General features: G+C 40.9%; 15 protein-coding genes across 26 annotated transcripts; 8 read left to right on the forward strand and 7 right to left on the reverse strand.

The window, feature by feature from the left end:
* Nucleotides 1-12136: 12136 nt before the first annotated feature.
* On the forward strand, nucleotides 12137-12656 carry LOC119555419. The gene is given in 2 exon segments (XM_037866783.1): nucleotides 12137-12360; nucleotides 12362-12656. Coding segments are annotated over 2 exon segments (519 nt in total).
* A 21302-nt stretch (nucleotides 12657-33958) lies between these two features.
* LOC119553229 (rhythmically expressed gene 2 protein) lies at nucleotides 33959-35385 on the forward strand. The gene is made up of 3 exons (XM_037863497.1): nucleotides 33959-34231; nucleotides 34286-34371; nucleotides 34816-35385. The coding sequence occupies exons 1-3, from the start codon at nucleotides 34074-34076 to the stop codon at nucleotides 35349-35351; spliced, it is 780 nt and encodes a 259-aa protein (XP_037719425.1). The 5' UTR covers nucleotides 33959-34073; the 3' UTR covers nucleotides 35352-35385.
* A 1475-nt stretch (nucleotides 35386-36860) lies between these two features.
* LOC119552662 (SEC14-like protein 2) lies at nucleotides 36861-42322 on the forward strand. Its single transcript, XM_037862368.1, has 6 exons — nucleotides 36861-37502; nucleotides 40515-40584; nucleotides 40657-40700; nucleotides 40759-40876; nucleotides 40937-41731; nucleotides 41794-42322. Exons 1-6 carry the CDS (start codon nucleotides 37449-37451, stop codon nucleotides 41934-41936), a joined length of 1224 nt encoding a protein of 407 aa, XP_037718296.1. The 5' UTR covers nucleotides 36861-37448; the 3' UTR covers nucleotides 41937-42322.
* On the reverse strand, nucleotides 42176-48031 carry LOC119552661 (mediator of RNA polymerase II transcription subunit 14). Its single transcript, XM_037862367.1, has 9 exons — nucleotides 47954-48031; nucleotides 47795-47889; nucleotides 47030-47595; nucleotides 46479-46970; nucleotides 46042-46409; nucleotides 45749-45983; nucleotides 45055-45690; nucleotides 44697-45001; nucleotides 42176-44634 (listed from the first exon to the last, which is right to left on the reverse strand). The coding sequence occupies exons 1-9, from the start codon at nucleotides 48029-48031 to the stop codon at nucleotides 42718-42720; spliced, it is 4692 nt and encodes a 1563-aa protein (XP_037718295.1). The 3' UTR covers nucleotides 42176-42717.
* Nucleotides 48032-52495: 4464 nt separating this feature from the next.
* On the forward strand, nucleotides 52496-59538 carry LOC119554893 (transcriptional repressor scratch 1). The gene is made up of 4 exons (XM_037865995.1): nucleotides 52496-52781; nucleotides 56627-57091; nucleotides 57350-57836; nucleotides 57974-59538. The coding sequence occupies exons 2-4, from the start codon at nucleotides 56652-56654 to the stop codon at nucleotides 58388-58390; spliced, it is 1344 nt and encodes a 447-aa protein (XP_037721923.1). The 5' UTR covers nucleotides 52496-52781; nucleotides 56627-56651; the 3' UTR covers nucleotides 58391-59538.
* A 90-nt stretch (nucleotides 59539-59628) lies between these two features.
* Nucleotides 59629-61127, reverse strand: LOC119555182 (probable protein phosphatase 2C T23F11.1). Its single transcript, XM_037866434.1, has 2 exons — nucleotides 60958-61127; nucleotides 59629-60908 (listed from the first exon to the last, which is right to left on the reverse strand). Exon 2 carries the CDS (start codon nucleotides 60900-60902, stop codon nucleotides 59841-59843), a length of 1062 nt encoding a protein of 353 aa, XP_037722362.1. The 5' UTR covers nucleotides 60903-60908; nucleotides 60958-61127; the 3' UTR covers nucleotides 59629-59840.
* A 3624-nt stretch (nucleotides 61128-64751) lies between these two features.
* On the reverse strand, nucleotides 64752-106197 carry LOC119555181 (homeodomain-interacting protein kinase 2). 3 transcript variants are annotated; one of them, XM_037866431.1, is made up of 12 exons: nucleotides 105975-106197; nucleotides 99730-100305; nucleotides 73025-73326; nucleotides 72646-72966; nucleotides 71831-72582; nucleotides 71172-71765; nucleotides 70878-71107; nucleotides 70281-70751; nucleotides 69411-69755; nucleotides 68755-69344; nucleotides 68376-68694; nucleotides 64752-68278 (listed from the first exon to the last, which is right to left on the reverse strand). In XM_037866431.1, the coding sequence occupies exons 2-11, from the start codon at nucleotides 100004-100006 to the stop codon at nucleotides 68551-68553; spliced, it is 4026 nt and encodes a 1341-aa protein (XP_037722359.1). In that variant the 5' UTR covers nucleotides 100007-100305; nucleotides 105975-106197; the 3' UTR covers nucleotides 64752-68278; nucleotides 68376-68550. The 3 variants fall into 3 exon arrangements, with proteins under 3 accessions (XP_037722359.1, XP_037722360.1, XP_037722361.1); XM_037866432.1 differs by lacking the exon at nucleotides 105975-106197 and adding an exon at nucleotides 101917-101931; XM_037866433.1 differs by lacking the exons at nucleotides 99730-100305; nucleotides 105975-106197 and adding an exon at nucleotides 78161-78366.
* Nucleotides 106198-106323: 126 nt separating this feature from the next.
* On the forward strand, nucleotides 106324-108462 carry LOC119554934 (peptidyl-prolyl cis-trans isomerase-like 1). Its single transcript, XM_037866044.1, has 2 exons — nucleotides 106324-106500; nucleotides 106597-108462. Exons 1-2 carry the CDS (start codon nucleotides 106418-106420, stop codon nucleotides 107042-107044), a joined length of 531 nt encoding a protein of 176 aa, XP_037721972.1. The 5' UTR covers nucleotides 106324-106417; the 3' UTR covers nucleotides 107045-108462.
* Nucleotides 106915-108326, reverse strand: LOC119554933 (BLOC-1-related complex subunit 6). Of its 2 annotated transcripts, XM_037866043.1 has the most exons (4): nucleotides 107854-108326; nucleotides 107319-107784; nucleotides 107208-107259; nucleotides 106915-107038 (listed from the first exon to the last, which is right to left on the reverse strand). In XM_037866043.1, exons 1-3 carry the CDS (start codon nucleotides 108245-108247, stop codon nucleotides 107214-107216), a joined length of 906 nt encoding a protein of 301 aa, XP_037721971.1. In that variant the 5' UTR covers nucleotides 108248-108326; the 3' UTR covers nucleotides 106915-107038; nucleotides 107208-107213. The 2 variants fall into 2 exon arrangements, with proteins under 2 accessions (XP_037721971.1, XP_037721970.1); XM_037866042.1 differs by lacking the exon at nucleotides 106915-107038 and having other exon boundaries at nucleotides 107113-107259.
* A 401-nt stretch (nucleotides 108463-108863) lies between the features above and the next one.
* LOC119552696 lies at nucleotides 108864-227231 on the forward strand. 7 transcript variants are annotated; one of them, XM_037862422.1, is made up of 20 exons: nucleotides 108864-109518; nucleotides 138074-138184; nucleotides 144636-145463; nucleotides 147732-147983; nucleotides 148068-148229; nucleotides 195729-196148; nucleotides 204970-205263; nucleotides 206053-206724; nucleotides 207765-208412; nucleotides 209593-209772; nucleotides 214186-214365; nucleotides 214555-215524; nucleotides 215610-215639; nucleotides 215872-216013; nucleotides 216109-216341; nucleotides 216400-216854; nucleotides 216923-217028; nucleotides 224560-224735; nucleotides 224799-225175; nucleotides 225240-227231. In XM_037862422.1, exons 3-20 carry the CDS (start codon nucleotides 144927-144929, stop codon nucleotides 226285-226287), a joined length of 6882 nt encoding a protein of 2293 aa, XP_037718350.1. In that variant the 5' UTR covers nucleotides 108864-109518; nucleotides 138074-138184; nucleotides 144636-144926; the 3' UTR covers nucleotides 226288-227231. The 7 variants fall into 7 exon arrangements, with proteins under 7 accessions (XP_037718350.1, XP_037718353.1, XP_037718354.1 ...); XM_037862425.1 differs by lacking the exon at nucleotides 215610-215639; XM_037862426.1 differs by lacking the exon at nucleotides 206053-206724.
* LOC119552713 lies at nucleotides 121099-121819 on the reverse strand. The gene has a single exon (XM_037862462.1). It carries the CDS (start codon nucleotides 121735-121737, stop codon nucleotides 121162-121164), a length of 576 nt encoding a protein of 191 aa, XP_037718390.1. The 5' UTR covers nucleotides 121738-121819; the 3' UTR covers nucleotides 121099-121161.
* Nucleotides 122175-122921, reverse strand: LOC119552714 (eukaryotic translation initiation factor 5A-like). The gene has a single exon (XM_037862463.1). It carries the CDS (start codon nucleotides 122752-122754, stop codon nucleotides 122263-122265), a length of 492 nt encoding a protein of 163 aa, XP_037718391.1. The 5' UTR covers nucleotides 122755-122921; the 3' UTR covers nucleotides 122175-122262.
* On the reverse strand, nucleotides 153797-154141 carry LOC119552719. 2 transcript variants are annotated; one of them, XM_037862471.1, is made up of 3 exons: nucleotides 154130-154141; nucleotides 153980-154069; nucleotides 153797-153943 (listed from the first exon to the last, which is right to left on the reverse strand). In XM_037862471.1, exons 1-3 carry the CDS (start codon nucleotides 154139-154141, stop codon nucleotides 153797-153799), a joined length of 249 nt encoding a protein of 82 aa, XP_037718399.1. The 2 variants fall into 2 exon arrangements, with proteins under 2 accessions (XP_037718399.1, XP_037718398.1); XM_037862470.1 differs by having other exon boundaries at nucleotides 153797-154069.
* LOC119552717 lies at nucleotides 154559-155147 on the forward strand. Of its 2 annotated transcripts, XM_037862468.1 has the most exons (3): nucleotides 154802-154813; nucleotides 154875-154964; nucleotides 155001-155147. In XM_037862468.1, the coding sequence occupies exons 1-3, from the start codon at nucleotides 154802-154804 to the stop codon at nucleotides 155145-155147; spliced, it is 249 nt and encodes an 82-aa protein (XP_037718396.1). The 2 variants fall into 2 exon arrangements, with proteins under 2 accessions (XP_037718395.1, XP_037718396.1); XM_037862467.1 differs by having other exon boundaries at nucleotides 154559-154813; nucleotides 154875-155147.
* Nucleotides 227232-229226: 1995 nt separating the features above from the next.
* LOC119552715 lies at nucleotides 229227-229989 on the forward strand. The gene has a single exon (XM_037862465.1). The coding sequence runs from the start codon at nucleotides 229439-229441 to the stop codon at nucleotides 229910-229912; it is 474 nt and encodes a 157-aa protein (XP_037718393.1). The 5' UTR covers nucleotides 229227-229438; the 3' UTR covers nucleotides 229913-229989.
* Nucleotides 229990-243793: the final 13804 nt, after the last annotated feature.

Consider the following 243793-nt stretch of genomic DNA (forward strand, 5'->3'; position numbering starts at 1 on the left):
TTTATAATAATAAATTCGGGCTTGCCTTGCAATATATGGCACTATAATATCTTGTTCCGGGTCGAAGGACTGAAGCTTTTTGCGCCCCTTCTTTTTCAAATTTTAATTTTAGTATCATATACTAGCTTTAATTTGTTAAAATAAAATAAACAAAATATCTTGAAGTTAAGCTTCAGATAGACAGTAATAACTAATCAAAATTATTTGAGTGAACCATTATAAATAACTGTTTTAGCGATACAATTTCAATGTTTAAAAGTTCTACCCAGAAAATGTTGCAATGAAATTTGCTTATTTGCCTGAATTGTCCTAGAAGAGCGATGCTCTATTGTTCCATTTAAATCGGGAGAGCTGTATCTCCTTTATATTAACATAATCGGGCATTATAATGCATTATAATATCTCGAAGTTAAGCTTCAGATAGACAGAAACAATTAATTAAAATGATTTGATTGGACCAATTTCACTGTTTTAAAGCTCTACCCAGAAAATGTTGCAATGAAATTAAAATATCTGTATACCAAAACAGACTGATTAAAAAGAATTTCAAGACTCAACGCAACTCACTAAAACAGCTTGCTAATTGCCTTTAGTCACCAACGAATTCTCCAGAACTCTTACGTCCCTTCGCGTTTATTCAGATTAGGAAAAAGCGCCGATTTTGATAGTTCCCCGAATGGAAAGTTGGATTGGCACATTTGCAGACTGAGTCACGGGTGAACTATGAACCACCGCCGATGACCATATGCAAATAACGCCAGAAACAAGGCCGATAAAGCGGCTCTACTTAGTCACCTTCGGGGAACACTCGATGAGTGCATCTGAAGGGCCGCGGCGATCAACGACCGACCGATTAGGCGGGTATATATAGTCCGTGAATAAGTATGGAAGTATGGAAGTCTGGAAATCGCCAGAACTTACAGAGAACTATGACGCACAGACCGGGACTATATATTCAGATATCTGTGTAACTTGTGCAGGGCCTGGTCTTTTACGAGTTGATATTATTATTGGAGATGCGGCGGCGATAAAATTGCAAAACAACTACTGCCCAGAAGGGAAAGAGCCGTGGAAATCGCTGCTGCTGAAAAAAATCAACAGCCAAATGACGCACAAAAACTTTACAAGGTTGTCTGCTGCGGCAATGTAAAAGGGGCGTTGGGAGGTGGGCGCTGGGCGGTGGGAGGCCAATGTGTACGTCATCGAGTGCTGAATGAAATCGAAATTGGCTCGGGCCATTTTACGTCAGAGCCAAACAAAAAAAAAAAAAAAGAAGCGAGAAGAAAACTAAACGATTTCCAGCCACTGCCGCGATTTCCTCTCAGATCTCAGATCCTCAGGTCTTGTTAATATTTGTTTGGCCGCGTATTTAGATTGCGATTATTTATGCCGCTCGATGACGTTCGATTGTAAAAGACTTTGGCCAGCGCCTTAATTGCGCCAACTGTGCGCCTAATTATGGCAGACACTGTGGCAGAGTTATACAGCCGAATGGCCGTACGGAATATAGCTGGCAAAAAGGAAAGATCCGTCGCGGCATTTATAAATAAATTGTTGTCTATACGAAAATAACTAAACGGATCATTATCGTCGGACATGTGCGACAGCGTCTGGTCAATTAAAAGCCATAAAATGTCATAAAGCATCTGAGATATAGGGTGTCTCTAAAATACTTTTTATCAAGGAGTTAAACAGTCGCAATCGTTCTTTTAGGTTTTGGAAGGTATCATGATTTACCAGGCGTATACTTAATGTTTCCAAACTTTATTTTTATTGTATTTTTGCATAGCTTGTTTTTAAAAATCATCTTTAAATTTAAATTTCTATAAAGATGTAGTAAATAGGTTTTAAAAGGTGAATTAATAAGCGTTTTGGTTTTCGAAGCGGATACGTGATATTTTAAATTCTTCAATGAATAATAAACGAAAAATCTAATGAATCGACAAATATATGCAGTATTTAAAAACATATTAAAAAAGAAAGTTTATTTATTTATTCTTTTAAGCAACTCACTTTAAATTTAATATCTTTTTCTTACTAAAAGCCTTGTCACTTACATTTGTATTTTATTTTTAAAGTGAAAGTAACGTGCTAATTGGAGGCTTGGCTAACCATTCCTGCCCAACCAATTCGTAGTTAAGCCCTTAATTTCTCCGCCATTATGGTTTGGTTCCCACAAACGAAACGAAATATTCGTGTCAAACCGAATCGATCAATCACGAATATGGGAATATGGAGCATGTGGCCAAGCGTTTAACTTAATTTTACACCCTGAAAACTTAAATATTTTAATTCATGGCTCGTGTTTTTTAATCTGCAGCAAAAGATCGGTTGTTCGCGGATTTGGGTTATGCGATTGGGATCAGATTCAGCGACGAATGAATGATAAATGCGTAACACTCAAACTGGTTCAATTTTGTGAATACTTTGATCTTGTTACCGCTGTTGTTGTTGTTGTTGTTGCCCTGCCACGGGCTGTGCCAATCTTAATTGCGCATTTAAATATAATAGAAAGACAGAAACTACAAAAAAGAAAAAACTACAACACAACAATAACTATAAACACAGATACACATGGCGACCCGTTTGTCAGTTCAGTTCAGTTCAGTTCAGTCCGTCGATGCGAACTTGAGGCTCGAAAAAGGCGCCTCCAAGTACAGCAATAACAATAACAACTAAAAACCATTCAGAACTTGGTATGGGTATGGGTATGGGTACACCCCCGGCCCTCCGAAATCTCGAGAAGCCCCGAAAAACCCCTTCCGAAAAACTATTTCATGTGTGCCCATCTGTATCTGTATCTGTCGGCTCTGTATTGAAGCTGCGCATATTGCGCCTTGGTTATTTATTGTGTACTATACGGCATGGACAATACGCAAAGGGGCTGCAAACTTATTTTGCGCACTAGTTTTTCCGCTCACCAAATTACCGCGGCGCTTTGGCAACCCTATAATGGGTTTCAAATTACCCGAGGCACACAAAAAATATTAATAATACTCGTAATAATGATCAATTATTGAATTAGGTAAATTCATTCAAAAGCGCTCGATCTGCGGTAACTGAATTGCAGTGGTTTTCTTAATGCAAGAGTACGTTTTCTAAAAACCACTTATTATTATGATATAATATTTTTTAAGTCGATACTGTTTAGTGTATATTTCTAAACACTTTCAAAAAATGTCTTAATAAATGTTTCATGTGCTTTAAGACCTGAAAGTATTTTAAAAATGAAGTTATAAACACAAAGTTTATATTTTAAAAAAATGTCTAACTTCTTTTTTTGAATAAAAATTGTATTTTTGCTTTAATAAATTCAATTGTTTTGTTGCTTTGCAAGATATTTAAGTATGTACGCCTTAGCGAAGTTTTCCTGTAAATGAATTCCCCCGAATAACAGTAAATGCCAGTCTGGCAACGCTGCGCTGAAGAGAGCATGCTAACGGAAAGAGAATTTTCGGTTGCGTATACTTGATATTTTGTGGTGCGCAAAAAAGTCTCACGAAATGAAGGCTTTCAGGACACATGGCTGCGCAGCCGGCGTCGCAGTCGCTCTTCTTGTTTTTCTTTCGTCATTTTTTTTTTTTTTTTTTTGAGGACTTGCAATGGAACAGCTGTTTTGTGTTATGGCAAACAGCTGTTCGTGCTGCACTCACTCACGCACACACTCAAACGCGTGCACTGCACATTTTCCCACACGTAATAATGAAATAAAACATTTTTAAACAAATTGCATTCAATACTTACAAACAAAGGCCATTAGACGGTGATTATATAAGCACTAGACTGCCAGCCCTGACAACTGAGTGAGATGGCGATGGTGATGGTGTTGGTGTTGGTGTTGGTGTGCCTGTTGGTGTGCGTTGGAGAGTGTTTTTTAGTGTGCGTTGTTGAGTCTTGGTGTGTTGGTGTAGCTCTGTTGGTGTGTTTTTTAATTTTTTTTCGTTTTCCATTCGCTGGTGTTGGTGTGCGTGTGTGCCAGATTAGTTAAATGCTGAGCATACGCACTGAAATATAAAAACAACAACAACAACAACAACAACAGCTACAACAACTACAACAACAACAGCAACAATAAGGCTGGGCAGATAGGCAAGTTTGCCTTTTAGTTGTTTCTGTAGTTTACTTTGTTGTTTTATTTGTCGACAGCGGTCTGACTGGCTAGCTCTGGTCTGGTCCCCGCCCCCTCGTAGCCCCCTTGCCCCCCCTCCGCCGTCCCTGGCTATATGTCGTATCTAAAACATTTGCGCTTTAAATAAATACACAGAGGGTATTATAAAAAGGCAAAAGAAACGAGGAAAACTAGTCGCGTAGAAAAAACAGCAAGAGCAACAACGACAAATTAGTTCAATGCACGCCGCCAAAAGAGTGTGTGTTTATAGAGGGCTTATCACCTCTCGACGGTCTCTGTCTATAAGGCCCACACCTCTTTTATGGGGTGTTTGTTTTGATTTCTCCTATATCTGGGGATCTTCTAGGGCTGACGTTCATTGATGTATTCGTACATCGTGCTGCCTAGGGCACAATTTCATTCATCATCATCATTGCCATTGCCTTAATCATCATCAGCGGTCGTAGTCTCGTTGTCACTGGTACAAAGTTCATATATATATGTACATGCAATCAAATAAAATTTTTTTTGATTGTATAAGTTCACAGTTTCTTTGTGCGCCATTTTTTGTTCTTTCCAAATACATACGTATGTATGCCTTTTCGGGTTCTTTATTTGAAATGTATTTAGTGTTTTTTTTTTTGTATTTACTTTTCCGCTTCTAATTTTAATTATTCAGTTGCGAGGCTCAAAAGTCGCGAGCGAGTTTGTTTTTAATTCTTGTTGTTGTCGCGTTTTTTGTTGTTGCTCCCCTAGTTGTATTTTTTTTGTGCTTTGTTAAATACGTCGTTTAAGTTGCTCTTGGCTGGCTTGCTTTGTTTTCTTTGCAACTGCGTCGCAAAAAAAAGTTGCAAATTTTTTTCGTTTTTTTTTTTTATAGTGTTGCTTGAAGCTAAATAATAATTGGGTACACTACACTGGTTTGGAAACACTTTGGGTTTGTAAAGATTTTAGATCAAAAGAATTCCGGCACGTTTACAGTTACTCTACTCAAAAAACCCTCTAGACAGTGTGACCAGACGACAGTCCTATTCCGCTACTCCACAGCCACAGCCACACTCCACAGGCACACTCCACACTCTATAATTCCCAAGTGCTGAGTCCGGCTCACCGCCTCCTCCTTCTTTTCGTTGGCGCTGTCGGTGACGTACTGAAACAAATGCCTCACGAAACTTTAGTTTGCGGCGGAATCAACGACACACCAACACCAGCGGCCAGTTCACACGGACGCGGGTACACAGAGCTACGAGGCACACAGATACTGGGGCACAGCAACAAGTATGAATGAATGAGCGGTCGCCGCCGCCTCTGCCGACGCCTCAGCCGGCGTCGCCTGTAAGTGTGAGTTTGCATGTAATGGTTAACGCCACACAATCGGGGGACTCGGAATCGGCATCGGGGGTCTTCGGATGGGGGGGGGGGGGGGGGGGGCCCGCTCTGTCTGCTTTCGTTGTTGCTGTTGTTGTTGCTCCTCTGTGTTCTGAACAACATAGCAAACAAACCTCGCACACACACTCGCCCAGATACTCGCTCTATCTCGCTTTGGCAGCCATCAAAAGCCTAGCTGTTCGATTGCATTGGTGTGCGTGAGCGGCGTCTAAGCACAGCGAGAAATTTTCATTAACGAAACGATCGAAAGCAAAATGGCGGATTTTGCAAAAGCAATCATAACGGATATTGGCACGGTATGGTATGGAAATTAGGGATCCCAGTTTCTCAAAAAGGTTTCAAGTTAACATACACTACAGAGTTACATTCACCAACCCAATTTTTGTTTAAATAGTTCTTTCCGTAAATTCAACTCCTTTAAGACTTATATTTGGGTTTCGTTACTCTTGACATTAAAACATCTAATATAAACTTATTACAATTTAAGCATTTTTGTAGGTCTATTTATGTAACCCTATTAGCTATCTAATGTTGAAAGGTGGTTGACTGGGCTTGTGTTATTGGAGAGCATCAAGAAACATAATAACATTCATATTGGTTTCTTTATTATAAAACCAATCCAAAAACTGCTAGTTCTTTTTAGGTTTTCTAAAAATGGTTTCTATTCGGTTAATAGTAGCAGTACTTTGTCATTGTGTGATCTACAAGAAGTAGATCAGTACTAAATATATCTTAACTATCTAGATCTGACGTTTACTAATCCTACCGTTTAGCAGACCATAGTGCATGTTCATGTACAAAAGCATTTAGACTCTAAGCAAACAACAATTAGTATTAAATGCTACTAATAATAAGCGTAAAACGAGTTTATTTTTATCGATATCAGCATTGTAAATTGTGCTGGCATATGAGAAAGGCTAACTGGAATCGATTCAAGGCGTTTCTTATGGTTGTACTGTGTCTTATGCGATGAAAACGACAACAGAAAAGAAGATTTATAAATATGTTAGGACTAATTAAATGCAATTAAATTGGAATTGAATGCAATTCAAGATGAAATGAGTAACGTTGATTAGAATATGTCTGGAATCAATTAAATTGCACTCAAGGCAAGTTTGTTGTGAGGATATTAGGTAAAACTCTACATTTCAAAATCATTTAATAGATTTTTTTTTTCAATAAGTCGAAGCTGTGCTTGAACTCGCACCTCAGCCGGGCGAACTTAACCCACTTTGCGCTCAGTGTAAAGATTCACACACACATACGCACACGATCAAAAAGCAGCAACAAAAAGGCCCAAAAGAAATCCGACAAAAAAGAAGAAGAACAAATTCCTGTGGCAGAGGCGCGCGTATGGGGAATATTTCGGGGGTACGAGGGATTGGGATTGGGGATTGGAATTGGGGTTTGGACTTGGAGAGCTAGTTACGCACACTGTGAAGATACAGATACAGAACCAGTCAGTGTGCCATATGAAATATGTAACATCAAGCTCATATCACAAGCAAGCGACAGCGACGTTGGCAACTCACCGACACAGAGATACAGATACAGATAGAGATACGGATACTACTTCTTGTGCTGGTGTTGGTGCGAGAGGGCTCTCCCTGTGCGTGTGTGAGTGCCATGGGGGCAATAATTTCTTCTAGAAAATGAATTTCAGATCAAATCATATGTCACCCACCCTTCATGGCTGTTTAATGAAAATAATTACAAACTAAAACCCTAAGTTGGCCCCTTAAATTACTTGTTAAGACTGCATTTCGAAAGGAGAAGAATTCTTCTGAGCCCGCAATTCGGCTTGATAGCCTCTCCCCTTCAGGGCCCAATTATGAATTTGATCCTAAATGCTTCGAGTTAATTAAACGCCTTAATAATAGTCCACGTGCTACTGCTGACGTAAGGGTCGTCAGCAGTAATACGACAACTCATAGGGGCGTGCACAACATCCAATACCAGTCCAAATAAATACAAAATAAATAAAAAACGCCACACACCGATACTTTGTTGTGCCTCGGTATTTCACTTATTTTTTCGGAGCATTTCTCACGCACACCAGCAAGCAGCCAAGACTCTCGCAAGGGAAAAAATATTTGCAAAATTTCTACGCCTTATATATATGATTTAATAACGGAACCCTTTAAATAAGACCCTAAAATGAGCCCACAAACTATCTTTAGTCGATAAATGAACCAATTAAGAAAGGACTAGGAGCCTTTTCTTTTCGTAGGACTGTACCCCCACCCAAAATTCTTATTCGAGAGCGCATCACGTGGTCACCCACCCCAACCACCCCACACATCCCCCGAACCCCCCAAAAAAAACAGCAATCCTCTCACACACAAACACACTCAAAAATGCCCACAATCGCACAAGAGAGGCACCCGAAATTAGCAATAATCTCGCCAAGAGCGAAACTCAAGCAAAAAAAAAATATTATATAAAATTAACAACAAAAACAAAATACAACAATGAAAGAGACCGAAAAACAAAATGGCTGTCAGGTGTAGAAATTTCTGCGGACGTGTTTAGTTCCAGTTCCAAAAAAATTCCGGCCATTTTGTCGCCCATTGCATTTGCATAATAAACTGCTCGAATTACACACAAATCGGAAGTGTAAATATGCACACTATATCTGCATTAATGCGCATGTTGTCTATATGGCAGGCGCCTACAAAATGGCGCCTGTCCAGAATGGCGCCGATTTTATTTGTAACTCAGCCCTATAATAATATTTTTCCCATTTCCGTTTGATACTCGATCGCCGCTGAACTTGAAGCCCTATTCGATAATATCAACAATAAAGATGTCCCAAACCGCCATTGTTGATAAACAGTATGGGAAGCCAGTAGAAAAAAGGAAAATTGAAACATTAGCAATGTTTTCTTATTATTAAATTTTCTTTGATTTAATTTTGATATTATTTTAGATTTGCACTTCTTTATGTTATCAACAAAGGAATGATCTTTGAGATCCATTCATAATCCTGAAAGTCTTCTATCAATCTCCAAAATGCCAATATGCTTGTTCACCTTAAGTTGTATAGCAAAGAATTTCTTTCAAAACCATAAGTATAACCATATGTTTATTTCCAAAATTACAATAGTTTACTCTATAATCCCCAATTACAACCAATACTTTAAGATATTTCTTAATATGCGCATTAGTTTTCCTTAATTTAAAATAATACGCATTAGTCTTTTTAAGTGATTGCTGTTTCTTTGGTGTTAAACAAGAAGAGTTTTAGTTTCCTTAAGTAGCTAGGGATTTAATTGATATTATTTTTAGATACTTGTAATTTTATCATACATTATGAAATTCAATTGAGGGTTGGAACCCTCATAATAAAATGAATTGAGCTTCAGTTTCAATTTAAACTTTCTGTGGTTGTCAATATAATAAAACGTTATTTGTGTTTCTCAGTGCTTACATCATTTGATTATTTTCTTCTAGAATATTTACTCTTATCATAGCTTTTGGGCGTCCAAAAAACATCGAAAGCGCCACCAAGACGCATTCCAAGTGCCTTAATTAGTCAAAAAGTGGTCTGATTGAGCTGAATGTGTCGCAAGTTGGCCGCATAGTTACAACGATTAGACATTTAATCAAATTTGACCCGAATAATTGGCATACGGCGGCTATTGGGCTGCACGTACACCTCGTTTGCATCCGAATCCAAGAGATTCGACGGGCGACAGCCTCCATTAAAATGCCCCACTAACTGCATTCCAAGAATTTACAAGTCAAAGATCGAATGTGCGCCGCTCAAACGATAGTGCCCCGCCCCAGCCCCTCTTAACCCCCAAGAGGCACCCCTTAACCCCCCGGCTGCCCATCAGCATCATCAATAGCCAGATGCATTGTGTTTCTCGAGCGGAGACTGTGGGTCCAGGGCCACCGCCAGCGATCAGCAGACAACAAAGACTCAAATTGAATAAATAAAGCGCAAGATTTATGCATACGAAATTAATAAATTGAAATATATGTACAATAAGTATTAGGCGCCAACAATGAGCTGAAATGCATCGGGCATTTAATTTTTATACCCACCCATCTCCATCTCCATCACCCATCGCCCGGTTGGAGTTTATCAGTGGGCCACGGCCCGAAAAACAGAAAGACCGAAACTGAAACCGAAAAAACAACAGGGGAGATTAACATTAACACACGCACAACTACAGTGCGAGAAACCAGATATGAATTATGTGCGATAAGAGCCAGAGTGCAGTGGTGTCAAAAAACAAGAATGGAATGGTTAGGGCTCGAGGACAGCCACTGCACCGCACACTCGCATACCCTGGGTGATCTATGTCGCAGGTGCCGATGGATTTACGATCGTGGTAAGTTAGGATTTTAGTTACACCAAGGTTTCGGAGGAGTGCACTTTCTTAAAAAGGCACTACGTGTTTATAACTTAATCTACCATATAATATATATAATATAATACCATATAATTATTAAATATACGAGTATTTTAGATACCAGGACATAATCTCGGGTAATGCTGAAGGCTAGAGAAACTGAAGGACTTTTAACGTTAAACGTTTTGTTAGGCAAGTTCCATCCTTATTAACTTTTCTTTTCACAAGGTCGCCAATACAGGGATAAATACATTCTTAGAGTTTCTTGAAGATTAAGGGAGAATGGGAATTTTAGAAATACTATTTTGATTCAAGATGACATCTATGGATTCCCTTTAAAGAAACCAATTCCTGACTTGAAGAAACTTCAAAATACCGAATGAATAATTACCTTAATAAGAAATCTGGACCTTACATACTTGATTTTTCCAGGATCACTTTCTTCAATAGATGATCTTAGGGTTTATGCCCACTTCTATAAAGAGTATTCCGAATAAGAACTCAGGGCAGGGTGATGAAATGCGCGGCGGAGTGTCGGCGGTGCAGCGTGCAGAGTCGGCTGCATATAATATGAGTACTATGCTATAAGCCAGACCAGATCCGATCAGCCGGCGTCTGCGTCGGCAGAGCCAGAGGCAGAGGCAGCGACGGCAACTGCGACCGCGACTGCAACTGCGGCAAGTTTTATGAATGAACGAGTGCAACTGCAACGAAAAGAGACGGGTAGAAACTTGGGGAGCTTGTGAATGGCAAACGCGAGATCGAACTATTGTAATTACTACGAGATTATGCAAAATGCATATGCAATTAGTGGCAACTCCCCCTCCATCCACCCCTTTTATCTTGCTACTTCTGAGTCATGGGGCAACTGGTTTGACTTGACTGGCGGCCTGAGAACCTAAAAACTGAACAACTGAACACCGAACACCGAACATGCCGAGAACAAGTACAACTGCTGGTACCCGGTACTCAGTACTCAGTACTCCAGTATGAACTCATGTGATTGGAATTTCTGTGCCGTTGCCGATGACGAACCACCGACCAATCGCACAGAAGCTCTAGAAGATTGTGCAATTGTGCCCCAACCTGTTTGCCACTTTGTAGCACCGAGTATTCTCCAATCTCCAAGATGCAGATGCAGATGCAGATGCACTTGCTGCCAGTCGAGTCGAGTCGAGTCGAAACGAATCAAATCGAGTCGAGATGGAATGGAATCACATACATAAATCCAACAACGGGCCATAGCCATTGTCCCTCGTTTGTCCAACATGCACATTCCATTCTTTGAAAAGCGATCAATGCCAAGTCAATAATGAAACGATGCCGATCCAAAAGCGATCCGATGCGGAGAAGAATATAAATTTCTGGCCTATCAGTTGGCTCCGTAAAAAGAGGGTACCGAAACACTGAAACACTGATAATAATGTCGCCTGCGAGAAATTCCTTTAGCGGCATTTAGGGCCACTTAATTATGACCCCCCCGCGTGCCCTCGCTCGGAAAGTAAAGAAGAGCCCAATCCTAAATTCCTGGAATTTCGACTTTGACTCTTGTTAAATAACCAACTGCTGTATTTGTTCATGTCGCTGGCCCTTCACTCGGAGAAAATAGGGCATGCATTTCGAGAAATGCATTGGGAATGCATTTTTAGAGGGCTATCAGAGGAAAGTGTGCAGAAGCTAATAGCAACCAAAAGAAGAACATGACTTGAAGCTGAGGTTCTAAAAAAGGGTTGTTGGATACATTTATGTGTTTAATGAATGGGGTTTATTGATGTACTCTAGTCCAAATAAATTAAATATTGAATAAATACGCAAAATGATTTTTAAATTTTTTAAGTATTTGCTTTAGGGAAGGCAATATTAAAAAAATTAAAATTCTTAGAAAGTATAAAAATCCTTTATCCTTCAAATAAGTATTATACAAAAAAGGATTAAGAAAAGCTAAGGTATATATATACAAACTAACTTAAATTAGTTTAATCTGAATTTAAAATAAAGATATATATTTTTCTGTTCCCAAAATAGATAGCGAATTAAATTAAATAAGGAAAGCGGTTATAAAGTAATGAACTAGAAGGAATTTAAGGGCTAAGCTGTTCCCATTTTATTCCAGTGTTTACCCACCCCTCCTCATTTCAGTTCTGGTGGTTACTCTGGGTTTTTAAGGCCTGAACTATGATTGTCCACGAAATTGGCAAGGCGAAAAGATGCTCCAACATCATAATCCTGGGGATCCGGAGATGGCAGACGAGTTCGAGGCTCTGGGAGACTTGGTTCGATGAACCAATTAGATCAAACAACTTACACCACACCACGTACACACACACACACACCTTTACTGGGTGCAACAATACAACAACAGAGGAGAAGACTGCGAGAACAACAAAAAAGAATTCTTTACGAGCCTCGCTCCGGTGCACGGTCATCAAGTCAGCTCGTTCAACATTCAAGAGGCATCGATGATAATATTCATTCATTTGATCAAACCGCCGACGATGTCGACTGACGGAGATGCAGACGACGATGGAGACGACTTTCATTATGGGCCTGGGTCTGCAAGCCCCTGCAGTTCCCCCATCTGAACTCCCTGCTCCCATCATCATCATCAACCTCCTTCTACTGGGAGGCCGCCCAAAACCAAAACCAGGCAGTCCAAAACCAAAGTCAAGAACGGCGGGGGAAGTACAAAAACATATTGCCAAAGTAGCAGCAACAGCAAAAGCAACTACGGCAACATCATCGGCCAACAACAGCAACACGAAGAATCTCAACAGCAGCATTATGCATCATTACACTGACAGAAAAAATAGGGAAAGCGAGTGCCACAAGAGGATTTCGAAAAAAATAAAGGATACTAAAGATCGGTAATTGGATCAAATGGGTATAATATGAATACTGATGTGTAGATTCTTATAAAGCTTATGAAAGATTTTACCTACATAATTGTGTTAGTAAACATATTCCCTAGGAATATTTTGGTGATACACATTGTATTATGGGTTAAGATCGATTTACATTTATATTTATTCTATATCTATCCTGCTAGTCTCTTATTGTAAACTAATTTCAGGTAATCTTTACAGATTATGCTAAAAAATAATATAAATTAAATACCCAAACATATATGTGTGTTGCTTTGCATCGTAAATGTGGTAACAACCCTATAACCATATAAATCTATAACCTATCAATTTGTGGAACGGTTTAGTTTATACATACCATCTCTTAATTAGGTTTCTCCTATATAACACCATTATGGAGGTAACAACTCAATTTAAAATATAGGACTTTTTACAAATCTTTAAACACAAATTTTCAGGATATTATTTCATCCTACTTCATCCATTAAATGCTTCACTTTTCTAGCAGTGCACTCAATCGACACATTCACTTATAGGTCTCAAAATCGATGAGAAAAAGAAATATGTTGAACGGGTGGTGGCGGTGGCGGCGTTCGCTTGTAGCACGGCTCAAAACTGCTGTCCGTTGTCCGGTTGTCCGTTTGTCCGCCGTCCGTCGATCGTCCGCTCACACACACACCAAAACACCAACACACAGACACGGACACACCTCCACACACTCAGCACACGCACCCAAAAGTGCATGTGTATGCAGACGAAGCCAAGACCTCTTTTTAATGTATTGCAATTCCAAGAATTTAGGAAGAGGAACGTGAGAAACTTTGTTTTTGTTATTTTCTTTTCTTTGCATTTCATTTCAAGATACGATGCCGATCTCTGACTCCCTGCCCCGCCCCTTTCGCCCTCGCCCACTGGCGGTGTTTACGTCTCGAACGTCCAGGTTTCATGGCTCTGCAGCGGTGCTGATAGCCTGGCTATCAAAAATGGCTTATTTTAAGAGTTTTGGGTACGATTTCGAGAATATCCTTTGGGGTATTTAGGTCCAAAGTTTGGAAAACCGAAATCCTGTAGAACGTATCCGCTTTAGATGCCCATCCCACTTAATGCACTTTTCAGTAAATTCATATATTGTATTAAAAATAGATTCACCTAACCCAAAATGCATTCTTCACACATTGGAAACCGAAATACACAAGCGGACTTATATATCTTCAAACAAATGTTTACCAATAAAATACATTTTTCAACTGCTATAAATGGAGATGATCTTGCTGGTATACTTCCTAAAATAGATCCCACACTTTTGTTTAAATATTGTTTATGAAATTTTATGCATTGCAGAATGTTTGCGAAAATGGGTTTTTCCAAAATTAGTAGACCATCATCCTGATTTTAGAAGGTCACAAATTGTTAAGATATATTTTGTATTGCCTGGTGTTATTTCAGGATCCTGGCCATATAATTAAAAATATATTATTGATCTGCAGTAAAGATTAATGATCAGGGGATAAATGTAGAATTTCGAATGAATTTATCTAAAAATTGTATTTAGGAGAAAGGACTTATACCATATTACTCAGTTGAAATATAGATATAGTTTGAAAAAATTTTCAGGACTATTGTTACTATACATTTTATAGATACGTAGAATTTTCAGAACTAGTTGGCTCCAAATTTTAAGAGTGGTATACCTTTTTTAGGACCTTCTTCGTGGACCTTGAGATTATGACTTTTGATCTGGCTTTTTTCGGTGGTCCCAAGTGGGCACCTCTGGAGGCCCAGGCTTTCGTATCCATAAGTCACCGAGGCGTCTTCGTCTTCGTCTTCGACTTCGTCTTGGTCTTCGGTGGACGTCGCTGCCTCTGTTGGCGTTGCAGTTTGCAGTTTGCAGAATGCCCCAGACCCAGACATTCATATTGTATACACTTAAGATTCTTTGTGGAATTTCGGTGCAGTGGAGTTTCGCGCGGGGGGTGGTGGGTGGTAAGTGGTGAGTGGGCCAGGCGCGTGGTAGTATGTGTTCGCTGCCTGAGTGTTTGAGTGCTCGAGTGTCTCTGTGCGAGTGCAGACTTGGCTAATAAAGCCGGCGACAGGAGAAAGCCAAATTCCAAGAGCACAACATTGTAGCACTTGGGTGGTGCCGAGGTAAACAACAGTTCCTGGATAAAAAAAGGGGGTTCCAAAAGGGGGTTCCCCCGGGGCAGGGATCTGCAGATCTCCAGCAGACCGCATTTAGTTATTCTGTTCGCTCGCCAATCGTTTCCTTTTTGCATTCGCTGCCATTTTCGCCAAGTGTATGCGTGTGTTTTCTGGTGCGTGTGCTGGGCACATTTCTTTTTGGGATGCCGCTGATCGGAACATGGATGTGGATGTGGATGTGGATGTGGATGAGGTTGTGCTTGTGGATGTGGATGTGTGGCTGCCTCCGGAATGTGCATAATTTTTTTTCTTCCTCCGCACCCATTTGTTGGCGGCGAGCAAGGATAACCTGAGCTGGAGCACACAATCGGATTTTGAATATCAACAATGATATCTAACTATATCTTAGGGAATACAAAAATAAATATTAATCCATTAGTTATGCCCAAAACACTTAATTTGGTCTTTGCTTAAAATTGTATTGTATGATTAAAAAGAATAAATATATTGTTCTTATGCCTTAAAATCTTAGATACAATTTTTTGTCCATCTAACAAACTAGTTTTGGTGAATCAGATCCTTTGGGAACGAACATCGCATCATTAACCAGGGTATCCCTCATTCGATCCTTAATAAACCTGCCTCGATCAGCATTCTTGCCGTTTTGGCTTGCTTTTCTTGACTTTTTGTTTTCTTTTTACCTTTTACTGTGTGGCGCAGGGCAGCAGCGACAAAATAGCAGAATCCTGTTGCCATGATCGTTAACAAGATGCCAAGACAACGAGAGGGGGTGGGCTTCAGGGGCGGAGTACAGGGGGGTTGTTCATGGGGGAGATTGGTGGAGGAATCTGGAATCTGTGGGAGCTTCGAAAATGTTGGCGGCAGCCAAATTAAATAGGCGCAAGCGCTTTGAGTTAGCCACGAGTTGTCCAGAATCCAGAATGGGATTTTCAACTTATGGTTGTTGTTGTTGGAGTGGTTGTTGTTGAATTTTTTTTGGTATTGTTTGTTATTGGTATGTTGTTGCTGTTATTGTTAAAGTGTTGTTGGGGTGTTGTTAAGCTGTTGTTGTACCGTTGGTGTATCTTATGGTGTTGTTGTTGAACCGTTTTTGTTGCTGTTTCGCGAGTTGTTTGAGAGTTGATTGTCCTGTCCCCTCGTGTTTTTGGCCTGGGCTGGCAGGAATGCTGCCTTACGGGTAGAAAGAGAGAAAATCTTCTCACCTGAGAAAGGTGATTAGGTGAGGGGGGTTTCCACAGGGGGAGTGGCGGAACATGCTGCAAGCCAAGGATCGAGATGCGGTTCGTTCTTGTTTTTCTTTTGAATTTCAGCTTTGTGTGCGGACTTTTTTTGTTTTTTTTTTTTGGCGGTGTCTGTGGCCAACTACTTGGATCTCACATGTATATGTGAGTACATCCCCGTGATTGGCTATGCACTGAGCAAAATGAGGATTCGAGACTTAGTATGAACGAGCAGTGATTAAATAAAGAAGTCTGCAAGAGCAATACCATTTTTACTAAAGTTCTAAGATCGGAATATGATATTAAGATGTTTTAGTGGAAGATGGTATAAAAACCCATATATGAAACTGGTGCTGAAAAATTATATTTTTTTTCAATCTTAATATCTGTAAACTTAAATTTATCAGAATATAAACAAGTAGTCATTTTCGAGTTCTTGTTAACAAGAAGATCCTTATCATTTTTAAATACTGTTAGCCATTGGCGTATCCAAAATTTGGTTGTGGTTGGAATATGTATTGCTTATATTCATTATAGCATTTATGTTATCGAAAGGACATTTAGGTTTACCTTTAAAGTAATATTGAATGTTATCCCGATGTTAAATGTCTAACTGTATTTCAATACATTCGACAGGATATTTTCTAGTGCACTTTTTTTTGCCTGTGCATGTATGTCGTTTATTATGATTATTTTGTTTGACTGCCTTTGGCCTGTGCAAAAATCCGCACATAATCTGGCAAAACCAGTAGAACAACAACACCAAAGGATGCGGACAGCTCGGCTCATTTATTATGTGTGTGTGAGCCAAGGCGCAAAATCCCTATCCTCACTTACATACCTCTCCGTTCAGTCGGTCCGCATCCATAGGGTCCATAGGGTCCATGAGGTTCATGAGGTCCACGAGGTCCGTCCTTCCATTTCCATCCGTCCGCCTGCCTGGCTTTTTATCTTTTTTGGGATTTCGCCTTTTGTCCTGCTCAACGCATTCGAGTTTTCCCAGAAATGTTAATTATAATACTCACAAACATACATAATTACTCGCATTTCGCATTTCGATGCCCGTAGTTCCCATATCTCCCATATCCTGTTTATGTGGCTCTGGATTTCGTCCGCCGATTGTCCGTTCTCGTTTTTCGCATTGCGTTTATTAATGCGGCAAATAAATTTGCATGCCATGCACATTTTTCGCCGTTCATTAATGCTTCTTGTTTATTTATTTTGAATATTTTTCTGCACTTTTTCAGGGTTTGCTTTGGGTTTTGGTCAATGAAAAGGGTTCGGTGCGTGTGAAATATGCAGATAAATAGGGAAAATATCAACGGTGCAATGTGATTAGAGTGACACCTCAAGGATGGCGTTGTGGATCATTTTTTTCAATTATAATGCTTTAGAAAATTCGTTACTTACCCAAACTTGATTTACTTAAACCTGGTGATGTTTAATTTTCTTCACAGTTTAATATTAAAATGCTTAGAAACGCAGTGCTTGTAGCATGACATGATTGACGTTCATATTTCAAAGAGTGGTAGGAAAAGAATTTTTTAAATCGGTTGATTGAAATCCTATATGACAATTCCAATGATTGAATTACATAAATTCTGCGAACGAACTCCTTAGCGTAAATATTTTGAATTAAATTAAACATGATTAAAAGAGTAAATGAATATTAATTGTCAAGGTTTCTTGTTGAAATTAATATCATTAAAGAAGTTATCTTTATTTATTTTTTATGTTTTCTTTTAAAAATGCTGAACAATTTGTACGGTTCTTATGTTTTAACGTATCAATTCTATTTGATCGACTTAAAAAATTATTTAATTTTACTTTGACCATGATAAGTTGTTAATAAATAAAATTCTTACTAGATATACTAATTATATTTAACTTAATTTCGTTGATTACTATAAGCCGTCTTATATAATTACTGTAATACGTGGATTAGGCGAACTAAATAAAGAAAATCGAATTTGTTAATCAATGGGTACTTAATACTTAATTGCTTAATTGAAATAAAATTGAAAATTGAAAAACAAATGCAAGGCAAAGGCAATAAAATTTAAACAATTTGTTACAACGCAGTTTTTTAAATGTTTAGAAATAAAATCGCCGCCATTATGTTTTTGCCGCCCCGCTCCCCCGACCCTCCGCCTCACCACCCCCTTTTGCTATTTGCTCCCGCTCTCTCCCAAAAACTAGAGAGCGCAAAAAAATATATACGATGCCCTCCCACTCCACCACACCCCCAACCCACGAGAAAAAAACAACAACAACAGCAAGAATGTCAAAAACTAACAAAAACCTTAACGACGTCTCTCGCACAATCACACATACATGCCTAATGCTAGCGAATAATGCCAATTGATCGCTCCCTCTCTCACACACACACACACACACACATGGGCGCCAATTTATCACCTACTACACACACACTGCCCCCACAAACGCCAATGCGCATGTGTAGGTGCTCTCTTTCGGGCAGCACACTAACACTAGGACAATTACTAATCGCCGTGGAGCAAACAGCAACAACAACAGCAATAACAACAAAAACAACAAGAGAGCCGATCACGTATTGCGCAGATACGTGAGCGTGAGATTCGAATTTGACGAGTGTCGAGGGGGGGTGGGGTGGGGCATAGGGGGGAAACTAACGCCACCCTTCCAGCAAAGCGATAATGAACAAGCAAAGCGACAAAGAGCGAGAGAGAGAGAGAGAGAGACCGAACGGGAAACCAGTTGCCGTGGCACGTCGAGTCGACCACATTCCAGGCGAAAGAGGTAGAGGTTAGACCTCTCATTTCATTCACAATTTTTAACGTTCAAAACCTTGTTGTTTGTGTTGTTTCTGTAGTTGGTGCAGCGCCGTCGACTGCAGCAGCGGCAGAGGCAGCGACTGCATGTGGGGGCCTCACTTTGGAGTTCCACTGTGCTTCTTTTTTTTTGCTTTTCCCTGGGATGCTTGGCGCTTGGCATGCGACACCCCGAGAGAAAAAAGAACGGGGAGAACCAGAAACCCTAAAATAACACTGAATAAGGGAAACGAAACTGGAAATACCCTTGTAAATTCGGGATCTGGCATCTTATACTTTAGAAATCTAGAAAGATATTGAAATTTTACCGATACCAATAGTATAAACCGACCTTTCCTATGACATTTCCGGAATTCTGAACGGAACTGTTAACATATTTAGGTAGTAGATTCCGGGATGAATTCTCAAATGTAAAATATGTTTCTTATTTATTTCGTTTATAACATCTTTTTAGTACTACAATATGATCGATGCGTTGATGTATTCGGGTCATTTCCGGAATTCTGAACGGAACTGTTATCATATTTAGGTAATAGATCCCGGAAGATTTCTCAAAAGTAAAATATGCTTCCTACATATTTCGTTTATAACATCTTTTTAGTACTACAACATGTTCGATGAGTTGATGTATTAGGGAAATGAAGACGCCCCAAGAAAAACAGGGGAAACAACAATAAGAACTGGCGCCCAACACAGAAAGCGAAGAAGAAGCAGCAGCAGCTTAAAGCCGATCAATCGCCATCGATATCGGTCGGCATGCCTTGACTGTTTATCTTTCGTCAGCGCCTTTCAATTCATTCCATTTCCATGTTGCCTTGCAGATAAGAAAACCGTGATAACGCAACGCCCAAGAGGAGCGGAGTGATAAAGAGGCGGGGTGGAGGGGTGGGGGCATCCTTGACGGCAAGCGGCATTTCAAATGCCCACAATTTATAACCTGTTTGCCTTAATTTCTTACTCAAATGGCCAGCGAATTACAATAAATTCCTTAACCAGGCATGTAATCGCGTTATCATCATTATTTACAATTATAACAGCAGCACACACACACCTACATAGATGGAAAAGAAGCAGTGAAAGACTTTGGACTGAGTGCACACGGAGAAATTTCGGAGTACAAAAAAGATATCTATAAGTTGATCGGCAACTTAAAAACTTAGGATTATTTTCACATGGAATTGGGTTCTTGTGGTATTTGAGATCATCTTATAAAGTAGGGGTGTTTTGGGATTGAGTTTTGCAATTCTTTTTAAGAGTTTCCATATCTTAAACAGCCATTTTTAGAACAAATCCAAGGCACTTTTGGATTAATTCCTTTTTGTAGCATACTTTTAGACACCTTTTTTGATACATTTACAAATCCTACTGATTTCTTTGGGCCATTTCGCTCTGTCCAGTTATTCTCGATGCACAACTTCTTACTACAATCACCAACGATTTCTCCAAGTGCTGAGCATAATTTATAGATATGGATATGCATGGGTATCTCTAAGATAGTTTCGCTTGTCGCCGTGCCGCCTGTGGCATATAGCGTACATTAATAATAATAGCAGCAACAACTTGTACACGAAGCGGACTCGAGAGACTCGAAAGAGTGTGCATACCTACACACACTCCAATGTTACCTAATTAAAGTTTACATGCAGCTTTCAGTCTTCTGTCGCCAGTTATAAAGCTACGGCGGCAACATCAGCAGCATGATTCATTGGAATGCAAAGAATTTTTATATGTTTCTATCTACGTTGATGGCTGTTGGTTTTTACAATTTCAATATGTGTGTGCGATGAATGATTTTGTAACATCTGAGGCAGCAGCAGCAGCAGCAATAATAACAACGGCAACACCAAGAGAAACACCCTAAAAACATCAAGGCAAACACTGTGCATGTGGAATGCAGTAATGGGCCAACCATAACAAAACAACCCAAAAATCGGGGGGCTGGGGCTTCCAATGGGGCTCCAAGGGGGGTTTCAAGGGGGGGACAGCCGCCGGACACGACGGACTGCTAGTCAAATAGACAAGTAGGCAGACAGACAAACAATCCAATAGATAGACAAATAAGCTTGGCACTATTCGTATCCGAGAGATACGGATACGAAAGCGAATACGAATACGAATGCCGTGCCACACATCGAGCGAATTATAAACGAATACAAATGGAAATGGGGGAATATCTTCCAATCGAACGGCACTCACTAAGCAGATCAGATTAGAGATCTATCAATGGACCAAAAACCATTATGCGGATAAGGCCCGTGGAGTGGATGTGGAATTGGAAGCGAGTGGAGCACGCAAATGGAGCCCTCACACTTCAGATTGCCAGAGACCCAATTAAAAGTTGTTTCATCAGATTGAGTTGGAAACGAAACGGGAACGCGCCAGGATAATCAAATGTGGCATTTAAACCTTTTATAAATGCATAAAATTAAATAATATTATATTATTTGTTAAAATTAAACATGTCGAACTTATTCCTATAAACAGTGCTCTTACTTCTGTTTAAGATGTTACTGTGGAATATCAAAGACTTTCGCTTTCACAACAAGGGAATATCGCTCACCACCCACCCCTAACTGTATCACATATATTTTCCCAGAAACCATCTTCCCCGAAGAAGTCAACGCAATAAAAGTACACAACATTTATCAGACTTCGATGACCCTGATATACGCTGATTGAAAACCACTTTCCCCCCGTTTGCTTTTCCCATTTCCCAGTCCGTATTTCCCAGGATCAGGATGCATGGCTCAAGGCCGGCCAACAAATTAGTTCCAAAGGATAAGAAAATATTATGACGAACTCATGAATGGCATTTACAGCCATCGACACTGGTGGACCTGACCCGAATTCCCAGCCTCTTGTGAGAAACAGGAAAATATCTCACGCTGCCTCTCGCTCGCACACACACACAGCGCACACAGTATCGATAAGAATTGATTGCATATTTACAGTAATCCCGAAAAGGTCTCCGGGCGATTCCAGGAAGCATCTTTGAGATGCCGCAGCCGAAGAACAGAAACCCAGAAGATCGCTAGGGATCGGTTTTGGGGTTTGCGTTTGGGTTCTGGGTTCTGGGTTTTCGGTTTGGTCAGGGCTGAAATGTGTCGTCGGGGTATCCGTACTTGTTTGTAATCAACACATCACTTCCCACACTTGACGACGCGGCAATCGATCCTTTGATATTGGCATACCCACACACCACACACATGGCAGAATGTCCCATTCATCCACTGAGAGAAATCAATAAAGGTTGGGATAATATTAAAGGAATGAAGGGTGTTTTATTCAGTCCACCAGGGCTATTCGTTACACAGAGAGAGTTATTCAAGTACATTGTTCTTGAATTGAGAACATTCGTTCTTAAAAACCGTCTAAGTACATTTTGGTATCAATGTTCTTAATATTAAAACGAAATGCTGAGAAGGGAAAAGTTTTATTGAGTTTATTTAACAACTTTTTGATAAGTATACACTACTGACTGGACTAATAGTTTATTTGTTGATATAAATACCGCCAAATCAACAAAATAAAAATATTTTCCACTTCAAATATGTTGCTCTATTTTTTAAGAACATTATCAACTCACATGAGAACGTCAGAATTTTCTCTGCGTATACATTTTTTATTTAAAAGGGATTGTTCAATATCATTAATATTAGTTTGTTACATTATCCAGCTGAAGCCATTAAAGATTATCATTTACTCTAAGCTTAATTATAGATTGATTAGAGCATAGTATTATTTTATCCCTTAAGCTCACAACTTTATTTGCGCTCCTTATACCACCTCGAAATTTCTCCAAGTGCACCCATAACTCGTCCTAATCACTTCACATTTGTATTCATTCTGTAATCTGTGGCACAGGAAGTGATTGTCAGCGAAAATGATTACACGCTGACTAAATCACAAGTGTCCATGGTGGTGGTCGCCCTACTATTCTCGGAAAATCGATTCCGAGCAAAGGAAAACATTGAATGCTGGTGACTGAACTATATGCTACAGAGGTGCCCAGTGCCGTTCTGCGGAACGACCAAAACAATCCGATCCTATTTCAAATGGCTCGACTCAATGACTTCTACGAATTTCGCAAGGCAGCCGAGCCACTTGCACCACCGAACCACCGAAACCACTGGGATGTCGATGTCGCACGCAGGGTTTGCCCAGCGGGTTGACCAGACTCGGGTCCAGATCGGTGGGCATTATGTGCCCAATTTGTTTGTTGTCGACTCACTTTTTGAAATCGCCGCCTCCGCCTACAATGCAGTCGCAGTCGCAGTCGCCTTATTAATCCCCGTTCCTCCGTGCACTTGAGTATTTCGATCTGGTTTTCTTATTTTGTGCGTCTGGCCAATGTCTGTCTTTATCTTTGTGGGAATGCGATTGCGGGGAGTTCCCACTACTCGAAATGCCCCGAAAGAAAGTTCGATTTATAATTGAAAAGTCACACACAGAACATGTAAACAGTTCGATGTGAAAATTTGGGTTTCCTTCGATACGTCCATTAAATTAATCAAATACAATTATTATGATAAAACATAAATTTACAGTTTCTTAAAAATGTAAAATAGTTGTATTGATTCAAGACACAAGTTCCGAGAACTGAAAAGAATTCCACCAGCAAACTGAAACCTTAGCCGTAATTTGCCCTATGAATAGTCAAGATAGACGGCATTCTTGATGCCCCATGAAGTCGCCGAGGTGTCAAGAGTTTAATTTTCAATAATTTCCAATCCAGGGACCTGCCACACCTCCGCCTCCGCCCCCTTGGCCCCACGTTGGGCGCTGTAAATTGGTTTCGCACCCACCGACAGCGCCAGTTGCCCCTTGCCAGTTGCCAGTTGCCAGCCAACTTTGTTGGCCAACTCTTTCTCACATTCTCGGCCAGGTTCAAATCGACTCGACTCGACTCCCTCCCCCGTGTTTGCTCAGCTTTTGAAGTTGCAGCGACAACATCATCACCATCGCCATCGCCGCAGCATTGTGCATTGTTGTTATGTTAAGTGCGGCTCAGCCTCAAATCGACGTTCCTCTGGATGGCTGCACGGCGAAAAAATCCAGGAAAGATCTGTTGAAAGTGAAAAAATTAAACTAAATGTGTATTTTTTGTTAAGTAGAGAAATAACAGAAAATCCCTAAAGGGAATCCTAAAATGTTCATCAAATATAGCACACCTTCCGTAGGCATATATCGTAGCATACTTTTTATAAGCCTCGTTTATAAAGGAATTCAAAATATGGGGCATACAGAAAAACCCCATGAAAATCCTTGGGTACCTATTTTTATGAAGGATTCTACCAAATTACCTCTATTGGAATTAGGTTAAATATATGAGTGTGTTTAAATTTTACGAATTAGTATGCCTATTTTATATTTTACATTTTTCTCTGTGTAACATCTCTGGGTTTTCTGTTTGAGTCCCCGTCTGAGTCCGAGTCTGAGTATAAGTTTAAGTCTGAGTCTGAGTCTGGGTCTGGCTGCATTTGAATATGAAAAACGTCGTGCGTTGTTGTTCTTGCTGTCGTCGCTCATCGTTGGAATGTGAGGAATGCAGTTTTCCCCCCTGAACTCCACCCCTCTACCTTCTCTTTTTGGTCTTTGTTATCAGCTGCAGTGCCCTCATCTGCTTCTAATGCCAGATGAAGTTGGTCAGCGGTATACAGTGAGAAAAGAGCTACAATTTTAAAGAAAATTTCACAGCTATTTGAGGATCGCTGGGGCTAGAAATCTTTTAAAGGCGTCTGAAAGTATGCAATAATATATTTTAAGTATAGCTTTTTTGCATCCATTTCCTGAACAAAACCTTAGTTACTTAAATGTAAATAAAATAAAATATTTTTAATTAATTTTAGGTATTTAAAATATTTCCCATTCCTTAGATCCCAAGCTCAAGTTAAGAATTAAACCAATTTTTAACGATTTAATGAAATTTCCCCTTTCAATTAACCCTCGTGTGGGGAGTATGTACCAGGCTAGCAGGTCCGATTTTCAATCGGATGTCTTGGTGGGTAATCTGCAGCATCTGCATACAATAAGCTGGGCAGCCGGACAAAGGCATGGCTAATTTTTGCCGAATACGGTTGCCAATGCAACCATCATCATCAGCTGCAACTGCAACTGCAATACTTGCCCCTTATGCCCCTGGAAATAGCAGACGCAGTCCAACGGCCATTTTCATGCAAGAACGCGGAAGAATGACTCAAGAACTGTGCACAATAATTCGAAAATAAATGCAGAGGAAAGCAAAAAAAGATAATACTAGGAGACCAACTCTAGTCGAAAATGGAAATACTCTTGAAAATATTTGTAAATATTTTAACAGTACTTATAAAAGTAATAAGTAATCTAGAGATCTGATATATTTGATTAGTTTTAATCGCCAATTAAAAAATCAATAATGTTCTCTTTATACCAAATTGAGTACAAAATACTTTTCTGATCCCTTCAATAACTAGTCGCCAATTAAAATATTTTATGTTCATTGTTTCTCTCTTTTTGAAATTAAGTCATAGGCATCCTCATCCTAAATATTGTTTAAATATTTTTTTCAACTTAAGGTCACACATATTAAATATTTTAAATTAAATGAGTTAAAAAATGGTGAGTATAAGGGATGTACTTCAATAATTTCTAAATAAAATGTGAATTTAATGTTGTTATTTTACTTTTAATAAAATCTTTTGGAAACTCTTGTGAAAGGGCATGAGAAGCGCTTAGCGTTTGCATCTCCGCACATGCAATCCAACTTAGACGGATGTGGATATATCTAGTGTTGTTGCTGGTGCAATTGTGGCTGTTGCTGCTGTGGTGTTTGTTGGTCCAGACCTGTTCAACCACTGGTGAACTGGAAGGTTGTCTGGCGTCTGAAGTCTGCCACTGTTGCCAGGAGCGGATCGGAGACACCTTGGACGGAATGGAAATGGGAATGGGAATGGGAATGGGCTTGGACGACTATCAATCAAAACATCAACGGCAGCGGCTAACCAGAGGCTGGGCTGGGGAAAATTCAGAGGGGGCGGGGATGGTCTAAGTTTAGAACGCCGTTTGGCGATGTTCAGATTCAGATGCTCGGATGCTGATGTATCCATAGGAATAGACGAGCGACGACGCACACACATCTGTGCTGCTGCCGCTGATCTAACTGTCTGCGACAAATTTTATTTCTGTAGCGGATCTGTCTGAGTCCCCCCGTCCGTCTGCGAACCCCCCCCCCCCCCCCTCCAACTGTTTTCCGCCCACCCCTGGCACACCGCCCGCACCCACGGCCGAGGGAAAATCTAATGTCACTTCGCAGCATATTTAAAAGCACATAAAGATGTTTAAGACAAAAATAAAAATCGAAACTTCTCTGCGTCTGCGTTTGTCTCCTTCGCCTGTTGAACTGACCGACGAGTCCGCAATGATTACACTGGGAAAAAGAAGTGAGAGGGAGGTGAATCCAAAAAAAAACTTAACGATTTCTGATTCTGGAAAAACACCTATCTATAATTATCTCTGATTAATTAGGCACGCCAAAAACATAGCTGAACGTCTTACGTTCGTTTTAGGATCCTGAACTTTTTCATTTCATTTCACTTTAGAATCCATTCAAAATAGGAATACACCAAAACACTTAAATGTTATTATTCATTAGGAATTTGTAGCACATAAAAATACTTTAATACATTATTTTCGCCCAGTGTAGTGGGCTTCCTGCAGACAAAAACACGGTCGAAAATAGCTCGCAGTCTGGCCAGACGACAACGCAGCGCGGATAATGTCGCAATGGTAATGGTGGCGCTACGCCAGCCAGGGCTTCCATTTCCTCTCTCGCCCAGGGCTGCATCACTTCCGGCGAAAATCCTCGAGGTTGGGAGTTCGCCCTGCGTTGCCTACCCGCAGGCGCCATTTGGAGTTTGGGGGGTTTTTTGGTATTCCACCTATTATATGACTCATTCCGGGAACTTTGGCTGCCAGTGCAGCCCTGGTGCGCAGAAATTCGCACACAAATTAAACATTGTCTGGCCGTCTCTGACCGACATCGACATCAACGTCTCGCTGGCAATTCTTCGGCGACGCTTTCTTTGAGTAATGGACGAGGCGCGGAATACGCATACGCACGCGGACAGCAGAGGTCAAGAGAATAGGCTGGCTGTTTTAAAGACACTTAGCCGCTTTTTGGGGGACCATCATACTAATCTTTATATTCTTTAAATTTAATTCTTCCGAACCGAATATATAAAAAAAACTCTTTAATATTTTCACTTCATTTTTATTTTCAATAATAGGACTTAAGTTACGATCAAAATATTATAAAACAACATTTATGGGGACTTCAATGGTAACTATATTTTTTTCTGGTAGAGCTCTTTTTTATTTTAATATCAAAAACCCTTTTGCTTGAACTAAACTGTATCCAAGTGCTGATACCTCGTACCTTACCGCACTGCGACGGGAGATGAGACACGGACAGGGCTATATACATACCAGATCATTCCTAAATTCAAATTCAGATTCACTTGCCCACAAAATTAGAAATTTAAAGCGAGCAGCTGAGCGAAAGGCACAGCAACAATACAAAATAGCAACATTTTTCGGTGCTTGAAAGTGGCGAAAACATCCTCTAAAAAGCAAACTTAAAAGTTCCGAAATAAATGATAGAGAAATTAGAGTCAAACTTAAAAATGTAATAACTTTCAAGTATATCATTTAAAAAACATTTTATTTACCAAGCAGAAATGTACTATTTTAATATTTAAGAACTGTTTTGGGTACGATTTGTTGAACGATGGTGCTATTTGCTAGAGAGTTTATCTATCTGTAGCATCGCCAAGGAAAGTCCTACAAGGCAAGCAAATGTTCTGGCACTTCGTCCACTCCTCGCTTCCTCCCCCGCAAATGGTTATTTAAAGTTATTTAGGGGGCGCTTGGCCATAACTCCAAATGCTTTCTAATGTTTTTTTGCTGTGGGGAGTATTGTCTGCGAATGCCCATCGCCATCGCATTTCCGAGTGCCCCTCGTAGGCGTCCCCTACTTTTGGATGATGGTTCGATGTTTCTTCAGATAGATATTGGAAACCTAAAATGGAGCACTCTTCTGAATTAAAAAAAAAATGTATCAATAGGAAAACAAATCAATACTTTTGGAACAAATAAATAAATGCTGACTTATAGTTCATCGAAAAAATCTATCTTCAGTAGGTTCAGTTATCTTTAACTAAAGTTTGTTATAACAAAATGGTTTCCACCCAAAAAACTCTTTTATAGATTTTAGAAGCGTGAATGAGCCCTTAATGAAGAACATAAATATTACCAGAAATCGATGGTTATGTTAAAAATAAACTTATATTATAAAGTATATGGTGACCCAAAACTTTTCCGAAATGCAGGGCGGCTGACTGACAGACAAAAATTCTGTTGTGGCACATATGCAATCTCCTCGTCCATTTGAGGGGGATGGAATGCCCAAGAACAAGAACTATAACTATGGCCCAATCATTACAACTCAATCATCGGTCGAAAATAGCAAATTTCTTCCAAGATTCCATCCATTTCCCGTATTTTTGGAAGCCATTGAGGGGTCCGACTGCCGGAAGAGCCACCCCAGTCACACGGATCCACCCATCTTCTCCCGCCATTGCCCAGATTCCCTCCAGAAACGCAGCTAGAAATCTCTCGGTGATTTAGGAACACTAAATCCGAGCCGACGTGGGGGAAAGAAAATACGCACAAAGGTGAAAATCCAGCAGGAATGTTCTATTTCGGGCTTACCGGAACTGAAAGACTTTCTATCTTTATTTACAGAGGGAGGATTCCGATGGATCTTCTGTGTGTTCTTCCGCATGCAGCCGCTGAGAGAAAAGTTCTTTGGGAATATAATCCAGCGAAATGGTAAAAGAACTTGGTGTTTGTGGGTCAAAAAGAGTTCACGACATCCCAAAGGTTTTTTATAATATTTTTTTTGCTATAAGTCCATAAAATAATTTTGCACGAAAAAAATCAAATCCGAAACATTTTTAACAATTTGTCCAAATATGGAATGCCATACACCGTTGAACTCGTAATAAAATTCCCTATCGATAAGCGTTTAAACCTCAAAAATTTAAATTTGACAATTTTTTGCAAAAATAGGCGATGTTACCCCTTTTAAAAAATTTAAAATTTGACGAAATTTTATTTTTTTTAAATCAATTAAAAAGAAGATCTGTCTCGTTAGCTTAGGTAGTTCGCTGAACAAAACAGTGTTTTCTTTAGCTGCGGCACTCAATTTAATCAAATTACGACGAAAAAAGACAAAAAAAAATTCTGTTTTTTCCATAAGTCCTACATTCTAATTTATCACAAAAAAACAGTATTTGGTTCTAAAAATTGCAACAAGTTGTCCAAATATGGAACATCATACATCGATGAACTCGTAATAAAATTCCCCATCGATTAGCTTTTAAACCTGAACAATTTAATTTTTGACCATTTTTTGAAAAAATAGGTGATGTTACCCCTTTTAAAAAATAGAAAATTTGACGATATTTTATTTTATTTAAATCAATTTAAAAAAGTGACGGCTCGTTAACTGAGGTTGTAAGCTGGACAAAACAGTATTTTGTTTAGCTGTGGCACTCTATTTAACTGTATTACGACAAAAAAGCCAAGATAAGAACCCCAAATTTTTGCCATAAGTCGTAAATTCTAATATTTCACAAAAAAAAAAAACCAGAATTTTGTTTGAAACATTACAATAGGTGGGCCAAATATGGAATGCCATACACCTTTGAACTCGTAATAAAATATCCCATCGATTAGCGTTTAAGCCTGAAAAATTTTATTTTTGACCATTTTTTGCAAAAATAGGTGATGTTACCCCTTTTAAAAAAATTAAAATTCAAAAAAATTTAATTTGCTTTAAATCACTCTAAAAAAAAATATCGCGCTAGCTTAGGTAGTTAGCTCGACAAAACAGTATTTTGTTTACCTGTGGCATTCTATTTAACAAAATTACGATTAAATATCAGAGATACAAATTTCAGGTTTTACATCATCCTTCATCCCAATTTTGCGAAACTTTAAAACCAAACCACGCAAATCCATTCCTATTACAGTAGAAGAAATAAGTTAATCTCTTTAAATGGCCTACATTAAAAATAGGTGAGAGTGAACGTGACTTATTTATAGAAAATCTGAACATACATCTCCATATACCAAATGACATTCTAGGAAAGTTAGAAAAAAACAGAAGCAGCTTTGTCTCAAATTTACTGCTCAACATTTAATAATTTCTAAAGGACTTCATTATAATCCCGAAATCAATAGCACCACCCCAGAGTATCGTATTTCACTTCCAAATTCGGTTCCCATCGTGAACAGAATCCGAGTCCCAGGCATTTTGGCGAAGAGACCGAAAGGGCTAGGCCCGTTGATCTTCACCGATTTCCTGCCGATCGCACGTAATTGGGTGTCCCGCTAAAAAAGTCATAATCACCTGTCCATCCTTTATCACGGCAAACCCGTACAGACATCTTTGGGAAACCGACGCTAAATCTTAAAAAGTTTAAAACTCCATAAGCGATTTTTATGCACCAAGTGCATTCGGACCTGCCGGCAAAGAAAAACAGAACCAAACAGAAAAGAAAAGAAGAGAAAAGAAAAGAACAGAGCCGAACAGAACTGAAAGACCAAAGACAAATTCCTGCGTTTTTCCAGGAATTCACTCAATAAACTCAAACAAAACCCAAACATTTAACAAACGAGCCCCAGCCACATCCACATTCACATCCACATCCACATCCACATCCCAGCCAGACGACGACGAAGATGCTGACCAAGACGGAAGGCAGAGATGAAGATGGGGGCCTCGAGCGGGGGAATTTTGGATGATGATGGGGGGTACGAGGACGGGTCGACGACGATGCGAAGCGCTGAGCAAAACACAAAATAAACCAAAAAGCAGGCAAGGAATTTCAAGCAAGAACACCATGGTGTTGTCGCACTCCACGAACTTGGAGCTGTGAATGTGAAACGGTCATAGACCAGAGTGGATTTGGTATCAGACCCAGGAATACCCTTCATGAAAGAGAGGGTACTGCCATAAGATAACTTCCAACCTTAGGCTTAAAAATAAATATTGTATCAACCAAAAAGTAAATGGTAAATTACAGATTTTAGATATAAATATAATCAAGTATAATCAACCTTTGTTTAAAAAATAAGTATAACTCGATAGTCAAGATTTCGAAAATATTAAGACAAGCTATATTTAATTTTATGTTTTTAACACAACTTCATTAAACACATTCAAATGAAAAAACAGATTTTGAATTACCCTTTGAAAATGCAAACTTTGTGATCCCAACTATCCGGTAATTTTAGTTTCCTCTAGGACATACATATTCATTAAGTTCCCAGCTACTTAATGAACCCAGCTTTTGTGGAACTCAAAGCTTCCTAGGGCTGGGGTGTCAGTTGGTGGTGCAGTGCCGAAAAGGAGACGGCCAGCGCAGGAGCAGAATCAGGAGTTGGGGAGGTGGTCCGGGTTCGGGCCATTCTGGCCTTTCTAGTGGGCGAGCAGACGCAGGATGGCGGATCCCATGGCTGTTTGGCTGCATTCCAAGTCACACAGAACCAAACAGAATCGAACCCGAAGAGCAGAAAGAAGTGGAAGCAGTGGAAGCAGCCAAACCTAATCCGACGACGACCCAACTCCGATGAGATGGGGAGTTGTCGTGCCAGGAGAAACAGGAGAAGCTGCCAGCAGCACAAGGTTTAGCTCCTATGCACTGCTGAAAATGATAATCCATTTGAAACATCATTTAAAGAATATTTTATTAATGCTTTAAAGAAAATTGAGATGTTAACAATATTACATTCTTATTGCAAAAATTAAAATAATAGTACCCAAAACATTTAAAACTAAAACTGTTCTATTATTAAATACTTGAGAAGCAGGAGAAAGCTATACGATTTACATATAGCAATACCAAAAATATTATCTGATTTATAACTTAACTAGTAAACAGGAAAACTATTTTTGAAAAATGAAAATCATTATAGCATGTATTATACAATCAAGATTTGATTTATTAAGTGTAATTTCGAATCAGTCTATAAGAATAATAAATACAATTTTTAAAATTTAATTTTCACATTTCTTAATTTTTTATACGGTTATGGTACTAAAAAAAGTACGTTACCTCAGTGTAATGGCGCTGGCGCTGCTGGTGCGGTACTTTTGCTGCTGCTGCTTCTAAAAACTCCTCTAAAAATTATTTATTAACATGGTAGAAATTCGCAAACAGGTTAAAACGACCAATCAAAGCGGCAAGAACAACAACAGCAAAAGCGGCGGCAGCCAAAGACCCAAAGTGCAGATAATATTAAAAGGCAGTCAGGCAGCCAGCCGGAATTGCACGAGGATCGAGGGATCGGGGATCGGGGATTGGGGCTTGGAGGTGGAGGAGGAGGAGGAGCTTTGGCCCCGACTTCCAAGCCAGACACATTTCGAAAAGGGCCAACACGAAATTCCAGGGGAGTCGTTGACTCGCCTTCGGTTGGTTACTTTTCTTGGGAAAGTTTTTGTTGAAAGTTGGACAGTAACTGAATTTTGCCGTTTTTGTTATTTGTTTTTTAGTTCGCTTTTCTGCAACCGCCAGAGAGCCAAGTTGGGTTGTTGCGATAAGGTGGTGGCATAGAGCAGAGCAAACAAGCTTTGTAGGTGGTAATCAATGGAGTTGCACCTCCGAAAAGGTCTGCAAAGGGGCTGGTGAAATGCCGAAGTGAACTGCAGAGCTTGCATTATTTTATGTCTTAAAAAAGTTTCTTAAAAACAGTGCTAGGAGTGGTCTACCCTTAAATACAGTGCTAAACGATTTTTATTAAAATTTTTGAGATAACAGACGTAGGCACCTTATGTATTATAACTACATTCTTAAATATTTTTCTCTGATTTCTTCGATAGTTAAATGTTTATATGTATATCCAGGGCATTTCCCAAAGTGATCAAAAGGTAATAAGATTGGTTCAAAAACTTAATCAGAGAGCAAATTCTTTAAACATTCTTATACATAAGACTGATTGGCGCAGAACTATTTGATAAATGTATTTAATGGCATTATCCATTTCTTCGGCTGAAATTTATTTTGGGAAATTCCCTTTTCTGGAAGTCGCAGTTATGCCATTCCATACGAAATGCACCAATCCTGACCAACGAACAAAAAAAATACAAACGAACACAAACAGACAATTTGACAAGCGGAATGCAAGGAATTTCAGGATCCCATTCCCAACCCTTCCATAGAAATTCGACCCCAAGTCGGCTTGTGCTCAACGCTAAATTCGAGCTTTATTTATAGCCAAATCGAATGGAATTGGCAAATGCCAATGTAGACAGGCGCAACTAAATTAGTTTACCAAAATCTGTTTTTAAAAATTTGTTTGTTGTTTAATAAACACTTTTAGGACTAGAATTTGTTTAAGATAATGAATGTTTTATACTTTAAAATGAAATTTATTTAATTAGATTTTCGGGACTGCTTTTACTTAAGCCTTCCTTTTCAATTTAATTGTACAACCTTTAATTTAAGCTTAAAAACCTGTTATTTAAATATCCCGCCAATTAGTTTTTAAATGTGGCGCCATCTGTTAGTTTGTAGCAGAGAACTATAAGCGGAGACTCACACCCCTGGAACAGGTACCTCTAAGATCCGCTAGATGGAGCTATTTTTAAATAAGCGTTTCTCAACACTGAATAGGGCGCGCCATTTTTAAACAAGGCGAGTAAAAAGAAGAAGAAAGCGATCTTATCTTGCATAGTAGCGTTTGCATAGCGGCGTAATCAGTGCAGATTGGAAATCGATACTAATTTGACAGCATGAAACCAGAGATAACCGCATATAGATACTGAGCCATTTTAATCCGGCTTGACACACACACACACCGATGCTCCGAGGTACGATTCGAATCTGTATCTATTCGATCCGAGCACACAGAAGCCCTCGGAATCGGAATCTGAGGGGCAACAGCAGCTGGTGATAACGAGGCGGATTGGCTTTCATACAAAACAATAACAGAATGGCCGCAGCTCACGTAGTACGCCGGCATATTTCAGTCGCAAACGTTCGACGAGAGTCGAAAGTCAAGAGTGCTTGAGCGGATTTTGAACGATTCTAGGTGCAGATACATAGCTCAACGCGGAGATGCGCAATCTCAGCCGCTTTCGACTGATCACCTTCGATGTGACCAATACACTGCTCCAGTTTCGAACCACTCCCGGCAAGCAGTACGGAGAAATTGGAGCCCTCTTCGGAGCCAGATGCGACAACAATGAGCTGGCCAAGAACTTCAAGGCCAACTGGTGGGGCTGAATAATATGCTATTTAATCTGGATGGTACTAAGACATATTTTCAGGTACAAAATGAACCGAGATTATCCAAACTTTGGACGCAGCACTCCCCAGATGGAGTGGCAAAATTGGTGGCGTAAGCTGATAGAAGGTGAGTTGAGTGCTAGCTGAGTGTTTGTCTGCTCGGTGATAAACAATCCGGCATGTTCCAAAGTGCATTTAACACAATCTTTGCTAAATGTGATTAGTATCCGCACTCCTCTCAACCAAAAAAGAAAAAATATCGCTTATTTGTAGGTCTAAACTGATTTGTTACTCTTAAACTTAGAGTATAAATAAATCAGGAAATCTTTTACTAAACCTAATATATTATTGCTTCAGATTTCAATAATGTTTAACACAGCTGAAAATAAAAGACTAATGAAATAGGCTCTTTTAATTCAAAGATCACACAAGCGTCAAACGTGTATCTGCTAATTTATTGTTAATTAGAACCGCCATAAACTCTATTTCACAACATCCAAGAGGTTCTACATTGATCATTCAACTATATATTTTGGTAAACAATTCATCTTCTAACACTCTACACCTACAGGTACTTTTTCGGAGAGCGGAGCCGCCATTCCAGACGAAAAGCTGCAGAACTTTTCCAACCATCTAATTGAGCTGTTCAAGACCTCCATTTGCTGGCAGCCATGCAACGGCAGCGTGGAACTGCTGCAGCAACTCCGCAAGGATCTAAAGCCGGAGAAGTGCAAGTTGGGGGTGATAGCCAACTTTGATCCTCGGCTGACGGCCCTGCTGCAGAACACCAAGTTGGATCAGTACCTAGACTTTGCGGTCAACTCATACGAGGTGAAAGCCGAAAAGCCAGATCCACAGATCTTTCACAAGGCGATGGAGAAGGCGGGCCTGGATAACCTTCGGCCAGAGGAGTGTCTACACATCGGAGATGGCCCCACCACGGACTACTTGGCCGCCAAGGAGCTGGGCTGGCACTCGGCGCTGGTGCACGAGAAGAGCTACGCCTATCTGGTCAAGAAGTACGGCGAGGACATCGACCGGGATCACGTCTTCCCCAGCCTGTATGACTTCCACAAAAAGATCACGGACGGCGTGGTGGTCTGGTGAACGATTGTGCATTTATTAAAGTTGAAAAGCCAAATAACATCACATCAAGTTATTTTCGAATCGTCGGCAGACATGTTTTCTAAAAGGGAATTAAACAAATTAGATATGGGAGTGAATACTGCCTGATATATTCACCCAACATCCTTAGCTAGAAGTTCTCTTACCCAAAGTTGCCATTACTCGGACTAGTTTTAGAGAGTATAATCAGGATGGTTTCAAGTTGAAAATATATTAACAGCCTTCGATAATAAGTATTTAACTACGCTGCACTCCAGCTTTTTAGTATAGGCACTAGCTTTCCATTCCAGGTATTGCCGGCTGTTTGGATAACTCTTGGTGGAAAAAAAGGTCAGCCCAGCTTCTGTTTACAAAATAAAGCAACAAGTGAAATAAACATCTGGTCGATACACACTTATGTCATATTTTCTAGCACAATCGATAACAGGGGGTGCGATTTAAATGCATTCGATTGTTTCACGTAAACGTAATGTGATCCCGTAAAAGGTTTGCTGGGTATTAAGAACGATTTTGCTTGCGTAGTATTTCTTGAATTATTTTCCAGCTGTTTAATAAAAATAAAAAGAAGTCAAAAACTTAAGTTTTAAATATTATGAAATAAAATTATTCACCCAGATACAACATACGTTCATTAAATGTATAAAGTTAAAACTAAAAACTTATTTCATCATTTTAAAATAAAATGGACAAGAAAAATTATACAAATCAATCTATTAATTTAGGTAAATGTGAACATATTGAAGCAACGAAAATTTTAAAACCCATTATAGTTGTCTGGTTTTAGTAATGCTTTTTGTATTTTATAGATAATTTATATTTCAAAATTAAACATGTTCATAAATTTTGATTCAGTATTGTTTACCAAACTGTATCAAGTGGTAAATAGGCTCATAACCAAACAACTGACTATCTGTAATTGGGGGTACAATAGAACTAGGTTCTCTTATCTTATCCTGCCAAACATTTGTTTATATTTGGCATGCAAAAAAAAATCGTTATCACTAATAAAAGTACTTCAGTTGATTGGAAAGAACTTCAATTAGATCAGGTGAGTGCGGAATCCTAGCCTGTCACAGGTTTCAATAGTCGTTAATCGGGGCAGTCAAGAATAGAAGGAAAAGGTAGTTTTCTAGGGATCCGAAAAACAAGTGGATCCTATCGATAGATTAAATTGGAGTAAAGATTTTAGGGGTTTATAGAGGGCGTATGCATGAAAAACATTATAAGTTGTATGAGAATATAAGACGTTTCGTTTTATTTTTTCAGGACTATCAATATTTTTCGGACTTTCGATAAACTGTTTTCAAAACCCAAAAACACATAGAAAGGTAAGACCACAAGTAAAGGGTATCTTATGGCCGGGACGCAATGGAATTTTGTATGATTTCTCTGACTTTAGAGAGCAGAGTCTCCATAGCACCAACAGTCTCTCTTTTTTTCTCTCTTTATACCGCTGTTCATCCACTTTTAAGTGGCGCAGCTCAATCGGACTTGGCGTCATTCGCTCACCACCCACGGAACCGCACGGAACGCGATACAGCGGCAAAGATACAGTATACCTCGGCACTTTATCACTAACAAAAAACAAAAACATTCTAAACGCAAATGCGGCTGTGGATGCGAACGGATTTCAGTTCAGTTTACTTACCCATTTGCGTGCGACACTCGCCTTGGGCCAAGTTTGAGTTATTTTCCCAGTTTGCATTATTGTAATTAGCCTGTCCGTCGAGACTACGAAACGAAACGAATAATAAATAAAACGCAGAATAATTGCGATGAAAATAATGTGCGCGGCTAAGAGCGCTAACGTAACGGCTAAATAATAGTAGAAAGTTTTATTGTTATCTTTTCTTCTGAGCCGCAGCTGCCAAAAACCGAATAACCATAGCAAGAGCTTCGAAATTTTGCGTGTGAACAGAAAAGAAATCCGCTTTCGGCCCCATATCTTTCGATTTGTGCGATTGTGTGTGCATAGCTTACAAAATTGGCAACGTTTAGACGCTGCTCAGTCAATAAACCCATATAAATAAGATACGCCATAGTCAAAATACAAATAAAGCCAAAAAAAACAGCACCAAAATGTCCGGCCCACTGCCCGAAATCAGCGAAGAACAACGTGCGATGTTGGAGCAGGTGAGAATCTAGAATTAGCGGTCGGGAATTTCTCTTGGTGTATCTTAAGGGGAAACATGATGGTAATTAAAGATAAAGCTCCACAATTATAATGTTTGCTGGACCCCATGGAACCATTTCCTTATAAATCAACTCTCTCCAGGGAGAACTTTAGATTAATGAATTTATTTGCTGGCTTGAAGGAATTTTTCAAAATGAATTACATTCTTATGAAAACTTTTCCAAAGAGTTTTGCTAAGAGAAACATTTAAGATGACTAATTACATATGTTCTTAACCAAATATATCTGTGGTTCCAAACCAAATATTAACTATAGACAATAATGTGTATTGATTGAACTTATGTATGTTTAGAAAACTTATTTTTTTTAGCAAAACTTATTTTAGAAATATAAATTTACCGACTTTCATTGTACTAAATTTAAATGTATTTCGCAATTTAAATGTATTTAAAAAGTTTAACTGCTCGTTTTAATCTAGTGTGTAATCGAGAATTTCCCAATGATTGGGCCACCCAGATTTGTGGAATATTCTAAACAAACTAAAACAGAACAGTCATCGTGCGATCAGCGAACCATTGATGCCTGGTTATGGAAATCAGCAATTGCTCGCTTGACTTCCTCTTTGGATATTAGCAAATTTTACCAGGCTTCGAACCACTGTTTTTAAACTGCCAGCAGCTGCTAAAATAGAAACAACTGCAACTTATTTCGGTAGATTTATTGTCATGTCGGAGCTGTTCTCAAATATGTGAGTTGTTAATGGGAAATTACTTTAAAATGTAATATAAAAAATATAGCAAGGGGAATTTTTTCGATTCACTTATATTTTTTATTATTTTCATAATGCAATCTTTGTGATTCTCATGTTAAAAAAATTTACTAAAATTTGGTTTGAGAATTTTATACTAGTGTAAGCATATATTTTTATGTAATCATCATCAGTCATAAAAAAACCGTCGCAATGAAACCCCGAAACCCCTCCAACTCCACCCCTGTATCCGCCTGTATCTGCAGTTGCGCATTGTTGACTTCATGTGTTCTTGGTTGGCACACTAAAAACCGCTTGCGAAATCGAAATCTCAGCTGAAGCCGACTAGTGACACACAAACCGAACAGTTCAATAGTAATATGCAAATAAATAAAATGTATAAAAAATGGACAAATGCGGAAAATGCAAAGAAAAGACATTATTTATAATGGGCCGAAAAGGACCCATGGAAGTAAATAAAATATAAAGTATGCAAATGAGGACTATGCATTAAGAGTCATTGTGTTTAATGGTCGAGAATTTAGAGCTGACCCTTGCAAATAAATCAGATATTAAGTGGGCAAATGAGGAAAATGCATTATAAAAATAAGCGTATTAAGACCGGACCCCTGCCCTTTTTTAATTGCCCGGGGATGCTAAGTGTGACTGGTATTTCATGGCACAATGACTGCGATTACCAGTATAAATATGCATGAACTGGTGGCTAATGATAAACGCGAATGAGTCGTTAACTGGAGAGCATTGATCCAGAACGAAATCACCCAGGGATCGGACCTTAAACCTCTGGAAATCTACTTTAGAAATCGTGCAGTATTTGCATAAATCACCTAGAGCAACAGGTTTTGGCCCAGGTGTCTTTGAAATGCCAAAATTTCGAAAAGGCGAAGAGAAACTCTGTAGTGTTAAATAGATTTCAGGCGAAATGCAAAATTAATGCAACATTTACCAGCGTTTAGTGCTGAGAAAAACACTATTCGAGCTACAGTCTGAAATATTAAGTGACCACGCCGAGTATAGACTCAATTTGAATCGCTTAATGGGTATTTGCCGCTTTGTCTGCCTTAGAAACGCAGTCAAAGTCAGGCCAAGAAGTGGAGGAGCAAAACAAGGTGGCCGATAGGCCAGTACAAGCCCAAAACCCAGTTATGTGGCCAACGAAATGAGGAAGTACGCCGCCGAAGCCAACAGAACTCGGCGCTAATGACAACCAAAGTCGGGTATTAGCCACACAACCCGGGGCCAATAACAAAGCTTGGTTTTTGGCCAAGTTGGCAGCCAAAGGCGGCGAAAAGCGATAACTGAATAAACTGAATAAAAGAAGCGGTTAGTGAGACGGCCTCGTTATTGAATTCCAAGTGGTTTTGGCCAGAGCCGAGTGACGCAGTGACTCAGCAGTTGGCAAACAACCTAGACGCGAGTCAATTAAATGATTGAAACGGTGCTAAATATGCACTTGATCGAATGCAAATCGAAGTACGTGTTGTTTACCCGCAAATAAGTTAATGAAACGCCTCAAACAAAGGCGTTAAATGGCCGATAAAACGATTGCAACTGAAGAAAGGAGACTCTGCTGTCAACTTTCGTTAACCACATCCGAGTTCGGCAGCCGGGACAAGGCCAATACAAATTAACAGCAATTAAGACAACAAAGGCCAATATGTAGTCTATCTACCAAACTCAATAAACGTTATCGTTTGGAGATAGGAAAATTACCCGCTAACCTCTTCCAACATGCTGTTAAAAACCGTACCCTGTTCGGCCTTCAGTAAATAAATCATCGAAACAAATTGGATTGTAGATCAGATTATAAAAACTATTTTCTAAGCTGCTCTGAGTTGAAACCAGATTGCTACATCTATACAAGTTAGAGGGCAACAAAATCAATGCAATAACATTTATCGCAAAATCTAGGTAATTCCAGCTGTAAATCAACTATCTCAACATTTTTTGTGTTGAGTAAAAACATTAGATAGGTAAAATAAACTATTAGGGTTTGCTTTAAATTTTAAGTAATTTAAATATGGAAAATCGACAAAAAGATGTAATTTGCCATAAAGTAAAAAAGTAATAACTCAGCAGCTTTGCGATTTTGAAACTTGACGTGCGTTTGTATAAAGGGAAAGTTTATTTACGATATGTTTTAAATTTATTACCATTGTCTTCGAGTTTGATGAATCTTTTTTAATATTTGCATAATTTATTGATTAGGTTTTTGATAGAAATATATTTAATACACTTACAGTTCCGCAAGCAAATGAATGATGCACTTATTGGAACCCACGATGACTACTTTTTGGTCCGCTGGCTGAGAGGTGAGTTTTCGCAGAAAAAGGATTTATAAGTAGACAGATGCAAAAACTATATTATCCTCTCTTTAAAATCAGCTCGAAAATGGAATCTGGAGGCGGCGGAGAAAATGCTGAGAGCTGTAAGTAGAACCATAATTAAACTAAAATTGCATAAACAACTCCATTGATATCTTCTAGAGTTTGAAAACCCGCGCCATGTGGAACGTGGACAACATCGAGAAGTGGGATCCGCCCAAGGCGCTGCAGGAGTATCTGCCCTACGGCCTCATGGGCTACGACAACGAAGGATCACCAGGTATCTAGTCAAATTTCCAAAAACTAAACGAAAACTAAGGTAATCTTCTTGATTTCTCAGTGCTAGTATGCCCCTTCGCCAACTTCGATATGTGGGGCATGATGCACTGCGTCACGCGATTTGAGTTTCAAAAGTACCTGGTCCTGCTGCTCGAGCGCTTCATGAAGATCGCCTACGACCAGAGCCAAAAGCACGGATGGCGAGCGCGCCAGCTGGTTGTATTCTTCGACATGCAGGATGTGAATCTGAAGCAGTACGCCTGGCGACCAGCGGCCGAGTGCGTGATCTCTACGGTGAAACAGTACGAGGCCAACTTCCCGGAGCTGCTCAAGATGTGCTACATCATCAACGCGCCCAAGCTCTTTTCGGTGGCCTTCAACATTGTAAAGAAGTTCCTGGACGAGAACACCACCAGCAAGATCGTGATCTACAAATCCGGCGTGGATCGCTGGCAGCAACAGCTCTTCTCGCATGTGAACCGAAAGGCATTCCCGAAGGCCTGGGGCGGTGAGATGGTGGACAGGAACGGCGATCCCCAGTGCAAGGCCCTGATGATCTGGGGCGGCAAGCTGCCGGAGGAGCTGTACATCGACCAGAACAGCCAGCAGAGCGACAGGGACTTTGTGGACGCCCAGGTTCCCAAGGGCGACAAGTTGAAGCTGCACTTTAAGGTCAACCTGGACGAGCAGAAGATCCTCTCCTGGGAGTTCCGCACCTTCGACTACGACATCAAGTTCGGCATCTACAGCGTGGACGACAAGACGGGCGAGAAGCGCAGCGAGGTGCCCCTTGGAACGGTGTACTCCAACGAGATGGACGAGATCGGTTACATCTCCACGCGACCCAACACCACCTGTGAGTGAACTAGTCCTCTATCTTGTATCCTCATATTAACCTCATGTCTTAATCCTCTTCAGACACGGTGGTGTTCGACAACTCCGCAAGCTACCTGCGCAGCAAGAAGCTGCGGTACTGGGTGGACCTCATCTCCGAGGAGGAGGAGGGCATTTCCGAGCTGACCAGCCAAATGGACAGCACTCAGATTGCGAGTCAGCAGTGAAAGGGATAGAGTCCCCGTGCGAGAAGCAACCAAGCCAAAAACGGGAGTAGATAGCTTATTAGGTAGGCGACAACACGAACTAACCTCGGTGCAATAAAGTCACAAAGCACATCTGCCAGATCTCCGCTGCCATCTGCTCCTCGGGAGTCCGAATGGCAGCGTCTCTGGCGAATCTGCAATCAAACCATGTGATAGAAACAAATTAGCGAAGGAACAGAAAAGTATGACTCACACCTACATTTAAAGTTAATTTTTTATTACATACCTAGACGCACTGTTTAGTTAACAATTTATAATCTTGGATGTGTAACCTGTGTTTTCATACCCATATTTTCAGGGAGTACAGCACAATAAAATGTATATAGCACCTGATCTTTACATTAAAACAAGTGTGTTTTTTGGATCAGGTGGGTGCAAAATGTTTTTTGTCCTTGGTCCACAGGAACATATTGACGTGGTGACTGCCACAGTCTTTTCCTGGTGCCAAAATCGCTTATACTACTATTAGACATTTCCAGATGTATTCCGCGTTGCCAAGTATAAATTAAATACTATCTTTAACTGAATGGAGTATTGTAGAGTGAATCGATTTGTTAGATTTTCAAAAATGTTTTGCTACTGTTTTTGCGGTTCTAAAATCGACTCACCCCAGAGTGAAGGGTGTTTTGTGGTCTCTTATCCAATAAACTCCTTAATTAATAATCGATCGCCGTTCCGGGTTGCCAGCTCACAGGCTCTCAGCTCACGGCTGCTGCGAGGAGGCGCGGCGCTTGCGCCTTCATCACTGCGGGCCACTGGGATTGGGGCCCATCTGCGGGTAGCCTCCGGGACCCACGGGACCCTGGGGTCCCACCTGCTGCGGCTGCAGTTGCTGCATGGGCATCATCGGATTCGGACTGGATCCCACTCCCACTCCGACACCGACACCGACTCCTACTCCCACACCCACGCCCACTGGTGGCCCGATGGACTGGTTGGGTGGTGGCTGGGGCATCTCGGTGGCCAGCTGGAGGCTCGTGAGCAGATCCGTGATGGCCGGGAAGAGCGTACATTGATTCTGCTGGGCATTGAACTCGGCAAAGCGACGGAGAAGTGTGCTTGCGGCTGTCATGGTGGGCGAGGTCACCTGACCAGTCCGCTCCGCCAGCTGGGTGACGTTCGTCTGAATGTCGTACACAATGGGCAGCACCAGAGAGGGGCTGTCCTTCCAGTCCTTGCCCACGCCCATGCCGGCGCCGTATGGAATCCTTGTGATTTGCAGGAAGAACAGAATCTTCATGCGTCCCAGAACCACGCAAGCATTGCCACTAGGCACAATGGGCACCGCCGAGGGCGGCATGCGCATGCACATCTGCACCGTCCACTTTAGCTGATCGCCACCCAGCTCCGGCTTCAGCTCCAATCGCATGATCTGCACGAAATCCTTGAGTACCTGGGCGGGCAGGTTCAGCAGCCGGCAGATGCTGTGCAGGGAATTGGGTCTGTAGGGTGGAGCTGCCACTCTGGTGTCGAAGTACTGCTCTATCACCAGCAGATCGTCCTGGCTGAGTTGAAACGTCGGTGGAAGCTTGTCGGGCATGGGAGGCAGCTGCGAGATCTTGAGGTGCAGCGTCTGCATGTGCATCTGATTCAGAACCACCTGGCACTGCAGTCCATCTACCTTGAAGAGCACCACTCCTGGTTCGGTGCTGTTAAGGGCCGTCAGTGACTCCTCGCTCTGGATGTTTCTGTGCAATTGCCTCCTCATGTATACGCAGCCCAGAAAACGCTCCAGGGGACTCATGTCCGATACATTGATGTCCTTGTTGGGATGCGGACTGGGCCGACACAGTGTCTCCAGAGCCTCGTGGGTGAGGAGAGTGGGCACAGCTCCAGCCCAGGGGCGATTGAGAGTGCCCCGAGAGCCTCCCCTATCTGCGCCAACGGCTCCTCCCGCTCCACCGCCTGTGCTCTTGTGCTCCGGACTCTGTCCGGGTCGAGGAGAGGGACGCGGCATACTGGGGGATCCGGGCCAATTGTTATTCGCCGGCGACATGGCCGTAAAGGGAGAGTCCTGGTGGCTCTGCATGTAGATGTTGGGTCCTGGGCTGTGAACCATGTGAGGACTGGGCTGAGGATTAAGCGGAGATGAAGGCATCAAACCGCTAGGTGACGGATGGGGCATATGCGGCGCTGGCGGGGATGTCAAGTTAAAGTTGCCATGTCCCTGGGCACCACTTCCACCACCTGCTCCTGCACTTGGATGCGGACTGGCAGGGGTGTGGGGATTAGAGCTGGAAGGTGGCGTGTGTGGCGCTGGAAAGCGCAAGCCACTGTCCCTCGGCGATTGCGGTCCCCGCATCCCAGTGCCCAGAAATGGGGAAGATCCGCCAGCACCCACTCCTGTCACACTACTCGGACCACCAAAGTTGTCCTCCATTCCCATTGGAGACAGCGGATTGTCGTCCTCGTGGGCAGCACGTCCTCTGTATGCCGCCGATTCGTCAACGTACTTGGACAGGAAGGCTTTGAGACCCTGGATGGGGGTAAACTCCTCAACCACATTGCGCTCGAAGCGACTGCTTGCTCCATCTCGAATGGAGACCAGTCTGTTGGCACGGAAGCGCAATTCCAGGCAGTATACTGCCTGGTATGTCAACCTTATCAGGCAAGGCGATTGAGCCAGCATGCAAAACGATAGCACGGGCACTTGGGGACGCTAAAATATTAAGCCACATGATTGGTTGTTGAAAATCTCTTCCTCGAGCTGACTGCACTTACCGGTATTCCCAGGAAGGGCAGCACTGGCAGCTTAGCAATGGAGCTCATCGGGTTGTAGGTCTCGTGCAGGATCTGTGCAATCTGGGTGAGGCTATGCTGTTGGTTCAAGTGTTGCGCCAACTGGTCTCGCATCATAGAGTGCGCATTCACGGCCGACATTCCGCCAACGAAGGTCAGTCGGAAGCCGTGGGATTGCACCGACCAGTAGATATTGCAGCTCACCTCCTTTTTGGGCCCGTAACCGAGAAGCAGATTCATGTAGCTATACGACTTTACCACCAGCATGTCGCACAGGGAAAGGCGTTCTAAAAAAAAAGGTGAGTTACAGAATGTAAAAAACACACCAATATAAACTCACTGTTTCGGAGTTGCTCAGCAAAATCATGGACCAACGTGTAGAGATACACGATTTTCGACCAGTCGTTAAGCAAATCCTCGACCGTTTTGGAGAAGTCGTGATTGGCCTGTTCGTAGGTGAGGTACACAGTCCGCCGACTGCCCTGCTCCTTCTGGTGGCTGCTCTGCAGTGGAGTGCTGTAAAAGACGAACTCCACCACCCAGATCCGGACCTGGCTGTTCTTGTTGGTCTGGGAGCGCACTGAGATGGATAGAACGCGGCGCATCAGGTCGTCCCACACGTGCGGCTCGATTTTCGGAAGACCAGAGGCGCCACTTGGCTTGTTCTCCACAGTTCCCGCTGCTGCTCCCTGCTGCTGTTGTTGCTGGTTGGCAAAGGTTGACTTTCCCGGCTGTGGTAATGCCAGAATCTTCAGCACAAGTGACGTGGCGTTCGCTTCTACCTGCAGGCCGCTGTGCGGGATATTGTGCTTGGACAGTGTCTGGGCCAGGTTCATAAAAGGTATCTTCTCGTCGCACATGGCCACCACATGCGCCAACTCGGGAATGAAATAGGCAGGGAAGATGGTCTTCTGCTGCTTGGCAGGAGGCGCTAGCAAATCCCCATTCGATTTTCGTTTGTGCGGGGAAACCTCCGCTAAAAGGTAATATTTATTTTAGAATGGCTCAAGGTCTAAAAGTGCGAGTATGCTCACCATCCACTTCGGTGCCGGGTCCATGGGTGGCCACAAATGTGTCAAACTCGATGAGGCGCATCAACTTGCTGTAACACTTTGGAATGTCCGAGTGCGACTGTGCCACTACCGAAACCAGCTGTTTGGCGGAGTCGTCTATTACATCCAGCTCGTCCTTTTGAAAGGCAACGAAGCCCAGGTGAAAAGTGTACTCCATTTCGTTGGGCATGGTTGTCTTTTCTTTCAGTTGAACCACCTGGAAGGGATCAATATTGTTATATTTCCCTAGTTAGGCCAATTAACTCTTTAATTACCAGCACAATGTTGGGATGCCTGTGGAGCTTCACATAAATCTTGTGTCTTCCCGGCTGCAAAAGCTCCTGCTCAGGCGGCGTGAGGAAGGGAAGAGTCTCAGTGGCCGTAGCCGGAAGATGTTGTAGAGTCTTATCGCACCTGCGATGTGTTATCCAGTAGCGCAGCTCGGAAAGCAAAGCGGGCAGCTTGCTACGATCCCCATTGAGGCAGTCCTGCATTTCCTCCGTGATCGGACAATCCAGATGCTTGGGCACATGGCAGCGGAACATGCCCGTGTGCGTGTCAATGGTGATGTGAATCTGCTCGGCCCTCAAGCAGGGAGAGAGTACAGGCACGGTCAAAATAGCTGGAGTTCCTTGGAGGTTAACTTTAATAATAGAGGACCAGGATTAGTCAATATTCTTGAATAAATAGTTCTGTTTAACTTTACACTCACAGTCAACGTCTTTTAAGAAGGCCTGGAACTCGAGCTTAAGGTCGCTCAGCCTGGACACCGATCGAATGTAGACGGTATGCACAATAAGGCGCTCCATAGAAAGATGCTCGGAGCGCACGGCTCGATCAGCCACCTCGGCGGACTCCTTGGCGCCAAGGGAGGGCACATGCACCACTGCCAGTGGACGCCCGATCTCGCTGGGATCCGACTGAACGGTGAGTCGATAGCCCAGCTCCGACTTGAGGTCGCGCCAGTAAGACACCGTCAGTTTTACACCTGGCACATACTCCTCCACCGTGATGTTGTTGTCGTCCAGTCTTTCATAGTTTAAGCGCAATGTTTGCGTATACAAAACCTCCAGTTGAAGGGACTGACAGAAGTAGTGCAGACAGTTGTAGACCTCACTCAGGGCATTAGGGTTCTCCACCAGACGGGCCTGGATGAGCTGATGGATGTAGTTAACCTGCAGGGGATGCACCAGGGATTTGCCGTCTAAGGAAGAAAAGAGATTGATGAAGTCTCATAATATATATAGGAGTGAGGTAGCTTACCACCCGTCTCTTTGTCCTCCACGAGTATATCGATGTCCAGCAGTCGCCAGGGAACACTAGGATTGTCCCCCATTACGGTCAGGGCCACGCTGAACTCGTGCTTTACCTCGAAGGTGACTCGCCCGTTGCGAATGCGAAATTCACGCATTTGCGGCAGCAGTTTTCCAGTCACCAGACGGTGCTGAATGACCTGGTTCAGGCGGAGCAGTGTCTGTCTCTTCTCCGCCGGCGTAATTGCATCGGCGGGCACAATCCGCTCGCGAATGCAGGTGGGCAGCCGGTTATAAGTGCCCGTGGTCAGAACTTCAACGGCAGCGGGTATGTGAAAGTTGGGCAATCGGGCACGAACCAAAGTTTCGCGAGACATGCGCGCCAACATGTCGGCCGTCTCCACGAAGAGCATGTTCTGCTTGTCCAGGAAGCTCATGATCTGCGAGGACTTGTCCACTTTCGAAACCGAGTTGCCCCACTTGACCAGCGCATTCAGGCGGGTGAACAAATGGCGTGTGCGGGCCGCATAGTCGTAGATCTCCACCTTGCGCTCCATGTCCGTTTTGCGGGGCAGCCTAAAAGAGGCAAGATAACAATTTAAGTACATTTGTAGTTTAAAAATCGTTTTAGAAATACTTCTATAATATATATGAGATTATAATGGTGGCTTCAGAAAAGTTTAACAAAGTGCAAAATAGAAAATGGTCTACATTTTTTCCTATACAAGCTCTGAAATACACGCATCGATGGCGTTTCTCTCCGGGATTTACTTACAGCTCAGCCAGTACAGTGAGTTCATGATATGTGCGCTGGATAATGAAGTCGATCAGCACCGACATGGACATCGTGTTGATCCGAGGGCCGCCCTCCTGTAAATGTGGAAGGAATTCGTGAATTGGGTGACGTACATATGTATTTGGGATGAGCACTCACCTGGCCAGCAGGCAAGTAGCCTCCTCCTCCGCCGCCAACGCCGGGCATTTGTTCGAGGGGCAAGGGGGTGGGCGCCATGTTTGCAGGGAATCCTCGAGGGCTCCGCGTCTTCTGGGTGCCGTTTTATGTGATTTATGAGTGCCCCTTCTAGTGGTGCATATTCCAGCGCTGTTTTTAAGTCGATTTTCTGCGTTTTCCGGTGTTTTTTGCAAAAACTCAGCAACAATTTTCACCTCTGCTTGGTTGAGGTTGAGCTCAGGAAAATAAATAAATACCAAGTCACCTTACTAACGCGTTTTCACACTAATATTGATTTGGTATTTTAATACTAATTTCGTGTTCTACATATATTCGACATGTCAAATATGTAGAAGCAAGTCGAGGGGGTCAGAAATTATAAGAAAATATTTCTAAACAAACCTAATTAACAATATTAATCTGCAGCTATTCAATAATAGATTCAAATATATAAAATTGTACATTTGACTACTTTTTGAATGTACTTTTTAATGAGTAAAATATCTCAAAATCCCCAATTATAATTAAATTTAAAAAACAAGCCATATTTGTGGGTTCATTAACTGATTTAACAATTTATAATGCATAATGCACACTAAAATGATATTTGTTAAATATTAAGTTATTATGACCTTTTCAACTATTTTTGAATAAAATAAGAAAACCTTTTATTTTATTTTCAAAAACGGTAGTCAAATTTTGGATCGGTTGAGCATTTTTTTCGCTCCAGGTTAATAACTCAATGCCGCTGGCTGGGCCAATTATAGAATTATATACGGGTAAAGTTCATTGACCAAATCAGCTTTCCATTACACTCGGCTGTTTTAGTTTTCCTCATGTGGCGGCTGTTAAAAATAAGGAAAACAAAAACATTTCCGCTTTTGTTTCTTTGAATTTTGACACGGTTGATGTTTGGCTGCCATTGCACATGGCACTTGGGAGCCTCAGCCTCAGCCCCATCCTCCCATCCCGGATCTCTCCCCAATCCTCAATAAACAGCCACTGATTCAAGTGGCGGCACATGCCAACCGCTCCTCCTGCCCTCCATCTCCACAATCACCAACCCAAAAATATTCGTATGGGCCTTGCAAAGTGGCAGCCACCTACAGAATCGCTATCGCTCCACTTGCACTTGGAAAGTTCTCGGAGATCGGGGATCGGGAAACGGGATTTGGAGTTTGAACTTCCCGCAGCCATAGCTATAGCTCTCCCCTTATTGGTATAAATATAACTTTATGATCTCGCCACGGAACGGCACGATCCAAAATGCCCAGGAATTACTCACATATCCGGCCTGTTGGCATGTTCCCTTTCCGAAAGTCAGGTGCCCCTCTCTATCCATCCGAAAAAAACCCTTGAAGAATTCCTGTAAACAGGATGCGAAAGTCAGGAATTGGGTGCTAAAGTCGCACTACTCCACATAAATTATGGCCTCTCGAGTTCTGATGAGATCCATGGATCTGATTTCGATCCATCTCAACGATTTCGGGGATAATTTACTAACCCACATCATTGGGGAATTATTTACCAAACAAAGGAGAGGAAAATTGTGTGTGTTTTCCCACTTTCTTTCTTTCTTGTTGAATTTCGCATTAAGGCGGATTCCGCTTATTTCTCTGTGTAAATAATTGGACACCCTCCACCGTCTGGAATTCGCGGATGTGAATTCGATTCACTTGTGGTTTCAATTCAGACGAGGTGGTGGCCAAATGCAAGTGCACCACATACCCCCTTACATTTTACCTACGCAGAGAATAAGAACCGAACCACCCGATCTTGACGGGAGCAGTTAAAAATAAAGATCCAGGGGCACTTAATAAACTGCCATGCACTGAGAAAAAGCTTGTAGCCTATATACTTAAGATTGGGAAATATAAAGAGATGGCATCTTGAGACAGTAATAATATCCCTGGACCTAACATCATTTTTTGGAGCAAATACTTAGTATTTATGTTTCATATCATCTAATTGTAGAATTCTTTCAGTGTGGAGTTGGGGAAGGAGCTGCTTTATGGGAGATTGGACCACGCAATTGCGCAGCAAGTGAGAAAAAAGTTACGGGGTCTAGAGGAGTTTTAGAGGCTGGGGGACTCCGGCTGGAACCAGGACGAAAATAGATTTATGGCCGCCAGTCGCGACGAAGACTTCGGCGGTTTTTAAGAATCGCTCGCTCAGGGTGAGGCCATGGGTATGGGTATACCACTCTAAAGCCGGCTGATCCACTGCGATTTGCTGGGCCATCACTTGGGGACACTTCCTTTGTGCCCGCTCCTTTCTTCTCTCTTATTAATTGCCGTGATTAAAGTCGACGCAAGATGTCTTTAGCACATGTCACACTTGGCAGAAGGCCTTTTCTTTCCCGGGTCCAAAGCTCCGCCATGATGGTGATGCATGGCTATGGCCCATTCTGACCTTACCACTCAAATTGCATTTCCATGTTGGCGCCAGACAAAGCCCACCCCTTCGTTTCCACATTTCCCTATACCCACCCCTAGATCCCAGACCAATTTTCTTTGTCTTCAGTGCGTGGGCTGCAAGTTGTAGAGTGTGAAAATGCCACAAGAAGTGCGAAAAATCGAGCAATAAAGGCAGGGACAGGATGGCACTAAACAGATTAGTTGGAGGTGGGGTGGCCTTATAAATAAACCCATTACAATCCCCGCCCAACTGTAAAGATCTTTTGTGAAACATCAAAATCCAATTCGAACCAGAACCAACAGACCGTCGCTCGGCATAAATCATATCGAATATATAGAAAATACGTTAGCACCCAATACATCCGAAGACCACGACCAAAGAAAAAACCACCCAAAAGGGGCGACATTAAGTTCATTACGCCTGAAAAGTCGAAAACGAAAAGTGGATGAAGCGAAAGAAAGCGGGAGAAGCGACGACAACACCTGTGAGAAATCCGTTTTGGGGCTTTCAAAGGCCAAAGATGGTGGGGAAATGGCAGGGAGTGGAAAGTTCTGGGGGAAGATGGGGAGGTGGTACAGGTGAGCCAGTCTATTTTGGACGTCCGCAACAAGTACGCAAGCGAGGAAAATGCCAAATTGCATACGACTGCGTCACTCCCCGAGAAGAGCAATAATCAGCGGGAGAAGAATCTGAAAAAGAACAAGAAGACGGGGGAGCCGGCTACAGAAGAAACTGCCCAACCACGAAGCGAGAGAGTCCCCACTCTCTCCAACGCTCTTTCTAGGCAAATCAGCATGGGGGCAGGGCAAAAACACACTGACACATGGGGCAAATTCTAACAGCCGAGGTCACAAGAGTAGAAAAAGTCTGTTTAAAACAAATGGTAAGCGATACAAAAAAAATCCAAAGAAAGTGAGATGTTAACTATACTAACTCACCAACTTCTAAACACGGGGTGTTTTAAATCTTGATAAATTTACTTAGACTGACTAAAATTAAAAAAAAGAAAAGAGCTTCACAGGGACACATACATATTATGGTACCAAAGATTAAATATACTGTATAAATGGGTTTAATGGTACTAGCCTCAAATTATATAGAAAAAAGTATACTTCGTGAAAATATATTATTATATGTTTTTGACAGATTGTTCCTATTATAATTACCCCCTCTGTTTTGCACCGAGTGTGTGAGGTTTTTGACACTGACTGCGGATCGTTAGAAGAATTCTGCGCAGTGGTCCTGCCAGCAGGAGCATCGCCACCTCGAGAACAGTTTTCCCTTTCGGAAAATGCAGGCAAAAAATCGAGAGGGGGAGCAGAGAGCGGTAGCCATAATGAAAACATTATTTTCGATTTATTTTTAAACCGCGCACACTTGTTCCTCCGTCGCAGTCGCTGCCGGCGTCGCTGCCTGCGTCGTGGTTCGTTCTCGGAGTTATGTTCGATCCGATCCCGATCCTCGGGAAGAGCGGCCAACAGCTGCTGGCTGTCGTCCACGTCCACGTCCACGTCGACCTCCTTCCCCTCCACCACCATTCCCGCCGGCGGTTCGTTCCGTGGCTGTTGCTCTGCGTTAGCTTCGTCACCTCCTCGACGTGGATGCGGATGTACACGGAGAGAAATTAAGGGGTACAATACCAAATTCCAATCAACATATATTGGGACATTGATCGAGTCAAGATTATCCAGTCAGCAAATGTTAGGAGGTCTTGGTTAATTAAACATAAAATTATATCTTGTAAAACATTATTTCAGTCCTAGATCGTCCGTACTAGAAATACCCCTAATATATATGGATCTCATCTAACTTCATTATATAGGAACTACTATTTTCTGAAATATCTTGAATTAGTTCTATTAAAATCATTTTTAAAATTTTTATAATACCTACAATTTTGTTTTTTTAATAAATACATATGTATGGATAATTCCTTGGTTTCAGTGTAATTTACGGCAGCAGAAACGTAGGAGAGGTAGTGAGAGGAGCGGAGACCGTGAGGTAGACGCCGCCGGAGGCAGAAGAATCGAATCGGCAGCGGCGGCCGCAAGATGTAAAAACTGTAAGTGGTCTGGCGAAGAACGCTCAGTTCTTCCTGGGATCTCGCTGCGTGCGCTCGCCTTTACGGATGCGCATTCCGTCCGTGAAACTAATTAATCGGTTTGACGCCTATCGAGGATCATTAGCGATCGCGAACCCCGAAAATCAGCAGTACACCCATTACCACCGTATTATCCGCATGCGAACTCTTGGCGGGTGATGAAATTAGTGTCACTTGTTCTCTGTGTGTGATATATTATTGATTTATCATCGGCTACTGAATCATCCGTCTATATACGGGATAGAGCGACGAGGGTGGTGCGTTTACCCAAAACTATTCGAACTGCGTGGGGTGAGTTGGCAAAAACACGTGAATGAAAGTGGTGAGGAAAAGTGAAAGTAAATCATGCGGGCTTTCCGCCCAAGTTTAAGTGTTTCACTTTTCCATTTTCCCACCTTTTCTACCTTTTCGATTACACAATAGAACACACACCTCGGTCGTGCATAACTATTTGCCCAGGAACCGAAACCAGATCGAAGAAAATCTGCTTGGCAAATTGGGCCAAAAGATTCGCGTGACTGCAAATGAGCGGCGTTTTCCGATCCCCATTCCGGACCCCCCTTATAGAGCACCCTCAGCCAGAAAGAACCGCACTTGTTAAATTAATATTATTATTTCTTTTGATATTTTGACATTTACGTGAGCAATGTTTGCATTGGCAATGAGCTTCTGAGAACGGGAAATAGTGGCCGGGAATGTATAGTATAGAATAGTATCTTCCCGTATGGCTGTATGTGTATGTAGGTGTGGCCATTGTCTCGCGGTGGTAAATGCGTAGATACTCACCCCAATTTAGGCGCATAAAATAACAGATATATCTGATCAATCTTGCGGTTCGGCTGCTAATTACCTGGCGTGATTTACAGGTGAAGCCTGCTCCTTTGTGTCCTTTACCGTCCAAATGTTTATGGCCCCGGATCTGTAAACAAACCATCGGGATTGGGAACGGGAACGGGAACTGCAGTTGAGGCAACGATTGATGAGGGCCTGCGTTGTGGGGTAAACAAAAACGTATGCCCAAATCCAAACATTTCAATCGAAGCGCAGTGGGGTGGAATGGGTATTATCTGGTATACATGGTGTATATGGTGTATGGCATTGACTCTGGACTGGGAAACAACAAGAGGTTGAGGCTGGCGCTCTGTACTTTTTGTTTATTGTGCATTCGCATTTTCAAGTTTGAACTAAAATGTAAACTATGCAAGGGATCACTGCCTACTGCCCCTTGGGATCAGATCAGAACAGATCAGGGCAGGTATTTATAGATGCCCGGGAGCGAAAGAAAGACGCATGTTAAGGCCACCGAAGCCACCTCTGTTGCCCGTCAGCACTTCTCTTGGCTTCTGTGTACATTAACAGGACTTTGAACTCTTCCCTGGTCCAGAAATACGGACCCGGGCCATACCAATACCAGCTATACGGCCGGAGATCAGAGAGTGGAGAGTGGAGAGTGGAGACCATGCAATTGGCGCAGATTTGCGCCGGCAGGGAAATGAAAATGGCAGGCGAAAAGTTAAATTTTTACCCGTCCCGCGGTCCATTGTTCGGTGCATATGGAATGCCCAAGATACGGCTGGGGGCACAAAAATGATTCATCCGATTGGGGGGAGTCTAAGCAGCTTAAATACACTGGGAAAAATAAAAGGCCTGTGAATCTTTAAATGAGTAAATATTTTTTAAATAATTGTTGATTCTCTTAATTTGGTTTTAGTATGTCAAAGAAAAAGATACCTCAGATAATTAAAGTAATTATTTATTTATGATGATACTCATACTCAATGCTGTTTATGCTTGAATACACTTGCACCATAGTATGGATCCCATTGAAGAAGTTCTTAGAGAGGTTCCCAATATTTTTCATTAGACTTCAAGGCATATATCGACGATCCCTACCCACCTTCTCGCTGTCATCTGCGATTACCGATCGCAATCGCACGGGGCCGCGGAATAATTAATTAACGGCCTGTCACAGAAACATGCGACATTTCGTATGCCCCAAGCGATTCTGACATCGGAAATATGGCGCAGACATTTCTTTTGGGGGGAGGTATACGCAAATACAAATGAGGGGTATATGGGGACTTATAGAGGAGGCAGGATAGAGGCTGTCCACCGATCACTTGTCAGCTGTTTTTCCCCGCCGAATTCTCAGACGCATATTGTTCTTTTGTCTCTGACTTGAAGCATTTCGTGTTCGATGGAAAATGGGTATTGAAAATGACGTGATTAGGTGGAAAATGGCATACATTTGAGTGCTATATTTAAATGTATACGGCAACCACCTGGGAACAGGGCCTCAGGTGGTGGGGCATATAAATAAATGGGCCGCAAATTGCCAAGACACAAATTATGGATGTCTGGCGGCATTTCGCTCACACCCACTCAAAGAAAAAAGGGGGAAGAGGCGGGAAAATAATTATTTCATGGAAACCCACTTTCGAACACCTTCGGCCACCTTGGCAGCAAGAAGAATTCCGCTTAATTGCCGCAAAAACATTTTGATGTACTGCTCCCCGAGGAGAAGACGATGGGAATTGGCAGCTAAAGAGGAGCAACAGGTTGCTGATTTCGTTGGCGGGGGCGGATGGCAGATGTTTAGCTAGGGTATTTCGGGGGAGATTTTCACCCACATTTCCCTCAGAACCGAAATAAAATATATGTAAATCACGCGGCTGGCCTCAGGCAAAACACAGAGAACGCTAGAGAAACAAACAAAACGGAAAGCAAGAGCAAATTTCGAACCCAAAACAGCCGCCGCAGTATTGCACATGACCTCCTCAAGAGTGGAAAAACCGCTTGGATCCACCGATCTTAATCCCTCCCCAGATTCTTCAATGAGTTTGGTTATTCAGACCATTTTTTTGGGGGCAGAAAAATAAAGGAGAAAACTTTCCCATGATAAACAAACGATCGAGAGCAATGAGGCATGTATAAAATTTGATGGCGCTTCACAGGAAAAAATTCATAATAAAGTGATAATGAAAAAACCAAAATAAATTAAGTCACATAAATAACATTTTAAGATGAAAATATTTTCTTAAATTGATTCCTTGAATTCTATCTAAATAATTCAAGCACCGATTAATTATATTTACTTAATAATGTTCAAAACTTTGTCAAATGCCAAGGTTCCAAAGACATTGGTATCATTAATCTCTGTGTATCCCGAGTACAGTAAACTCTCACAGTTGGAGAATTCACCTATATAGCAGACCAAAAACCCACCTGACTTTCGGATGCGCCAATTATGTGCGAGATTAATCAATGCCAAGACAACATGAACAAATTAAGCGCACTCATTTCGACATCAATTTATTTGACCACGCAAAGAGGCGAAGATGGCGGGCACCACGAGACCCACCAGATTCACCAGCAAATCAGCACCACCGAACCACAAACAGAAGCCAACAAGTGCCAGAATCCGAGTCAGAATCGGAATCAGAATGCAATATGCAGTATGCAATGACGTTAATCATACGCCCCGTGGGCTCTGCTCACCCTCAACCATGTGCGATAATTCCCATTCGGCAATGATGATGATGCAGACGACTTTGGCTCACATCGCATACTCTGAGTGTGGCCTCTCGACTCTGTCCTTAATTATAAATTGATGCATTTTCAAATAAACAAACAAGAATTATGGCGTAGGAAAGATCTACGATAGGTGGGATGATAGATGGCAGCGATCGCACTATGGCAATGCGTTCCCAAGGGGGCTTTTCATTTCGAAAAATTCGATTATTGGTGAATTTTTGTGCATTTTCAGAGACATAATGAACCACTAATTTGAAAAGGAAAGCTAAAAGATTTCCAATTAGTGGGGTAGCTATTTGATATGATTCCTTCACACCACATTAAGAACTATAAAATGGGGCTGGATTGTAAAATCTGTATAGATTGATTTTTAATATGGTGATAGTTAAGATGTAAATTAAATCCAAAGCGATATATACCTGAAGTGCTGCGGAATATTTTGAATTTCCCGTATACATATATTTATAGGTAAACTTTGACGACGGTGTGGTCTATTTTAGCTAGGTAATGACGCACCAAGTGCGCATTAAGCAGGTTTCTACAATAATATTTGGGATTTCGTCATGCCGTTTTCATCATAGAAATTCCCCCATGTCTTGCAGGCATTTCACCACCTCTGCAAACACAATGACGAAGGACCAGCAGGCCACGCCCATTCCCGAGGAGCTGTACAATCTCACCCAGCTGGCGGAGGTCACTCTGGCGGCGGGTCCCTTAATTACAGCCGAGGCGAAGCCAGCACCCATTGGTGGTGCCAGTCTGTATGCCTCCTCGGATGATGAGTCCAACTATTACAGCCACAAGGTGTTCGATCGCAGGAAATCGCGCCGCTGCACCATCTCCGACTCGAATTCCTGCACCAGCAGCAGTTCCAGTTCCACATCCAGTCTGCAATCCACGGAGGACCACCACCTGGGACTCCAGGGGCATTCGGCAGAGCACCACCATGCGGAGCAGGGCGAGATCCTCAACACCACTTCGCTGCTGGAGGACGAGCACATCTGCCCAGAGTGCGGCAAGAAATATTCCACATCCTCCAATTTAGCTCGTCATAGACAAACCCACAGGTAAATGTTAGGATAAATAATTTGTGCGATTCTCTGCTATATATACTTTTCTGATACCATTAACATTCTGAAATATTGACTTGTCTCACTGGACATATTAAAATGTATGGTTCCTTCTGTGGAATTTAATAGATGAATCAACAATCTATGCTTCTTAAAAATTTCGTAGAATTACTATGTATAATTTTATATTATTAGAATATAGTTAGTTAAATATTATTTTGAAATGTGTTAAAACTAGATTTCTATTCCCATCAGGTCGATCATGGACAAGAAGGCGCGTCATTGTCCCTATTGCGAGAAGGTGTACGTTTCGATGCCCGCGTACTCGATGCATGTGAGGACCCACAACCAGGGCTGCGAGTGCCCCACCTGCGGCAAGTGCTTCTCGAGACCCTGGCTCCTCCAGGGCCATATCCGCACCCACACCGGCGAGAAGCCCTTCAAGTGCAGCGTATGCGAGAAGGCCTTCGCCGACAAGAGCAACCTGCGTGCCCACATCCAAACGCACTCGAACACCAAGCCACATACCTGCGCCCGTTGCGGCAAGGCCTTTGCCCTCAAGTCATACTTGTACAAGCACGAGGAGTCCTCCTGCATGAAGAACCGTGCTGGGGTCTCGGGATCTGGCACGGGCATGGGCTCAACCTCCAGTAACCGACCTCACACATCGCCCAAGAGGCAGCAGTTGGAGGTGGGCAGCGGTTCCAGTTTGGCATTGGGTCCTGGATCACCTGCTACTGTGGTGAGTTACCAAATCTGTGCTTTTAAGCCTTAATATAAGAAAACTCAAAGCGCGAATTCTTTAGTATCACGTGTTTTTAACATTTCTGGCTTATTTGTTTACATATTTATATTTATTATCTTTCTTTTTTCTTTTAGTGTGCTGCTCCTGATTCGGCGAAATCCACTCTGGCCAACAAGCTGCTGCAGAAGGAAAAGGAGCGTAGACAGGCGGCCCTGGCTTTCCAGGGATATCCAACTGGACCAGAAGTAGCTCCTTACAGCCAGGTTGCAGCTGCCTTGGAGGAGATTGAGAAGTTCAAGCGGATCAACGTAATCCAGCCCACGGTGCTGCCCCATAGGATACCAAGCCTCTACCATGACCTACCCACCCTGCCCTTGTCCATGGCCTATCACTTTCAGCCCCAGAACACGGCCACACAAGGGGTGGGGACCATGACCATCAGCAATTCCACGCAGGAACAGCCCGTTGACTTTTCGCCCAAGAACAACTTTACACACTCGGCTAAGACGAGCCCCTTCGAGCTGACTGGGAACTACGCCATGGTGGCGTAGGAGATCATCGCCCAGGACACCAAGCAAAAGACAGCGGAGAGAGCAAGAGCACTACCTACACCAATTCGAGGAGACCCTTTTTTTGAAAACCCACAAAAACTAAAACCAAATCCAACCAAAGCCCACCCCGAAAACCAGGACCTTTTCTTACTGTAGTCAACGAATATGTGATAAAAATGCAAAAGAGCTAAAGTACCATTAGAGAGTAGACGATTCCAGAAAGCTTATCGAACAGAAGAGTTCTCTCTTCTCTTCTCCAAAAAGAAACCCAAAAGAGACGGGGTTATATACACAGTAGATATTTATAGAGAGACAAGGTTGGATCGATCCCCGATTGATCGTTTGATCTTCACTTAGTTGTAATAAGAGACTTCTTAGAGACTTGCCAAGAACAGCGACAAAAAACCAATGTAACCAGTATTTTTTTATAGCACATACATACGATCATCGATCAAAGAGCGAGAGATAGAGATATAGCATCCCAAATACGATCGAACAACGCAGCAAAGCTACAAACTTTACACATAGTCATCTAGCATTATGATTTTACAAAGAACTAGGCATAACCAAAGATATTTCTGAATCTGAAAAACACACTTACTAACCCCCATTAATCACTTTGCATTAAGGCATCGATCGACTTCCTGCTTCCGGCACGGAAATCGGTCCAAAACGAGAGAATTTCTAGTCTTTATCTTTAAATTCAGCGCACATTTGGCGAAAGAACACATTTGTGCGTGGCGTTATTTTAAGCACTTTACGGCCGCATGTGGTGCAATAATTGACATAACTGTAACACTAATTAGCGTCTACCACATACACACTATCACTATCATGTAGAAATCTGTATATTTTAATTTTATTTCGTATCGTTTCGGAAAGATGGCCTATTTTATTGTAGCACTTACCATCTAGTTATCGAGAGACAGACACCCACTGCATTTCGTAAGCTCCGACTCGACCTACAGCTAATCGCACCAAAGATATTTCGATTTAGATGCAGACGCATACTACCTTTATATACTCGTACTTACCATATACACCAAAAGATATATATATATATATATACGTATACGTAGCTCTTAAACTGTATTATAGATTTGCACTTTAATTTGAATTAAATGAGAGATCCATAGATCCCACAAAAAATAAAAATCGATATTGTTTTTACTTGGAACTTGAAAGGAAACTCACAGACAGACCCAATTTAAGGTTCTGAAAAAATCAGCCACCACTTATAAGTTGTTTTTTAGAACATTTTATTACATTTTAGCTGCCAAAGCGGTGGAAAAAAGATTCGAAAATAACATATTCGACGACTGGAAATTTTGGAGTGCCATCAGTGTGAGGCTTACTAATCTGATGACCGTAATTACGAGTTTAATTGTGGGAGCCAAAGAACGAGAAACGGAAAACGTAGAACAGAAAAAACAAAATGGTTGAGGTGCGGTTAGGATTTCTTCTTTGGGGAATCGCTTTCACGAAGGCCGAAGCCCAGGCCCAATCGCGAAGCCGAGGTGCCCGCAGATCCCTGGGAGAAGGGAGTGACCACTTTGAGGACCGGCTGGTCCTTGATGTCGCCCACTGTTTCCACAGGGGTCTTTCGCTTGCCCCCGCAACGTACGACCAGATCCTCGTAGCTCTTGTTGTGCAGCAGGCACACTAGGATCACGGTCATATTATCGCCACCCAGACCGTTCGTGTGGCCATCCGGAGCCAGGCAGTTGTTCATCAGCTCCTCGCAAATGGTCTCCGGTTCGAGGCCATCGCCAATGCGCCTGCGCACAAACTGGCCTACCTCCGAACTGGTCATCACATCCCAAATGCCATCGCAGGCGAGGAGCACGAACTCCCAGTCCTCGGTAATGTCTCGGACCTCCACATCGGGATTGGCCGTCACAATCTGCTCCTCGGGACCCTTATGCGCGTTCTTCTTGTAGATGAAGTCGCCGAGGGCGCGGGAAAGGGCCAGATTGCCATTTACCCGATTGAACTCCACCCAACCGCCGCCGGCCAGGATGCGCTTGGTTTCCGCCTCATCGTTGGGCTTGTGGTCCACGGACAGGGCATGAACCATACCGGAAACACAGGCTATGGCCCGCGAATCGCCCGCATTGGCGCAGTACAGGCGCCGCTCGCGAATGAGCACCACCACGGCAGTGGATCCTGCACTCTGCTCGCCAAAGGATCCGTTGTGCAGCATCTCGCGATCGAAGTCGAGAAAGGCCCTCTTCAAGGCCATCTCCACGCCATTGTCCCTGTACTCCGGCCTCTTGGTCACGAACTTGTGCAGATGTTTGCCCGCAAACTTGGCCACCGCCGCTCCACCATGCCCATCGTAGACGGCGAAGAAGGCCGCCTGTGGATCCTCCGGCAGGGCCAGAATATGGGTGTGGGCATCCTCCATCTCCACGCGCCATCCCTGCATGCAACTGGATCCCACACGGTATGCAGCATTCCCACAGCAGGCCGAATCCTTCGTGGTCACCGGTTCCGACAGCGTCTGGCCCATAATGAACCTAAGGAACGAGTAAGCCATCGCCCAAGCAACTTCCCCGGATACTCACTCTGGTGTCTCTATATTGGTCACTGTGTCTCAAGATCCCTGCTGGGCTCGGCTTAGCTTGCAGTCCTCTTCTTTAGCTACAGGAGTAAATAAGTCTAGTCTGTCTGGGATCGCCCAAACGGTGTTTTGGAATTTAGACGTCTGACTTGGCAGGGCCTTCTTTGCTTTGGTTGATGATTGATGGGTGATGATTATTTGACAAGACTTCTATATACCTTTAAACCAGTTAGTCACACTCCCTTTTTTAATAAAATTCAGTTTTCGATTTCATTTTTAAATTTTTTGTTTTGTATTTGTTATTTGTTGTCGTTTTTTGTTTCACTTTCTTTTTTCTTCTTTTCTTTTGTTTGTTTTTTTTTTATAATTTTGTTTACTTTGATAGCGTTTGTTTTCATATACACAAATACATTTAAGTATATAATGGTACACGCATATCGCGCTTATTAAATCTTGATCATTTCATATATAGACATTTATTTGTAATTGTTTGTTGTGGCTGTAGATTACTACACGTTTATCCTTTTAGGCATATGTACGAGAGTATGTAATAATCATAATTTATCTGTGAGTTGGTGTATCTGCCTCATTTCTCTATCTGTATCTTTATCTGCCTGTGTGTGAGTTTCACAATTCTTAATTATTTCATTTTGTATATATTCTCTTTAAAGTGTAAAGACACTAAATTTCACAATGTTCGATTTCTCTACCTCCAAGGGCTACAGAGAGACATCCCCTGGGCCCCAAAGTTCCCGAAGATATGGGTCTCTGGAGGGGTGTCCAAGCCAGAACTAGCCGAAAATCATTTGGGGGGACTAAAGTTGGTTAGTCGTGTGGCGTGTGTGTGTGTGTGTGTGTCTGAGTATGTAAATAAATTACGAAAATGTTTGGGCTTATTTGTATCATGTATGTATATAATTTCTATATCGATATAGACGTATTATAAAATCTCTAAACAGCCATAAAAGTCAAAAGTTCTTAATCATATCTATCAATTATCTAGACGCGTTTACACTGCCACTAAGTTGACGTAACTTGAGTTAATCTGTATCATTATCGTTATATTTATCTGTATTTCTTACTTAATTGCTGCCTAACTCTCGTGAAATCGGAACTCGATTGTTATAGGTTTATCTGTTGGTTAGGGAGGGAACTCTATACATAAATACAAACGTTGCGGCTCATTGTTTCGTTTAGTTTGATTGGATTTGGATTTGGTTTTGCTTCGGTTTGGTCTCGAGACTTTCAATTCAATTTTATTTACTATGGCTACGATTACTTGTTATTGATAAATTAGCTGGCCTCCTTATCTGCTTGGGGCCCCTCAAAAAGGTACGCATATCCGATTAAGACAGAAAGATATACTTATTACTTCGCGTATATATATTTTGATTCGCATCTAACGCTAGTATCGATAGCTTATCAAGTACAATGCTAAATGTATCGGTGTGCTTGGTTTTTGATATAAGTTTGAATTTCATTTCCGTTTCTTTCGCTTTCGATTTCCTTAATCCTAAATAAGAGAGGACACCAAGTAAAAACATTCAGTACACATTCATAGAGATACTAGTAGAATACAAAAAAGTCGATTGAGTACGTTTAGAATTTGATGTGGTTGAGTGTTGGTGAATATTTAATGATGTGATGTTGGGTCGACTTTGACTAATCAAGTGTAGGTTAATTTTTTGTAGTGTTGCTGAGTTGAGTGTTGGTGAATACTTAATAAGGTGTTGGTGAACTTGTTGTAAGCGTTGGTAAGTTATTAATATTTTTTTTAGTTTTTTCCAAAAAGCTTTAAAATGTATGAGTAGTTGGTAAATTCATGAGTAGTTGTGTTGCAGTGTTGGTGAAACCTAGTAAGGTTGTTTATCAGTGTTGGTATAAGTGTTGGTGAGTTGATTTTGACATCTAGAAGCTTGGTTGGTGAGTTGACTTTGACGACAGGACGGGTCAAGGTCAAATCTCTTCGTTGGCGATCGAAAACATTAATATGTTGCGGGTTGCGTTCTTGGGACAGGAGCTTCTGGTTCCACTTTACCCGGCAATTCGTTGTTGTCTAACCCATGGATCCCTTAATCAAATCTGAGGTCGGGGATTCGTAATCGTGCTACTAGGTACTAGGGGAGTCAAGGTCGTACATATGAATATGACTTGGTGCCCACGCAAAACAAACCCTATATCTATATCCTAGTGGTGTGTTGAGTGATTCAGTGTGTTGATGAGTGGGGTGTGCGCGCACTTTGATTATCCGTCTTTGGTTTACTTCCCTTTACTTCGTAATCGAATGCAAAGCCTGGCCTCTAATCGTTCCTTTCGCTAAACATATCTATATCTGTATATGGATATCGTAGTCTCTACTCGAGTTCGTATATAAAAATATTTAAATTCTTTAATCTGAAACGCGCAATCACCCAAAGTGCGAATTGCCTCCGCTATAAGTACATCTATGTTTCGTATATGTCATATATAAAAAGCAAATCCCATAAAAGTGCTCTCTGATCTATTAAAACATATATTGTTTCGATTACGTTTTCATCACCCAATGACTCCGTTTCGCTCTGGCGTTTACAATTTATCGCTTGTGTTGAAATCAGCAAAAAGGTACGATCATTTTAAATTCAATATCTTTACCGTTAGCTGTATATGTCTTAGCGTGTATAATGTCTATGAGTATGATCTCAGCTCTAGCTGCTATTTATCATATTTCGTGTATATATATAACGTATATTTTTGTCTGTTGTTTGGTTTTTCTTTAGGTAGGAAATATGCTAGTCTTATAAATTTCGTACATCAACATTTCGGTTATCGTTAATATCTCTCCTCTTGCATAGGAAATAATTTCTTAGTTTATAAAATATATCCGCATATATGTTCATAGATTAAACTGTGGTAATCTGTGTGTATTAAAAACATCTAATGTCGATCCGAACCACAAATTGTTTAAGAGAGTTTTAGAAAGTTCTTCAAGTGAAGGAAACACGAAGAGTATATCATAATCGTAATTAAGTTACTGGTAGCCTACTAAGTCGGTATTATCCGCATCCGTATCATTATGCTATCATTAATTTGAGAGGGCCCCTGCTAATTGTTTGGATCTCGCTCCAGCTGTCCCAAGTGCGTGTTTCAGTTGTTCAGGTCCAGCTCAAACGAAAGAAATCTAATTATGGACGGGTTCTTATCAATCTTGTTTGTCAACTTCGCTATTCTCCCTCTAGCCCTATCTGATCAATGCAGATTGGTTTGAAATTTCTAATTCCGGTTCCGGTTCGGCTTCGGTTTCGCTTGCTCTGTTTTGGTAAATGCAAAAAAAAATATCTTAACTTTCCGGTAAAAGCTCATCAATTGTTGGTCAATCAAACAACTTCGTGGGGATGGTTCAATGTTCAAAGTTCAAAGTTCGAGGGGCGTGGCGGGGCGGGGTGTGGCGTGCGAAATCAATCTATAATCTGCAGAAACCTGGTTGGTCTTTAACTAAATCTAAATCAGCTGAAGCTAGCCTCTTTTTTTTGGGGAACTACTTGGTGCTCCCCTAACCCTAAAATTAAATTGTTCGCACAATTGCTTTGACTGGCTAATCGTTATCGATATTATTGCACAATAACTACGATTATTATTAAGTTTTTTCACTAATCGTTTAAACTTAAAAATTATTTACTCCTTTGTAATTTGGTGGGATATATGTTGTATTTGTTGTTGTTCATCATCATCATCTCCGTTTGTTTTTGATTAATTTGTCTTAAAAGCACTAAGAAATAAAATTAAAAACCAAAGAACTAAAGAAAAACGAAAATTACTATATCTGTTTATATATATTTACGATTTTTGTATTTTGTAGGACATAAGTAAATATAAGCATATATAATTCTGGTAATAGTAAGCAATATATATGGTATATGTTGTGGCTATGTTCCATTATTAAACAAAGTTAAGCAAAGAAACAAAGTAAATTAAAAGTAAATTTAAATGGTTAAAATAGTAAAGTAAAGGCAATTCATCCTCAATATGATTAAACAAGTACATATGAAATATTGTAGTAAACACCGATTAGCAATTAACGCTTTATAGTATCGTATATCATCATATTTTTGTCGGAAATCGAGAGGACGACGAGTACAAATATTAAGGCTACACAGTTAAAACATTTCTCATTTAAATATATACGTATATTAGAGTTTTTGTGTGGATCTCTCCGTTTTTCACCACCTCAGAATCCCTCTTAATTACAAATCCTCCAACAGTGGGCCACAAAAGTCTGCGAACGACCGAGGCCCAGCTGCCTGCTTGTTGAGTGTGAGTTTGTTTAATATAAGTTTAATTTGTTTGTTTTCTCTTTAAATATAAATGTAATTTGTTGTTTGTTAATATAAATTTAATTTGTCGTTTAATATAAATTTAATTTGTTTGTTTGTTGTTTTCATAAGTCTATTAACGTTTCGTTTTTGTTACATTTAAAGCGTTCTTGATTTGTTTTCTTGTTTTTCCCGTTTTTGCTTTCTTTTTGATGCTCCTAAACATTGAGTAGAAAGTGAAGAAAAGTTCGTCTGCCCTCGCAGATATTTAGCATATACGTTTATAATATAAGTTTGCACACTGAGTGAGTGCAGGACAAGAAACACAAATCGGAAACACAGATCGCAACTTTCCGCTGACATGCTAAACGTTCACACAGCTGTTTTTTATTCAATATCCATGCCTATTTGACTATATACTTTAGTTGAATGGTCCATAAAATTTCTATAAAAAAAGAACTTGTTGAATACATCTATGTCTATTATCTAGATAAGTTTCTCTCGACTTTAAACAAGTATCTTAAATCTGCCGAGCTGTTGTTTCTTTTTTTTCTTTTCGTTTATTGTTTATTACAATTACAATTGTTAGCTGCTGGTTGCCGTTATTGTTTATACACAAAATATATCCATAATATAAATGTACTCGAACCACGTCTAGATCTAGTTCACTATATGTTCTGTTTGTATTTACTCGTATATATTCACAACACTAACGTTTCTTAAATACGCCTATGAATGCTACTTGCTTCATCCTTTTCCTACTACAAAAATTGTTATTTTTCGGTTGTTAAAAAGTTATTTACTTGGTTAAAAAAACGGTTTGTTGTCGTGCTAACGCTATTTGAATCCTGCACACTAATTAGTTAACATATAGATGCATATTCCGTATCCGTATCGCAAATGGTTAATTATAATTTTAGGTAATTTCTATTCGCCGATGACGACGACTGACAAAAAACGTTCGCGCATTTATCTCTGCTTCTCGCTTGTTAAAAACTACATCACAATAATTATATGCTAGATATATATCCCTTTCGTCGGAGTTAATTCATCCCGATCCCGAAGTCGCCTACTGTACACAGCTGAACTAGGAAGGGGCCGAGGATGGTTAAATTAATTTCTGTTTTGTATCAGTATGTATTTCTTTATCATGGTGTAAGCATCCATATGGAGACACCATTTACTCAGCCTCCCCATTTTAGGTTCGGGCAGAGCATATGGTCTCCCTATACGTTCCTTACTCCATGCTTATATAGGAAGTGCCATCCTCCAAGGGCCAATTCCCCATTTTCTCACTTGAGACCACTGAGGAATCGGCCGCGAGAGAATGAAAAATTAGTTGCTGCTCGGTTATTTTATACGCGACAAGTTAAGTTTAATTCTAACTACGAAATACTTTAGGAAACCTATTTAACAAGATTTAGTTTATACTTTATATATAGGATTTATAGTGGGCGTTTTAAAGTAAGCCAGGTTTGTACATATCAAAATTGCATTCTATATATTACAGTTTTCTCTCGGGGAAAAAGCCTAAAACGAGGGGTTGTTGTAGTGAGGGGGAAACTCTAAAAGCCTAAACTGCTAGATTGCTTCTTCTTTTTGTTTGGTTTTGTACTTTAGTAAACTTTCTCATGCGCTTTCCTAGTCGAAAGAATAACTAAAACGCAGATCTTGTTTGGGACACAGACGGGTTAAAAACGAAATGTGAAATCTAAAAATTATATCAATAACTTGCGCTGATCAGTAGTCAGTTTTAAAATCGGCTTTTAGTTGGGCTCCGGCTATTTGTAGTATCGATACATATATATGCGTATTATGTACACTGGTTCCTATAATTATTTGTTGTTGCTCGTTAAACATAATTTAGAATTGTTATCTGTTAATTGTTAATCGTATTTGTAATTCTTTTCGCGGCTATTCCTATGAGTGAGTTACGAGTGTGTAAAAAACGTTCGCCATTTGATCCTCCTTCTCCCGATCTATCCACTATATCTATGAGCTATGTAATTGTTATGTTCTCTTTGTTGATATCTCCTAGGGTTATCTATTTTATTTGCTTTTTGTTTGCTAGTAAGGTTTTTGCGGTATTCAATTTGTTGTGGTTCTCTATTAACCTCGTCTAACTCTACTTCTGCATCATAATCATAATCATAATCTACATCGTCCAACGTCATTTCAATTTGTTTTGTTGCTTGTTTGTGTAAAAGGCAAATTGCATAACAATGTTGTTTATTTGTTTTTCTAGTTGCTGTTGCTGTTGCTGCTGCTGCTGCTGTTAAGTTTTCGTTTTCGATTTTCTGAGGTACTTGCTAGGGAATTTCGAAGCTTTCTCTTAATGGCTCGCTGGCCTAATGTTGCATGTTCTGGTTGATATATAGTATTCATAATAATAGTGTTACATATGCATGTATATAATATATAAGTGGATTATAGAGAATATTATGTGGAAGTTATCAATAAAATACACACAACACACAATAATAAAACGCTTTCGTTTCGAAGAAAAACATCTCCCGATATGCCAATAGTTTGCATATTTCGAGGATATAGAAGCTATAGCTGTGGTGTGTGTGGGTGTGGGTGTGGCGTTGTGCTAAGTACCACAACTAGCAAAAAGTTAGCCTGAGCACTGTACACCCAGCTGCGTGTAGGAGTGCTTTACATTTATATTTAATATTATTTAAAAAAATAATAAAAATTAATAGTAGCAGAAATGAGGTCCTGCGGGATCTCGAAAATAACTAACTGAGAACTGGCGACGAGGTTGGGGACTTGGACTTGGATTTTGATTTGGCCTAATGTTGCCGGCGTGCTTTACGTATTGCTCCTGTGTCTGAGGATGTTGCTGCTGCTTCTGCTGCTGCGGCGGCGGGATCGTCGTTGCCCGCCTGCAGCATGGTGTTGTTGTGAATGATGGTCTGCTGCATGAGCAGCATGAACCACCAGCATTGGGACAGCTGCAATTGCTGTTGCTGTTGCTGCAACTCTTGGCTCTGCTCCGGATGGTCAACTGCCTCGCCCGAGGCCACAAAAGATCTGCGAATAGAACAAGGATGCACGGTCATTAGCTTTATGTTTTCGATTGGACGGAGAAGTCTGAATTCGGCTCGGCATCCCGGCATTTTCGACTCACTCGAGCGTTGAATCATTCGATCGGGCTCTAGCTCAAGATCATAACAACAGTGGTGGTTGGTGATGGTGTGCGGTGTGTGGTTGGGTGGTTCTTGGTTGTTGGTTCTGGGTGGATGCACATCCTCGTCCCGCGTCTCTCCTCATTGCCCCTTTCCCCGTCAACTCCCTTCGTCGGCCTACTCAGCCCCATACCATATGTTGGTGGGCGCGAAGTGCGCCGCGTGTTTGCTGGCGGCTACCTGGGCAGGACTGAGCGGTCCAAATTGGCTGTATTGGGTGGGTATCTGGATGTGAGCCGGCAGCGGGTGCGATGGTATCACCTGGGTAGAAACAATATACATTGACATGGTATTCCAAGGGCAATTCAAAGGTAAACCTACCTGACGACTGGAGCTGTTGTGGGCCGGAGGTGGGGCCACCACTGCCCGATTGGCGTAGGCGTAACTGGGCGCCGCCTGCGACACAAACACCGTGGGCCTGCGGTAAATGTCGCCCTGCGCATAAATATCCGGCTGCAACAAAGCGGCCGCCGCCGTCGAGGATGGCGATCCGCCCAGCGGTGTTCCGGCTTGGTGATGATGATGACCATGACTGTGGTGATGTGGATGCGGGGCCACCGTCGACGGCGGTGGCTGCGTCGATCCTGGTAATCCCACGCTGCCCGGAGGCGGCTGCGACGGCTGGCGGTAGACCTGGGGAGGACCCCACGATGGAGGACCCACGCTGGCCGCCGCAGCTGCAGCTGCAGCAGCCGCTGCTGCAGCCGCCGCGCTGATCGACGAGGATGAGGAGGTGGAGCTGCTCTTGGAGTGGGCCAGAGGTGGAGCCACCGATGGGGCCACATAGCTGATTGGCGCCACCGAGGGGGCCTCTCGCTTTGGATGGGCCAGCGGCAGAACGGCGACTCCTCCTCCCGAAGAAGTGGGTGCCCAGGAGGAGCGTTTCGTGTCCAACTGCTGGGGCGGAGCACCTAATGAAGAACGAAAGAAGTTGTATTCAAATCTTTTTAAAGAAGCTATGTAAGCTAGCTAATTACCTGAATACTCCGGATAGAACTCGGCCGGCTCCTGCTTGGTGGGAATGTGCGGCAAGCTTGCGGAGGACGACGGCTGGCTGGGCACCTGCGGCTGGTAGCCACACTCGCTCTGGGCCATGGCCAGGATGCGCTTCTTCTGCGACTGCCCGGGCTCGTACTTAATGGTGGGCTGCGGCTGTGGGGGCAACACCTGCTGCGGTGGTGGCTGCGGCTGGTACTGCTGCTGTTGGTGCTGCGGCGGAGGTGCAGGTTGCTGCTGATGCTGGTGGTGGTGCTTGGGACTTCCCACGGCGGCTGCGGCGGCGGCATGATGACGACGGCGGGCGTCCTCCGGATCGTGGTCACCTACGGTTACGCATGGAATTACTAGCTGGACGTGCGATGGCTTATGGCGACTGAGATGCGTCTGAGATTGGGAGGAGCTGGGGCAGAGGACAGGGGCACCAAACTGAACGGAGGAGGAGGACATGGCAGAGGTGGAGGAGGCGGGGGCTGGGGCTTGGGCGGGATGATGGGGGTGATGCTGATGGTGACTGGAAGTGGAAGCAGACGTGGAGGAGGACGTGGACGTGGCTTGGTAATGAGGATGCGTCGCCGGCTGAGAATGAGTCGGAGGCTGCGACTGAAGCTGAAGCTGATGCTGAAGCTGCGATCCCGCTCCCGTTCCTATTCCACTTCCACTTGCTGGCTGATGAGGCGGATTCAGATGATGAGACGGATTCAGATGATGAGGGTGGTGGTGGTGGTGACTACTGCTACTGTGGCTACTGTTACTGCTATGGCTACTGCTATGCTGGCTACCCTTGCCGCTGTTGCCTCCCAGTTGGTTCTGGTTCTGATTCGGATTCGGATTCTGATTCTGGGCATTACCATAATTGATCTGCTGCTGTTGCTGCTGGGGATGTGGATGCGGTTGCTGGTGGGCACTGCTCCGGCTACAGGAGGAGCTGGGCGCGTGCTGCAGCAGGCTGTTGCTCGTCTGCGACTGGGCATGTGCCCGCTGCTTTAACACCGGCACCTGGGATCCGCCACCCTCACCGCCCTCGTCCTCGCTGTCGGAGATCGTGATCACAGCCGTGGGCGAGGGTGTGTCGTGGATGGTGATCGTAGGCTGTTTCACGTGCTGCGAATGCTGCGGATTCTGTGGATGCGCCTGCTGGCCATGCGGATGCTGCTGGTGGGCATGTGCCGGTGGCTGTTGGTACACCACTGCTCCTCCGGCTCCTCCATTTGCGTTGCAGTTGCTCACAATGTGGTGACCCGAGGATGTGCTGTAGGGCTGGGCATGGGCGACGGGTACATGATGGTGGTGCGAGCTCGACGAGCTGCCGTTCACAATGTCTGGGGAGAGGGAATATAGCACATTAGTGGACATCCTGCTTAGTTCCCATAGATATTTCGATTTTGTTTCGTTTCAAATCGAAATATGTATGGCCTGGGATAATCTGATTTTCCATTTGCACTCACTGCTAGCGGAGGCAGCCGAGGAGGCCACCACCGATCCCGCACTGGCGCTGTAGCCACCGCCATTTCCGTAGTTGCAGTTGTGGTGCGTGTGGTACTGCGGCGAAACGTGGGCGGTGCGCTGGTACCGCTGCTGGTGGGGCGGCGAGCTCTCCTTCACCCGCTTCTTCACCGGTGACAACTGCTGATGCTCCTTCTTCTCGTGGCGCGGCACGCGGTAAGAGTTGCCCTTGCTAAGGAATAAGAAAATCAGTAATCAGGATGGGCCTTTCCAATGGCTGGTTAAGAAATACTCACGCTATATGATGAGCCGGCGACTCCTTCTTGAGATCGTTGCGTGGCAAGTTGAGGTGGTGCTTGGGATAGATCTCCTCCACATTGAAAAGAGGCGTCGAGTCGACGATGAGCGAGTGGGCGGGCGCCTGCTGGGGCCACGAGGGCACCAGTGCCATCTGTCTACCAGTCTGCGGCCAGGCAACTCCGCTGGCCTGCACCCGATTCGTAAGGAGCATCCTCTGGCCAGAGGTTGGCTCCACCATGGAAACCGGAACGGGTACATTCACGTACTGCTGCGGCGGCACCTGCAACGGCGGCTGCATGGTCGCACTGCCCACCACCACATGCTTAGTGGGACTGGGCATCGTCTGGTAAGAGGGCGGGCAGAGGATGTTCGAGACCAGCTGGTGCTGGAAGCTATCCGTACGCGCCTGCGGATACTGCCGGGCCACACTGCGTCCGTTGTAGATCTGATAGAGTCCCTCGTAGGCCAGAGGGCGGCCATCGCGCACCAGACGCTGCACCTGGCTGGTCAACTGGTTGTTGATCGTGAACGTCATGTTCTCCGTGCTCGAGGGCACGAAATTGGTCACCAAGGTCGACGCGGGCTGGACTCTGTAGGGGATGGGGGTAGACGGTTATTATACGGCAAGGATTCCCTGGCTATCCCCTTGACTTACGTGTGGAAATCGCCTCGGCGACACACCTCCATCATCTGCACAGAGGCCTTAACATTGTTGCAGTAAACATAGTCCACCAGATGGGTCAGCCGCGTAAACGAGTGGCTCAACGCCTCTGCGGGAGTGAGTCGTCGCTCCTGATCGATGGTCAGCATGCGCTTCAGCAGATCGATAAACTCCCGCCTGTCCGTCTTCTCGGCCAGCAACTGACCTCCCTCCAGATCGGTAGGCACATTCACCTGCCCAATGTCGTCGAGACAATTGAAGATGTACTTGCGCGCCTCCTTGCTCTTGGTGTTCGTCTCCGCCTCGTGCTCCTCGGTGGTCTTCAGCCGCCAGAAGGGATACGTGGAGTCCACGTCGCGGTAGAAGAACTTTGATGTCTTCGAGGCGCTGTTCAGCATGTGCTCTGTGGGCAGTCCCTGCGTCTGTGAGATGTAGCGGATTTGGTCGAACTCCGAGCTGCCCGGGTAGAGCGGCCAGCCGAGGAAGAGCTCCGCCACCACACAGCCCAGCGACCACATGTCGATCGCCTCGCAGAAGGGCAGACCCAGGATGATCTCGGGGGCACGATAGTACCGCGACTGCAAGTACGTGTTGCACACCGTTTTGCTCACGTGGGAGGCACTGCCAAAGTCGATCACCTTGACGCGATAGGGCTGACGCACTGGGTCCACCAGCATGATGTTCTCGGGCTTCAGGTCGGCATGGATCAGACCCAGTTGCTTCAGCTTCAACAGGGCAGTCAATACCTGGGGAACAGGACATGGGATTAGTCCGAGTTATAATGGCTTGTATATTAGTAAAGAGCTCACCTGCTCCAGAATGGGCCTTATGTACTTGAGGGGCAGCGGCGAGAACTTGTTCTGCTTGAGGAAATCGTACAGGTTCTGCTCCAGCATCTCAAAGACCAGGCAGGTGTGGTTCTTGTGCTGGAAGCACTCAAAGGCCCGCACAAAGTTGAACTCGTCGGCATTCTCCTGGCTCAAGCGCGAAAGGATCGAGACCTCGATCTGGCCTTGTCGCGCATACGAAGGATGGTTCTTCAGGATCTTGATGGCCACGATCTCGGAGGTGCCGCGCTTCCAGCACTTGACCACCTGGCCAAAGGTGCCGCGCCCCAAGAACTCCAGGACCTAAAAAGGGGAAGGGAGTTAAGATCTAAAGGTATACAGTATATAGACCAGAACCCACCTCATATTCCGCTGATAGGGAGTAGAGCACCTCGTGCTGCACCAGCTGGTAGTCGCCATCCGCCCCACTGCTTGACCTCTTGCTGGGGGGCTGCGTGTTGGCATGACCCCCCGAGGTGGCGACCTTTGTGTGCGCCGTCTTGAGGCTGCTGATGGGCCCGGTTCCGTTTGATCCCGATCCTGATCCTGCTTCTGCTCCCGATCCTCCAGATCCTCCTGCTCCCCCTGCTGCTGATGACGAGTCCTGCTGCACTGGCGGGCCGTGGCTGGAATTGTATGAGTCCACGCAGCCGCAATCACAGTCTAAAAGAGTCACAAGAAAACACACAAATTAGTTAATGGTCTATTAGCCATCTTCAAAAGGTAAGCCTATTTACTACCTCTCCTAAGTAATCTTCTTATGACCACGGAGATCATTGTTCTCTGTTTTCAATATTCTTCCGCTTCTTTGTCAAGCAAAAATTTCCCGTTGCCACCTTTCTCGGTTTCAGGCAATTTCGCTACCTCGCAATCTTGTCGTTGAAATGCAACTGAACGCAGTCCCAGTCCCACCTTTTTATTCCGCACAGACCCACTCATATAAGGCATATACAGCATATAGAATCTGTATCTGTGCACTCATCAGCATTTGCGACTTGTCAACGCCCCCAACAAAGCGGCAAAGAAAATGCCGAAAAAAGGAAAACATAATGAAAATTGGCCAACAATAATAAAGATGACTAAGTGAATGGGTGGACAGGGACTGGAGGTGGAGACATAGGCGTCGGGGAAGCGAAGACATCGCCCAGACAATGAGGAAGTTGTGTGGCTAAAATGTATTTTCTAGAGGTTGAGAGTCGCTTCAATGGAACCAACATCATTTGTCTCACTTGTTTGGATTTTATAATCGTCCAGTTATTAACTAGAGATATTTTTTTAAATACCAATTGAAGAGCTCCTTAGGATTAATAGACCTTTCCCCTTTAAAAGCGATGCCTAGCCTTAACATCATTAGGGCCAACACATGTCGAGTTCCTTCTCCCAATCAACCAACATCTGGAGACCCATCCATCCACTTTGGTTGACTTCCCCGTAGTTAGGCAACTAAAAATAGAAGCAGTTAAGTAGCCCGACCCTATAACTAGCTCCCAACCTTGGTTGCTACTTCTTCACGTATTCACATAACTTAATTAATTTACGTCAAAGGACATTTGATATGAATGGGAGCAAAGGGCACAAAAATAGCGAAAGGCAACGGTGAAGATTGCCGAACCCACGCACCCTCGGTCAATTATATATATATGCTAGGGAACGAGCGGTTTCCTGGGTTTCCTAAAAGAAGGGTCACGTGGGCGTGGTCAGCCTGGAGATGGAGGTATTGGACATTGGCGAGGAGTGAAAGGCAATCAAAGCTGAAATTAAGGACACACGCGATGAAAACGGAGACGTACGGTGGAAAAATTTATGGCACAAACTTGGGGCGACTGGCAGAAGTAAACGAAATGAAAACTAAATGCAATAAATTATGCAAAATGGAGCAAAGAGAAAAAAAAGTTGAACTCCAAGTTAAAAACCGAAATTGAAATGGAAAGGCAAGCAGCCAATGGAGGTCACCGCGAAGGCGAAAAGTCGGCGGCGGAGGCAGCGAAGGTCAAATCGAAGGTTGCCCAGTTTCCAAGCCTTTTCCAAGCCCGCCCACAAATTCGATTCTCTGCTAGAAAAGTCTGCTTCTGGCAAGGACTTCTTGCACAACGCTCACGTGGCAACAGGAATAGCTGCATCATCATCCTGCCACCAGCAACAAGTTATGTGAAAACACTCGGAGAAAATATTTGAATTCAGTAAGTCTTATTTGAAGGTTTTAAAAATTATAAAAAAAAGTTTGATATTGTCATCAAGCCTGCAATAAGTGCTTTAAATTCCCTTATAAATCTGCCTATAAGTATGCAACAAAATATTTTTAAAGAGACGATATATTTTTTACTGCCTACTTCTGGACACCTTTACAAGGCATTTTGATACTAGTGATTTATGTGCGGTTTATTCAATATATAAATATATATAATAATAACCAAAAGCCAAAATTAATCAAATAATTAATGATTATTTTTGTTTTTATTAGCTCCTGGTTAAGATAATATAGTTAATAGTGTTGTAGACACATTTTCTTGTAAAGCATTTAAAGTATTCCACAATTTTTTTTACCCAGTGCACATCCAGTACAAAAGTTTGCCAGTGCTTTGACATCATTTGTCCCTCGGGTTACACAACGTTGCAATTGCAGCGCCACAAAAAAGGCAGAAAAATATAATAAAACCGATTTTGTTTACGCAAATCTCAGCGGCAGTAGCTGAAAATCAGAGATGCGGAGACGGAGGAGATGCAGCCACATCGGAGGCAAAGTTGCAACGTGACGCAGTTTTAGCAAACAAAACGTATCTGCGCTGCCTGCGGTTTCTATTCGTATTTGCGTTTTAGTTTTCCCCCCAAACCCTGCGTTTTTGCAATTTCTGTGTCTGTTGCATAAAAGATTCAGCCAACTGTAAATGGGGTGGTATAGAAGGCGGAGGAGGTGGGGGAAGAGGAGTGCATGAACCCAAAAATGGGCGTCGTATCGAATGATTTGCGGGGCGTTTGCCCGATGTAACCGATCAACTCTCAGAGGTCCAAAATCGAATTCTATTCGCTTTGCCAGCTTTATTCAAACAAAAATGTTGGGTCTTTGAGTTCGCTGATATCGTTGAATCGAATGGGTATTCAAAGTGCTTGAACAGTGGTTCTACTGTCTCACAGGTTTAATTGAAAATGTAAAGAAGCGAAAACATTAAAAACAAACCTTCGTCAACTAAGCGTTATCGGCTTAATAAGGTTAATTAAAATATTTCCATTTAAATTTCTGAAGGTTTGTCAAAAAAAACTATGGTTGTTTAATTTCTATTGGATTTACAATATATCTTCAAGAACTGAGTGCATGGTGACGTTAGGAATACAAAACATTTTCGGTTATTACACTGAAGTAGTTTCCTCATGGAAGTGACTTTTGAATTGCCAAGCATCTCTGGGGACTAATTGAAAAGTTTCCCCATTAAAGCGTGAAATCCCTCAAAGTTTTGTTTTGAGTTCCAAGAAACTTGGTATATTAACCCTTGGGTGTCCAAAGGAAACCGGGTTCCAAGTGGTTCCCCAGATACTGATATCGCTGAAAATGTATGTTATCGGTTAATGGTCGATCGTACAACAAGTTCACTGCCGTTTTCAGCAGAAATAAGTGATAAATACCATAGGACTGTGTGACTGGAGGGAAAATGGACTGGGGTTGGGCTCGGATTGCTCAACTTGACAACACAAAGGGTTTATTTTTATAGATATTTTCCCGTAATTGTAGTAATCATATTGCGCAACTACAGCCAAAGCTAGTCAACAATTGCAAGCTAATCCACAAAACCCACGTGCTGTAATTACTAAATTTTCGATTACGACATTTGCGGGTAATATCAGTCGAATGTTTTATAATTAAATAAACAATGAATAATTCTCTTATATATATTTTGGGCTTTACTTTGGAGAAATTTTTGAGAACTTTTTAGCTCCTCGACCGTTTAATTTATATGCCTCGCTGGTTTTCAGCCCGTTTTATGGTTTCAAAACGAAAATGCAAATTCACCACTTTAGTTTTTGTGCTTTTGTGAAAATGCAGCCAAAAACCTTGCAGCGGAAGTTAAACAAAGCGAAAAACGAGCATAATTATATATACCAGCGAGAAATTCAAAATAAATTTTTTACAAAACGGAAGCGGAAAGGCGCTAAATGAAAAAGAGGGAAGGCAAACGGGCTAAAACAAAAAAAAAAGAAGAAAGAAAAAAATCAACTGAGGTGCGAGGGAGAAAACGCTGTGAAAGCAACAGGTTAGTTGGCTTGGACCCAACTTGTCTGAACTCCGGCTTCAGCTTTAGCTTATATTATATATAGCTTCGTGCCCGCGGTCTATAGATATAGCTCCTCCAGCATTGTTGTTGCTGATACTGCCGTGGCTGCAGTGCGTTTGCCGCATATTAAATGCGCTGATTAATCGACGCAAACAATAAACAAGGGACGGGGGGAAAAGCGGTGGGACGGACAAGAAAAACGAGGACAAGACCCGGGAGGAGCTTACACTGAAACAAAATTTAATTTAAAATCACTGGAAAAAAGTATGAAGCTAAAGCCAAAGACAGACCATGAGTTGTTAACAAACAAACATTCTTAAACGGAACTTCTGGGTAGGTGTTGTTATAAAATCTAAAGTTAAAGTTAAGACTTCAAATATATATAACTTAAATATTTATAGCAAAGTGCAAGACGTGAATAAATAGTATAATATAAATTCGACTATACATTTTATTTAAATTCTTATAAACTGTTATCCACAAACATTCAAACACTCTTAAACGGAACTTATTCTGGTTCTGGGCAGGTTTCGATATAAAATCTTAAGTTAAAGTTAAGAGTTAAAAAATATTTATAACTTAAATGTTTATAGCAAAAACCAAGAGTTAAGTAAATAATATATATTAACTATATATCGTTTTTAAATTCTTTAGAACCCCCACTTCTTTTGCTAAACAACTTAAGTATAATTACATTATAAATATACAGGTATTAAGACCGTGTTGTTTATTGTAAAACCGAAAGGCAGCAGCGAAATTGAATCATATAGCTGTAATACTATAATTTGGATTTCGGTGTACGAGAAACATGACGATGAGGGGCTGGAAATGTGGTGGGGTTTCGGGGTGGAGGGTAGTATAAATATTTGTCGCTGCAATGAGAGCAATGCACGGGCAAGCATTTCCACTTGTCAACGCACCTGACGAAGCCAACAACAAAAACAACAGCAGCAGCAACAACACAACAAAGGTGGCACCTACAAAACATGAGCCTACAGACACGAACAAAAAAACAAGTTCCAAAAGAAGCAGAAATGCAGCAGCAGCGACAATTGCTCTGCCAACAATGTTGCCGGCGACCTCTCCGCCCCCTTTCTACCCCCTCTTAACCCCTTCCTGCTCCCCCTGCAATCAGTAAGAAATGGGAGCAGGTAGAACGTGCAAGAACAACGGAGAAAGTCGACGATGAAATTCAAGAAGAAAGAAAGAGACGTGGAAGACAGAGCAATTACCAGAAGCTTTCTTGATTCTTCTGCTGCTGCCGTTTCTTCTGGCAGTCATTACTCTGGATGTTGCTGCTGGGTTTTCCACAGGTATTGCCGATGCATTTGCTGATGTTGCTGCCGGTGTTGTCGCTTTTCCTTCTCATTCTATTACTGATGATGCTGCTGGATTTATAGCCATGTTTTCCAGTGGTGTTGTAGAGGGAATTTTCACATATACTTCTGTTTTTGTTGTGCTTTATCTATGGGTGCTGTTTTTAGACATTAGTTTGCTGTTGTATTTTATAAATATATTTCGGATGTTGCTGCTGTTTGATAATTCTATGACTGCGTTTCCAATGCTGTTATGTTTTTCTTGGTTATTTCTACTGCTGCTTTTCCATCTCACATTGCTAATTCATCTGCTTTTGCAGCTACTACTTCTTCTGCTTACATTTTTGGCTTTGGTTTTGCTGCTGGCGTTGCATTTTTCATGGCCTGCGTTGCATATTTAACACCCGATGCCAAACATGTTCACATTTGCATACTCAACCCATACTCAACTCTCCTCCTATCCACCCAACCACTGTGATATACCCAACCACAATCAGAAGACAAGTTACACCAGGAAAAGAGGTGCAGGTAAGGTGAAAGAAAGAAGCAGCGACGATCTTTAAAAATTGAGATAATGCCAAAAATGGCACTCGTGCAACAAATTGCAGAGACATGTTGCTGCTGCTGCTGCACAAAGAAGCGGGGCACGAAAATAAACTGTCGCCTTTCTAAAAAACGATGAAGAAAAAATCACTTGAATAACCTTGGTACTTTCACAATAACGAGAAAAAGAAGATGTATAAAAAATGAACACACACACGAAATCGTTGAGCAACAAAGAAGAATCATTTGAGAAGGCATTACCTCTATAATGGTGCTAGAATTAAGTTCTACTTTATGGGTCACACCTCTCGTACGATACCATAAGATCCCCCAATCAATGCAAATATATAATACCGTCTATTAATTTGCGATCGACTCATTCGCTTAGCCTCTGTCCATTTTTAATCAGCACAATGTTTTCAGGTTCTCCCACTTAATCGATGTGTTATCTCAAAGTGACTAGCCACCAAGTTCGACAGGTTCTCAAGCTAATCCAAAATGAATCGTTAATTCAAGCACAACATGGCATCGATGGGTAATGATGATTGAAGCGATGACCAAGCAACAACTGGCGTTGCATGCAACATGTTGCCAAGAAAAGCAATTTACATATTTTCCAAATGGCAATCGGAAGTTCGTATTTTCACATTTTCCACGCTTAGCCAAATGGAAAATGCAATAAATCAAATGCACCAGCACTAACAGCAGCAACAACAACAACGCTTGAGTGCATTTCTTGTTTGGAGTTGGCAGCGCAAAATAAAAGTTGCAACTTTTATAAATCCCCCCTCCCCCTGCCTATCATTTCGACTCATTTTGACTTGTGTGCCTTTGCAGCTTGGCAACAATATGGCAAAGAGCAGCAACAATGGCGATAAAAAGTGAATGTTTAGCAGATAGCGAAGATGGAAATACCCTATAAATAACAAGTTTAAATATGTAGGTACTAAGTCATCTATACATATAAAACTGTTTTTATCAATCAACTCGGAGTACGAACCAGTAAAGTTAGAGCCTTTAAAACCTTAAAAAATTCCTGGAAAAAATGTTAAGTAACTTTTGTGGAATTATACTAAATTAAATCAGTATTACCAATAAAATAGTTGTTCCCACTACAACAAAATAAACGCAACTTGCTAATAGTTGCGTCAATCTAAGCCATAACATTTTTTCTTTGTGTGCTTCCTACACAGAGAAAACTATCCAAGAACATAGTTCTTGAATTGAGAACATTGTTCTTGAATTGAGAACATTCGTTCTTAAAAACCGTGTAAGTACATTTTGGTATCATTATAAGAACGAAATGGTGAGAAGAAAACAACTATTTAACAACTTTTTGATAAGTATACACTAAGGACTGAACTAATAGTTTATTTGTACATACAATGTACTTAAATACCTCCAATTCAACTTGATTCGAGAAAAAAAAACATTTTCAAATTAAAAATGCTGTTCATTTTTTGGGAACATTTTCAACTCAGATGAGAACGTCAGAATTTTCTCTGTGTAATAATATCATTTTTATGCACTGCGATCGATCGATAAAATAATTAATTTCCCACAAATCCTTGATCCCAATGAAACATACTTGCTTGGATATTAAGATTCCCCGATTTTTAAGGGTTTCCCAAGTACGAGCAACAACAACATGCTGAATAATGATGAAGATACTGCACTTGTTGTTGCTTTAATTGTTTGTTTTTTACTGCTGACTTTGTTGTTGTTCTGGCTTGCCGTTGTTGCTGTTTTCATTTGTGTAATTGCATTGCACACTTGATTGCATTCACGACGGCGACTGAGGCAGCGCAGTCGATTACAATGACGCCAGTAAAACCAGCGCCCAGCAACAACAACGCCCCCCAAAGATCGCTCCCTCTTTTTTCCATACGATATCGCTATTTCTCACTGTGCACATCGAGAAATCAGGAGCAGTTTACAGTTGAAAATAAATATATTTTATATAAAATGATCATTATATATGGACTAGAGTATCCGATTTTAATTTATTATCTAAATACCATCCTGTCAAAGCTTTTCACCTTATTTAAACCTATCAACTTAATGATCCAATAGTAATAATAAATATTTCCCAGTGTGATAATCGGGTTTCTTTCCGATATTGCCATTACTGCTGAGCCACAACAATGCAGCCCACAAACAAGATTCAATTACAGAAGATACAATATCACAAAAAATGGCCTTTAAAGAGCTGTTTTGTTTTTTCGTTGCTTTATTGTTTGCTGCTTGGCGGATTTGCCAAACAGACAGCCACAGCAATATCAGAGAAATTTCCAATGCAATTTAAATTTAAATTGCGCGGATCTACGGCAGCATGGTTTTTGAGAGTTTTTCCAAGCAATATCGGGCGCAGCTAGAGCGGCACAAAAAAATGAGGTAAAAGCAGGCACCCACAACACGCTGAACACATACAGTGGTGCTCCAAAATATATAACTTAAAAGTCTAATTAAATAACTAAGTTAGATATATTTAATTGGTATTTAAAAACAAGTTTTAAATGATTACTTATTAAAACAAATTGTTTTACATATTTAAATTATGTTTTGTTAGCCTGAATATATTATTAGGCATTGCGAAACTATTTTCTTGGCCGCAACTGTGTGAAAAATGTAAAAGCATTTTCACCCACACCGCTGTGGAACGCAAGTGGATTTATTTTGCACTGTGAAAGCTTTTGGATGCTGACTGAACAACAAATACGATGGGGGGTGGCGTTTACCTCCACCCACTTTCCCTCCCCCCTTTTTCCCGCCCACCCAAAAGACAGCCTAACGATCCACTTTTTGATCTCGTTTTTCGGTTGCTTTTCGATGCTTTTCGGTTAAATGTTGCATGCAGTTGACAAGTCGACAGCGGCAACAGCAACAGCAACAAAAATCATTTCAAATTAAACGTAATTCATGGCAAAAGAAACCGAAAATACCCAACACAAAACCGAAACCAAACCAACAAAATAATACAAAATTAAAGGGAAATTTGTTCACCGTCAACTTTTCATTGGGTGAAAGTTTTGCTCTTCGCAGATTAAGATCAACCATTCGAAATGAAACGAATTGAAATTGGCAAATTGCACAGAAACCTGAAATTGTACGATGAATGAGAGGCTATGTAATGAAAGAAACGCAAAATAATTATTTTATCTTAGCAAATGTAGACAAGGCTTAGAAGGTCTTCTGAACAAACACCTTATAATTGTAGTTAAAAAGGGTTAGTTAAAAAGGTTCTTGAAACAAAATAGGTATCTTAAATCTCTTAATATACAGTAAAAAAACATGTTGAATAGAATAGAATATATCCCAAGCCTTTGTGTTCTGAAATTTTCTTAAGCCGTATTAAAGAAGCTCCATAGATAATCCGAGGCTAAGTATATGCAATCTTTTATCAAACTCTTTCATCTAACCCCTGAAAGCTTTTCACTCCAAGTTTCCACATTCCTCTCGTAGTTGTTTATCGAGTAGAACCCATTGTAATTAGGAATACTGAATTTTTTGTTCAGTTTTGTTTGCATTTTTCCATGTGGCTAGACTAGCGAAACGACTTTGTGTTGAAGTAAACAAAATGTTGACGACCGCTTAGAGGTCGCTTGGATTTTTTTTCAGTCTGGCCATAGAATGACAACTACAACAAAAGCATAAACATCGGGGCACATAACTCTCGCAGTCGACATCGACGTCGACGTCCTTCAAGCGAACATTAGAAGCGTAACGCCAGCTGCAATGACCTAAAGTAACCCAACTGAGAATCGCAGAGAGGGGCAAAAGAGTGTTGCACAATGCAGTGACAAGAGGACGGAAGGCGGAGGGGGCGTGACAGCGACAGCCGACGGAAGTGGGCGCTTAAAATGGGCGTGGCCGCATAACTCTTCAGGTGTGTTGGTACAAGTGGGCGGCGGTGGGTTCGGTAAGTTTTCGGTTGGAAAACAACTAAGAAACAAAAAAGAATAAAGAAAAAATCACAAGTGTACTATACTGAGAAAAATTGCAAATATTTTACATTTTAAATATCATACATTTTTATGTATTGTCGCCATTTAACGACGGTCAAAAATTTACCCGATTTTCATGTTAGAATTTTTCATAAATCCAATGGCATGCAGTGTGGGAATGCAAAACGTCACTTCTGGTTTCCAGAATGGTTGAATTCTATAATCATTTACGTAACAATTTATCTTTTTAACGAGGGTCAAAAATGTAACCCATTTTCATGTTCAATTTTTTTTGTATTTCCTAAGGGAAACTTTAGTTATTGGATCCCAATTTAGACGTGGGATACCTCTATGAATTTGTGGTGGAATTCTCTAATAATCTACATTCAAGTATTTTTGTTATACGAGGGTAAAAATTTTAGCCCATTTTCATGTTCGATTTTTCCGTTTTTCCAAAGGCTTTCAGATTGGGAACCCAAAAATGGACTTCTAACTTTCATAACTTGGGTAAATGCATCCCGATTTTAAAGTGGGATACCTCTATGAATTTGTGGTGAAATTTTCTAATAATCTACATTCAAGTATTTTTGTTATACGAGGGTCAAAACTTTAACCCATTTTCATGTTCGATTTTTCCGTATTTCAAAAGGCTTTCAGATTGGGAACCCAAAAATGGACTTCTAACGTTCATAACTTGGGTAAATGGATCCCGATTTTAAAGTGGGATACCTCTATGAATTTTTGGTGGAATTCTCTGATATTCTACATTGAAATATACTTTTTTAACGTGGGTCAAAAATTTTGCCACATTTTCATGTTCAAGTATTGGAACTTTGATATTCGGTTACCTAAAATGTGGTTTAGATGAGTTTCGTAAATGATAAATATGGATTAAATTCAATAATTAACTCTGAAAATCGATTTTTTTATACCACTATAATATACAATACCGAAAACAATGTGTATTTCATAATGCAGGGTATTTTTTTGAATAACAATTTAAAGGCGCCCAGCCAAGCGAAGTTAACTTCAAATGGGTCAAACGCGGGTGCAGTGGAAAGTTAAGTGAAATGGTGATATGGTGGAGAGGGTGGAACAGTCCAGATTATAGGGGACAGAGGAGACGCCTCGAGACGCGACACGAACTGCAAAAACAACAGCAACCAAATATAAATAGCATCAGCTAACCAGGCCTCTAGCCGTCTCTTTCGCCCCAACGTTTTCCCTCTCTTTCGGTTGTGCGTCAAGTCTAACAAGTCTTCACCATAATGATCATCATCGAGAGAACTGGAACAACGACACTGTAGTCTACAGTCGAAAAACAACAACAGCAAATAAAACTGGAAAATATTTTGACGCATGAAAGCAGCGCAAATAAAATAAAGAATGGGAAAAACAACATAAATTGCAACTGAACTGGACGGCGACCAATGATTATAATCATTCACTTCACGGAGGGGGATTCACAACCAGTACGTATAGATAAACATATGGTATTACTTGATTGGACAAAACAAAATTTGAATTTTTGATAAGTAATTAACTCCCACTGTCGAATAATAGGGTTATTGAGATTTTATTTTTCAAGCTATGTATAAAAACATAGAACACCAATTGAATAGCATTATACTGCATTTTTAGCGCAGCGCTATACATATTCCTCCATAGTTTTAATTAATATTTTTATAATCATTAATTTGGCCTTAACCTTTTTCATTTTTCACTTCTTGCAAGCACAGGGTACCATATTCCCCTCTCGATTTTCATTTTTTACAAGCAGCTCTTTGGGATCATTAACAAAAAGTATCAAATTTTTGCATCGGGTCTGCGCAAAGTTCAAGCCAATCCCACAGTCAAAGTTCCCAGGCAGACCCAAATGCAGAAAAACCCAGCGAATCGTTTTCAAATTTCGGTTTCCAATGTAATTTAAATGCAAATGCAAACAGCCTGAAGACGGCCAAAGGAAATGAAGCGAAAAGGGAAAGCGTGTCAATTTGATTGAAAACACAAAATAAGCAAAACGAGTCAAAGGGGTTGGACGAACGAAAGGAAAAGCCAGCAGCAGTCAAGGAAAAATAGCACAAAATATAATAAAAGCAGCGCTGCAAATTAGAAATCGAATAAAAAATCCATTGCAACGCTGAGGAAAAATGAATAAATAAAAGCAAAAGCAGACGCCAAATGCAATGTAGATTGAGTTTCAACTTTAAGATTATTGATTCGCATTCCATCGATTTGCCCGTTTCTCTTTCTATTGAAAGGCAAAAGCCAGAAGTCGACTGTGTCCCCCAAGAAAAGCAGAAAAATCTCGGTCAAATGTGGCAGCAGCATTTGGAAAACATTTGTCGGTTTTCAGAATTCTTTCCAATTAAAATATTTTGCAAATTGAATTGCACTTTGTCGTTAAGGCTTGCGAAATATAAATTATTGCAATTCCCCGGGTTCGCAATCACATTGAAGCTTTTAAATAGATCACTCAGTAATCATTAGGTGTCTGATGAAACGTTTCATTCATTTGCATCATACCCAAATAAAATATTTCAAATATTTCTGGTTTAGGCTAATTTGAGGAAACATTTTGATTTTTTGTTTTTATATTGCTTGCATGGGCAGAAATAGAATGTAATGCTGTCCACCTGCAGTGGGAATTTCTCGTTTAATTTAATTTCGTTTGGTCTATGTTTGTGCCTCATTATTAGCATCATCATTATCGCATCCATATTCGTGTTTGCGGTTCTGCTGGATTTGTCATTGTTGTTTTTGCCCACAATGACGATGACGAAGAGGCGAGTTCAAGAGTGCAATGACATTATTATATCATTCCGCCATCCCTCTGCCATGTATTATGTACACTAGCAAAAATAAATATGTATTATATGATGATGATTATATGTATTAAATTGAGGAAGGAAAATATTCAGTTTGAAAACTTGTGCTGATAACACAAGTCAACAGTATTCCATTCAATCAAAAGGCAATATAAATGCATTTTATTTTAGTACTACTTATTGATAAGGATAGTTCACATTTGTTTTTAGCAGCTGTGAGCGAGATAACGATGGTCGCAAGCCTCCTTCTGTGAATTTCAACTAGCTATCAGTTAAGTCGGCAGAATTATTGTTTCAGTGCAATTCTCTGGGTACGTAGGAAAATTTAGAAAATTCCCTTTGTAATCGGTTTGAAGTGGACATGAGTTATGGGTCGTGAGTGCGACACTTGAGTGATGAATTATTCACCCCGCCCCCGTTCTGTTTAGCCTCGTTTTTAGCCGCCCAACCTCATGGAAAATGAAAACAAGCCAATTCCAATTGGGTTGGTCTGCCCGCCGTTGCCGTTTGTGTTCGGTATTCGGTAATATAAAATATGGATCAATCGATGCAATATGAATTATGGCTGGAGCAGGGGGCGAGGGAGGAATTAGCTTTTGCTTTCGCCTTTGCAGCTTGATTGGTTGTTGGCCGGGACTGGCGTGTTCTAGTTAATGTAATTGACACGCCTCTTTTGCCATGGGCCTTTTAAATTTTTCAAAACGAATTTTTCAAAAGTTCGTTTCGCCACGTAAATGAGAGAGCGAGAAAAGTCAATAAAATCGCATAAATTCCCAAAAAGATCGTCCAAAAGAATAAAACAGGGTATGCATTTCAAAGCAGATATGTTGTTTGCCTTCTTTTTTGTTATCCATTTTGCCATTGCAATTTTTCCTGCCCTAATTGCCTCTAATTACATCTTGTATTGAATAATTTTGAATGAATTGAGGTGTACGAAAACATTTCATTAACAAGCCGAGCGAACCAACCAACGACCACACGACGTATGCGCAATAAAAACACAAAATATTACTCATACGCCATGGAGAACGCATAAAACGCACGAAATGTGTTTCATTTCAGGCAACAGCCATAAAGTCGAGCCAGCAGAAGAACCCGACGCGGCGAAGAACAACAAAAGGCCACATTTAATGTTATGAGCCGCAAAAACGCAAAGAAAACAAGTTCAAAGACCCGAAAGGAAGCCAATACCGAACACCGAAGATCCCCCTTATAACGAACCCCTTATACCCATAAAAGTGGGCGTGAAAGTTTACCCCCGAAAATAGTCCAACGGAAATGGAAACTTCAAGTCGAGAGCTAGAAATTCAAATGGAATTATAAGCATATGGCATGACAGGAAGAAGAAATAGTTCTGAAAAGGGTAGCAAGAAGGCCAAGGAAAACCCAGAAGGATGAGAAATTGAGTGGCTAGCAATAAAAGCCCATAAAAAAAGGAAAATTCTTCATAAATTAACATAAAAATGAACCAAACACAAAAAGAAATGCAGGCAAAAGTTTCTGAAATTTCATACGAAAGAAAAAACCAGCATAATGTGAAAATAGCAATAGAAAGAGCTCTGCTCATAATAGTCAAGTAGCCAATTCTGAGAAAAACCCAGACAAAACAGAACTCGGATAGCCAGTAATAGTAAAAGGAATGAGGGCAAGACAAAAACCCAAACAAAATTTGAACAAAACAAAAACTTCTTGTTTTTGTTTGAGGCGAGAACTGACATTGGGCTAGGTTAAGGGTATGATAAAAGGGGGTGGTTGGAATACACCATATAGACAGCCAGACCCCGCTGACATCACTGCCTCTATAGTATAATCCATTTTTGGGGTGGCTCAACCAACCAAGCCAATATCATCCACAACTGCGGAGTGAGTTTATGTTGCAACATTTCGCCGAACGAATGGTCAATGACTAATAGAAGAGGAAAGAGCTGGCAGCCCCATAAAGTGGATAGCAAAAACAGAAGGACATCAGCTGGGGGAAGTTCTTAGTCGAAGATGGAACACGCTTATGCGATGATAAAGCTGCCAAATTATCGAAAGGAAATTACTTTTAAATTGCTTTAAGTTAGCGTATAATTGGACTGTTTCCAAATCAGGTACCCATTCGGTGACTTTTTTATTCTCTGCCGGCAGTCTGTCGACGCACGCACAGTGTACTTGTAAAATAAATATGGTTTTTCAAAATATTATATTTGATTAGAGTGAATCAAATCCCCAATGGGACGCTGCCGACCGCAGTTATAGATACAAATCAGTTCATAACACATCCATATAAGCACAAATAGAACCTGTGCATTTGCTTATTAATACAGGTTTATTTTTAAACCTATTTAAATGGTCCCCTGCAGATGAGTCACCTGCACAAAGGCAACCCTTTTTGGGACAGGGTATGCAAACCGTTTCGCAGCAAATGGAGGCAGCGAGCAAACAAACTCATGGGGAACTATGACTCAGAGACGCAGTCGAGTACAGCGCCCAGGGGCGTGGACAAGGGGGGTTATAGCAAAGGGGGGGAGGGGGGACAGACAGAGATGAGGGGCAAACGACAAGTTTCACTTGGCTCGAGTGGGCTGGTGGAGAAGTTTGGCGCCGTCGACGTCCGTTGTTGAATGTGAATGTTGTATGTGGGCTGACAGTTGGCAGTAGTTACACCCAAGCCCCCTGTGCCACCCCCTTCTCACCCCACCCATGACCACCCCCTCACCAATTGCAAACTGAATCGGCACAGAAAACCAGAGAAAGACAGACAGCGGCGAAGGCTATTAACATAATTCATCATCACACAAATAAGCATTCATTTAATTAATTATACAAAAATGTAAAACATTAAATTCATAAATTATACAAAAATGTATAATTAATGTTTGAGCGGTTGTTATTGTCGTTGATTCCGCTTTTTGCACTTATTAATCAAAGCCAACCAGCAGTAAGTGAATAGTGAATTCCTGCCAAGAGTTATGGAATATTTTCAAACGAGTTAAGTGAGAAGAGCTGTGTAATTTGTTGCAAAGGGTGGGAAAAACGCTAGGAGAAGAAATATCTAATTTTAATTTGTGCACACAACTGTTTATCTCTGCTTATCAGACCTTATTTTGCGCTTTTATTATCAGTCATAAACAGTTCTTATAGATAACCACACTATAGAAAAACCACTATATGACCCTATATATCACTGTTTGCATTGCAATCAGACGAGTTTTAAAATAGATTTCTACAAATGGAAAAGTTAAACTCAGTGAAATCACTGAGCGGTGAGGAAAATAATTTCTAGGCGCCACAAAGTCAAGTGATTTAAAGAATAAAAAAATTAACAGCAGAAAAAAAGGAGTGTAAAAAAAAACAATTACATAATAATGAAAAAAAAAACAATATTAAATCATGCGTGAAATAATATTTTTGATTCAATTTTGTCAGATGGAAGTGAAATAATGTTAAAGGGAAAAAAAGCTCTTGATTCAATTTGACAACATAAAATGGGTCAAATTATAATATACCTTTTTCAAGAATAAACATAAAATTAAAACAATTGCCCCACTCAGCGGTCAACAGCAGCGAATAAAACAAGTGAAATGCGTGCAATGTCCAAAAAAGAATCGCAAAAACAAGGAATGTAAAGCAGAAAGAATATTTTCAACTTAATTGCCCAACCAGAAAACAAGAAAAACGAGCACGGTCACCTTTTGCCGCCCAAGAGACGGGGCGAATTTCATTTTAAATATTTAAATTTGTGTAATAAGACAAGAATAAATATGTGTGCGCCGCCTTAAAGGCAAAACAACCAGAAGGAAAAAGGAGACCAACCACAATGTTGCCTAACTGCACTTTGCCTGCACTTTTTTCTCGCTTTTCTTATCTGCATTTTATGGACGAGTTTTACAAGAGAATGTTTGCCTTTTTCCCCCCGGTTTTTCTCGGCCACAAATTGCAGAAGGGTAAGTGGATGGGGGCCCACATTTCTGTCGCATAACTCTGCCGTGTATTTTTTATGTTTTTCTTTTCTTATTTATGCCTGCCAACATCAACAACGTTGAAAACGTCTTTTTACACATTCAATATTTTTATTTTGCTGGCTTTTCTTCGGGCATTTTTAGTTGAAACGCTTGAGATGCACAATTTAAGATTGAAGGAATTGGGCGTGGTGGTTTAAACAAAAGTTACACAAAAGCAACAATGTGTATTGCCAAGAAAATTATGATACAATGCGATAAATGTAAAAATAGGCATTATATATTAGGTGGTTTATCTTAAGCAGTCTTTATAGAGCCCAAATTCAAAATTCTTACAAAAAAAACTTAAAAACCTTGAAAACCTCCATAATTTCCAATCTATGAAGCACATCCGATTACATAGAAACGGAATCAATAAATTAAAGCCAATATTATTATAAGGTTTTGTGTTCCTCGAATCAGACGATCCACACAGCCTTGGAGGCTAAACAAAATTGTCTAATCCAAATGTATCTTAGTATCAACTTATATCCGCATATCAGCAGAGAATAGTGTTTTTATTTGTTAGAGAAAAAAAAAAAGATAAATAGAGACCCAAAAAATTAAATTTCAAAACGTTTGCTTTTTTGTTGCCTTGTATTTAACGTGTATTATGTGGAACGCCCCGGCACGAACGGATAAAAACAACAACATCGATTAATAATAGCGAGTAAAAAGCAGTTGAAAACTTGTTTTGGCTTCAAAACGTAGCAAAAGGCAAATAGGTATAAACAAAATAGCGAATGGCAAAACAGCGAAATCTCCCATTAGTCATCCAATTTAGTCCCAAAGCAACAAAAATTTCCGACTACACACCTGTAGAAAGCGAAAAGCACAATAATAACAGGTAAACTACAGCCAGATAGTTCGATAAGCGGAATGAATACTATAAAAAGTGAAGAAAAAATTGGGAAAAGGGAGTAGAGTGTGGGGTGGTCGAGCAATTTCTGGATTTCAGCTGCTAAGCCGACAGATTTGGCAAATTAAGCTCCGAAAAAAGGCTACAGTGAGCCCCCAAAGAGTGAGACAATGGTATGTTAAATTGATACTGAAAATTGTAACATATGGAGTAAAAACTGCAGGGAGAAAGCATAGAAAACATAGTCTTTCTCCTACTACACAGTTTTCTCTTCAAGTATTCCTGTAGGCACTATTTGAGTTTTCATACATTTCCCACATTTCCACTTTTCTCGTTTTCCCATTTTCCCCTCCTTGCCAACCATTTTGTTTATCTATTCCCACAGCGAGGAAAGGATTTTAATAGAAACTTCTCTGCAGGGCGTCCCAGCATGCAAAATGGAATTAGCAAAAAGCGATGAGAAACGGGGGGAAAATTGCGAGGTCTATATAAAAATTGCACTCAAAGAAAATAGCCATATAGGTTTAAAACGTATTTTACACAAAAAATGTAAATAAATTGATATAGATTTCCGAATTATACAAAAAAAAATTCCATAATAAAATAATAAGTAGTTTTTAATAAAAATCCTCAATAGTGTTGAATGTTTTTAAAAATTAGAAATTAGAAAAAATGTTTTCAGTGTAATTGGGAAAATACCCAATCTGGACAAAACAGGCAAATAGAGGCACGTGTTGCGGTGGTTTTTCCTCTCTCCTGTCAACGCAGGATGAAAACGTATTCGAGCTTTTCTTTTTTGGTGTAACCCAAGCCGCTTTTGACGTTGATGTCGGCTTTTTTTCTGCAGCCTTTCAACGCCCGCGCACAATTTTGCCGCTTTTCCTGCTGTTGTTGCTTCTCAATTGACTTTCTATAATTGCGTTTAATGTGTTGTGACGGAGGCAAAGGCACCACTAGGTCCACCCCCCAATTACAATCGCCACCCGATCCGAACACCCATGTATCCTATTCTATATGTGTAGACCACCCTCACCTCCCGGTGAGCTTGTTGTGTAAGTCCGATAATTCTATTTCTGGGCCTCGGTGTTTTCTGCATTTATTTGTGCTTTTCCTCGCACCTATCACACTTTGCTGCACCGCCCCACACCGCCCCCTTTATCTAGCCTTGGCTTAAGCAGCTTTGATATTATTTAATTTGCTGTTACAGTGGCTGCTCGATTTAAATTATTCCCCTATATTTTATTTTACAAACTCTCTTATTTTTGTGTGAGTGATTTGCCAGTTCCTGTATACTGTGCGTCTCGGCAGACTGCCGGTAGAAAATAATCCTACGCCCACATACTTTGTTCGTTGGGCATTATTAGGCATTAAATTTATTTATAACTTTCATAGAAAAACACCTAAATCATACCTCACTGTATTTAATTTTAATGCTACTTTCATTCATTTCTTTCTTCTACGTAAATTTCTCTCTAATCTCTTTTTTTCCTGCTCTTTGCTTTGCGTATTCTGTCGCTATGTAAATTTTCGTATAAGTGGGTGGTGGGTTGTTATTTTTTAAAGGTGTTTTGAGGTGGGTGCTAAAATAAGAGCCGGCATGGGGCGCTGCCAAAAAGTTCTGAGAAATTTCATTAAAATTGATTGATCGAAGAAGAAATTGAAAGCGAAATGAGAGAGACATTGATACGGCAAGCGGATAAAGAGCTAATGTTAATTTCAAACTTAATTTAATATTTAAATGCGGCTCGAACAAATTTCATTGGCTGTCGACAAATTCTTAACTTTTCCCTTCCCTAATTTTGTATTCTTCAAGCATAATTTCTCAACTTTCTTGGGGAAGAATGGCTTTCATTGGGGCTTACTGTACTTTGGGAACCACCAAAAACAAATCTCGGCTCATTCCCACAATATTCTCAATGTATCTTTCTGGTTCTCTGTTGATTTCTTGTTCCTTTCTGCCTGTGTTGATGCAGTTTTTCGTTTAAATAAAAGAGGGGAAAATGGAAGGGAGGTGTCAGATCTCTGTCCATTAACACTTGTTAACCCAATTTAGTCTCAATTTCCATAGACGACATCGCACGTATCTGTATCGGTAACTGTAAAAGTATCTGTATCTCTGTGTCTCAGTATCTGCTGGAACGTTGTGGAATACAATTCAAGTAAAAGGCCCTGCATTGTCACACGCACAGATACACACGCACACAGCAACACACAGCGAACAGACGGGCAATAAAACAAGTGACGCAGACATTGACAGCCCGCTCTACAATAGCAGCAACCTCAAGGTTTACCGCTCTACAGTTTAAAAGGGGATACACACCTGAGGTCAACCTCATAGCAGTATCAATAAACAATAGTACAAATAGGTTAATATACAAAAAAAAAAACCGCATATTTTAACCTGAAGATTAAACGAATTAGCAATCATGCGTTAACGCGAATTCTTGAGAAAATTAACGCATACCTTACTACGGTTTAAGCCGATTGTCCGAAGGCAAATTGTATTTAAAAATGGTAAAACAAAAGTAGACGTGAATTCTTTAGTCTCCCTTCTGTGTTACATTATACTGGCCGCAACTGTACAGAGGGGAGTTGCAAAAGTTAAGCTTTAAAAACAAATTGTGTTGGCAAATTTTCTTTCAGCTGCTTCTTGCCACGTTTATTGTTTCTTCTTGTTGTGTTTCGAGTATTTTTTTAATAAATTTTTAAGTTGACCTCCATTTGCCGCCGTTCCTCAAAGCTGCTCACTAAAGAGTGGAGACTCCGAAAGAGTAGAAGAGGAGATGGTGTTTAATGGCAAATTAAAGCTGCTGTTTATTGTACCCTTGAATTATGGGACCCAAGAGTATTAGCAATCGACGGCTTTTGTGAAGAATAAATAAGAAAGAAAAGCAAACAGTATACAATTTATATATTTATTACCTAGAACTTTTAAGTTATAGCACTCTTATTCGATAATCGCCTTTTGGAATGCTCTTTCTTTAGGTACCAGGTATCTCTAAGTCTACTAACGTATACCCACTGGTCTCACTTGTTTTTCGGGGACTGCAAACTCAATTAAAACTGCCAACTGTATGCGCAATGAACGTCTACAGACACGCGAAACAAGTTCTCAGGCTGAAACTGGTCCGATTTCTCAAAGTTGCTGCTGCTCTGCGAAGATCTTTCGGAGCAACGAGACTCAAACCCAAAAATGAACGAAAAACAACCGAAACAAAGTTGAAATCAATGTATGTACTTCCATAAGGAGAAAAAAGCAGCTGAAATTCATCTAACCGTGAAAGAAAACCGACTCGGCAACAGTACACAAAGTTCAGATCTCCCCGGGAATTATCATATTCGAATACATCAAATTGAAACTCACTTAAAGCACCTCGTGGGGATCATCTAATGGGTTTTTTTTGTGGCTTACCTGTAATAAAAGAGAACACAAATCAAATTAAAATATAGAAAATTACAATTACACTTTTGCATTCATCAATTAATTGAGTTACTAATGATGGGATCGTGAGGGGAATTGTGTTGAGTTCGTTATAAGGAAACTGCAGTTGTATTTTAAAAATTTAAAGTGGATTTTCGAAATGTTTATATACGAGTACACCAAAATAAAGAGCTTCTCTGCCTGGCCTCGACTAACTGACCCTATCCATCATATATCAGCAAATATTACCCACGTATGACAACACCAGAAGTCAAATTTGGTGGCATGTCAGAAATAATTGAGGGAAAAGCTAAGCAAAATAAATACACAACATAAAGATAATTTTTTGCCCGTCCTCTTTAATCTACTTTATCTATCTGCCTTCTCTTTTTTTACTGCTGCCTTGCGTTTTGGTTAATTGAAATGTTTGCTATAGCCGACTTGAGCTGAGTATCTGTATCTGTGTATCTGTATCTGTATCTGGCAGATATATACAGTCATCACGGACAGCTGTCATTTTCACGAGTTTCCCTGAGTGGCGGACCCTTTAAGTGCCCGCCCAACCCCAGTCTGACCTTCTCGAGTTTTGAGTTATAAGAAAACAATTTTCATTTCTGACATTGATTTTAAGGCCCTCGCTCTTCGATCGCTGGATCCTTAAGTTTATCAAAATATTCACTGGAGAGCCATGACTATATTCATGAATTTGCAGCGGGTCGGTGTCGTTAGCCATTTAACCATTCCGAAACGAAAAATAAAATACGAATCTGAATTTTGTTTACTCGTTTTGCTGTTTTCGACATTTTGTTGTCTCTGCACTTTGAGCCTACGTGATGTCTTGCATGGAAATTTCATTTAGATTTCTCGTTCGTCTGTCTTTTGTGTATGTTTCTCGTCTTCTCTTTACATGTCAACCGCATAGCCAAATATATTTTCGGTTGGCACAGAAATAAAAGCTAAATCAATTTGATTTAAGTTTAAAAGTTGACTAGTTTGGTTTTTTTTTTTTAATTTTTATATTCCAAATATATACCTACACAGAGAAAATTCTAACGTTTTTATCTGAGTTGAAAATGTTCTTTAAAATAGAACGACATTTTTAAATTAAAAATGTTTTTATTTTGCTCGAATCAAGTTGAATTGTACAGTATATCTCACCAAAAAAAACAAGGAAGAACGCTATAGTCGAGTACCTCGACTATCAGATACCCGATACTCAGCTAAAGGGACCAAAGGAAAATGGAGATATGCAAGCAGCAAATGCGCCACCTACCGGCGGTAGACAGATTTAAGCGTTGTGGGCGTTAGAGTGGGCGTGGCAAACTTTTTTTAGATCAATCGATAGGTATTGACGAGACCAATACATTTCAGTTAACATTTTTTATCTAGCATAAAAATTGTGGGCGCCACAGATTTGGGCGGTTTGTGGGCGTCAGAGTGGGCGTGGAATATTCGCGTAACAAACTTGCGCTGCGCTTAAGCCTACGGAATTTAAATCTGAAATCCCGTTTCTCTATCTTTGATATTTTCCGAGATATCCGCGTTCATATTTACGATTTTTTGAAGTTTGTGGGCGGTTTGTGGGCGTTGTAGTGGGCGTGGCGAACTTTTTTTTGGGTCAATCGGTAGGTATTGATGAGAACAATACATTTCAGTTAAAATTTTTATTCTAGCATCAAAACTGTAGGATCCACAGTTTTGGGCGGTTTGTGGGCGTTAGAGTGGGCGTGGCACTCTTTTGAAATAAACTTGCGCTGCGCAGGAATCTGCATGCCAAATCCCAGTATTGTAGCTCTTATAGTTTTCGAGATCTCAGCGTTCATACGGACAGACGGACAGACGGACATGGCTAGATCGACTCGGCTAGTGATCCTGATCAAGAATATATATACTTTATGGGGTCGGAAACGCTTCCTTCTGCCTGTTACATACTTTCCGACGAATCTAGTATGTATACCCTTTTACTCTACGAGTAACGGGTATAACTATTAGCCCAGTCAGTAGTGTATACTTATACTTTATTGTTAAATAAACTCAATTTAACTTTTCTCTTCTCACCATTTCGTTCTAATATTGAGAACTTTGGTACCAAAATGTAATTATACTGTTTTTAAGAACGAATGTTCTGAATTCAAGAACAATGTTCTTGGATATTTCTCCCTGTGTATTATATTACTTATAATTTAAACAGCTTTAACCACGGGATTATGTCTAAGCCCTAGTGGAATTTGAAAAGGAAATCCACAAGAATCATCTGAGTTTTAAAGCTGAGAAAAACATGAAAAATTCATTTGAAACTAAATTGAACTTCTCTCGACAGCAGAGAGAAAAACAAACGCAGAACGTGTCAGAAAGGGACTGATTGACATGTGAGCTTTGCCCTCTCGTTCCCCCATAACCCCGACTCGCTCTATCCCCCCCTATACCTATATATACCCTTCTCTGTCGCTCTCTGGGGCTTCTGATGCGTGGGCTTGGTAGAATGTCTTTGAAGAAACCTTCGCTGCTTTTGGCTTTATTTTCTGTGTCGCAAAAGGGAACAGCGAAAGGCACGCACACACAGACGCCATTAACGTATCACATAACCAAGTAGCTAGAGAAGAGAGCAGAGGGGGCAGAGAAGAAAGGGGGGCCCAGAAGAAAGGCGGGCGGAGAATAGGGAGCCGTCTGTGTTTTAATGAGAGATGCACGCGTGTACCAATTTCCCTTTAGGAGTTCGTTTTGGACACGTTCGACAAATGGAACCTGTTTGTTTTTGGGAACCCAGACTGTTGTGGAACCTGCTCAGGAGATTGTTCTCAGCCCATCCAGGCAACTTTTTAGGACCGGGTGCTACTGGTTTTCCATACATTGTTCTGTTGTGATTACCCCACATTAACTTATCACACTCACGATGTCATCTCTAGAGTATAGTATAACGGTATCAGGCTGCAGCAGTGAAAAGCGAGCAAAGTGAAAGACTCTCGTTATTAAAGATGCCCAAATGAAGAAGCAGAACAAATGAGAACAGTAGCAAGGCAAATGGTAAGTAGCCCACTGCTTTAAATACCCTTATGGTTAAAATTCCAAATCTATAAAGATTTCTTTATTATATTGGATCATATATACAATAAAAAGGGGTTCTCTTTATAAGGATTTTAATGTTTTCAGGAAACAATGATTACAATTGAACCCAACTAATGGCTAATGAGACTTATGGAAAACATTAATCTTTTATAGACTCCTAAACGATTTATTATTATTATTAATTTTTTGTACCATCGTTATGGAGAAATCAGAAATACCCCTAGGAAATTCAAAAGCAAAGGAGAGCAGACAAGGCGCACCGGTTATATGCAAGTGTTGGTGTGTATCTGTGTGTGCCGGGTGAAATTGCGAGGAGAAGAACGCCTACACTGGCGCAGAAGGACGGAGAAAGGGGGAGAGAGCAGAAATAGGAGACCTGAAGACTGGGCTGGGTGCACAGCTGCCTAAGCTCCTTTCACCCACTCAAACTCAACGTGATCCCCAGGAGAAAAGGCGGCGAGGAAATCTTCTGCGGGGTTAGGGCTCACAGTCAGCTAAAATTATTAGCAACCGACGGAGATTTATGGGCGAAAGTATACGTACAGCTGGCAGTATGGAAAAGGCAACAAAGTAAGCGGAAATTTTTTGATGCCGCTGATCGACAGACAGGCAGTAGAAAAAGAAATATGCGGATAAACCGCAGAGGAAGTCGAGAATGCTGAGCGAGAAGTTAATTAGGGCAGAATGAAAAGACACGAGGTGGGAAATGCACGCTGGGAGAAGAAAGCTGAACTCGAAATCACGGAGATTTTCACCTACTTTATAAGAAAGTTATACCAAGGTCCCATATCGAATTAAAATTTACCCTAAATTACCTTAGATTACCTTTTGTTTGTTTTCCTAACAACAGCTCACCGCCAAAGCTTCCTAAACCTTGTTTACGCCAATATCATGGATATTCTCCACTATCTAAGCCAGAAATTAATTACCAACTTTTCCAACTGATAAGATAACAGAAATAAATAACTAGCCAATGACAGCCGGGAAATCAACATGTTGATATACCAAAAACGAGCTATGTACATACATGTATGTATGTATCTTTTGCCAAAATATTCTAGCCAACAAACCAGAAATAAAAGAACCACATTTCCTTATCAAAAACCCCCGATAAAAACCCAACAAAAATGTAAAAAAAATATTTAAAAGTATTATCTCGATTAGTGGCAAGCCAAACAAAACCAGATAAACAATTCGCAGAAGGAAACGGAAAAAAATATGGGGGGAAAAATTACCGAAAAAGAAAATAATACAAAATATTCCATATTCCAGCCACACTCTGATGACGACAACAAGCGAACAGGGCGAATGGGAACAGCAAACAACAACTGAAATATTTTTATAAGTCGCAATAAGCGAAAAATAAATAAACCGAAAGAAATACAGTCAAGTAAAGAGGCGGAGCAGCTCAAACGCGAAAACTTAGATTGGGAGACAATTGGGGTGGTAATTGCGTCCGCTGGAATTTTCAATGAGCCGGGGAAATACGAAGGGACCTTGTGAGACATCAAACAATACTTCATGGTAGTCATAAAGCCCGTAGAAAATGCGAATAAAGTAAGGCAGTCGAGCTGCAGAGGAGACCAAAAGCAGTATCAACAAAAATTTTAGAGGGATTATGGGAGGGAATTTCTTCAAACGCCAGGACAGACAGACATGTTCGAGCATGCAAACGTAGTAGCAGATGGCGTGAAAGAGTATGAAAACGATACAGAACAAAGTCTGGGAATGTCCACAAACCCAAAAATACAAAACAACGACAAAACCATGTGAACCTCGTTCTCACCAAAAAAATTAAATAAAAATGTTGCCATGGCGTCTATTGTGATTATCAACAATGAAAAAGGGGAGGCGGTGAGAGAAATCGGGTGATAAGAGGCCCCAGAAGAAGCAGAAATATGGCACGGCAACCAATAATAATAAATATTGCGCCTAGTATTTAATAACAACAGAGTATTTGCCCACAGCGCGTGTGTGATAACGATAACTCAGCAAATCAAGCGATTGTCACAATAATCGATTGGTGCTATCAACTACGGAAAGGTGCAATCAAACGGGGGAAATTGAATTCGCAAACAGTCCGTGATTCACCCTTATAGCTGCACAAAAATAAACAGAGCCTGGCAAGAAGTGGCACGATAACTTTTGATATCTGATCTCAATTAAAACGATTACCAAAAACCGATAAATCTAAATTGCGTCATATCGTTTATAAAAAGTTAAACTAATCATAAATAGGGTTATTCCTTTTCAAATAATAGTTACCTCTAACAAACAAATCTTTAATTCGAATAACTGTTCTGATATAATTGCATGTTGATATTATTTAATCGAATATTAATCGATTGCCAAAAACCGATACTTCTAAATTGCGTCATACCGTTTATAAAAAGTTAAACTATTTATAAATTGTTTTATTCCTTTTTAAAGTCCCTGTAATTATAGTAATCATCAACTCAAAACGCCTGGAACTTTAATTCGAATAATGGTTCTGATATAATTGCATGTTGATATTATTTAATCGGAACTTAATCGAATTTTTAATTGATAAATCCAATTCAAAGAAAGCCCTAGTTTTTAAATACCTTGTAAGAGTGTCTAAAAGTATTATTTAATCGAATTTTAATCGAGTTTTAATCGAATTCTTAATCGATTTTGATTGATAAAACCAATCCAAAGGAAGCCCTAGAGTTATCAAGTACCTTGAAAGGGTGTCTAAAAGTGTGCACAAATTTTAATATGATCCAAAACAGGACATTTCTTTCTTCATTGAATACTTTTAGACACCTCTTTAATTGATTTCAAAACACTGGTGTTACCCTAATAAGCTTAAAAACTCACCTGTCTGACGTTTCCGCTTGCTGGCTGCTGCTGCAGTTAGCGATGATGGCGGTGTTGCTGCTGCCGACGAGGTCGATGTTGCAGGTTGCCTCAGCGGGTGTTGCTGCTGCTGTTGACGCGTCCCGTCCGCAGTTGCCGTTACCGTTAGATCGCCGTAGAAGGACGCCGCCCTCGATGATATTCCCGCTCCTAATCCCGGACAGAATCCGGATCCCCCGCCCCCGGCAACGGCGTAGTCAACGAAATCGGACGCTTTCGGCTGGTGGGACGTTTTCATTGGCGCATGCTATCCCGCTCTGGCTTGGTCGTCGGCTGTCTCCCTCGCACTCAGTTGGCCTGCCCTTGCATTTGGGTGTTGTTTTTTGGGTTCCGCTCCGCCTTTTCCGGCTCCTTACAAACTATGTTTGTACAAAACGTGGTAATCAAGGGCGAGTTTCGAGTAACCTCTTTGAAATTTCAATTTAATTTCAATATTTTAAGATTTATTTCTGAGTAAAATTTTATACGAAGAGGATATATTTACAATAATATACTTTTTTCAAGACAAATACAATTTATGCCAAATTAAAAGAGAATCTGAAAGTAGAAAGAGTGAATTTGACCATTAGTATGTGATTATATTGTATTTGAATAAAATTCACCATAAATCACGTACCCAAAATAACATACAAACACTCGCACACCTGCCCCGCAGAAATAGATTTTTATTTTAATTAGTTTTTGGAAAATTTCCATTCAAATGTGTATGTATGTTGTTCAAGAAACACACAAAAATAATATAATCTCTCTAAAAACAGTCAATGCTCGTTTATACTAATTTCCAAGACACTAAATTAGATACTTTAAGGAATTTCATTTAATAAGCTATTTTTGCTTTCTAAATAAAGCGCTGGCACAAAAAAATAACAATTTATTTATTTTGAAAACCCAAATTTCCCATTTCCAGAGTCCACTGTAATTTATTATGTTTTTTCCACTTGATTCAGCATTTAAACTACGCAAAAAGCGCTGCCAAAGAGAGGAAACTATAAAAACAAGACAAACAAATTTTTGGTGCCGAAAAATGAGAACCACAAAAGAACGAAAAAAACAAACGACAATAAAAAACATTTTGGAGATTACGCACTTGGCCCAGTACACAAACAACACTCACACTCTCGCACTTCTGGCCCACACAGATACACACCAGCAAACCCTTCTACGCACTTTGCTAAAAAATTCTACGAAACCCTCAAAATTAAACCTAATTGGCAACTTTCGTTACCAAACCCAAAAAACAGAAGAAAAAAACCAAAAAAAGAAAACAAATTACCATCTGCGAGAACAACAACAAATTAAAGCAAACAAAAAGCCGGTTCCAAAGTTATTAATGGATTGCCCAGTGAGTGGAAAAGGGACAGGGAGTGTTATTGAATGGATTTCTCAGTTGCAGCTGCCGACTAAATGTATCCTAAAGATACCCAGTAAATATTTTCTAGAGGAAAATATCAACACGTAAAGCTTTTGAGTTAATAGAATTGTTTGAGTGATTGATACAAAAAAAGGGTACATTTTATGGTTATAAATATTAGTTTAATGTCCAGTGAATAATTTAAAAACCAAAAAAAAAAAAAAATTCTCAAAGTTTGTTAATCTGATAACTATAAAGAGTCCATATTTTATTTATTTTACAGCGAATACGGTTTTACCTAGAAATTTAAAATTGAAAACCGAAATTCGAGAATATTTCAAATGGGCCCTCCCATCCCCCCAAGTGCTAAAAATACAATAAATCAATTTCTCCAACTAGTGAAGATATATTGAGCTGAAATTTGCGATGAGCCTTTTAGAAATATAATACCCTTTCAAAGTACCCGGCAAATCGGCAAACAATTTACACACACCGACTAACTAACGACTAATACGACGGCGTTTAGTTAACGACGTCGACGTTGGCAGCGAAATCCGAAACCGGGCACAAAACAAGTTTCCCCTGCTGTTGTTGTTGTCGATGTTTTCGTCCATCATCTCATTTTGGGTGTAACCAAAATTAATATTTATGTTTGTTGATTTGTTTGCAGGAAAATTGCAAAACATAAAAGGTTTTCTTTCGTAATATTTCACCGCACAAGCACACATGAACACGGCCCACAAACACCTGCCACAGCGAGTCCGGTGTTTATTTATGCATTTTAATTTGTTTTGCACCTTTTTTCGCAGCAGCTTTTTACACACGTAGATACATGGGGATGTGTGTATAACTTGGCTTTCTGTAGCTGGCACTTCCTCAACAGCCAAATCTTCGATGGCTGCAACGTCCGCTCGCGAAGCCGTTTGTGGAGACTCTGAATCGAAGAATTGAGGTACTTTTGGACCGGAGGCACCGAAACTTTGTTGCCACAGAGCCGCACAAAGCCGAAAAAAGAGAGCCGGCCTCTCGCTCTTTCTCCGCATCGGTTTCGGATTCTTCCAGGCGCCTGCGCAAGCCCCGTCTTCTTTTCTCTTCTCTTCTCTGGTCTAAGTTTCTCACTTCCTGCCGCCCCCTTTCTCCTTTCTCCCCGCGCTCAATCTGCGACTTTTTTAAAGCTCTGCCCGGGGGACGAATCGCGAAATTATTTTTGCTTTCTTTCGCTGTGGTTGTTGTTTTGGTTTTTCCTTCATTTGCTACCGTGGAATGTCCTGGGGTTTCATGGAACCCGTTGGTAATTATCTGTGGTAAACCAGGTATTAAGACTTGACTGTCGGAATTTGGCACTACCCTAACCCACCCTGTTTTGTGTTTATTATAGTTTCATCACATTCACAGACTTTGACGCCCTAAGGGATACAATATCATATATCATATATTGGCAAAGCCCTCAGGAACTAGATATTATATGATATGAGATTACAGAAATCACTGGGTAGAATATAAATAGAAACCCCAGTAAGGGGTATTTCCTTGTCGGTAAGCTCATTCATTCATCATATGTATATTGGCAAAGCCCTTAGAAACTATATATTCTATGATATGAAATTACAGAAATCACTGGGTACTGTATTAGAATATAAATAGAAGCCCCAGTAAGGGGTATTTCCTTTTTGGTAAGCTCATCCATTCATCATATATTGGCAAAGCCCTAGAAACTAGATATTATATTACATGATATTACAGAAATCATTGGGTATTGTATTATAATATAAATAGAAACCCCAGTAAGGGGTATTTCCTTGTCGGTAAGCACATTCATGGCTGATTGTTTTGTTTGTGATTATTATAGTTTCATCACATTCACAGACTTTGACCCAAGGGACACAATAGATGACATCACTATATCATATATTGGCAAAGCCCATAGAAACTAGATATTATATGAAATGATATTACAGAAATCACTGTGTACAGTGTTACAATATAAATAAAAAGCCCCAGTAAGGGGTATTTCCTAGTCGGTAAGCTCACTCATGGCTGGTTGCTTACGTGGATGTCCCTCCTCGGGCGCCTCTAAAAGTGTGAGGGGCTCCATTTGACACGTAAGGATTTGCGTCGCCAGCAGAAACATGAAGAGAGAGGGAAGGGCCCGGAGAAAGCGCAAAAGGGAGGCCAAGAACCGGCAAAGGGGCACCTTGCGAAATAGTTTCTTTTTTTTGCGGTGGGTCGAGAAAGGGGTTGTGATGTGCGAATGGGGCAAAGTGGTTTAGTTGGGCAGCCGCCGGGTGAAAAGAGACGCAGAGGCACAACTTGCGTCGTGGGCAGACTTAATTACACACATATAGAACAAGATGGAAATGGCTGTGTGGGTGTAAAACATATTTTTAGCTCAGCTAAGGAACCTTTATAGTTTCTTAGAAGAAAGGTTTAGGAAAACTTTGTTTTCCCCAGCAAGGGATCAAAAGAAAGCATATGGCTTCCAACAAGCCGAACTGAATAATTTCATCAAAATTGAGTGGCATTGGGCAGGAAAATATCCAATAGGGAACAATTACTGACGAAAACGCCTGCTTTCTTAGGAAAATAACGCCAGTGGTTCAAGATTAGGGTTGTCGAATTTTTAAAAAATATCGTATAGATGATATTCAGTTTTTGAAAAAAATATCATAATGCATTTTGAAAACCATTAGAAAGGACCAAAATATCATTTACAAATAATATCGATATTTGATATTTCGGTCCAAATAATAACGCTATGATAATATTTTTTAAGTACCATCGATATATCGATATTTTTATATATTTTCGACATCCCCATTCAAGATATTCATTGAAATATTATGATTTTCCTATAGGACGCTTTAATATAGATGTAAATTTGGTGAACATGAATACCCATCCTTTAAGTAATTAAGATATTATGTAGTGGAATGTTGCCTTAAGCGTTAAATCTCAAATCAGATGTTCGGTCTTAATTCTGCTCTGCGGGAGGCGAATTTAACGAGTCTGTGTCCCCGGGGGTTTCCCCACAGAAGACTCGATTAGCTGCAGTTTAAACGGGTTTCGGGATTTGGGATTTGGGTTTAATGGCAACGTCAGCAGTCTTCTGGATGGACTACACCCCTTTTCCATTTTCCCCCTGCAGCGACAACGCCACAATTCAATCAGCAATATGGTTGGCAGCCTGGGCATCAATTACAGGCCAATAAAGCTGCTAGAACCCCGGTTCTCCACAGCCCCTCCCCAGTTAATCTCATTTGGTAAACTTTCCAACAGCTGTTGGGGGTGGTGAATCGTGGGAGGGAAACACCTAACATATGGAAGCTTCGAGTTTTCTTTTTTCCCTGTTAGCTCTAATTGACAGCTGCCAAAGTGTGAGTGGGGGAGGGGGAGGTACTAAGCCGGGAAAACCCACAAGCAGTAACCAACAAGCACCGCCCCCCTCCCCCCACGCCTCGTTAAAGTTGTGCAACAATTTCCCTTTAAATGATTTACATAAAAAAAACCCACGGGGGTAATGAAGAAAGAGACAGGGGACTTTTCTCTGTCCCGCTCTTTCGGTATCCTTGAATGAGCACGCTCTCTCCTGCTGCGAGAGCGAAAGAGAGAGAGAGAGAGGAGTAGCCGGCGGCGGTTTCTTTGATGAATCGACAAACGCTGATGATTATGATGACGCAGCGTCACAGGACGATAAACGAGAGGAGCAAGAGAAAGAGGAGAGGAGGCAGTGATTTCCGCTTGCCAGTTGCTTTTGGTCTTTTGTTTTGATAAATACCAAAAGAGTTGGCAATAAATCCCAAACAATAAAAATTACCCGGGGGGATAAAGTCCCAAAAGTGGAAGAATTCCTTAACCCCAGATAGACTAATTTTACGGCAGAAAATTCTGGACTTACTAAATGATTAAGCTAGTACAGACTTTACGCAGTAAACCCCCAGACCTATAAAAATATTTTATATTGTTTTTTTAAGCTATTTAAATGGAAGAAAATCCAAAACAATTTAAGGGTACTTGTAGAATATTCTCGTATTTTAAAGTCAAAGATAAGAATTTATTTTAAACAATTTATGGGCTCCATTTTTATTCGATATTCTTGTTTTGAAATATTTTTATAAGTGCGTAACCCTTCCAAAATTTAATTTTCATTCAAATATTTACTTTTTTGCTAAAATTAACATCATATTAATAATAAAATGTTACAATAAAAATGTATTAAAATTAAAATGAAAATCAAACTCCAATAAGCAGAAAAGCATAATTAAATAGATTTATATATTATCTGTATTATGGTTGATGGCGTAAATAAATAAACAATATTGGGCACAACATAACAAGTTCAATTGTTTGGGATAATATATTTCAATTTCTAGCGAATGAAAACACCAAATCCTTAATTAAGAGCGAGAGAGAGGGAGATACCCGCAGCCGCTTTTGAGAAAAACAATGGGGAAAATCCAGTTTTCCCATATGGAATCCGCCCCAGGGAAAAAGTTTAGGAAAAACGACTGCGGCTGGTGCACACAACACCCTGTAGATAAATTGTTGCTAACAAAAGCAATCGAAAAACCCAAGTAGAGCAACAATTCCATGGCGAAAACAAGTTAAAAATGCAATTGAAAATTGTTTCTCTCTTTGTTTTTCTCACCAACACATACGAATCTTCGCTCTCTCTCCCTCTCTCTCTGTCACACACATACACCACTTTGCGCTACTTTGAGTTCATCGTTTTCAATTCATTTTCGAGAGTTTCTCTTCTCTCTCGCTCAGCAAACACAACACAGCAAACAAAAAAAACACGCTCGGACACACACACACAGACGCACTGGGGGAAATTTTATTTTCATATTTCGCTTACTTTTAGCTTCATTTAGGATTAAATGTGGAAAGAGTTATGGAAATTTGATTATAAAAAAACACTCGCCATGATTCCGTTCCTCTCGCTCTGTTCGCGCTGTCTCACTCACGCACACGCAACACGCTATCTTGTGTCTCTTTTTCTCGCGAGCCCGACGAAAAGTTCCGTCTGCTAAATATTTTTCCGACACGATTTTTTTCGTCGAAATTTTGAACAGCAACTGTGGATGTGACCAAGTCTTTATCGATCAATAATACCAAAAGCAAGCCAAACTAATAAAATACCTCGGATATTAAATAATATACCAGATTTCAGGGTTGCCAAGTAGCAGAGAGTCGGTAGAGATTTGTTGGTCACACTGCAAGCGGCGACGAAAGAAAACATAAACAAATTTAACTTAATTTCGTTTTAAGTTTCGTGCTTTTAAATAATTAATTTATAAAATGCTATCCCTGACAGATCCAGCCAACTCGGGCGGAATTCCCGACAAAGCCTGGCAGCCGCATTTCGTCACTTTGGAAACGAGGTAAGTTGGGGAATATTTGATGTACAGTGTGCACTCGATAGAGCACTTTAAGCCATGATTTCAAATTTTCAAATTTCAAATATTCTTGCCCCACAGCATGGGCGAAATCACCGTGGAGCTCTACTGGAAACATGCCCCCAACACGTGCCGCAATTTCGCCGAGCTCTCGCGAAGGGGCTACTACAACAACGTGGTGTTCCACCGGATAATCAGGGACTTCATGATCCAGGGCGGGGATCCCACGGGAACTGGACGCGGCGGCACCTCCATCTACGGCTCGGAGTTCGGGGACGAGCTGCACGGCGATCTGAAGCACACGGGAGCGGGCATCCTCTCGATGGCCAACTCTGGACCGGACACCAATGGTTCCCAGTTCTTCATCACCCTGGCGCCCACCCAGTGGTTGGATGGCAAGCACACGATCTTCGGAAGGGTCTACACGGGCATGGAGGTGGTCAAGCGGATAGGAATGGTGGAGACCGACAAGAACGATCGTCCGGTGGATCCCTTAAGGATCATCAAGGCCAAGGTGGAGAAGCTGTGAGGTAGATGGGCTTGAAAGAAACTTATCGTTGACATGTAGAAATTATAAAGAACTAGAACAAGTAGTAGTTTCCTAGAGGAGATTCCCCGAACTTCTTTTAACTTAAATGTATTTACGGAATGACTAGAAACACAAGATCTTTTTGATCCCACGATGGCAGTACCTTCTTCTACATGGTGCTGTCCATCATGTCCACCAGCCGCTTGATCTCCCTGCTGTGAAAAGGAGGAGGCCCATTAGATCTTGAGGTTTTGGCGGGGATTGGCCCACTTACATGCGCTGACCCAGCTGCTCCGTGGGCTTCATCGACTTGGTGATCTCCTCCGCCTTTGCCAGCAGTTGGTACTGGCACTTGATGTTGGCATCCAGCGTGTCCGTCAGCTTGTTGACCGCATTCCGGTGGACCTCCACATTGTCGGCGGTGATGGAGGAGATGGAGTGCAGCAGATTGCCTAGGTTCTCCAGAAGATTGTCCACCGAGGTGGCCAGATACTGGGCCTCCAGCTCTATGTCGCTCAGCACACTGCCGTCCACCTCGGGAATGTTGCGCGATTGCAGGAATCTTCGGGTGAGCAGGCCGTTGCCCGAGGCCTGGGCTCCCGCCATGGAAGTGGAGGGCGTGGTGTGCTCCGAGGAGTAGTCCGTGTGGGCGCCCTCGCGCAGCTTGGCCTCCAAATCGTGGGCCACAAAGTGGCGCATGCCATCCGAGTCGCTGGCGCCCTCCAGTTCGTAGGGCAGATCTGTAAGCGGGAAAAATAGGTAATCTAGGTAATCCTGTCAAGAACTAAGGATTGCTTTATGGTCCCTACTGCTCTCCGCCCTCGCTTTGTGCCTCTGGATGTCCGCTGAGCTGTCCTTGGAGTTGCTATTCGAGTTGCTGTTGTCCTCCTCCGCCAGAGGATCGTCCTCCTCTTCGGCATCATCCTCGCCAGAGTCCAGATTCACGTAGCTTTCGCCATTGGGTCCTTTTGCTGTGCCCTTGCCCGGCACCACAGGATGACCTGCCGCCGTGGGCGTGAGATCCTGGAGGACATGCTCGGGCACTGCTCCCGGATATTGGGCCAAAAATGGGATTTCCGTGTAGGAGGATGCGGGCGTGGCTCCTGATCCGGGTCGCCCTGCTGCTCCCTCCCCCTGGCCACTCTCCTCGTCCACATACCCGTATCGCGGACGGATGGGGATGTCCTGGTGGCGGTGCGACATGTAGATCTTTTTCTGGGGCCCTCAATTCGGATAAAAACAAAGAAGTTTGACACCACCAAGTTCAGGGAAAAAACCAAAACAAATCAGTGATGACACAATAGCGAACCGGTTCAGATCTAGTTCCGCAGCTGCTGGTTCCCAAGGTTTAAATTGCTTTTTATTAAACTAAGCAGAAAAATATTTATAAATTATATTTAAGTAATTTAATACCTAAATATTTTTTTTTACTTAAGAAGCGATGTCTTAACAGAAAGCATGCTAAATAAATGGACATATAGGAGTTTAGATTGATTTTTCTTGTAAATTTAATTCTAGTGACTTTGTTCATATTAATACATGTTTGCTTAAAAAAATTAAAAAATAATTAATTAAAACTTAAAAAGGAACCTTTGCCAGCCCTGGTTATTGTTACTTGGTTTGTGTCGCTGCTGAAAGCAATCAAAGTTCCAGGCCATGGATGAGGTCCCCGCTAAAACACTATTTTCTGGCTATTTCTAGCTATTGTCTGACCGAAAGAGCTGCCAGCACTGCTAATATACTATATTCAGCGAAAATACCAAATTCGATATAATCCGCCCGATCGTAAGCGGTCACACTCGCGTCGACAAAAAATCAAAAAAAATTTCTGTTGCGGGTGGTTGTGGTTTGCGGCGCGCGTGCTGATCGAAATTTGCGACATGATAAAATAAACAAGTAGTGCGATATAAAACGGATAAGAACCCCGGCAAAGGGTTTGGCCAAGCAGCCAGCACTTTGATTTGTGTTTAATGTTCGGCTTTCAAAGTAAAACGCCGCGTCTTTAGTCGTCTTAATTGTTTATGTTCGTACGCAAGGTAAATTGCCAACAATTCAGCCGCTAAAAGTGCCAAAAAATGAGCCAGAATCAAAAGAAATGAGCGGCTAAAGAGGAATTTGCAAAAAGAGGAAGCAGTCCTGGCCATGTGTATGTGTGTGGGTGTGCATGTGTGTGCTGGCGTCGCTAAAAAGTGCATGTGAAAAGTATTGAGTCGAAGGAAAAGAAGGCAGAAAAAGGTAACGAAGAGAGGCATAAAAAGTGAGAAAATTGCTGGAGAAACAACAAACATATAGTGGCAAAATAAAATAAAGTTTTGATAAAAAACCGCAGTCGACTGCGTTGCGTGCACTTGTGTGTGCCGCCTGCATGTGTGTATGAGTGTGGAAGTAAAGAAGAAAAAAAAAACAGTTTTGCAGCGGAGTACAAATTCCAATTGGAGTCTGTAGGAGCATTCGGCGAATCAAATAAAAAACAAGTGAGTTTGTAAATTAAACTAAATACAATAACTTACAGTCTTAAAATAATTGTGTGTGTGTGCGTGCGTTTTCTTCTATTTTGTTCTTAACTTCTTGTTCTCTTCTTCGTCTGGGTTCTTCTTCTTTCCTTTTACTTCAATTCGTGCAGTCAGCAAGTGTGTGAGCGTGATAGAGCGATCGCTTGCTTCTTTTTCAACCCGCCCGTTCCCCCTTCTTGACGCAACACCTCTCTCCAATTCCCTTTATTGTATTGGTGCTTTTTCCTATCTACCGTTATGTTTCGATTGCGATTTCGTAATAACTGCCAACATATTGCATTTGCTCTCTCCGCTCTTCTTCTTCTCGATCGCCTTTCCACTCTCTTCACTTTTATGTATTTTTTTTGTGTGAGTGTGCAACTGTGAATTCCAATTGTTGTTGTTTTTCTTAATGTGCGTGGGCTGATTTTTATTAATCTATCAATCGGTTTTTTTGACATCGGTAAAGTGCAGACAGCTGGAAAATAAGCGATAAAAAGAGAGAGAGAGCATGTGACATAACGGAAGAAAGGAAATTAAACATATTTTTCAAAAAGGCAGTTCAAAATAATATTGTAGTAAAAATTAGAAACAACATTAACAAAATTAAACAATTATCTACCTAATATATTTTAAATATTTTTTATATCAGTAAATAATCACACTAAATCCATATTCATAATTCAATGTTTAATAAAAACAAGAAAAGAAAATGTTTTAATTTAGTTTGTAAACAAATCCAATCAATTCTGTTGCAAGTGTCAAGTTCCATTTAAGGATCTTTTTTTTTTAAAGTATTTCCCTATTTCGCACTTCAGTTTCCATTCCATTTCTATAAACAAATTTTTATTTACATTTCCAAGAGAGATTTTCCATTTTTCTAGGCGACATTTGAACACGGTTTTCTTTGGCCTTTTCCCACAACCATTTCCCCGCCGAGCACTTGAATGAAAATGTTGTTTTTATTTATTGATTTCCATATTGCATTCATCTCGCTTTCCCGATTTCCCGCGCGCCCACTCGATGACCCGCTGACCCAGCGGAATGGAAAATGGAAAACCGTTTAAGTAGTGTGCCCTCTTCCTAGATTTCCCACCCCCTCCCGCGCCAGTTTTCCCCATTTTCCTTGGGGCGGGGTTAAGGCGATGCCTTGGAGCAGATTAAACGCGCGTCTTAATGCGATTTGCATTCGTCTTTTGCCCCGCGGGCTTTCCTTCGATTTTCCCAGTTCAGTGTATATCGTGCCTGGTTTGGGGTCAGCGACTGGGAAATCTAATTGAGGAAATTCATATTATTTTCCACTCGCGCCGCCGCCACTCGGCTCTTTCATTTTCATTTTGCCCAGCTTAACCCCAAAGTGTTTTGGCTTTTAACGCTCACGTGCCGAGTCTCTCTGGGCCAAAATCCCATCTCATGTGCGTGGCTAATTTTGGCCAGGTCTCTTCGGTCTCTTGGCCATGTTTCTTCCTCCTGTGAGATAAGCGTGTTAATGGCTCATTAGTAGTGGGATGGTTTAGGTCACTCTGGAGCCAAATTGCCTAGCCGAAGACGGGAAACTGAATGCTGGTCGGGTCTTTAGTTCCCAATCTTTATCCCACACTCTTTTTTTGGGGGCTCATAAGTGTTGAAAATATAATAGCAAAAGAAATGAAAATCATCTAGAAGGAAGTGGGAAATTATAGAAATAAAGCCAAGATTCCAATTCGATTAACACAATTGAGTGGACTTGAAGTTTTCTCTAACTGTTTTCCTATCATTTCTTTGTAAGCAAAATTAAGGTCAGAAAAATATATTTTCAAGTTTTGTTGTTCCTCAGATAAATAGAACATGGCTTACAAAGATTTGCCAGATCATCTTTGGACTTCTAGATTATTGTTTCCTCATTTTGGAACTAATTTGGGAATGAAACTGCAATAGTACACAACAATTAATGTTCATTCCCAGACTAGTTTTCTTTTTTTTAATGATAGATCCAAATTCTTTGAAGATACGAAGAAAAGAAAGCTAAACCCAAACGATTTAAACATATATCATATAAAATACTTTAAAGTTGTAAGTAGAATCAATTGAATACTTCCATATATGTAGACCTGATATTACCTATTTTTAAATTCTTATATGAACAATGATTGTATTACTTTCAAACTAACGAATAATTTTGGTCACACCCAGTTTTAATATAGCTTCCTTGGCACACTTCTGATATTTATCTTGCTCTATTTGCTCTCATTTCCGATGCTTACCCTCGCCCACCCTTTATTGCTCAAATGCACACCCTTCTTTGCATTCATCCCTCCCTTTTAGTGGTGTTATACTGTCTGTTATACTGTGCATTACTTTCTACCCGATAATGCGCTCTTATTCTTCCTCCCCAGTTTAATTACAACATTCCTGATCATTGATTCACTTGCTTCGCTGAACAAGCATTACAGTATGATCTCATCTGAAATTCCCCTCCCCAAAGCCCCTGGAACTTGTAATTATCAGTTTAATATATATGGTCGAACTCATTTCGCAACGATTCCCCATCCAAACACTATTGCGGAAATCTTTCAGTAAAATCGTCTTCATCTAGTTTTCCCTAAGTGATCTCACTTTGCATTTGAGATTTTGCAATCGTCTGTCGAAGTTCCGTAAACATTTCAAATCCAAAACAATTGTAGTTCTTCTTTCTTGTATATTGTTGTTTGTTCCACTTCATTCTGCCAATATGGATTGACCTCCTTTTGATTTGTTTACAACCAGCGGAAAATGAAGGGTTAATGGGGTGGGTGGGTTAAAGGGGAGAGGGCAATTGATGGCTGTGTTTTTGTGGAAGGTGTAAAATGAAAAGCGAAGCGTTTACCTGGTAATTTTTGTTGCAGTCATAATTTGTTGTTATGGCTTTTGCCTTGGTTTAGTTTTTCCTGTTGGGAAATAGTTATTTCTGCTGTACGGTAAAGTGATTTTTATTGTTCATTAAAATACTACCAAGTACTTAAAGTATTACATTTTCTATTAAATCTTTTTATAGATTTTTCCCCCATTTCCGTTTTTGTTTTGATTGGGTTTGATAAATGAATCTGGATCTAATTGACGTGTGGCTGAATCAATAAAGTCTCTTCGATTTGTAGAACAATAAGAGCTGAAGAATCCCCTTTCCCTTTTCCCAGCGTGTAACTTTTACTTTTTTCTGTATCTTCGGTGTCCAAATATTTTGAGCTCGCTCCCTCGTCTTCTGCCCTCTCCTTTTTGAGTTTTCCCGAAAAAATCTTTTTTCCCCTAACGATGTCCGCATTGTTTGCAGCTCATTAATTTCCCAAAGGTTTTTCTCTCAATTTTCTCCGTCTCCTTGATTTTTTATCTGCATTTCCGCATCAAGTTTGTGTTTTTCTCCTCAGCTTCTTCTGACGCACACGAACATGCAACTGTTTGTTGCATGTTTTTCTGGAAAAGATTCGGCGGGTGGGGGGCGGTAGGAAAAACACGCCTACAAATTATGTCAAACTATCTGTAAACGAAATCTCATTTGGCCACTGTGTCAGCTGCTGAAGTCAATCATTAGCTGGTCGCTAATTAATTTCCATCTTTTCCAGCACTTAAAGAATTTATTTTGTATAAAAATGGATGGCCAATTTGTAAAAATCAACTTTATTACTTTGAGTTTAAAATTAACCTTGAATTTGGTAGACAAAACACAAAATTTATACAGCAAATACACATTTGGAACCGGTTCGCTTGTTGTTCAAATAGTTTCGCATTTTTCAGCGTTTCTCGATGGAGAAGGGGTGTGTCTATAGGCGGGTGTCCACAGATCTTGTTTGGCTTATTCACCAAGCTGCTTAGGATTCTCTCGGCCACCGCCTCGTCTACATTTTCAAGCCATTAAGCTATAAAACGATTATAAAGTGGAATTCGAGACTAAAAACGTGGTATAATATTGTTCAATAAGGTAGATAAGCTAATAGGTTTTAATAAGAAAATAGTATTGTACTCATTTCATCAAATAATAACAATGACTGTATTGTTTCATGCTTTAAAAACAACTTTGGAACAATACTAAAATAACCATCTCCTAAGGAGATAAGCAAGCCTTTCAAAAAATTCCTTACCAAAATTGTTTTCCAACTAAAATATTTAGGACATCGAAGATGCGCATTTTAGCGCAATTAAAAGTTTGTTAGCCAAACTGTTGGCTACCTTATAATTGAGGTGATTAACTTGCGTGGAATGCTACAGCCGCTAAAGTATCTGTGGGATACGCAAAGCTGCATTCCGAATTGGTGCCAAGTCCAGAGTGACAATTTGGACCTAGCTATTTTCGGTATTTTCTTTGCTTCTCTCGGTGATTCTTGAATTAGGAATGGCTGGCTGAGATGCAACCGGCAGAAGATACATTTCAAAGGCGCACTGCAACTGCTGTGCGTTCGAATCTAAAAATACAAAGCGAAGCCATTCCATCACGACTAGAAAACAACTCTATGAATAGACGGCTATGAAGAAGCGCCTCGAAATGATGAAGATCGAGAGGAATTTTTATTATCAACTCTGGAAGTGGCAGAGTAACTTGTAGAGCGTCTATATTCTCCACCCGATTTAATTGTGCAGTCTTCTGTCTTCTTCTCTTTGCTCTGCTTCTCCGATTCTCCGGTTTTAATGAACCACAGAGCGATAAGCGAAGAGTTGGTGGAGGGGAATTCTCCAGCAGAAGGGGATTCGGCGTTATAAATAGTGCTCCGAACATGTGCGACATGCGTTGGAAATTTAAAGCGAATTGTGGAGGGTCGATCTTCCTTTGACTTTTGCCATTCTCAAAGTCAAGGATTTGATTTACAGCAATTTCCCCTTTTTGACAGCTCGGAATTCTCCTTATGGCGGGACGAACTGCAGAGGGATCCAGAAAAAGAGCGGGAGGGTCTAGAAGAATTGCTGTCAAAGTTCTCAGCTGGAATGCATCTGACGAGGCCTGAAATTAAACCAAATTGTGTGTGGATAGATTGGAATTACAATGGGGTCATGGGGAGTCGTTATCGAGGAAGGGTAAAGTTCATTGATATGTGGTGATTTATGATTAATTTTAAATAGGGACTGCACCAGTAAAGTTTGAGCTTACCAAAAAACCTTTAAAAGAATACATTTTCTCCATAAATTTATAGAGCCGAAAGTGCACTTTAGGTCCTACGATTTCCATCTAAACGTGCAACTTTCGCAGTGGCACGCCTTATAGCAACTCAACGCCTCCAAATATATGGGTATCAATAAAATAGCTTTTAAAGTGATTGACTGACCGACTGTTTACATCCAAATGCACTTTCTGCTGGTACTCTTAATTACCCAGGGAACAATTAATAACGTGAAACCTGTGAACCAAAACCGACGCCAAAGAGCTGCGGGCAACAAAAATGAACAGAAAAAACCCAAGAAAGGCCGCTGCCAAATGAGAAAAGTAAAAGTCCCACACTGACCTTTGCAAGAGGAAGAAAATGTGGTCGGAAAATTTCCGAAATTCCCACACACAAGCTCAGGCTTTGCGAGCACACCCGAAGATCTCTTTGATTTTGCATTTTGCTTTTTTGCTGGCTGTCAACTGAAGAATTTTCGTTTATTTTTCGGCTTGATTTTGGCTCAAGCGAAAGTAGTCGCTAGTCGACGGTTTTCCTTGCTACCATTTTCAGTTTTTGTGATTTAATGCGCGGCTTTTCCTCTCCACCCCGCCCATCCATCGCTCTTTCTTCTCGCGATTTTCCTTTGGAGCAGCGGAGATCCCGATTTGCATATCGCTATGCCTGATCGACCATGGCAAATAAAAATTTATGCAATTAAGCAAATCGGATGGCGGATAACGAAATGAACCAGCGATCCTTTAGCCTGCTCCCCAGACGGGTGCCAACCGCCTCCTCCTCACACTGCAATTTTCCTTCCACCTGGAAAACTTCCTCCCTTTCATGTGTGGAGTGTGTGCTTATCGGAAATCGGGCTTGTTGAGCATTCGATAAATGTGCTACAGTTTTGGGCTTGGTGATGAGCACGTGACACGAAGAGAGCATAAAAAAATATATGTGGAGTGGGTGTTGATGTATGCCGAAATGGGAATGGAAATACTGTTTATAAGCTTATATTCTATGTGGAGTGTGTTTTAATGTATTCCGAAATGGAAATGGAAATACTGTTTATAAGCCATTTTTTATGTTATAATTTTTTTCAGCACTGCAAAACTATCGATAGATAGCGAACCATCGATATTATCGATAGTAGAATTAAAGATATAATAATATCTAAAATTACGAAATGTTTTTATGACAAACAGTTATTGACCAGATAACAGTCGATAGTAATCGAGCTATTTAAGCCATCGATAATATCGATAGTAACATTGATTATTTAGGATAACTAATGTGTTGTTCATGGTATATTTGTGATAATAAATTAGATCTAACTATAGGAAAACCCCACCGCACTCCCATCTCCAACTTATCGCATTAGTCAGGCCCTGTTTACCGTTTACGGCTTTGGATCGTCGGATGCCGGGAGGGCGTTACGCTTTGTCGGGCGATAGTCATCGCTTTGAGATCGCTAAGCTCATAAATTAAATTGGCCAGCTCTTTTTCAGGGGGTCTTGAGTTCGGACTCGAGCCTTCCAAGGCATTTGTCATGTGTGTGCGAATATGTGTGTGTGTGGATTGGAATGGCCCCGCCCACACACCCACACAACCGCACACATGGGAAAGGTAACACTGTGTCCATCAATTCTTCACTTCACTTTCATTTGAATTTTCGCAGGAGACTTAATTTTCCTTGGAGCCCCGCAGTCGGTGGGTGTTTTTGGGGCACATTTTGCAGTAAATTTATTTATACTTTTATTTTGGGGGCCTGTTAATTTGCCTGCCTCGCCATGTGAAAGTTAGCTGCATGCCGCAAATTGCACAGACGTGCGAATGTTGGTCTACGGGTCTAAGGGGTATCCATCCGAGCAGCCTTGGTCACCTGTCCCTCGGTTCCACATTCATATTTCATGGCGCTCGAGGAGCCCCCAAGGCAGGACAATGAGTCTTCGGTCCATTCGCAGTCCATAAATCCAGCAAATGAGGCAGTCCATCTTGTTTCGGGGATGTGGTTTCGGTTTTGGTCAAGAGTCGCGACTTTGCTTTGGATAGTGCTAAGCCGAGATAATGGCCAGCTTTCAGTGCTTGTCTGGTTCGATTTAGTTGAAAAGTAAATTGAAAATTGCTGTCGGGCTGTAATAGAGGGGGGGGGAAGGTAACAAGAAGATCGGCTGAGTGGGAGAGCTAAAGAGGGCATTTAAACTCATTACAGAATGTAGAATAAACTGGTTCGATCGATCTTAAGTCTTTTAATTCAATTCACTTTGCTATGAGTGAAGTGAGTTAGTGAAATGATGAAAAATGTTATGTTAAAAATGGTTTTACACAAAAAAAAAACGATTTTAGAAATAGTTTGTAAGGAATACTTAAAAAGTATTTTTTAAATATTATTTGATTGAACTTTATATTTTCGTATACCATGGGGTGATCGGGGATGAACATATTTTATAAGTACAATGTTTCCAACCTTTTAACTTCATCAACATGTTTCCCTTACTCCAGGCCGGCTTCCATAATTTTCCTAAGTTACCCAAGGCGAGCATAAATCTCCCCATGGGTCCAAGAGCCCAACCCAAACCCAAACCGAAACCGAAGCAGTAAACCTCCACTTAACCTCCATTTCCCATTCCCATTCGCAGACCCCACAGAAACATGAGCATAAATGGAGATTTTGCTAAACATTTGCAAAACTTATTAAGACTGACAAATGTTGACAATTGACGAATTGACGCGCGGGGCGATCGGAAAGGTAGGGAAATCTGTCAGTGGTTCAACAAGCGGTTTTGGCCCGGTCTTGTCGCATGTTTTTCCCTCTTTTTGCGGTTTTCCTCCCCTCTTGAAAATTGGTTTGGCTGCCATTTCGGTGACATTAATTTACAGTTTGCCAATTGTGTGATGAAAAAAGAGAACAACGGCGAAACTCATTAAAGAAACACTCTGGAGATAAGCAAGGAAACCTACACAAAAAAGCACCACTCGAAAAGAACTTACGAAGCTGAAAGGCAAACAATTTATTACCAATTTTCGGGCAGTTTTTGTTTGTTCGCAAATTGCTTCTCAAACATAAGGTAAACAAAAATAAATGAGAAATTAAATTCGCATGTAATGTGATCTTCGGACCTCAAACCAGAGATCAATTGGCACAATCAGATGCGATCATAAATTAGCAAAGAAATAATATTTTTATTGGTCCATGCAAGAAATGAAAGTTAAGCGGAAGAGAAGAAGCACTGAAGCCGATGCTTAACATACTCTTTACATACTCTTAACATACTCTTTAGGTAAAAATACATTATAAAACAATTTCAAATCAATTTTAAATGTTTTTTTTTGTTTGGTTTATAACCTAAAGAGCAAAGACCATAGAATATTCTATTTGTGGAAGTAAAAAATAATTACCAATTTTGTAAGGGTGTAAGACAGTAGTTGTAGAAGAAATCCCAGAAGAATCCATTTCGTTCATTCACTGGTAGCTCTTCCTGATCAACAAAAGGGAAGAGAAGATAAGCCTTCTTCGCACGCACACTCCTACAAAGGCGAGCATTATGCAACGATCCTCTGGTCACTCTGCATTTCCCTACCTCCCGAACTTTTTTCTGCACTTTTCTGACCACTGGAGGAAATGAGGTGAATGCCTTCTTAGCAGGCGACAAGCAAAACAAAAACCAACAAACTGAGAAACTGAGAAATTGGGAAGAGGAAGCAGACATAAGCCAAGCGAAATCGATATTTTTCAGGGACGCCCTCTTCCCCTGGCTTAAAAACCCCCTACTCCTCCCCAATTTCCATGCACTTATGCTCTTTCCTACGTTTTCTTCTTTTCCATATGCACTGGGAAAAAAACTCTACATTTAATTTGAATATATTTTTCCAAGTCTATTTTTAATTTTACATAAACTGGCTATATATTGTTATAACTTATTGTATCTTATCTTTATGCCTTATTATAATAATATAAAATGAATTGCACAAAAAAACTTTTTTTTTCCACTGTAATTCTTGTTGTTTTCAATGTGGTTTTAGCAATTTCGTGCTCATTCAAAGAGGGTGACGCTTAGAGGGGGTGGAGCGGGTGGTTGAGGGGCAGGAACAATCCAGGGTATGACTAGTTTCAAACTGGGTGGTGACTCACCCACAGAACCAACAGAACACACCAACTTGCAGTTCTCTTTGCACTCGTATCTGCAAAAATGTATCTGTATCTGTGGCCGAGTGTGTGGTGCCTTTTTATTTCGTATCTTGTGGTTTCGGTGGTGCTGACACACGTGAAGCCACATCAATCCATCAGCCGACTTTTGCACTTAAGCGTGTCGCTTTGGTTTGCTCCATTCTTTGGGTAGACTGGTAAATAATGTTAAAGAACGGAAAATATAAAAATGGTAGAGACTGTGTTTTAATGGTATTTTTTCTATGTTTATGGGATTTGGTTAAATTTCTTACATTTTAGAGTGATGGTACTTTTAATGTTAGAATAGTGGTATATTAATTCTTATTGATAAACACTAATAATACATTTAAACGAGTTCCATAATTAAAAAGATTTTATTAAGCTTTATTTTATTGGAAAAAATCTCAATTAAGAATTAGTGCGAAATAATAACTATTTCAATAAATCCAACATCAGCACTTAGCAAAAAACCATTAAATATTTCATAGCACTACTTTTTCCCCCATTGGAAATACCTTTGGAATTCCTAACCATCCAGCAAGCCCACTCAGAACCAACCCAAGTTTACTTTCACATTCGCCGTCGGTCCCCACCGTAATTTCTCGACGCGCAAGAACATAAACCTGCTCCAAAGTTATCGCCTCATCTTTAACTCGTTCCTGGACTTTTCCTCTTTCCCAAAGCTAAAGCCGAAGCCAAAGTCAGAGCCATCAACGCGGAGTGCTCTGTGCTTCCTCCCTGGAGGCGATACGATACTCAATTACCTGCACTTGTCACAGAATCCAGATGGTTCAGCCGGGATAATGACGATCACTTAGCACATGATCCATCCCATATAGTTTGTTAGTTAGTTAGGTTGGTTAGTGACTGAAAAGTCCGTAGTCATCGCGCGGCAACCGATGATTAGCAGCCAAGGCATAAATTCTAAGCTTTATCTCTTAGATTGCGTAACGGTTTTCCTAGAGGTTTTCCCAGCTTTTCCCTGTTGAGAGTGTGTGAGCCATAAATGGCCAAGCACTAATTGCTTGGCCCGCTCATAAAATGTTGCAAGAGCTCAGGGGCGGGAGCAGTATTATCGTAAAAACAAATGTTCGTTTTGTTTTTTTGTCTCCGGGCGCATGCAAATATATAGGTTTTACCGAAAAAAAAGAGGGGGTAGCCAATCGATCCATCGATCGTTCGGTCGTTCATCGAAATCATCGGTCAGGCCCTTAGCCTCGGGCCCAACACTTGTTTTTTAGTTTTTTGGGAAAGCATCGATTGCATAAGTAGGACAACAGGGCGGGGTCCTCGATTGGGGATTTTGGGTTACCAAAACAGAAGGGAAAACGAAAAAAATGCCTGAGAAGGAAGTAATTTATGAGAAGAACTTTTGGTTATTTTTTGTTGGTAACACATCGATGACCTATTTTAAAAATTGGTGTGTGTGTGGGGTGGAAATAACAAATTCTCCATTTAAAATGTCACAAAAATGTCACACGAAACTGTGGCGCCTTCCCATCGCGCCAAATGTGTGAACAAATGTGTTTAATGCCACGCCCCCGGGCCAACCAATATACAATCCGCCCCTTGATCTTGCCCAGAAAATGCAATTAAATTCTTCAAAAGCTGGAAGCTGCCTCAAGTTGCAGTGGTTTTGCTTTTGGCCTCGTTTTTAGGTGTGGATATTTTGTGTGGGGATTGAGGTAAGGGAGTTGAGATGGCGAATTCCCAGCGGAATTCAGGCTTATTTATAGGATGTGTGGGTCTAACAGAGATGTAAATTGGTAGATTTTGGATATATTTGGGTCGGAAGAGTATATTTATGGCCCCAAGATTAAGTATAATCATTTCAACTATTTGATGATTTAATATATTGCCATAAGCAAAACTGCTGTTAACCTCTTAACAATTTTACTAATGTTTATATTTTTATTTACAGGTAAGTTGAAGATGGACACCGTTTGATGGATGGCAATGACGTAAGAAAATCACTTTGAACTTCCCCTTACAAATCGTTAAATTATCTATTTCCTAAACGACTCCCGTCGATTTCCCCAGCCAAAGAAAAGTTTTCCCTTTGCATTTCCCAAGTTTCGTCGATGGAAGCGCAGGCGGATTAAAGAGCGGCTAATTATGCACACGTAGGCCGGATATGGACAAAGTAATCCGTATGCTAATCACATGCAGATGCGGTCAGTCTTGATCCATCTATGGAGTGTAGGAAGTATTACTTTACTTGCTTCGAGAGATGAGGATGCATATCAAATTAAATCAAGTTTAGTAAAGGTGTATACAGGGAAATGGTTTGTCGCACTTTAAACAATTATCTAATCATCTGAAATACATAGGTAACCGCAATTTATTTAGATAATGAAAAAAGCATATCTATATGGTTCAAATAAAAACGGATCTAGTTTTCTGTAACTTGGATGATCTCTTAAGATGCGGGGGTATTTGATAAGGATCGGGCGGCAGGCGTAAACACCGACGATGGAGGGCCTTCATGGCCAGATCCTTGTACGGTTGTTTTCGTTCTTTGCCCATTTTTTTCCACAAATCTCTGGCCACCCTCTGGAGACGTACGAGATCCTTGAATCTCAGCCTACGAATGCTCAGCTGTAGTTCTGGCTGCAAGCCGTGTCTTCTCATCTCCTGCGAGAGTAATAGTTGGTAATATCCTTCGTACATCTCACGCACGAAATTCTGGAAGGCCGATGTTTCCGCCTGCATAACAACTTGTCGATTTTTCTGGTGCTCCAAAGTGCTGGGCGAGAATACCACATGGCGACTTAGAGATGGCACAAGGTATCGGGCACGTCGAGGCAACATCCTCTCACTTCGCAGACTTAGATGGGTCAGGAAACTCAGTTGACTTGGGGGAACGCCCAGGACAATGTTGTCCTCCGATCTTTTAGGTGGATCTGTAAGGGAGTCCAGAACTCGCCAAAGATTTCTCCATAAGTGTGGCATTTTCGATTAGGGGGCTGGATGAGAGGACCAACATGGCCTGCTGCTCCAAAGGTGCCCCCTTGTGTCCAAAACCATAACCAAAACTAAAACGAAATATATTAGATTGTATTGCTCATATAATATATTTGCCAGTAAAAATAAATAAATGAGAAAAAAATATGACAGTTTAAGTCCCATAACCCGCAGAATGGGTATAGGATATATCAAATGGCAGTTGATTTATAGCTAGGAAGATTAATCACATTGCATTGGCCATCCATGTGTTAATTTTAACTGCTGGCCTAAACATCCATCAAATATCAATTGAATCCACCAAGTAAAACCTAAATCAACTTGTTTACTTCGACTTTATTTTTTTTATAATTTTTTTTTATCAGAAGTATATTCTATCGTTTGTTTTTGCACCCCATTTTGCAAACCCAATGAAATCAACAAAATGTCGCAACCAGAGTTTTATTAAAATTGTATCCACCATCGTCATCATCATTATCATCATCATCATCATTATCTCCGGGTCCTGCTGCTTCAAACCCCTCCCTTGTCCAGTCCAGAGTTGTTCTTCATTGCGATGACGCACTCCTCCCCGCAGGCCGCCAGTACAGTGAGGAGGAGATCCTTGCCATCGTCAAAATCAGAGCGCAAAGCTCCACCCAGTTCCCCGTCCGGAACCTTGAGATCTTCGCGTATGTCGCCATTGTCTCCCATTAGAGTGACGAATCCATCATCACTGATATCGGTCAGCTGGTAATCCTCGCGCTTCACGTGCGGCACATCCATGTTGTGGGTCGAGGGACAGATGTCCTCGTACTTCTTCTGGGTAAAAATATCCACCCCCACCAAATGCACCTTGGCATGCCCATGCTTGCCTGTCTTGGAGGTGGACATGTCCACAATCTTGCAGGGACGTCCCTTCAGCATGACAAAACCATTCTTACGTAAGGCCGAACACTGCATCGGAAAAGTCTTCGAGGCTCCCGAGTCCACGGTATCGAACTGCGCATCGTCATCGTCCGCCATGTTTCGGAATTATTTTTTTTTTTACCAGATTTTAATTTTTTTTTTTTTACCAGATTTTAATTTTTTCCTTTTACCAGATTTTAATTTTTTCTTTTTCTATCTTTTTCCAAAATTAAGAAAATATCAAAAATTCGACTGAACCGTTCGATCGTTTGTTTGTAACTGAACTGAATGCTATAACTCCCTAGCACAGAATACGCTTTTCAATGACAGGAAATTCAATGGCTTCTTTGAGTATATAGATAACATTAGTCTTAGATTTTAAGATCCGAAGTCATATGAAATGTTAGATCGTTAGCAATCTTTTCATATCTCTACTGATCGTTATGTTCAAATTCTTAAAATGATCCCCATTTAGACGAGCTGATCTCGACAATTTATCAAACAGAAAATCCCTCCTGTAATCCCCTGAACCAAATTAATTAGAGATCATTAATGTTGCTTCGCTCTCTTTCTACGGGGCGTGTCAGGGTCAGTTATGAAATCGCCTCGAATCGTTTATCAAAGTCGGTGGGTCATATTCCAGCCGGGCTTGGATGAGGTGTGGCCCGTGGATAGTTCGTTGACCCACTGAGCTAGGAGCTGGAGATGGAGATGGAGCCACGACACCAGACCAAACCAGACAGTCCGAGGTGGGCCACCTGAACAAATTCAACGCTGTTTGCGAATCGAATAGTTTTACCGCTTTTCCTCGACTGTCGCTTCCCATTTGCATTTTCATTAATTTCTTGCTTAGATACCCTTTTCAGGGGTTGTTTTGAATTTTTTAAGGTAATAAGATTTTATTTAAGTGAGAAAAATTCGGTTCTTTATACTAAAATACTTGTTAAAACTTGATAAAATAATTTGATATAAAATTAAAATAGACTCTTAATCTATTGATCGTTAGTCGATCTATTTGTACACCAGTTTAAAAGGATATAAAATTCTTCGGTGCTATATCTAGTCTTTTTCTTTTTATACATTTTGTGGCGTCGCCTAGGCGGCGGAGGATTCTGCTTCTTGTGCGCAGATCAGCCTCCTCCTCGCACCCCCTCTGTAATTTTTTTATTTTAGCTGTCTGTGCGGATCATTTTGAATTGACAGCAGCTCGTTTTGCTTCCTTGTTTGCCAATTGCATTGGCAAACGACTTGAAAGCATTTGCATTGGAGGAGGTTTATTGAAAGAGAGGAGGATAGGCAGACACTCACTCACTCAATCATGCATTCATTCAGTCAGTCGTTCATTCAATCATTTGCCCGCCCCCTGCCTTCCTCTCCTGCCATTCAAATTTTGTAACAGTTTTGTCTGCCAATTTGACATTTCTGCCAGCTTTTCAAGTCCCCCGAAAGATCCCCCTAACCCCCTTTTGTAGGTGTGTATTCGCCAGCTTGTTTTCCTGTGCGTGGTTTGACCCCCCTTCTCCGCGAAACACGCTGTCATGTCTTTGGGTTAAATGCAATAAATTTGCTAATACAATTTAATATGATTTTTCGAGTGGAGTTTGTTTTGGGATTGAGAAGCGGGATTGAGGGCACTCCCTGAATTTAATTGGAACCCTGGGAAACCATTTGCGAACCGTGCATGATGTCAGAACTTTGAGTTTGTCGTGTTCAATTCGAAAACCAAAAAAGAAAGAAAATAAACCAAGCAAATTGAAAATTGGACAAATAAAAAGAAACATTTGTGATATGTTGACAGCTCACAGTCCGCGCAATTAAAGCATGGAAGGGGAAATTAAGGAGAAATAAACAAGATTATCGAGGCCCGCATATATGTCGTGTTGAAGTTGGGAGTACAGTTCTTGAAACATTATGCATGTTTTCGGATAAGAAACGGGTACGTTTATTTATAGGAATTGCTGAAAAAGATTAATGGGGAATTTATCAAAGAACTTGAAAGAAACTGGTTTGAAGGGGTTTCAAAAGACGATGACTAATTGGATATAAAAATCGTTATAAAAATGTATGGAAATGAGTAATTAAGCTATAGAAAATATTTAATTTATAATTTATAAAGTTTTATTATAAATGTATACATGTAATTGGGAATTTTCGACAAATTCTCATTTTATTACTAACTATATGAGTTGCCTGCCCTGTTTAAAACGAATCAAATGATTTCTCATATTAACAAACAATACGCCTGAAAATTAATGCATTTTTGTGCAATGTTCCCTCGTTCTCATAACTGCTATACCCAACAACCACACCCTTACCGACCGCTCCCCGCCCACTTTTCCAACTCCCCCCAACTTTTCCCGGGCGCATAATGCGTGCTGTGTTGTTGGTAACATCCAAACAACATGAGGAAGAAACTGCAAACCAATTCAAACCACTCCCTCGTTTTTTCCGCCCCCTTTGCTGCTTAGCCAACTGACATAATTCCCAAGGAAAATGTTAAATGCATTAAAAACAACAGTTATGTCTCAATTAGGCCCAAACCAGTTTACAATAATAGCGAAAACAATATCAACATCCCAAAGGAAACTCAAGTTTAAGAAGCAGCCAAACAATTTCATTATAAAAACAAAACACGTGTTGTGGAAGCAAAAACAATTTTTGCAAACAATGTGCATTGGGAAAAATAACAAAAAAAAAAAGGAAACTAGCAAATAGCAAATAGAAAAACCTCCACGCATTGCCGCTTTTCCTGCTTCCCATGGCCTCAAAAACAAAAAAGTTGGCCAGCTTAGAAAATTGTTTTTCATATAAATTAATTTCCTTTTTGTCGGCAAAGCTATGGGAAAAATCCAAGGATGCAAATCGGAGAGGTGGAGGTGGGCAAATTGAGTGAGCCTTTAACCTTAAGCTGCAGGGTTTTGCACTGTCCGTTTTTGGAAAATTCGTTTTTGATGGGGGGAAAACCCACGCAGAGGTTGCCACTTTAATGGAGACATCAAGCGGTGGCTTCCCTCTCTCGTTTTTTTATATTTCTAATTTTTTTGGTGGCGCCTCAATTGCTTTTAATGGTCACTTGTGGCGCTCCTCCACTTATAGACTTTTTTCTTTCGTAAAAACCCCTGTATCCCCCACTTTGTCAATGGCCACTGCACTTTCCGTTTGTCAACTGTCACAACTCTGTTAAATTTTTATTTATGTTTGGGCACTTTGTGAGGGGTCTGTCTCTGTATTTGTGTGTCTTCTCATTGAGCACTGGCACGCACGCCCCCGCTTTTCCGCCTCATGCCTCCCACATTTCCCCCAGTTTTCCTCCACTTCTAGGCACGCAATTAAATGTTGCACTCCAATATTGCCCCTTGCTGGACTGTCAGTGAAGCGTTGAGTGGCATTCATAGCTCTATCTGTATTGCTAAATAATATATTAAGGTCTGCTTTCGTTTTAAATTTTGTTTTAGATCGTATTCTATGATAATTATAAGAAGTAAAATCTGGGTAGTGTTTTCTTTATAAATATACTTTAAAATTTTCATCCCAAAATGAGAACATTCCCTCTCAATATCAATCCTATAAAACCCCTAACTTTACCTATATTGTACAAAGACTTCTCCCAAGTCGATCAATATTCGATATTCAATATGACATCCATGGGCTCCACTCAGGGTCGTTCCGCTTTGGCTGTCCAATGCTCTTGGCACGCAATTAGCATTAAAAATTGAAATATTTTCCTATGTTGTGAGGTCTTGCCCAACTCGGTTGGTTGTCATTTGAATATTTCATTACCAAAGTCAAGCTGCATAATATCGTGCTATGATTTTAATGGGTTTGGCTTTGAGCCAAGCGAATCGTAATAGAAAATATTTTTTGTTAGAGCTTTTTATCGAAAGATCAATGAGGAAAGACACCTTGGTGGGATGTACTTTTTACAAGCTGCAATATGGACAGTATATTATTTAAGGTAATTTGAGATAGGTATTTAAAAGAACTTGTGAAGTCACATAATTTAGCTTTGTTAAAACTGCACTTTTATTTTTCAAAATACCGGCCAGTTTCGTTTCCAGAGAACTTTCGCGTTTCAAGTACTGGGGTATAATTCAATTTTATGGCACTCTGTGCACACCCAGAACGAAATCGGCTTTCCTTCTTCTGGCTACTCTGCCGATGGCGACCTGCAACCTGTTCCCAAGTAAACCAAATCCATTCATCAACCCGACTTGGGTTTCCTCCTCCCTCCCGAAACGCATTTATCTCGTACCTGTCTGCCCACAAGTTCAGTTAAGTTCGGTCAGCCAGTCCAACACTCCCAAACACTCCACTACACTTGACTTAACTTCGCGGCACGCACTTCCCCATCGCAGATAGGAGCAAAAACGAAAAAATAAGAGACACGCTGATAATAAAACCGACTTTCCAATTGACCCAGTTAACACCGTACAGGCAGCCTTACTTAATCCGCTGCGAAATGGAGCGCAAAAGGGTTCAGCCTTATAAATGTGGGACCCCTTAGACATTATAAATAATCTCTGCCGCAGAAGCATGGTAGGAAATAAAGTCGGGACTGACAATTAATTAGAGAAACACGTGAGACAAATGAATTTTGATAAGTTTATCACAGGCGCAGATCGCGAAGATGGAGCGAAAAAGATTCGTTACATCATTAGCACTTCCAGGTTTGGGGTTTGAGTTGGTATTTTTTGTTGTTGGTAAGTGAGGGAACCTCTCCTTGAATAAAATATTTGAGGTAGCTGGTATAATAATGATAACTGTCTAAAGAAGGTATAATAAATAAAAACAGTGGATTGGATTCATACATATACAGTGATGAAACTAATCCTGAGTAATTTAATAGATGAAAAAAAAATAGAGTATGATGAATAAAAATACTAACCCACAAGTTCTTGAAATTTAGTGTAATAATTAAACAACTGCTAAGATCTTAAACAAATGTCAGAATTATAGTAAAGTCAATACTCTTAGATCAAACCCAGTGATATGTCTTAATATCCAACCAAAATCGACTCATTTCCCCCGCACCAAATGGAGTCATTAAGTTTTCGTATAATACCGCACCTCAAATTGATTTTCGAAATTAAGTAATTAAAGTTCTGCCGTGGTCACACCTCCAACACTCCGTATATCGATCAAAAATCTAGTTTTAATTGAATGTTGAGGGTGTTTGCATTCTACCACTCCCACTTTTCAAGCCCGCCGCTCTATTTGTGGAACCGTTAGGAAAACAGAGATGATAAGTGCATTCGCACTGCACTCCAAGTACTCAAAATAACGGCGAGGAAAAACATAAAAGGAAAATCGTATCCATGACTGCATTTATCCGCCCAAAACAGCTGACTAATGGTGCAGAGAAAAAAAGGGGGGGAGGGGAGAATGAGGCGGAAAAACACACCTCCCCCTCCATATTAAAGCGTGTAATTAGTTTTGAATAGATAACCCCAGACAAGAAGTGTCTGCCTATGGTGTTGGGGAATAACAAAGAAAAGTTCTGTGTGGAGGGGTGAAGCTCATAAAGATCCCAGACAGGTTCTAAACCCGTCTTTCCACAATCCATTTACCATGGCAATAAATGGCGAGAATTTTCCATGTTTATCGTCGAAAATGGGGAAAGGGAATATCATTCATTTATTATTCAAGCCGCTCCAAACAAGTGCATGCAAAGCCAAAATCAATAAAAATTAGTCGACACTCACTGACAATGCATTTTATATTTTCCAAGGAGGCGGGAGAGAAAAACTTTTGCCAGCTGTCTGTTCATGACATTGATATAAAAAGTAGAAGGGGCAGGACCAATGACTTTGACTTTGCTTTAATGCATTTTCCAGGAAGGAATACACACTCACTCATATGTGTATGCGTCATATGAAACCATTCAAGTTTTCCCACAATCAGGGAACTGGTGGGTATCCTGTTTGCATATTCAAACAAAATTGCTTAAACTGTGGGCACACTTGCTTGCTCACAGCGATTTGCTTGTTTTCGTAAAGAATTCATATAACTTTTAATTGGAAGGTTCTGTAAGTATGAACATAAATAAATTATGATATGCAAATTAAATAATGTAGCTGGCTTGACTTTCCACCCAATTGCTCGTCGAAGTTCGTGCTATTGACTGATCGCCTATCGTCTGCGATCATCTGCAGTCATGTTAGTCATTTGTCAGTAGTCTCTGAGGGACTGCCATCGCAGCAATCAGCTAAATTAATTAAAATTGCCTTACAGAAGCTGTAGCAACATCGGCAATCACAGCTTGCAGCCAACCAGCAACTAGCAGCAGTGGCCGCATCACGTCATGTCGCTTAAAAACGTCATTAACATTAACATTAACCTAACCTCCTCAAACAACGGCGGACTTTTCACCTTGGAGTTTGAGCCTCAGAGACGGCGACTGCAATTTTCCAAACGAGACAGAAATCAACTCATTAAAGCCGCCCGTCCGCAGAGAGAGTCCAATGAAATGGAAATGAAAATGAAAATGCCAGACTGGTGGAAAATAGCAGGTGGGAGTTAGACTTGGTGTTTGGAATCATCGTATCCGAGGAATCGGAGGAGGTGAAGGGGGAAAAGTCGGGGGCCAAAAAATCAATGCGGGTGTCTGCTATGTCTGTCTCCTCTGAGCCAACAACATTCACTTGTCGCCGGCGTGGAAACAGAAGCAACATGCAATGCTGCAAAGTCGCAACTGCATCAGGGGGAGGATGCAGTGGGCGGTCCGGCGATGGCTACTGTCACTGGTCAGCAGTCAGCGGTCGTCTCCTTGTCCGCCTTGGCCAAACAAATGTGAAATTTGTTTTTTTCTGGCGACCGAAATGAAATTTATATCATGTAATTTCGCAGTCAAGTGTACACCCACTCAAAAGAGTGTTTGGCGCCTTTTTAATAATAGTGTGACCAAGTACACAACAAAATATTTTACATTTTATCAAATTTGTAGATATTTAAAGAATTTAGGATTTAGTGAGTAACCTATGACTTGCAAATGTCTCTCGGTATAATAAGAAGTAATAAAAAAAAGTATGACCTTACCAGTTATGCAAAGTGTGACCTAAGCTCAATAAAAAGCTATTTCATTCCTTAAACGTCTTTATAACTTTAACTTTCAACTATTTATTTTTTACTCATCCTACTAAGACCAGGAAAAAGTTTATTAAACTATAAATAACGAAACAGCTTTAGGCTAATGGAAAAGTGAGAAAGCCAAGAGAAAACTTCGGACTTCAAGTTCTCCTCTTTTTATTTTTTTGCATACGCACAATTTGACTTACTTTTTCAACCAATTTTTGTCGCATTTTTTCTTTCCTTGCAACTCCATCTTCTTGGTGATTCTCTAATTTTCACCTGCTGCTGTCTTCTCATCTCCTCTTCTGGGGCCACGAATTTCACCCATCAGCCCAAAAAGTCTTGACAAATTAATAAAACAACTTGTCAAGTGGCTTTCCGCACAAAAACGGAACCTGCGGCTACTCACTCAGTTTTTTGGTGTTGAAGATTGGTGGAGGTTTTCTTTTTTCTAAGTTGGCCCGGTGGTTTTTGGTCGGTGGTGATCTTTCGCAAATTGCATTCTTAATGAAGACTGTCGAGCCGCGGGGCCAAAAAGCAAGATGCAAATGACTTGGGCAGAGCCAATTGCAGCGACGGATTCGAGGAAAGGCATTTGGAGAGTTGTTTGTTCAGAGTCATATAAATTTCTCAAGCAATTTTGTTGATTTAATCGGGAGGAAAAATAGCCAAATATAGTTGCGAAATTATTAAGGATTAAATATAAAAAGTCATGAAAACCTAGAAAAAAGGCTTACAGCTTGAAAACATTATAGGGATTTTTATATACATTATTCTAAGGTTGCCAAGACTTTTTAAAATAAATCATTTAACTGAAAACTGCGCAGCTAGTTTGATATTTTTAAGTTTTACCTAAGCCTATTACCTATTGGTGGTAAAATCTTACCTCAACTTAAGGTTAACAGAGTTTATAAATAAAATGGCACTCTGGAATGCTTTCAATTGAATAACAAACAAAATGTACGACCCAAAGAAAAGTTCACAACTTGATCCAAAATTTCACCTGCAAGTGCTGCCAATTTTCCATGAACCATTTTCAGACGCTTTCCATCGCTTCATCCAATTTATTTTCACTTTGCACAAGTGTCATTAAATGCAATTTGGAATACTTTCAATCGAATGCCGCCCTCGCATGCCAAACGGTTTGTTGTTTAATTCGCTGCGGTTGTTTGATTTATGACTGTTTAATTACCACTGAGGCAAAAAGAAACATAGACCAAAAAATGCAAAATTAACAATGCAAATTGCACGAAGAGTGAAAAAAAATGGAGAGACAAGACTGTCTGGGGCGCCACCTGGCGTCAGGTCGTTGAACGTTCGCTTGCCCATTGTAAAACGCCAATAAAAGGGGTTTAATATTTTTTTTTTTCGTAGTTTTAAAAGGTCTCTGCGACGATGTGCCGTTTTTGTTTGTTTGGGTATTAGAGATGTGTTAATTTTTCGCTTACTGTGTTTATGGGCGGGGACACGCCCCCCGACAGCGGGCCAGACACAAGTGCTGCTAATTAAAATTCAACGTCTGCCCACAACCACCACCTTTAACCGGCTAATTTTCGGGGGTAACAAACAAACAAACATCGGTCGCAACGAAAAATAACAACAGTAACAAGCCACACAACAAACGTCGCTGCCGCCGGCTTCTTTTTCGTGTATTCGTTTTTTAAACTTGGCTCAAACACGCGATGTCCGCGAATTTTCGTAGTATAAAACATTTGGAGAGAAGAACTCTGAATTTTAGACACCCTTTATGCAGATATTTATCGTTAAACATCAGGAAATAGTAAATAACAATCTTTAAAAATAATGAAAACCATCTTCTATGGCTTAAATATTATTCTAAGTAAAAATCAATCCATGAAAATTAGCCTGACCTAATACTATAAATACATTTTATAGTATCATACAACTTTTCCCCCTTTTCAGTACGAACCTCTTGGTTAACTACAAACACCCTCTATATTATAGTGAAAAAGTTCATATAGTTTGCATGTCAGAGATCCATAAAGAGGAGAGTTCACAAACGGAACTTTAACTCTAAAAAGTGGGGTCTTTGCTCAACATTGACATTCAGGAAGGACATACACACGTGGGTGCCTGGGGAGTAGTTCCTTGAATGGCAGTGGAATATGTATTTGTTCAGCTGTTAAGTTTCCTGTACGGGGGTGGTATATACTTGGGTATTAACCTGACCCAAATATCGTTCGTTTAAAACGATTTCACCCGACTAATCACGTGAACTCCATCTCAAGTTCAGGCTGCGACTCAAAAGGTAACCTTAACCCCCATGATTAACCGTTGAGAGTTACACTTTCGGCCAATGGTTTCACCCAATGTGAAAGTGCCTTGTGCGATATGAAAAAGGCACACACAATGCGAACTCCTATTTCGAGTATCTAGTATCTGCTAGATGCATTTATGAAATGCACTTTTTCGGCGTTTTTTCTTGTATTTTCTTCGCTTAAATATATTTCGGCGGGCACGTACACAAAGAGAGGTTCGAATTGCGTTTGCTTTTCCCAGCCTTGAGATCAGACAATGAGATCTACTGGGGAGAGTAGTCGGGGAGATTTTGTAAGACACCTGAGGCAGCGACGTCGGCGGCCGTTGCATGTCATTTTCTGACGCTATCTCAATAATTCATACGCAATTGTATTGAACAATAAATTAATCACACGAACAAGCCGAAACAAACCATGGCAAACAAAAACCAGCCACACACATGACTCTCTTGGCTTCAAGCTCTTGAATCTTGAATCCCGGACTCCAAGACAAACGTCATAAAGCATGAGCTAAGTGAGTTCGTCTCAAGATGGGCTCGTGACACGCGGGAAATAAAGTAATAGATCAATAAATCAAAAACCAATATATTATATTACAAGTAATATCAAAAGTAATAATAAGGTGTACTTTATACTACTATAATAGGACATTTGCACACCATATTTTCGGAAAAACGGTCACACTTTCTTAAAAATAAAATACCAACTTAGTTTCCTTTTTGATAAACTCACGGCACCATCTCGCGGCCAAAGACGGTTGCACAGATGCACATTTGGAAAAATGCATAAATATTTATACCAAACACGATCCGCCAGAAATGTCGGTGGAAATTAAAAGAGCAATTTTCCAATTGAACCAAGACGGGGAAAACTGGGAAGGCGAGGAGGAGTTGGCCACCAAAGGAAGCAAAGATCAAACAAAGATCGAACGTGTTTTGGGTGCAAAAGTCAATTAATCATTAGAGAAAGACAAAGCGAACAACAAAAGCCGATTCCATGTTGCATGTCTTTCGGTTTTTGATGAGGCACAGGAAGTCCAATGTTTGTTTTCAGTTTAGCAAATCCAAATCCAAAGTAAAAGTCCCGAGCTGTGACAATGGCAAAGTTGCATTTTGTGCAATTAACGAACATTTTCCAGATGCCGGGGACACGCTTTGGTTAAGGCTTTTCCGAGCTCCAACTGCGACTCCTGTGATCCTCGCCAAAAATTCCAACAAGTATCCCAATTTCAATTTGAGCTTTGCAGTCTACGAGACTCAGGGCAAACTCGTTTTTGTTTGTGGTGCTGTGATGCCTTTTTAATTGCTCTGTGTAAAGTTACTTTGTTTCTTTTTTTCCCGCCTTTATGAGCCACTATATCTAGGGTGCCCCCACCCATTGAGTCATACGTACATATAGATATGAGTTGGTTCAGTTCGGGCAGTCACTCAGTTAGTCTGTCAAACGAGCGGCCATTCATATCAGCTTGTTTTTTCAGTTGCGAGGACTTTACATAATCGAAACCAGGCGACCTAAAAATAAAGGAAAAACTTGATATTGAGCAATTTAGGTTGGCCAATTAAAAGCAAATTGGGGGCAAGAGATCGGTAAAGCTACCAGATTGGGTTTATATGGAGGGCTTAGATCCAAAGAGGCTGGCGATTGATTTCAATTAGCTGTGTTAAGTAAACAAAAAAATATGCTTACCATTTAATTAATCTGTCAAGAAAGGTATAATTAAAATGTATAACAATAGATCACTAAAAGCATTAAGAGTTAATGGATAAGTAAGTTATTTGTTAGGACCTAAGCAACTTAGCAAGTCTATCCGGTTTCCAACCAAAGATCATTTAATACAGATATATCTCGACATTATCTTCAACTCAAGCACAACTGTCGTTTAATTGTCACTGATCTATCGCAGACATCTTAGCCCAATTGATCTTATCTCCTGAAAAAAGATCACTTCAACTTGTCGTCAGCTGATCGAGCGATGGTATCGGCAAGTTGAAGATCACTTTGGTTTCATTAACCCCGAATCAATCGAGACCACCTGAAGATCACCCATCCGCGGTGAACCTTTCACACTTCCAATCGAAATGGAAATGAAAAACGAAAGTGAACCGAGGCAACCAAAAGCCAACCAAGTTTAGATACAAATCGAGACTCTAATTGTTGGACTGTCTTCCTCGGTTTATGGCTTGTCACAGCTTGACGCTGGTTTAATTGAGTTGCGAATAAAATAGAGCTGTAAACATATCAATTACCCAGCCGACCTGCCGGTGCCCGAAGCATTCGTTTTGGCCCAATTATCGTCGGGCGACAGACACCGACTTTATATGTACATATCTCTCTTACGCACGGCAGATATTACCCATTACCCAGTGCCCACTCTTCCCCGATTTTCCACCACTCTCAATTATTTCGCCTGCTTACTCTCGTTTCCTCTGTTTATTTTGCGGCAAATGCAATTGCAATTGCAACTGCAACTGCTGCAATATGGCAAAAGTTAGTTTGGAAGATTTATCGCCAGGCGGTTCGCGCCTGCGCCATCTCTTTCCCTCGATTCTCACTTTTTCTTTCTTCTCGAGCTCCCAACTTGTTGCTTGGCATTTTATCAAAATCGAATCTGTGGCATTTCATTCGAGACTTTGGTGCCTCGCATACTGCAAGCCGACTGCCGAATGCCAGCCCACACATCCCCAACAAGTTGACGACAATTTTCCTGTGCTCTTAGGATGGGTATAGCGATTTTTTGAAAAAGGTTGTACTATATTGTATGGGAGAACCTCGATTATTTTATAATATAGTTCATAAGCTGTTCCATAAGATTTATTTGTTTTATTTGACATTAATGTTCCAGTTTTTTAACTGTTAGATAAAAATGTTAACAAGAACTTCAATTTTTGTTAAAGACAAATTCGTTTTCTTACTGTAATACCAATTTTACTAACGACAATTCTTTACAAAGTCTGTTATCAGATGATTTAGTGGTACAAAAGAATGTTAGCATTTTGTTGTAAGATTCGTTTTACGACCAAGTTAACCTATAGTTAAAAGTTTTTGGTACGAATGTAGCCAATCTATTTCATCATTTACTGATTGGAAGTATTATTATTTTAAAAACTAGTGAAGAATAAGTATATGTTAAAGCAGGGTATCGAAAATTGTGTCTTAATCTGGGCTGGCATTTGATTTTATTCGAGTGTGTTTGGCTGCTTTCGTCGTGTGTTTCCACTTTCCAGTTGCGGTAGCAGAGTTTGTCATTGTTTTGCTGCCATTGAGAAGAGGCCGTCGCAGTTGGAAGTCGCGTCATAGTTAAAGAAAAGCATTTTATCTATGAGTTGTCAATGTGCATTGTTTTTACTGCCTCGTCTGTCGATGCATTTGCTGGATTTTGCCGCTGCCTTTGCCGGCTCAGAAAGTGAATCTCAAATATTTCTTGATGGCAATCTCGGCTGGAAAAGCGCCAAGGATGGTGCCTCGTTTGGTGGATGTGGACGTGGATGTGGATGTGGATGGTGGCACCCATGTTCGATGCACGTCAACAGAATTTGCGAACAAGGTCATGGGAGCCTGGAGGAGGGGCCTTGAGGAGGGGTCTCTCCATAACACATATCGCCGGCATCTCGCGGCTCATTTGGAGGAGATTTTCCGTAGCCGACGGTTTGTTTTGCCAACGCATTTCACTTTCTATTGCATTTCGAATGCATTTCTCCCCACAACTCCTTCTCTTTCGCTTTCGTTTGAGTTTCGGTAATGAACTGAAGTGGGTTTCAGTTTAAATCTCTTTCAAGTTTGTTCTTTTTCTCACGAAACACTCGAATTAATATCTCTTTTTTCCGCCGAGGGTTCTGTGAAAGCTCTTGATTTCAGTTTTTGTTTTCATTTTCTACTTACCTTTTGTTTTTGTTAAGACAGCCGAAAACCGAAAATGTTGCATTCACGTCTCACCTGACAGAATTTCTGTTGGTTCCGCATCTGCATTTTGCACTTTGGATTGAATTTCGGTTTGGCGGAGAAACAAAAAAAAAGAAAAGCGAACGAAACAAAAGAGTTATGAGACCGTTGGATAAGTGGAGAATGTGTTAGATATTCGATGCTTTGAATAAAAGGGTTCTAGAATTACTCAAAGGAATTTATATAAAACTAAATGAATGGAATAAGAAAGTACAGTTGCAGCTTTAGTTGTAGCTGTTTTTTAATTTAATGATATCTTCAACTTGTAAAAAACTATATAATAATTTATAAAAATTATAATATATGGGTAACAATTTTGATGGTGACTTTATCTTGATTCTTAAATTTTAAGTGAGAGTTTATAAATAAACATGAGATGACTGATGGTTGTTACTCTAGCTTTTTATTGGGTAGTACATTTTTAAGTATTTTGGCTTGGCTATGTTCATTATCCATTGATAATTTTTTAAAAGCTTTATTTGTACCCCATGTGGTTTAGCTTTTATCACAACTGGCATGTGTCAAGATTTTTTAAAGATCCAGTGAAAATTTCCCACTCTACCTAAAAAAGGTATATTGAATTTCTACCTCGGCTTCGAGCACCCCACCCCTTCCAAGACAACTCAAAGACCTCCTAACTCAAAGACCGACTGGGAAAGGGATCCAATTATCGCCTGGAGACGTTGTCGTCGTCGTCATTTCAGCTTTTGTTGCTGCTGTCGACCGCTGACGATCGGCGTTTGTGCCCATTTCCGACTTTAACAACTTGACCACAGATATATACCCTGCTGCCCCCCTTCCATGCCCCTGTTTTTGTGTTTTTTTTTTGTTTGCCAAAGTAAAACGCCGTTCATTTGTTTTTGATTTTTTTGGTTTGTATTTTTTACTTCTTCTTTTTTTTAGTTCGTGCAAATTTCGCTGAGTTTGCAGTTAGTTTGCTGCTGCTGTTGTTGCTTTTTTACAAATTGCCTGTAAATGATATTTTCACAACTCGCATCGATTGACTGCTCCCCCCTTCCGCCACCCATGAAAATTGAGAGAGTTCGCCGAGGTTAATGCGACCAATAAATTGTTGTTGCCGATTTTTGTTGTTGATGTTCGATGCTTTATGAGCCATATTTTGCCTCTCTTTTCCACTCCTGAGATACGATTTTTTTTTTTTTTTTTTTTTTTTTTTTTGGGTCGGGAATGCCGTTTTAGCCGTTGTCTTTTGGGAAGTTGAGCCTAACGGCAAATGACGGGAAATATTGAAATTTCGCAGCGTAAAATTGTTTTCAATTTAATCGACATTGTTCAATTTTTCATGCCCAGGCTCTCGTTGGGGAGTTTTGAGTTTTCCTCTCGTTTTCCGTTTGTGCAATTTGAGTGCAAATATAATTAATGATAATGAATTGTTATGCGAGACGCCCTCGGTCAAAATTGCAGGAAAAAAAAATGAAAATTCGAAAAAAAAATGTCGTGCATCGGTCGGAGTTTGTGGGAGTTTGGTTGGCAAGTATTTGACTTTTTTCTTGGGGGTTTGCGGTGCAACTGATTTATCACTGGAGACAGCTACGAGGTTGCGGCGGTGTTTGGCGAAAGGTTGCCATAAAAAAATGTTGGGAAAATCAAGGGGGATCGTCAGAAACCGAAGAGAAAATACCCTTTTACTAACACAAGAACAAGATGATAAATCCAAAAAAAATACCATACAGTAAGCATTAACATAGGATATTTTGGTAAAAAGTTAAGTGATGTTAAGTAACAACTTAAGAAACACCCAGAATTCTATCTATTAATGCCAATTTTAACTCATTATTCATGAGTATGCATAAAAACGTTTTAAAGTGGGTAATCATTTTTGGGTTTACCATCAAATTTATTAGACCCCCTGCTAGGGTATCGAAAATGTTGCTAAGCAAATGTTGGCCGGTAAAAGTTGATGGTTTATGCTTTAGTTTCTGCGTTTGGCTTTCCATTATGCAATGTTTTTTGCCAAGTGCTAATATCAAAAAACATTGGTAAACAATTTTCCCATTTTCCTCGGTTATCCTTCGTTGTTATAGTGGTTGTTGTTGTCATTAGTCAAACTTCGTTTCCGCTCCATTCAAAACATTTTCACATCACTTCGCTTATTTGTTTTAACACACATTTTATTTATCTCGTTTTAGCCGAAAGTGAATTGAATGGCATCAAAAGGATTGGATGGATGTGCTTTGCCGCAGAGTCACTGAATGAATTTCGACTTTCGCACAATTTGCACACTTTTCACACTCGTTTATGTGAGTAATTTTCGGTTAATTAACTGTGGTATAGCTCTTGGCTTTTCCCCCTATATCTCTTAATCAGTGTTTTGAGTAGTTTAATGGGTTAATTAAGAGAGTTCATTGAGTGGCATCTCGAGTTTTAAATATAGGAAATTGTAGCCATTTAGAAGTGGGTCAATGCCGAGTTCAAGAAAACATTGCGAGTACGCGATAATGGAACTTAAGTTGAGAAGTTTTAATGCCAGAAAAGGTGCTTTGAGAAAAATAACGCAAAAAATATAGTCATTTAACTGTTTAGGTGAATGACAATAAACAAAATCCTCAAATAGGTTTCCCCCTAGCTAATTAGTATTTCCAAACCACTGCGAAGTGTTTGTCAAAATTTATGTTCTCTGTTTTCCTGCACCACTTAACCCACTAATTTGCTAACATATGGATGCCCAATCGGCCAGTTAGGGGGTGTGACTGGGGATTATTTACTGCTTCGCCACCTGTCAGCCGTCGAAAAAGTAACCGCCTGTTCATTCGGTGGGTCAGTAGTCATAACAAACGACTTCCCTACGGAGAGGCGTGGTCAGATCGGGACTAGTTTTTCTTAAAATGATTTTTTTGTGCTTTGATAGCCTTTCCATGTGTAATGTGCTGGGGACCCCAAAAACGATCGCAGAACATGAGGAAAACGTGTTCGAACCGCAAAAACACACAAAACACGAAACATTTATCATATGCTCAGGAATGTAGACAAAATGTGGGGATTAGAAGGGGGGAAAGGGGAAAGTGGGCTGGGGCGTTGTGGAAAGGAGTGGAAAAAGGCAGGGGGTTTGTGGATTGGAGCCAAAAATGTTTATGGGTTGTAGACAAATTTTGTTAGCGACAACTTAAAAGGCGACAAATGAAATACAGTCGAACTTCTAAAACTCGAACCAACATCTTGCATCGTAAAAATTCGAATAAGAAGAAAAATATATTTAAAATGTCTCAAGCCTAGAAGATATGCTCCCGCTAATCCCTGTTTTTTTTATGTAACTACAAGAAATTTATTGTGAATATGAGTTTTTAAATTAAAATTAATAATACAAAATAGGACAGTTTTGAGTTTTCGCATCAGTTTGGTAAATTAGCATGTCAAAGATAGTAAATATGAATTTCGATATGTCAACATAAGGCAAAATACCTCATTCATTCATTTTAATATTAGCCCTATAAACCAAAAGTCTGTATGGGTTAGATTCCTTTAAGTGTAAAAAATGTTGGCTGACCAGAAGAGAGGTTGGCTGGGGATTGCTGGCTTGGTGTTTGGGAGGTGGCGATACAATGTTTGCATGTTTCCCAAATTTGTCCCCACTTTCGGAGATACGATAACTTTCGATTTTTTTCCCTCGGTTTCCTTTTTCAATGGTGAACCACTTCTCTAATTGCTTTTGCACCGAAAATCACCAGAAATATAAGAAACGAAATGAGAGTTTCCTTTTGTCTTGGCTTGGGTCTGTTGGTCCTCTGTCCACCGTCTTTATTCCGTGGCCATGTTCCATGTCGCCATATGTCGCACTATACTTGCAAATGTTTTTCTTTTTATTTGTATTTATTTTTCTCCCCTTCCATTTCGTTGTTTTGGGGGAGGACTTTTGACTTTTGCAGGCTGCAAGCAAGGAATTCGAAATGATTTCATTTTCACTGTGACATCCAGACAAATGTTTCTCAAGGGATCGGATTGGAGATGTTGTGGGTAGATACCGGATATTATGGTTGCTTAGGTAATTTAAAAGAGTGATTGTAAAAAGTTTTTATATATAAACCATTGCACAACTGAGGACCGAAGGGAGACCCTTTTTAACCCAGATCAGTAGATCCGATAATCTGGCTTAGAGTTATAAAATCTCAGTTATCTGGCTCACCATCGCCATATCTCATGTACCGACCGATAAAAGTTTGTCAAAGCAAGACACGACCGCAACAAATTAAACAATTCATTGTCTCGAGTGCCCACAAAAAAATTGCTCTGTGGGCCAGACCCCCTTAATTTAAACTAGGTTGCACTGGACCACATATTGTGATTGTTTTCTGTGTTTTGCGGTTGCAGTTGTGGTTGCTCCAATACCATTACCAATACCAACACCAACACCTTTGCCACGATCTTGGTTTACAAGTCAATATGGTTATTGTTATTGTCGCCAGATTGCCTGCGATTTGGCCACTTGGCCAACATTCACGTGTGCTAAAAGTGACGCCGTCTCACCTCTCTTTTCATCTCCCATATATCCCTGCAGTTAACAATTGATTAGGTGTTGCTGCTGCAACAGCAGCTGTCTCTGTTGCAGTTGTGTTGATGTTGCTGTTGCTGTTGCTGCTGCTGCTGCTGCTGCAACTGTCTTTAGCAATTGTCAATTTATGGCATGCTGCCTGCCTTTGGGGTCTCCTCCAATCATGGCTTTTAGCCTGGTCAACTCGGCTTGAATGGCCAAATTGGTGGCACACAACGCTGGCACTGCCAACGCGATTCTCGGAAGAATTCCCCGATAAGTCGGTTGACTACTGCTGGTTCATATAAAATATAGCTGCGACTGCTGCGCTTGCTGCTGTGCAATATATAAAAAAAGATATTTTAATTACGCTTTGGTCTGCGGAATGTCGATTTCCTCGGTCTGGGTCTCTCTGGTTGTCTGATTCTGGGGTCGACATGGTGTCTACAATCGCTTTTAACTTTTGCAATTAGAGGTGGTATGATGGAATATCACTCTTTAATTTCTCTATCTTATATTTTACAGTTTCGGAAGTAGTTATTTTATCTACCATATGATCCCAAAAGCTTTTTAAAGTGAACCTTGACTTCTTTTTATCTGAGTATTACATAAGTAATTCGCAAAAAGTTAAATGCGGGGTCTATTTTTCACAGCAACTTGATATATGTCTTATGGTTTATGGCTTATTTGTTCAATAAAATCACGATACCACCTCTATCAACGATTTTATCCCTCATACAACTCACTCTTACTCATGACTTCACACCCCAAAGCCAGCTGATGACTAAATTATGGCCAAGTACGCGAACTTTCAAGACTTATTGTGGCCAACTAAACGAATTTCGAAGTCTTATCTCGACTGGGCCCCAGATAATGAAATATTCTCTATAATTGATTACATTTTGGGCCATTCGAGTGTTTCCCAATTGCCTTATCGACTCTATCTAATCTAGAGGCACGAGTATAGTTCATCGGAAGAAACTGGGTAAACAGAATAATTGGCCTCTCAATTGTTAGTACTTGATTTGCTTTAATTGGCCACAGAGTTTTCCATCGTGAGAATAAAGGGGGATTTAGTGAGTTCACATCCGGTTTTTCGGGGGTTCTGTTTTCGTTTCTTCGAGATGTACCAAAAGTAGAGTAAATAAAGCGCAGAGCGGAAGTGACAAATATCAAAGTAAAGGGCAATTAAATGAAGTTGAAAACATTTGGCTGGGAATCAGAACAATGAATGTTTTGTTTTCCTTTTTAAAGAACGCTTAGAGGGAAATGAAAAGTATTTTTAAAGGAGTTTATTAAGAGTGTTATACTATTCTTTGTGACAGATTCACTCAAGCGCTACCAAAAACCACTAAACATTTAAGACCTAAAACTAAAGACCTTGATTTTTAATGCCTACTAATTTTAAAGGTTTATGAAATGATACCCCAAGGGAAATCGAAAGTCTTGCTTACCCAAAATAGATTCTATTGTCATCTTTCCCGGCATTTTTTATAACAATAAACCATGAGCCCCAGCAAATTTACGAGCTTCTCGAAAACTTCGTGTCTAGCATAGACAATATGGAGGGATCTGCGATCTTCAAGACCCCTTCCTCTAAAACCACTCCCCACCATTCAATCCACATGTTTGTTGACTTCATTTTGGTTTCGTTGGCTATTTCTACGCAAATATTTGTCTATTTTTAGCCCTCTCTTTGGCTGCCCCTTTAGTGCGTCTCCTCTTTGTGCTTATTAATGGCCTTTGCTTTGGCTTCTTCTTCTGCTCTGGGGGTCTCCGATCTCTGGGGTCTCAGATCGTCGAGGTCTGTGGGCTTTGTGGCTATAACTTCATGTTCCACATGTTTTGGCCGGGGTTTTGACTTTGATCGGTTTTCTTTGGAACTTTTGTGCTATTACCGAATGTTTACAGGTGTCTTATGCAACAGTTCAACAGGTGGACAAACAAATGAAAGAAAAGATTCGAAAGAAAACCGTTCAGATCAGAGTGAGTTATTATCGGAAAGTGTTAAATGTTTGGTAAATGCATAATGGTGAAATTAATTTGCATATCTGTGGAGTTTTTATCTTTTGGATGTTTATGAATGCCTCGTTTGAACTTCAAAGAGCCACTGAGTGGGCATTAACATATTGAATACGCATTCTAAGGTTATATAAACCCAAATCCTAATCAAATGAGGTGGAAAAGCCTCTTAATTTTCACTATTTCTACGCGGAAGCTTAACGCTGAACCTATAAACCTGAAACTTAAACAAACGCAAACTGGAAATTCGCAATTTCCCAAATGAATTTGTGCCGGCAATGGAGGACTACTACGAGTATCTTTTTCTACTTTTTCAACGCCTTTTCAACGGCCTTTCGGTTGTGTTAGTCACTCGCGAATGCGAATCCCCATTTTGCATGCAGACCGAGTGGAAATTTGCATAAAGAGGGAAACTACTGTCAGACGGCAGCGATTCCTTGGGCCCCATTTCAGGTTCCATGAGTCATAAAGCAAACATTTTGGATTTAATGGTCAGCACATAAAAGAGTTGAAACCTTTGCCGCATTCATTACTTAATTATGTAATTAATATGTCTGAGACTCTTACACAAAGCCATCAAAATAATTGTCTAAGATTGGTCTTTAAAGTGGAAGAAGGTAAAGTTAGAAACGACTAAAACTATGCATTATATACGGAATGTGTGCAATAATATTGAAGCTAAGCAAGTCAGAAACTGAAAACGAAAGAATGTGTTCAGTTAAAGCATTTAAAAGTAATGTTTACTTAGTAAACATTTTAATAGGAATCTATAAAAGGGTAATGTTCTTTGTTATTATTATTTAATGGATTTATTATAAAGAAAATTGATCACTTCAATCTCTGCCTATCAGCAGCCCTGCCAATAATGGGTTAAAGCTTTGATTGCGGTTTGTTTTGTAACGCTTACTTTTGTTTATTGCCCAAAGACCTGGGAAACTTTATTTACAGCTCTTAGCACTGATTTGTGTTTTTGGGGACACGCCCTCCTCCCTCAATTATATCCACCCCCACCCACTTTCAGTTGCCAATTTTATTATTCATTTTTCACCACTATTCGCCGTGTCTTTCGGATCTCTTGGTATCTCTGGCGCTCAAGTGGCTAAATGAACGCTTGCGGGCCAATTTTGGAATTGGACAACTTCCACCGCCTTTTGCACAAACAAATTTACATACGAATATGGCCCCACAACTGTTTTTCGCGACTAATTTCGTATGAAAATTTGATTGCGCCGCGATTAGAATCGCGTTCATTGTTTATATTCCTCTGTGCTGAACGGGAGTCGTTGACCAAAGCCAAAGCTCTGAAATTAAGTAATATTTTGCATACGTAATTACTATAATTTCCCCGATTCCCCCCGACCTCCACCCTGCTGTTATTATTCAGTTATGTAGTTAGATGTCTGTGTGTTACAGTTGCTTTTAATTGCCGTTTACAGTTTTGTTTACTCTGCAGTGGGTGTGATATGCGATACGAGATACGAGTCTGCGATATGGCCACTGCACTCAGAAGCTGAGGTTCTACGAGAGTTAATTATGCTAAGCGCAGGAGGAGAATGGAGGGGTCACAGAGGTTGAGATAGAGATAGAGGGTCTTTCGTCACCGCAAGTGTGTTGCAAGTTTCCACATCTGATAACTCACAGAGTTGTTAGGAACAGAAAAGGTAGAAAATGTAAACAGAAGTAGTGATCAGAAGATACCTTTTTGGGGGAAGTTATGTTGGGAAGGGTTTACCTCACTTTAAGAAAATAATTTAAGTAAACGTTTTAAATCCGTATTTCGTTAAAATATTACTACCTCTTTGTGAATCCAACTTTTTCCGGGTAATAAACGATTAGTGATCATTTCAAAATCATCATTTATAAAATGCACCTGCCAGCAATCGCAACCCGTGAGATCCGCCTAATGCAGAAGATGGGGCAAAGAAATGCTTGTAGGAAATGAATCTATATTAAAGACGATACCAGTGCAATTCGCTTTCGTCTTTTAATGGCTTGCCTATAGTAATAATACCCATCATTAGCAGAAGGAAAATGAGAAACGAATCTCTGCAACGCTGCTAATTATACTGCCCCATGAGGTGTGTTGATGGTCCCTCTCTAATCATAATCATCATTTCATCTCGGCCCACCTATTTTCCCCCTAATTTGTTTGATTTCCTTTTCGACTAATGTGCAAATTTCCCTGCTCTCTTGTTTCGTTTCAGTGGAATTAATTTAGATACTCGAAACAGCCGACATTTTATCAAAATAACGCGAAACAAGTATTTTGCATAAAAACGAACGGAAATCGAAAGGAACGCCCTGAAGGTCATTGCCAGAGAGCGGAACGCCGGCATCGGAACGGAAAACAATGAATTTGAGAGGAAGCCAGGCAGACATGCAAATATTGGGCGACTTTTGAGGGGTTCGATTAGCATAACTCGCTCCCCAAATAATAAATAGTATATCCCTCACATGCACACATGGAAAATAAAGCCAAATAAAGTTGGAGAACAATGGAAATGCAACAGGAAAACGATCTGGGAAGAGAAAGGGGAGTCCCGAAATCAGAGAAAGATGGGGAGATGAGAAGTAACCAAGAGACTGATAAAGCGGCCATTACAAAAGGTGGAAATGAAGGATCGCCAAGGGAATTGGAGTCCCCGAACGAAACCCAAACCACCCGAAATCAAGAGAACACAACGAAACCCCATAAATTGGATGGCATCTTTGCCATACCAGCCACGCCCCGTAATAAGACGGGCCTAACTACAAAATCGGCCAGCAGTAGCCGCAGTAGTTCCCTCAAAAAACAGAGACGTGGATCCAGAGGAAATGCAAATTTGAACGTAATTGGAACGGAAAATGGAGTTTCAAACAGCAGCGCCTCTGGCGGTGGTCAATTAAACCATGGCGCTAACAGTGTTGGAAACGACCTTATGAAGCAGTCACAGTCCATGACGTCACTGCAGGCCTCAAATGAGGAACAGCAGGAGCGCCGTGACGTCATACAGGCCAAGCTCCATTTGGAACGGCCCTACAACAGCCTCAAGGTGAGTGATCCCAAAAATGGTCATGCAATTTAAAGGGGCACAGGGGGAGAATACAGGTATTCATCGGGTAATGGCTGTGAGGAGTGAGGAGTGTGTGTGTACGCATATATTTGCAATTGATCAAAGCTCATACCCTTTCTTGGGAGATAATATAAAAGATATAAAAGACGCAAAACAACATACCGACAATCATATTATAATATATTTTATAAACGCTATATTTTTAAATCATATTAATCGATTAGTGAACCCCTGAGTTTTAGGGGAATGATATCTGCTCTAAGCAGGTCAAGGTTTAAGCATGGAATAAAAGACCTGGCTCGCACAGAGATCGAGATTACCAATCTTAAGATTTTATTAAAGGAACTTCGTTTTAGCTAGGGTATCTAAAGTTTGGCGTTTATTTTACTTCGTCACTGCTCCATCTTCCCGTACCTATTGCACTTTTAGCCTTCGCTCGACACGCTAACGAGTTTGGTCTCTAAAAATGACAAGGGGCCGTTAGAAAATGCTGTACTCTTGTTCTTGTTCTTGTTCCCCTAATGGTGTGTCTTAGTGTATGTCTGTGTCAACGGAAATTGCTTTAATAAATTATTAATAAATTTCCCGATTAGCATGCCTTTATGAAACCAACCGAGTTGCAACGGTTAAAAATGTGCAACTAAGTTGGCGCCACTGGCCATGAACACAAATTGCTAATTTATGCTCTAAACTGGAATGTAAAACAGGCCTCTTTTCTTCTTATACGCAGGCGGAAAATGATCATATTGTTGAGGAATGTACAGCTGTAAAATAACTGGTGTTTTGGAAACATTTAAATATAATGTAACGCTTAATAGAGGTTCGAATTGTGATGATTCGTGATAAATGGCAGGCTAATAGGCTTAAATCTAATTTAATTCGATTATAATATTATATATTTTTTCGTGACGGAAGAGGTCGAGTCAAAATCGTTTAAATACATCTTATCAGCGTGGGTACAAACAGAAAATCTGCATACCAACCAGTTTTGCTCCAGTTCTCACAGTCTTCAAAATATACTAACTCTATTCCTCGATAAAAATCTGTAAAATTTTACAAGACCTAGACCACAGAGATATATTTTTTTCAAGGCCCCCAGGTGTCACAGCTTGCATATTTTACAGCTTATTTGGCTGCAAACTTTTCTTAGTCACTGTGGGCGAGTTTGTGTCCGAAATGCGAGTCACTCGGCGGCAAAGACCGCCCCACACCCCTTTTTCTACTCACTCATTTAATCAATTACTCAAATCACCAGAAACAGCAATAACACAATCGCACACACAATTTCATTTTCGATTTTCAATTTCGTTTGCTTTTGGGATTACGATTGCATTACGATTGTGTAAATAAGGAATTTCCTTCCACGATTTCAGCCTGAATCGGGGGACTTTCTTGGACAAATGAGCAAAATGCATTAATTAATTGCGCGCGCTTTGCAATTTGGAGTGAGTAAAAACCAGTTTTCAGAGCGGCCTAGAGCCGGGAATCTGAATCGCAAGCTCCCAAGATGGCCAGGCATATTGTTTCGGCCGTATTTGGCACGCCTCAAATTACTTATTTATTAACAACTTTTAGCGGTTTCCCCTTCCTCTTTTCAATCGTCTTTCGTACGCTTTTGTTTGGTCTTTGCCACCTCAGTGGCTTTATTTTGAGGTGCTTTAAATCAATCAATATTTGTCAACATTTATTTTTATTTACCTTAAACAGCATCTTTATCGAACATTTCGTAAACAAATTTGGTAAAAACTTTATACTGTTTTGGAGTAGTAAATAATTTGAAAGTATGGTTAAATTACTGTATTTATAGTGGAATAGTACGGTTTATCTTTGTCAATCAAATTTGTTTAGTTTTAAATACATAAAAATTGTATTACAAGAAATTTAAACGATTTTACATTGAGGGGCTTTGAAATATTTTTAGTTGAAACATCTTATCTTTTTCATGGGACGAGTTGGCAGTCCTTTTTCTTCATCCTTTTTCTTCCGTGCAGAAGAATCATAATTTGCCCAGTCTGGTAGCACCATTTAAGTTATCTTTACTTAAAAAAATTGCGTAAAAAGAAAAGTAGATTAAAGTGTTATATACTTAACATTACAAGCGGTTCTACATATTACTTACAATCTTTTCTACAATTGTCAAGCATTTTGACACAATGCGCGCTTCAAAACATCCCACTACTATTTTTATCCTCTTTAACCTCTTAATTTTTTTAAACATTTTTTTAAAAACAATTGTTTAATTTTCAGAAAAATTCGCATAGCAACAAAATGCACCGCTATTCGTGGGGAAGCGGAAACAGTCAATGCAGTTCCACCAGCCTCCACAGCAGCGCCACCTTGGGCCTGGGTTCCTCTGGCAAAGACGACCTCTGGGCGGCCATTCAAACGAACTACAACTACATCATGGACACGAACCTTTTGGATACCTGCAAGGAGGCGCGCTGTGAGATAGAGGGCGCAGCCACAGTGTTGGAAAAGTCTAGTGAATGTTGTTTTAAGGTAGGTGGATTGGATAATATGAATATTTAAAACATTTTGCTTATACTTACTAATTGCAAATATGTGTTAAATATTTTCCAATAGATGCTCGATGAGACCCAAAGACCCGAGGGTCTTTGTGAGGATCCCAAGGAATTACGGCGTTGGCTCCGCGAAATGGAGAGTAAATTGGAGAGTTCGCCCACCATCACGGAGCTAACTTTGTTTGGCAACGCGGAATTGCAGCGCCATCTAGCAGTACACTCGGTGAGTTACAAGTTTTTGACTGCATTTTAAGAGCATACCTTAAGGATCGGAAAGGACATTTTAAAATTTCATTGCCTAATTTTCTGCAAATCTGGCGCCACCAATATTTGAACACAAACCATATTTTAAAATTTCTCAGCGCTGCCACTGCAACGTTAAGATGTATCAAAATCTAACAGCACTGTTAAGATGTATCAATACCCAACGGAAATGTTATAAAAATCTTAACATTTCTGTTAGAAAACGTTGCATCCTAACATTTCATAGAAGAGGAAGAACACATGGCGCCTTGATTCAAAAATATTACATTTTTTAGCTTTATAAAAGTAAAAAATAATATTTTCGTTCAATTGTTTTAAAACTTGTTAGCAATCCTTCTGTTATTTATTCACGATAACTGTTTCACTTTTTACACAAAGTATTAGAGCCATTAAATTGGTTGATCGAAGTTGAAATAAATGTATATGTTGTACTAAAAAAAAAAAGATAGGTATTGATCATTGAATTGATTTCTATTTGCGCCGAAACAAAGTCTTTATAAATGTAGGCGCTAGACAGACTTCGGAGGTGTTGGCATTTGTTCTACCAGATTAGAAAAATTATGATAGATCTTCATAAAAAAGTCAGAATGAGTATCGCATTATTTTGTTGGATTTTGTTTGATTTTGGTGTTTGTTATACCATGAATAATTTAAAAAAATTCAGAACTGATTTGACCAAAATAGCTTATTAAATTTTTGTTTACATTCGGGTACAAATGAACTATAACAAAAATCAATAGATACGTTTCACAAATGTTTTGTAAAAAAAAAATGCAAATCACGTCTAGTAAAAGTGTAACAAATTACAAAAAGTGCAATTTTACGCATTTTATTGTACCTTTTGGCGTTTTTGTTTTTGGCCCCAATGACTTGGCTTTTTGCTGCTTTTCATCTGTTTTGTTTGAGTTTTCCCCCTCCAGCGGCTTCCGCTAGTGCGTCTCGAAATTGTGCAACAAGTTTCGTATCTCAACCAGGGAAAAAAGACCAAATCCGTCAGTCATTCTCATTGCCCCCTGCTCAAATCCCCCCAAACCATTGACTTCCCCTCGAAAATCAAGACAACAATGTTCCCTTGTTTTCTTCGCTCTTTTCCTCTCCTTTTTTTTTTTCATTTTTGTTACGAAAATTTATTGAGCTGAAAGTGAAAATTGCTGCGAGGGAGAGGAAAGGGGTCTTGAGATAACCTCCTCGAACCTCTGCTTGATAATTGGCATTCGGACGTTTGTAACACCTTCAATCGAGAGTGAATTCAAAGTCTCTGAATTGCCCACAGATTTGTTAGCTGCACTTTTCGGTTTTCTTTTTCGTATTTCTTTGATTTAGGGGGATTTTTATCTGAACAATATTGTCTATAAACAAGGCTCTGGGCTCCCCATATTATGTAATTGTGTGTGAGTTTGGAAAAATCTAAGACGGAAGAGAGTCTTTGGACTCCGCCTTTGGCTTTGATTTGTGTCGGTTTCAAGTGAGCTTTGACCGTGACAGAAGTTAATCGTTTTGAGGAGGAATATTACATAAGAACCGGTGGGATGTGGAATTTGAAACGGGAGAAATATACCATTCATATACAAATTCATTAATTTAAAACAAGTGATGTGCAAAACTATTTCGGAGACAGAGCATTCTCGACCAGTGCATTATTTTAAAAAATATTTCCTTTCCTTGACATTATTACCGATGAAAAACTAAAAGGCCTCAACCCATTTCAACGCCGTCAAAAATTACTTTCTTGACCCATTTAGAAAATGTCGGTTTGTATTTTGGTGGCTAATTGAAAATTCCTTCAAAGTTTTTTTCAATGAAATTCCTCGAACACATTCGCTCTCCTCCCCAAAAAACGCAGCCGGCCACGAGCCAAATGAAAGTAAACAAAATCCAATAGTGAAAAAGTTGAGTTTGCATTGTAGGTAGTTAGCCGAAAAGTGCTCAATACAAAAACTTGGCTGGCTAAACTCCGGCTGGCTGCCCCTGATTTACGACAATTGTTTTGTCACGTTGTCGATGGGAGAAAGAGAGCCTCGCAGATGGAACTTTTCCAGCTAGTAGGCAGTATCGAACGACGACGACGACGACGGCAGCACCAAATGTCAATTGCCCAAAATGGTTAAACATATTTCCAATAAGTTGTTAGGCGTTTGTCTCTGTCAATTGTTTGGGGTTGCAGTGGTTGCTTCTGCAGTTCCCGGGGGCGGAGACACGCATTCAGTGTCCAAATCCGAACTGTTAACTAGAGTTCCAATTCCAATTCCAACTCCACAAACCGATCGACGCAATCAAGCCCCACAGCAACTGACCAAAGACCCAGTGGAAAGGGGATCGAGATTGGGTCTTGGAAACTTAGATTGAGATTGAGAGATGATCGCCGTGAAGCAAAAACCAAAATTTGTCAGCTGCCGGACAATGTCGGTGGCCATAACGAGCTGGGATCTCCGCTGTTTCCCCAAGGTGCTGACTGCAATCTCCTTTTTAATTGAAAACCAGCCCAAAACAAAGCCAAGCCCAGTGAGAATAACTCTGGATTTGGCTGATGGTTGAAATCGATTTGTATTATGTGGGAAGAAATTTGCAGAGGATGTGTAAAGGAAATCAGGGGAAAACATTTTTTTAAATGAAACAAAATAATTGAGGCTTGAAATCACTTATTAAGAGGTCTAAAAAATAATAATAAATTATTGCATACTTTTAGACACCTTCATAAGTGATTCAAATAAATGGTTTCCCTTTTGGGTAACTTTACTCTCCCATTGTTGGTCTGTAAAATTACTCTTTAATAGTAACTTTACAGAGTATTTCGATAAAACCTTTGATGAGTGTTTGGTTTTGAGGGTTTTCTCTAACCCCTTAACACTTGCCGGCCACAACGGGTTAATTATTCGCTGTTCTGGTCAAGTGAAGCGTAAACAATCATGTTCCCTGTCGCCTACAACGACAGGATGTCTTTGTTTTCCGACCAACTGGGGCCACCAAAAATGGTCAGGACAAGCAGCAGCAGAAAGCAGCGTGACAAAGCGAGAAAATAAGTTTGTTTTTCATGGCTTCCCTGGAAAAGCCGCAGGAAAAGTGAAGGTGGTGCAATTTAGTCTCTGGCCGGCGCGATTAGCTAAGAGCTGCGACCATATAATCGCATTGACAATTTCCATTTCGTGTGCGGGAGTCGAGGAAGTGCTCCACTTTATGGCAGTCATAATTTCATGTTTCGCCTCGATAGGATTTGAATTTTGAATTTCGATTTGGTGGTTGTCCGATTCTATCGAATGGGTGTCCATTGTGTTTTTGCGGCAATCTCCCCCCGCGCCAGATTTGCATAACAATTGCTGGCTGTAACCTTTCGCCCAGTAAGTTGGCTCTCCGGTCTGGATTCGCCAGTCCGACTTGGATGCAGACCATATGGCCAGCTGCAGTTGCTGGGCGGCAATAAAACATTTACCACCGAATTAGCCCAGCCAGAGAGTAGTTAGCCCAAGTCCGAGTCCAGGTCCCACTTAAAATTCAGTTACGATTGCTGCCCAATTCGACTATAGTTCAACTTTCGCGTTAAGTGAACCTTTAAATAAACTTTCCATTTTGTTTGCCATCGTTTAGTCGAACTTGGGCCTAACTGAATTGTAATTGCACTTGGGGCGTTGATTAAGGGTCATTAGGGAATAAAATTGAGTGCATGTGTACCTCAAAGATGCATCTCGTTGACCCTTTATAAATTAGATTTTTTTCGAAAATCAAAACTTGAAATTGAGATGAGAATTAGGAACCTTAAAAAAAAACTGAGTATATTGTTAAATTTGATTTAGCCCCAAGGTGAATATCTAAAAATGTAAATCTCCCACTCTTCTTTTAAAAGCACAACAATCTCCTCTTATCGCCAACAATCGGATCAGAAAACCTTTCACTCCTTCATCGATCCAAAACACGCCCAATTTCATAAGAAAATAACACACGAGCAAGATAGATGGTCGGGGGTCTCTCAAGTTCAATTGAGTTTCACTTTTCTTCGTGATTTAAATTAACAATTAAAGCGGATAATTAACAAAATGAAAACAAAAGCAGGCACACCAAATCGAAGGCAACACCCACCGAGCGAGCCAAAGAAAAATATTATTACAAACTCTGGTGGATAATTTATCAAACGAACTGCGGATCTTGACGATGAAGTCATTACCACAGACAACAAAAAAAACCACACAAAAGGAAAGACAGGCCCAAAAAGTATAAAAAGTATAAAATGACTACGTCACATGTGAAGCGGATCAAATGATTTCGTCATAATTGAGCAGCAAATTACTATTTTTCCCCCTCTAATAGAGAAATAAAATTGCCAAACTTTAGGCGAGAAATTTTTTTAAAAGTGGGAAGGAAGTGGAACTGGAATTGGTAGCAGACTAAACTGCAACTGAAACTTAAAACCGAAATGAAATGTGGGGGAAATTAAGAAGAAAAAGCCAACAATAAATCTTTTGGCAATAGGAAAAACAAAAGCAGCCACAAAAAAAGGCCCCAAAAGCATGATCACAAAATAGACTTTCGAACACAATTTATTTTTATATTTTCTCTGTTTATTTCTTTGGCTTACCAAACCGCTTGAGAGTTTGAGTTTTTCTAGCCAGCGATTTAATAACCCGAATAAAGCCCAAATAAAAAACAATGAAAAATTCATGTACGATCCATTCAGGTTCATCATTAACGCCAAGATCGAACCGAAGCCGGGGGAAAAGGGAAAGGCGGCTCTGAGTTTTCATTCGGGACTCAAAGGCTGTGCTTTGTCGCCACTTTAATTGGCTCAAATTAAAGACGAGCTGGGATTGGGTTTTATAGACTTATAGTCGTGGTGGAAGATGCAGCTGCAGTTTAGAGGCGTTACTTTATTCCGCTGATTAATGAAGAAATTTTCTCTGGAAGCTTGCCACCTTGTTAACGACTTTATGTGTGACTATTCGCAAATAACAAAATGAACGAGGTGAAAATTAAATTTAACAAAATGTCCCATAAAATGATCAGCTAACCATGGAAACCACCTGAGTGTGCAAGCCTTAAGACAATATGAGCTGATGTAAAATGTAAAAAATGGAAAGTGCTGGCCATGGTAGGAAGTTAAGACCACGGTTTGCTCTTTTCTTTTAAAATGTATTTTTTTTAATTAGCAAAATTCATTACGTAGGGTGCTTGAGAAATGAGGAGGATGTCCCTTATAGACTTTCAAGTTCTTTAAGACTCAAAAGCTAAGTGTTGCGTAGGGGTATTCTTACTTTGAGAGTTACATTTATATCTTTTTAACTATTTAAATAATTTGTGTTAGTTGATGAATTTTTTCTACTTCATTGCAAATATTTACTTAATTAAGTGTACCATATGAGAATCGCATAGAACGGCTCATATTTGCTCTGTCTAGTCTTGAATTTTCATTAAATTTAAAATTAAACTTAAAATAATTTTAAACTGGGTTAGCTAATAAGGGAAAACACACCCGATATTTATTTGGTTTGGAATTTATTCATGTCGAGTCGATATCAGTGGTGTTTTTTTTTTAAATGTTTAACCGTGGTAGATCTGGTGTCCGTAGGTGGGAACTCCATAGGATTCTACTCCGTAGGACTTCAAAACGGGGACATGCTGAACCACTGGAACGTGCTTAACCACGGGAACGTGCTTGACCACGGGAACATGCTGCACAACCGGAACCTGCTTCACCACTGGAATGTGTTTCACCACGGGAACCACATGAGCCACAGGAACCACTCCGTAAGAGGGCTCAATGTAACCAGGAGCAGCGAAAGCCATGGCAACCAGGGCAAAGATCACAGCGATCTGAAGAGATAATGTCGAGTTAATGCGCACCAAGGGATATATTATAATCCTTTAACTTACAATGCGGAACATCTTGATATGTTGTTCTGAAACTGAAACTTAAACTTTGAGGTTATCACACTTTTATGTTGGTCGGACGACTGTTGTTGATTGACCATCCGTGGCATCATTATATATAGTAGTTAACACGTCAACCAAAACTTAGCACCCAAATGACTTCTGTTTAAGCGCCACGCGCCAAACCAGTTTAATTATTTTAATTTTAAAATATCTTCGTATAATGCGCATTCTATTTTGCTTCATCTCCAGCGGCGAACTTCCCGTTATCGGTCGTTATTGCTTAACCTTTGGACATAATCCCCATTCAATAACTCTTCAATTGTGTGGGGTCTTTAGATCCGTTTGCCTATTATTGTTTACTTCCCGAGTCCATTGTCATTATATCGATCGACTTCACGCGTTTTGATGATCGCCGATAACCAAGGTCAAGACCACAAAAAGACCTATATGAGGACGCCCCTGGGTCAACTGACAAATCCATTCTCCCAATTAAACCATAGAATTCTATGAAATTATGGCTAAACACGTTTGCTCGTTGAGAAGTCAATATTACGCTGATTTTTGGCTATATAAAGTAACTGATACGTTGGTCAATCAACAACAGTCATCCGACAAGCATCCAAGTGACAATATCCCAAAGTTTTAGTTTGAAATTTAAAACAGAATACCAAGATGTTCCGCATTGTAAGTGCAAGGAAATATCAAATGTTCTTTTGTGTGTATTAACTCGACATTATTACTTCAGATCGCTGTTATCTTTGCCCTGGTTGCCATGGCTTTCGCTGCTCCTGGTTACATTGAGCCCTCTTACGGAGTGGTGCCTGTGGCTCATGTGGTTCCCGTGGTGAAACACATTCCAGTGGTGAAGCAGGTTCCGGTGGTGCACCATGTTCCCGTGGTCAAGCACGTTTCCGTGGTCAAGCACGTTCCAGTGGTTCAGCATGTCCCCGTTCTGAAGTCCTACGAAGTAGCATCCTATGGAGTTCCCACCTACGGACACCAGATCTACCACGGTTAAATTTGGAAAATAGTATTATTGATATCGACCGAGAATAAATAAATTACCATCGAAATTAACTAAACTACAGAGGACTTTTCTTGAACCTTACAGAAGGGGTATTATACAACAAAAATGAACGTCTGTCTTTGCACTTAAAAAAGCCGTATTCCTATTAAATTCACTTTAGAAGAGTATACAACTTTTCAGATTTATTGAAGAGTACTCCCAGTCTAAATAAAGTATTTACGCTTGTGCCGCCTCGTTGTTTCTTCCCAAATCCATTAAGTTTTGCTGTAGAATTTGCGTTGGTCTTGTTCGATTGGAAATTCTTCACGCAATCCGTAAATGCACCAAAATCTGGCACACAAATGTGTTTTCTTTGATTCTTTTTTTGCGTTAGGAGCTTTGCAGTTTATTTGGTGCGGATCGAGTGATAAAAGCCAAATGTGCGCTTCGTTCCAGGCACCCGAAAGATACAGAGGTTGAGCAGTTGCGTGGAACACATTTGGCAGGCTTTTCGAAATTGACTCTTTGGACTAACAGAAGGTGATTAATGAATGCGGAGAGGGAGTGGAGTTGGTTGGGAAAAGAAGAGTTAAACGGTAGTTAAAATCTGCCTAGCACGCGAGAGAAAGAGTTTGCAGTCGCAGTTTGAGTGAAATGTTTTGCCGTTGGCATTGAAAAAACTTCTATAAAATAAAAAAAAGGGGGAGGCTTTCCTTGTTGACCCACTTTTGGCAGACAGAAAAATTTATTTGCCTCTGCTGGCCGGCTGGGCTCCCCGAGAATTGTTAACAGCAATTTAGTAGCCATCCGCTTCTTCTTCGGCTGCTAAGTGTATTTTATTGTTTGCCAATTGCTGTTGTTGTCTTGTTAACGCTTTTTATAGCCGCTTTTTGCTTTTCGGCCAACTCTATTTGTCGAGTCTTTCTCTCTCTATGCAGATGTATCTCTCAGATACATTCATTAACTTGTTTGCAGTTACAGTTCCCCTGTTTCCCCTCGCAGGTGATTTATGCTTTGCCCAGCTTTTGTTTGTATATTTAGACATTTCCTATGTGTTGTCACCTCAGTTTTTTCCTGCACTTGCTCAAATTTTTAATGTTTTTTTTTATATTTTTGACTAATTAAAATAACGAGGTAATTGTGCAGTTATGAGGAGTGTCTTAAAGTGGAGGAAAAGTGGAAGATTGTGTGAACATGGCAGACCTCAAATCTCGTTATGACTATGAATATGCATTGGCGCTTGATGAGATACCCACTTCTCTATTTTGTAAAGAAGTTGAAGGCGTGCCCAGGCAATTAGTTTGTAGCTAGGCCCTTCGATAGAAACCTCCAGGGCTATTTTGGCACGTTGTCTGGAGGTGGAATGCTGGGACAAGCAATGACTTAAGGGGAAAACTTGTTCTCCACACCCAGTGCCCATTGAATGGAACAGGGTTCTCTATTTAAGATGGGCTCATAAATAGAATAGGTTACAGGCATCTTTTGACTTTAATAGTTCGCACTTTAATAGAAGTTAAGTGTGTTTGCAAGTTCGTTAAGATCGAGCCTTTCAGAGTCATGACTTAACTACTATTATTCATAAATGGTTCTAGCCCATTCATAAAGTCTTTGTTTTATTTCATTAAAAACATTAAAAAACCAAGATGAGTTTTTGAATAAATAAATGTGAAAGTATTGCGGCAGTTGAAGACATTTGTATGTATAATTGCATTCATATAATATCATAGGCATAATTCTATAGTCCATCTCTAGTTATTAAAATGTTTACTGCAAGCTGCCTTTCTATGCGATTCTCATTCAATCAACCTAAGTCCAATCCAGTTCATTGGAAATTAATCCATGAATGCGCCTTGTTTATTTTTAAAACCTAGATGTATATAATCAAACCTTAAACTGGACTCTCCCTATCGAATTTCCTTTTCGATCTGTCAGTCTAATTCGTGATCTTTATACCAATCTTTCTCAACACACACTCTTTCGAGAGCACACTCGTCTGGTTGACTTGGCTTGTTGGATGTCATCCATCTGCTTGGTGTTTGTGTGTTGCAGCCAACAAATAACAAATAAGGGAAAAACTTGTCAGCCTCGCACACGTTTCCTTCTTCTTCTGGCTTTGGATGGCTTCTTGGAAAAGCGGGGCCAGCGCAAGAATCTCTTCTATTTCCTTGGGAAATATCTCCGGCATTCGAGTGCGTTGTCTTTGATTCTGATATCAAGCTTGGAGATTCTGGTCGCTCTCGTTTCGATGAGATGGGATCTTTTTAAAAGGTAGTCGTCGCTCTGTGGTCCACTTTAAGCATATGTTTTTGAGTTCGAGGCGCGTGCGAAGACCGCAAATCGATGCAGGAAATCCGATTTGTGGTAAAAGTTTTTCTTTTTTTTTTTGCTCCCCTAGTTTTTCTCAGCTGAGTTTTGCTTTACTTTGGCAAGTTGCCGTTTAAAGTTGTTGCACTAAGTAGAAATATGTGCAAAACGGTGGTTGTGGGGCTTCTGGGAAATCAAAGCCGGTGGTCTCGAAAGGCGGAAGAGTGGGCTGTAGGCGGGCGAGAGGTGCCAAGTGTTAAGGGTTGCCGGGGGTTAATAGTCGTTAAACGTCAGCGGGGGTCAGTGGCTTACCAGGGTCTAAGGATATTTGAGATGGAGAGTTTGGTGGGAGTAGGGAAGACAAATGGTAAATACAAGCTATTAGAGTACACAGTTGACTTGAGTTTAGATTTCAAAACTATTTTGCCTCTATAAAAATGTTTTAAAATGTCAAGTATTAAAAATAATCCAACCAATGGTCACTTCTAAATAAGTTTTGGGCTCCCATACTGAAAGCCATTGAAATTACAGAAAAATCGGACATGAAAATGGGTTAAATTTTTGACCCTAGGCTTAATGATAAATTTTAATGTAGAATATTAGAGAATTGAACCACAAATTCATAGAGGTATCCCACGTCAAAATCGGGATCCAATAACTCAAGTTATGGTATCCAGAAGTGCAGTTTTTGGGTTCCCATACTGAAAACCATTGGAATTAAACAAAAATCGAACATGAAAATGGGGTAAATTCTTGACCCTCGTTTAAAGGATACATTTTAATGTAGAATATTAGAGAATTGAACCACAAATTCATAGAGGTATCCCACGTCAAAATCGGGATCCAATAACTCAAGTTATGGTATCCGGAAGAGCTGTTTTGGGTTCCCATACTGAAAACCATTGGAATGAAACAAAAATCGAACATGAAAATGGGGTAAATTTTTGACCCTCGTTTAAAGGATAAATTTTAATGTAGAATATTAGAGAATTGAACCACAAATTCATAGAGGTATCCCACGTCAAAATCGGGATCCAATACATCAAGTTATGGTATCCAGAAGTGTAGTTTTTGTGTTCCCATACTGAAAACCATTGGAATTACAAAAAAATCGAACATGAAAATGGGTTTAATTTTTTGACACTAGTTAAAATGATAAATTTTAATTTAGTATATTTGAAAATTTAACCACAATCTTATAGAGGTATCCCACGTCTAAATCTGAATTCAATAACTCTAACTAGAGTTAGAGAAGTAAAGTTTTGGGTTCCCATTCCCAATTATTTGCCCGTTGATCCAGGATATACAACATTAAATACATTTTCAAACAAATCTCTTCTACATCCTTACCTTGTAAAAGTCAACGATTTAGCTTTATTTGTAGGTCAACACCGTCAAATAAAAACTTAGTGCAAGTCAGCCATTACATATACTCGTGACCACTTAATTAAATTTATATCTTTAATTTAACTCTATAAACAAATAAATGAGAAAGCCAGGATACTCGAGAAGAGGCTTTATTCCAAGACACTTGCAATTGAGTTTTCTTTTCTTTGAGATAACCTCTCTTTTTGCTTGTCTGCCTATCTGCGCAGCTATGACTATCATCATTAAAGAAAATCCGCAAAGCCTCTAAGACAATCTGATCGATTTATGCAAATGATACTCTAATCTTCAGACGTGCTTCTTCGCCATCACGAAGAATAACAATTCGTCATTATGGCAAACAAAGATCGAAGACCAGTTTTCACCTCCATCTAATGATGTTTACCTCATTTATCCTGATCCGCTGTGATCCGCTTGTAATCAATCCCCATCCCAGCCAGGGGCAAGTTCAAGTTGCCAGTTCTCCAAAGCGATCTCCACGGTTCCTTTATAATCTCGAGTTTCATCCTTTCCACTCCACCTGGCTTGAGTGGGTGGCTCAACATAATGGGGGGATCTGCCGTTATTCGGCTGTATACCGACTTAAGCCACAGCTGCAAATAAAATAAGAGTCGACTTCAACACTCGACTTGGTTTAATGCAAAGTGCCGCTGAAGAGAGATGCGTGGGTGGGCCCACATGGGAAGACAACTGGGTCTCCGACTGAGGCTCCAGGTACACTTTAGGATGTATGCACTGAGGAATAAAATGTGTTCAAAATATGTATAATATTTGATATGTTTTACAGAGAGAGATATGAACTTACCAGGAATTGAAAACGCGAATTCTTTAGATTTGAAAAATTTTGAACTTCAAGCCTGGAATTTCCTTTAAAACTAGCTAGAATTTTTTGTCAGTGATCGATTGTGCTTCATTAACACTCGCCGCTCGTTTGCCTGGGTCTCTCTTTTTGTTTGCCGCAGTTTTTGACACCAAACTTGGCGTCACTTCAAAGCCCTGGCGATTAATCTTGAGTGCTGGTGGGGCAGGAGTGCGGCTTCTCTCAGCCAGATCTTCCAGATCCGGTTGTCTGCAATTTGCAGGCATTTTGTTTTGCATTATCCAAGAGATTCTGTGCTGGCAAACAACAAGCAACTCATTTGCCACTTTTCACACCCTTGAAGCGGAGTTTTCACTTCTCTTTGGGTGAGCTTTAGCCGCAAATGGAGGAGCCGCCTCATAAATCATCGCCCATGCCACCGGTGGGCGTCGTCCAACGTCCATTATTAGAAGTGTGCGCAGGCGCAGGCGCAGCTGCTCCTCTTACTTATTCCCCCCTCTTACTTATTCCCAAATCATTGTCAGCTGCAAAAGTGCCAAAGAATTGTACAAACTTCACGGCTGATTTGGGAGATTTGGCCATATACATATTGTTTGCCAGATTGCCAAGCGATTGTGGAGCACTGGGTCAAGTCAGTCAGTCAGTCAGTCATTCATTCAGTCAGTGAGTCGGTGAATTGAAGTATGAAATTCTAAGGAAATTGCTTTATTGTTCGCTGATTGAAATCAATTTGGCGTGCGAATGAGATTTTCATATCCCCCAGATCTCCAGATATTCCAGTCCAGTGGATTTAGTAAGACATTCCGGTTCAAGAGTTCACTAGACTGAGCGGTTTTATGTATATGATTAGGATTGGGTAATAATCGCTGGGGAGGAGCTTTCTGCCCATCGAAGGTAAATGGGGATCAACGATTTGGCCGACTGCGATTATGGTTTCGTTTGGCTTGGCTTGGCTTGATGGAAAGTGCAGGGCAATGAAGTGGCAAATGTTAGACGGTTGGGTAATCTCTGGTTAACCGTAATAACCATTAGGCGGATGAGAATTGGGGTCAGCTAGGTATTTCTGGAATTAGGTTCAGGGATCGTTGCGGTTCGGTAGAAGTTTCCTTGAAGATGGCTTAATTCGGGTTAAGCAATAAATTAAGATTAGGGTTAATATTTGTATAGCAACGTTTATAAAAATAGTTATACATATGCTCACAGAATCAAAGTACGTAAATTGTTAAGAAAAGGTTACTTTTACCTATTTTTGGGGTAAGAACGGATGTTTACTTTAAGATGAAGCTAAGATAATATAGCTGTGTTGCTTTTCCAGTAAAGCGATCGGTTTATGGGTTTTCGGTTCCGATTAAAGTTTATAGATCTTGATTTACACCTTTGCCTCTGCTTCTTCCATACCAAATGAACCACTCTTGGCCCCATATTATGTAACTCTCGAGCAGAAAGCGTTGCCAATTATCAAATTACCATCGCCAGCCAACGGCAATTTCTTTTCCTCTCCCATTTCTCTGGATTGGATTCTTCCCCTTGGTTCGGTTCTCCCCCCTTTCGCCCACCTTTATGGCCCAATCGATCAGAGCCAATGGGCAATAACTTTGCGGCCAACGCAATGCGGCTGCAGTTCGATTATTATTTTTATTGCACCAGTAGACTTCTGAGGCCCTGGGTCCTCTTACCTTTCCCCTACCACACAATGTATATATTGTTTTTTCCCGCCTCTTTGCTGTTTGTTTGCTGCTGAACAGGAGTTGGCTGCTACTATTCTTTTTTTCTTTTTTCCCATCGTTCGTTCTTTCACCGCCAAGTTGTGAACAGCAGCACGCAGAGGCAACAAAAATTGGCCGGGAAAATGCGGAAAATGGTTTCGGCCGCGCCGCGAAATTATGCCTCGAAATGGAAAACGCATTTTCTGTTATCATTTGCCGCGAATCTGCCGAGAACATGAAAGTTGCTGTCGACTGGAAAAGCTGAAAAGTCTCAGCTGCCCGAAGATCTCATGCGATGCTCTGAAAAGAGAGTTGAACACTTGGCAAAAGGTGCCAGCAATCTTTGAAGGGGGAAAGTGAGTCCGTAAATCTGAAAGAATATATGTGTCTTATCCTCCTAAAGATACACTTCCCATGAGCATAATGCACTAAAGGGAAAACAGGCTTTTAAAAATACATATAAATTGCATTTTTTCATTTATTGTTGAGTGAAAAAAAAAAACAAAATATTCTTTTGACACCCGAGCAGGGATTATGTAACAGAAGAAACTATTCCATTGGAAATGTTTCCTATGCTTAAGATATGTCATATCATCTGGGTTTTTTTTTCTTACCCAAAGAGTATTAACTGCCTCGCTTTAAATTGGATTTTCCGCATCCTTGTTGCCTCGTTTATGTTTTCATTTTCCAACTGCTAAGTGGGCATGCCGAGGCAATTCACTTTTCTGTTTATCATGAGTGGAAATTTAAGTTATATTGTCTGTTTGCGAGGAGGCTGCAGCCAGAAGAAAGCCATTCGAGAATCGGAAAAGTGGCTCGAAAAACAATACTCGCCTATTTGCAAAGAGATTGCAATTATGGTGAGCTACGGAGACTAAAATCGCTTCTCTTCTCGAGAGTCAAACTTTCGTGGGGTTCATAAAAATCGAGCATAAAAATCTTGACAATTAGACATCAAGCTGGGTGGCAGACGCTGGAAGTTTCCTGCCGCTTTCTTGGAAGTGGGAGGCTTTTCTTCTCTCTAACTCTCGATGAGTGTGTGGGTGGAGAAAGCAACTGTGTTGCGGTTGAAAACAAGGCAGGGAGACAAAAGCAGACAGAACTGTAAATGCTGCCATCAATTAGACTTCCACCTCGATGGGGTTGCAACGGGTAAAATGGGTGAAATGGGTGCAACGGTGGCAAGGGGACCTCGAGCTCAAGCACGGGACCTTGCGCTTCAAACTTCAATTAAATGCTGAAAATCGTGCATAGACAATATTTATCAATCACCATTATTCTAACTGTATCTCCCGCTTGGACAAGACGAACGACGAACTCCACTGAACCGACGACGATGAGAGGCTGTGTTATGTATTTAAAAAGGCAGCAATTGGTTTAGAGATGGCATGTTGCTTTTAGTTGGAACTAAGAGGGTTTTTTAGATATCAATATAGTTATGGTGGATCTTCTTATTTATATTTATTTAAAAACTGAATTTACATGATGTGTGTGGCGGCAGAGAAAATATGTATCCCGCGGGCTTCTGCTGGCGACCGCTAATCTAAAGTTTAGATTCTAAACTATCGAAAATGCAACCCTGGAACATTGAAAAAATGATGGAATGTTTAATATTGAAGGAATGTTTCGGGGGACAATCTACGTTTTAGGTATGGATCTTTATATTTTTTTCATTCTTCCCTCAACCATCGTGTCACGAACTCATCTCGATTCGCATTTTCCGCACTTCGGAGTTGCGACCGCCGCTCCAACTCATAACGAACGCAAAGTTCACGCCGCAGTTCAGTAGAACAACCAATGTCAGATGTGCAGGGGAGTCCGGAGGGGATTCCCCGTTTCGCGGCAGTTGAGTGGGTAAACGGTGGCTGCGGCTCCTTGTGTTGCAGTTGCCTCTCTACTACTGGTCCGCTGGTGCATGCAACAATGAACTCGCAACTTTTTAACTGTTTTCATCGTCGTCGTCTGTTTGCGATTTGTGAAAGCTTCTGGCTTCTGGCTTCTGGCTTCTACTTCTGTTTCTGTTTCTTCTGGTGTTGCCTTCGGTTTTCCACGGCTCAATGGCTTCTGGCCTGGCCAACAATGCATAAATTGTGCGCACCAAAGGCCACGAAAGAGGCGACATTTCGGCTAGACCAAAAAGCCAAGCAAAAGTGGATCAAACTCGCGTTGAGCGAGATGCAGATATGCAGATTTTATGGAAAACTGCATAAGTTTGGAGAATATCTTCTACCGCAAACTCAACACTCCACTTATTAATTACATTCAAGAGTCTAATCTCTCAAATGCAGCTTAATAGATGGCTCAAATGACCCAGTTAGATTATCGCGATCTTAAAGAGATTTTTCCAGCATCCGGAATAGCCAACTCCCCTATCATTTTGCGCATCATTTAGTTAAACAAATCTTTCTCAACATTTTTCCTCTTCTCTTCTCATTTCAGGTAAGCAAATTGTTCAAACCAACTTTTACCCACAGCTGATCGCTCGTAAAGCGCAGCTCCACATATATATTCGTATATAGTTTATATTGCCACGTAAGTAGCACGACCATAAATCAGGCAACCATCTGGGGACTCTGTCACAGAGCTCCGGGGCTTGAGTTGCGATGGAGGTCTGAACGAAGAGTTGGGCCAGAGCTCTACATAAACCGCTTTGATGATGTCAATATTATTATGCAAAGCCCTTCAAGTTGACTTTACTGCCCGCCGCTGGACAGCATGTACGATAATGTGGGGGAGAGATGGTGATAAAAACTATCGAAAGTGAGGGAAGTTAATGCCGTTTAGAGGAAGAAATTGCGGAAATGGAAAACCCGGTCGGCCCAAGAAAATGTCATTAATATAACAATTAGGTCTCTTGAGCTTATACATAGGATATGAAAAGGTCTTGTCTTATTTTTATATTATTATTTTTAATTACAGCAAAAAAAGTTTAAAATCCCTGTAGAAAACGATATATTTTTAAAGCAATCTCTTCAGCCCCCCTAACTATTGGATTAAATTTCCACTCATCCCATGGGCATGTAATTGACCGATCTTCAGCCAATTTGCCTCGCATCCGACACAACTTTGACAAATGGTCGAAAATGCATCAACGTTTCATTGAGATTTCCCTTTCTGACCAGCGATCATTGCCGTAAAACCCTCGGGTTTAGCCTTTCATGGCTCGCAACGAATTTTACGCATTTTATTTTATGCTCAGCGCGGGGGAAATTAATGTGCTTTAAGGTCTGAAGTTTCAGAGAAGATCAGGAAATGTTTTTGTGCAATGTTTTACAGGGCATTATAAATAATTGGTCTTGTTATGAAATTTACATAAATTTGATTACGGTTTTTGGGCAATATCAGCTTCGCTCGGGGAGATTCTTCGCTGGCGTCTTCTCGGTGTTGCTGCTACTCTTTTGCCTTTTGCTGGCATCCATCATTTGTCAAATCAAATTATGTTTTATTTTTCGTGTATTTTCCCTCAGTCGATTTCAGTTTTTTGTTATTTTTACATTTTCGCATTTTATGCTGTCACCGCCCGCGGCTAGACCGAAATTTCGTCGGCCCTTCTCCGAGAGTCTTAAAAAATTGCCGCCCAGTGAGGGTAGATTAATCAGTTTGCGAGAAAAAATATGTAAAGGCGTTTATATATTTTTGGTTGCGTGGACTTCATTAATTTGTTTGCGATCGTAGACGAGTTGATAGTTGAAGATCATTAATAAGTTTTAGGGATGAGTTGAAGGTGTGCTGCTGATTATGCAAAAATGAGATGTATTTTATGGGATTTCGGCGGTTGAGATGACACTAATCCATTGTCTGTTTCCTAGGATGGGTTGGTTGATCTAGGTATAATCTGTTACGGCACAAATATTTCCAAATAATTTCTTACTAATTGCTGTTCAATATCCTTCTTCCTAAGAATCTTTAAACTAACTTTTATCTATCTATCTACTTGAAATGACAATAAATATTTATCATTTTGCTAGTTGCATTAGGATATTGTGTGAGCTAATCAATTCCCATTCCTTTATACCCATGTTAAAACATTTTTACCAACATTCTAATTGCCTTTAACACCTCGCTATAAAGGCAGTGTCAAAGACCTCTTGCTCAGTCCTGGGAAAGCAGCGTTCGATATTTCAGTTTCCTATGGATTTTCCTGTTGTTGTGTTTTTCCGTCTTTGTTAATTTGCGAAATTCTTGCCGTGCCAACCACTGAGTTAGCACCCACATATGAACAAACAAAGCCACGGTGAATGTACACACACAGTTACAAAGTTGGTGCTGGCAATTATCAAACTGTTTCCTTGATTTTTGGTGGAAGGAGAAGTGTGGTGGTACACATACCTTTAACTGTTACCTGCCCTGTAGGGTCATAAATACAGCTGTTAAATCACCTGTAATAAAATTATTTCGAGTGAGGTTATACCTTTTCTTTTTATTCATTAACACATTTTTCACCAAAATAAGGCTAAATATATTTGGGATGATTTAAGGATTTACTGTATCTACTGACAAGTTTTTTTTTATAATTCTGCTTTTGTTGTTATTTATTACTTTTTTAAATATATTTAAAACTGTGTGATATTATAAATAGATATCCTTAGATCACTAGGAACAGAAACGACAAATAATATAATGTTGCATGGGAAAATGTTGCTGCAACATGTTGCTATCGAGCGGAAATTGCCGCATGATGCGGCGGCGAATGTATCTGCGGCGAAGTTGGCGGCAGCAAAATGTATCTGCGCCGTGAGCGAGCGACTCAGTAACTCGCGAGCGGTCCACGCAAATGAACAGCACTTTCGGATCGAAACGGTTCCGGTGGCATCGAGTTCCAAACCACCAACAAACAAAAAACGCGCGCAATGCTTGGATATAACTGAATTTTTTCCCCAAAGATCTATGATCACTGAAACATGAAGTTCAAACAGACTAAGTGCCAAAAGTGATGATATGATGAGTGAAAATTCATGATACTGCCAGAAAAATTGAACCGGCATTTAAGTTGAATTTTTACATAATTCTAGAAATGTTTTTAAAGACTCGTTCTACGCCAGAAACTCCACACAGAAACTTACTCAAACAGTGAGAACAAACAGTCAGTCAGCTTGTTTTATGTGCATATACACACGTACATATATCGTATATCTATAGGGATATATCACAAGCCAAGTGCCGCCTGCATTTTTGTACAGAATTCTCGTTCCCTTGCGTCTGTGTTCGTGTTTTTGTGTTTGTTTTCTACCCCCAACTCCGGAGTATCTGTGTGAGGGTATCTGCCTCTGTATCCGTGCGTATCTGTGAGTGCGCAAAACACTCTGTTTCGGAACCTAAAGGTAAACTACCTACTTTGCCTGCTGAAAAGCCTCATAAGTGTACGAAAAATATACCGAAACAAAAACGGTGCGAGGGAAGGAAAGAGGAATCGCCAACATATGGACGATAATATTATACCAACACATTACTGAATCAAAGCATCATCTCTTTTGGTTCGGATCTCTGATTTACGGCCTACAAGGCACTTCCTCTTTATCGGCATCTGCGGCCTGTGCCTGCATCTTCGTCGTGCATCTCGTGGATACTTCAGTTCGGATTTAACCCATCCCAAAAAAACACTCGGGTATGTCTTCATACTTCCTCCTTCGAAATCCCAGATCGCTCATTCTTTATTGTTTTGTATTCCATTTGAGTTGTTCTGTGTCTGTGGGTTTCCTGGGCATTTAGCAGCTTTTTTATTGCGCCAGTTCTGTTTTCCACCAGTGTAATAAATTTAAAGAAATATTCGCTCTCAGTTCTGCTGGGTTAGTTTGCCTCCACTGCTAATGACTCGACTGGCTCGGGTCGTGAGTTGTTTTATTTCATACTTTTTGCCCCGCTGTTTTGGCTCTTCTCTCTCTATATATAAAATCATGTGTGAGCAATTTTAATTATAAAAGTGACAAAAAAGCGAACGCGCAAAGATATACACAGTCTTATGTAGGGGGTCTCAAGCTAGCCGGCAATTTAGGCAACAGTTTTGCTGACTGCGGGAAAAAAGTAGGGAAAATACATACATATATGAAAGAACCAGAAGAGTCCAATTTATAGTTTCTTATGTATTCACGGCGGTCTTTCTTCAGTAGAGAATTGCGAGGGAAGTGGATAATTATGTGGGAAATATGCTTAAAAAGTATACGAGAATGTAGATTAGGTTAGGTTGACTACAGTAAATACAGTAAAAAGAAGAAATGAATCTCCTGTGCCATAAAAAGTCATGATAAATCATAATAAATCGAATAATTTGTTTATGTAATGGAATAGGAACACAATGTGGTTAATTATACTAAGCGGATCAAAATCTTTATTACCTATAAACATTTTTAAAACTGATCCATGTCGTTATGCAATTTTTTAATGAATGAGAGCAAATTCTTGGTTTTATTACATGCTATATTTTGTGTAAAAATCACAAGAAATTGCTCTCAAAACAAACAAACCAGATCTATAAGATTGCTCAAACAAAATGATTTTAAAACTTCCCTTTCCTCTGTATTTTCTGTAAAAATCTCCCAGTTGGTTTTATTAAACAAATCCATACAAAAGCACAATAGATTCATTACTTCTTTGATTTTGGTACATTTTTTACACCATATGTTGGCAATTGAATCCGCGGTAATTCGATAAACGTTTCGGTAATTTTACCGTCCCTCAAAGATTGTGAAAAATTAACCGATTCCCAGCTTAACCCTTAAGACCTAACAATTGACAGGAGCTCAACCCCAAAAGGGATACCAAAAGCAGTGTTATTTAGAAGGCCAACTTTTCCAGTGACAGGGAGACCTTAAACATCTGTGGTTTTATTGAGTTTGCTGCATATCAACGAAATTCGCAACGTCCTGTTGCATTCTTAAAAGTCCTGGCAAAAATCACCCTGAGAAGTAACAGTTTATGCTAGTCAAAGTAAAGCTTCTCCCCTGTAAAAGTCTCCTGCAGTTGTACGTATATTTTGCAGCTGCTCAAAATGACGACTGTCTTCCTTCCTGATGACTATTGCGTGTTTTGGTTTCCGACGAGGGTTGGATTCGTTCCATTGTTATTATTGGTACAACAAAAACCGAGGCAATTTAATTTGATGGTCCCCTGAACCTGCAAAAAAAGGGGGAGACTCTTAGCCTGGAGGTGTTTGGTGGTTGGTTTTGCAGCTAGGATCAATCACCAACTATCCATCGATTATTTTATTACCACTCTGGCACTCTGGCAGAGCAAAGTTCTATTCCAGAACTTGTCATCGTGCCACAAGTTGTTGCCCTTTCCCCCACTCCACACCGAGATATTCCCCACTCATGTGTTCTGTTTTCTGGACTGTTTACTAATTTTCGTGCTCTACCTTTTTGTCTTTATCAGCTGCTGTTTATCGGTCTCCTTTCTCATTGAATTTTTGGTTTCCTCTTCTCCAGACCAAAAGACAACCACTCGTGGCTCGCGTCTGTTTTCAGTACTCAGTTCTCTGTCCACTGAATTGATTTCGTTAAGTTGGGCAAAAACGTGTTTTTAGCATTTTGGCCGAAAAAACCCGTTTTAAGGATGTTCTGAGAGACGAAGAAGCTGGCTTCTGTATATCTGAATCTTTTTTGAAGATGTTTTTATGACTCACTTTGTTAAGGTTCGGGAAAGAACTGGGGCTATAATGATCAACAGCTGCTCGATTTGATGGTAATTGCAGGTGTAATTCTGGGATTTAATCGTTTTGGCCTCGTGTCAAAATCGTTTTACTACCAACCATAAGAGAGTTATTCTATATAATTTTTAGAATTGTGATAGTGTTTAATCTCTATTGGACAAATTTATATTATCAAGGTTTTCATATCAGAAAGCTTTAATTTTTTACTTGTCATTACCCCATAAATACGTTCCAATCTTTAGGCAACTGATTTTAACTATGACGTTAATGATATGACGGTGAACCTTTAAATCTGTATTCACCACAAAAAAATCGATTTATTATATGTACATATCACATTTATGGTTTGCTGGTTTGAGAGCCCTGAACTTATAGTGCTTACCATAAATTTCTAGACAAACCCTTTAGCATTGCCTTTGTATATTCATTTTCAAACAACTTACTATAATAAAGAAATAGAGTCCACATCTTACATACGTATAGTATTTCCTTACGCAACGTCATACTTCACTTTAATGATTTCCCCCCGCAAACCACAGACTTTTCACTTGAGTTTACCCCCAATATAAGACAAGTCTGATGGGTATACAGTTTCAATTATCATCATGCGTGTACGTCTAGGTATTATCCCGCACTCCACCCTTCACCGCTGGCTTAATTGCATTTCCCCTGCCACCAAAATTGTAATGACAGTTTTTATTTGCCTCATTCTCATCCTCATCCTCTGAACCTCGAACCATGTGCCCAACACGTGTCCAGTTGCAAGAACTTTTCCGTCATTTGCAGAAATGAAAAACATTTCCAGTTTTTCTTCGGAAGGGAGAAAACTAGAAGAAAAGAAGCTGAAATTCTTTTTTTCCCTCGAAATGACGCGACCGGAGTGAAGATGGCTGGAGAAAAAAGCGGAGGAGAATGGCACAAGGAATCTGCAAGTTTTATGACCAAACCAAGGCAAACCAGTCGCCAGAAGAAAGAGGATTCCCGGGTTCTCCGGCCGGGAGATTTATGAAATTTGTGCAAGGCTGACAAGTTACAGCTTTCGGACCTTGTTGTGCCTTAATGAGATTTGGTTTATGGACTCTTTTCCAAGTTTCCCTAGCGAGTGCAATGTTTGCTCTCTTCTCATTAACATAACAAAAGGTCTTCTCACTCTGCAGCCCCCCAAAACTTTTTCTCCATCTTCCAATGCGAAGGAGGAGGAGTTGGAGCAACCCACACTTTGACATTGAAATCTTTTGAAAACTCATTCGGGCAAATTGCTTACAAATTCCGGATTAAATTACCGATCCACCTCCCAAAAAAAAAGAAAAAACACAATCACAAAAACAAAAGAAAAGTGAAATCTGACACGAACCGAAAAGAAAACTCTTTTGGGGCATTTTCTGTTCCGAAGGAAAGTGAAGGAAATTGCACAAAAAGCTACAAATCAAATTAATAATCATATGTCTGGTGGAAAATAAATGCATTAGATGGTGAAGGAAGGGTAGGCAAGTCTCGCTTAAATCTCTCCCAGATCAAGCTCGTGCTTTCAATTCAAATTGACGCCCCCACAGATCGCTTTTCAACTCCCCCTTTCGGTGCTTTTATTTTTTTTCGATCGTTGCCCGCACGTAATTTCATTTTGGTATCTAGGTTTTTTGCGGTCAGCAATTTGGTATGGTCTCATTATTTTGTTAATGATCTTTTCTATATATATATTTGGGAAAACCTTTGTGGATTTTCTTGATTGTTTTTGTTTTTCAGTGGCTTGCGTTGCATTCACAAGTACCATGGATGGAACGTGAAAGGTTAGAAAAAGGTTAACATGGGTTGAGAAGGTGGAGAGAACTTACCTTTGGTTTAGTATAACTGAGATCTTAGACTTTATGAATAATCGTTAATACTTATTACATAGTTATTCTCAATTAACTTTGCTTTTACATTGACAGAACAGCTCCTGAGGCTGTAGACCATTAATAATCCCTTAAACAAATTTTCTTGATCACGTTTTTGTCGATCTGCTCGACTCTGTTTGTTTAGCTTTGCCCACAAAGTTCTTCGGTCTAATCTTCATTAATCTTCTGCCAAGTGATTAATCGCTTATTGATATTCAAATGTTTACCATAGCCCTTAAACGTTTTTTGCTGTTGGTTAAACGTTAAAAGTCTTTACTTGACATCTACTTTAGGCTACGAGTAGACGGTAGTGTTGCATCATTAACTATCGATTAATCGACTCGTGCTCCTAATGTTGCCTCCGGCACTTGGCCACTCGATATCAGTAATCGATTTTCACCTTGTCTTGCGGGTTTTTCTCGGCTCTAATTAGTAACTTCTAAGGAGGAAAACTAGTTTTGTCTTGCAACACCGCGTTTCGATTGCCAAACGAATTATGCCGAGAACTCCGGCAACAGCAACAGTCACAGCAGCAAAATGTTGCAATGTTGCAAGTGTGAAGTTTTCGGTGGAAAGGGGGGAGTCTGTCATGCTAGGCTGCACCGAAAACAATTTGAATTATTATTATTATTATTATTATTATTAAAAAATAAGCAGAACTATAAAATCGTGTATTACTTTAAATAAATTGGCCATCTACTTGAAACCTTTAAAGCGTAGTGTTAATTTTTTACATAAACGCGAATTCTTCAGTGCCCAAGCTTTTTTTCTGTGTGTCCAAAACGCGTTCGTTCGCATTCGCAGCGACGACAATTCCAGGGAAACAGCTGAAACGTGCTGAATGCAGCTGGCTCCTGCTATGGCTTTCGTCTCCGTTGCAACTTTACTGCACCACCACCCCCCCCTGAGAACCCCTCCTCCTCCCCCGCCCATGGAATGGAGTCCAGGCCAAGGCAAAAGTGCCGGTCAGTTCTTCTTGTGGCGGTGTGTGCTCTGGATTTATTGCCACAGCAGGAGGCAGCACAATAGGGGCGTCTTCGTGGATTATGGTGAAAAAATGCTAAAAAGAAGCTCATTATCGTCTGAGCTCTGAATTCAAGGGTAAATAAATTATGCTCAAGGTTGACAGTAAAATTGGTACAAATAATTGGCTGTATAGGTAAGATTTAGTTATGGATGCGGGCTGTTTAAAAGGATCAAATGGCTGTCCTCAAGGGCATATATATTGTATACATGTTTAAGTTCTAAAGATTTAATATTAATGACTACATTGTATTTGAGGGGAGTAACTTAGCTCTGTAATGTAAGCCCTAACATTGAAGAGATCCATTAGCTTAACCTCAATTGTTAGTCGTCTGGTTGTCGTTCAGCTCAGACTGGATCGAAAAGGAGTTTGGGGAGGGCTCTGGCAATGAGAATGGGGACTCGGACTGGGACTGGGACTTTAGCCTGGCCATCCCATCCGAACCTCGGGGTCAATGGCTTCTTCATTGGACGACGCTTCATTCTGCCGTTCGTTGGTTGGTGTGTTGTAAAAAATGAAGCGCGAATTATTATTTTAGCGAGGCGAAATGGAAAATGTTGTAATAATAAAGTGACTTCAACTCCATTACGGAGGCGAGACGGGGCCAAGCCCCTTCTTCTGGGGCCGGGCCCGTTCTTCAGCCGGGCTTACATCATTTGTCGGTGAATCCGCAGGGAAATAAGGGGGGAAAATCGAGGAAATCGGGGAGGAGATAGACAAACATTTCCGTTAGATTGCGTCTGACAAAACACGCAAAGCTCGAACCACTCCGAAAATGAAGTGAGGAACTTGAGCGTAGCTTAGCCTTCGCTTTATAGAATAATCGCTCGGTTCTCGGAATTGGAGTTGAGTATGGTATATAATTCAATTAATTGTGAATTGCGCCGAATGGAGTTTGGTTCTAGAAGGGTGAACATCAAATGGATGTATGTATAGAGCTGCAGATTGAAAGACTGAGTAGCACAGAGGTTCTGTAAAAAGAAGTGATCTAACATAAAAATTAAGGAATTAAGTCTTAAGAACTACCAAAGTGTTTGGTTAAATAATGTACATTTATTTTATAAATAGTTGTAATTAGGTAATGCAAGTCTTTATTAACTGCAGCTCCTCTATTAATTTTATTTCCCCTCTCTTTGTTTCATTATTTATTCTTTTAATAACCGTTTCAAATGGTATACAATTTTATCTAATCAGCTACGCCTCGCCTTGTTTGCACTTAATGACTCAATTAATGTTTATCTGGCTTTGTCTGTCTGTCTGGTTGTCGCCATTCGGGCTTGATTGATTGAGATCTGCAAATAGAGTGATACCACTTAAAGAAAACGATGTGATCCAACCTTAGACCGAAGTGTGCCACATGAAATATTAAAAAAATTAGGAACAAACATTTATATTTTCTAAAAACCTTCACCTTTCGAATTTTTTGGACTCACTTTTAAAAATGCATTTCAAGCCATTAATACCCACATTAGAAAGCTCAATAGACATTCCTTCTCTCTGTAAGTATTTGACTTAAAGAACCTCAAACACTTGATTGACATCTTCTCTATAGCAACTGTCCAAACAAACTGGACTTAAAACGAAATCCCATCCATTTGTCAGCGCGGTCCAAACATCTCAAATCGCCAACACTTTTATGATCTCCCGCATATGTGATGATGCTGCATGCCATAAGCTTTTGACCCCTGCCTTTTTAGCGAAAGATACCGAAAATTTCACTTTTTCGGTGCTTTTGGACTGCAGTTAATTGGTTTATCACGCATACGAGGTTGCACTTGCCACCAATTGGCATCGAAAACACTTTCGTTTTCGGTTAAAAAGTAAAAAATAATGTACACAGAAAGTCAACCGATGTGGAGTTGTGTCTTGGAGATAACAGATCGTACAAGTCCGGGAAGCAAGGGTTGAAAGTTTTTATATAAATGTCCGTGACTCCGAAGGTTGGTTAAAAGTCTGGGTCTGGGTTGGTTTTTTGTTGTAACAGTGAACTGTAATTGATACCTTTTACCCTCTTGATTATAGAGATCTGCTAAGGTAACCACTTAACCGCATAGACAGTGCGTTTCATAACTGCAAGAGACCCTGTTTAAATTTTCCGAAAATATTTTCGCAAAGTCAAAGTTTATATAATCCTTTGATTGTACCCTGATTAAAGTCAATTTTCGAATTAAATATGATAAAAAAATCGCAAATTATGGACCTTCTGCCAAAGGATGTTGCTATTAAAAGAAATCAATCAATCTATTATCGAATTAAAGCGGTTGTAATTATCGAGTTATCGCGTAAAATACTAAAAATTGGTCTTCGTCCATTTGGTTTAATTGGACTACTTTTGACCATTTCGAGACGCAGTGTACTTATGAATTCATTTTACATATATAAAGATGTATGATCCACGTATGAAGATATCTTTCTGTCACAAGTTTCTTTTCTTGTTTATTTTTTTCGCAATCCCTCTCTCGGGAGCCTCTACATATTTTTCCCCGCCTTTTCAAACCACAAAAATCTTCGACCAGCGATCTCCTTGACTGGCTTTTCTTGGCTTTTGGGGTTTCGGCTCTTGAGCCGAAGTTGGGTCTCCGGCCCCTGCTGTGAGCTGAGTTTTGCATAATTTCTCTGGGCTCGTAAATGAAACAAAGACATCATCGATATCAAATGCCAACTGCGGACAAGTTGTCTGGGGGCTCTTGCTTGGCTTCCCCTTTCATGTAGGGGCTGGCAATTTTCAGTTTCAGGACTTGGCTTTTAATTGCTCATAAAAGCTGCAATATAAATGGTATATTTAGAGAGAAGTATTTTGTGTTACCTAAGTGGATTTTCGCCCCATTCGCCGCCAATCGCAGATATATTTGTATCTACGGCCAGCTCCCAGATACATAGTTAAAAATTATAGAGCAGCTTCAAGTCATTGGTATCGCCACATTCAAATCGCCAGCAATTTTCGGTCGAAATTGAAATTTTAATAAACATTTTGCGAGACAAAGACTTCAACTTTTCCTGGCGCGGTGTGATAATATTTACTTTTACAACTATTTAATGGAGAAAACTGCATTGTTGGACTCGATCGGTGGAGTGGGGTGATATAGTCGGATAGTCGGAGCTGCCATAAAAGCGTCAATCAAAGCTACTGTTCGCAGGTGTTAGTGTGTGCTTGGCTTTAATGCGGCACTTTTGATGGCCAAAATGAAATGGTTTTTGGGTTGCTCCACGAGGGGAAAAATTACTCAAAATGAAAGTGAAAAGTGTGAGGCAAATGGTTTTTCGTGGGCTCAGCTGGTTCCAATGAATCAACATTGTTATGCAGTTCTCTGTGACCTTGTTAAGACAAGTATCCAGGATTTTAAGGTGTCAACATAAAGTCAAATAACAAGACTGCTATTTATGAAGTATTTTATTGTGAGTTGGAAGGATTTATGGTTACTCCTTTCAACAAAGTCACAGACAATCAGTTTTCTCATAAAAGTTTCAAACGATTTATCGATATTTTCGATATCCAATGGCTTTAACATCTCTATTCACTATACCCAAATATTGAGCTATCAACTTCCAACCGGTTTATATAAAAGGGTTTTAAATGTTTTCTCCGTCAGATTTAGAACAAAGATATAAACGAAAGTGGTACTTCGAAATCATTTGATGCTCATTAGGATCATGAGTCATACGTAAATGGTTAACCAAATTTGTAGGCGTTGCTCTCTTCATTCGGTGTTTTATTTACTTCTACTGTCTCCATATCCCATCATCATCAAATTAGTTCTTTATTTGCTTTAGACTCAACCTCTAATTAAATTAATAAAAAACTAGGGCCCATAAACTGCGCCATTGACATCGTAAAACTTCACTCAACTTTGTCTCCAAGTTAGGGGAAAACTTGTGCCCCCTTTCAAGTGGGTTCTTCTCCTACTTATTTGAAGTTTACAGCTTTTCATCTGCTTTGATGTGTGTAGGAAAGTTCAAAAGCGCACTAATTTTTATGACCTCCCCACAAAAAAGAAAAGAAAACTAATAAAATTCTTTTAAATTTTCTCTCTCGTTGCAGGTAAGCCAAAGTCCAAAGTAATTTACCTATGAATATTTCTTATGAGCACACTCGTAAGTATTTCGTTAGGCTTTAATTGTCTCGGCCTGGCCAAGCCTTTTGTTGGCCAAACCGCAAAAACGCGAACAGAAAAAATTCCATGAAAACAATTTTGTTTTTCCAGAGTTGCGCTGCTGTGGCTTTTAAATGGCTATCGATGCAAAGCTCGAATTTTCGAGCATTATGTTAGATTGGTGGGGGAAAATCGGGTATCGGGGATCGGGTAGTATTTGCCGACAAAGAGAGATCGAGATATTTGTGTATATAGTCTGTTGCACAAGAGCTATCTGTCATAACTGTATCTTGGGCTGGGGACTCGATTTGCGTGCCTTGGCTTTCAAAATCTAATTAGACAAACAATGGCCGCATTATGGCCATAAACAAACCAATTCCAAAAAGACCAAGAACCGTTTTTTCTTCTGGGTTTTTGGGGCTGTGCCTTGTGGTGGAAAGTTTCAAGTTCCAAGTTCCGCTTGCAAAACAGCAAAACAGAAGAAAAAAAGCTGAGGGTCTGTGCCACAAAACGCGATCGTTTGTTTCTGCCTCTGTAGACCAAAAGCCGTAAATGGCTGATGAGGCCAACTTAATTATACCGTTGCAAGAGACGCTCTTTGTTTTTTGTATTTTTTTTTCAGTTTACTTCATTTGCAAATTGCGGCACGGCTTCAAAAGGAGAAGAAGATAGGTTGGGGGTATTACCCGAGGAGAGATTGTTCCAGTTTTGCCAAGTCAAGCCAAGTTTTTGAGGCATTAATTGTGGGGAGGTATACCTCTATAGTCAAGCCCTAAAGGGTCTCCCTTCTGCCATCCAAATATTAAAGTAGCTCGTGTCAGTCATGATTCCCGGTGATCACTGTCGGATTTCAGGGAATAAAGATGAAGCAGATGTAATTATTAACTTATGGTTGAAACTACAAAGGGATACATTAAACTTGTATATCCCTGTCAAGTTCTTTACAATAATTTACTGAGGAAATGCCCCGTTTGGCTCTTCGCACATTTTACAGATAACTTTATCGAGCAAACTTTAAATTTATACCATAAATTATGTCATTCCTATTTTTGAAAGAAAACTGGCAACTAGTTGAATTATGCTGAAATACTTTAAGACCTTTGGTTTTGCTGAAAGGATCAATGCAATTATTGTTAGTATCTTTTAATGCAACCTTGAAACCGTTTCAGTATGACTTCATTTCCCCTGTTTGTTTGTATTCTTTTATCAACTATGATTGCATTTTATTTATCAGCACAAAGTTGTGGGCTATCAGAAAATCAATATAAATAAAAGCACATATATAACAGTCATCATAATCATGGTGGAAATCAAATTAAGTGGATCATTAAAGTTTCTGCGACGCAGAACGAATGGCACCTGCAGTTGGTCACATAAGCCAGGTATTTTCAGAAGGGATACCTGCCTTATTATGGTCATGATATATGGCGTGTTTGGTCTGCTGGGAAATAGGGAAATGAGATCGAGGGTTGCAAATACACCCGATAAGGTCTGAAACATTTGTGCAGCGAGAAAGGTTTTCCAAGCACTTAAGCTTAGTTTTCCCCAGTCAAACTAATTCCAATTAAAGTTCACCTCGAAACAATAAAAAACCTAAAAAATAGTAATAATAATAATACTAAAAAAACATAATACGACCGGAAACCACAGCAACTTGCAACTCTGGAGCGGAACGAAGTGAAGAGCAAACGGGTTTAGTTTTGACTACTACGGATATCATCTGATTAGGGTCTGTGCCGGTTTAGTACTTGCTATGAGGTATGAGGCAATACTAATTAACCCAGTTTTTGTGTCAGTTGTGTTTGGTGTGGTCACACTTACCGAAGCAGCGTAATGACACCCATAAAGCGGGTTCCCTCCCAACTTTTGGTTATACTCATTAGATCTCTCGCCCTCAAGCATGAAATTCATCCTGTAACACGAGATGCAATGCGTTGATTTGTTTCAGTTAAAGTAACCGAATAATAAATTTGTATTGTGACAGTTAGTTAATGGGGGAATGACCGAGATATGTGGGATATTGATGGAACAGCTGCTGCTAGAGGGAGGATACAGACAGATGGTCCCGGGGGTGAAATTTAAATGCGAGGAAGCAACTAAAGCAGAAAAGTATAGGGAAAACTATTAGAATGAAGAGCTGGATAAACGGAACAAGTGAAAGAAACACGATGGTATAAAATCGAAATAATAGCAAATATAGAAAAAATAAAAGAAATATAATGGGAATTAAATTATGAAGTATGAAGTACTGTTTTGAAACACCAAATAGTGCTGACAGGCTTGTGAGATATGATTGATGGTAATAATATAGTAAGGGAAAAATCGTATCAAAGCCAAGACATATAATAATGAAAATGTTTGGGTCTAAGTACCCCACTTTCCTGTCTCAATTCACCGGTTCAGATCTACCCAAAACAATCTCCAGCACATGCTACACTCATTACCATGCCAAAGACCCCGTCTACAATTTCCACATTCCCATTTCCATTCCTCATTTTCTGTTGGCCAGAACCAGAACTAGAACCACGACCACAGACCGCCTTCTTTTCGCCTTCATGAAATGCTTTCGTTCCAATTCACCGGGTTTCCACTTGGGTATCGTAGTGCTCCCTCCCCTTTTTCGGCCCACCTGCCTGCACTTTGCACCACCGACAATAACAACAGAGTTTTTCCATCCATAAACACAGAAAACAATTTCCCTTTATACGTTTTCCATTGTTTCTGTTGTTCTCAAATTGGAGTTTCTTCCAAGCATTTAGACACCCCACCAAAAAATGGTAAAGTGACCAACAATTTGGTAAGGTTTTCCTTTTCCTAGGTGTGTAAATTCGTCTTTTTTCACCCGATGATGCAACTTATCCGTAATGCATTTTTTGTGTGTGGTGGGCAAAAGTTCATTGGCGCCTTTGGCGTTGACCAAATGTTTGGCTCTCTCGCTTAATTACCCACCTGACCAAAAAAGTCACGTGCCCCCGGGGGATCCCCTAAAATCCCCCCTCCCTTTTTCCAACTCCAGCCCCGCCTGCATAAAAAACGCACTTGACGTTCGTGACCTTCGCCGTTGGTCAAAGTTTTTTCTCCTCAGCTGTTTTTTTTTCCATTGTGCACATTGCTTTTCCGATGCCGCGGTGGCTGGACGGTTGGATGGCTGGAGATCTACCCAAGTTCAACGGAAGCCATTAAGGAAAAGTCAACACCAGGCAACTGAAAAACTGAAAAAACCCCACGGCTCCGCCCCCGCAAGCATAACATTACTTTTGCATTTTTGGAAGATGTTGGGGCTGTGATAACCCCACCGCATCACCAAATTGAGCCAAGACAAACCAGAAATCCCAACTGCAAAGGAATGCTAGCTTAGCTGTTGAGATCGAAATTATTCACACTCTATAAGCGGGGATTGGGCAATAAATAGTTTTAGTAGAGCTGCAAATATATCAATATAGATGTCATGTATATTATCTTTTAAAACACTATTTATTATTTTAAATTGGTATACTATCATAAGTAGCAAAACACCGTAGTTCCCTTTGTAAACTTAAGAGTAAAATTAATATCATATTTATATATATATATTACATATGTTTTGCCTAAATATATTTTTCAAAAAATCGTATCATTTATCTATAAAAATCTAAAAACCTCTATATAAAAGGGTATAACAATCCTCAGTTTTGTGTTTGGAGACCAAGTAAAAGTCACGCAAAAGTCTTTCTCCGTTTGGCGGACTGTGGGGTTTTGTTTATCTCCTCGGGGGCATCTCTCTGAGCGGTGACTGAATGGGAAATTAATTCGGTTAACCCCTGTCGACACCTCCCACTTTGGAGGTCTTTCCGACCCCACAAGGCCCCTTTAAGCCACTAAATTTGCCAATGAAGAAGACACCGACAATTGGCTTTCACCATTTTTCGTCAGCTAATTCTCGTATCAATTTCGACTTGGGTTTTTGGCTCGTATGCAAATAACCCTGAACCAAGGAACCTTCAATCCCTAAGCCTCCTATTGAACCTTCCCCCTTGTTTCCTTCGAGGTCAACTAATTATGCAACGAAGAGACAGACGTTGTTGTCTTGAAGGAAGCCCAAAAACTGCTCAAACTAAATGATGAGTTGCCTCCGTTTAATTCCCCTCCATTTTCTACCATTTTACTGGAAAATTCGTTTGCATAATTGAGGGTGGTCTATTAAAGAAAAGCCCGGAAATCCATCAACTACGCCAAGTAAAAAAAAAACCAAACAATTCACGCGCGGTTTTCTATAGCATGTGGCTACGCCCTCTCACCACGCATTTTCAATTGAAATATTTGTGCGGAAAACTGCATGCGGAAATGCAAAAATGAAAAGCATTTTCATTTAGCCAGAGTGTGAAAACAATGTACGGGGAAACTTCAAGAAGGTGGAATTTTTTTTTTAGAGGAGTAGGAAGTGGAAAAGTGTCTATGTAAAGAGATAAAACTTTAATAAGATATTTTAGGTCAGCAAGTTAAATTGTAGGTTCTGAAAATTAAAAGGATTGTAAAAAAGTGGCAAAACTTTAGTAAGAAAAATTCGAATGAAAGTCTTCAAGACCAACCCAAAGTAGATGAAATTACTGGCACAGAAAGGCGTTCTTCTATAAGAAACCCTATAAATTGCAGGTCTTTGCCAATGAAAACTGACATTTGGCCTTGCCGTTGATTAGAGGTGTAAAGTACACCCATTCCACCGTCATTCTGGAGTCTACAAACAAGAACGATTTGGTGTGGAAACCCCCATTTGCCATGATTACCACACAACGAATCCAATTTCCAACCCAATTTCTGAGCAAAGTGTAAATTATAGCTGAGTTCGAGCTACTGGATTTTTGGTGCGACTAACGATCTTTTGGAGCCTGCGCCTGGGGGTAATTTTCCGTAATGAGGAAACCGATGAAGGATCGCGGAGAGCAATCTCTTCCGGCTCGGGACGCCATGGGTGTCATTTTCCGATTTTCCGATTTCCCAGGCAGAATCCCGCGAACGTGACCAGATCGGAGCTGGTCGTAAATGAGATTCGAGATTCGAGCTGCTGGTGCGCTGCACTTTGGCAATTATCTCAACAACAATCGCAATAAAATTTTCACGCGCCATTGTAAATGTGGGCGTGGCTGGGAAAAAGGGGCGAGGGGCTGTGAAAATTGCTATCCTGTCAAATGAGCAAACTCAACGGGAGAGTCGAGCTTTAGCCACCTGTTTCTCAGTCATGTAGTTTGGTAATTGAAACTCTTTCTTTGTTGGCCATAATTATCTTTCTTTTAAAGAGCTTTCCGGTTAATTTAATAAAATGGGAAAATTTGTAAACAGCATTTAACAAAAAAAACTTAAATCAAATTGGACACCTAACAGACTTTTGGATAATTAAAAATGTATTTGAAAGCGACGGTGGGTATGGGGAAAGTTGCTGCCTACATTAAGTGGGTGGCAACTCATCATTTTCAGACTTTTAGAGGGGGTACTCATTTAGTTTGCCTCTCTGACACTGTGGGCGGCATCCGCTTGTTTCTACCTAAAATCTTTGAGATCCACTCCTTGGTTCTAGTTTCTGAATCTGACTTTCTCCCGCCTCGAAATCATCTACATAATGGGGATCCTCTGTCTTTTCTTTTTTATTGTCTAATCGCGATGCTCTTGAATTGCCAAATAGACAGTCTTCCCATCCTCATCATTATCTGTGCAACAATATCAGTTTTATGGCTGACAAGCCCCAAAAAAAAAATAAAAATCGTACGTCTCAAGTTGAAGGCGCAAATAAAAATTGATCGACGGGTGCGGTTCAAGCGCAACTTTAATTTATGAGTTGGGCAAAAAAGTACAATAATTTGTAGTTTCAGCAGAGGATTGTCGGCAAAAGGTTGAGGAAAGTTCAGGAGTCCTGCTGTTATGAAAGACAATAAACTAAACCTGAAGTTTTTCCTTAATTTGAAAACAGCAAATCGTTTTCCAAAGACATTTATAAACCCATCAAACTCATCAATTTAAATTCAAGTACCCAAACCGAAGATTCAATTCGATTCCTGGCGAGAAATGCGCAATCGTCACGCAATCCCAAATGACAACGTCATGGAATGGAATTGCTGCGATTGAATGTGGAATGGGATGGTCTAGGATGATGATGATGGTATCCCATCCTCAAATGTTGCATGTTGTACTCGCATCTGTGGGCAGATTGTTAGCCCCGTTCCCCCAATCGAGTGTTGAAAACTTTATTATGCCTGTTATCACTTGAAACGCAACTAGGAGTAGGAAAAGGGAGAGATTAATTTGTGCCTTCGACAACTCGGGTAACCATTTCCCATTCCGTGTGGGCGTCGTAACTCCCTGAACAATAGATCGGGGCTTGGTCTCTGGGTCTGAGTTTTGGATCTTGGGCTTCAAAGCTTCCCTCACATGTGTTTGTATTCTCTGGGGCTCGTCTGTGGGCTGGAAAAACAAAAACAGATAATGTAGCTACAGCAAAATGTTGGGAAATCATTTAAAAAATAATTAAGCCCATGTCTCCGAACACCACGAAATAGATGCACAAAGCACTAGAAGCTCTACCCACATAATTGGGAATAAAGTGAATTATTTTGTTTGGAGCAGCTGACATATGTAAGCTTTGCTTTTTTATGAGGGGGAAGAACATGAGAAAAATAAAAAAAAGATAGGGCCTCTGAAAGATTTAGCATTCTCCACATGTTTCTACGGTGTAATCAAAAATAAACATTCTTTTTTAATAAATTTTAGAGTTGAATTTAGTAAAGGTAGGAAGTAAAACTAAATTTTAAAGTATATGATAAAATATATAATTTAAATGAATATTACATTTTAATGGCAATGTTTTTAAGCCCTCATCACTCATATTTTTGATAAAGTGACTGGATGTTTAAATACAAATATTCTATAAATTTAGTGAAGCTGTAGACCCTTTTTTCTTGACTTGAAGTTCAAAATAAAGTGTCATAGGGGCTTTAATAAATTTCGGGTTGTAGTTAAGCTAAATTAATTGCCATTATTCAGCTCCTATGCAAATTATGGCTCAAAATTCCTCCAGGGAAACGCTCCCAGGCCGTGTAATTTCAATTAAAAAGTCGTTAGCCACCCACTGGGCCAACTGGTCGGTTGTCATCCGCTGTCAGCTCTTTTTGGTAAACTTTGACTCTATTTACGGATCGGCGTAATTAAAGTGGCCAAAAAATTGAATTTTATTGCAGTCGCCACTGGGTTGCATTGAAAGTTGCAATGGCAATTGCAATTGGGATTGCTATTGCACAGAGTACAGAGTCGCAGCAGTTGGAATTGGTCGAGCCGGGGGACTGAGTTTTGGGAATGGGAATTGCGGTTTGTCTTCTACCATAATTTATGACTTTTAATTTTTACCACTTGTGCAAGATTTATGGCCAATGTGCAGAAATTGAAATGCAATCAAAAAATATTATGTTAACCTTTGAACCAAGGTGGCGAAAAAAGGAAAATGCTCACACAGAATGGGAGAAACTCAGTCAGAAAAACCATTTTCCATTGCTGCCACATAAATCACTGGCTGTTCGACTGCCCTTTTGTCTGGATTTCTCCCAAATATGATTGACAGGCCATGAAATGGCATTCAAATTTGCTGACAATTTCTGCAGCTTCGAGTTATTAGCTGACGTTAACCTTTGATCTGTATTGTAAAAGCTTGATCCTTTGGGCCTCATCCTGCTGTGAATTTGGACATGTTGCTTTGAATGGGGAAATACCTTCGTAATATGCGGATCGGTGGGTCAAAGACCTCGTTTTGCCACCCATTCATGCATGACCGATGTCGATGTGGAAGCCACCCATGAGTTTTCCGGACATTTCCTCTTTGCGGCCTTGCCTTGGAGCTTCCTCTGTTTACATAAACAATTTGCATATTTCCACTTGTGCTTTTTTTTTTGCCATTCATGTGTCTTAGCCATGCGGGAATGTCTCACTCAACTTGCTTTTTTTTTTCTGTCTCTGCTGGTGCTACAATAAATTCGTAATATTTTTAGGAGTTTGCCAATCCATTGGAGCGCATCTAAGCGAGAAAATGCCTTACGGAAAACGTGATGCGGAATGGGATCTCTTGAAGGGGTTTTTTGTAAACAGATCTGCTTTCACTGTCTGGCTTTTGGTCTGGGGTCTTTTAGAATTTTAACTACAAACGAGAACTAAGAATTCAGAGTGTAGGTTTACCCATATGCCCGTCGAATTAACAACCCTATGAGTTTAATTAAATTCTCCAATTTATTACTCATATTCCACTTACATATGACTGACTTATTTGACCCCGTTATCGCAAACCATGATGATTTATGCCACCAATTAATAAAAGGCCGACCAAACAATGAAAGTAAGCTTTCAACTCCAAACAAACTCTTTATCTTATCGATTTTGTCTCGGCAATTTGGGGCAAAGTTTGTTGTTTGTTACTCTCGACTTTTTATCGATTTCTTCCGCCAGTCACATTATTTGTAGGAACTTTCTATCGCCGACTGGGAAATGCATTCCATAAAAAATCAGGCCATCGGCAGGAGAGTGAAAAGTGAGTGAACCAGAGAGCCGGGGAAAGATATGAAAACCGCAGGCCAATCGACCGAATTCGTCGCGTGCCCAAGTCCCCGATTTTCCCCCTTCCCCATCAGCACCTCCCACTATTTTCCCACTCCACCCACACACCCACGCGAATGTCACGAGGCAGAAAATTGGGTGAAAAGTTTTTCTTTTACCCTCACCCCCGCCATTCTGCGTTGATACATACATTTCCCAGTCGAGTGGAAAGCTTTTCTCGTTCGCTTTTCAATTAGCATAACAAACTACCCCTGTTCCCCCATCAAAATTCTTGGGGGGCTCCACTTGAGATGAAGATTTTCCCATGTGTGGGGGAAACTTCTACTTGAGAGCTGTCAATTTGTGGATTTCGGGCCACCCACAACAACATTTTAATCTCAAATTGAAACGCACATAAGCCAAACAAATCATTTGTTGTCTCTGGCCCCTATTTGGTCATAAATAATATATTTATAGAGCATTCTGGAAGTGGTTTTCCCTCCTAGTGCTGCCATAAATTCCGTTTCAAATTGTGTCACCACCAACTCACTTTCCCCCTTTCTTTCTTCTCTTTCTAGGTAAGAATCGAAGACAATAATAATACCTCGATAAATCTGCAGTCATTAATCTAACCATATATGACTGCCAAGGTTGCGTAAGTTTTTTCCTCAAAAAAGGAGCAATTTTCATCGGTTTTCCGTTGATTGGTTTCCGCAATTAAAGTTGCCATTTCTCAGGTCCGAAACTATCAACAATATTTCTCCGCTCATATTTGCCATTATTTTTTCACCATTTTGGCATTGCGTGCAATTTTTAATTTTTCATGGCAATTTAAAAACGAAACCGAACAAAAATGCAGACAGGCAGACATACATTTGCCAATTGGCAATTTTTTTTGGCGATGATGGACCGAGATTAAGGATTTATTTCGGACTGTTGAAATTTTTGAAATTTTCGTTTCATAATTAACATTCATTCGTGTCTCCGTTCATTGGCTTTCTCTGTTTCAGTCTCCTTTTAAAGTGCAGTTTTTTAATTGTTGTCATTTACTTTTCGATCGTTTTGGGGTTTCAATATCGAAGAGTGGTTGAGTAATCGGTGTGGGGAAGTTGAGGAATATCTAGGTTGATGGGTGGGAAACAGTTTGGTACTTTTTATTATTGGCAAATGTTTATATTAGAAAGTCCTGCCACTTGTCGTGCTGTTTATTTTACACCATCTGCAGGAAAATTTCAAATTTCCTTCGTTGTCACCGCGCGCTGACTTGATCACGTGGCGATTTTATGATAATGACCCCGCTCTTTTTCGCCACCATTGTCACGTAAGGATCGTACAAATATGAGGGTTAGGTGCAGCAGCTCGGGTTCACCGAGAAGATACCCATTCCCAGGGCCCGAAAAAAAGTCAGGCTGCAAGCCAGGTGCGAAGAAATGCAAATGGCGAGGCAAGGTGCCAAAAGTCGTGATGTGACTCAATCGCTGACTCTTCGCGAACTGGCGGAAATAGAAAAGAAAATAAGAAAAGCAGAGACAAAAAGCCTGGAGAGCGATGAAGGGGGAACCTTTTGGCATATCAAACTGCAAATCGCCGAGACAAAATCTCTTTGACAGCCTTCAACAAAAAGGAGAAACACAACACAACACAACAGCGAGTAAAACCGATGCAACAAAAACATTGTAACACTGCCGGAAGAGAGTCCACGGCAAAAAACAAAACGAAAATGCAGCGAGGGAAAAAGTTCAGCATTAACAAAGTTCGAATTGTTTTCAATATCGAAATGCACTTTTTGCCTTTGACAGACAGCAACAACAAAAGTCAGAGATACACAATCTGACAGCAGTCCGAAGACGAGGACCCGACCGACAGATGGGGGAATCCACGAGAGTGGGGCCAAAATAAGGGAAAGGGGCGATCTCTGATCTCTGTTTATGCTTCTTGGCATTTCTCGAATGCGCAGCTGAAGGAGATGAGCACGGGGTCTCTTGGGTATGTTCTGAGGTTGGTTATGTTCGTCTTTATCAGCGACCATGTCGCTTGCCATTCCAATCGATCGAAGGCCGATCATTAAAGGGATCATGCAAATGTTGCTCATGTGAATTGCCTGGCAACTTTGTTCGCAGTTTGTTTTTCCTTCCTCAGCTAATGGGCAATGCAAAACTAGCTATCTATTTATCGATCTTGGTGTCAGCTTATTTTTAGAACGGTCACAATAATTTGTTGAATGCAGTTAAAGAAAATATTCTTTTTCAAAGAATTACGACGGAACAGAACCTTTCATTCAGCAGTTACCAATTAAAGTAAAGTAACATTTAAAACTAATTTATTACTTTGCCCTAAAACAAGACTTCATTCTGAAAGCACGTCCACACTTAAAAGGTGATTAATAAGCCTGAAGGCTGGTCACACGCCGCAAGGTGCAGTTTTGAGTATGCCACTTGTAGCTCCTCTTTAGCAACTGCCTCTACCATAAACATTCAATCAGGCACACACATGATTGAGGTGTGTATCCCAACTCCTCCGCTTATTCCTTCCAACGAGCTGCTCCCTCAATCAGCGGCTGGCCTCTGTACCGTCTCGTTTCACTTCGGTTTTATTCAAATTGGCAAATTGCTAATAAAGTTTTGCCAATTGCTGAATAGGCAATAAATATTGGTTTTATTTCACAGCCAAGCCGAGTTTTTATGAACTTGGTCTGGAGCACGGTGGAAAATCCAATGGGGAAAAGCCGGGGGAGGCTCAGCCTAAGGAGGTGTTGATGTGTGAATACGAAGGCGTTTATTGCGTGAAATCAATTGAGTTGAATAAGTTCGTTTATGCCTGTGGTGGCGGTGGCTCTAAAAAAAACTCTAAGGAAGATCAATGGAACTTTCACTGCCGCGAGAAACGTTGACAAATTCACGAAGGCCGGGATACCGATCAAAAATCTCTGGAAGAGAAAGTTGGTAGAGGGATAAAAGGATTCGGCTATGCGGAATAATTATTCTGAAATATCCCGCTTTAAATTTGTGTATCTCCTAAGTTATTTTCCCATTCCAATCGCCATTTTTCTCGTGCATTTTCCCCCTGAAGTTATTGAACCCAGTTCCCTTTAAAGATGATTATTAACGCCCCGTGAAAATAATTTATGTTTTGCGGTTAAACTAGCATTAAATAATGTCGCCGAGGTTAACCGATTTCGCTGCTGTGGTAGCAATCACGTTCCCCGGCGAAAGATAATCATCTGAATCGAACCAGCCAGCGATCGATGGATCGATCGATTGATCGGTGGTCCGAGGAAAGTGTTTCCCTGACCAAAAAACGTCAAAGCGGGAGATTATGAAGCCGTGGAAAACCAACCGAGAGGCGGGAGGTTAAACTTTAGTTGAACTTTTACTTCGGTCTCCACCCTATGGGATGAAGAGATAAAGAGAGGGAGGATGCCAAGTTCCCACTCTGTGAGGCTTTTAAAAATCAATTTTGGATCGTGCTTACAGGTGGCTCCGTCCTCTGCTCACATGTCCAAACTACATCGTCATCATCATCGCCGGTTCGTTTACTTTTCGGCAGCACTGTGACCCTGCACCTCCAGAGTTATGAACTTGTTTGGGGCCTAATGAGTCGGGGTGCCCACCATCCACTATCCAGTAAACAAAAAAAAAACAGGGGGAGGAGCTGGTACCTCCTTGTGGTTTTTTCGTTCAGATTTTCATGGCTTCTGGGCATGGGAAGCTGGGGCCCATCGCAAATTGAGGTGTCGTAATGGCGGGAAAAACTTGGGATCGGATCGGGTCGATGGGATGCATGTTCATCTGCCAAGCCAGCCCGATAGTGAAAGTGAAGTGAGGCGAAGCTTTCATTGTTGCTGCTGTCGCGGATCTTCAAAAGGCCCATGTTGTCGTTGCCCAAGGATACATATATCCCTCCTCAGAGAAACAGAAAAAACAGGCGAATCCCCCAGACCACCACACTCATTTGCAATGTTAACGAATTGACCAAAAATTTGTTTGCCATTTTTCATCTGTTAGATTTTAATTTGTTTCCTTTTTGCCCCTCGGCTTGGCATTTTTCAGTTGTTTTTATTACTGTGGGCTTATCTCCAGTTGGGAGATCTTTCTATGGCAGCTGCGGCCAGTAATTATGGGTATGGGGATTTGTCTTTTATGGCCACTCAATATGGTTAAATGTCATTGAAATGGTTTGCCCAAGGGGGGTTTCTTTGGTGGATTGGGTTATTGAAGGAGGGAATAAGTAGGAAACTTTGTGCCAACGAGTATAACATTAAATATAATTAAAGGTAATAGCAAATGAGCTCGAAAATAATTAATTATAACGTTTATGTATAGCTACAGTATTTAAACTGTAAAGACTTTTTTGGGGCTTAACTGTGATAGAACATGCTCATCAAACAATATATGAAGTTACTATCAGTTACAACATTACATATGAATGCTTTAGCATCAATCCTCCTATTTTTCACGCATTTCCCAGTATTAAATTTCAATTATTACAACACTGATTACCAGCTGCCTCTTTTCCTATCCCTCAGCCATATCGTTTCAGGTTCCATTGCCGCTTTCAGCTTTCTATTTATTACACAATTAACAACTCGTTAGGAGGGGTTTAGTTTGGGGTTTCTTGTTTTGGGCCTGAGGTTTAGCGGTAACTGATTTTCCCTGTACTTCATTGACTACAAAAAGAGACGAAACAGGCAAGACCGTTGGTAATAATCTCATTTTAATTGCCGCTGGCCCAAAACCCAGAAAAAAAGAAGACAAGGTCCAGACCAAAATCGAATGAAAGTCGCGTAATGAACGTTTCATTGGCCAGGCCCCCTGCCATGCTTTAGTTGCTCCATTTGGGGGCTTTAAGGGGTTAACCTCTGCAAAATGGACAGACTATAGCCTTCGGCGGCGATCCTCCGCCCACTGCCACTCCCCCACAAGTAATGGAAGCCAAGTTGTAACTATATTCATGACCTTGTCTGTTGTCTGCCGGCTTCTTTTCGTATTTCTTTTACTTTTTGGCTTCAATTCGATGTCAGCCAGCATCTTAATTGTACTTAAAGTAGGCGAGGATGGAGAAGTCCAAAAAGTGTTAATGAGAGGGCCAAGTTTGGTAATCGGATAGTGGAGATGTGGAGACCGAAGACCACACAAAAAAGATCACTCGAGTGGTGTCAAATTTATGTCTGAATATCTGGGTGAACGAGGGAGAACCTCTCGAGAGCCGAATCGAAACTGGATCGATTTCCCCAACTCCATTTCGAATCTCACAGGCCACTAACAAAACCCAATAAAACATGTCAAATGCGGCACGAGGCGAAAGTAAATCAAATATTTTGAATTATTGAGGAAAAATCAACAACAAATTGCCATTTGTTTGCCGCTCCAGCCGACGACGACGATCCATACAGACATGTACACATGTAGCGAATCCAAATCCGATTTCGATTTCAAATCCAATTGTTAATGGCAAGCATATTTCATGATTGATTTCCAAAGCGCGCTAAGCCCTGGCCAAAAATGGAAAACGAGGCAAGACAGGAGGAAAACTGGCGAGGAAATGCATTTGCCAATGACATTTTCCATGCAGATAGATACCAACGACGCATTTTCACAATTTTTGACAGTTCACTTGGGTCAAAAAACCAGCGACCAACAGACATGACCAAATGGGATTCCATGACAAACAAATGTCCAGGTGGCCTCAACAGTTGTCTCTCTTGTTTTACTATGGTCTTTTATCTCGATTTCGGTTTCAGTTTAAAGCTAATTAGCCTCGGATTCGTGTCATCTCAGTCGGCCTCTAATTATATGCAATTAATCGAACGATTTCGATTGGATTGGTTTCGCTTTTTGAATCACCACCCAGGGGGAAGGCAATTTTCGGTGAGTCGTGCCCCTCAATCCAAAGCTCCGAGCTGCGTCATTTGCTTAGGAAAATTGTCTTTAATTATTCTGATGCAGTTCTACTCGAATGAAGGCTATTTCAACCAGAGAACGTTTTACTAGGGGGCTGATTCAATGCACTGGAGATAAGCATAGCTGGGAAGGTCAAATAGTTGAGAGATTCCATAGAGAGAACAACCAAGTGAGACCAGAAAGTGTCGAAAGATAAGGGAGACATCAACATTATCAGCTTGGAGCTTAAAGTGTTAATTGGGGTTAAGTTCGTTACTGATCTCGATTAAAGAGATAGGTTTACGAGCTCACTGAACTTTGATTCCGATAAGGAAAAATAAATAACAAAATGTGATTACTTATGTCTTTTAGGATAACTTTAAAATGTTCAAGGTAATAGATAAAGGTATCTGTAGAAGGCAGTGACCAATTGAACATTAAGTCATACCATTATACAAAAACAAAGGCCACACTAAAAGGGTGTTTCATGAGTGAGAAGTCTGGTCCCACTGGAGTTTATTGAACTTACTATTTACATTTTTAAACAATTCAAAACAATAATTTCTTGACAAAATTTCATAAAGGCAATATAAACAAATCTCTCTCGACTTAAGTAGAAAGTTCAAGTATTTGGAAAAGGCCTTCCCGCTTTTCTTCGTAATACGATTTTCACTAACGGCTTGAGAGACACACATTTTCACACTGTATCAAAAAAACGTTTTCCCTAATTTCATTGAAAATAATTACGGAAAAAAACAGTTAAAGTCGCCCCGGCCAGAGGCAGTTGAGCAATTTCATAATCAGTTTCCATGTAACATGTTTCTAATGAGACCACAATGAGCACAGAGATTTTCACGACAAAGCGGCAAACTTGTTCTGTGGCCCCACGGCTCCGACCCAAGAACGTGATACCAACAAAGCCAAAAAGCGAGACGAGACGGGATTCCGGCCATCATCTTTGTCGCCGGCGAAGAGTTGAACGTGACACTCGGACGTGATTATGTCAACGGTGCTTAGACTCGGATTCAGTAGCCCCCTGCTAACCCAAAACTCCTTGTCCGATGTGTGTTACTCAATAGGCCAGTTCGGGCTTTAACTGCGACTCCCCGACTTAACTTCACACATTCTCGGGATCCCGAGATCTCGGGATCTTCAAAGCGGCTTATTCCCGATGCATTTGGTCACGGCACGTCGACGACATCAATTCCTCTGGTTGAAACTGAAGAACTGTGAGTGGTTTTCTGGGTCAGCTGATTAATTGCACTTTTGGGGTCGTCTTTCAACCTGGAAAATCCCATCTCCACTGCATTACCACCTTCATCATCTCATTTTCCCGGACTTTGTCGATTTGTTTGGCTCTTCCTTTCCGCCTGTCATTTATCAACTCTCCCCTTTTCTCTCTCCCAGTTTCCTTGGGTAATTAGAGTCGCTGCCTGATTTTCGTCTAATTCTATTTCGTTGAACTCTATTTTTAGGCCGATTTGGAAGTGTTCCAAATGTCGTGACTACTTCACATAAAAATGTTTGCAAAAAAAAATGAAAAGAAAAAGGCAGCGAAAAAGAAACAATTTATTTTTTGTTCGTGCGTTCCCAATTTATGTGACATCTTGGAAATGTTCTCTATAAGAAATTTCTAGGTGGAATTTGGGTTGCTGTCGGCTTCCTGCTTATAAAAATTGGCTATAAATTTGATTCCTTCTAGGAAAAGATTTATGACGAATTGATAGCGCTTTAAAAAGTGTTTTTGGGCTAGGCAGTTGTTAATGTTTAGTGATGATCCTTAGCCGAACGCGTTACAAGAAACATATTGTTTACTGTACTTTAATGTTATTTATACAAATATAGAATCAAATGTTTTTGTTTGTGCTTACAGATATTAGTTTTTCATACTTCACCATAAATTAATCATAATTCTCGGGCATATGGTTGACCCACGTTTAGGGCGTGTTTTCCAAGTCTTTTAATCGCCATTGTGGCAGACATTTATTAATGTCTTTTGTTAATTTTAAACAATTCTGTAAAATTCTATTCATAATCAACCTCTGGCGAATCAGACAATATCTGAAGGCGTTGCCTGGGACCGAAGACCAATAAAATGTAAACCTAAAATTGTAAAATTCTAAAAACGCGGTCGAGGTCACGCACTGACATTTCCGATAATGAATGTACGATGTGGTGGGCCATTGTTGCTTTTTATTCTTTTTTTTTGTACATGTAGCCAAAGCCGATTGCTCAATTCTTTGGTCATTCTCAACCACGCCGAATTACAGCAGCAACATCGAAAGAGTCTCTGAGTCAACGAACCTCGGTCGCAGACATCCAAGATATATAGTAGAGATATAGATACGCGACGTGCCCAGCACACTGTTTCTATTGAGTTGCGGCTGGTAAAAATAGCCATCGCATTAGAGGAACTTATTTTGACCGATTCCGAGGGGCGATGAACATTCGCATGAATAAACATGGCGAAGAATACTGGGAAAGTAAAGCAGGAAAAATTGTATTTGGCAGCCAGACTTTTGGAAGACAGTGTGAATACCTTGAGTGCCTAAAAATGTGTTGCAATTCTTATGACTAAGTGAAGAAGAATGAGGAGTATTATTGATGGGAAAATATAAAAACAATTAGCTAGCTGAAGATGAAAAGTCAAGGAAAAACATATTTATCAATACAGAAAGAAAAGCTGTAACTTAAATGTAATTATGTGTCTTTCAACGTAACCATAAATATTTATTTTTTATTACCCAAGGTAATTTCTAATCAAATAAGTATAATAATAAAATAATAATTTAACACTACAGATGATATTAAAATTAAAATGGCATACCATTTAGACTCATCTTCATTTCTGGGAACCCTTGTAAAGCTTCTCAATCATTTCTAAAATTTCTGCCTACTCATTCTCTGAAATTGAGGATTTTTTTCCAACACTTTCACACCACTGTGAGCCAACACATTCACTTTTCTTGCCATTCGCTCGTGCTGGCTTTATTATTTTTTCTCTGCATCAGATTTCAATCTAGAGAACTTCGCACTGACTTCAATTTGTTTTCCCTGATTTCTTTTATTATTTCCTACGCTTGCCAATAATCTTGAGACCTCTCGAGAGTCTCGAGAACAGAAAATAATAAAAGCTGCTCCTCAAGTTCAGGCAGCGCAGATTAGTCACGAATTTTGCATAAAGTTCTGCATTCTAAATTCTCATATTTCCAGCCAGCGCTCCTCAAGTGGGTGGGTGGCGGCAAATGCATTAAGGCAATGCTTAGAGACCTCAGAGTCGTGCCAAGATTGGGAGTGGTTCAGCTCAGTTTTGGGCCCGGATCGTTTGGCTTTTGGTTTTGGTTTTAAGAGCCGAGACCGAAAAAAACAAAGAGAAAGGCGTTCCTCCAAAAAAGACATACAATGTTGTGGCTTTTGGCTGGTTGGTTACTAGGGTTGGGTTCGAGCTCCGACTTGGGTTCTCCGGTCGCTGGTCTTCAATTCTGGTAATGAGCCCCAAGTATCGCAAATAAGCAACCCACACCTGCCTCTTCGGATCCTCCTCGGTCTTTTGTCTCCACTCCCACTCCTCCTGCGTTGAGGTCTTACTTCGCCCCATCTATTTGCAAAGTTTGTTCTCTGCCAGAGGCCCTCTTCTTCGATTCGATGACTCGACTTGGTTAAGTTGGGTACATTTATCTATTTACCTAACCAAGCGGGCCAAGCCTCTGGAAAAGAATTCTATTGTTTATGCTGTCTTATAATTAGCTATAATGATAAAAATCATAATGCAAAACAATTTGATGCAGAAAATTGGTTGGCTTGGGTAAAAATCTAAAAAAATTACTAATTAATAAAATAGGGCAGGGGGGGTTTTCGAGGATCTGGTAAGGCTTCCCCATAAATCTTTTTCGCGGCGGCGTAGCTTTCTCGGATCATTCTTCAAACTGAAAATGGCAGAGTGGAGTTGCAAAAGGTGACTTGGCCAGGGTTTCTTTTTGGCAGCTGCCTTTGAGTGTCAATTTGGCCATTACCCAAGGTAAATCAAGAGCTGTCCAAGAAAATCATTTTCATAAATTTGCAATTTCTCCAAAGTGAGACCCAATCTGTGTGACATTTCAATTTGCCAGTGTCGAAAGGGAGGCCACAAAGGCAACTTCAATGAAGATCTCAAACAGGTGAAAATTAAAATTTATGTTTGCATTGGGCTTTTCGTGGGCCTCTAGGCTTTGGCTTCGAGTTGAGTAAGGATGTGTCCGGGGCCATAAATAAATGTCCGTGGCTCGAACACTTTGGGGTGAAGAGGTTGTCTCTAAAAGTCTCTCCCCCTTATTTTCCCCCTACTTATCGATTTCTAATTTCAACTTTTGTGCACCTTTTGTTGATTTTTCATATTTTGTCGGCGGTGATGCAAGAGTTCATCGGGGTTAAACTGTTTGTATGGAGATCAATGTCCAGATTGTGGAAGCCCGCTTGGGAGTTTCCCTGCCTGCCTTCGTATTTTTCCCGGATTTTCCTCGGATCTCATGTGTGGGTGTCACTGGGTGTCACGCCCACCTTTCCCACTTTGACCCCTTGGCGTCAATTGTCTTGTAATTATTTTTTTGATGTTTGATAAATTGAATATCGCTCTGTGCGGAAAATCTTTCTTCTTTCCCCACTCTTCTGTGTGATTAATCATGGAACAATGGCATAGAGCTTATGCAATGCGTGGGACTTTTCCAGCTTGACCTTTGGTTGGAGGAGGATAGAGATGCGGATGGGGTTGAATCTGGATAGAGCCAAGGCCCGGCAGCTGTTAAAATGACAAATGAGCGATGCCATATCGCTGCAGATGGGCGGTAAATGCTGTTGCAGGAATTGGAAAAATTTTGGAGAGGGGAGGGCAATATCTTGGAGATAATGTGGCACTGAGATGTTCGTTTAACGGAGGGGAAAGTTAGATGCAGCAAGAATTTAAGATTGGACTGGATAAGAATACACGCTAAGTGGGTATAAGAAAGTTGATTTCATAAATTAAGCCTAGCTTGAAAAGCCGGAATAGATTTTATCCTAGAAGAATTAATATTTCTGAAGTGATATATAATTTACTTTAGCAATGAAAAACCATTTATCCTACATGACTTTAATGTGGTTTGGCACACTCTGTAACCATATCCTTTACGGCCAGCCAAGCCTTTCTCTCTCACCCCAGACCCAATCCCTTTCCTTTCCCTCCTTGTTTGCCTAATCAATTAGCCGCCTGGGCATATCAAGTATACGTCATGTTAGCCACATAAGCTGAACCCAACGGACACCTTTTTAATTTCCCTTTTTGTGTGCGCTCTCTTTTTGATTCCAGGTGTTGTACCATGAAATTGTATCACACGCTCGAGTGGTGAGCTCTTGCATTCGAGCCGCCGAAAAGGAGCAGCAACTCCAACAGCAGCAGCAACAATTGCAACTGCAACAGCAACAGCAGCAGCAGCAACTGTCGAGTCAGCAACCCGCCTCATTGACCAGCAACTGCTCCAGTGAGTCAACCAGCGACTCGGCCACAAAGTCGAGCAGCCTGAGCAGTGGTTTCGCCTCCTCCGATCCGGTGACCACACCCATAGGAACCACACAAACTGCCCCACCGCCAACAGTCACCCACCACCCAACAAAGAAGGGGGAGGGAAACTTGGAGCGACTAAGGGATCGCTATCATCTGTTGTATCTAAAGGCCTTCGAACTTCAATTGTGTCTGGATAATCTGCTTAGGAAACGCAGTTCCACAGCGGTAAGTTATGAAAAACTACATAAATATATAAACAGCACACTAGTTTAAAGCACATCTAAGTGAACTTGAACCAATTAGAGATTTTGTAAAAATAGCTATACGAGAATTCCCTTCAATCTATTCTGAGATTAGTTTCCATTAAGGTTTACGGTAAAAATATTTACAACTTACTAGTATTTTTTAAATTAAATAAAATAGAAAATGTAGGTTTGTCCATTTTATCTTCTTAAAAATACTTTGTACCGAAAAGCACCCAACATATATCCCTATATATCACTCTAATTTATGGCCCATCTAAATGAACTTGAATCGATTAGGGATTTTCCGAAAATAACCTCTGCAAAGCATTGCCCTTGGCGTGTCTTCGACTTTTGTCACTTTGGATTATCTGCTGGTTGGCCATAAAAAAGAAAACTCCCAGCCAGCCAGCAAGGGAAAAGCATTCGTCGAGATGCCAGGGATTCTTGGAAAGAAAGAAAATGCATTTGGCGCCGCTTTCCCTGCACCGCCGTCCGCCGTTCATCGCCTCATCGCATTGCCAATTGTGGAAATTTCTAATTACGTTTTTGTATAACTCGGTTGCGAGTGATTTAATTAATTCATTTAGTGAAAATGCCGGCAATGCGACAAAAAATGTATTGGGAAAGCGCTGAAGTGCAGAGCAATGTAATTGAATAGTGAGACGAACTTGGGAGAAAGATGAAAGAGTTTCGCCTGGGTGGTGTGGTTTTGGTATGGCGAGGTGTGTCTGGTTGGTTCCTGTTCGATGGGAAGATGACGGAACTGAAAGTGAAGAATGTTCCAGTAAAAGTTATGAGGAAGAAAGGAAAAAGAAATTGCTAGAATTTTCATCAGAGGGTCTATAAGATGATGTTTCTTTAGCAAGTTAAAAATAGATTATAATGAACGGTTATGATCTCATAATGTTGGGCAGAACTGTTTAAATGAAGCTTTTCCGAAGATAGGTTTCAAGATCCTCCCTATGATCCGCACTTCCTTTCCCTCTACCACAATGGATCTGTTAATACCATGCCCCTGGTAATTCACCAATCTATTCTGTTCCTCTTGTAGCATCCGTTTCGTGTTTAAATCCAGTGAAAGTCAATTTCGCCATATAGACACGTTGACCCAGTTTCCTACCATCGGGTGTGGATAGATGGATGGATCCTCCTTGTAGCTCTAAACGTTTCCTGGTTAAAGTTCTCTGCCCCTCTTTTTGCCTGGTAATTGGAAAGCGTTTTTCATGCACCCCGTCTTAATTGTGGGTAATTTGAGGAGTAGGAAGCGCAAAATGCTCTGGCCTCGTGCCCGAGCTCGGTTGGTAAATAATTCATTCGAGACACGCACTGGAAGAGGCGTCTTCTGACCCACACACACATAGAGTCTTCTAGGCTTTCTTCCCGCACCTATCATCAGACCTCCGGCTGTGGGGCAGTTAACCTTTTTTTGTTTTGTTTTGCGAACCGCTTCATTTGATTGCGCCTCGGGCGGGATTTTATCCACCCCTTCCGCACTCCGCCTCTTTGGATTTTCCTTGTTGTTGCAGAAACAATTTCATTTTCCACCGACTAGCTGATGCAATAATTTGCATCCCCCTTGGGGATCCGTCCATGACCAATCTCTATGTGGGCCGATCCAGTTGGCAATTTTCAACACTTTCCTGGCCACATTTAGCTGGGGCTGCCCGCGGGGGCATACGCTGCTCTACATTTGCCATGCATCCAATTTCTGGCCAAGAGGAGATTAGCCGGGCCATTCAAGCCATGCCAAGACTTCAAACGAAAGGCGGCTGCTATAAAAACCAAATAGCGAACCGAACTAGGGACAGACGGAAATGTCACAAGTGCTTGCACTTGAAGAAAATCACTAGGGTTTTGAAAATCAGTTAAAAAGAGTTTTAGAATGTCTTATCAGTTAATTGTAGTTATTTTGTAAGATATCTAAAAGTATGCAGGAAAAAGAGATCTTGGTCTTTCGGAGTGAATCTATCGATCACAAAATACATTGTTGCATACTTTTACACACCAAAACCCTAGTGTTTCAGTGGCATTATTTTATTATCATTACCAATTTATTTATATCCCCAATTATGAGTGGTTCAAGCCATGATCTGATCCTCTATTGTAGTAATTTCTTTCGGTGCCCCATCTTACCAAATGTCGTAATAAACTCACGGCTTGCTTTACTCAATGGCTTTTTGCCCCGCAACAATTTCCCCGCTTCTTCATCAGCGGGGTTAAACTTTAAGTAGCTGCCATAAAGAAATGTATTTATATCTAAGGCAATATAAAAATCAAAAACTGCGAAAAGTAAAAGTTGAATTTATGCGCCCTCAACTGCAGAGTTCAGAGAAGTCAACGGCAAGACGGTAAACTTCGAAATCAGCTCGAAAATCAGCACCGAAACCAAATGAAAGTGACCGAAATGAGCAGAGCAGGGCAAATGGAAATAAACCAAATCAAATTTACGACGTGCCTGAACTTTGGAAAATAAAAAGAAAAAAATAACGAAAAAGGATGGTTCGTTTGCCCGATTTTATAAATACCCTATTGGACTTTAAATGTTTTAACGAGATATATATTTACTTTGTTACCTATGTATTTTTGTAATGTCTTATTCCCTGCTTAAAACTATAATCTTTTTTACTTAATGGTATGTATTTTCCAACTAGTTTTCCTTTGTTGCATCTTTTTCCGCCTCTTTCCCACACTTATTCTCTGGCAACATGTTGCAAGTGACGGCCGCGGCAAGTTCGATAAACAAATGCAGTTGAATTGCATTGAATTATGCCCCATTATTGTTGTTATTATTGTTATTATATCCCGCCTGAACCTCCTCTTTTTCTCTGGGATTATGTTGTTTATTCTTGGGAAATTGTGTTTGTTTAGCAGACTGAGACCACAAGACCTTTGGCTGTGGATTTTTTGTCGAACGGGTTGAAGGTTGAACTGGAGGCTGGGAAACATCTGTTGGTTGAAAGGGAAATGATCTTGGGAGTGGGAGTGGGAGAACATGCGCGGAAATCAAGTTATCTTCTTGGGGCCTTGAAGCTGTCATCATTTTTCTAATATTACTAATTGGTCATCATTTCCATGTACCAATTAGCGTCCGTCAATGGTGTACGATCAAAATATTTATGAATTTAATTGGCTCCATCATCAGTGCAGCAACAAAGTGGCTTTGCTAACCAGCAGACATCAATCAAATACCGACATAAATCAATCCTCAATTTTGCTACCAGTCTGCAAGTCCACACCCCAAAAAATGAAGAGAAAAAACTGAAAACGAAATATGCAAATTTTGGTTTTTTCTCCATCTTTTGTGAACCACAAAACGAGGCTTTAAAATGAGTGAATGCAAATCGCATAATAATTGACAATTGGAGGTGGAGGGGAGTGGTTAGCCATTTAACTGGCAGTCACGTCGGAATCGAATCGGAACTGCAATTTATGCATGTTGATTGCTTACACATGTTGCAAGTGGCTAGTTGCAGGTTGCCGTTTGTGTCCCGGAAAGCAGTACAAATTAAATCACAATAATTATGTAAAATCGGAGAAAACAAGGCGTGGGCACACCCACAATTTACGATTAAGTGCGGAAGAAAAACAATTGGATTTTTTCTGAAGCTTGGTATGGTTATGTTTTTATCTCATGCTCCTCTTAGCAAAAATAAAAACTTAACAGGCTCACAGAAAAACTTGGCCACATGTAAAGTAAAAATGTTGGCAACCGCAAAAAAATTGGGTGGCTCCGAAATGGTTTTATAATACAACACACTAAGGCAAAAACCGTTCGCTGCTCTAGTTTCTGGCTTAGATAATGACAGATTGCTGGCTTCATATTCCTTGGGGTTTCTTTTCTTTAGAGCTTGTTTTTCCTCCAGTTTTTCAATTACCCCCCTGTAATGATCAAATCCACCATAAATGGTTCATTATTTTATGCCAGTCTGATAGAGGAGTATCGTATTATCACGGATAAGATTGGGGATTTGTGATCTGATTCGATCTGTGATCGCACACATTGGCTTCCTGGGCCAATGATTTATGATCGCCAGGGAAAGCCATAAAGAAAAGCCAGAATAACAACAATAAACGATCAAGAAAAGCAAATTGCCAGCAGCTGTTGGTACAACGGGCTACAGATCGATCGATAGTTGGGAAAGTCAGACCATTTTTAGAACAAAAGATAATTTTGTATTCGAGCTCGGTAAAAGTAAGCGTTTCCGACCCTATAAAGTATATATATTCCCGATCTAGCCATGTCCATGTGTCTGACCGATACCAAGCGGTATCTGGGAAAAAAAGGTTTTGGATTTGTAAGTAAATCGATGGAATACGATTTTTTCTCTACTGGCTTCGGGACAAAATATAAAATTTTTTACTTAAAATAGTTATCCCACACCTGTTTGGCGGGACATCACAATGGAAAATGCAAGCAAAAGAGAGCAGCAGTCATCGCCTCACAGCGGCAACATGTTGCTGCGGTGTCGTGTGGCGCAACGGCAACTGCGACATCTTCAAATGCGATTTATTGTGCTGCCAGCAACCTTACTCAAACTGACATTTGCCAAATGTCAACTTGCGACTTTTGTTTGCCTGCCTTTGTTTTCCACTTTGCATCGAATCAAATTCGCCTCCAATTGTCAACATTTCATTTTCATTTTGCCGGCAACACCTTAAAATGTTTCCCTACACCGAAAGTAAAATGTATTTAAATCATATATCAAATGTAATGACTTTGCTAAGTTGTAGTGCTAAAAACTATATAACAATTTAGGTAGTTTCTTACGTTTTTGAGAAATTGCATATTTCAGTATCAAGTTAAGATTATTGAAACATAGAGTGTGTTTCAGGTGTACACCTCCCGCAGCTCCTTCGCTGGCTCGCCAGCAACCTGCAAATTATGAGCAATTGCGTGGCCAGGAATCGGGCATTAGCATCTCCCTGCGTGGGCCAAATGGCGTGGGCAACACCCACGTCGGATCGGTCTATATAGTGCCCCAAGTTCTGCGGCAACATGTTGCACTGTCGGCAGATTAGGGTCAGACACCGAGAACGAGAATTGGCAGGGGTCTGAAGTGAAAATATGCAAACTATGGCCGACGGCCTGTCGAAGTTGCACGTTGCTGCACGCCAGCAACATCAGTTGCTGCTGCTGCTGCTGCTGATGTTGCTGCTCCGACCAATGCAGCGACTTGAATGCTTGCATTTTCCTCTGCTTTGCTAAATTTAGCATCTAATGCGATTTGTAATAGTTGAGCTAAATTGTGGACGTCCAAGTTGCTGCTGTACCAGGAAATGTTTGCCGTACGCCAGCAACACCAGCAACAACAATGAAAGTAATAATATTGTCGTTGCTGTGGGTTGTTGTTGTTGCTTGAGGGGGTGGTTGGTGGTGCTGCATGTTGCCGTCGACCGTTTTCCATATGACTTGGAAGTTTTCATGTTGCTTATGTTGCTGGCTTGCCAATTGTTGTTGTCTGTGCGGGTTGTCAACGCGGCGATGTTGTTGCTCCAGCCGATGTTATTGTTATTGTTGGTGTTTTTGTGTCTGCAATTTTGTCGCGCCATCGCAGAGTTTTCCCCTCGGAATCGAGTTGGAGTTGCTGCTGTGCCGGCAATGTTGTTGCTGTTGTCGCCGTTGTTGCCGTTGTCACCGCTGGATTAAAATTCATTGAATGTTTTGTGCCGAATTGAGTAATTGTTTTGAAATTTCGCTCAGTTTACAAAAAATAAGAGGGACGTTGGGGAGTCATGTAATAAAACCATAATTTATGATTTTGGGATCTAAAAATAAAAAAAATACTAATCTTACAAAACATAAAATACATTTTGTGCACTAAAGACCACCACAAATATTCTAGCTAGCTAATTTTCTTTATTGACATAAACGTTTAAAAAATTGCTTAAAAGACCTTCATAACCTTTAATAAACAAAACCATTTACGTAATTTTCTCTCCATAAACCTGATGACTTTAAAACTCGAATACACTTTTATTCTTCATTTGCTTTACCGAACCCATCGATCAACTCCCCAAGCAATCTCATAAACTCACCGCCTTGCATTTGATATCTCTGACGAAAAGTCCGGCATAAATAGAAAATAAATATCAAAGTCTGTCGAATGCAACTCACGTTTTTATTGCACGATAATTACAGTCATACAAGCACATGCTAATGAAGACCTGTACATATATAGCCTCTATACCATCTCCTCCAATAACCAGATATTGACGATATGCCGGCGTTTAACGATAATTAATCGCTGGCGTGTGAGAAATTCATAATTTCAAATGAAATGCATAGAAAGACAGTAGCAATTGTTGGAGAATTTCCCACACTTTGGTTGGAAGATATCGATGGTTATCGCTCTGGTTTATAGTCGCTGAAGTGACAACGATAATTGTGACATGGCCAGAAATTGCGTGTTGAGATCTGAATCGGAATGGGAACCTTAGGGGCTAAATGGGGATTTTCCAGGAGAAAAAGATCTGGGTGTAAACGAGGTGTTAAGCGACTGGCACGACACGTTCTCCCCCTCTTTCTTCTTTTGGTTTTTCTTTTAAAGCAAGAGTTCTGCTGAAGTGCGTCAAGATGAACTTAATTTCCAGCTAAATGGTAGTGGAAGGCGTGTCCAAATTTTGATGGTTGTCTAGGTTCTGTAATCTTCTTTCCTTCCTTTGCCTACCCGACTTTGCATAATAAGAACATAAATATATGTGTATACCATCCAAAACTGTGGGTAGTCTGCGGTTCTTTAACGAGATTATTTAGGGATTTCTTGGCTTAAACTTGTCGGTTCTCAGCTTGTACCGTTTTGTCAACGAAGTTTTTCCGACTAATTTGTTTTTCATTGGGTTAAGAGATTGAATATATATATTAGATGAAAGCGTAAAGCTGTAGAGATATAGAAAAGAGACTGGTTGATCAAAGGTTGCGTCACGAAATGCGGGTGCTATGCTAATTTGGAGAAAGCTAAGAAACCAGATCGATGGTCGAGAAGATTGAAAACTTATCAGTGATCAGACTAAGCAGGGAAATAAATAATTTGTTGATGGATCAGTAAAAACATTTTCCCCTTGGTGAAGATGAAACTGATATGGAAAGATACAAATTAATTCTTTGATCATCAATAGATAACCACGGGTGTTTCGTTTTGAAACCATTAATAAAGGCCGATGCTTTTGAGATTAAGAGTTAAAACTGTTATTTCGATGATTTCCTAAAAAATATACAATTTTATGGAATTCCTTAGTTTTGCTTTGCACTATTTCGCAGGCCCACTATTTTGTTTACCGCCCATCACTTCTGATGGGTTGTCTGGCCCTCTTTCACATCCCTATTTATTTACAACACTTGGGATGACCTGGTCCATTTACACATTTCACCTCTTTGTTGTTCGAGGAATCCAGCACTGTTTACCATAAACAAAAACAATCAAATGGCGCCATATAAGAGGTGTATAAGCAATTCCAGGCCATAAATCATCTGGACAATTAGCCACATAATCTGCTTCATCTCGTCCGTGGAGAACAAGCTTCTTCGGATGTTCAGAGCGACCTTCGAGCGGCCTCCACTAGATTTTGTTCAGAAACATTTACCCGAACAACAAAATTACGCAAATCCGAAAAGGCGAACACACTAAATTGCCCAGCTAAAACATCTGATGGCCATAAAAGCCATTCCACAGCTGATTGCTGATCGTCAGGGGTGAGGTCTCTTGGGTTAATTGTGGAATTTCGTTAGTTTATATATTTATTTTATGGAGTGTTAAGACAACTTTTGTGTGTAATTCAGAGCGACGCGGGATGGGAAAGGGGAGCACTTGCGGATAGACCAAGGTCACTTAAGGTTGTGCCAAGGGGCGTCTTTTCCCCAACAGTTCTGGTAAAAAGCGAAACATTTTTGAAATGCCATCAAGGCCTCTTCAAACGGCTGCCCACCGCCGCCTCTCACTTGTGTGGGCGTGGACATGGAAAAAAGAAAAGGAAAATGTAGTGGAAAACCAAGACACGAAGATTTGAGTACTCTTATTATAATAATATAAAGTTAATAATTATTAAAAAAGGTGTTTGTAAATAAATCTGAATAATTCATGTTATTAGATGGTTAATCCGGAAAAATAGGATCACTTATCATATATTACAGATCTTAGTCTTAACTTTATAAGCTGTGATCTATATCTAAATACGAATAAAATACAATGTCCCTTAAAATGCTAGTCAATAATAGAACATAGATGTATAATTTGAACGGCTACAAAGAATCCATTTTAACTAAAATTAAACGATTTGCTGACAGAACCCTAAATTTTTTTGGACGAAATGATAAATATCCGTAGATTGGAAAGACCCCAGTGAAATCATAACATTCGGAGAGGGTATATATAAGCTTTTTCTCGCCTCTTGGCTTATCTGACATCTGTCTGGCCAAGTGTTTGCCAGTTTGTCTCACTGTCTCTGTAGCTGCTTTTCTGTCCATTTGTCTGTTTGCCCGCCTGTCTGATGTCCGATGTCTGTTGTCTGTGTCCACCCGCTGATCTCCGATGCGAGAGCTTCGTGTGTCGACAATTGAAAGCAATTATAATTTTAGCCAGCATATGAAAGAGGAAGAGTGTTACGTGATGGAAACAGGAAGAGCAAATGAAAAGGAGACTGGACTGGTCTGGCCTGGCCTGGAAATTTTCCCAGGTAGCAGAGGCCATGCAAAAAGATCAAGATCACACGAGTTGTCCAATTAAAAATTGTTGCTTATATTCACAACTTCATTGAATGCCAAAAAAGAAACCAAATCTAAGATTTATTTTTCACCTTTCTTGCAGAACGGTTTGGATGACGACGAGGACGAAGAGGAAGACACCGAAGACGACTCCTTCGGCTACGAGGGCGAAGCCACCGAGGACGATCTGAACGAGGTCAACTCGGATCTGGATTTGGAGAACAGCGAACCCAAGTCGGCCACCCCCGCGGAACTGATCCTCCAGCGCTGCCAGATTGCAGCCACCCAGATTGTCTGTGGCCTGGATGAGGAGTCCCATTCGCCATCCCAGCAAATCCCATCCCAAGCGGAGTCCCTGTCAGCGGATCAGCCACGCGATTGTCTTGCACCTCAAAAGGTAAGTCATCCCATGGTGGATGGTTGATCCCCCTTTCCTCTGAATGATTTGCATATCCTGTATGTAGTTACTGTTTGACTTGTCGTTTTGTTGTGTTGTTAGTTTAGTTGCATGCCCCCGCCTCCCACAGTATTGTCAACTTTCTGAGCCTGACCTATCCTAACCCCCAGCTCAAGTTAACCAAAGAACCAAAACGAACATAACCCAAAAAAATACGCTATCCCAGAACCCCAGAACCATAAAAGGAAAAACAGAATACTTAGCAAATGATCTGGCCAACTCGGGTACACGTTGATGTTTTTGGGCATCATCAAAAGAAAAAGGAGAGAACTTAAAGATACCAAGCTCTACGAATATTTTTGGCCATCATCAAAAACCACTAAAGGAAAAAATATATTCTGCTGCTCTTGAAAGCAGTAATGGAAGTTTTTTTGAGAAAGATAACCGAAACTGTTTTCAATTTTTAACTTATTAAAAAAATCTCTTCCCGTTAGAAGTAGTTGGACCTTCGGACTGTTAGACATTGACCACTACCAAAATGTATTCCCAAGTCGGGAGTTATGACGCGAAAGATAGACTAATACTAATAGATAGATCCTCTTTTTTGGTCAATCTCATGCACTCCCATATCCCAAGAACAACCCAAACCAAACCTTAGTTGGCACTACTTGAGGGGCAGAGAGCACGTGTTAAACGAGTGTGTGAATCCCACGAAAGCCCGACCCACTTCCCCTTTGTGTCACCCACTTAACACTTATCCAACCCTCCAAACACTTGACTCGCATTCAGCCCGGCGATGAGGCCGATGAGGAGCTAGAGGAGGAGGACGAGGATCCCGATCTGGGCACCGATGTGGTGGACTTCCTGATTGCCAAGCGATCGTGGAGACAGGCGAATCACCATCCGAATCCCAGTGGGGCAGCAACCCTGACGGATTTCGAGGCGGACTCGGAGAGCAGTGACTTCGAGCAGGTGCAGCAGCTGAGCAGGAGAGGATTGCCAGTGGTGGCGGGAAGCACCCGAAGGGTCCTCAACCTCATAGAGATGCCCCAGAGCAGTAATAGTAATATCAACAGCAGCAATTCGTTGCTGCAGCAGCGACATCATCACAATATTGGCAACAAAATGCTGCCCAATAAGGCGCATAACAAAAACATAGCCGTGGCGGTAATCACACCCAATTCGCATGGGAACACCAGTCACAGTCACGGTCACGGACTGAGTCACGGGCTGGGTCACGAGCTGAACAAGTCGCCGCTGGGACTGCGAAAGACGCGTCATCATGACACCTCCAAGTTCAACCGATCCAATCGCAAGTCGAAGAACTGTGCAATCTTCTACTTCAAGCACTTGGACACGGACAACGAGCAGGGAAATGCGGCGGGCAGTGATCTCCAGAGCGAGGATGATCCGTGCCTGATCCACCGGCGGAGAGTTGGAGACGGAGGAGCTGGTGGCGACGTAAGTACCGTTCTCTGGTGGCGGATCTCGGTTACGGGTCAGACATATCAGCGGATCATCGGTGGCATTCGTTCCGCTGGCCGAGGTGATGGGGTCACACGTTCATCATGGGACGAGGGTCTCTACCTATTCTCCTAGACTCTCTTCCAACCCAACTAATTAGCATGTATCGATAGTTTGCCATTTTTGATGTCTGTAACCTAACGAATAAATTACAAAAAAAATATTCATAGTTCTTTGGCATGCCTAACCTATTCTTAATTAACTTTTGTATTCTTTTATTCGGTAGTCTTCATTATCAACTAACCCCAGATCCATCAGCCACTTGATCATTAATCATTTAACACAAAAGAAATAGTTTAAAGATCAAAAGAAGTCGAAAAACAAAAGTAAAAGCTCTTTTTAGGGAAAAGGTCTAGCTGAAATTATTGAAAAAAATCAAAACAAAATAAAAGGAAAAGGAAAAACATGCAAACTTGTTTAAACTTTTTACATTTAATGGTATCAAGATCTTGTACCTTCTACTTAACTTGACAACGTTCAACTTAATTTGTTTGTTTGTCTGTCTGCGACTTCTCCACAACTTCTTTACTCCGCCTCCTTCGATTCTTCGGGACTCCCCCCGCGATTCTTCAGTCTTCCTCCCACATTTGACAACTGCTGAGGTCGTCACCATTCGAAATGGAAATAAATTGCCAGCAGAAAGACAAAGGAGCGAAGTCGGTGGAGTTGGAAAAGTCAGACAAGTCAGAGAAGTCAGAGAGAAGGCGTTGTTGTCGGCAACCGAATGAAGTTTCAAAGATGTTGCTCATGTGCAGCAGCAGCAGCATCAGCAGCGGCAATATCGCGTTGCAAGTTGCAAGTTGCCAGTGCACCGGCACCGAACAATTTGCCATTTTGCGCAAGTAACGCTAATTAAACTTCATTTTCTACCACTTCATCTCCATCGTCGGTTGGCTTTTCCTTTGGCGAATTTTGTTACCACTGATTTTAATGTACCATTGCGTTTTCCCTTCCCTTCCCAACCACCACATATATAGATACTGAAATCGGCTGATGCCTCAACGGATGACGACGACGAAGGTTGGCTCTACACGGCGACAGCAGCAGAAACATTGGAAGTTGCCACAGCAACTGCAACATCCACTGCCACAGCGGCAGCAACCACATCGACTGTGGATGGTCTCCAGTCCACGGCCATTTCCTCGACCACGGCATCGGGTGGACCACTCCCGCCCAGCGACGACTCCGATAAGGAGAACAAGGAGGCTCTGGTCAGCACCACAACCACCGCGGCCGCAGCGACTGCAACAGCAACAGCAACATTGCACAGCAGCAACTACGACAGCAGCAGCGCCTGCTCCTCCTCCAATTCAAATTCAAATTCGAATTCCAACTCCAACGGCAGGCTCACAGAGACCTCGGCCACCTCGCGAGTCACCCAGCTACAGATGCAGATCCACTCGCACTCCCAGATGCAGATGGAGTTCCAAATCAATGGCAATGCCAGCGATGGCAGACACGTCATTAGCAACAACAATTGCTACAGCAACATGCAACATGAGCAGCAGCAAAACAACAACGAGGGGGAGGCCGCCCCTGCCGCCGAGGATCTGGCCAAGATCAAGATGGGCGTCGATGAGACAGCTGCTGATGTGGCGAATGGAAACGCCGGCAAGTCTCAGCAGGTGAGATTTTTCGTAGATATATGGGGAGCTGTCATAAAGATGATGGGTTTGGATTTATAAAGTGGAGTAAATTGTAAGGGGGAAACTGCAGTATTAAGATTGGAATCAATCTAGGATCAACATTTTCAGACCTTGCATAGAACATTAAAGAATAGTTTTTAAAAGACTACCCGTTATATAAAGTGAATAATATAATGTTCTCCACATGAATCCATTACACTTACAATTTTTAATTAAATCTAATAAAAATGACTTTCCCAAGTAAGCAGATAAGCAAATAAAATGTATAGGCAGTCTCACAACAAGAGGCATCCCTTTAAAAGCTGGTCTAGCCTTTTGCACAACTCTTGAGAACCTTCACTGGGCAACGCCGCCATTTGTGGATCACCAGAAATCGAGCTCGATTCGGTTTGGTTCGGTCCTCTCGACTATTGGACAAGTTCCCACAGTCAGTCAAGTGCCAAGTGCTCAAGTCTAGTGGCCATGTCTGTGACTTGTGTCAATAAAAGAGTTTTGTTTGCCGTAAATCCAAGGGGCCGGATCAGGTTTGGGTTTTGGGTTTGGATCTATCTATGTATGTCTGGGGAACTGGGTGCCGGGCAGAGAGTTTTCAATAAATGGAAAACCTCGGCGGATGATTAAGCAGTTGGGTTAATGAAAGCGAATCATGCACCGACCGACTGACTACTCCTGCCGTTCCAAAACGGCAGACTTAGCAGGCTGAAAACCTCGATCGATGACTACCGACATGGCATAATGTCGTGGTCTCCAGGTCCAGGAAAAACGATCGCCGCCGCTCGGGAAATTGAGCGGAGCACGTCAAAAATGGGAAAGTACGAAATTAACTGGGAAACGTGTGATTTATTTCTTCATTGAAGGCAAATGAAAAGAAGCCCAGGCCGACGTGAGGCGGAAAAAAAAGGAAACAATTGAAAGGGACAGCCACAGCCTGGGTAAACGACATGCAGCTCAGGTTGATCAAAAATAGTTGTACTGCCTTCTTGACAGTTTTTGGCTTGGGAAATATCTAAGGATTAAATTAAATTTTGTAAATATAATTGAATTATTTTATAGTAAAGTGAAGATAGACACCTGTCATTTGCAGGACAAAGTCAGGGACTTTTAATGACAATAATTGTAGATGAAATGGTTATTAAATTGCATTTCCTTTTCCCCCCAGATGAGCAACAGTTTCTACAGCCGCGCGGACATCTGCAACATCAGCGTGTGGCCAGCTGAAACGGTGGCCAGTTGCCACTTGCCACCAAGATCCCCGGCCAAGTCGGCCAAGTCCTCCAAATCCCAGGCCAGCAGCAGCAACGCCACCTTGTCGGCATCCCTGCTCGCCTCCCCAGCCAAGGTAAGCCATAAAACAACGATATGATGGGAAGAAGGAAGTTGCACTTCCTGCTAATGAGATTGAGACATTAACATGAGAGTGCCGTTTTTCGTATCAGGGTGATTATGATTAATGGTTGGCATTACTTTTTTTTGACTAAATCTAGTAGCAAAATAGCAAAATGCTTATAAAGACAGTGGAAAGATATTTCAGGTTAGTCGAAAGTAAAAAAAAAAATAAACCTTTTAATATTACATTTATGAACAATTAACTATTGATAAGTCGAAATCCTTAGAGGCTTGGCACAAATCAAATTTACTTAAGCACCATTGAGAAAATGGTCTTAACTCAATTTCTTCTTTAAAATGCTACTCATCGAATGGTCTTTGGTATCATAGTTCGTAGGAAAACTGAAGCCAACTGAGTTAAGCTTCTTACTCGATGAGAAAATTCGGAAAACTTTCTCTTCATAGGGTTATGAACTATGGTTCCGCGGGATACCTTCTTTTACCAATTAGTGACTGTTCTAGATTATTTATTTCTTACTTGTACCGAAGTTTCTTTCGCAGCTCTGCCAGCTATCACACATGATCGATTATGAGTTTGATCCATCGATCGTTGGCCTATCAAATCGATCGATGTCGGTGGTCTCACAGCGATCCCCTCCCCCAGATTTGATTTAGCTGTTTGCGTGCGTCGTTTCAAATTTCTCTCAACTGATTTTTTGTGGTCACTTTTTGTGCGTGTAAAAGCGGTGGTAAAACATGCGATGCTGACAACTTGCTGAGCGTAATGGTGTGTAATTTAAGCTGGGGCATTGGGTTTTTTAGTGCGGAGTGGGTGTGGGAAATCCAACGGGTATGGAGGAGTATATATGGTATATCTCCCGCCGAGGTGCTCCCATCATTTGTCGCCGCCTATCAATGTTGTCCCAGAGGTTTCCGAATAGCCAACGTGTTTGGCAGTCAACACTCACTCTCACTTTTTCCCTGGTCAGTCGGTGTATGAACATGTTTGAGCATTTTCGCATTTTCGCAGTCCCATTTGCATTTTGCAGTTGTCGCACGCAATTTCCACAGCCATTTTCCAGCCGAGGGCAGGCGGTTTTCCCCTTATTTCCCTCTGCAACGCAGTGCGTTGATTTATTGAGAGTGAAATCCTGTGCAGCTTTGATTAATTTTGACAAATTTTGCATTTTCGCAACCCGATCTCGAACCTGTACCTGATCCCGAACCCCCAAAAAAACAAAATCCATATATCAAGTCGATGAAACTAAAGCTGATTTTCAGATAACGAAAAGCGGTGACGTCGGTCAAAGCACAAATAAATCTTATGAAAAAAGATCACAGACTGTTGAATTTCATATCTTATCGATTTGACACACATGATTTGTATGAAATCGCAAATTAAAAGTTTGCAAGCTGATAGACAAAGACAGCATTTAAATAGTCGTGTTAAAAGAGCAGAAAAGTAACGTTAAGCCGAGAGTCGATAAATAAATCACTGGCATAAAAATGACAGACAAGTGTATTTATCTTAGACGAACACCATATGATTTATATAAACGTTTGCCATTTAAAAGTATTGAAGAAAAATGGAAAAAAGGATGGATAGATATTTGGGAACGGGAACCTAATCTAATTTTTGGCCAAAAAGAGTTTGACAAATTAAATAAAAGGTGATATTTATTTTTAAATTAAACAAACAAAATACAAACAAATATATAAAGAGGGGAAATAGCTTTAATTAAACAACTATAATATAGAAAATTATCTGCTCTGTTATCTTATCGATGTCCACAAATGATTTGGATTCGCTCGCAAATTAAAGTGTTGAGCAAAGATACGAATAATAACACAAATTGAGCGAATAATAATATGAGTACAATTTGAATGGAAAAGTAAAGAAAGAAGTGAGGCCTGCTCCTCTCGCAGATTTTGTACTTTTAATCGATTTTGGGGCATTATCTTATCAAGCTGTCGCCTGTCCGCCTCCTCCGTAACTCCCCCTCCCATGGGTCTATTATCAAACGCATTTCGATTCGACAGTTTATTTTAATTCGTGGAGCAATCCCCACTTCACATATATATTCATACGCTAAAGTGTGAGAGTGACTGCACTCCAGAGTTGCGACTATAGAGCATTAGCCTCAGTGTGATTCGCAACGTTGGAGCCGACGGACGGACGAAAATCGGGAAGCGGACTACCCAAGATAATGGCAAAAAAATTAAATAGCCAACCGAGAAACAATTGCTAAAACAACAATAGAGAGCCCACGGCAACAACAGCTAGAAAATGTGTTTATTTTGCTTGCGAAATTTGCATTAAATAAATGAAAAAATACAACGAGAAATACACAAAAACAGCATTCCATTTGAAGAGGAAAATACAACCAACCTCAAACATAATAGTTTAACTCATTAAAACAGTGAATTAAAGTGAAATACAATCATTTTAGCATTAAAAAGTACCTGTGATCTCTGTAGTCACTCCCGCTTGGTGGATGTAAAACTGTGAGTGCGTACTAAAATTAATACTATTCGTTTAAAAAAAATAGGATAGGCAAAAAATCGTAGAAACTACCTATTTAATCATAAAATTTCAAATACCAAAGGTAAACCTAAAATCTTATTGGAAAACATAAATACAAATATTACCTATACCACCCGAAACTGTGACTTTTTCTTTGGCCTAAATTTCCAAGTAAACGCGATTAGATTTTGGTCAAAACAAAAAAAAACACGTTGCGTGCGGGTAAAAATATAAATAAAACCAAGTTAACCAAATCGACAACTGTCAAGGCCCAGAGAGTGAGAGCGAGATGGGTGCAGCAGCAGACAGAGAGGGGAGATACAGCTACGACGGCAGTCTTAGAGGCACTGCTGCCAAGGAGTTGAAGTTGAATTCGAATCCGTATCTGTATCTGAAGCTCAGGCTTTCCAGTTTTGGGCTTAATTGGCAGACCGGCGTCCGCACTCGCATTAATAATTGCCTTTAATTATCGCAAACGCCCAATCGCTTTTTACGCGCTCACTGGGCAACTAGCCGTAACTGTAAGTTGGACATTGTAAGCTGCAAACCGTGAACGTAAACGCCGCTTTTCACTTGGCATTAGAAAATGGTTTCCGTTTTGGCGGCAGTCGCTCTCAAACTGCCCTGCCTCCGATCGCGTGCCTCACTCACCGCAGGAAGTTGTTAATTAAATTAAGCCAAAGATTAACCGTCCACTGACGGCCAGAGTGAGTTTCGGACTTGAGTTGCGATAAAGATACATCTACAAGAGGGAAGACGGCAAAAGATTCAAAATACAGTGCGCGACATCTGCCGAAGCGGTGTAAAAAACCTTCAAATTGTTTAATGTATCTGGAAAAAACAAAATAAATCCAAAAAAACCGAAAAGATTTCGTAATTGCTCTGGAATAATTAGCCATGCTTCAGTGATTTGCATTTGTGTCAACAAGAAATCGTGTAAAGCAACCAAATTCTAATTCGGTCACATTATCAGTTGGTTTGGTTCTTTTTTAAACCAATCTAAGCGAATGATTTCTGTTTAAGGAAGTCTCAACCCTTTTTTGTATTTTCCTAAAATACATATTATTATGCAAAAGGAAATATCAGAATTTCAAAGAAATATAATACCTAAATACTAATACTTGTTTAACAAGATTGTTTAAGGCATTACAAAAATAATTTCTTCTGTCATACAAAAGGCCTTTCATATAAAAAAATTCCCTCGTGAGCAACCCACTTACTTGATTGATGAGTTGTGCACAAAACTAATGGTGAGGTGCGGGGGTAAGGCAGCGAAATAAACAGAACTAGATAAGAACAAAAGTGTATAGGCATGTTTATATATGGCAAATTCAAGTCCCCACTTTACTCCCCCACACCCTCTGCACTCCAATCCATTGAAATCCACTCGACAATAATGACGTTGAAGTGCACTGAAAATGGGTGACAAATAGCGATAAGCGGGTGGGAGACTGAGTTCTCAGTGATAAGGAAAAAGCACTCCCACCACTTCCACAGCTTTAGGCAGTATTTCCCTCTTTGCTGATAAGATTTCGACTCTCTTGCGCTGCATTTCCTATTTCGTGGGTCTTACAGTGGAACTTCGGATATGCATTATAAATATAGATAGGTTGCTTGTGGTTGTTTTAATATTCTTGAAATCTGAAAGTATTTTGAAGGATCTCGAAATTTATATTTGAGTTACAAAATGTATAAATTAGTATTATAGGAGGTATATTTTCTAGTTTATACCAATATTTTTAGGAAAGTTGGACTGTACTTAGTCATCTTTACGACTTTACTGAATCAGCCGCCTGAGGCTTGCAACTCCGATTGGGCACGCTCATTAATTTCCGCTCTCTAAACAAATTTCCCCCGTTCGCCTCTCACATTCTCCGCCTTTTCTCTCTTTTTTTTCTCCAGGGCAAGGTCTCGCATGATTCAATCAAGCAGTTGGTGCTGGAAGCCGAGCATTTGGTGCGCGACGCCCAAGAGGCCGCACTGAAGACGCCAACCAAGCAGAAACATTCCATCATTAAGATCTCGTCGACGGTCAAGAAGCGCGAGGTCACCATGTCGCATCCCATCAAGCAGCGAGTGGAGGTGAGTTCATAACCCAAAAGATTCCTTCTAAGGGATATATATGATATTTTTGAGAAGGAACATCATTAACAGAACTTTTATAAAAAAAAAAAGTAAAAGTTTAAAATGATATAGGCTGTTTATTTGTTATATGTTACCCATTTAGTATATTTTTCTATACTAACCCATCATTTTTGAATCTCCCCCTAGGAATGGCTGGAGCACCAGCCCTCGACCCCACAGCTGCTGACCCGCAGCCACACGCACGAACTGCTGCCCAGCTGCAAGCCCGATGACTGCGAGGCTTCCGGAGAGGCATCCGAGACGGACTCAGTGCCTCAAGCGGGAGCAGTAGTGGCGGGAGGAGCACCCAACGGAGGTGCGGGATCGGATACATCGGAGGGCTTCACCGATTCCATTGCCACCTGTATGCAAACGAGCACGAATTCCTACGGGAATTCCACGGAGAGAATCGGTGGGTCTGCCGAGCCCATTGGTCAGCCAGTCACTCCTTTGGGCTTTGGCAGCAGCAACCAGAGCCTGAATGTAAAGATTGTGAAGCGACCGCAGACGCGCCGCAAGTCGGAGAGACCGTGGTCTGTTTCGTGTCTGTCCCAGTTGACCACGGATGCAGCCCAGTTGACCAAGGCCCGGATAGTGGAGAACTCACCGCCGGGATTGGCCAGTCATTCGATCAGCGAGAGCGCCCTGGACTCGCTCTCTCCGGGACCAAGGCCGCGGGCCGCTTCTTCCTCGGGAACGGGAAGCAATGCGGCCAGGAAGGCGGACAGCAAGGGATCCCTGAGGAGGAGGAAGGCCAGGAAGAAGCGCATTTCGGCCGCTTCGGCTGGCAGGAAATCAGATTCAGGTTCCGAACTGGGTGGGGATCTCACCCAGACACTGATGAAGTCCTGCGAATCCATGTCCTCGCAGCAGCTGCAGGAGTTCACAAATGCCCTGCTGAGCATCCAAAAGGGAGCAGCTATAGCCCCACTGAGTCCCAAGGGAGAGGTATCGGGGGTAACTGTGCTGGCCGAGGGCGAGGCAGGTGAATCCCCGCTGATGCTACCCAAATTCCGGGTGGGATCCTTCACCACAGCTGGCCTCTTGGCCAGTGAAACGAGATTGGGAGCTCTAGCAGCCCTCTCAAACTACATGAACGAGGACGAGCAGCAAGCAGGTGAGTGGTGGTGCTCCCTAAGGGGACTCTTAAAGTTTAGGACAACTCGAACTGTGTTCTCTATCTATCTGTTTTCTTACACAAGCACCCAAGCCGGTTCAGACCAGGCTCAAAGGTATTGTCAATGCACCTGCCCCCACTGAAAACGATCCATTCCGTTTTATTATCGAATATGTCCAAAAGCTGTTCCCTAAACACGTTTTTTTTTTCCCCTTTTAAAACTTAAAAAGGGTATTTAACTTCCGGTTTTTCAAATTCTTTCATTATTCTTTATCCAGAAATCAATCCTTGCCCTTCCCAAATCTTATAATTATTAGAAATTATTAATTCAGCTTATTCCCCCACAGAACTCAGCACCGAGGACCATCACAGCAGCATCTCGGAGACGGCCTGGGACAACTACCAAGAGAAATACAACTCGGAGAACTATTCCGAGGGCTTCGATTCGGATGCGGCCCGTCGTCTCTTGGAATTCGGCGACGACTATCGGTGAGTGTTGCAAAAATAATGATGAGGGCGACCTTTGAGGCCGTGCCAAGAGTTATTTATAACCGCTCAAAATCGAAATAAAACCCATTTCGCAGCAATTTCATCGACTCGCAGTCGGACTGCTGCAGTTCCCTTTCGGCGGCCAACAATCTGGACTCGTTCTCGCCACCGCGCATGGATTCGCTGCAGAAGCACGAGCTGAAGACCCTCCACATCAACCAGGACACGATCACCAGCAGCGTGGACCACGCCCGCCGCCAGCGCGCCCTTGAACTGCAGTACGAGCGCCGTCGCAAGACCCTGGAAGTCCGACGCAAGTCCTGTCAAGGTGAGGAGCCCTAATCCACATTACTTGTACGGTATTATAGGCTATTTTCCCTCCCCAGACATGGATGAAATCCCAGTGGCCAACAGCCAGAAGGAGCAGCAGCCGCAACAATTGCAGGCACAGCCTTCGCTGTCTGCCTCCGCCACCGCCCTGATGACCACGCCCAAGAATCAGTCCATCGGCCAGCAGCTCAGCCATCGCACAGAGTCCGTGGGCCGCAAGCTAGAGTTCGGCGGAATGAGCCACTCGGCCCAGTCGCTGCTGCGTCGCACCTCGGAGAGCGATACCTCGACCAGGAGGCGCCGCACTGTGACGGCGGACGAGAGAAGACGCTCGTCCCGCAACCTGGAGAAGAGCATAAAGCTGATTCCGGCCACCACTTCCTCCTCGAGTGGATCGGACTCCGAGGATGGAGAGCAGGAGATGCGATCCCTGCTGCAGCAGAGCCGCGACAGGCTGGACGACACAAGGGCCCTGAAGATCAGGTGTCATCTGCTCAGACCAGAGGATTACGTAAGTTTAAGCTCTAGTGGTAAGGGGAATGACCTACTAATGCCATGTAAATCGTAATCCCCAACCAGAACGAGATCATCAACACTTGCCGCGACAACATCCGATGCCTGGAGGCCGTTCTGCGCGGTCCGCCCGGCACCGTGCTGTCCAACCACTGCGCTGGCCAGACAAAAGGTGAGTTCCAGCCTCCACCACCTCCACGCAATCCATCATCATCATCTGCATCAGCCGGTCTCCGCCGGCGCCGACGGCAGCGGCCAGAGACTGAGCTGTCCAGGCCCACGGATACCCACGGTGAAACCGGGGGATCCGGGAATTCCGGGCAGCCAGTGATGCCCAGGGTGGCCCAGTGCCAGTGTGCACCCATTACGCGCTTCGTGGCACGGGTGATCGAGTTCGTGCTGGACGTGGGCAACATGCTGGAGCACTTTGCGCTCTACCGGTTCCTGGCGGGAACGCTGAGGTCGCTCTACGAGCTGGTCAACCGGCCCGTGGGCGGACGCCTTGGGCGCTTCTTCGGCGGCCTGCGGGGATTGTTGTAAACATATCGCAGATAACACATTTCAAAAAACAGATGCCCCCAAAGCCGAGCTTTAAGCATGTATTATCCGGATGCCTTTGATCGCTGTACAAATAATTGATCTTTAAACACACTGTATACGATAGTGCATATGATGTATGATTTGAAGAGAGTTTGTTCTTGCATTTGACAAAACGCATTTCGCATCGAATTTACACTTATCCTCAACTTTATTCGCTTTCTGTTCAATTTTATTATTATTTTAAATAATTTTATTTTTACTTGTTCTATCCATTTTTTCTTCTTGCGCATTTGTTCTTTATTTTTTTGGCAATAAAATCTACACACCAAAAGCAAAACTAAAATTGTTATAATTCTCAACTTGCGTTTGTATCCGTTTGTCCTGTGAACTATCCCTAATTTAGTTTTTATTTTGGTGTTCTGTCATTCTGTCATCCGTATTGTTAACTCCACGTAATGCTGCTAATGCCTGTGTGTTTGTCAAATGTATTAACAAAATTAATTTAACAATCATCCATAACTGTCGTGTTTAGATTGCTTTGAGTTTAGTTATTGAGATCATCGTGTAGTCTAGCACTAACATCGATCCCGAACCCGACCCCGAAGCGGTAATGGTGTGCTCAAGTCTCGGGTGCTCTCAAAGAGATCTTGAGATAATATAAATAATATAGCTCAAGTTTTAAGCAATAAGAATTTCATTAATAATAGCTGCTTTTTTTCAGTCGGTTAATATCTAATTCACATTTAACTTATAGATTGCTATGAGGATTATAAACTGGCAATTTTCGTTAGTTTCCATAAAGGTTTGCGTCTGCGCTAAAGTTTTAAAAGCACTGAAGCTCTAAAACTATTATAGCCTCTTGTTAGCCGTTAAACATTTAAATTGTTTAAAAATTTTCCAAATTCTTTGAAGTTTATTCCGGCTATCAATAAATCTGCCTAATTCACTTTAAGGGATATAGGTATTTGTTAGCCAGCTGCTTTATTCTGACCCCCAACAAGAGCAAATTTATTTTCACCCGCTGACGTCATACGCCCGCTGCGAATATTTATAAACAAATGTGATGACTGGGTGGAAAATTAATTTATATGAGAGCGAGGGTGGGTTCTAAAAATTGTGGGTATATGCAGAAAGATTAGTGTTTTTAACTTGTCACAATGCTTGAAAAACTGAAGCTTTAATTCTTCAAACTGAGACTTCATGTGGTTCATTTAGAATTCGCTAGGTAGCGCTTTGGCTTACGATATATGTATGTATGTGCTTGTTAAACTGTAGCTTCTGCTTTTGAGTTTTGGACTGTCGTCATCGCCTCTAGAGCTTTGTTGTCTGGTTTTTGAATTTTTGGTTGGTTGCGTTAGAAATAAATGACGTCGCCTTCGGAATTATGGACTTGTGCCATTGTTTTTTTTTTTTTTGGCCTTTGTTCTCGCTTGAGCTGCCGAATCCAATGAGAGGGCTCTCAAACCTTTATACTTCTATAAATGTATATTGTTTTTAGAGATTGCGTGTGACGAAACCAAGTTCACATGTTGTCTCTTTGGGATGCTTGCGTGCTAGCTTCTCTGTTTTTAGTACACTGAAAAATATTAACGCCTGATTCTATTTGAAAAAAATATTTTTAACTTATCTATATGGAATTTTTGTAAGGTCATGCTCTTAATTATCTATACGATGCGCAAAAGGGTATATCAAACAAAATTTTTTTTTAAAAAACGTGGTTTAGGGTCTGCGCCTCGGCTTCAAAGTTAATCACTCATACGCTCATATCATATATATTATTTTCATAAATAAAATTTTCGAAAATTAAATATATATCGTAATATCTCGTGAGAATGATTAGGTAGTTTTGTTAAAACTTACTTGAGATTACTGAAAAAAAATTTCAAAAAATTTAAAAAATTTATTTTCTTAGTGTAGAAACTGCTGTTTTGAAAACAAATAAAAACCAGGGGCAAAACTTGGTGTAACTGTGCTAAGCGAGCACGTTGCTTTTGCCCTCTGACTCTCTGATTCTCGCATTTGCTCCCCCTTTTTCTCGGCTCTCAGCTGTCTCTGCCTTTTGGTTCGACTCTCCACACTTCTCAGTTCAATTTCTGCGCGCGTTCCAAGCGGTTGTTCTCTGTTTCCCGTCTATAATAAATTTTTAACGTGCTTCCGCGAAATTGTGTGAAATAATCTAACTAAATCTCGCATAATTCCGCCAAAAATAGCTGTGATAAAAACATAACTAAGCTGCGCAAAGTTACTTAAGCCCATCAAAACAATCCCACTTGGATGATTCCCCATTCATAAAACCAAAAGGCGCGTGCTTTTTTGCCTTTGGTATAAGAGTTCCTGTTTGTTATAAGAGTTTCGCGAAAATTGCGGTAGTTTTCCCAACTTCAATGCAGATTTGCTTAAATTACTGGGGAAATTCCCATATTCTGGTGTTGTGTGTGCGCTTCGAAAAGCGGAATTGAAATGCTTTGAAACACAAATTGATTACGAAAATTGATTTCAAGTGGCGCATCGTACGAAAGTGGGTCACTTGGGGGTTGAAGAGAGCTTTTCCCTTCGAGGGTTGCCAGGGGAAAACTCCGAAAGCAAAAGTAAAACCCAAACCACAATGGGGAAAGTCAGCGTGGCCGTCCAGACGGATATATCCGAAATGCTTTCGACCACTTCTTCCACCAACACATCGCGCTCGTCATCGGAACAAGGTAAACACTTGGAGCAAACACATTCCAAAGAAAGATATAGCCAAGTGTACTAAGATGATGTGAAGGTGGGGTAAACATAATTGGGAAACAGGTGTAAACGAGGGGCACTACTAGGTACAGATCGCACATAAGATAAGAGTGAAACGAGCAGAGCAACTTCAGTCACAAGGGGAAAATAAGAGAAAACCGCTTGGAGGAGATAGTAGGGCCCAGTTAGCAGGTGACTAAGCAGCCAATTAGTGGAGTGAGGGAAGATTATACCCAAAGATTACGTTGGTATTCGGAGAAATTTAAGCATAGCATTAGGAACTCACTTTAAAGTTGACGATTTGATAAGTTTGTGGTATGGTATATGGTTCAAAGGGAAAGTGGTTGAGGACAATTAGTGGAATACTGAAAGATAATTCCAAGTAATTAGGTCTTAAGAGGAATTTTTGATAAGAAAGTACTTAAAAGGTATATGATTTGTATTATTGGGTTCCGAAAATCAGTTTAAGCACTTGGCTTTTTATGTCGATTGCCACATTTGAAAGCCATCATCTTAAAGAACTCAAGAAGTAGCAGCACAAGAGTGTTCCATATCATAAATACGCCACTTGAGTGCTTGATGGTCTCCTCCAACCGACAGATCCGCTAGCGATTGCGCTATTCTTACCGCAACTCACATAAAGAATTGCCAGTGGTTCTTCTGGTGGATTCTTCCACTCGATTCTGCCAGACCCATTGACCGACATTGATCTGCAAGCTGCCAAATCGGGTTGGCCACTACTTCGACTGGCCCGTCCATCAGACACTTGGCTCGCTAATTAGGGTTTAGCCGGTGCTTACTGTACCATTCCGTGCACTTCATGCACCGCTGCCCCTCGTCGACCCGCTAATTAACGGTAAATGCAGAACAGTGAACACTCCTATAGTGAACACGGTTTTATGGTGGCATTCGCCTTTGAAGTTTTCCAAGATTGTTTTTTGTTTTGGAGTGAGGAAAGCCGGAACCGGTTGTCTCAATTACCTCATAACTTTTATCTGCCTCTCCGTTTTTCTGCTGCCCAAGTTCAAGTTCTCAGTTGTCATTCGATATATCATTAATTATGGATCGCCTGCCCCATTTGTGGTTGACCTTCGCTTGATTAGAGTTGGAGACGAGATCTTGTTTAGGTTGCCAGTTTTAATGCGGTTAGTTTAAGTGGTTCAATGCGTTTTCCCGGAGGGCATTGAACCGCAGAGAAGTTGTAACAAGCTATATCCATTTGCAATTCCAAATCCATTTACATTTCTTTGGCGATTTCCGTTTGTAGATTCCCTGCTTGATTGGGTAGATTTATTACTTCATTCATGCAGAAACCTCTTACCCAGTATTCCGTTCACATTTTCAACATGTTTGTAGCATCTTTGTGGTAATTTTGTTTGGTTCTCTGCCGCTCTCTAATCAGCATTTAAAAATATCCAACGACGTTGTTATTTCTATATTTTTTGCTAATTGTCTATAATTGTTGTCTCTGCTGCCACACAGATATGCTCGCACACTTAAATACATAATTATTCAAGATTAATTTGGCAAATACTTTGAGCTTTGCCTTAGGTCAGGCAGTTTTTTATTTGGCGGCAGCTTACCTCATTTGCCTTGTGCGCTTTGTGCTTTATCTATAAAAATATGTTTTTCCATTTCGGGGGATGAAGATATCTCTGGGTGTTTTTGTAAAGGTAACTAGAACACACCCTATTCTACGAATAGGGGTTCTTGTTTATAGCCCTTTGGCACGCCAATCCCTCGGGTGTATCCGTATCCTGTACCAAATCAAGGAAGGAATACTTAATAAAATTGAGGTAGGCATTGGTCGTTTACTTTTTGGATTGAAGGAATGATATGTTCTCAGAAAAAACCCCCACTATCTTCCAAAGTCATAAACCCTTCTCAGTTTTTATTATAATTGCTTTTGAAATGAGCTCATTGACGTACTGCTCACTTTTGTTAGACTGCACTATTTACTGCCCGATTTGTTCTCTCTCGCTGATGGCGACACCTCGAAGCAGCTCCCACGTAAAATGGATATTCTCACATTGCGGCCAACAATTGTGGCCAACGTCAACGACCTTGGCCAAAACATCAGTCCTCCTCCCCCCTGCGGTTTTTGCATTTTTTTCAGTTTTCGTCTGCTATTTGCATTTCAGCTATCGTGACGAAATGCATTGCAAATAATACAAAAACACAGCACGCAGACCCATTTGCATGTCAGCAGAAAGAAGCTTAAAATTTATGAAGTGGAGAAGTAAACATATTTCTGCACTAACATGGAAATTAGTTGGTTTGGGCTTGTCTTCGGGATTAATTATAATTATTTCCAACCGCTTGAATATGAACGATTCATGCAGATTGATTAGCGCAAAGAGAAAGTCTTTCGCGGGCCAGTAATCTCCCTCTCTCACTTAGCTAAGTTAATGGCTAATCAATTTTATGTGCAATTTTTTGCACTTTTTGCCGCTGTCGAGGAGCTATCTAGCGAAGATTATTCAATATCTGCCGGAAAGCAGGTGGAGTCCGACCCCAACTCCATCTCCAACTCCAATCTGCAGCTCCAATCAAAATGCGATCCAAAGTAATCTGCGAAAAGCGGCATCAACTTTAAACTCGAACTTGCAACGTCGACTGATTTCCAACCAGATTGTGTAACGCACAACTAAAGTGCGTATGATTGAGCTGCACTGAAAAGAAATACTAGTTTAATTCCATCATTGCATATAAAAAAGTCCTAAATATTATACCTTCTAGAACATAAAACTCTTTATGCAATGATGTTTTAAGGCCTATAATAAAGTCTGTTATAAGGATATAATGCCTAGGTTGAAGATATTGAATACTTATTTAAAGAATACTATCTTGTTTACAAACCACACATGAAAATACATTAAATAAAAAAGTTTCAGATCAATTCTATTATAAAGTCTGTTATAAGGATATAATGCCAAAGATATTGAATACTTACTTCAAGAATACTATCTTCTTTACAATCCACACCGGAAAATACATTTAATAGAAAAGTTTCATATCAGTTCTTTATTTTTTCCCTTGTGTAATTTTTAGTTAGGATCAGCGCTAACACTCATCTCGAACCCTCTGAAAACCCCCCTCGTTTCAGTCCGCTAATGCGATCGCCTTGGTTGCGCTCGACTTGCTCTTGTGGGCTGCAAACTCCCCATCCTCCGCCCACTTGGTGGAACCCATGGGGATCCAAGTCGGGCTTCGAGCTCCGTTGCAGCTGCACTGAAGTTCACTCAACCAGTTTCGGTTTGGCTGCCAACAAGTTCGGATCGGTTGGGTTTATTTTTCATCACCGCGAGTGCGTTTTATCTTCCACTGGCCTTTATCACTGGGGGAATCGCAAACAGGCAGGGAAAAACACCGTTTTTGGCCAGCCCCAAGGTGAAAGTAATTTGTGCAAAACTCACATTACGCATTGCGTTTTTATTACCCAACCGGGACACACGCACTTGTCGCAGATACTTGGATTTTCGTTTTGTAGATCACAAAGAAGTAGAGCCCTTGAAGGCCCTTTCAAAACGTAATTGCATAAGAGTATACTCCAGCTGGGGTGAGTCTTTTATTTATATTTACTTGAGTGTGTAATATGAGTTCTATCAAACTCTGCAAAAATATCCTATGACACCCAAAAATGTCTAAGACACAATTGTGAGGATTTGTGAGAAAAGCAGAAAATATCAATTTGTTTACTAAAGAAAAGAACAATTTTGAATTGTTTTAAATTCAATAAGGAGCGGAAAAATTAAATTACATACAGGAAATCGAAGTAACACCTTGATATAAATGATAAGTACCAAACTTACTATGAAAAGATCAAAGTAATATTTAAAATTGGTTTGTTTGTAATAGGTATACCAAAGTCGCGACTGAATAGATATTTATTTTTTTGCTAGCTGCTCTTTTGTTCGCTTTAGGGTTGACACCGAACTCTTGGTTCTGGTTCCAGTCCGCCCAACGTTCAATGCAGAATCAATGCCACAAAACAATTCTACAAGCCCAGCGGAAATGGTAGAAAGAGTGGGGGAACTGCATACAACAAATTCAGGGCGAACCGTTCAAGCCAAACAATTTCAATTAGAAAACTTTGTGTCTCTGGCACCCACAACCGCAAAGCGATTGCAAAGTTTTAACTGCTGCGGCTAAGGCAGTTTTTCGTTTTTTCCTGTTTTTTTTATATTTGTTGACTTTGATTTTCCTTTTGCCGGCCCAGAGTTTCACTTTCCGCTGCAATTTTCCAGCGTTTAGAGAAAGGTATTCATTACCAAGGGCTCTCGCAGCAAAGTGGAAATGGAAGCGTACTATAAATGGAAATGAGATTGCCAGCGCCCAATTAAATTGCCTTTCTCTCGTGCACCATTTAACTTTGTTAACTCCATCTAACCGACCACATTATCCTCACGGCACCCGCTTCTGATCTTCTCCCGCAGATCTGCTCGCCGCCTGGGAGGATCTGCTCGGCTGGAGCGAGAATGCCTCGGCTGCCCGCAAGTTGCAGCAGGAGATGAGCGTGCTCAAGCACTCGCTGCAGCGACTGGGGGACAAGCCCACGCCGGAGCTTCTGGACACGGAGCCGGCCATCCAAATCGCCGTGGAGGCTCTCAAGGTGAGTGTGGAATCTAAAGGGGCTCCTTTTGACTATTACTAATCCTTGGTTGGCTCCCCCTAGTTGGAGCAGTCCCAGCTGGCCAGCTACAGAACCAACATGCTGCGCCTCAACGCCTCCGTCCACAGCTGGCTCACCAGGCAGGAGAGGCGTCTGCAGAGCGCCTTGGAGGAACAGGAGCAGCAACAGGAGTCCGAACAACTCAAGCAGGAAGAGAAACCGAAGGAGGAGAGGAAGGACCTGGCCTGCAGCGGAGCAGTGGCCATCACGGTTACCGACAGCAATGGCAATCAAGTGGAGGCACTGGCCACCGGAGAAGCCTCCACCTCCACGCCCGCCTGGGATGTGCACTCGCTGATGTCCGCAGAGCAGGAGTTCCACAAACATCTCAAGAACGAAGTGAGCGATATGTACAGCGCCTGGGATGAGGCGGATGCCAGGTGAGTTTACCCGCAAGATCTCTTCCAAGATCATTTCTAACCCAAGGTTAACTTTAACCCACAGAATCAACACGCAACTGGAGATGCTCACCAACTCGCTGATTGCCTGGCGGCAGTTGGAGTCTGGTTTGAGTGAGTTCCACTTGGCCTTGGGCCAGGATAGGGGCACCCTGAAGGGTCTGGAGGGAGCACTGGACAAGGGGCAAGCCACGCCTGTGGAGCTGGCCCAGAACGTCAAGCTGGTGGCCAAGCTGCTGTCCGAAAAGGTCCATGTCAGCCAGGAGCAGCTTCTGGCCGTGCAACAGCACCTGGACCCCAATCAAATCTACCACATCGCCAAGTTCACGGCCTCGAATGGTTCGCTCTCGGATTCTGGAATCTCCGACGGAGGTGCCACCTCAGATGGTGGTCTATCCGAGAGGGAGCGACGCTTGGGTGTCCTTCGACGTCTGGCCAAGCAGTTGGAACTGGCTCTGGCGCCGGGCAGCGAGGCCATGCGTTCGATTGCCGCCCGAATGGAGAGTGCCGAGGCCGAGCTGAAGCACCTGCAGAATACCTGCAGGGATTTGATTGTGCGCACGGCAGCCAGCCACCAGCAGAAGCAGCAGAGCCAGCAGAGTCAGGGCCATCCGGTTTCACCCAAGGCCAATGGACAGGTGAAGAAGCAGGCTGGCAAAGGCAACGGAGGGCAACCACAGTCGCCTGGTAAACGCGGAAAGGCGGGAAGGAAGGCGCGTCAGGCAAAGAACGCAGGAGAGGATCAGCAAGAGGCGGAGGAGCATAAGCTCAGCCCAGAACAGCAGAAGCTAGTGCTGAAGCAGCTCAAGAGTCTGGCAAGTGGCGATGGAGGCGACGACCCCTCCGACGATCCCTCTCTGCTATTCAACTTGGAGAGCTCCGAGGAAGATGCCGAGGAAACCGATCCCGCCCAGGCCTCCAAGCGCGGGTGGGCGTGGCGCATCGCGAGGGCGGCTGTGCCCATGCAGGTGGCCCTGTTCACCATCTTCTGCGCCGCCTGTCTGATGCAGCCCAACTGCTGCGACAATCTGAACAACCTGTCCATGAGCTTCACGCCCCAGCTGCGCTATATCCGCGGACCACCTCCGATCTGAGGACAGAAAGCGACTTTAGCCCATTTAGCAGGCCGCTCACATCGTTGTAGGTTACCGTTACGTTATGTTAAGGCATTTAACAGCTGTAACTAGAGTTAACCAGAGAGTTAACCGCCACTTAGCAGAGCCACACAGCTCGCTTTTGGCGCGCGTCTCCCGCGCTCGAGGTTTTATAAGGCAAACAGAGCGCTCTCCTCCGAAAGGTGCGACACCCAGAGGCAGCCCAATTTTATATGTCTAATTTAGGTAGCGAGCGCGAAAGGAACGCAATTTATAGTAAGGATATATTTGTTATTTCGGTTAATTTCCTACGAGTTTAGGTTGCAGTTCGATTCGAACGCGTTGAAGATGTACTTAGGCGATTGAAAAGCCACCTGAAAACTGCCTGCATAAGGAGGAACAAACGGGAGGATCAGGATCCCCACCCCCAGTAAATATTTATACGAATGAGAAAGATCAATTGAGTGGCGTTTTTGTATACTTTTTTGTTTGAAAAGCACTAAAGTGCCTACAAATGCGAACTGTGAACGAGGAGATATCAAGAGGAGCAGATGACAAAAAGGATCCGGCGGGGAGTCCAAATGAGAGTATCAATCCAAGGCAACGAAGCAAACAGAAGCTAAAAGCCAACCGCACTACGGGAGCTATCGGATGAAGCTCACCAGAACAGAGATTGAGAACCAGAGTTTATATTTTTATACGCAACGCAACTATACACAATCAGTGCGAAGACAACGACTCTTCAGAACCACACACATCATACGTTTTATGTCTATTATATTAATAGGATAAACCTTAAACTTATTTTGCAAGCCGAAAAATTCAACAAAAAAAAAGAAACTAGAAATTATCTCTTAGGTTCGTGTTTGGAATTCCTAGACTTAGTTTATGATTTACCCACTCCTGGCAGATGATCGTTGTAATATACTTGTAAGGTTTATATACTTTGTGCGTTTTCAAAACTTTCACTTGGCAGTAAAAACAAAACAGTAAAACATCATTTATACACAACAAAAAAAAAATAAAAGGAAATGTATTAAAAATAAAATTGTGTTTTTATATTTCAATTTAAACCTTTTGTAGCATACTTTTGGGGTGCTTTTAGTTTCGATGAAAAATTATTGCATACTTTTCGGCTTCGTTTTTAAATGGCGCTCACTGACAGAAGCTCGCTGTTCGTATGTGTGGCAGCCATCTTGAAAAAAACAGCTGATCGCCAAGCACTTCTTAAAGCTCTAGTTACTTTCTGCGATTTCTGTTCGCCTGGTACTTCCAACTCGGGAATCTGTGAGTTTACCTTGCTTTTTGGGTATGACAGCCATCTTGAGGGAACGGATGATCGGCTTAAATCTACTTTCTGCGTTTTCTGTTCGCCTGGTATGTTGATTTGGGAATCGATTGGTTTACTTTGCTTTTTGAATCAAAACTACCAGGCGAACAGAAAACTTAGAAAGAGGATTTTAGTAAATACTTAACCGATCAGCTGTAGTTTTTCAAGATGGTCAAAAGTCAAAGATACCACAACGATTCCCGAATTGAGTACCAGGCGAACAGAAATCGCAGATGGTAAACAGAGCTTTTAGCAAGTCTTTAGCGATCAGCTGTTTATATGATGACAGCTGCCAAACCCAAAAGCGAAGGTACGCCCACCGTTTCCCAAATGAAAAGTACCAGGCGAACAGAAAACATAGTAAGCTGATTTAAGCAAATTTTTATTTATATTTTAAGAAACACCATCTGGGATTTCTGTTCGCCTGGTACTCATTTCGGGAATCGTTGGGTTTTCTTTGATTTTTGGGTATGACAGCCATCTTGAAAAAAACAGCTTATCTGTTAAGTATTTGCTAAGATCTTCTTTCTAAATTTTCTGTTCGCCTGGTACTTTTGATTTGGGAATCGGTGGGCTTACCTTCGTTTTGGGGTATGGCAGCCATCTGTACAAAAACAGCTGATCGCTAAAGACTTTCTAAATGCTCTAGTTACTATCTACGATTTCTGTTCGCCTGATACTCAGTTCGGGAATCATTGGGTTTACTTTGACTTTTGAGTATGACAGTCATCTTGAGAAAAAACAGCTGATCGGTTAAGTATTTGATAAAATCTTCTTTCTAAGTTTTCTGTTCGCCTGGTATTTTTTATTCAAAATGCAATATAAACCAACCGATTCCCGAATCTAACATACCGGCTGTCACACCCAAAAACAAGGTAAACTCACCGATTCCCGAGTTGGAAGTATCAGGCGAACAGAAACCGCAGAAAGTAACTAGAGCTTTAAAAAGTGCCTGGCGATCGGCTGTTTTTTTCAAGATGGCTGCAACGTATACGAACATCGAGCTTTTCGCAGTGAGCGCCATTTAAAAGCGAAGCCGAAAAGTATGCAATAATTTTTTATAAAAACTGGAAGCACTGCTACAAAATGTTTAAATTCGAATATAATGTAAGCCTAACGATTTCTAAAATGAGTAACAGGCGAACAGAAATCGCAGAAAGTAACCAGAGCTTTTAGAAAGTCTTTAGCGATCAGCTGTTTTTTTTATAAGATGGCTGCCATACCAAAAACCAAGGTAAACCCACCGATTCCCGCCTGAAAACTAAAAATTATGCCTACATTAAGCTTCTTGTTTAACCATACAAGTATTAAAAACAAAAGAAACATAGAGAGTATTACAATAATAAATTTTGTTATTGTTTATATATTATGGGAATTATGAAATATAATTTGGTTAAACTGTTTTGATATTTTTAAGCCGCAGAACAAAACTCTTCAGGGGCATCGTCTTTCTTCGTTGCCATCTTTATAACCATAGGCGTTGGATCTATAACGAAAAGAAATTTTAAAAAACGAATCAGGTTAAAGTTATGAATGTAAAAAAATTACAGGGAAAATGATATTTAATATCTGACCATGTTATTTGCTTAGTAGGCTTGGAAGGTCGAATAAATAAAACGTTCACAATGCAATTTATTTTTCGAAAATCTTTTCTCACACAAGTAACAAAAAATGGTATAGCCCAGTCAAAAACAACCTAACCCAAAAATCGAGTCTTTATAAAAAATGCTCTAGGAATCAGCGGAAAAGGGTAACAAATAGGGGCAGAAACGGGACCACCTGGACTCCACTGAGAAGGACCTGAAGAAATACAACTTCGCCATGGCTTTGGCGGACGAGAGCAACTTCGCCTACGTGAAGCAGGTGGCACTGGACTGGCGGGAACTGGTGCGCGAGAGGCGGCAGTCCCAGATCTTCTCGCCCACGCTGAGCATGCTGGCGGAGGAGTCGCAACTGCGGATGGCGGAAACCAAGTCCCGGACACAGTCGATGATCCCGGCCGAGAGACGGGACTCCAGCTTCTACCGGCACCGCTTCTCGCTGGAGTCCAAGCCCCTGGAGATTGAGCAGCAGGAGGTGGGTTCCATGGAGCCAGCCCGCATCAAGGTCAGCGAGAATGTCCACCTGTTCATTTACCAGCCCATCCCCGTCTCGCCCTCCGTGAGGGCGTCCATCGTACCCTTTTCCCCCAGTGACCCGAGCATCACTTCGACCAAACTGGAGGAGCCCGTCGAAGAGGATGCTCCAGCTGCTAGGGTCGAGCCCGGTGTTTCACCAGATCCCAAGTCTCCCTAGTCCTCAAAATGTCCTTCACTCTCGCTGGAATACCTCTAACTGTTAGCACTTCAGAGCAATAAAACAGACTCGATGAATATGGGTTTATATTATATGTGGTTTGCAGTTCTCCCAAATATCTCACAAAATCTAATAACAAAATTTCTTAATTCTAAAATTAAAAGTAATATCTCCTGTGGCTGTAATTTTGCAATTAAAAACAGTCATTTTAGTTGAAGTTTTACTACATATGCGGCAAGTTATTTGAACAATCATTTGCAGGGCTTAATTTCAAATTCTTGACTTGTTTTTCTGGGAAGTTGCATTTCTTATTTGTTATATTTGCTACTCCCGTCTAACTTTGATATCCTGTTTGCCATCCATCGAACATCCTCAATCTGTGGAACGTCCGTTGACGTTGATGGATCTTTGCTAAGTGAAACGCAGTGCAAAGTTGACCTGAACAAGGAAACACCACCTACAAGTACATAATCCCCAAGATAAAAATAGTATTTATATACTTTTGGCCACGCCCCTTAAAGTGCGAGCGGGACAAATATAGTATACACATTTCCCCTTTCCTTGGAGACCGGTTACATGTTGCAGAAACATGTTGCAACAAATCTTTAAAGAAGTCTCTAAAATTGGAGATTTTCCTAGACGCAAACCACTGTTAAAGTCTCTGTAAAAATTATTTACTTAAAAAAAAGCCTACTTAATTAATTTAAATTTAATTTAATTTAGTGTAGACAAAGTAGTTCATGGCCTGAATATTTTGTTAAATTCAAATATTAATGCAGGCTTAAGTGTTGACAAACTAATGAACACTTTGGTGACCAGCACAAATTTTAATTAATTTGTTCAGATAAAATAAGAAAATTTGAATATTAACTGTGTTTATGACAACATCTGATTTTTATTTATTATATTTCTTAATGGATAGTAATAAAACCTGATCTGATTTCCTTAACACTCTATTTATAAACTGCAACCAATTGGATTTATTTAATTTAATGGGATCCCCAAGTATTTATTATGACTGTCTCCTTTCTTCTGGCGGTATATGGACAAGAAATCCTCAACTTTACCTTCAGGTGATCCTCACCCAGTCCCAAGGGACGACTATCGAAGCGTGTCAAGTGCGCGAACAATGAAAACATAATTTTGTTTACGCCTCGAGGGTTAATCCCTCTCGGATAGGAGGGAATCAACCACCACCAGCAGAACCAGAAAAGGAATCAGAATCAGAAGGAGCAGAACAGAGGGCTCAACAATTATAATAATATGTTTACTTACCAGCAAGGCAAAATGGGCGTGGCCCAGTCCTCGACATCGCGTGCCACAGCGGAAGCCAACTGAAAATTGAATTTACATAATTTTTAGTCGGTTGAAAAATAAGAGGCTGATGATGGTTGAATAGATTACGGCTAAGTAAGGGAATAGTGATGAAAGTTGTCCTCGAAGAGGGAAATGGGGCAATTAGTTATACAGCTCAGTTCCAAAAGGGGGTGTCTAAAATATAATTGTGTGCAAAGGTATAAAAAGATAAAAAGGGCGCTTTGAACTGTTGCTTAATAAATAGCTTATATTCTCAATATTTAAATAAATTCACATTTGCTTGTATTTCTTCTAGAACTTAATGCTTTTATATTGGACCCACCTCCCGCATAATCTCTTTTATAATTTACTATTCTTATTTGATACATATTTTATATATTTAATAGGTACCCCAAAACGACTTTTCTTAGCTATCCTCTTAATTTAAGATTGTTTTCGATTTGGATTATGGAAATGAGTTGACCCGGCTGATTGGAGATTGTCAATAAGCTGCACCGGAGGTCGACTGGAGGCAGACAGGGCGACACACTCGCCTCAACCCTTAAGCTATTCATTAAACTTTGTGATTAAACTGACCACAGCACGAGGGGATGGAAAGGAGTAGGGGGTTCAGGTCCTTATACACCGACTATTCACCCCTGGACCTGCACAGTTAAGTGAACTGAAGTGAGTAAAGCGAGCGGCGCTGACTGCTGACAGGCTCATTAAATGCCGCATTCAGTCGTCCTTCAAACTCCAACCTTCTGTCCTTTTTCCCGCTGGCCACGAGCCAAAGTCAACACATCAAACTTAATGCCCCCCGAAGCCTGAGTCCGCCAACCCGGCTAATTTTCCTAGCTCAACCTTTAAATTCGCCTTTTCCAAGAGGAAAAGAGAGAAAAACACACGAGAAAGACAGTCGGCAGAAGCCACATAAATAATACAAGGAAAATTGTGGAAAATTGCCGTAACAATTTATGTTGACATTATCTCGAGACATTTTTTTCCTTTTCTGGATGATTAATTACCGCAAAACAGAAAAGTATTTGAATATGAAAAACGATGCCTGCGATAAGCTGGGCAGGAAACTTTTCCTTATTGCTCCCCAGTCGCCGATAAACTGGAAGGACTTTTAATGAACTAGGCTTTTCATCATCTTCTTAAGGGGAGAAAAAGATTTAAGAAAACAAATTCAGGTGATGATTTTATTTGCAAGCGTGTTTATATTAAATCCACTTTGAAACTGTTTGTTTTTGTTATAAATAATAATATTCATACTTTCTGAAGGCTTTAATTTCTTTTTTCGCTCTTAAGTGAGCCTTTCTTTTCATTTGCTTTAAAGGAAATATTCCCTTTGTGGTCTTTTTATTTCCAAGCATTCTAAAATAGCATAAACCCTTAAAAGGGCCCTTCTCCACCTTCGAACATCTAGAGGATTCACCTTCTTCTGGGCTGCCAATAAAATTCGATTTCTGTGCGGCATCCTGACCCGAAGAAGAGGCCATGGAAAAGGTCGTGCCATTAAATGTAACTGCGCTGTAATTTGCATAATTTTCTATTCATTACATAATTCTGTCAATTTCCAATACATTATAATTTGTTAGCGAAACACAGGGGAAGCACGCAGCCCAGGGAAAATATGCAAAGCAGCATCCGAAGAAAAAATGGAACAAATTATATAGAGGGTATTTCTCGTCGCTCCCTCTCTTTGTTGTCGTTCCTCTTATTTGTAATTTGTTTTCGGCTTAAAAAGATTATTTTATGGTGAAAACAACCCGAGGCCGTTGTTCAATTTTTTATGCGCAATATGCTGGAATTGAAAGGACACAGAAAACAGGTCACCCAACCGGGGTAGAGAAATTAACACATTTGGCAGGAGAGATTCCCGAGATACGGTGAAAATATGGCCAAGGATCCGGAGCAGCCTCGGCAGGGATAAAAGAAACCGCAAACTTATCTAATCCTCGACCGGAACCAACACAAAAATCACGTAGCCATTATAAATGCAAATCAAGTGTCAATATTGCACATTTGAATATTTTTGCCACAAGGATTTTCATTTGGCAAGCGCATGCGAATTTTCCGTGTTTTCTTTTCTTTCGCTTTGCAAATCAGCAAAGCAAACATCTGAGACAAAGAGTGGAAGTAGAAGGCCCAGTGCGAAATCAATTGGAATCCCAAATGTCAACTGAGTGAATTCATCGGGAGTTTCCAGGACATTTGCCAACAACATCTGGCCAGGCATACTGATGAGGAGTGGCGGCTACCAGAGCAGATAATGATGGGTTGCAAAATGAAGGGCTCTTAGTTTGTATGATTCGGCTTAGAACAACCCAAGGATTAAGGGTTTCCAGATTTAGCAACAATCTACCTTTAAATGGATTTGTTTTAATAGAATACGGACTATAATAAAAACTGATTTCACAAAACGTACTAGAAACAGCACTTCGTATTTGCTTTTTGCTTAGATAAACAAAAGTTAAAAGCAAATTAGAGTCGAGAAGCAAGTAAGTTTTTTTGACAGGTTGTTATCAATGACTTTGACAGACACTCGAGAAACCGGCCCTACTAGCTAATCCTTTAAGCAAAGATTTTACAATATGTGGATCGAAAATCTCAAACTTAATGTGTTTCATATCATTACCTATCCAACTTTAATCGCCAAATCTTTATAATATTTCACACTTCCGTAACATCTCAACCATACCCACTTTAGGACTCCTGGATGCCTTATCGCTTTTAAAAGTGTGAGCCTGGTAATCCTACGTGCCGAGTGGCTGTCAACTTTGCCTGCCTTTTGTGGTGGGGACCCTCTTTTCACCCACTTTAACGCCAAAAAACCCCTAGGAACCTGCCTGCTAATTAGCATTTTAAGCTGCGCAAACTTGCAAGTACAGAAAGTTTTCGCCGCAGGCAGGTCGAAAGCCCAGGGGCCAAAGACATGGATACCAGTCCCCCTGCCTCTCCAAAACTAAATAAGTTGTCATGATAATTTGACTTCGGCTCAGAGGCGCCTGCCTCGAAGAAATTACAAAAATATTTGATGCCCGTAACTTGAGCTTTTGATATTTTCCCAACCTCAGATCGAATCGAATCTCCCCCACCAACCGAAATTTGCATTCGTGACTGAAAACAATGCCGAAAAAAAGGAGGTACAAAAAATAAATGCAGAGAGACACGCGAGTCACGCGAATTAAGCAAATGTAAGAAAGAAGATATATGCCTGGGATATTTGAAAAAGGTTTTCCCCAGCAGCTCATAATGCTGTCATATGTGTCTGGCCGAGGGTTTTATTGGGGAGCCTACATTAGCTGACGTCTCCATTGCGGCGGTGAGGGAGTTATCACGAGTATTATTTTGTTTCTCTGACTCAAGCATCTTGGCCTGCTAATGGAAGACAAACATTTTACGGCCAACTGACCTTCTCCCACTCCGATGGCGCGTTCTCATTCATTCAATTACATTTTTGCGCACACTCAGCACTAAAGGGACCGCTCATAAAGCGTCAAAATTTCGGCCAAATGAGCAGGCACCGTCATCTGATGGAAATCCTCCCACTTTGTTGTCCTTCATTAGAAACTGCTCCCCGGGGCATTCGATTCGTCCGATTCTAAGGCCACACACATGCGTCCCACCCCAGGACTGAGCTCTGGGTTTCGAGGAGAAGTCAGGACTCCGAGGGACATGCCGTGTCAACGCCATCGAAGTGTTCGGCCTCTATTAAAACTGACAGCTGAACGACCTCCCCACCCACATTTCCACACCCATTTCCATCCATCCAGGAGTCGTCGTCAGCTGAACCGCAGCGTAAACATTGCGGCTGCCTCTGAGGACCTTGGACCTCGCGAGGACTCGAGTCCTTCCCCGAGTCCTTCCTCGCCTGCTGACCACTGCATTTCCCCCGGGGCCAGGACAAACACTTTGCCACACTCAGCACTCTCCCTCTGTTTTTGGCCACACTTGACTGCCGAGAACGAATCTCATTCAACTGTTTCACTCGATTGTGTGGCAATTCTTAAAGACAGCATAACAAACTGAATCCTTTATGAAAAGTCAAATCATTTTCATCACGTTTCCGCCATCTGAAGCAAGGATTAACTAATTCCCTTTATCATCTTGCCAACCTACCAAGTATATGAAGTACTTTTAGACCAAGCTCTCCAAAAGTTATAGCTCTCAAACTCTTTCGCCACTTTTTTCACCCCCGTTTGCATTCCATTCGTCACGCCCGAATTGCACTTTGTAAAAGGATAAAAAATACGTAGCAGAAATTTTATGATTTTTCTATGCAAATGCGGCCCTTTATTTTCTTTTTTTCTCCAACTTTCTTGAGGGGTTTCATTTTTTCCTGGGTGATGTCTCACAGGTGGCTGATTTAATGGTTTCACTGTACTTTTATCATTTTTCAAAAGAGTTGTAAGGAGAGAAATCTCAATTACACAAGCAATAATAACTACACTCAGGGAAAAACACCGTGCTAAAAACAAGTACAAACAGCCTTGATTTAAGAAAAATTGCATGCTTAACATTTAAGAACGTTCGTGCTCAAAAAATTCTCATATTGAGCACTTTTTGGAATTTTAGTGTCTGCCAACTCTAATAATTCCCAAATGTTTATTCTGAAAGTACTCGGTATATAAGGCGCATAAAATAGACAGTGTTAATGCCCGTGAGCGGCAAGTCGTAAGTAAACTTAAAATATTAATATTATTTATATATATCTCGTTTATTTCGTTTCAGTTTCCAATACTTATTTCTCTTACTAGCATAAAATAAAAACTCATTTTAGTTTCATAATATTTATATATCGATTTAAGAATTATTCGTCCTTAAATCATGCCTGCAAATTTCTTACTTTATTATTAAATCGTTCTTGTTTTTAGTCCAAATATGACTTGATTTAAGAATTATTCATACTTGATTGAAGACCGAAAGGTTCTTAAATCTAGTATTTTCGGTCTTGAAAATTCGTGCTCAAAAGTAGTATTTTGTTCTCGCGTTCTGTATTTTCCATGCTTGGCGAAGTTTTGACACCGAAAATACTAGGTTCAAGCACGAAATACTTGATTTTTTTCCTGAGTGTAGCAACTCAAAAATGTACCCCTAAAATATTAATGTGTAAAATTCCATTTCGACTTTCTCTGCTTTCAAAACTTATTTTTCTCGTATTTGTTCAACATTTCTCAATGCAAATTGAGTTGCAGATAAGGTCTCTGCGAGTCATATAATGTGATATTCTTGGCTAAATTGGAATATACCCATTAGGGAAAGGGTTTCAGGGGCAGTGGGTGTTGTAATTAACCCGTTTGCTGGGGGATAAACAGCCACATAATCTGGCGTGACAACATTTAGCGCACTCTTGAGGTCTGCCACATGTGTAATTATCCTTTGGTTAGAGTCCTTACTTTGAATTTTTGGTAAATATACGATTTTTAAGTGGAATGTAGGTTATCTGGCTTATTTTTATATACCAAAAAGCTTTTAAAAAAGTTCAACCTATTTGTTAGTAAATAGTTAGTAACTCTAAAAAAACCTATACTTTCCCAACCCCACAAATTCTTTCACTGCCCTTAATGCCTTGCAAATTGACACTTGGTGAGGTCCCAACTCCCCTGGTCCTTCTGCACCTCCTATTCCTTTGTCCCCTGGAAGGACGACTCGAGTCCATCAGGAAAGTGATGAATGTGCAAGTTCCTGGACGCGCGTCCTGGCCAGCGTCCTGATCTGAGTCCCATCCCGAGCTGGGATGGCATCCGGCGCTAAATTGGATTGCATATCATTACTTTGCACTTGTCTGGCAACAAATTTTCGCACTTTCCCTGGGCCGGAGAACAGCGGGAAAAAAGTTAAGGAAAAGGATAATTTATGCGTCTTGTAGGAAGTCTCTTTGATGGACATTCCTTTCAACTGCTCGGCCCAGAGGGTGGAGTTTGAGTATCCTGTATTCTCTGACAGAACACAATTGCTGGACAAATCCAATAAAACAAACTGCAAAGTTGCCCTCATGTGTGTAAGATAATATTTGCTCGACTTTCAGACCTCTGCGAGCAATACAAATCAGCATGGCAAAGCAATATATTGCCTAAGAATGATTAATGTATTTTATGGAACAAAAGCCAGAGCACTTAATCAAAAGAAAACAATTTATCCTATAGTTACCTTTAAAATATAAAAGTGTGCAAGGTAAATGTTTCTAAAATGTTTTTATTCGGTTGACATCTCACTTGGCATTTTTTGACACTTCAAATTAGCCTTGTCAACAGGTTTTCATAACCCTCAACTTATGCATAACCAGCTGACAGCTGAACAAGATATTGCTGAGGGGATTTTCCTTCCCTCGCATTCCAAATGTCAAATTCAAATTCCACTAGAAAATGTGTGTAAATCAAGCTTTAGTTTTGGGAACTTTGAGCTCTTGCCTGTCGGCTTTTAAACCCTCCGAGTTCTCCACCCTGCCTTTTGGATTGAACTCCCCTCATTATGCTTTTCACCCACACGTACGCACAACTTTGGCTTAATTCGAAATTAAATTTATCATCAATGCAATTAGTGGCCATAAATTAAGGATTCCCATTCGCCAGCGAATCCATCTCCCGGCATTTTTCCCTCCTTGGTCACAAGTGTGAATTATGGCCGCAATGCCGCATAACCTTTTCTGCATATCCTGCTGTATCCTCATGTGTGTGTCGTCCTGCGGTCAAATTAAATTAAATTGTCCTTTTTCATTTCGATACACTTTCGAATTCTCCAGAGAGAGGGAGGAGTGCCGCATCCTCGTCAGCTCCATTAAGCCAATAAAGCATTCGTTTCATTGGATTACGTATGCTGATGTGGGGAATATCCATGGGATCCGGTTACACACACATGGTTTTGGAAAGGACATGGTCAGTGGAGAGTCCACTGTTCCACTCCCCTTGATTTTGTCTCAATTTGTGCTCTGATGAATTGGCCAAACAAGCTCAAAGGAAACCATTCAATACAGAAAGAAATGAAGAAAAATGAGATGAATCAAAACAAAGTGTTTTCAGTTTGGAGATACATTTTTGGCTAATTTCGGAAAGAAAATTTATCTCAAGATACATAAAGAAAAACAGAAAAAATTAAAGGTATCAACCTAGAGCAGCCAAAATTTTATTTAGCCTATTTAACCTTATGGCTTTCAAAATGGGAACCTAAAAACTGCATTTCTATATTCCATAACTTAAGTTATTGGATCCCGATTTAGACATATACCTCTATGAATTTGTGGTTGTATTCTCTAATACTCTGCATTGAAATGTATCCTTTAAACGAGGGTCAAAAATTTAACCAATTTTCATGTTCGAATTTTGTGTAATTCCAATGACTTTCAGTATGGGAACTCAAAATTGAACTTCTGGATTCGATAACTTGAGTTATCGGGTCCCGATTTGGACGTGGGATACTTCTATGAATTTGTGGATGAATTCTCTAATATTCTACGTTGAAATGTTTTCTTTATACGAGAGTCCAAAATTTAACCCATTTTCATGTTAATTTTTTTTTTTTTTGTAACGCCAAAGGTTTTTAGGATGGGAACCCAAAAACTGCACTTCTGCATACCATAACTTGAGTTATTGGATCCCGACTTAGATGTGGGATACCTCTTTGAATTTGTGTTTGAATTCACTAATAGTCTACACTTAAATTTATCATTTAAGCGAGTGTCAAGTTTTGTCGGCGGTACATGTGGCGGAGGAAAAAGCTTGTCTATATATATAGCGATATCCACTCAAATCCTACAACTTACAACGAAGTCCACGTAAAAAGGACATTAACATTTTTGTTTAAAATATAGCTTAAAAAAGTAAATAGCTGGTTTCTAAAGACAACAAAAACTCGAGGTCCCATGTATTAAAGAATATCAGCACCCAAGTACGAATCATTCCATCCCCTGAGCGTTATTCTGGTGAGGGTAATTGCTCATCTCAACCGTATTCATACCCACTCCCACTTGGCTGGTCAAGTTCGGTTGATTAAATGCCCGAGATAATCATTTAATCCTCGAGAGCGAATCGCAGGCGTTGAGATAAACTTGTTCATGTATTATTCATCATTTGGCTTTCATTACTTTCTCCGCTTTAATTTCTCTGACCCCTCATCCTCACTACCAAAATCTGGATTTAATAAGAAAAATGCAGCGAACCTAATGAACTTCCTGTTTGTCCTGTTTGTGCTTCCTCTTTTTTCCCTTTTGGCTTCCTTATATTTTTGCCTCTAGCCAAGCAGAAGAGATTTTACCCGGGTTTCCCCAGCCATTAAGCCATTTCCCAGCTTTCCCTCTGCTGCTGATTGTGATGGATAAACTATTGGGGAAAATTGCCTCGGAAGATGGCAGAATTTGGTTCAATTGAATGCGTTTCAATTGAAATTCACTTTCCATGCTTTTGGCATTGATGTTTTCGAATCGGTAACCCTGACCACGCCTTCAACGACGCCCAAAAAGAAAGACAGTTGCCAAAAACAGAGATTTTTTAATTTTATATGTACTGCAAGAACCATAAAGCTTGTGGGCTTAGTTAGTTTTTAACTCAGACAACTGGCGACATTTTTATATCTCTATACATCTTTCTTAATATCCCGTCTTTGAGTTCTTCAACTCTTTGTAATTTCCAGCATTACATAATAGCCCGTGCTTTGTCATACAAATGTCTTCATTAAAAGCTTCCCCACTTTCATTGAGCCAAATATTTCTTAATGAAAGCGCCAAACTGTCTCCTGTTTTTTTTTAGTAGGGCACTGGGAAGCTGACATCACAAGTATGTTTCCTAGAACGATTCCTATTTCATCGTTACGATGTTCTTTTTAAAAAGAAAAACTGGCAAAAGTCACATCCCATTCAATACAAATATTCCTCGAATTCCTTAAATTATTAACCAGCTTCCTGGGGAACAGCTGAACATTTTTTCGAGTTAGGGGAATTGGGAGAAGAGGCCTTGACAGATTTTTGCAAAGAATCCTCAGACACGTTCCATTCGAATTTGAATGGCAATAATCGATCCCAGAGGCATTTCCCCGCCCAGAAAGACACTTTCAACCCCAACTTTAATCCCGGCTTAAAGCCGGTGTTATCTGCGAGATGTTTACCTTTCGCTCTCATCTCTGACTCTTCATTTTTCCGGGGGGGGGATTAAAAAGAAATCCACTCGAAATTGAATACGATTAAATTCGAAATTGACCTCTGGCTGACCATATGCAAATGCCAAATAATCCCTGAACACCAAATAATCCAACACCATCCTCCCCTCATTTAATCGAGCTGTGAAAGTCAGGAAGCCCCGAGCCGTTTTCCAATTGTCCTTTTCCCTGTTGCTACAGCATTTTAAAATCGAATTTTCAGCCGCAACAAAAAAAGGGTGGAACAATGTCAAAGGAGATGGGGTCTGCGTTTTATTGCCAAGGGTTGCTCATCGCATATCGCATAGGGGTTCCATTCTTATAGGGGTAGTGCTCTCAAAACATAATTACGTGCATGTAAACAATAATTTAATTTTGCACTAATGCAGCAAATTTGTGGGCTGATTGTGGGCTTTGCTAACGAATTTCCATCTCGAGGAAGGGGTTACTGAAAATTCCCAGTGAAGAGGGTGTGAACTTAACCTGTGTTAACTTAAAAAGGTTTTTTCTTCACCAGAATAAAGAAAATATTACACATTTGTTGTATCTTTTTTGATACCCACAATCTGGTCCTAAATCCCTTACTGTTTCTCCGTAAACTTTTTCATCTGACAAATTTTGATTTCTTTCATGAAAGATTTATGAGTGGAACCCCTTAAAACCTTTTTCTGTTATTCTTATGCCTTCATATAAAATAAATAATGGTACAATCAATAAATCTTATTTGGCCAAATGTTTTAAAGAAAAGATATATATTTTCAAAGAACTATGCTTTCTTTCAGTCCTAGGATTTTCACTTGGTTCACTTTAGTAATTAACATTTTCTTTACCATTTCTGGTTGCCAAATGAAAATCCCATTGAGTTTCCGCTCCGATGGGCAAACATTGTTCCGACACTTAAATTTGCATAATCAAAATCAAAAACATCATTTCCATTCCTCCCCCGCCGGCTGTCAATATGCCACTTGGAAGCCACAGTTGAGCTTTTAAAATTATGCAAATTCAATTTTGAGACACTTTTCCCGCTGTCCTGGATTTCCTGCCTCCGTACTCGAAAGTTGAGACATAAATTCGAGTAACTGTATTAATATAATTGGCCAGGGGCGGTTGGCTTGGCTCTTAAAATTAGATTTAGATGTGCTCCAACTCCTGCGACTCCCTTTCCCCTGTGATGTGATTACCTTTTGTTGTCTTAGCCAAGTGGAGTACGTATATATGTTAAGATCCTGGTTTGGGGTTGTACAAAGTTTAAAGCTCCATTTACCCTGCAGTGGCCATAATTTAAAACCTATATCTCCTTGGACATAACTCGTTGCACTGCCGCCTATGAATCATGTTTAGTTTTGGACCTGCAAATCGTTTTATTATTCAGACTCAATTGCGCCCCGACCATAAATAATTAATTTAGATGGTTTCCCGGGGAGGTGCGAGTCCTTTATTTATGGTTTGGTTTTGGTCCAGCTTAACTGTTGCGTCCTGGCCAGAGATTTGTGGTCTGCCAGTGAGTTAGGGCCATTTAGATGTGAGATTACCTTTTATGGCTTCTGGTTGCCAGGCGGAAGTCAACTTGTGGAGTTTGTTTTAGAAAAATACTAGAAGGAACAGATATTCTTGTTACTTTAAATTGCCCAGGGCTACACAGATTGAAGAAATTTCTACATATTAAAGAAAAAGGAATTCGCTTCTAAAAATATCCTCCATGATATCCTAAAACCTTTAGAAGCTCCAATTCATTTGCCATTCAAATAATCAGATTGGCATTGATCCTTCTTCCTTTTCCATTTCATAGATATCAAATATTTGCCCATTTTTTCGCTCCTGACTGAACTTTGAATGCCATCCAATTTCTTCACACCTTATAGGGGGAATTTTCGGGATTCCTCACACGAGGATAATGCGTTTATGGCAGCTGCAGCCGTTAACTGTCCATAAAAGTGCACATTATTGTAATGTTGCATTGTCCTGGAATGGCCGTTTGAGCCTGGCTAACGGCAGGACATCGTCTCGGGATCTCAAGGAGGTCCTCTGTGACAATCTTGCCGGGGTCGAGAGCTGGCAGTTTGCCCGGCAGGACATTCTCGCCTCGGAGAAGTGTAAATGTTTTAGTGGATTATCGCTTGGCACGATTTTTATCATCGAATGGCATTCGATTGGAATGTCCTTTGGCGGCGAAACTCCACCTTAAGCCAGGGGCCATTGCAACGAGGATGGTTTGGCCAAGTGAATTGTACTTTGACCCAGCGACATTAGTTGGAAAGTCAGAGGGCATCCATTAGAGTAAAGCCCAAAACCGTTTCAAATCTCGTTAGGCTTCGTCCTTCTTTTCCTGCCATTTCAAGGAGGGTGGAAAGTGGAGTTCATATAGAGACCCCGCAAGTGTCAGCAATAAAAAGATAATCATGATTTACAGCCAACTTCAATATGTGGCCAGGAATGTTCGAGGACATTCCGCAAAAGTTTAATGGGGGAGCAGGATCTGCTCGGTGGGGAGCTGTCAAAAGTCCTTGTTCAACTGTCATTCGACATTTTATTAGCATATTAATTATAGGCAGCAGGGCGTAGCTTCCACCTCCGCAATTAAATACTCCGGGAACCATTTAAACTTTGACACCTGCAACTCTCCTCGGAATTCGCGCAAACTTTTATTGGCTCGAGCTGGGAAATCTCATTAATCTTCCTCCGGTGCAGAGGTGTAAAATGTAAACAAATCTCTTTTTTATGGTAATTGAACTTTTTTATTGTTTTCGCCCTGTCCTTGTTTCTTTTTGTTTTTCCATTTTGATTTGGATCTGTTTCCCTTGGATTACCTATCGATTTCATTTAATTAGTCTGACACTTTGCATAAAACTGAACTTTTGATGGGGAATCCCCCTTGAAATTCCAAATGGGGGCAGGAACCTGGGGGGACTGGCGATTCCCAGACGGGCGGTAAACTAATTTGTACAAACTAATTGAGAGATTTGCGCTGGTCAGCCAGCCCCGAACAGGCTATTTTATGACGTGTTCTCTCATTAGCAATAAAAACCAAATGGAAATGGCCTGATTAGCCCCGGAACTGCGCTGCAATTGCGTCTAGTTTGTGGATGAGGGGAATCCCCGGGGAATACAAAAATACGGAATAAGGAGGAGCGGGGGTGGAACTAATTGCATAGTTTCTGGGATTGGGGGTGTGGCAATCAAGATGCCTCGATTTGTATTCATTGGGAGATACCAAATTTATTGCAGTCATATTTATGTGACATGATTATGTGAGGAATCATGCATTTCGGTGGATTTCATGGTTTAAAAAATTAAACATAAAGACCCCGGAATGATTATTGATTTAGTTTTTAAAAATTAAACAACTTCTGAAACACGACATTTTCTAGCCAAGGTATTTTCTTAAATCCTATCTAAATCCTTTAACTCAACAATTATTCAACTCGTGCTACAGTTTTCCGAGTTCCACTC

The sequence above is a fragment of the Drosophila subpulchrella genome, chromosome 3L (assembly GCF_014743375.2).
Source record: "Drosophila subpulchrella strain 33 F10 #4 breed RU33 chromosome 3L, RU_Dsub_v1.1 Primary Assembly, whole genome shotgun sequence".
Taxonomy (NCBI): domain Eukaryota; kingdom Metazoa; phylum Arthropoda; class Insecta; order Diptera; family Drosophilidae; genus Drosophila; species Drosophila subpulchrella.

What these genes read in the sequence shown, in the direction of transcription:
- LOC119553229 (XM_037863497.1), top strand. Translation starts at nt 34,074, where the DNA reads ATGCGCAATCTCAGCCGCTTTCGACTGATCACCTTCGATGTGACCAAT. An exon ending in AAGAACTTCAAGGCCAACTG is followed by an intron (nt 34,232 to 34,285) that starts GTGGGGCTGAAT and finishes ACATATTTTCAG; the next exon opens with GTACAAAATGAACCGAGATT. An exon ending in GTGGCGTAAGCTGATAGAAG is followed by an intron (nt 34,372 to 34,815) that starts GTGAGTTGAGTG and finishes CTACACCTACAG; the next exon opens with GTACTTTTTCGGAGAGCGGA.
- LOC119552662 (XM_037862368.1), top strand. Translation starts at nt 37,449, where the DNA reads ATGTCCGGCCCACTGCCCGAAATCAGCGAAGAACAACGTGCGATGTTG. An exon ending in TTTGGTCCGCTGGCTGAGAG is followed by an intron (nt 40,585 to 40,656) that starts GTGAGTTTTCGC and finishes CTTTAAAATCAG; the next exon opens with CTCGAAAATGGAATCTGGAG. An exon ending in CACGCGACCCAACACCACCT is followed by an intron (nt 41,732 to 41,793) that starts GTGAGTGAACTA and finishes AATCCTCTTCAG; the next exon opens with ACACGGTGGTGTTCGACAAC.
- LOC119552661 (XM_037862367.1), bottom strand. Translation starts at nt 48,031, where the DNA reads ATGGCGCCCACCCCCTTGCCCCTCGAACAAATGCCCGGCGTTGGCGGC. An exon ending in GCTACTTGCCTGCTGGCCAG is followed by an intron (nt 47,890 to 47,953) that starts GTGAGTGCTCAT and finishes CCACATTTACAG; the next exon opens with GAGGGCGGCCCTCGGATCAA. An exon ending in ACCCGGCACCGAAGTGGATG is followed by an intron (nt 45,691 to 45,748) that starts GTGAGCATACTC and finishes ATTACCTTTTAG; the next exon opens with CGGAGGTTTCCCCGCACAAA.
- LOC119554893 (XM_037865995.1), top strand. Translation starts at nt 56,652, where the DNA reads ATGACGAAGGACCAGCAGGCCACGCCCATTCCCGAGGAGCTGTACAAT. An exon ending in CGTCATAGACAAACCCACAG is followed by an intron (nt 57,092 to 57,349) that starts GTAAATGTTAGG and finishes TATTCCCATCAG; the next exon opens with GTCGATCATGGACAAGAAGG. An exon ending in CTGGATCACCTGCTACTGTG is followed by an intron (nt 57,837 to 57,973) that starts GTGAGTTACCAA and finishes TTTTTCTTTTAG; the next exon opens with TGTGCTGCTCCTGATTCGGC.
- LOC119555182 (XM_037866434.1), bottom strand. Translation starts at nt 60,902, where the DNA reads ATGGGCCAGACGCTGTCGGAACCGGTGACCACGAAGGATTCGGCCTGC.
- LOC119555181 (XM_037866431.1), bottom strand. Translation starts at nt 100,006, where the DNA reads ATGAAAACGTCCCACCAGCCGAAAGCGTCCGATTTCGTTGACTACGCC. An exon ending in TAAGGCCCATTCTGGAGCAG is followed by an intron (nt 72,583 to 72,645) that starts GTGAGCTCTTTA and finishes CCTGTTCCCCAG; the next exon opens with GTATTGACTGCCCTGTTGAA. An exon ending in ACAGCAGCAGATCAATTATG is followed by an intron (nt 69,756 to 70,280) that starts GTAATGCCCAGA and finishes GCGTAACCGTAG; the next exon opens with GTGACCACGATCCGGAGGAC.
- LOC119554934 (XM_037866044.1), top strand. Translation starts at nt 106,418, where the DNA reads ATGCTATCCCTGACAGATCCAGCCAACTCGGGCGGAATTCCCGACAAA. An exon ending in TTCGTCACTTTGGAAACGAG is followed by an intron (nt 106,501 to 106,596) that starts GTAAGTTGGGGA and finishes CTTGCCCCACAG; the next exon opens with CATGGGCGAAATCACCGTGG.
- LOC119554933 (XM_037866043.1), bottom strand. Translation starts at nt 108,247, where the DNA reads ATGTCGCACCGCCACCAGGACATCCCCATCCGTCCGCGATACGGGTAT. An exon ending in CAAAGCGAGGGCGGAGAGCA is followed by an intron (nt 107,785 to 107,853) that starts GTAGGGACCATA and finishes TCCCGCTTACAG; the next exon opens with ATCTGCCCTACGAACTGGAG. An exon ending in GAGCAGCTGGGTCAGCGCAT is followed by an intron (nt 107,260 to 107,318) that starts GTAAGTGGGCCA and finishes TCCTTTTCACAG; the next exon opens with CAGGGAGATCAAGCGGCTGG.
- LOC119552713 (XM_037862462.1), bottom strand. Translation starts at nt 121,737, where the DNA reads ATGCCACACTTATGGAGAAATCTTTGGCGAGTTCTGGACTCCCTTACA.
- LOC119552714 (XM_037862463.1), bottom strand. Translation starts at nt 122,754, where the DNA reads ATGGCGGACGATGACGATGCGCAGTTCGATACCGTGGACTCGGGAGCC.
- LOC119552696 (XM_037862422.1), top strand. Translation starts at nt 144,927, where the DNA reads ATGGAAATGCAACAGGAAAACGATCTGGGAAGAGAAAGGGGAGTCCCG. An exon ending in GGTTCAGACCAGGCTCAAAG is followed by an intron (nt 215,640 to 215,871) that starts GTATTGTCAATG and finishes ATTCCCCCACAG; the next exon opens with AACTCAGCACCGAGGACCAT. An exon ending in GAATTCGGCGACGACTATCG is followed by an intron (nt 216,014 to 216,108) that starts GTGAGTGTTGCA and finishes CCCATTTCGCAG; the next exon opens with CAATTTCATCGACTCGCAGT.
- LOC119552715 (XM_037862465.1), top strand. Translation starts at nt 229,439, where the DNA reads ATGGCTTTGGCGGACGAGAGCAACTTCGCCTACGTGAAGCAGGTGGCA.